We start from the raw sequence: 262578 nt of genomic DNA on the forward strand, positions 1-262578 counted from the left end.
CACAATGAGGATTTAGAACCTTATTTCATCACGTCCCATTTAATCCCTGCATCTTTACATCAAATGAAGTTGAGAAAGATGAGAAAAATCCTGGAGGCAGCTAACAGGTACATCTCTGCTCTGTGTAGATACACACTGCCCTCTAGTGGATTTAATACACGGGTGCAGGACATCTTACTTGATGAGAAGTAGAGATGGATCAAATCATGGCATCAAACATGTACGGCTTTAATATGTAAACTCTATTAGCAGCAGCATTAACCCGTATTGTAATGGGTCATTGGTAGACCTCCTCCTGGTTAAAGAAGGACAGGACAACTTCTGTGATGCAGTCAAGAATATATTTGAAGAAACATCAGTTTTTTCAGCCACACCATGCAGAGAACAACATCCTGCAGAAACCTTGTACCGTCAATATTTCTGAAAAGCAAGCATGAGCTGCAGCTTGTGTCATTTCATCATTTTGACAGCTAAATGTTCCATAAGATGATGCCATTTTATATTTGTTGTTCCACTGTATACTGTGTTCTTTTTCATATCAACAAAATGTGTAACTAAATATGAGGAACAAGGTTTCTGAAGGACAAACACTGAAGAAACACACACATGTATACATGGCATATTTTTTCCCAGTTCAGTTTGAGTATTTTAAACAACACTTCAGCAGGACTCTGGTCTGCCTCTTTAAAAAGGGACCTCAAAGCTGACTTCATGTTAACATATAAAGAGGTGGTATTAGGCATGTGGGGGATTTTCAATAGTTACAATTAATTGTTGTTTGGTGGCCACAAGAGCAGAAAAGATTTTTAATTTGTCTGTCATTTTGCTCAGACACGCAAATGTAAACATCTGTCTTGCTGGCACTGCTGTATTAACCACAGGAGGACAGATCATTGCCTCAGCTTAGATCTGAGTAGTAGGTGGGTAAATGTTTTTTTGGGACACAAATGTAGCAGTTAGGCAGCTACAGCAGGACAGGAGAGAGGCTGGACCCCCTTCATTTCCAGAGCCTTGTTGAAGTGCACATCCATGGTTTTAGAAGCCTTGGTGATCTTCAGGTTCCTCATACACCCTCTGAAGGATCTGCTGGTAGTGAGAGCTGCCTGATGAACTCCAACTGGAAGACAAACACAGTGTGAATATCAATTCATGCATGGCCAATACTCTGCAGTATGGGAGTGTAATCATACCAGGAAACCCTCCGACATAGATGGGGTCATTGGTGTCACAGGTGTTGGAGCGTGGACTAGGACTCTCTGCTTGGCTCTGCTTCCCGTCGACCACCAGCTCCACCCTGTGACGAAGCTTGTTGGCAGTGATGGTGTGCCACTGGCCGTCACAGAATCCCTTGCCCTTGGGCATGTGCTCCGCTGTGATTCGTCCTGCTCCATTATCAACATGGAAGAGCAGCTAGAAGGAACGTGGGAACGACAGAGAATACACGGACTAAAACTCAGACAGAAAACTTTGAAACTGACTCTTCTAAATAGCAAAAACATGTTTTTGTTTAGTTGTTCCTTGTTGTGTACCTTCCCCTGGACGATCTCCAGACCCAGTCCGTCATTAGCTTGGTTACTGACGGCCAACAGCACTCCGTTGGTTCTGCTGGTCCGGAACTCTAATGCTACTGTCACATCTAAGCCGACTCTATAGGAAGACACTGGACAGACAGAGATGGTTATTTTACTGCATTGTTGCATTGTTGGTGTGGTTGTTGTTGCAAGGTGTGTCCTCTCACCTGCTTTCAGGTAGCCAGAGCCTTCAAAGTAGGTTCCTGTCTCAGTAGCAACAAAACATCTTCCAACCATGTGACTGGAGTTGGGTGAGGCCATGTTCAACATAAAGTCTTCAATGACAGCACCAGGACGACCTACGGGTAGAGAAGCAGTTATTGTTTAAGTTCAGCTAATGTGTGTGTGAGTGTGTCTGAGACGAACACTTGCCTGTGGTGGCTGGCTTTGTGCTGACAGGACTGCCAACCATCTTTAAGTTACGAATGCATCCATTGATACTGTAGAGAATCTGTGAGCAGAGGAAGAGTTTCATGAACTGAACTGACACTGTTGACTTTTAATGGTTTTTGTATGTGTTTACCGGTCCTATCCTCTTGGTTATGTAGTTTTGTGGCAATCCACCAACATACAGCATCCCCACCACGTCTAACAGGTCAGCCTGGTGAAAAGGAGACCTTTAGTTCATGCAGCAGTCTTTTAAAAACAACAAAAACACACATCAGAAAACATACCTTCTTGGGACTGTTCATCTGTTTACTGTACAGCCCGTCCACTACAAGCAGGCCTCTCTGCTTGACACGGCTCACACGGATCTAAGAGGACATTGAACATCAATCATTTCACTTCGGCTGCTTTTCAGGCCTTCAAGCACTGCTTTTTAAAACAATTGATTCAATGGTCTAACAGTGTAACAACCAGAGAAATGTGAAGGGTTTCTGTGCTAAACATACACAAGTCCTGTAAAAAGCAGCACCTGTATGCGGGGTGATGAGAATTTAAGGGGACAGATCAGATCATTCTGCAAAGGACACTATGAACTCATGAATAACAGTGACTGTGAATGTGTCCTACCTTGTGCCAGTTCCCATCATTGATGGAGAATGGAACGCAGCCAGATATGTTTCCATGACCGAGATCATAACCCAGACAAACCTGACCGTCTTTGATCTACACACAGACAGACAGACCAAAGCTCAACATGGAGATAGAACAAGCAGTTGTGGGGCTTAGAGGCACACTCTTTGTACATATAAACTGGAACAGTTTTATATATTACCTTTCTGAAGGCAGTAACTAATTAGGAAAAAGTAAGGAACTCAATCAATCATTCATTACCTGTATGCTGACAAAGTCTGCATGGTTGATTCTCGCCATGTAGAGAACAAGACCAGACTCTTCCTGTGTCCTCAGCTCAAACTCCAAAATCAGCCTGAGACACACACACACACAAAACACTGTGATGAGTGGTGGGACTATACAATACCAGATTCTGTCTCCCCCTTCTGGCAGTGTGGGTAACTACACCAACCTGTTCATGCTGATTACATTTAGACCATGTGCTGAGGCTGCCCTTGTCATCTCTTTCTGCTCCTAAGTTTCTTTATTTATTGCATCAGAAACATTTTGTTTTTATGTTTTCAGGTTTTTTTCTCTGCACTCAGTTGCTGGACAGTAACTGTGTGGATAGTCTCTTTTTTGTTGTTGCTACACTGATGGCAGGGCAGGTGTGACACCACAGAAGATCTCCACTACACTGTGAGTCCATCTGTTTGTTGATGGCAGGGTTACACTTCCCTAACATCAGTATGTGTTCCAAGCTAAATGCTAACAGTGCAGCTGTGTATTCAGTACAGTGTAGTGTAAATTATTACTGCCGGTGAAGTTTTGAGCTACCACAAATGATCCATCATGAGACTGTTTTCCAGTGCTAACAGATACTCAAAATGATGATGTAGTGGACAGCAGGCTGCGGCTGAGGGAACCTGCCCATACTATAAATACCTGATATGTTCACAGAGGTGTGAACTTTGCTTCTGTGTCTATCACTCTGCTGTCTGTCAGTTTGTGGAACAGAAAGGTTGTTTTGAGGGTTGGTCCAGTCAACATGTCCATTTTCCTGAACACACTATTATTTATACAGAAGATTATGACCTGGTGTACACCTGTGTATTGCCTGTCTGAACCATCACTCACACCATCTGCTCTCATTTTATTTATTTAGAGCTGTTTGGATCTAGGAAAACACATACACACATTCTGCATTTTCACTGCATTTTAGAGGCAAATATTTACTGCATAGCCTCAGGAATACTTGTAAGATTTTACATTCAACATTAAGATAATTAAAAACAACATGAAGCATAGTTACATGTGGAGAGTGATGGGTTAATATTTAAATTATTATCCAAATCCACACAGTGTTAATTATGCCTACTGTAGTGGACAGTATTAAGTATTAAAATGAAGTATTAAGTATATAATCGGATTGCTATAAAAGGTCTGTAGAACCATTTATGACAATAACATACAATTGCTAGAAGAATAAAAAGATGATGTTTTGAACCTACCTCTCTCTGACTTTGGTGTCATCAAAGTCAAAGCTCATGTGGCTGTTCCTGGTCAGTCCAAACTGATAGGCCTGCTCGAGCACCGTTGGGGCCACAGCTGATGCACATGAATCCTGCAGATTGGACATAACGTGTCAGTTCCGCTGACAGAGTCTCAGCACACTGCTCCCGTTGCCTCTTGTCAACAGGAACCTTAACATCCAGGTGGAAGACATGCCAATCACACTAATAGGCTCTCTGCTTCTGAAGGGCAGGCTGCATACAGCGGGTCACCAAACAGAGATCAGGTTTAAAAATACTGAACATTAAACACATGTTGGATGAGTCAATATTGAAAGTAATGCTGCCCTGTCAGGGTGCAGTTTAACCACTGTCCACAAGATGTCATTGTTGTAATGCATCTGTCCCTTCTCCCAGCAGCCTGATTTATTCCTCCTCTGCCCTAAACCTCTTCCACTTCTCCAAGTCTTCCGCCCTCCTTTCATTCCATGTCTCCCTCCTGTCCTCCCATCTGCTACAGTACCTTCTCTGCATCCACACTCCTTTATTCTCCTCTTTCATCTCTTTTCCTTCCTGTTGTGTTCTTTACATTTACTGTTTTGTTCCCCTTCCTGATTCATTTCCCCCACAAGCCCTCATCTTCCTTTCTTTGCTCTGTGCTCTGAAATCTTGTCCTGTGCTTAAACTTCCCCATTTTCCACTCCACCTTTTTTCTTTTACTGGATTTTATCTCTTCTTTTTCTTTTTTGGGGATTTCTCCTGGAGAACTTTTATTACATCTATTACTCCCCCTTCTCTTACATCCTCCTCATTTCTTTTCCTTTCCTTCTTTCCTTTGCTTGAATTTTCTCTTTTTTTCCCTGCTCCTCTCAGACCTTACAGTCCTATCCTCCCACCTTTGTTCTGACACTCTTTCCTTCTCCTTTGCATGTACAGTCTCACATACTAAGTATGAATGCTGCCTTGGCATACCTCCACTGTGACTACCAGACCAACTTATTGAGAGAGTGGATCTGAGATGAGTTGAGTGTATGTGTGTCTCAATCTCCAATCCTCTCGTGTTCCCTTTCAAGTGAAGACATTCCCCACACCGTGACCTTGCTTTGTTATAGCTGACACTCACCTCTTATCGCGCTCTGTCCTCATATCCGCTCCTCCCTCCTCAGCCTCCCTCTTCTTTCCCTTTCTTATTCTCCCCCTTTCTAACAAAAGGGAAACGTCACTTGCTCAGAAGCCCTTTCCTTCCCTCTCCTTTTATTCCTCTGGCGCTTCCTCTCCTCCATCTTTCCATTAAGCTAACAAAAGGCGAGTGCTGCTCTGCTCAGAAAGACTCTGCCTTTTTTCCCTCTCTTCCTCCATGGCTGCACCTTTTCTCTCTTTTCTGCCTTCCATCCTCTTTCAGCCTTCTCTTCTTCCCTCCCTTTCTCTCATCTCCTCTGCGTCTTTCCATTAAGCTAACAATAGGAAGACGGTCTTCCATTCAGGTTTTTGGTTGGAGGTCAGACCAATAGAATCTGAAGTCATTTAGTCAGGAATGTGTGTGTGCTAAGAAGCCCTCGCTCTGCTTTTAATTGTACTGCAAGTTTCAGAGAAACTGCTCTCTTGGCCTCTGGTAGTAATTAGCTTTAGCCACAAATGTTTAATACTCCAGCCATGACCCATTTAACATTTAATTTACCCTGAACAATGTTCCTTTACTGCTCACTACAAGGAGTTTCAAATCCATAAACAATATGACAGCTTCACATAGTGCATGGTGGCTTTGATGTGAACGCAGTCAGCTGTAACAATCTGGACAGTTTTTATTGTATGTTTTATATAAACATACAATTTACTTTAAAGAATTCCCCCTTGGGGATAAATGAAGTAATTCTCATTCTGATTCTGATATCATCCTTTGTAGTAAGCAGGGGATGATTGCTGCATTCAATCACTTACAATGCAATTCAATGTGTAAGTAATCCAAGTATTCAGAATACATTACACAGATTGAGTTATGTATTACAGATTACATTTTAGGACATGTAATCTGTATTCTGTAATGGAAAGACTACTATTATGAGGCTTTATAATCAGTAAATACTTCAATATAACCCTTGCTGGTTCTTTACATGCACTCACAATGTGAGCGATATCATTGAACTTGTGCTACTCTTCAGGCCCAACGTTCTAATTTTACATTTCCCTGAAAACAAAGGTGAAAAATACTGATTTATGCATCATAGGCCTCCTATGACAACATCTAAAAGGTCATTTTTTGTTTTGTTTTACAATTTTCTTCTAAATTTGGGTCTTTGTGAGTTAAAAGGTCCTGTGTGAACTTCCTGCACTGTGAGTCTGGTGTGAGTCTGATGGCTCTGACTTGTGCAAAGCACTTAACCCCAGCTGCTACTGCTGGTCAGTCACCAGCTGAAGAATAAGCTTGCAGCGAGAAGCTCATTAGAGGTGAAGTATGCAGGAAAGCCAGAAAGATAATTTTGACATATGGTAGAGGTGGAGCCTAAGAAGAGTTAAAATTTGATTTGTTTTTATTGTTTCCCCACTAAGCAAATAACTGTTTGAACACTAGGTATTCCAGCTTTGTTTGACTGAACAACTTGTACTGACTAAGCAGGACATCTATTCAAAGATAATGCTTAGGTTAAATAATACCAGTATGTGTGTGTGTGTGTGTGTGTGTGTGTACCACGTCTGCGCTGGGATCCGGTTTACTAGTGGGCGGTGTTACTGCAGCAGGCATGGCAGGGGGCGTGGCCTCCTGCAGGTCAGCAGTGGGAGAGCAGGAATGAAGCACATTAGTGGCAGCCACAGACAGCAAGAATGGCAGCAGTTTTGATGACATCATAAGGCAGGCGATGATGTCATGAAGTTTGATGAAGTGATTAGTGCCACACATGTCATAGAGTTTGTTTCCTCTAAAGAAGGAACGTATAAACATAGAAGTCCTGTGATAATCTATTTATGTTGCAGCTATTTCAATAACATCTAAATGTAAGTGTCAGTTGACATGCTGTCGATCAAAGCAGCTGATAAATTCACATCTTATTTTTCATTGTGGGACCTGGTGGATATCACAGAACCTCTCGTACGTCTTCGTTGAAGAATCACAAGTAAAGAATATGTTGTGAGGCAGAAGTGTGCTTGTGATTACTTCCTGTTTCTGACAAGGTCCTCTCACTGCTGATGAAAAATCCATGCTGCACCTTGTATGCAGAGCTCCACTGTATACTGTAGTCTTTGCATATTCATGTTTAAAAACTGCTGTTGTACAATTATATTATTGTGGTTTGCAAAGGCACCTGTACAATTCTACTTATCAGCACTGGTGCAGCCAAAGACAAAAAAAACATTTTGAAGATTGAAAAATTCTTTTTAAAATTGTCTTCCTATTTCTTTTGAAGTCTGGCAAGATGTGCTTGAAAACTGTAGATGCCGGAGCTCTCTTTACCCAAACAAGGAATCAGATAAATTACTGCAGTCACAGCTGTGGTACCTTTTCAGAGAACTGGCTGCTCACAGCCTGCAGTCTATATCATAAAGCAGACGAACTTACAGGCCATAAAGCAACAAACCACAGAGTTATAGCTAAGCTGGCATAGCACTTTGGTTCTGTGCTTCATGATCAATGTTGCTTAAAGACTGTAGTTTAGCAGCTAAGTGGGTAACTGATAACCTATGGCTGCTGTGAGATGTACATTAAGTATATCTTACCTATCCTGTGCTAAGTGTATAAAATAAATAACTCACAGCCTGCCAGCTTCTTAGCATAGTGGCTAAATGTTAGCTCAGAGTGTTTGGCTAGTGTGAGCTCGTAAAGCATAAATGGCATGCACTGTTAGCCTAGCACAGTGCAATGACTCCGCAGCGTACGACAGGCTGCCAGAGGTGGAGTTTAGTGACTCAAGGCTAAAGGGACTATAAAGAAGAGTTAATGGTCTGTACAACTGCTGTATGATGAATCGCTAAGCTAACACGGCAGGCCATGGCTGCATTTCATCAGAGAACACGTGTGTTTGTGTGGAGTACTTTTGTGAGTGCTTCACAGATTTGGTTTGTATTGTTTTATCTTATAAATGAAATGAAATGCTGGTGTTTTTGTGTTCCTGTGTTAACTTGAGTCACTTACAGCGGGAGGTGGAGTGACAGGGGCGGGGCTCGGTGGAGGACTGAGTGGCTTCGACTCCTCCTTCTCCTTCTCAGGCTCCTCATCCTCGGGTAGCAGAGGTGGGAGAGGTGGTGGGGCGAGGTTAGGGCACTGGCCAATTTCAGCATTCTCAAATGAAACAGGCTGGGAGAAATCTGACAGACTGAGAGACGAATGTCCAATTAGATAAAACCTTCTAAATGCAGTGATCAATACAATAATCACCACCAATTAGGACTCCCTGACACGGGCAGATTGTGTGGAGGTTACAGTGTCAGGGCGGTGTAGGTGATCGAGGTGAAATGAGGTGAACAGCAGATAAACAAACACAGAAATGAGGGGCTGTACTGCAATTTGAGTTATGAGCATGTTTATGATGTTGGACAGCTCTATTACTGCTGTCCAGGCAGAGAGAGCTGCTAACTTTATCTTCATCATCATCAACATCATGCCATCATTTTGGCTACTCTTTCACCCCACAATGGCCAAATGAAGGTCTGGTGTAATTGTGAACTTTTTGTAAACTTCTTTTAGTACTGATGCCAAGATTTAATACTCATATTGTTACAATATAAAACACAGAGAGTGCAACGTTACGTACACAGCATTGACCATCAGGTTCCATATACATCCCTGGAATGGGATGTTGGCTCTGTTGGACGTCTGCTCCACTTCTGCCGGGATACCACCAAGGAAGATACGCTGCAAGACCACTGGCTGATCGTTGGGAAGCGCTGCCTCCCTCTTGGCCTCCTCATCCAGCTGGACTGCAAAGGACCTGATGGAAAACAAGAAATAACATCATCAGAGGTAAAAAAAAAACAAACATACTATGGGAAACATAAGACAAATCTCCATACACACACTAACCTGCCAGGAAGCCTCTCTATGCGCAGCGAGTGCTCTCTGCCATCATTCAGTGTTCCCTGCTCAGATCGTCTGACAACACGACGCGGACTGTGGCTGCCCGTAAACACCAAGACCTCCAGAGAGCCTTTGTTCAGCATGACTGAGAGGTAGGGCTGCAGGAGTGGGAGATAAAGTTTATTAACGTTAAGATCTGTAGATTCAAAACTCTCTCAGGACACAGCTCCAGAGGAACAGAAATAAGAGGAAAAGTTCAGGCTGATGCACAGCAGAAGGGCTTTGAGTTATGTTATGTTTGGGTTTACATCTATGTCGCATTTCAATAAATGTCAGGAACAGAAGAGAAGGCATGAAGAAAGGACACACAGGGAAAAGAGACAGATCAGAAGAGAGGGAGGAGGGACGACTGTGCATTAGACAGAGAAAAGGCAAAGGGGAAAGGGGAGATGAGTAGGGGGAGATAGGAGGTATGCTGAGAGAAATTGGGGGAAATAAGAGCAGGGGGGCAGGGAGGAAAGGATAACAAGAGATGAGAGGAACAGAGAGGAGAGGATAATAGGGGGAAGAGATGAGAGGGCAGAGAGCAAAACAGCGAGCGAGGTATAGCCAAGGAGAGAGAGACCGAGTGAGACAGACAGAGAGGTGCTAGAGAGCAGTGGTGCAGGGTCAGGCTAATTTGAATTTTAATTCACTGTGTGCCAGAGGGCGAAGTGGGAGACAATTTACCACCTGAAAATGGAATTTCAATTTGAGGTCGGGGACAAATTGAACTGAGATGTAGCTACAACATGGCTCTCGCAGCACCATCTCACACACAGATACGAAAGCACGCACACACATGCATGTACACACACAGGTGTGAAGACAAGTCATGCATACAGACAAAGGCAGACTCTCTTTATACAGAAAGGTACAATGAAGGGAATATATACAAATATATGCAAAACATGAGACCTGACTGGCAGAAGCTAACATGCATTCAAAGACACACACACAAATTAAGTGTACATACAGCCATGCAAACAAAAGACCTGTAGACACATTGTCTACATGACTTATTTCAAATTTGCACTTGTTATTGCATTTTAGTTTCCTGCGTGTCCCAGTTTTAGTTGTAGTTTGTGAACTGTGGTGCACATATTAAAGCTGTGGTCAGGTTGTAAACTACACCAGTGAAACATTTACTTCACATCACTCAAGGTTTGGCTTATAAATCAAGAGTCTGCAACATGCTTTTCCTCCGGGTTATAGTTTGCTGTGGCATCAAGTCTAACATCTGCACTCAGTGATGTAACCAGCAATAGAGGGTACCTGACCAAGTCTTCCTAGGTGTCAAGTTAGGAGTGAGACCACACCTGTAAGGCTGTGTGCTTAGCGTTTGTAGCTCCTTAATCTCCTCACTGTACTTCAGTGGCAGCAGCATTTACTGTACATACTGTGATTACAAAACCTTTAAAGTTTTAAAGTAAATTTTATAAAGGGGTGTTTTTCTCTACATTTGCCCAAACCGAGTAGAACCTACATCCATCATCATTCACTGATCATCTTTGTCTCATTGTCGTGAATCTTGTCAATTTATGTTTTCAAGCCATCATTTAAAAATCCTGTTTTTTTTAATCTTCTCTTCTTCTCTTTCAAATGTCTACGTTTCTCCTCCAATCGTTTAATCTTCTCCCGTCCTTCCCTTTGTATCATTCTTTTTCTTTCGTCTTTATCCTTCCTTTCACCTCTAAATCTCCCAGCTCTATCCCTACATCCTTTGTCTCCTGTCTCCTTCCCTCTCCCTCCATCGCTCTGTACTCCTCTAAAACAGCCATTAGTCAGGGCCAAGTTGAGTTGATGGTGTTTTTAACCTCGCTTAACCTTTCTCCACACACACGCACACAGGCACACACATGCATGTACACACACACACACAGCCTGCCTGCCAGCGTAGTTAGTAAAAATAGATTTATGCGCCCAACAACCAGTGATGATGGATAAGCCAAAGGTAACCCTCTGTCCTCTCTCTCCCTCTCACACAAACACTTTTAATTCTGAGCAACGTCCTCATAACAACACAAACGCACACACACATACATGTAGCTGCACATATAACATGCTGAGGATTTTATGCAGAGTGTTTGTGTATCAGTATGTTGTGTGCGCGCTGGGTGTTTTTAAGCTGCAAGACAATCTAATCAGCGTAGTTGCCAACAGAGTCAAATCTCATTAATATGCACTCATGGAAACCTAATTCACTTAGAGTACAGGTACTTGTGTGATTCTATGTGTGTGGTGGCATAGTCAGCTAAAAAGATTGCTACTGTACAGTGGACAGCTACAGTGTGTGTTGGTGTGTTCTGTGAATGGATGTGCATTTTTGGATAAAACACAATCCAATTAGCTAAGCTGCCAACAAATGCAAATCTCATTAATATGCACTTATGTAAGCGCCATTCACTTAAGGGAAAGTGGGCAGCGTTCGGTGCACATTAGTGTGAGTTGAACCCACCTCTCCAGACTGTCTTCGTCGCCTCTTGGAGCTGAAGAAGTTTGTGTTTCGAGCCTGTGGTGAAAAGATTTTAAAATTTCCTGAGTTAACAAATATTTCTATAAAAGGTAATAAGATGTACAGAGGGATTTGATAGTTGAGGAAAAACTAAGGTGAAGACTGAGTTATACTAAACATGAGCTCTTTAATGCTGTGTTATGTAGCATTTGTCCTCTATCTATCAATTGCTTATTCAAACGGTGATCCTTGAGTTTTTATCTCTACCTCTTAAAACTTTTCTGAACATATTCTGCTGCAGGCTGCTCTTACTCCCACTTATACTCTAATCCATCGCTTGTGTAAGAAACATATTATATATATATATATATATATATATATACCTCCTGCATGTTAGCTTTAACATGGTTCTATAATTCAGCATTAATTCCTTGACTATTTTCAGAAAAACTAACACATTAATTATATTCCTACAGTACTACAGTGTGCGGTCCTGATATAAACAAAGCAGATTAAAATCGACCTGCTGGCTGAGAGGTGGCCCTCCGCCTACTGCCAGCAGTATGGTCCCAGTGTCTGCCAGAGTGCTGAATGACAGGCTGATCTCCGTGCCCACTGCCAATGACAGGCCACGCAGCTCCATGTATCCTGGCTTGGAGAAACTGACTGTGTACAGGTTCTGTTAGACAGACAAGAAACAGTTGCATTTACGGTAATTATCCATGTACCTATGAACAGGCAGCCTGTTAATTAGAAAGCTGGAAAAGCAGCTTAAAAAAATACATGTAGGTGAGTCTGGTTAATTAAAATATCTGTGTGTGCGACCTTTGGAGATTTTGCTCAAATCAAGGTTCATTTTACAAAAGAGAACTCCTAAAGGTGCAAGCTGATTTACAAAAACTATTCAGTGTCCTGACCATTGTCCTGTTCGCATTTCTTTGACTGTGGCTATAACACACATAGCCTCCATTAATATGAGTGTTTACACAGACATATGCCCCCACAACAGGACTAATGAAAACAGACACCCACATAGTAAAAAGACCTTGAAACTGCAACTCTTGACACTTGTCCTTTATAATCCTGCACATACTCTTTATACACTCTGTGAGCTATGTATGACTGGCACTAATGTATAAAAGTCACTGTGAATGCAGCGTATAGCTTTGGAAACTCCATAGTTACTCTTAACAAGTACGTTTACCCATGAATGATGGAAATATAAAAGAAGAGTGCATAAGTGTGTATGTATCAGGACTGTATTGACTAAAACATAAACAGCGTGAATGTGGAAAAGTCTGAACTAGTCTTTGGACTTCTGACCTTTCTGAAAAGCACTGATCTGAATAAAGGCTAGTGAAATAATAATAATAGTGAAGGATGATGAAAAAAACAGTTAATGAAAAAGAAATAGAAGAAGGAGTAAAAAAATGGATAAACAAAAAGATGGGAGACAAAGAAAGAGGCCTTTTCAGAACAATTACTAATTGATACTGATTGTATCATACAGCATTATAAATAGACGGCACCCTTACCTCTACATTACATCCTTTAGTGACCCCAGTATAATCTGAACTGCTGAGGAGATTATATGGTGTTCTGGAGATTTCAATCTCCCGAAGACAGCCTGCATATCTCTTGAGAGTGACCTCTGACCTACAAAGGAGTTATCATTTTAATAAAGAGCAATCATAGCTGAAAGAAAATCTCAGTGGGTGTTCGGGTCTCTTAGCATTGCAGCATGTAGGACAGGATTGCTGAATTACTGCAGTAGTGAAGCTGTTGCATCATGTATCCACAAGCAGTGTCGCTGGGATGTGTACAAGAAGAATCTGAATATGTCGTCTGTCCACAATAATACAATTAGAATTTGTTGTGGTAATTTGCTTTTAGTATTGTAGTGCAGCCTTATTCAAGAGGAATCAGGAATCTTTGGTTTGAGCAGCATAATAATAAAAGTTACAGCTGTGTTTTGGAAACACTGTTACTACTTCTAAAGAGTCCTAAATGTGACAAATCACACCTCCTGTAAATATTACTGAACAAACGTCAAATTCAGAGGAATAAAGGACAGTCAGCAGCTGCGTGTGTGCATGTGTGAAGCCTTTAGCAGCCCGCCGAGAAACAAACATACACATCTGCTGTGGGCTGCTGTATAGCACATGCAGAGATCAATTACTGGTACAGTTTTTATCGTATGTTTGATTATGTGATTTATACATTTATTTATTTACCTGGCTTTCATGCTGTTAAAATAAAACATGAAACAAAACGTTAACACACTACACAAACACATTCTCAATAAATGACCCTTTAAACAGTATTTAAATGTATATCTGGGTCCCATCATGTACACCCCAAGACAGGGCAATGCCATTTAATGTGTACATATAAACAGTAGGGCATGTGTACCTGTAGTTTCCAAAAGTTGGCAGGCCTCCAAAATAGATTTTCTGGTTTTCCCTGAGGTTCAGCCCGGTAGCTGAACCCTGAGATGTGGCCACAATCTTCTCCTCAGCACTGCTGTCGATGTCTACTACACTCACCGTGGCTTTGTACACAGATATGGACATATCATTAGTGACACAGCATGTGAATAACCATGTGCCCATTTAGAGTAGCTTCACTTTCACTCATTCATAAGCCCAGTCTGAGCGTTGCTCCTTTACTGTTGTGTGTACCTTGTTTCTTGTTCCTCGACATGGTGAGGGATTTCCAGCGCCCGTCATTGTGGCGGTTAGCAGATATGGCGCTGCCTGCTCCTGATCCAAGATCAAAGCTCACCTTCACCTTACCCTCCGACAGCTCCAGAGACATGAAGTCCTTCTACAAACAGAAACAGACCTCAACAAACCTCGGTGTATGTGTGCGTTTTACTGTATCTGAGTAAGACATTTTTTTAGTAATTCGTACCATATCATCAGTAGCCAGATACATGAGCAGGGCGTCTGAAGAGAAAGTGCGGAACTTGAAGGTGATAGTGGAAACATTCGGGTTCCACCTGGTGGGTCGTCCCACAGCGGCGTATCCTTCGCCATCCAGCTGGACTGTTCCTTCGCCATCTGAACGCTGAGGGCTACAAACACACAGACATAAAAAAACAGCCGAGGCTTTTGTTTACCATGAGCCAAAAAAGTTTGAAAGGTCAAACATAATGAAAAACAGCGTAGCAAAGATGATAAAGTGGCCTCTTGAATTGGTATAGAGATAAAGTTTTAGCACAACAAAACTTGTATACATCATGATTTTAATAATATATTCAGATGAAAACAATAAATTCAATATTAAATATGCTGTTTGTGTACCTGACAACGCATCCTTTACAGTCTCCTTCTCTCTCTCTGTAGTTCCACAGTCCGATGGGTTTACCATCCAAGAAGGTCTCTCCCATGCAGCCTGTGAACGTTGTTGTTCTCACTGCATCTGCTTTCTAAAGGACACAGAGAAAGAAAAAGTAATAACAATAACGAGGAAATGTTACTGCTGTTGTTTTAGAGACAGAGACACACACAATACCTTGACAGTGCCGAACATTCCGCCTACAAACAGGTAGGCGTTCTGGTCGACGTCCAAGATGGTGTAGGCTGTGGGCGAGTTGGCACTGGCCGGGGTCGGCATCATACCAGCCATGGAGCCTTCTAGAGGATATACTGAAATGGTGCCATTTAAGCCATTCCTGCAGTCAGGGAGGAGGGAGAGGGTTTGATGCTGTTGGAATCAGTTTTTATGAACTCTTGGTGCTAAAGATGAATGATAGAAACACTGTGTGGGACCATTTTGTTGCAGTGGAAGCTCAGACAGTGAACTGAACCAGCCAGCATGGAGTCATGCAACATTTCTGCGTTGTGTAAAGAAACATTTTTAAGACTGATGGTGACGGAGATCCCATTGGAAAACACCTTTGGGAAATCTCTCCGATGGAAATGTGTGGCGCAGCTGGAACATCTCCTTTGTGTGAATAGGTCTTTTTGTTGGATTGTCTGTATACAACACCACTACATCTTTCACAGAGAGTAAACTGGTCTGCTAGATTACACTGTATCTATGTAATGATGTGCCACAGGCCGACAAGGTTGCAAACTCCTGATTTCCCCAGTGAAAGGATGTGTTTTCCACAGGAGCAGAGAGAGATGATGTCCTGTGGCTGTTGGTGTATTTTTGCTGGTTGTTGCTGGATATAATAGATCAGAACAAGGGGAAAAAGAATATGTCTTACTAATGAGTCACTGATGTCTCATGTAAATGGAAATATATGCATTAGCATGTACAGTAAATGTATGGACTATAATGGGGCTCTTTTGTGATGCCACTTTCTGACATTGTACGCTCAATTAGTGGCTGTGAGTGCATTCATGCATGTCTGAATAGTGCATGAGCAGCTGCGCTTGTGTGCACTGCCACCACTGTGTATCTCAACACTCCTGGTTCCCTAGGTAAAACGTAACATCTGACTCTCCTTTGTATTATATGCAGCATCTGTGTGTGAATGGTGAGTACTTGTGCGCATCAGAGAAATGAAACACACGTATGCACATTTCTTACCGAGACGCCTCTATCCGGTGCCAGTTCCCATCATGGATGGTGAGATGTGGATACTCCACCCTCCCCACACCTGAACCCACATCCCAAAGGAAATTCACCTTCCCCTTACGCATCTCCAAGGCCAGGAAATCGACCTGAGGACACAAAGATATAATGCATCTAAACTGCTCATGTGCACCATATTAGTTCTGGGAAGTCCTGGTATAAACATCTCTGAAATGAATTCAGATGCAGTTTAATGTATCCAATGCCTTCTGAGAGAGTTCAGTTTTATTTTCTGTCCCTCTATAATGGAAACATTTTCTTTATTAAAACAGGTATTGATTTTGTGATTAGGAATGAAGCAGAAGAGCAAGTTGACCGTTCACATGTGACATACATCATTTAGGCTTGCCAGATACAAGGAGGCAGCCTGAAATATACAGCCTGTTTTGGAGGTGGCCATTTCTGTTGTGAGCCTGATCACCAGTGTGGAAGCAAGGCATGAACTTAACACAAAAATAGGATACAAATTGTAATACATAATTTAGGAACTTTTTAGGAAAAAAATAAATAAAATGGAATCAAAATGTAAATAACTACCAGAAACATCTTGTTTTAGATTATATATTTTAAAAAAATGCACCAACTTTTATTTATTTTCTATGTATTTTCATTATTCCAGTCACAATCATCAATGTGCGTGCTCTTTTTATTTCAGTATATTTCAAATTTTACACAAAAAATATGTTACGTGGAGAAATGTATATTAATAATTTAATTTTAAATGACATTGTGTTTATGGGGGATTTCATTTTGGAATATATATAAATTAAACCTAAGTTAAAGAATAATTTATATTTTATTGAAACTTGTTAAATATAATGTTATGCATTGGCAGGACTGACAGAACAGGAGTTATGCAACACTGTTCATGGTGACACAAAAATATGATCATTAATATGTCTCCGAAATGTATTTATCATGTCGGGATAGTGACTGTGCGGACAGTGAGGTGATTCCACACCCAGCTCTGGTCTATTCTGAGGGTATAAAGGCTGAAGTTTCCTCCATCTGTGGATCTGCACAGGATCTTGCCGTATTTTGATTAATGATCTTATTACTTATGTATGAGCCAAAATAAATTAATAAGTGATTTCTGAGCATATGCTCTCATCTGGATGTGGTCTCTGAAGTACACACACAGCATTATTATTCATATAGTATTATGCACAATTAGAGATTATTAGGGAGTCACATTTGAAGACACAAATGACACACATGCACAGACACACAAGCACACGCACTTATCTTTCTAGTCTCTCCAGGGTAATGGCGATTATTCATTAGTACAGATCACAGGGCAGCATCGTTATTATTCAACTAGCATTACACACTATGAGCAACATGGTGGAGAGGCACACAGAATTACTATTCATGCTGAATTCTTTGCTATTAGTGAATATTAGTGTGAGACACACACACACACACGTTGAAGACTTCCCAGTCAGATGCAGCAAGGCAAAGATTTCTCAGGGGAAATCAGACTAAAGCAGATAGCAACATAAACTTCTTGTTAATTGCTGTTGCTTGTTAAGACGCACACACACACACACATACACACACACACACTTTGGGATTATCAGTGGTACCTTAAAACAGCAGTGTGCTATGTTTATAGGGGTGCTGGTGGGTATGTGTCAAGATGTATTAATTATTCTGCTATTAGACAAATCACTCTGGGAGCATGTGTAGGCTGTAGGAGAGTGTGTACCAGTTTGTGTGTGTGTAGTGTTAGAGACAAATGTGTGTGTCTGTGCGTGTACACTTGTGAAAGCAGGCGTTTTAGAATATGATAAATGCTTCATATTATACAGCAGCTCGACATTACATTACAGGTGATAAATGCATTAATATGAATCATTTAAAAATCAAAGTTTGAACATTTTCACCCACAATCATAAAGACACAGTGTTTACCCCCAACAGATTTTGATGACGTGTTAAATCACCTTTAGTAGTGTTGTAATCAGAGCTCTCCTAATACATTAAACCAGCTAGCACTTGAGCACCAAGCACCAAGATGGGTCTGCTCTCAGTCCAACAAGGGAGGAGGAAGATGTAGCTGTTCTATTTTCTATATTTCTAGCCTTGGTTAATCATGCTAACAAACAGGTGGCTGCAGCTCTGATAGTGTATATAAATGTATACATACATATTTGGCCGATCCCAGGTAGAAGAGCAGGTTATCAGGTGTGGTGGTTTTAACATGAAGGATGATGGTATTGTACCTCCCCTTTCTGATATCAGGGCGGTAACTACGGAGGCAGTCACCACCTGATGACACTGACACTTTGATCTGGAAACAGGAGGTTCACATTGAAAAGTATTGCAAACTAAATTAAAGCTGGTCTGGTGTCAAACAGCTAATCAAAATTAAAGCATTGTTTTCTTAATAAACACAGTGTGACAGGCAGTTGTACAGCATCTATCAGTACAGTGACAACTTACTGAGTTTGCTTGTTTCCTGGCCTGGTTGATGAGCTCTTTGATCTGAGAGATGTTGCGCCTCAAATTGTCCTCCAGCCTTTTGATTGGCTGCAGCTTCTCCAGCAGCCTGTCAGCTTCATCCTCCAAGTCCTTCACTTTAGCTCCTGCAGCGTGGACTGAAGGCAGAGAGAAATCAACTCCAGCTCCAGCGGTTGATTTTACATGATTCTAGAGAACATCATAGCTAAGAGAAAGTGCCAATCTTGCAGAAGAGAATGACAAGTGATGGCAGCTGCAGAAATCACAGAAATATGTAGGAAGCATGAAAAAGATGAAAAAGCCGGTGAGAGCTGAACAATTAGTGTAGCTCATAGAACTGTTTCTACATTATGTCAATAAGCTTGAAAACAGACAGAAACAGACAGAGAAAAAACAGAATAGGAGGAAGGTCTGTGCCTTGCAAATGTACAGAGCTCTCATGCTCATGCTGAACAGAGGCATTATTAGAAGCAACTATTGTTTACTGTACAGCTATTAAGGTAAGTGAAGTATACATACTGATGGCTGTGGGGATTGAAAAAAAAAGAGAGACAGAGAGAAAAATATCAAGGTTCAGTTGTATTTAGCAATTTATGTGGTTTTAAAATGGTAATTTTGAAGAAGTTTAAATAAAGCAGGTATTTTGTTTGAAAATCTTTCATTTGGTGAGATTCAGTTTGTTTTTGTTTTGATCATCAAAACAGAGCTAAATGCAAAAGTCAAACTAAAAAATGTAAGAAGCAAAAGTAAATTAATTTTGTCATAAAAACTGTTAAGTATATCATTGTAAAAAGCTGTTAAAGATCTATTTTTAGAGATTTTTCAGAGATGCAGCGAAGTAAAAGTAAAGCACTTTACTGTTTTTCTCTGGGTCCTGGATCATCTGATTGGCTGCATTGACGGTGTCCTCCAGCTCACTGTAGTTGCTCTGTAGGCTGCCGAGTTTCAGGTTCAAATCTCCAAGGCGCTCCAGGACATCAATGGCAGTGGCGTTAGCATCAGCTGCCACAGCCTTTGTGGCTGCAAGCTTAGCTGCTGTATCTGTAAATGTAAAAATAAAACAGCAAAGTTGTATATGGTACACATCTGATTAAAAATCTGATATGGTTTAGTCAAGATGAGGATCTTGTTTTAATCAATACTTAAAGCAGGACTGATTAACATGGGACCATGGGACACCTTGAAGCTGAGCTGATGTCAAAGTGTGTGTGTGTGAAAACATGTACATGCGCTCTTGTTTTTTGTCAGCACAATATATGGCTCCCAGGTTAGATTCTGAGCAGCATTAGCAGTCTGACCTGACATGTGCTTGTGTTATCAGCTTGGGAAATCCTGTGAAAACCACAAACACTAAGGGGATTTAAAGTGGAATTCCACATGTTGTGTTAACCTCTGGGTCTCATCTACCCAAAGCTACATTTCTGCACAGTGATCCAGGCACAACCATGAGTATCACCGCAGTTCAGTGACCTCACTATCAATGCAGTAAATTTCTGAGAGTATTTGTGAGTACTGACATGTGTCAGGTTGAGTTTACCAGAGCAACTGACCTCTATCTGCACACTGATATTGATCCACTCTGCCTTTTTTTATCTGTCTCCCAAGCGTGCATGTGCACACACCCACACACAGACAGTGTATTGGTGCAGTCGTACCATTGGGGATGGCGTTGAGTGTTGCCATGGTTCCGTTGACAGCTTTAAGCAGGTCTTTGGTTTTGTCTCTCGCTGCTTTAACTCTGCCCTTCAGTCCCGCCACACTATCAGCATTCTCTGCACACACACACAAAGTAAATGATGATGGTGGTTTGATTTGAAGCCAAGGCCGCCCACTAATAAAATCACTTCCCTCACCTCCCTAATGGGGAGGAGTGACTGACAGTGAGGCATAGAGAAGCAGATGAACAGTGACACTGATAGGAGATACAGTTTAGAAATTTAAGAGAACCAAACAGAACCTAACATTTGTTTGTGTTTGTGTCTCCATATGCTTACGCACATATTTTCACCGTACCTTTGACGTCATTTTGAAGTTGTTTAGCCTTGTTTAACAGCATATGACTCTTCTCGAGGGTACCTTGAGCTTCTTCCTTCACTGGGATCTCTGGACCTAAAGCCTACATGCAGTGCAGAGCAGACTTTGTGACTTTACATGCATTCCCTAAAAATACTTCTGAATGGATTAAAAAATATGTTTTAAGATGCACAAAAAGGTGCAGTAATCTGCATATAGCACTACCTATCTGTAGGATCAAAGCGTCACTAATTTGCATTTGCACAAAGAATTCTCTAAGAAAGGCTACTCCTCACATTCTCTTTCCCCTTTCTTTCTCATTTTAGCCCCCTACATACATATTTGCAAAAGGAAAGAAAGAAAAAATGCAAATGAAAGGAAGAAGTCAAAAAGAAAAGGTAAAACAAAAAGTGGCATAAAGGGACAAATAAATGAAATGGCTCACAGGAAATTCAAAGAGAAAGAGAGAGAGAGGGAAATAAACTGCCATAGAATAAATGGCATAAACAACAAAAATGGAGAATAAATAAAAAAATTAAAAAGTGTGAAAAAGAAGTACAAAAAGAATGAATAAAGGTAGGCAGATTCCAGGTGTGTGCAGTCAGAATAATGAAAGAGGGAGTGGGGTAAAACGAGGGACAGAGAAGTTGTTTGATCTCTCAGCTGTAACTAATGGAAAGCAAAGGCTTACATTACTGTTACTACATACAGGACACACACAAGCAGGTACACACACACACCATCTTTTGTGCTGAGAGATCACTTCCATAGCCTGGATAGCTTAATCGCTTGTGCTTGGTATTTACAGTATGAATATTAGGTGGATTACATAGAGTTTAAATACATTTCAGCTTTGTAGTGAACACTGGCTGTCAACGACAAATCTTCTTACCAGTGCCAGCGCCTCACTTGCCCTCTGTTTGGCAGCCTTTGCCTCTTTCTCTGCTGCATCAACGTTTGCTTTAATGTTACTGTAGGCATTGAAGGCAGCTGTTGCATTGAAGGAGAGGTTTTTAGCTTCAGCCAGAATACTGTGACAAGAAGAAGGGAAAGAAAAAATCCATACATTACTCATCTGTTTTACACAGATTAAACAATCAATTGGCTACGGAATCTGTACCCATCAAACAAAACAATCAGACTGTGGGATATTTTTCTTCGAAACCTAGTTTTAATTGATTACTTGTGGCAGTATGATTATTATGTATTCACCCGTCTAAGATGGCTGCAGAATCATTGAGCTGTTTGGCGTGTCCCTCTGCATCGTGCACATGAGCATCCAGGCTGCCATCACGTAAACCGCCGGTCAGACGATTGACTTTTTTATCCAGCTGCTTATGAAGAGGATCGAGTTCTCTCCCCATCTCCTCCAAGTCCTGACAGACAGACAACAGATGCTCTGATCACTTTGCTTGATGATGTAGAGTATTTGCTGCTATACTATTACATTAAAGGCTGTATCCAGAGCCAAAGACAAATGACAGAGATGTTTTTTTTTTTATTCTTCCCAGAAACCTAAAGCTGACCTGATGCTGAATATTCATCAGCACACAGAGGTTTTTAAGTGTTACAGGGAGTTCTACTGAATTTATTTTACAACCTCTAGCTCCTTGTTGATGTTGTCAGAAAGCTGGTTTGCTTCCTCCAACAGACGCTCTCCTTCTCCGAGGACCTTCTGTGCTTCCTGCTGCACCCCGCTGACTGCAGATCGCTTCCTCTGCAGGAGAGCAAGACAAGGATCAAAAGCTGTGATACCTTTTAATGTTGTAGTATGCTGTAGTACGTTCAAATACAAAGCTGATTTTCCAGTGTTTCTGCAACTGAAACTTGCAGTGTTCATGCCAATGTTTAACTCCTTTTTTAACTGACAAGTTTATTTATAAGATAATTAAAGCAAATTGACTTTATCTCCTGACAACATAACAACAACTGAAGCTAATTAGTTTTCTTTATGACTAGTTTATGAACAACTCTTTTTAATACAAGGTATTTATTGTGTTAAAATATAATAAACGCCATAAAAGGACCCGAGGGACACACACTCGAGAATGTGTGAAATCTGATTCCACTTATTTTCAACTGAATTAAGCTCCAGAAAGACTGCATGGTCGGGGTGAGACAATGATATAAGAATCCACTCGTGACACCACAGGGAATAGACGCATTCCAAAACTCTTTCAAAAATATCATAGTGTGGCCGGGCCACGCCTGCAAAGTGAGCCCTTCACCATGACACAGGAAGTTACTGTATATTTGCGGTTTGCTTTGTTTCTCTGCAGGTAAAGCTTGTGTGTGTCTGTACCTCCAGAGCGGTGAGGTTAGCTTGGTTCTGTTCAGCCAGTGAGCCAGCCTGCCGTGTCTTTCCCTGTGCAGTGTTGAGTAGATCTTGGGCCTCCTGAAGCTTCTCCTCGTGGTCTGAGAGCTTTTCTTTTATCTTGGAAAGCAGACGCGATGGTATTAAGTAAATGCCATTCATTTGGTGAAACAGAAGACAAAAGAAGAGAAGATTAAAAGTTCTAATTACCTCTGCTTTCAGGTCTTCTGTGGCCTGATGGGGGTCGCCAAACATTCGTTTGACTTTCTGATACAACTCCTCTGCTAGACTGGAGGGAGAAGAAGGAGGGAGATTATTTTACATTTAACACAGTGTTACACAAGCCTTAGTGGAACAGCGGAATAAATCAGTACATGTGAGTACTTCAATTCACAGTGGAGGGAAGAGAGGAGGGGAGTTATTATTGTGATGTGCAACAGCTTCTACCAGTGTGAAGACAATAATCACTCCATACGACTGAATGTAGAACATGATAGAATGAAGCTGGAGACTTTTTCTCCTGACCCCTCAGGCTAAGTTAAATTAAATTGATTTCAGACTAATGTATGTGTGTGTGTTTGGATGTGAGTGGGTGGGCGGGTGAAGCAACATGTGCCATAGTACACTGCAACACGATAAGTTACAAGACTCTGAGGGATATGTAAAATCTAACCACTGGGCCTTATCATTGAGCCTGTCTGTCTGAGATTAAGACATGCATACTTGGAGTCACATCATCAAGAATAGGAATAAATTACAGCTTTGATGTTGTTCTCTTAAACTACAGCCAACATGGTACAGGCAGCATATTAAGTGTGGCAGCTTGGTAGTTTCTATATAATCTCTAGCACTTTATGTCACATTCCAAGTATTTACCTGAAAATGATAAAAGAAATATTGAAGAGTCATCCCACAGAAGGGTGCTGATGAAACGCTTTTATGTCCCTACCCGTGCTGGTAAAACACGTCAGTACGACTGCAGTTTCAGCCTTTTCAGCTGACCAATCGAAGCAGTCTGGCCTTTAAGGAGCACCCTCCCTACCTGTCTATATTAAAACCAGACTTCACCAATAAAATGACAGCATGGGCCACATTTCCAAGACTAAAGAAGATGCTGTTCTGGCATTCTAGCATTCTAGGGCGTAAATAGGTAGCAGGTAGCACTTTGTTGGATCATCATGATGTGGTGTGCTGCAGTGAGGGTATGACCTGTGCCCGAGCAGCCTCACAGGCTTTGTTTCATTTTCTCCTTCTTTCAGGTTTTACTGTGCATATCAATTTTTCCAAACTCTGCTGTGACACAAACTTTTAAAAAAGCCGTTTTTGCAGAATTAAAAACGGTTTCATAACCATGTGTTTACCAACGCCAGTCCCTTAATATTTCGTTTTTATCTTTGGCATTAATTAGAACGACATGGATCTAGTATAGTACATCACTGAGGACAATTTCACTCAGTTCTGGGATATGTGCAAGGTAATGATTGGATTTGATAAACCTTTAATGAACACAGTGGGGAATAGTAAGAACAAAACAGAATAGAATTCCCACTATAACTCATGTGACAATTACATGGTAGCACTATGTTGAAATATGCTTGAAAAAAAGGAAAATTTTCAGGCCAGCTCCTTTAACTGAAGCATCCATTAGCATGTTTTTCTTGTGTTTTTCTCGGCTGCACTGGCTGAAATCCCCCCTCAGGGTTTAGCCAAATAATCAACTGCAGACTGGCGATTTTTCTTTGTCTTTGTTTTTAAGGCCACATACACATATTCTCGCTATAACTCTCTGTCTGTCTGTCAGCAGTTCTCTTCTTCGACTTTCTTTCTCACTACACATTCTTTGTATCTTTATGTCTTTCTCTGTTTCTGGGCCCGCGGTGATACTTTTAATTAACTCATCGACCTCGTCAACATTTACTGAGACAGACAGAGAGAAGGGAGGAGGAGATGTAAGGGAGGGATGAAGGGAATAGATTACTAATTCCATCAAATGCCTGAGAGAGGGAGTAAAGTGATCAAGAGCGACAAAGTGGAAAAGACTTTGTTAAAACATTGCAGTGAGTTGTGAGTTGTCATGTCGTAAGGTGTTTGTCTCTGGTGTAATTATATATATATATTGCATCTGGAAAGTATTCACAGCGCTTCACTTTTTCCAAATTAATAATGTATATTTTATATATAAGATATAAAGCTGCTTACTTTTTTCTCTACTGTGTTCATTAAGAAAATAACTGGTGTGTTGCATGTGCCTGAAACAAAGACTGGTCTGTTCACAAGTTTTCTACAAATCTGTGTTTTCGTTGTGTGTGGGAGAGAGATACATGACCTCTACAGTAAGTGCGTGTTTCGTACTCTTTTTCTTCCTCTGCAATGGTCTTCTTCCCTCCCAGCTGTCGCTTTCTCATCTCAGCTAGCATCGCCTGGATCTCCTCCTTCATCTCACTCAGGGTTTTGTCAGGAGTTCCATCTCTTCGCGAGAGAGTCTGGTTCAACTCGGCAGCCTTCAACTGAAGGTCTGGACACACAGACGCACATAGAAAGAAAGAGAGACAGTGAGAGAGAGAGCACTATGGGGGTACCGCAGATGGACAGATTCAGTTCATGCAGTTACAATTCTACAAACATTTGAAAGAAAAAGAAAAACTCTATTCCGGTTTTATTGACATTTTTTTCTTAAGTTGTCAAGAACAGTGAAAACTTTAGAAATGTGTACATATACTTCAGATGTCTGTTATCATACTGTGTTTTTATTTTAATGCAATGACTGTTCTGATTAGCTGAGAGACAACTTTGATTTTAAACAACAAGCTGCAAAAAATCTACTAGACAAACATTAGCTCGTAATAACTGTCTATAGTTACAGTGATTTTGCCAAAAGTCAGTAAGCCTGAATCTAGCTAAAAAAGTCACTGTTAATTGTCTGTGCGCCTGTTATCACAATTAGCTACTTGAACATTATATTGACCTGTTTTATTCCATGCAGTAGATATTACTACAAAACTGTGGTACACTATTTAATCAGATATTCTCATACAGCTTTGGTGCTATAAGGCCTTCAGGACTGTGCGACTGATAGATAGATTTTCCCACAGTAAATGTGCTATAAGGCTGTAAAGATGCACTCTTTATGCTGCCTGTGGTTGTTGACAAACTTCAAACAAAGCTGGTGGAATGCTACAGCTGTGTGAACTTTTAAAGCATATGCCAGGATTCTGTAATCAGAAGTGTGCCGTTGGTGTCTTGTGTGGCATGTTTCAGTGTGGCAGTTGAGTTGGTGCTGAGAATATTTCCCCTACTGGTACAGTGCATGCATACAATGAAGCAAGCACTGTACCTTCTCTGCACACACTGTGCAGGTAAATAAAGATAGTCCTGCTTTATAATACATAATACAATAAATACCTCACATTTTATTGCAATCCATCAAACACTAGCTGAGAAAATTTAGTCAGGACTGAAGTAGCTAACCAACAGTACAGGCATTAGCACATGTAGCCTTTTTGTCACTCAATAACATATAGTTATATATAATAAACTTCATTTCCATGCATTATATCATCAATGTAATTACCAGCATTAATAGAATATGCATTATTTAAATTATTGGCGTAAAAACATTTACTTTTTTGAAAACAATAAAACAAACAATAAAAAAATGTTGTGTACAACACAACAGCTGCAAAACAGATGACAACGCTATTATGTGCAGACAGAAATACTCACAAACACCAACCACCAAACAGATGTACCGTACAGTCCTGATAGACACGGCCTTTGAAATTACAGCTCAAACAGTTAGACAAAAACTGCAGCATTTGATCTTCTCTCATTTAACCACAGACCCACACAGTGAGTCACACGCAATCTGTTACGACACCATTCAAAGCCAGTGATTTTGGCAGACTTCATGCTTGTCTCGCTTTTATCAAATTAAAGGCAGTGAAATCTCAAACCAATCAATGATGAAACTACACTAAAACTCTCTGAGGCTTTACAGAATAATATTCAAACTGCTGCTACTTAATGAGCAGTGTGTGTGTGTATGTGCAAAAAGCAAAAAGTGTGTATGCATTTCTACAATGAGTGTGTGTATACAGCAAACTGTGGTTCTGCAGTGATGGTGCAGTCCTTTCTCATTTGAAATGTAAACATGAAATGATTAAAGCAAGTTGAAACTTTGGTGTGTGTGTGTGTGTGTGTGTGTGTGTGTGTGTGTGTGTGTGTGTGTGTGTGTGGTTGGGCCATTGCTGCATTTCCTCTCATTTGAAATGTAAACATGATGTGATTAGAGCCAATACAGAAGTAAAGCCATCATGCTAATGAACAGCTGTACTGCATGTGTGTATGTGTGCGCATGCTGGATTTGTGCTTGAGTCTGTAAGTGCGTGTCACAGCCATATAATTACATAGTGGGATTTAAAAGCCAATTAAACACTTAAAACGTGGACTGAATCATATTATGGTATCTAGTAAACACGAACACACACAGAGGGGGAAGAGTGTGTACAGTATTTTCTTGCCTCATTATATGTGTGCTTGTGTGTATCACTGTATGCCCACAGTATGATTGTGTGCACAATGGCATCAGTGTTTATCCGCTGTGTATGTGAGTGTGTGTATTTGTGATAGCCACTAATTAAGTCTCTAATTGCTACTCTCAATCATACAGTGAGCCACAACACACTCTCCCTCTCTCTCAGAAACACACAAACACACACTATAATCACACTGTGATTAGGCAGAGGGCCAGAGAGCTAGAAGCAACAACAAGTAGAGGACAGTTTCATCACCACCAGTCAAAATCTGTTGGTTTGGTAACATACTTTTCATCCCAGAGGCCACAAAATATCCATAACAGTATTCAGAATAACTAATTATTTGAACAGCACAGTTTTACGAGGATCATGTGTGTGGGAGGCAGAGTCACTTAGTACAATTATAAACCTACCTAAGGTAGGTCTTACTACAACCCTGTTGGGGGAGTTAAGCAACAGAAAACTGGAAACAGAACTAGATCAATGGAATTTAGAAAGACTAGACATTACTACTTCTACCAACAAACATATACAGGATGACATATTCAACAAGAAACACTCACTTCCTTTGGATCTATCAGCCCACTGTCACCGCTCATTTTAGGGTTGGCTGACAAAAGATTGATCTATCCAATCACCTCCCAATGATTGTGTGACAATGCCTGCTCAGTTCACAGTGACGGCTCCCTGTTGGTTCTGAGTAACAAACTGAGATAAATGTGCATAACTATGTCAGCCATAGGTTTGAATACCCATTTTTGAGTCCCTGTGGAGAGGCTCCAATTGTTACCATGTCTGCTTGAACCTTTAGGCATAATGGTGGAGCTGAGGCGGGTAGGCAGTCACAGAAGTTGGAAGCTTGTGCTTGTGCAATTATGTAATTAAAACCACAGAGTCAAAATTCACCCCCTGTGCAGTTGTCACTGAGAAGAAAGTCCTCTATTGTGACCAAAAACCACACCAGGCTGCAAATATATTTATTTCTATTGTAAATTGTAATTGTAAATATTGTATTGTTGGCTGTCTTAACATGGGGCTCTGAGAAGGTTTACCTCAGTTTTGGACCCAGGCCCACAGAGGCCACTGGGGGAACTGCAGTTTTGGACACATCATGTTAGATGTATGTAACGGTGAAGAGACTATAGGGACCAAATCAGGTGTGAGCTGTGATAGCAGCTAGGGGGAGATAGGCTAACACCATCACAAATGACCAGTGAACCTGCGGATTATGGTCCAAAACAGTGGATGGGCAGTGTGTCCACTGATTAATTCCCTCATGGAAAGACACTGATGGCCTTGAGACACAACACAAAGCATTAAACCTCTGTCTGTGGTGTAGCCTAAGGTGTCACAGAGGAGGCAACACATCACAAGCTGCTCATACAACCACTGATGAAGAGGCTAAAGGAAGTGATGTTACAGCTGTACCAGCAAGAGGATACTAAAGCTCTAGGTATATGCAGTGTTGGTGTGTGTGGGAGAGGAACACTTTGTCTGAAGCCTTCACTGCCTGAGCTAACCACCCTGCTGTAGGGCAGCTTTTTACCTAGAAGCTGAGGCTAAAGTTCTAATGTTTTGGAAAAGCAGCAAGAGACAGACGGTCGGTCACTGCTGGTGGAGAAACCAAGGGAATAAACTGGTCTGGTGAGCAGGTTCTGCAGTGGTATTTGTTTGTGCACAATGTATTCTTGCAAAATGACTGACAAAGTGACGTGAGCAATGAGCATCCTGTGTGTCATCTGACTGCACGCACCTCTCACAAGTTAAAGCCGCTAGTTAACCACACACAGCGTGCAGAAGTATGTCAGGCTTTCTCTTGTCATGGGCACAGTATATCAGAAAGATTTGAGTCATCATTTTACTGTCAAACCGTGTTTTCCTCACGTTTCTAGTCTGGAGGCAATGAAGCACATGTTTCACTAAAACTATGCAATATGCATATTGACATAATGTTGGACTGTTACAGTATGAATACAACAACAATGACAATAGAAGAATCTGAATTTGTGATTTCCTCAACCTATCATTTAAAAAAAATATGTAACTTAGAACCGCGCTGCCTTGAACAAAGTGGATATTCAAACTAATTAAATAAATATATAAAAAATAAAATATGTATTTTATTACTTTTTTTACTTTATTCTTAGCACTAGGAATAATAAAAGGCAGATTATGAACGGATTAAATTTGTGGCTATACAGCTGAAGGTATGAAATGTCACTGTATGTGTGTGTTTGATTCCATGTTACGTTCTTTATGAATAGAGTTCTATTCTAACAGAGTTGCTATGATTCAACCAGTTATATTGTTAGCTATGTTTACGTATGGTGTTTAATGTGCCCCTTTTTCACTTTGAGCACCTGAACAACCAAAGGTCTTAATCGCCATAGTTAGTGATGCTGCAGCCTGCTTTTTATTGTTCAGGCAGCACTATGCACAAGCAGCTGGCATAGAGCACTGGCAGCTGTGCACTGTGTTTGAGCTACATTTTCCATTAGTGACCTAACAAGGAGGCGGTAAGACGTTTTGGTTGAAGATAATACAACATAGTCTGTTGTTTTTGGGAACTTTGCATATTAACACTAAAAGAAGACTTTATCAGAATTACACTTCTCTCACTGTAATTATTTTATATCCAATTCAACTAGAAGATGATGCATCTTTATTAAAATGCCATTTTAGGATGATTTGTCATGATAATTATTCATTTCATTAGATTCTTTCTTCACTTTTTCATACTCATAAATCCCATTCCCCTGTAATGCAATTACTTCAAATTTCCCACTGGGGTCCCTTACATTTAATATAATGTGATATAATGCAATGTACTCTAATGGCAGATGAAACCATGATGAGACAGTAGACAGATAAATCCAGAAATCCCTGTTGGCAGGATATGGAAACAGCAAATGGAAGAGAGGTGAATTTCATTTCTGCTACCTTTAGCTCCCAGCAGTGTGTCCCTGATGAACTGCTCCAGGTCCTCAGCTCGTTTATGAATCCTGTCAGCATCATCCTCAACCTGCTCTCCGTCAGCAGACACCTTAGTGGCCTATACACACACACACATGTACTTTATAAAATAATAAACATGTGTTGAATAAGTCAACATATCGACTCCTGTCAAAGCAGGGATGGAAGAAACGAAGGATGAGTTCTTAGACATAAAAGGAATGACAGATGATGACTGCAATACACACACACACACACACACACTATCAATATTACTGTGTGCAAACAAATACAAAGATGGATGAATTGTTGTGACACACACACACACAGGACTAGGAATACAAGAGATAGATGCAATTTTGACAGACATGAAAACACACCTTTCTAACACACCCAATTTAACACACACATGCACACACAGAGAAAGAGAGTATAGGTAATTATTGTTGTGATTTGACAAGACCATGCTATATCATTTTAGCTAGTGTGTGTGTGTGTGAGAGTGAGCTCCTATGTTGGGGTATGGGGAGGATAGTATTGCTGTCAACAAATGTCAGGGCCACAGCCCCTAAAAGGGTGTAGCTTGACAGGATGAATGTGAGTGTTATTTTTCTCCCCTTGGCATTTGTAGAGCCCCTCCACTTAAATTTTTTTTTTTTCTATTACAGTTAACTCCTTACAGAAAGCTGTGACTCTCAAGAAGAAAAACAATAGTCAATGCACAGAAAAAAGACACAGTTTACAGAGTTTTACTCAAATATAGAATTTCTTCTGGCTGAATATATTTGATGCAATACAATAACATTATACATTTAAAACGCTTTTATGGATGGATTCCCAAATTGCTTTTTATTCCTATTTATACTGAACCTGGTAATGCTGCATTAGCAGCCAGGAGACACACCCCACATCTCCGGGGAGCATGAAAGTGCTTTGTGACAACAGGTTTGACATAATTTGATGAAAATTCTGCTCTGGAATATTTACAATTAAAGCATAATAGTAACTGACGTGATTTGGGCAATCATGGGCGCCATGTGGAGCTTTAAACCATACCTAGCACTGTGGCGCCATAGCTGGACACTGATGTTTAGCTGGTTGGATGGTGCCAATAAAGAGAACACAAACAGCACTGCACCAACAACAACAGCGAGGAAACTATTTTCAAGCTAACATGGATATAAACAATGTACGATGAAAAAGAAAGAAAGTGCACTCCCATCAAAACTGACTTTGTGTATCTGTAGCTGTTGCTAATTGTCTAGTGTACATTTCAAAAAAGAAAGACAGATACACAGACAAAGGAAAGCAGACAGTGCCAGAGTGTCACGCCGAAAAAAACAAAGAGTGTTTGTACCCTGCTGTGTAGTTGGTCCATCTCTATGACCAGTGATCCCAGGTTGGAGTCGGCCAGTTGCAGTAATCTCTCTGGAGCTTTTTGAGGCGATAGCATGTGCTGTAGGAGAGAAACGGACAGATGAAGGAATTACAGAGAGAAATGTCTGACACATTTTGGCCCAGGGCGAGGCTTTTGAACTGCCTGGCTGTGCTGTAGAGCTGAAAAGAAATGAGCAAACAAGGGCACAAGGCGAGGAAGACACACAGAATTCAATCTAATATAAAACTCTAAATGTTTTTTACCGTGTCATAGTTAAGAATGTAAGGACAATTCAAATGTGGCAAAAGTACGAAGATATAATCAGATAAAAATAATTCTTCTTATGTAATACATAAGTAATACATGAAAATGTAAAATCAGGAGAAACTGGAGCAGAAGGTATAGTGGTGCTACTGCAAGCTACAAAATTGTGGCTATAAAAAAGGAAGAGTGGCCCACAAACAGTTTTTTGCAGGTGGGATAAGGAATTCTTGAGAAACATTATTGAGATATGAATTCAAACACACACATACATTCTGTCTGAAGTTTAATGCCCTTGGTTTATTGCCAAACCAATAGTTGACAGACACTAGCTACCATAAACATACACACACACACGAGCTATCAACCATTACTACAACAAGACTGTGTTTCTCTACCTGCACAAAACCTGTTACCCTGTCCAGAAGAAACATCTCCCTGCCTGTCAACTACAGGTCTTGCAGATGTTAACACAGCTTCTAGGCCAACTTGCCAAATGCACTCCTCCTGTTGATTCTTTGCCTTTATTGTGATTTTGTCCATCAGCTTCTCATGACTCCACTCCTGCTCATACTGTCTCCTTTCATACATCTTCCCCCAGATTCATGCTGTCCCGTGAACAAGTATAAATGCTCTTTGTTATCTGCTGGAGTGGTGGTGGTGATTGTGTGGATGCCACTGAGCTACACACTGCTTCTCTTCATTTACATTGTATTATATGATTTACCTTGAGTTCCTCCGTCATGTTCTCAAAGCGGTACAACATCTTATAAGGTGGAGGGAGGGGTGTGGTCAGGGTGACATCACTGATGATGCGTAACAGGCGATCCATATCACTGATCAACAAACCTGAGCACTCATCATCACAGGCTACAGAAACAAACAAAAAAACACAGATATCAGGCAGGGTGTAATGAGGCAGTCATCATGGCTTTGATGTGTGTGTGTGTGTGTGTGTGTGTGTGTGTGTGTGTGTGTGCATCAAATTTCACAGGGAGCTTGTGTTTTTAATTTGGCAGGTAGGAATAAGAGGAAGAAAGGACAAGTGTCTTTATAGCTGAATGTGTGTTTGTGTGCTTGTAAACATCACTATGTGACCGCAGCGACTGCTTGTGTTTTTGTGTTTAAGTGGCTCTGGCGTTAGAAAGACAGGGCTGCCGATGCATGAAATTCAGCACTGAGAGGCAAAAGCATCAATGATGAGCACAAACTGCAGGCTAAAAACACACACAAACACTCTAACGCACACACCAGGGAATTCACTAAGACACACACACACACAGTTTTCTCTATCTGTGTATGTGTGTGAGTTTCTTTTCCCCTCTGTAGCCTAAGGCTGATTTATTGCACAAATTAAAATTTCTGACAAGGGAAATCAAAGATAAATTAAATAAAATAAAAGCTATTTCTACTCTATCAATCTCTGACAAAACCACAACACACAAATAAACCATGTATGCAGTTTCATGCAGACACACACACACACAAGTACAGTTAATTCAGAGTACATTGTCAGTAGGAATAAATAACTGCTTGTCAAATCTGAAGCATTCAAACTTACTTCCCCGCCGTGTGAAAACATCTCGCACTATACAGGTACAAGTTGTGATGTTTAACAAAAAGCCTCATTTGCGACACTTTTCTGTCCTTTGTGCTGTTGGCTGGTTGCCTGACAACCCTGCTTCTCTACATCTACAGCTAAATATTTGGCTGCAGAAAATACATCACTTAGATGATTCACCTGTGAATTAGGCTTACATTTATGACGACTCGGAATCTGATATAACTGAAAAAAATGGTTTAAGTAATGTTTGGACTGGGACTTTTGGATGTCTTTACAGTATTATTGGTAACTTATGTTTACGTTTATACTGATAAACATGAGTGACAAGTATGACCCTTTAGACAGTTCACTTGGACTATTGTGTGACTATTCTTGATAGGTTAGGGACGGGAAACACCATACCTCCCAGTTTTAGACATGCTCTGACTCATGCTCTGAGTCATCTAGCTATCACAATTTGGCCCCTTTTAAAGTCACTCAAATCCGTCTGCTTGTCCATTTTCATTGCGGCCATCTTGAAACATTTTCAAGGACTTAGAATTTGAATGTTTTGATGAACCAAACTATATATTTCACTTTTAAGTCACTATTGGTGTTCATCACTTCAATTTACATCACTTTTTACATCTATAGATTATAACACATGTATATAGCAGCTATTGCAGCTAATACCTCAACAAATAGGCAGGCTCATAACTTTGCAATGTACGGGTTGATTAGGATGATTGACACCTCTATCGAAAAGTCAGAACCAAGGCAGTAGTAATATTTGTGCATCAGTGTATATATGCAGGTAGGATTCATACAAACGCTGACACTGTAACCGGCCTAAATGAATAGAGGTTTTCAGTTAGGTAAGGCAATGAAGTGATTGGGCAGTATCAATTCTTTTGTGGATTTAGACATGTAATAATGTAACCCATGAAAACAGCTACTTCTATGCTAAAATAAGGAGCTGCCTGCATCTCTTTCTCTCAAGACTGCTGACTTCCACAGTGCTTAGTTCAGTCTGATAAAATGGTAGAAAGGCCAGAGCCCAGGCAAAATGCAGAATGCAATCACTCTTCAACAAGTGAACAGCATTCTGATGGCTACCTTCTGTGTAAACCATCAGGACTTGTGATTTTAGTCTGCAGTCTGGATTCTAAGGTGAACAGTTTGGTGTCGGGGTCCAATTTATGAACACACTCTTTGTGTCTGAACACCTAAAGACCTGAGCAAGCAATTTCCTCACTGACCTGACAGCAGCAATTTCACATCAGCCTCTGTATTACAACCATGTTCTCAGTGCCGTGCATACACTTACCTCTAGACATGCTAATGGCACCGAATTGGCCCTGCCATTATGGTCATATTAACTTTAAATTAGCTCCAAATGACATTGAAATTATTTTCTAAATGACTTGAATCTGACTTCTGCCACGTTTTACTGTCTCCCATGGCAACTCGAAAAGGGGCTCTGACTGCTCATTTGCATTTCATAGCCAAAATAAAGAAAAAAAATCACAACATCAGGTGACAATACAGGGTGAGCCACCAGAGAGAGGAGGAGAAAAAAAGACTGAGACTGAGAATGTTTGTGGTATTGAAGAAGTGTGGCAACCCCTATGCTGCATTGCTGTGCTAATTCTGTGGTAGCTTCAGGACTAATCTTTATTATTTTGACCTGAAATTCAACTAAATAATAGCCTCACAATGTCTGCCTCATTTCCAGCAAAACTTAAACCTGTTTGCTGTATGTGATTTTCAACCTGTGGATACCTCAGATCAAAGTAACGGAAATGTAGGAGAAAAAGAAAGGAAAACAATGATAAACAAAAAGCTGTGTGTTAGTCTTACAGATGATCCCAGATGGTCCACACACATGCCTTCCCATGCACTGGTCACATGACCTCCCTGACGCCCCGACCCTGCAACGGCACTGGCCCGTGACAGGGTCACATGGTCCGGGCAATGCCCCCCACAGGGAACACTTACACTCCTCACAGCGGCCGCCTGGCATCCTGGGGTTACCATGGTAACCAGTGGCACATCTAGACAGAGGGATCAGGTGAACAGAGAGTTGTCTCAGCACCAAGGTAACTCAACTTCACCCTTTTTCACACTGTCTGAGCTGTGTATTACTACTTTCATTTGCATTGATTAATGTAACAGCTTCAATTTGAAACTAAAGCAAAAAAACATCTAGAAATTTAAACTCCACAGTATTTTATCTTACAAAATTCCCCCAAAATGATTATCTTGTGTCCCAGTTGCCCTTAACTATTACTAAGTATATTTATTTTGTGTGTGACTGTGCATCCAACCTTTCACAGTGTTTGCCCTCATATCCCTCAGGACAGGCAGTGCAACGGTAGTCATCAAATCCCTCAGTTACACAGGTTGGACTGAAACTTGACACAAAATGGCAAATAGGTAAAATGTAATGTAATAATTTTTAGACAAAAACACATAAACAGAACTTTACTTATTCTCTGGGTTGGTAAGGGGGCAGGCACAGGGTTTGCAGTCATCAGGGAAACCTCGGACCACACCATAGAATCCCGGAGCGCAGCGTTCACAGCGATCACCCTCTGTGTTGTCTTGACAATTCTACCAACACAACACATGAAAATGACATTATATTAAATAACCAATCATTCTTCAACCCATGCTGTAACTGCCATCCCCTTCCAACTCTGCATTAGCTGTTGATGTGTGTTTGTTTGATTTTAAATGTAGAATTTTCCTGTCAGCATAATGAATGCATGCCGCTGTAACACAATGACAGAAATAAAAGCTCACGCTGCTTATCCAGAAAGGTTTTCATCTTTTAAATAAAGCCAACTAATTTTCAAATTAAATTAACAGAAGTTCAGCTACATTATTATCTGGGTGTTGTAGTTGGAAATTGCCACTGGCACATTTGAAAAAAAAAGAAATTGTGTGCCTAAGCGAGACACAAAAGTTTTTTAAATGATGTGACAGCTGTGCATGTGTACTCAGACACGGGCATGGTTTAGATCCAATCCAATCCATCTTTATTTATAGAGCACTTCTTAAAGATACTTTAATCAAAAGTGCAGCAAAGTGTATATTTCTTAAAGGGATAGTTTGCCCCAATAAAAAAAACCCATCTATATTGTTTTACTTTCAAATTTTTAAACTGTAGAGAAAGCAATTAAATTATTATTAATTAATATTAGTGCCTGTGTACTGATTTGAGTTGACAATGACCATAAAAACCACAGAGCCGACAGCATCGTATGATATTAACTGACAAAAAAGCAGTAAAGAGGCTTGTGTGTGGGTGAATCAGTCACCACCAGTTGCACTAACACCAGATTACCCACTGTCAGTTTACATCATATTTTTGATAATAGTAGCATTTTTGAACACAACAGTTAGTGAAATGTTTGATAACATAATGACAGAAAGGTCATTTCAGTTCTATCCTGCCTTCTGTATCCTTCTGTATCTTTATTCTACACAGAAAATAAAACTTCGTCACACCAGCTTTATTTTTCATGAAAAAGGTAGATTAAGCAGTAACTGTCTTCAGTTTGACTGCAGCTGCTATGCTGAGCATCTCTACTGTACCGGTGGGGAAATGATTACTCCTTTCTTTTCCCCAACCACAGTTTCTGAGCCATTCTAGGCCTTCAAACTGGTAAACCTTTATCCACCCTGGACTGTTCATGATAAGAAATGTAGTCGTCCACAGGGTAATGAATGGTTTTTGGACTCAGTTCCACTCCTGCATTGTGAGGTGAGAAGTTGCACAACAGCAGCCAGCTAGCCGTTAGCTGACAGGTGCAATCTCACATGTCACATGGTTTAATAAGCTTCCTTCCTCAAGAGCGGCCGTCTGAAATACTCATTTTCTTTGCAGGATTTCACTCACCTGTTGTTGCACAGGGGTACAGTGATGACACACAGACACATGTATTTATTTTGTGTATATAGATGTTTGTGTTTATTTTTAGATTATTTTTTTCCTTATTATGCAGCCTGAGAGACACGTTTTCTATTCTTATTCTGACAGACGTGCCAAAGTGTGATGTGTTATTATAGAAATATGCAGCACACACAAAGACCCCACAGGCACCTTCACAGACACACTGTGGACTGATACATATACAAACTATATTATACTAATAGATCACCTACTGTACACAAACAGTATCCCCAGGGCCCTGTCTTTTCTGTTTGTTGAAAATGGTAACTTCAATCAGTATAACAGGAAGCTGTAACGAGGCAAGTCATTTCCATTAACTTCCTGCGTTCCTCGTTACCACTAATTACCACAGAAACAAACTCGTTTAGCATTTTCAATTTAGCCTACTCGGTTAGAAAATGCTAATGACTTTGTTATGGAGAGTGAGATTGAAATGGGCAAAGAAATGGCTGGGAGGCAGAAAGAGATGGAAACAACACAAGAAAGACAGATAGAAGGAGAAAAAAAAGAGAGAGACATGAGTGTGTGAAACCAGAGAAATGAAGCAGAGTGAAGAGAGAATGAGAGGCAGTGTCAGGGGAGATTTGCAAAAAGAAAAACAAGGCAAGGTAAAAGACTGGCGGAGAGATGAAAAATGACAAAGGACAAGTAAATAAATAATTGACAAGAATGTTAGAAAGCAGAAAACACAAAAATGAAACACAAAAACACTTGACTCCATATTCGAGCACAACTGTTGTTTGGTATGATTAACTGGGTTGGTGCTGATTTGAGCTTTGAATACACAAGCTCATGTTTTATAAAAGAAATCAAATGATGTTTCTCTAAAAATATAATTCAAGACACACAAACCATTTTTTAAAACAATGCACACTCTGGGCATTGTCAGTACAGGGAAATCATACGGAATACAAAGCTTAGACAAAGTAAAATGCAAAGGACAATTCTATTGACAGCTGTGCTTTTAGTGCAAAGTCACTGCACTGTTATGTCATATTGGCACAGCCAGTCTTTTATCATTGCTATAGTACTACAGTATGATGCTATGATACACTCAGATCTTACACAGAAATCTGCAGCACTAGCAGACCTGTGAACCAACAACAAGGTGACTGTCATCCAAGGTCCAGTCATGTCTGAACGAGAAGAAGGGAAAGATATTCTGCTTTTATGTAGAGGTTACTTTAACTGTCTAAGCGTTATTGTACATCACATACACACCTTCATTACATTTGTGTAGCTTTGGGTCAGATCCAGAGGAAAGGAAATTAAACTGATATGAGTAAGCCGGGGATCGTTAATTATGACAGGGCTAATTACACTACCTGACATTCCTCTCATCACACACACACACACCCTCTCACCTCACTCATTTCTCTAGAAACTGCCTAACATATGGTGCTATGAGGATCTCCAGTGGCAAACCAGCCACACACACACACACACACACACACTGTCTCATTTACCTGGCAAATGGATGTCTCTGGGTCACAAGTGGTAGAGTGCCCACTGCATTGACACTGAACACAGCTGCCCATGCCGGCAGCGGTGGGCGCTCTGGACGCTGGAACAGATGCCAGGGAGCCGCTGCGAAGGCGGTAGAAACCTGCAGCACACTCCTGCACACAGAGAATCAAGAGAGTAGAGATTTAGGAAAGATTCAAAAGTAAGATCCAGTTCTGATTGAGCATGTGTTCCCACAGTAACATCACACTGCGCCTGACTGGAATACACCCCTCCGCACACGTAATTATCTTAAATTGTTGACCACTCTCTCTTTCACACACATACACACAATTAAGAGTTATTCCCTTCAGTAACTTTTGAACACACCCTCACGTACCCGACACACACAAACCTGCGTACATTAATACACACACAGAAACAGACATGCAAGGTAGCTCTCTCTTCCTCTCTCTCCTGTTCAGTAATAATTAATGGAGTCCATTTAAAGAGCCATCTGTTCCCTCTGCTAGCACTAAACGCCCGTTTAAAAATACTTTATTAACAACGACGGCAGCTACAAATAGAACGGCCATCTGTCAGCCAAGCCCTCTACGACCTGAACATTTCAAGTTTAGCTACAGTTTTCTATTTGGCTTCTATTTGGCACTTATTCAACAGTATCTGTAGCTTTTAAATCATGTACACAGCTATTTTTTTCCAGGTACTATAGATGTGAGCTTCTCTACATGTCAAATAACAGGCAACAGGCAAGTGTAACAGAGGTTAAAAAATATGGTTAAAACTTCACTGGCAAATGTTGTATTCCTTTGAGATTAACACAATCATACCAAAATGACCTTCTGGCGCATCCTACATTGTTGCATTTTGTGTATCATAAGCTGCCTGTGCAAAATCCTCATTAAACCCAAGATTGAGTCAGTGCTATATGATTTCTGTGGCTTAACAGAAGGAGCTAGACGCAGCTGAAAGTCAATTGCTTTGACAAAATCACAAGTGAGTGGAGGAGATGCTCAGTGAGGCTTAATCCTGGCAAAAAAAAGAGAGACAAGGGAGTCTGAAAGGCATTGCAGAAGCTTAAAACTCTGAACTAAATGTAAATTGGAAACTAGTGAGATACTATTGAGAGCCAAGTCTGTGACCTCCATGTTTTTTCTTTTTTTTATGTTATAGCGAAAGCGACAGACAAAACGCATTCATTCCTCTGAGCTCGGCTCAATAATGTTACATTAATACTTGTAGCTGCACTCAAGACATTTTACCTTACAAACAATCAGAAATATAACAAAGGTTTATAATTAGTTTGTCAATATAGTAAATAATCTATTACAAATTCTGTCCCAAATCAATATCTGTAAGTTTTTGACTCACCTCACAGGAAAGTCCAGAGTATCCAGATGGACAGTCACACTTTTCTATCTGATGGGCTTTCTCACTTTCTTTGGTTGGTGTGCCTTCCTCGGCCACTGTCAGACTGATCTCTGAAATACTGGGAGAAAAACTGATTTATTACAACAATATAATGAGCAAGGCAAAAATGAAGACACTCGCCTTCTGAAGAAGAAGAAGAAGAAACTATGCAATAAATTACAAGCATTTAGAGTTGAAATATCCAGACTGAACTGTGATTATTATTTGCAGCAGGTTATAATATTTCTGCCAAGAAAAGGTCTAAAGGCCATTTTCATTATTACACCCTGAGATAAAAATAAAAAGAGAAAGATTTCCCACAGGTTGTTCTTTATTCCGTAGTGTGTGCACTTGTGTGTGTGTTTGTTTTACCGGCTCTGTCTCATCAAGTTGCCGTGTGATGCCTTAATTAGGATGTAGTCCACATAGAACAAAATGTCCATGAAGTCCTCTCGAGTCATAGACCGGCCATCTGCATACTTCCACTCATGCTGCACACATACACAGAATACACTGACCAATCAGTTTGACCACTGCAGCCTAGTAGAGGAATAAATCCTGTTTGCATTGACTGAGCCTTTTCTCCAAAGTTTTACTGTACCTCTGTCATATCAATCTCATGGCGGGTGAGCTGACCAATCTGGAGTCCTGACATGTGGCGTGTCATCACCACGTTGTGGTTAGCGCCACCTTTTATAATGACCTGTGGCTCATAAGAGGAAGGACCGGTTTCTTCTCTGGCCTCGTAGTACACTGCGTATTTTAACTGCCCACCATAGGCTGTGATCTAAGGAATGATCAATAATAGGCCCATCAGACAAACTGCTGTTGATCTAAAAATAAATATATTGCAGCAATGCATCACTTAAGGCAGAAAAGAGTGAGGTTGTATTATAAGTACATTGATTATGTGTGAATGTGGATATAACTTTTGTTGACAGAATACAAAGTGGTGTCCTACCATAGAGCCTCTGAACTGTTCTGGTAGTCTCCAGTAGTAGGGCTCTGACAGAGTAGAGGTGACCAGATCTGAATAAGCGAGGATCTCAGGGTGCTGGAAGCTAACTCCTCTCCTCGTCTCTATGGTATTGGATTTGTCCACCAGGGGGAGCACTGTCTGCTCTGGCTTCAGTGTTAGCTAAATACACAAGAATGACAAATTTATTGTGGTACTTGCTGCCATCATACAGCCAATACAACTTCTGTTTTATTGTACAACAGTTACTTTAAATAGTAGCTTACTTTTTAACATCAAGAGATGCACTTCAGCTGTAATATTTCAACCTGTAATGTACTTGACTAATGACTTATGTTCATATATCACTTGATTTATTGTTGTTATCATAAATTGAACGACATACATTTTATTGCATAGAAACCCTGTAAAGGTTAGGTAGACAAGAGTCCAGCAGTCATGTGTGTGTTGTCAGCGTCTTTCTATTCCAAACGTCTTTTTTTCTCTCACCTCCTAATGATGCTGACTCAAACAATGCTCCACCCTCACCCTCCTTTGACTTTGCCAGACACCAGTTTTGTCTGAGTCCTCTGTCTTGTAACAAAAAATGTCGCAATCTTTGATTTCTTTCTTTTCTGTCTTGTTTCAGCTTTGGACACAGATGAAACTGTGGAACATCCTAACAATGGAGACAGATCAATACAAGATGGATGCATTCTTGTCTACAAAGAATCTGTCGGCATGTTTTCTTAGCTTCTTTTCAGGGGTACCATGCAAAAAGGCTCAACAGGTACAATAGACATTGGATTTTTGCTGACAATTAGCTGTTATTAAATAGACTTTACTAATGAACTTTACTTGTTTGACTAAATCTAATAAGTAGTATTTTTTGTAGCTTCTTCCACTTAAAATTAATCTTTACTTTACTTGTATTAGTGCTTATTGTCAAGTTAATGTCAATATCTTTGTCAATATAGCTTGAAACTGATAACGTCAGTCATTCTCTCACTCCATGAATATTATTTGAGTTATAACCGATATCCTGGAGAAAAACTAGACCTTTCTTTATCACTTTCTCTGTTTCCCACTTCATGTGTTGATATTTCAATATTACTTGAATAATATCAGGGTTTATTATTGACTGTGGGTTGTGGGTGAGTAGACTGATTTAAAAATAGATTAATCTGCTCCAGCCATTTTCTCTGTCTCTCCCTCTCACTTTCTCTGTGGGTGTAGTCCAGCAGTGATATATGGAGAATAATATCTGCGGCGTTACAGAAAGGTGCTTTTTGGTCGACTGGACAGAATTTAAAATATATGAAGTTACTATAACACAGACACAACAGGAATGCATGTCTAAAGACAGGCAGTCACATATGAAGTGCTCATTTCAGTCAAAGTTGAGCTAAATTTAAGATGTCAGGGTGAATCAGATCAATAAAGATTCTGATTAGTAATTTAAAGCATACATATGAAAGTAAAAAGGAAATTACAGGGTTGTTTGGAGTTAAGGAGAATGTCTGACTACAATTCTATAGTGAAATGACAAACTAGGAATTAAAAATCTAATCAAATTTTTGGCAAAAACAAGAGTATCATTGAGGCTCAAGCTGTTTTAGCAAAGCATGAATAAGGAGCATCTGACCAGGTGAGCTGTTGGTCACACCATGCCAGACAGAGCCATGAATAAAGTTGTGTTGCAAAGAAACAGTAGAAGTATTTATGCTTAATCTTTCTCAACCTAATATAATCACCTTGCCAAGTGTGAACCTTCCACTTCCCAAAGGTTTTTCAATTTTCAAATTAATTACGTTTATTTGTATGGTGCCTTTTCCACAAAAAAAGATAAAGCTTGTTTATAAAGCTTGTAAATCTTATTGTATCAAAGTATGAAGACAGAATTTAACACCCAGGAAACAATCACCCAATCAACACAGTTCTCTCATCAGATGTAAATACCAGAAGAACAGCAGCAAAGTGCATGTGTCCCTCTCCCCTCTATGAAGTCCTGTGAAGCGTGGTGACTGTGAACACATGAGTATGGAGTTTGCATAGTGTAGTGTCAAGATATGGTGACTGTGTGTGTGTGTCCCACCACTCCACTCAGTGTAATCTCACGATTCAGTGGTTCAGAGAAAATCTCCCTCTTTCCAATAAACTCTCCTTTTTTCTGTCTTTCTGTCCATCTCTCTCTCTCTCTCTCTCTCGCTCAATAATATACGAGGTGAATGCTTGTTGTTCAAATGAAGGTTCTCGCCACCCTTCATCCTAACACTCTGCAGTTACCAAGGAAACGCCACTTTATTGCAGATGGCAAGTATTTCAGCAATGAAGGGCCTTTATTAAAAACAGCCCGCCTCAACAACTGACTTTCAACTTGCTGAGTGTAATTCCACTGATATCTGCTTTTGCTGCATAACTCTTTTGAAAGAGTTTTCTTTTGAAAACAATGTGTGAAAGATCCTGCCAGCTCTATGGATGCTGGTTTGAATGTCCTCAGAGGATGGTGCCTAAATTGACTTTTGGTAATCCTCTGATCTTTTTGTATTACAGCCTCACCTTGATTGGCATAGCTGGTTAATAAGTTGCAACAACTTCCTAAATAAATAAATATGACATTCATATAGGCAAACATGCCATGGTGTACCTTCAAAGCTTTTTTCAGTCAGCCTCAAAAATATGGTCGTATTTATTCATAATCGAGTGTGTGTGTGAGTGTGCTTTTTTCTCCAAAGCAGCACAGTAGAAAAATCACACAGCAAACAATATTTCTGGCTACTGTCAAAACAATTGGTTTTCAGTCAGACAAAGATTAATCATATCTACTAACGTTAAATATTCAAACTCCCTGATCATCTACAGATAATGATTAATGGAGAACATGAAGCTTTGTATTAAACACTGGCAAAATGCAGAGTCAGTTGTAGTCGGCCAGCTGTCAAATGTGTTGTCTCAGCAAGGAAGCTGGAGCAGTGATGTGTAAATCAAGTACAGCCCGCAGGAAACTACAGTTAGATCCTCTCTGTGTAAAACTGAGTGAACACGAGGAAAGATCAGAAACTAGTCTTCAAAGTCAGCAAGATTTTCAAAAAATGAAACTGTTTGTCATTAAATTACTGAAATCATTACTGAAATTTGATCGACTTCAATAAAACATCCCAATATTAGCACTCTATCGCTCAACATCTTTTGTAGCACAGCTAATAAACAGAATTCAGAACATGAGCCATTAAACATCTGTCAAATATCTAAAAGGGCTGTTGCTCGGGGTCACGACTGATTTCCACAAAAGAGTTTGTTTAACAGTTTAATGGAGTCTGTTTAGCAGTGCAACAAAGTCAGTAAAACAATTAAAACATGTGCACTCACCCACATCCTAATAAGTCCATGTGCCTCTGTGCAGGAGTGCGTCAGTCCATAGCAGTAACACTTACTGCAGCCCAGTGGATTTCGTACTGACAAACCAAATGTGTCTGGCTTACAGCGATCACAGTTATGTCCTTCCACATTTTCCTAAAATGAGACACATACAGGTTTTCATAACTATTTTACAGTAAACAAACCATTTTAGTAGATACTGGCCTTTAAATTTGCAACCGTTAAAACATCATAACTATGATATTGTCAAAAGCATTTGATGCTTCTTGTTGTCACTGGACTGAATGTTCACATTTTGAGTAAATGAGCTGAGAGTTGGCTGGCCTGAGATGGAATTGTGGACAGCGCTGTGTATTAAAGCTTTCCGCCAGCTAAGAAAAAAGCTTACAGTGCTGTCAACATCATCCAATTAATGCTGAGCTCTGTCAAAAAGTCCAGCAGATTAGTGAGTAAGGACCAACAACAACACTGCAGGTGTGGTCAGAAAGACTGGAGAGCAGTTTCAGTGCGTAAACTCTGCCATTAGAGGTAGTTACATTAAAAGGAAAACCACTTTTTAAATACTAACTTATAATCAAGAGGTTAGTAAGTATTTTCCCCTTATCTTACAAAAGATTAGTTTAGAAGATTAGTTCTTAGTAAGTGCTTCCCATTACTGAACTGTTTTTGAAGACAACTCAGCCACAATGTGACAAACCCTCTGGTGCATCAGGTTAAACTGCATATGTACATGTCGGTACTCTATGTAAATATATGCATCTTTTTTTCTGTTTCTGTACGTGTGTGTAAAAAAGCTTTAGTGCTGACTGTCACGCAGAGATCCTCACCATAATCAGAACAGTGACATTTAAAAGAAAAAACACACACACACACACACACACACACAACTGAAACATTGGTGGTCTCTTCATAGAACCAGAAAGAACAGAGATTTAAATCTGCACTGACATTTAAAATCCAACTCTGCTGAGATTCACAATAATAAAATCTACATGCCTCACCAACACAATCACTGGGAACGTGGAAGGTGACCATCAAAAAGCTCTGAACATGTGCGTGTGTACACTCTACCTTGCAGCTGCACTTTCCTGTTCGGTCTGCACATCCACACACTCCTCTCTCCAGGTCGCAGCTCTGGCTGTCCGATCCGGAGATGTTACACTTGCACTGGATGCACTGTGGGAAATGTGGATGCACACAATGCCAAGTTTCTGTTATCAACAACATAACAGGCTGACAGAGGAGTTACCAGAGTGTGCACTACCTTTATGCTTCAGCAAACCATTAAACTTCACTGCAAAATGAAAATGCTTCCATTATCTTCTTTCACAACAAAGTTCACACCAAAACTAGAGTTGTCCATTTATTTTCCCATTAGATTTCAGTTACTATGCTCTAGTTTTTTTCTTTGCTTTACTTTAAATTAAATAACATTTTTAGTCTTAATCAGGGACTGGTTACCTGTGGAAAGTCTCTGTATCCAATCTGACATTCATTGCACTTCTCTCCTCTGAAGGAGTCGTGGCAGAAGCAGCAGCCTGTGTTCTCGTTGCACTGCTGGGTCACTGAGCCAATCACACTGCAGCCACACTCCTATATACACAAATACATGCATGAAGACTGAGGTTACTCTTTTGTGGTGAAAAAAAAAAAAGAACTCTAACAACTTCTAACAAGTCCACTCACAGTTGGTGGCACATGGTGGGCATGTGGACACCCACAGAGACTGATGGCTAATGATAGTGGTCACTCACTGCGGTCGCTCACACACTCTCAGATGCAGAAGGTGTAAGAACTACCTTACTGCCAGGTGTAAATGTGGAAGTTATGACTGGCTGGAGCAAGGTAAATCCTTCTAACTCTACCTGTTAATTAAATGTTATTGTCCCAGGATAATTTCTTGAATAATGTGTCACTTACAGATGAAAATATCATTAAAGCAGGTTTTTTCTCTGTCTTCACTAAAACAAAAGCTCTTACACACGATCCTAATGCTGCACTGAAAAGCTATTAAGGGCTTTTGTGTTATCTCTGAATAATCTCTGATACTGCTTTTTATTTTAAGATTTCTTCCCTTTCTCTTAGTTGTTTTGTCCTGATGTCTTCGATTGTTGTTAGACAGTAGTTTCTTGTTCAAGCCTCTAATTGCTAATAGTGTGTTAATAGTTTACCGTTATGGCTGCCTTGCGGTGCTCTGATAATGTAGTTTCAGTGCAAGCTTTTTTACTTTGAACTAAGCTGTGTTAAAAAAAGAGAAGTAGAGGAAAGGGGGGGGGGGTTCTAAAAGATAATAAATAAGGGAACGCAGAGGACACGCTGTGTAAACAAGCACAGTAATATTTAGAGAAGAGGGAGCATATAAAAGTGAGTGGTGGGAGGAATATAAGAAAATAGGAGCAGGTGAAAAACAAAGAAAGAACAAAGGAAAAAGGATTGATGAAGATCAGAAATTAGTCTGCATTTATTATTAGCATTTAACTTGCTATTTATTCCTTAGAATTATCCACCTTTACTGTCATGGTTTCAAAACAAACCAATTAGCTTTATGTTATATAAAAAATGTTATATAAAAAAATCTACCATTTCTCCTCTGTGCTCACACAAAGTGTCTGTGGCAGTTCGCTTTTAACTTACCTTGCATCCAGTTGTTATGTCATGACCCCAGTGGTTTGGAGCACAGCGGTCGCACCTCTCACCAATAGTGTTGGGAGGACAGATACACTGTCCAGTGTTAGCGTCACAGTTGTTCCCCACGTGACTGCACTGACAGGCTGTCACAGAGAGAGGGGAGAAGAGGGAGGTAGTTAAAGTGGATTCAAAGCAAAGAATGTGGAAAAAACACTGAAAACAAATCAGTTCTTAATGTTTGTTTGTGTGTTTATCATGTTCAAGTTCTTCAAACCCAACCAAGTTATTGGTCATGTTGTTCCTATTCTGTATGTTTAACCTTCAAAAACATTTATGTCAATCAGCAGCTACTTTCTCTTACTAACTTTTCATCTTTTCACTGTCTAAGATACTCAGTATAAACTCTATAATTTGGTCCTCATTTCTTCCTTCTTTTCCCCTCCTCCGCTGCTCCCTCTGCTAGCTATTATTTGATGCTTTTATCATGTCTGTATATATACAGATAGATGTTTTGTTAGATGACGCTACAGCACCTTTATACATATCAAAAACAGATTACCATCAATGGCAGCAAAAATATTAGGTAGTCATAACATCTTGTTCCTAATGTTGGCTCATGTGAAAGTGGAACCAAAGAAAGAGATCACACTGACACTGCACTTTGAAGGACACACCATCTTGAAGAAGCCAGTGAATTTTTCCCTATTTTTTAAATGATTCAGATACTTTGTTTGTACTGTAAATTAGTAAACAATGTCTGCTTTTGGAAAATCGGATTTTGGAAAAGCAAATGTAACTTTTACTGCATAGCATAGTACAGAATCAGATTTGTTGTGGGCTCTTCATATAGAAAAGACAAAGATGAAGAATTCTACTTACGTGTGCAGCCCCCCTCCTGGAAGTTAAAGAATCCTTGAGCACAGCGGTCACATTTGGGTCCAGTGACACCTGGCTGACACCGACACTGACCAGTCTCATCACAATCGAATGACTTAGAACCGAATGAGTTGCAGTGACATGGGACACACACTCCACCAGTGGTAATGCCGTGAGTCTGAGGCTGGTAAAAAAAAAGACAAAAAGGGGCCAATGAATAGAAGAAGTAGAAATAAGTAACAAATAAGATGGGTAAAGCTCACTTAAAAATCACAAAGAAAAAGTGCGACATGCAACACAAGACTTGTTTCGTTGGACAAATATGAAGGGAATATAAACATAGGAAATCAATGTTATACAGTATATACATAAACCACAATGCAATGTGTGCCAGTGCACCAGCCTAAACAATTACAAACATTTGTTGAAAAGTTGCCAGAACTAAAAGTTGAAGTGGGGACAGTTCAATTGAAACAACCAGAAACACATTTTGCCTGTGACATTTAAAACATCAATTATCAGCAACAATAAACATCCTGAGTACGGTGACATTTCTGATGATGTGTAACCAGCATACAGCTACTTATATGTTACTATGTATATGTGTTCCCCACAAAACATCTCACAGAAAAACACACACCACACATGACACACCATGTCCATGCAGTGTTTTAAAAACGCCCCAAAATCACAACATCTACAAACACTATGATACAAGCTACACACCTAAAATGTGTCTCTGTTCTCTGTACATATTTGCATGAAAATTACAAACACACCCATGCTACTTAAAACACACTGTCACCCACATGCAGCGTGTGTTACCCCTGTCACAGGCCTGTACGCGCCCCTGGGACAACCCCCTGTGCGGGAAGACCCGCCCCATCTCTGCTGCACAGCTTCCACGGGAACGCGCTCCACTGGCCGTCGGGTCTCCCGCCTTTCGTAACTTTGGCGACGCAGGTCGCAGCGTCGGCCCACAAAGCCGGGCCGACAGATGCAGCGGCCCTCAATATCACAGCGCTGAGAAACAGATCCGTAAGGGCTGCAGCGACAGGGCATACACTCCTGAAGCTCAGCATCCCACCAGCAGTTAGGCTGGACCAATCAAAGACCACAGATAGGTGTAGAGGAGGCAAGGCAAGGGACCAACAATAATGAGTGAACAGAACAACAAAAAGAAAAAACTCAATAAATGAGAATAAGAAAAGAAATACTGTTTCCTTTAAATCACAAGCAAAACCTAGACTATTTGTGCATGTAAATGTATTCAATGAGTTTAATTCCCCTTCTTTATAATACAGCAGTGCACACATGAGTCTTTGATAGGTTTTTTATGTGTTAAAGGTTAACACGTGTAACTTGTAGAATGAATAAGAGACAAAAACAAATAGAAAAAAGAAAACATTTCAACATGTTTACACCAACAGAAGGCTGTGAAACTGATTTTGGCATTACTAAAAACAAAATATCAGTTTTTATCAGAGTACATACCATGCACTCGTCACACTGTCGTCCCACCACATTTTCTTTGCACTGGCACTGTCCAGTCTCCTGGTTGCAGGCCTCAGATATGGACCCATTAGTATGGCACTGGCAGGCTGCAGAAGGAGAGAGGAGATTGAGAACCAGCATATTTTCACAATAACACAAGTTATGAGTGTGTTTACTCCACACTACAGTGCGTTGGATAAAAGCTCAGATCCTGCTTAAGGTCTTCTTCAGGATTAGCTGTCGATATCCACTTTAATATCCTTCTCATTTTACAGAAACATTTTTGTTGCTCCGATTCTACAATCTAGTGGCCTTATTTAGCTTTAACAGTTTGTATTTTTGTGAAAGAGTTAGAAGTCAAAGTACAAACAGCTTGTGAAACCTAGTATGTTCAGACAAAGCTGCAACTATTAATGAATATGAATCAATAACAGGAGCTTTAAACTCAATTAAGCTCTGACTACATTTACTGTAAATCTGAATAATCTGAGATGATTTTTAAAATACAGCATATGTAAAAAAAAAAAATGTGAACATACAATGGAAGAAACAATGATAAAGCACAGAGCCAATGCAGTGAATGAATAAAATAAAATATAATTAAAACGAAAGCAGGATTCGCCAAGAGTCAGTGCTGCACCCTGAATATATATATATATAGCACACCAAACCTTCCACGCAGTCAAGTTTGGTGATGAACTGAAACCTTCATTTCTGCTATGTTAAGTAATTTAGAATCTTTCCTCTGATTAAAATTAATTCTATTAGACAAGCCACACTCCTTCTACTACCAAATCTAATTTACTGTAAGTACAACCTTTTGATCAAGTGGCACAGCAACCTCAGGGATTAAGGAAGAAAGAAAACACAGAGATACCACAAATTTCTCAAATGGCTTCTTGAAGCTGCCTGCAAAAGCAAGTCATTACCAATAGACCCATAATGCCTCACTTATTTCAGTTTGTATGTCATATTTGTGTATTTTTTTTTATCCTCTCTCAATGTGTTAGTCAGAGATATGCCAAAAATGATTCCCATGTGACACCTGTAAAACCCAAGCCGCTACCTCCGGGGCTCAGACTTGAAGCCCATGCGGAAGTGTCAAAACCTGTAGTTCACACTGCAACCACTGGGGACTGGCTCCAGAAGCGAGTCTTTTCCCATAGTTAAAATGGCTGACTTCACAGCAGGAATGTTTACAGCCTAGTACAAAAACCCATTCTGGTCTCAAATGATAGGTTCTCTTCTAGTGTCATTTGTACGGGGGTGAATTTTTTTACAACTCAGTCGTTTCAATTATATTCTGACTTAAAATTACACATAATTATGGGCGTTGCCGCTTGAGTGACAGGCGGTTGACATATCACAGCGTGAGTTTCCTGCTTCCACAATCACCCGCCCCCCTAAACTCCGCTCATGCTCCCCCTCTTTGTCCATATTTGGAGTTTTGGCGGACGTGACGCTGCCAACATGGCGGTGGTCAGAGCGCCCTGGAGCCTCCCACCGAGCCTCAAAACAGCTCTTTAGACACAAACGGGTGATGACATGGAAGCTCTGTCCATAGTTTTTACTGTCAATGGTAAAACCTCACTCTTTCTCCCTCTTGCTGTCCAATTATGAGATTTGTAGAACTTCAACATTAGTTAAAAACACACACCCACATACACCTATCATCTGATCATGTGATCGGATAGTATGTACCATTAAAAGCTTGAACGTCACATCTTCCATCTGGTGGGTGGTAGAAGACACACACACACACATGCACAGGTCCACACAAAATGATGCACACATTCTAATGAAAATCATAACACTTCTCCCATCCCACTGTACACACATGGGTATTCAAAGTCTGCCTTTCTCTCCTCTTAGATGTAAGAGACAGAAGGCCAGGCCTGATTGTGGGATGGGAAAGTGAGTGAGAGCAGTACAACAGATGTCCACACACACACACACACAAATATGCAGAAACACACATACGGCACATTACATACATTGATCTCTGCTTCACACACGAATGCACGCATGCTGCCATCCCACTCAAACACACCTACTCAACAACATACATGCAGTTGCATGGGTGATTAAACATACAAGAAAGCATGCACATACTGCATTATGCTTGTCTTTTTCTCTGTCTCTTACACACACAAACACACACACACAGCCCCCCAGTCGTCATCCTTCAGGGACCATCTGGACTCTGTTCTTTTAGTCGCTACAATTTAAGCCTTGTTGTTGGATAAAATGTTACTTCAGTGTTGGAAAATATGTATACTTTTTTCAATATAAAATACATTTAAATAATTATGCATATCTCTTATATATTTCTTATATCTCATACATGTCACAGGTAGGGCCAGGTATTAAACACCTTATACTAAACATCACCAACAACAACATGGCCATCACCTCAGCACATTTCTCCACTCACAGACTCTAGAATGAAGGAAGAAGTGATGAGAATAGTCAGTTCCACAAAGGTAGGTGATTGTTTGGTGTCTTCAAAATAAAATAAAAAAAACATCTCTTGCCATGGGCCACATGCATATTTTTTCATTATATTTTTCCAAAAAAAAATGAAATGTGGTTGTCCACTGAAGGACTCTATCACATGTGTTTTCCTTTTTCTCCCATTTCATTTGGTTTCTATGTTACTACTTAACAAGTCTTGCAACTTAAAATTAAAATGCCATGTTTGAAGGTTCATACATAAAGGCAGATAATTTCAAAGGCCACACTTAATTCGAAGCCTTGAATGGCACTGTATGTTCAATAATTGCAAACTGAGGGCATAGTCTAGGTGAAATACAAGTGGGTAGTGTCTGCCATAACCTTGTTGTTGAGAGGGCTTGAGGGGAAAGCCAAAGAAAGCATGATTGCATGGCAAGAAATCAACTAAAATGTAAATGACATGCTTTTGTTACGGTGCTAACAAATACATATCTATCAGTACTATCTGGGAGGAAGTCTGTAGTAGAAGTATTTTTAAGCCACCTTTGTTAGTTTCCTGCATGATAGAAGCAATATAGTCCTTTCCAGGAATAAGCTGCCATTATTTGCTTGTATTAACTATGCATGTCCCTTTGTTAGAAGCTGTTTTTATGGACAGTTGTGATTAACACAAGTAGGACCTGGGAGCAAACCTGCACAAACGCTGCTCTCAAAGAGACTACTGACCACTGAGCAGATCAAGTGGTAGAATCCAGGGTTGAGCCGTTTGACTGAGGACGTCTCAGAAGAAGGTGTGCCTCATTTCCTCTTCACACGGAGCTCAAGATGCGATTTAAACCATTGACCCTGAAGTCACAAACCCCTTGGACAGTACAGCACTCTCCACACATAATCTCCTGCTCTTTTGTACTTGCCTTTTCGAAGAATAAATATTTTTTTATATGGCCGAGAACTCAGAGTGAGGGTCAAGTAGCTATTTGCACTGTGTTTTATATATATATATATGTATATATATATAAATAAAATAACAAAATGCATGCATGATTTCTTAAAGGCTTCAATAACAGTGCTTCTCCAGGCCCTATCAGTTCTCTGAAAAAGTGCCAGAGCTTCTAATCTGAACTCGACAGGCTGTTAAAAGTGGTGAAATTAGACTTTTCCCAAGTTTTCTCTAAGATCCCCAAAGGGTTTATTGATTAAGCATGTATGAAATGTGCCACACAGGTTGTATAATTACATTATTGAATGACCACATATCCCTGTTGTTCAAGTAAATTGACATAAATCTCTTCTTTGTCTGAGAAATGGTCAGAGGGTTCATTTTCTTGACTTTATTCCTCAAACAAATTGCACTGTGGTTGGGTTTGCTTGCTAAATCAAACTATTTTCCATTCTCAGACAGAATTAAACTGAACCACTATTAGGTGCTGGTGGAGGTGGTGGGGAGGGGAGGAGGGGGGGATATAAAATGGCTGCAGATGGGAATTCTAACATCAAAAGAAAAGTAAAGAATTTTTACAGTCTAATAGTGCACAAATGGACTCAGCCTGAACTCCACTGCCCCACTCAATAAAATTCATTAAGACTGGGAGCAATAGGGAGTGCCAAGCAGAGACAGAGAGAGAGTGGTTGTGTTTTAATAATTCTTGGTGGTCTTCTGTCATTCGCACAGGATCAATAACAACTCTCCATCTCCCAAACACAAGCAGCCGATCAGCACTGGAGGAGCGCAATAGATCAGGCCGATTAATCAATAACCATTTAGCTGGGTGGAGAGGGGAAACAACTACAGAACAATGAACTATCAAATACACATTAATACCATCTGTCAGGCTGTCTACCTGCTTTTGTGCTGCTCTGACAGTTTTATCTGTCTGTTTATCAGTCTGCCCGTCTATCCCTCTGCGTGAGGTGTCTGTCTGTTGATATTTCTCCCTGCCAGCCTCCCTGCCTGTCCCACAGTTTCTGTCAACATCAGACTTTCACAAACATGAGCCATCTGTATGTCTTTGTTCTCTTTCTTTGTCTCTCCTTTTTCTTAGGTGTAGTTTTTATTCGCGCTCTTAAACGTAACTGGCTGTCATTGGGCCACTGACATCATACCTCCTACAAGCACAGCTGCTGTGGAGGGAGACAGGCACACACACACACACCAGATGGTATACTATCTACTAAGTGTTTTAGTGAAAGAATTATTAAAGGTATAATTTAGCTGTGACTAAGATAATAAGGTAATAGTTTTAAAGTCATGTTAGGACACACAGGTTGCACTGCTAGTTTTCCCTTTCTGATTACAAAGTTATAAACTTCTATAGTTTAGGGATTAGAGGTAGAGGAAGGATGTCCAAATTTAAACTTAACTACTGCCAATGAGCTGCATTGTGAACCTAAATGTCTGAGCTGATAATATATTTTAGTTTATACAAGTTGACATTATTAGCTCAGAACTACAATGTTCTGCAGGATGTCAAATTCCTCATTAAAATTGTTTACCAAAAAGACTAGACTGTCTGAAATGTCCAACTTGAAGATGCATTTTTTTCCAGATTATTAAGTCACACAAATGTACAATATATTTCTGAAGATAAGCACAATCACCTCTCCAAACAGACATGCAGAGCACCTCTATAAGCATCTGCATTTTTAAAAATAACTAACTATCCTACTATATGTAACGATGTACCTAAGCTTGGCCAAACAACTATAGCCACAAAAACTGGAATTGAAGAACTATGGTACATGATAAAAATCAAGCAGAAATATCAAATGTAGTCTTTTTTATCTTATGTGATTACTTACGTTGGCAGTTTTTTGCTGTGATGGCTTCTCCATAGTAACCTTCAGCGCAGGTGTTGCATGACTCGCCGCCGTAACCCTGGCGACACCGCAGACACTGTCCTGTGACTGGATCGCAGCTGCCAGGTATGGACAGATCCAGGTTGCCGTGGCAATCACAGGGCCTGCAGGACCCACCTGGTATGGTGGGCTGGCCGTAGTAGCCGCTGGAACATCTACAGGCAGAAATGATGACAGAAATTAGGATTTTTATTCTGTTTTTGGGAACATGCCACTGCAACCTGACCAGAGACTGCTACCTCAAGTTTCCCACTCTGAACTGACAGGAAAATATCAACAAACACACTTACATCAGTACAATCTGAAAGATGACCCTTACAGTTCAACACACCTCAACAGCTCACCACTGTCCCAGCTTTGTGCTTGTGCTAGTATACAGTGGAAGCATGTATATCCAAGGTTGTTTGTGTCTGTTGTGGAACTGCACTGTCTTGAAGTGAAAAGCTCAAGTGTAACATAATCAGGATGCATTTTATCAAATGTTTTTATGTTTTAACATTTTGTTTACTGTGAAAAGCTACGTCTCTTAAATAGTAACATTCCTGGAAACAACAAATTAAAAGAGGGCCCTCGATGAAGGACAAGGACACTCAAATGTGTTAACTCTCCGAGCCAAGAATTTTGTTTGTGCATTTTTTCAGTGCATTTCTTTTGATTAATAATAGGAGGATGTCGAGATGCTGAAAAATATATTAACCCCAGAGTGCTGTGGCGTGACAAGAGCAACTGAAACCAAATAAAGCAGGCCTAATCTGAAATAAAGCTCTACAGGCTTGAGAAGGGAATTGAGATGAAAGAGGAGAGGCAAGAGAGACAGACGAGAAAGCAAAAGGAGGCGGGTGAGAGAGAGAGAGAGAGAGAGAGATGGGTAGGAAGGGGAAAGGTCTTCACATTGAAAAGAGAATTGAATTCAGAGAGCAGGGAAAAGAAGAGACACAGAGAGGGAAAGAGTCAAGTGCAGCCAGTCATTATTACCACTGACCCTCCTTGGTACTCAATAGAACTGGCTTATTAGCTTCTCTGTGTGCGAGTTGCTCAAGTGTGTTTGCATGTGTGTGTTTCTGTTGGTGTGTGTTGTGTTTTAAGTGCATCCTCCTTGTCAAGTGGAGAATTGTAAAGGCAGCAATCTCATTTCTTGATAGAAGAAGAGTGAGGGTATCGCTGTTTGTATTTAGTCTTTATTTAGAAGCTAAATTCACAGTCTGAGGCCTATTCTTTGCTATTTTCTTCTATACGGTCAGCATGTGGGTGTCTAGCTGTCTGCATATGTGTGAGCGTGTGTAGTTAGTTGAGTTAAAAGAGGAAGCAAATGTATTTATAGCCCAGAGTGTTTGCAGGAGGGAGTTAAACACCTGGTGAAAACCATCAGAGAGCAGAGGAAACGGCCGGTGAGCAGAACTGGTGGAGAGTTACAGAGGGAAGCGTTTGGATCATAACATTTATGTTCTTTTATTTTTAGTGTTATGAATGGGGAGATGGCGCCAGGGGAAGACGGGTTCTTACCCATACAGCTTTCAAAGAATTTTAACTCCTAGTAGGTAGAAATGGGAGCAAGTTGTTCTTTTACATGCCCTGAGTGTCAAATAAAAGATTATCCCTCTGTTTCTATCCTTTGTGCATCAGAACAGAAAGGGTATCTGAGGACATAAACTCCACCCTAGCTGAATAAAACACTACTTTAAAAATATTGTAAAATTTTCTTTACTACATATTTAATCAGGTACTTGATATAACCATCAGTCCTACAGTCATACTACAATTCTGTTAAAAGAAAAGTTATATTTACAGAATAATCCCTTTCTATGAATGAATCTAATTTTTGATTGTTGATGATTTAGTCACAAATATTTTCTGTTATAAATCATCCTGTTTTTACTTCCCACCATTGTTTGTGACATAAGTCAATATAAAAAAAGAACACAAACACAATAACTGTGGTGGGAAAGTCTTCAATTTTCAGGTTTTTATCGCAGTGTCTTTTTTATCTTCCAAAAACAAAGGATCCATTAAAACCACTACAACTACAGTATTTCTTCCTGTAGTGTTCAATTAATGCTCTGTAATGCAATTTTTCACACTACCAGTACTAGTAGAGCAGTTTAGAAATTTTCTCTGGATTCTTTATTGATGTTGTTGTGAACATTCAGCTTGGCATCTGACAGACATGAATTGAGTGCATCTGTTTTAAAACCAGTGTGTCCTTACACTTTGGCGGTGGCTGATGTTATTTAATTAAACAAAATATTTGTTTGGTTTTTTTCAACAAAATGATGATTAAAATGATCATATTTTTAAAATTGCTCAAATTCATCACATAAGCAGCTGGCTGCTACTGAGTTGCCTGAATCCAATAACAATAACATTTGAATATATACAGTAGTGGCAAACCCTAAATAGCAGCTTGCAAAGTGTTTTAGTTGGCATATTTGTTTAGCAGCTGCATTAACGAGCTTTCGGCTCTATTCTAAATGGCTGTTTATGGACAGGAAATACAAAAGCAGAATCATTTAGTAGTGAGTGGAGAGTCTATTAGCTTGGGAGGAGCAGCTTATTTTGTTAAAGCCCATAATACAGACAAATTGGCACATTACAATTAATTACCACTAACAACAAAAGCACTGTAGATAATGAAGTGTAATGGCAGGTAGTGCATAGCAGGTATCAATTAGACTAATAGAGCAAGAAACACTAACTGCTGATTACCTCTTTAATACCATCATTAGTAATATAAGATTATTTTACATCACCTCCTATGTTTTGCAGAAACCAGCTATTTTTTTTCCTTTAGGCCCTCTATGACTAAAGGCAACATATGGCATCAAAACACCACATACATGTAAGAATATGAACATAACATCACACACGCAAACAAAAAGACATACACCAGTACACAAAACACACACCAGGAAAAGCAGCACAGATTCATCTCTGATAACACACATTTGGGTGCATTAACTCTTTCTTTACATGGTCACTCCCTATACCAGACCAGACATTAGGAAGGAGGCGTAGTCAACTACATGAATCTTCCATATTGGGTGGTGGCTGAGAGCAATGTGGTGCAGATGCTACTATGTGACAAGAGTTAAAAAATGGACTGACAATGAGTCACTTTGGTTTCCGGTGGCAAATGAGGTTTATAAAAAGACTAAACTGCAGACAGAGATTCTGCTGTGGACAGCATGGCGCGGCACGCAGACTATGCAGAGACGGAGAGCACCAACAGCACCAACAACTATAAAAGGCAAGAGTAAAGGCAACTAAACCATTTGGAATGTTTCCATCATGATATTTAGTGTTTCCAATATGAACTAATATCAACTCTTTCATCTGCTATTCTCAGTTAAAAAACAAGGCCTGTACAAACCTGCTAAAAGTAACAGAATGTAGATGAACACGACATTACAGTGGCTACAGTGTGGAATATATACTTAAGCATATTCAGTAGCAAATATGACACATGTCTCTCCAAAATAAGCAGGCTATAGAAGACATACAGTAGTAGTTATTTTTAAATGGATTAGAATAAAATGTGTGCTAATGGCCCCCCACATCAAGTAGTTTGAGATTAGTCCTGTCAGTCCACAAAATGTCCAACATGATGACTATATATCAGCATATATTTAACATCATAAGCCATGAATAACAACTTGGGCTGCCAGGATGGGAAAAAAAATTCCAAATAAAGTGACGAGCCCAACAAGAAGCCCTGTATCACAGGTTATCACTTCCTCTGTCTACAAGAGAATGATATGACACCGTTTATATAGTAAATCGCATGAGCATCAATAGTGACCAAAACGTTTCTAAACTAAATAAACAAATGTGCAGTTTTTTTTAAATAACTTGCAATACTAGAAGTTTCAGTCCAATACAAAACAGGCCAAATTTAATGTATTTCAGTCAGACTGGGTGCTGAGGAGACTATATTTACTCCATCTGCGTCATCACATGACAGTAGAGACTAAAGTTTTAACTAGACAGAAAGAATTCTCATTAGTGCTGGGTGGGTAAAGGAGCTCACAGCTAATGGAACAAGAATGTCACTCAACTCATAAACTGTGCTGTGGACAGAAAGCTGGACAGACAATGAGACATGAAGTGCCACAAAAAAAAGAACGCCGTTAATGAGGAGCTGTTTCTGTTTTTATTTGCTAACAGCTGACTATAAGCCAGACTTATTCCTCAGGAATGGAAACAATGTTAATGGCTCTAGTGCTCTTCCACATACATGCACATTTCATATAGATAGTCATATAGAAGATTCACCCCTGGTGTGACAATGAGTCATAACTTCTTTCATCTCTGCATTTAATTACATAATTTATAAGAACATACAATTGATTGCTTAATGTATGTATTGACAGTATGTTACCTGTCACATCGTGGTCCCGTGTAGCCAGGCTGACACTGGTCACACAGCACCTCTCCTTCTTCACCTAAGTGGCAGGTGGGGCTGAAACTGTTGTGGTTTCCGTGGCGACGTTGTTGAAGTTGTTGATGTAGTCGGTAGCGTTGTCCCAGTGTGGAGAAAGGCAGAAGGAAGAGCAGAAGACAAAGGCGAGTTAAGGCCATTGTCTGTCTCCTTATGCACGCACACACACACACACACCTGTGTCCTGCTTTCACTTTCTAGCCCTTACATTCACACTGGCTGACACACACATTTAATCTCCTTCGCCCCTCTCTCACAGATAAATACACACACGCCTGTACTTCTACATACAATCCTGGTTTTGAATCCTCCCTACAAAGTGTACCCTAAATGAACAGACAGAGAGAGAGACAGAGTAAAGTGATAGTCTCTTGCTCTCATTCTGTCACCCTCCCACTTCCAAAAACTATAGATAGTTCTGCTGGCTCGGGTTCCAGGCCCCGGACTGACTCACTAGCTGAATGACGCTCATTAACCGTGCACTCGTTCAGTGAGTTACAAATAAGCTTTCTTGGCAAGTGAATGTAGCAACAATGAAAATGTTAAGTAGGTTCAGTCTGTTCTATGTTGGTTATTTTTTCTTCTTCTTTCTTTTTTTTTTGGGGGGGGGGGGGGGATAACTGAAGGACACATATCACTTCTGATACAACGTTACAGTGTTAAATTGTAACAGTTAGCTTTGAGACTTATGCACCACATGATGTGAAGACCTCATGTATTTGCAGGACCTTAAGACATCACAGTGAACTTGACCTTTGACCTTTCAGATATAAAAATCTCATCATTAATTTATCCTGTTAGACATTTGTGTGAAACTTTGTGCTAATTAGTGTGTGAGTGCTCGACTTATGACCAACAATGTGTGAAAGTACTTGGGAAAGGCCTCTAACAAGTGCAGTAATGTAAGTATTTTCTGATACCCGTTTTACTAGCGTTTATATTCAGCTCCACTCAACTCTCTCTCTCCTTCTCATTCTCGTTCACACACACACACACACAGAGACACATGCATACATGCATGCACACACACTGACAGCTGATTTGCTCACTCCTCCTCTCCATGCGCAATGCCTGACGTCTAGTGCTTAAGGAAAATCCAAAACAGCACGATATTTGTGCAGAGAAGGCGGTCGGCGATATCTGGAGTACACTCAACGTTATTGATAATGATATTATATAATTGATAATGATATTGATATTAATAATGGAACATCCCACACACTAATTCAGCATAGACAGAGTTGGTAAGACAGCAAACCATTAGGCTATTTCAGGTGAAATGTGGTTATGGTTGAAATGAACTGCGGTATATACCTATAGTCAAATAAAGAATAATAACACATTCAAGTTAGATGTTGCCTGTTGTACATCTGGTAGTACCATATAATTATAGTATTTAGTGCGTATCATGCAGCTATATTGTACTATTTATTTTAACCTTTATTTTACAAGACAATGTCGTTTTAAAATACAGGAACAGGTTGACATATGGCTGAGGTCAGTCTTGAGTTTATATTGTGAAATAAAAACTTTTAATCCATTCCTTGAATGACACAGAATCTCCATTTGGTGAGTAATTCATGAAACATGAAGTTTAGTAAGACAGGTCTTCCTTCAATATAAAGTCCAGGTATTTGTATGAGCAAACTAATTCTACTGGCCTGCCCTGTAATGTATGGAGTTGAGATGGGGAAAGATCCAGGCAGGGTTCTAGTAAAAATGTATGTATTTGTTTTATCAGTTTTAACCGAGAGAATTAAGATTGAACTGAATATTTTTAAATTGCTTCTTGTAGCTTTAAAAATGGTCAGTAGATAAGCACAAAAAACAAACTAAACAGACTTTCTGGGCAGCGAAGTAATTATGTCTGGCTGTAAATGAAAGCAACAGCGATCAAAGGCTAAAGTGATTTCTATTGATTGAGTGTAAATCACCACCTTGCTTCTCTTGCTAACACTAATATGGATATTACTTTATCAGATAATAATACGAGCTTGGACTTTACGGCTAACTGGAACAATCTGACAGGCTTCAGTGAACGTGGAGACTTCATGGCTATTTTGAGGGGCTGAAATGCATGGCACATTCAAGCTATTATTACTGCAAGGTTACAGGGAGGAAGAGGAGGAGGGGAGAGGTGACAGGGAGAGAGAGAGAGAGAGACAGAGACAGAGACAGAGAGAGACTCTTTCTTGAGCTCCTTTTGGTTTTGAACATGCATGAAAATTCTCAGCTGCTGCTGCCATTGTGTTTGTGTGTGTGTGTGTGTGCCAATGTTGGTGGCATACAGCATCTCTCCCTGGTCATTAAGAGAACTGCAGATCAGTAGCGGAGGTAAGGATCCAGATTAATAGTTCAAAAAGCCCAGTTAACCACTGGTTGCAATTACAAAACTAAAGTACCATAGTTGTATTACTTACAGCACTCGTAAAACTCGTAGCCATGGTGATCTGTCAACTTGCAGCTTGTGTACTGGTATGTACATTTTCCAAAAATACTACACACTTTACATATTACTTGATGTAAGAGGCTAATTTGGAGGACATTTTCTACTCTTTTTTATGTTTAAATAATAAATGTTATGTTTCATGTGGCAGCTTTGAGTTTTTATATAGATGCACAACTGCTTCCAGTAAAGGCTTTATCTCTTAGAATGTAAGAAGAGACCACCATCTACTAAAGCAACCCTGTGGTAAAAATTGTTTTATCAACTAGTGCTCAGGCCCTACATTAGCTATGATTCCCTTTTTTATGCTGCCAAAAACGGATGAGACATGGGCAAAAAGCCAACATCTGAAAGCCAATGAATAACAGAGCCATGGGGAAAACACAGGGGGTCTTGGCTGAACTACAGAGTCTATATGTTTCATAGATGAGCCACCAGGTCAGGGACATGGCTACCTCTACAACACATAACAGACTGCAATTTTTCTTGACAAACATAATTTGCATTAGATGTTTTTCAATGCATGGTTATATGTAACTTAGGCCCATTTAACAACACAGAGGAATGCACACCACGAGTGTGTGTGTGTGTTTTATGTCTAACATGTCCGTTTTTTTTGTCTATTTAAACTTTACAGGGTCACAATAAAACATTTTTGTTCCAGAAAAGAGTCTCTCAGCAACTGTAGGCACAGGATGAGCAGCTTTCTGTATGAAAGGCATTGTATGGTACAGGTTTTTTTTATTTATTTCTGTGTCACATTTTATAGCCACAATTATGTTGATTCTAATGATGGCAATGACATTTCAACCCACAGGGATGATGTATCTCCACTTATACTGATGTGTCTACCTGTGGTGATGATATTTCTATTTGTATTATTCCTTCCCATAGTGATGTAGTCTCTAGCTGTGTTGACAGCCCCTAAAGACTAAAAAAAAGAAAACTGTGATTGTCAGAAGAAGACAGAGGAGGAGGATTATGAAGAGAATTCTCAAAAAGTGAGTCAGAGGGGTCAGCAGTGATAGATTGAAGCGCTTGATTAAATCTTGCTGTCATGGCAGCATTAACCCCAGGGTCTTCAGAACCTACTTGTTCCCAGGAAGATTGAGCGGGCAGGCACAGCGCTGACAGTCCGCAGGTGACCCACGGGTGGCATCACCATAGTAACCAGGTAGGCAGCGGTCACAGTGGGGGCCAGCTGTGTTATGGGAGCAGTCCTGGATAGGGGGTAAAGTTCATCCATGTCAGAAGAGCAACACAATTATTTGGCAAAACTAGTTGTGTGAGAGGATATACAACCAATCTGTGTTAATATTGTGCAGAGACATTATTAAAGTTAAAAAAATCATCTCTAAATAATTTAAAATAAGAGAGAACTGTGTCAGACATAAATAGCCTGTGGCAACAAAATTCATTATGCTTTTCTGTGACTGAAAGGAAGCATGATGGGTTTGTTTTCAGGCTAATCCAAAATTACTCTAGTGTAGTTTAGCTTAAGAACGACCAAGCTGTTTTTTTTCTGTTCCTTTTTCCAGCCAAAGTGTCACTGTTTTCATTTTCAGCTGGAGCAACAGTGGCAGTGTTTTGTTACTATACTGTGTTTATGTACATGTGTGTCTCTGCAGTGTTCCAGATCATTTTACTTTTAAAACTAACATCTGTGCACTCCTGAAATACACCTTGACAGATACTCACTGTGTTAACCTATAGAACCATGACATAATTCATTCGTCATTCAACGACTGCCAGAAATCACAAGGAAGAGGTGTGTATGTGCATCTGTCTGCCAATCACAGTGTATTAATATGTATTCAGGACGTGTGTGTGTGTGTGTGTGTGTGTGTTGTTCGTTTATCTGCATGCCCGTGAGTGACTTTATGTCAAACTGTCTTTCTCAGCGTGTATGTGTTTGAGAGAGAAAGTCCCTCCCTGTCTGTTGGCTTTTTGTGAGTATGTGTCCCTCCCCGACACATCCCAGCATCCTGCTCATCCATAATGAAACATGGTAATACAAAATATGGTAATACAAACCTACAGGTCTGTGTGTGTGTGTGTGTGTGTATATATATACAAGTATGTGTTTAAGTGTGTGTGTATTTAGTTTGACGCTAACTGACAGCTTAAGCCTCAGGCAGCGTATAAACTAGGGAGTGAGTGTGTGTGTGTGTGCAAATGCAAATGAAAAGGTTGACATGAATGTATGGGTGTGTGTGCATATGTCTGTGAACATACGTACAGTATATACAGGTATAGAGGGTCTTAGCTTGTAGTTAATTTAGTGACCACTAGATGGCAAATCCGGTGAAAGATGATGTGACAGAGAAAACTTTCTTAAATATATACAGAGAAGTCATTGTATATCTCTCTATTTGTCAAATCATGCATGTAAGTTGATGTTAAATAATGATAGCCAAATAATAATAATAACTTAGGACAAGCCTAAAAAAATAAAACAGAGGTAGAGTTGTTGTGAAGTGGTGGAGAAGATAGAAAAGGAAAAAGAAGACAGAGATAAGGAGGGATAAAAAATAAGAAAGAGAAGGAGAGAAGACACAAAATGAGAAGATGAACCAGGAGACACATAATTACATAATGAACCTATTAATCATCTTACCAGGCAGTGTCCTGTGACCTCATGGCACTCTGTGGCATGTCCATGGCAACGACAAGGTTCACACACCCCATTATACAGATTCCCGTTAACTCTCCGAAAACCAGGAATACATGCCTGAAACGCACACACACACACACACACACAAGAAAACTGATAGAGCTGTCTGTCTTCAAGCTGCTGTGAGTAATTACACCATCATCCTCTAATTAGCAGCTGGAGTGTGTTTAGGTGTTTGTAATTCTATGGGTACTGCACATATTTTGTGATTATATTTGTTTTTATGCTTGACTTCAAAAATACATAATGGCATCAGTCAACATAATAGCAGTGCATCAGCATCATTTTGGAAATGTCTAATGTTTGCTGTTCTGGCAAGCTTTGAAGGATACATTGACTAATAAATTGTTTTGTGAAGACATCTAACTAATCGGTAAAAACAATGCTCTCATCAAATTGCTGTACTTGGCAAATGATTGTGTATTAAATTATGTTTTTTCATACTTGCAGAGTACTGACACTATTTCATCAAACATCAGGGATGTTTTCCTTGATTACTGCAGTGTAAAAGTTGTAGTAAGTACTGCACCTTCATGTGTTTATGTGTTTTTACCTCACAGGAAGTTCCGGCATACCCAGGAGGACAAGAACACATCTCTACAGCTGATGCTTTTCTCTCTCCACTGGCAGAAGGATTTGATAACTGCATTGAGAATGAATGGAGTCTACACACACACACAGACAAACACACAAATAATTATCAAGCAAAACCTTTCAGGACATTGTCAGTTATTGGTCCAGGGCAGTTTGGGTGATTTGTCATTAAGGACTTTTATGTGCCAAGTTTGTTTTCTAACGGAACTGAAATAAGCTTCACCTTTTAAAATGCCATCTTTAGGTTACACAAGATTAAGCCAGGATTATTAATCCTAACTTGACATTAATTAATAGGTGCTTTTGTTATTCTGTTGGACAAGAAGTTGAAAAATGGCCATCAGGTTAAAGTCCCACCTATAAACAGCACTGCTCTCTGTGCTATACGAGGCCCGCACCATCACTCTTGTCACACCGGCCAACACTGACAAGAAATCTCTCCGACTAATTGGCTGTGCTGTCTCTGAAACCCGGAAGTTCTCCGGCAGGAGAACAATGTGTTTGGTGCTAGGTGAGGAAGGGTACACCGGCTGGCCAAATCTTCTGTCAATAATCTTCATCCCGCCTCCCTGAAGGAGAAAAAAAGATTAATTTCAGTTTTTTTCTGTCTTCTTTGTTGCAGTTAACTTGAGTTGATGCCCTGGCACCCTCCTTTATTAAAGCACTATCATAACTAAGAGTGAGAGTGAATGATGTGTCATTAGGTAATGAGCCCAGATTCTATTGGCATTTAGAATGGAGTAAATGCAAAGTGAATTGAGCCCAGGCCTGGTATCTGAATATCTCTTGTTGAGAACAGATCAATGGCATGTAGCAGCTAACACAGAGTGACAACTACTGATGGAGGGAGAGGGAGAGGGAGAGATAGAGCTTACCATGCCAATAAACCATTAAATAAAAAGTAATTGAAAGAGAGGAGGTGGAGAGTCATAAAGACAGAGAAAGCAGCAGCAGGGCCAGGAGATGCAGAGATACAATGAAAATAAGACTGACAAAGAAAAGAGGTGGACTGACAAGAAGGACGGAGTGACCTCAGAGCAAACTGTTCATTAAGTTCATTATGTTTTCTCACTGGTTTTTATTCCATTCGTACCCAAGCCCCCTGAATTCTTTTTAAAACTTCCCACACAATGTAGGTATTAAAGCGAGAGGTAATCCCAGCTGGGCTACTGCCGGCTGCAGATGAACACACATTTGCTGTGCTACTAAGTATAGGATGTTTAACATTTTAGAAGGCAAAGGTGTATATTGTAATTTTATGTTACTCCTCTGTGTAAATGTAAGATACTAATTAATTATGCAAATGCCAAATATTCCTTATTTTTATATTAATATATTCCAGCAGGTTACTATGGTTAGGGATGAACATGTTCTTGGTGCTTCACTTTTTTTTTTCTTTTACTGGTGAATGTGTGGACAAGGCCTAAAACAGCATCTCTACTCCTTGTTCCCACCTTTTTTAAGGTACTTGGCAGGTTGAGTGTTTCAAGCATCTTGGAGAGCAGCTGTAGATTTTGGCTGTCACTCCCTGTGTCTCTCCAGCTAATCATCTCACTATGCGAAGATCAGAGCTGTCGGGGTCATAGCACCTTGTTTGCAGAACGCCTTGTTCACCTTGTCACTGATGGAACGAATGAGATGTCTCCTTGATGGTTTTCACACAGTCAAAATCTCTTAAACATTTGCACAAAACCTTTTAAGCTAATTATGATTGAATTCTGAGCCGCCAGATGACAATTAGCTGTAAGCTAGCTCTGGTACAATACATCAGAGATTATACTAGGCCACCTAACAAATAAAACAAGCTACATTACTGCAAACATTTCAAGTTTCTTCCAGAGCTTTTGATGGTTTCTTGAAAAGACATCTAAAAGCACTTACCAAACACAAATCAGAAAAAATCTGATCATTCTGTTTTAAGATAAATTACTTAGTGTCTTTACTTATTTTAACTGTGTTTATCGAGGCTGGTGTGGGCACAGAATGAGAGAAAGACAAAAAAACAACAAAGCTACACTGACAACTAGACAGAGAGATTATTATCTATTCAGATTCCAAATATTCACAAGACACACGCTTGTGCTTCACAAATCCACACCACACAAACTATCACAACTTGATGCAGATATGCAGAGTAAACAGTGGGCCGAAAACAAAGAAACACAAGGAGACAAAGGCTGAAAGGGAGACAGGGAAGAGGGAGAAAGCTGGCTGACAGTGTGTAGGTGGTTCATTATTGTCATCATTTGGAGAGGCTTTTTGTTGACAACAAGACCGACACTTGTCCTCCTCCCAGTCTGTCGATCCCACTGACACATCTTTAAATAACACAAGCTCATTGGTCCACGACAGTCTTTCTTTACTTCGCTATATTTTCATGTTGTCTTCTCTGTTGTTTCACTTTCTTTCTGTTTCTTTCTATATATAGCTCCTCTGTATTTCTTACTGCCATCATTTTACAATGCCTCCTTTATTTTATTTCATCATTCTCATTCCATCATTATTTCCTTTTTTGTCCTTTCTCATTGTCATGCATGAAACATTTCATTTATGTTTTAATTTTATATCTGTAGTTTCACTTACCTGTCATGCCTGAGAAGTAGGAACTTCCAAACAGATGCGGTTTCTAAAAAACCTTCCAACTATTCTAATTAAATTTCCCTCTTCTTTAACACATCATTGGTAAAAAGTTCTGTGTGCAAAAGAGAGCACAAACACACACAACCTGCTGTTGATTTGTGTGTACAGAATGCTCACACACACACACACACAATGTTGTTTAGTGATATAGGAGACATAAACAGTTAACTAATAGTGTTGCTGCTTTGCTTATTGCTGCCATACATCATATTGCAACCTGCTCATTATAAAGACGTACAGAGGGAGAAGAGGGAAGAGACTCTCTATCTGCATTTTTTATTGCTGAGCTCAGCAATTCTTTGCAAGCCGGATCTGCAGTGTGTGTGTGTAGGTATGTGTGTGAATGCATGTGTGTGTGTGTGTGTATCTTGTGTCTGTTTTAACAGTTATTTGCTACTTCATTTAGTGGTCTTCACTGTTGATAAAGTCGTTTGTGGATAAAGATAAATAATTCTGCTGACACAAATACATAGACACACTCACACACAAACATTCACACTTGAGTTCCTCTGGTGGTAAACATTTCCTCCCACTCCCAAAACAAAAATGTATTTGTTAGGACCATTCTTTATTATTGTATTAGGCCAAAGAGCTGTCCAGTGACCTGGAGAGTATTTCTGGCCTATAATATATGGCTCCTTAAAGAAACTCACAAATTTACTCAAAGGATTAAACATAGAAATGATTACACACAGCATACATATACACATTTAGATAGATATTTTATTAGTTTACCTCTATGATGAGATCAGGTTCTGAGGTGACTCTGATGGCCATCTGCTCTTGTTGGTCTGTAGAATAGGATACAGTGTAGACCAAGCTCCCTCCATAGGCTAAAAGCTGAAGAGACACAGAGGAACAAACATTATAGACTTAAAGGCAGTAACTACTTATACCTAGTAGCAGTTTCTAGTCTTTTTATGAGAACAATGAAAACAAATGGCCACTTTGAGTGACAGGTTTGCACCACCACAGGTCAAGAGTTGTCTGCTTAGTTGCTACTAACCCGCCTTAACACCCTCTTTCCCACATTCAGGTTAGCCAGGGGGTTGGCGGAGGCAGCTGACGGCCCCACACTGCACCTGTTCTTTTAGAAACCAGTGGAGAGTTTTTACATCTTTACAATCCATGGTTTAACTCTAACTGCCACAGAAATGACAGGGTAAATGAATGTGAAGAGGAAAGGCAAACGTTTGTAAAGCAACATGTGCAACCATCCTGTGCGTCCAGCTGAGGCAGTCATAACATCTGTAACCCTGTCATACTGTCCCCGCCTACTTTAACTAAAGCACAGCCACTATGACGCCTGTTTCTACTGATGTATGAGGTTTACATAAAAAAAACCTACTCAAAATCTTAAAAAACATTAACAGGTATTTGCTCCGATCTTTGTTGTTCTGTGTTGTTTCGGCAGAGCTTTTCTGTCGAGTCCACAAGAATGAGCCTTCGCTGAAGAAACGCTGCATCGGCATGATCCTGAAATTTATTATGCTGCTCCGACCTGAACAGTAATGGGTGGGAGAGCGAGATAATAATGCCACCATAAAAACAGAGGAAAGGGGGACATTGAGGAAGGGGGGGGGGTAAAGAGTGTGAGACGGAAAGATAGAGAGAGTTAGTGAGGGAGTAAGAGGCAGGCTTAATGCCTCTATAAACCTCCTCCATTCTACATCATTACTCTCCGTTTTTAAACCAGTAGAAGGAATCACCCATTTCGCAGTTGACTGAAAACACACACACACACCCACACACACACATACACACATAGCAGGCCTGGAGGTGTACATTTTATTCTATAACACTTATTCTCTATCTGCCTCCATTTGCTGATCTGGACTCCAGAGGACAGTAAAATCACAGTTTAAACCCACACTACACATCCTACACAGATCAGACACTTGTGCTGCTGCTAATCTGTGCACCAGTACAATCACACTCAATGCAGAGCGTTTGTTCCACTGCAACAATACAGCAATATGGGACCAATATAGTACACATATACCAACAATGTACCGTATTTTCTGGACTACAAGTCACACTTTTTTTTCATTCTTTGGCTGGGTATGCGACTTACACTCAGGTGTGATTTACATATCAAAAAATACAATTACTTAGCCTTGTGTCCTGACGTCCCATTGCAAATATAATGGTAGCTGTTCTGTCCCTTTCCTGACGATTCTCTTCCACTTCCAGCTTGTCCACACTTTGCATTTCGAGCACAGGTGACATGCACGTTTATGGAACGTATATGTTTTTTTTCTTCTTCATTCCGCATTTTTTGGCTGGTACGACTCTGATATTAAAAATAAATCTTTTGCACTACTGATTGGTAAAGCTTTGAAGAAATGGGTTAAAAACGTAAAGTATATAGAAGAGATCTGGCAACTCAGGTAATGTTCAGACAAACATTTTTTTTTGCTTATTTTTTTTGTGTTATATTTACACAGCCACAGGAGGGCACTAACTGCATAAACACCAGTCTTTCATATCGCCTTGAAAATGTTATATTTCTGATGCTAATGCTGTGTTACTTATATTAGGTATCTGTGGATCCTTCATTGAAATGACTGAAGGTTTCCGATATACAAACTTTAAATATGTGAGAAACCAGTGAAAAATGGGACTGTTTGCAGATGTTCATGTTTAAGACCCCTTAGATTCATCCTGTTACCATATCAAGGGGTCTGAGCCCCCAGCCTGGTAAGAAATACAGTAGAGAAAAATGTAGAAAGTTGCACAGATATGCAAGTACTTCAATCCATCTACTGCAAAGAGCTCTTGCTTTAAAAAAGGTAATTTTTATGTATTATCCTCTTCTCCTGTATTTACTGTTGAAGCAGGATGTGAGCTCAGAAGTAGCCTTTCACTATGCTTCTCTATCCACTTAGGTCTACTGATTGTTGCAATTAACTTACTTTGAAATTATTCTTTTCTTAGACAAAGTGGCATTTCTGTGACATCATCCACTCAACCTGGACGGTAATCAAAGCTTTTTGTCATGGCAACCTGATGCCACATCTCTACCCCTGTGGGGGAGAGGAAATACACCAAAGAGCAAGAGAACAGCACAGCAGGAGAGAGAAATTATGGGGAGGGAGATCGGATTTATGGGAAGTGGAAACGAAGGAACAATAAACCCTCAGACATACACACAGCTGCAACAGACAAGAGCTGGATCCCCCTGTGAGCTTGATAAGCCTGTTATTAGCTTTATTAGTGGCCAGAATGAGACGAACAAGACTTAATCCTCGCTGTTAAACCCTAATCAAGACTCTGACACTGTCTTCATTAGAGGAAAACCATGAGTATATCAGTCATACAGGTCATACAGTTTACTGTATGTGGGAGGAGGAGAGATAAGGCAAAGTAATCTCATATCACAACATGACTATTCCCTGAGAGGAAAGAAGAGAAAATACTTAACTATTGAGATTTAACCTGGGGCATTTAGCCTCTGCAGAAGCATTTTCAAATTAAGATTTCTTAAAAAATAATAAAACATTTTGTTACTGGCTTTGGTGAGGAGGGGGAAGGGGAAACAAAGAGATATGACATGAGTAAAGTTATGGGATTTAATTTGCTGTAAGGTGTGGATTTGGGTTTGGAGGTGTGAAAATGAGTCACTATTGACCTCAGTCCTCCTCCAGGTTTTCCAACAGAACACAGAACAGATATGATGTAATATGACTTTTCCACCACTTTAAATAACCAACTCCAGGCATTTTAATGACCTACAAGAAAGTGTTTGTCCACCCTGATGTTAGCACAGTTCATATTAAAAAGGTCAGATTGTTACAGTTCTAGTCTAGGGGAAAAAAATGCTAAAACATCCTTTCAAAAAAAAAAACTACTTTTTTGTAAACTTTCACAGGGCACTGTAGGCTTAATAATCTTGAAATAGAAGAAGTCTCTTCTAGAGTTGAAAGACAGAAGTCAGCAGATATGGCGGAACAGACAACAGTAAGAACTGCAAAAAAAATCCAAAGCAAAACATGCAGTTAAATCAATGCCAGAGTGGCTTCAGGACAAGTCCCTAGCTGTCCTTTGTGTCCAAGCCAAAGGCAAAACTTCAAACAACATCTGTGTGGAGACCGAAAACGATCCTTTACAGACTTTTTTCATACAATCTCACATTGCTGGAGAAAATCATCAGGAAGAATGGGATAAACCTCCCAACCCACAACTAGAGCACAAAGGCATATTTCGACCACCTGTTACGAGTTTTCTTACTATACTACACTATATAAACAGTTTTTCCCCTAGTAATGATGGGCAGCCAAATCCATATTTTGAAATTATATTGAAATGATCAGAGACTCAGAGAGGTATACCTGCTGCCAAAAAGCTAAGTATAGTATAAGCCTCTTATCCATAGTTACACACATTTTATTGTTTGCAAAAACACTTGTGACAATGCATGTATTTGTTCATCTAAACTACAGTTGATTCATCCATCAAGTATTTAATAAGACATCAATTTAAATGTACACATCATTACTTAAATAGTACTCTTTGATTTCCTGAACTCAAACCTTGCAGAGAAATGACCTGTGTTTATTTCAGAGTTAAGAAGCAACAACATCAAATCTTTCTGGAAGAGAAGTATACTAACTACAATTAAACAAATTACTAAGTGTAGGAAATAACGACATGCAATTACAATGTTACTTTCCTTTGTTCACACCACATGCTAGCTTCTTGTGAGGCAATGTACGTCTGTTTGCTGTCAGTTTTTGGAATACAACAGCAGACAGGAACAACTGATGCTCTCTTCAAGAGATTTGGCAGAGAGAGAGGGAGTGAATGGGACAAAGAAAAAATCACCCTTCAGGAAATGAGAACCAGATTGTCACAAAGGCCTTAGAAAACAAACTCCTCTAAACGACACACACATGCAGGCAGACAGAGCAACAAGCTGAAGAAGGAACGATGAATACACTACACACTGTTACTGATGCCCATGGTGCCAGTTGTATCACATGCTTCACTCTCTACAGGTAACACAGACACGCTTTCTTTCCATCTCTCTCCCTCCCTCTCTCTCTCTCTCTCTCTCTCTTTCTCTCAGACACACACACACACACACACACACATAGTTGGATTAGATTGGCTCCAGGTGGACCAATAGATAGTGGAATACTGAAAACATACAACCAAAAACTGACCTTCTCTGTGTGTGTGCGACTGAAATATGTATGTAGTGAAACAAACAAATAAAGCCCTTGTTGAGGAAAGAGTCAAAACCCATCCACTGTCAGTGCTGGCTGGTCCATGTCCAAAGACCGCCTTGCTTAGATGCTTACTGCATCCTCTGTGCACATATTTTCTACTTTTTTTCTGTCATGCAAGTTGGTGGGCTATCCTGGAGGCAAAGAGAGCATCCAGACTTCCATCTGGTGTAGAGAGCCGATAAAAATAGAATATTACTGTAAGTTTGAGTGTGATTATCCTTCTTATTGTTAGCTAGCACTACCTTTATGAGCCACGGCACATATTTTACATGTAACAATTCCCTGTATTCACTGTAATTCAGTATGTCCCTGACTAAGAGCAGCTCATTCATTTGCTTCCAGTCTCTTAGAGCCAATCAACTATTGTTCTGCACCCCTATAGCTCACTGACTCTTGAAAATCAGAAACAAACAAAAGCAAGATGGCACCATATATTCATTAAATACACTCAGTGCAGCTCCACCTTGGAGGTTTTAATTGTTAAATGTTTGTTCTCCTTCACCTCCTGAAATACCAGAGATGTAAAAAAGTGACAATGTAATGAAAGATGTTTGCACCGAAATATATTATGTTTGATTTTAATTATATTTCTGTAATGAAAACACCAGTGAACAAGGACTGCGATGGTTGTTTAAGTTGTGCTACCGATAACCAGGTGTAATGATTTTCTGTGCTGTGGGATTGGTGTGTAGATTTATCACAACAATACAAATCTATGTGACAGCATTATGTGATTAAAACCGGGAACAAATCCTCTGTGACTGATGTAAAAGCACTTTTTCCAACCATGTACATAAAAAAAATTGGTGAGTGAGAGAAGAAAGTGTACAAATGGAAGGGAAAATCCATCTCCTGCAATCATCACCAGATTACTAGCATTGTACACAAATTCCTCTACACACATTTGCCCCCCCTTATAAAGTCACAGCTTTTGTAGGGCAACAATATTTTCTACACAATTTACTTATAGAAGCAATTTAAAGACAGATTTCATTCATCACAGTTGTCAGGTGCCAACATCTATGTGTATGATGAAAAAGGAGCACTCTTTTAATCATCTAGTAGCCACTTTTTCACCTCTAGTTTGTATCTGTAGCAAGTTTTAACTCTCAAGAGGATTGCCTCAGTCTCTTTAAAGAACAGTCTGAGGTCCTTGTCCACATTCTGTGTTGTACAGTAGTCAGCACTCCCCCACTTTGCTCACACAGGCGAACCTACTGACACAGATGTAGGCTGCTAGCTAAATGCACATTAGCCACCTAAAAAACACCTCCCTAAAATGCAACTTTTTGGGTGTACACTATTTCTATTACAATCCTGTGTAACTTGTGTGTGTATTAGTATGTGACATTAACACAGCAAAGCAACGCAATGATATAAACAAATTCATCAAAAGAAAGGTCTGGGATATCATGTGGCAAAGTTTCTTTTCTTCTCTCAATGGAGCCTGGGTGTTTTTAAGAGGGAATAAAAAAAAGCGAACAATGTCTTTGATGATTATTTCTCTTCTTTATAGGAAAAAAAGATAAGAACAATGAGAAATGGTGATCAAAGTTGTAGAAGACAGAAGTCAGAAAATCTGTTAATTTACTGTTGAAATAAAAAATCCAGAACTCCTCTGTGTTTTACTCATGTGGCATTGTCACAGTGAAACTTCCCTTTACAACAATTAAACACTAAGAGAGGATGTAGTCAGAAAGATAATGAAAAATGTGCACATCTACATTTCCATGACACTGAGCAAATTCTTCCTGCTTGAATTACAATTTGTGTTTTTGTTGCCACGTGTGATGCAGAAAAGTACAACATACTCCCTCCAAGAGATGGGCGAGAGTCTGTCCCAGGTGAAGCAGTTTAAAAGTTTCATAGTCTTGTCCATGAGTGATAGAAAAAGGCACAGGCAGATGAATAATAGGCTGGGTGCAGCCTCTGCAGCAATGCTGTGGTGGGCCTGTACCAGGCCGTTGGTAGTGAGGAGAGAGCTGAGCCAGAAGACGGAACTCTTAACTCAGTCAGTCTATGTCTATGGTCATGAAATACAAGCGGGTTCTGGGTGGGCTTACACTAAGATCAAATGAGGAGTTCAGAAATCCACAAAGAGTCACTGGTGCTCATACTACGACAAATTAGTTGAGGTAATTTGGAACCCTGGTTATGATAACCCTGGTATAAATCCCTAGATGAGACCCAAAGGCCAACCCAGAACCTTACGGAGGAATTACATCACCCAGTTGGCCTGGGAGAAGCTAGGAATCCTCCAGGAGGAAGTTAAGACAGGGAGGTCTGGGTGCCTTTGCTGACCCTAATGATACAGTGATCCTGATGAATTAAAAAGTTTGGAAAATAAATGGATAAATGAAACATGAAATCCACTACATTAAAGAGATGCTACTCATACCTCCAGTAACTAGAGTTATATTTGCCTCTTCACTCTGAACCCTAACTTATTTGCTCTTGGCTGACAAATAAACCAGAAACACTAGGATAATAATATTTTAACAGAGCACTCTTTAATGAGAGCAGTGGCTATACTCATGAATGAGCGGTCCCTGAAACCATACAGCTGATAAAATACCCAATGAGCAGCAACAGAAAAAGCTTCTGGACCAATGAGCCTCCACAAAGCATCCACAAACCAATGAGCATCCGTGGCATTAATGATACAGGAGGTCATGCAAGAGATAAAGAAAATTGTCGCACACACATTTATGCTCTTATGTATCCACTGCTAGCTTTTTATTACACACACAGCCTGTCACTTCCAATGACACACGCTAACATGACAGACCACAGTGTGTGTGTGTATGAGTCGCACAGTCAAGTCACATAGCATCTATCTGTGTAACGCGATCAGCGATTGAAGCAAGGAATCGCTTTTTCATATGCACTCGCATGCTGCTTCTAGCGATCACACGCATGCATACACACACACACACACACAGAGTGGTAATTTGTTTGTTTCCCATGTTTGGAGGCTTTTGGTTCTGCTCCGCTGTCCCTAATGCCTCCAAAACACATCATTATCTGACTTATATAGACCTGGGAGTATGTGTGAGTGTTGCTGTGTGTGAGGATGCGTTTGGTGTGTGCATGTGAGTGCGCTAACAGAAAAACAGTTGATTATCGAGTTCAACAGGCGAAACACTGTTTACCCCGAGAGACACAAAGCAAGCAAGAGAGATAGAGAAATAGAGAGAGAAGAGAGAGCTTGGGGGATGTAGAGGGAGATGATTTAGGAACAGGGAGGTGAAAAATGGGAGTCCTGGAGAGACGGAGTGAGAGTTAGAGGAGCAGACCAATGAAAAAGAAGCAGGGATGGAGGGATGGTTAGGGGGAGGGAGGGATAGAGGTTCAGACAAAGAAGTAAGATGACAAGCCAGGCCTGCAGGGTGCAAAGTAATGAAATTCAGTGGTATATTCCTCTAAGCCATGACACACAGACAAACATCACAGTCAGTCTGTTGTTGTAGTAGGGCAACAACTCGACTTCAGAAACATGGACTGCAGCTATTTGCCAGCTGGAGAGATAAGGCCTAATCATGGCCAGAGAAACACCACAGTCAACATTAGCAGAAGCTGATCCAGAGAAGCAGGGCTAGGAGGGAGGTGAACATCCCAGCAGGACACATTCTCACCAGACTCCACCCAGGGGATATGTTTTTAGATCACACAACTGGATCTGTTTATGTATTCAAGCCTGTCTTAATGATGCAGCATCACAAAAGAGATCACATATTTGCCTAACATTACACTGCAGTAAGAAATGCCAAGTGAGCTTCTATTAGGACCTCAACTCAACACTCTAAGGCTTAAGAGAGAGTGCTGGCAACTGACCTTGTTTCCCAGGTATAGTCCAGGTGCATTCCAGTAGTAGGCAGAGCCAAGGTCGTTCACAACGTCTAAGTGTCGGACGCTCAGATATGGAGGTGTCTGTCTGTGAACTGACCACACCCTCCCTCCTGTGTGTCCAACCAGGTGCCAGCCTGTCAGAGTGGTCTCCTGAAAACAAAGTATAATTTTTATTAAGTTTCAGAAATGACCATGATGTTTAAAAACAGATCATTTCACTTCCCACACTGAAGTTGCTCACAGTCAGCAGGTCAGTAGCAATATACCTTTTATACTTTTAAGGAAAAACACAAACTAAATCACTCAGTGAGCCTTTTTGTTTCTTATTCATTACAAAACTCAGTGCTGACTGAATGCAGAACAGAATACACAGACAGGATCTCTGCCAGAGTGTCATGTTTTATCACTGCCAATCAGAGCTGAGCCTGATAAACACCCAGGCAGACCTATTTGACCTGGGAATAATGTCGGTTGCAGCCTTTTCGTGAAGGAAAGACAAAAGCTAGATGTTAGCAGGTTTTGGATCAGTGTGGTTATCTGAAATTGGTTTTCCAGTGAATGTGCTATTTCTGCAGCTTAATGGCAGCACCGGCCGGTCCATGCTGGTGGGTATGCAAACATTTGTGCAGAGACTCACATGCACAATCATGACAAAAATCACATGGCCCAAGAAGATCATTATATATCTTTAATATTTTTTGAAATAGTTCTTTCCATTGTAAGATAATATAATAATAAGATCCATTTTAGGATTACAGTTAAAATATATGATGTAAATTTTTAATTCATTGCAGATCCACAAACAAAACAACTGCTTTCAAAATATCAATAGTGAGTATTATATTTACATCCACAGTGAGTGTCAAAATTATATGTATTTTCAAAAAAAGGTTTTACCTGAAATGAGCACTTGTTGTAAATGTAAGTCAAGATATGTTTAGAGGTTTTATACATCTGTCACATCAGCCAGGAAGTCTTGCATATGACACCTTGATTTTTTTTCTTAATTCCTCAAGGATTTTGTGTGTGTGTGTGCGAAACAGAGAGCCAGACACACATCTGTCGTTGCAATTAACCTAACCTTGGCTTCCCCTTTTGAACACACACACACACACACACACACACACACACGCACACACACACACACACACACACACACACACACACGCACACACACACACACACACACACACACACACACACACACACACGCACACACACACACACACACACACACACACACACACACACACACACACACACACACTATCGGTGTCTAAATCAGACCTGTCATCCTGTCAGTGCCTCCTCTTCCCGACTCTCCTGCCTCGCCTGTCAGTCAAAAACTGTTTTCCTCTTGCTTCACCTCTCTCCTGCCTCTTGCCTCTTGTCTTGTCTTTCCTTTCTGGTCTTGTCCTTCCATCTTTTCTTCCTCTCAACTCTTTACTCCACATTTTTAAACTTCACCTTGCCTCTGACCTTCACTGCATTCTATCCACAATCCCCCTCTTTACTGAGAGTTTGGTAAGGATTTTGGTTTTTCCTACTGTTGTCTTTTAATGCTGCAACAAACACCAAGTGCTCCTTGATATTCCTTTTTAAATTAGTACAACTGTGTGGAAGTACACTATTCTTGTTATCTTTTAGACACCCAGTAAAGTGATTCCTTTCTCTTTATGCCTGAGACCTTTGTTCTAACAAGACTTGTAAAAAAACAAATCGAAGGCCTTAACGGAAAAATCATCATGTAATGCTCACCTCACTAAAGTGATTTTAACGCTGTGTTTGAAATACAAATATGGAGATTATTTCCTTTTCATTTGTGCCTACATTTTGATAGGTCCATGTGGAGGCAGAACACTGGCTGGAGACGCCCATGCAGGAGCACTTTTCACAGCCACGTTGGTTGTCACCTTGTAGATTGTAGAATCCAAGTTTACAACGGTCACAATTCTCTCCCTCAACATTTTCCTGTATGCGAGAAAGACAAAAAGAGAGACAGGGAGAGATAGAGAGGGAGAAAGATGAAGAGAGGAAGAAAGATCCAGCAAAGTTTATGGGCTGCCCTCGAACTGACGTTATGAGCACAAGGCATGTTATTGCAGTGCTAATGTGGTGAAAATAATGATGACGGGGCCAAAAAGGTTGGCACAGAAGACTTGTCATTATTTTTGTGCATATGAGTGTGTGTCTGTGTGTACCTTGCACACACAGGGTGTTATACATGGGTCAGCATTGGTGCTTCCTTCCACACTGCAGTTACAGCGCTGACAGGACGGGTAGCCCATATAACCGACAGCACACCTGGAGACAAATGAGATTAATAACAATAATAAAGATGAAGCTGATGACTATTAGAAAGGCCACCCAATAACTATGGGTTCATCTGCTCAATTCTCCTAACAACCACTATTTCTGAGTCAGATACTGATCCTGTGCTTTGCTTCAAACAGCTGACCCTGCTGATATGCATGTAGATACAATTTCCAGCATAAATATATATAAAGACACAACGTCCTAATTAACAGAGAAAGTGAGCAGATCTATGAGGAAGCATTTAAGAAGACTTGCTTATGCAGCTGGCTTGTTGTCAGTGCAGGTCAATAAACAGGAATAGTCTTTTAAGGGTGTCTTTGGGACTGCTGAGTGTTTGTAATATCCACAGAAGCCAAGAAAAGAGAAAGAATACAACAAGCACAACAAATGATTTTAAAGGGACGGTTCTTGGAAGTGGTGTTGTGAAGTAGTATCCGTAGTCGGTATACTACCTACAGAAGAAGTTGGTGGCACAACACCAGAGTGAGCTGGGCAGGTGCTGTGAAAGTGGTCATCAGCAAAATGTATTTGAGCCACTGAAAAGAAGATCCTTCAACTTTGTTCTATCAAATGCACCAGACTCTACTTGTAACATTGTTACACATGTTTTCAGCACCAGTTTCCCCTGCAGCTGCTCGTTTTCAGACTTGATATTTATTAGCTAAACTCTAATCCTTCTAGAAAAAGTTTATGATGTCAGGCAGCATTAGTGATAAAGAATAAAACTAATAAAAATGTTCCCCTCACATTTTAATGTACAAAATCAAGTGTGCTAATAAATATCATCAAATATCTTAATGGAAACATTAATTGGAACAGACAGCAGCTGAAAGGTTCTGCTCACCTGTCACTACATGTCTATCTCTTTCTATATGTGAGCATGTCTGTCTCTCACCTGTCACATCGCAGACCCCCAAAACCCTCCTTACACCAGCATGACCCTGCTGGCTGGCCTGTCAATCAAATACACACACACACATATATTAAAAAAACAGAGCGTAACACAATGGGTATATCTTTGAAGCAGCTGCACCTAAAATAGATCCAATACCTAGACATAAAAACAGTCAAAATTCTCAGAGGAGCAAAATTATCTATTTATAATATAAATAGTTCTGTCAAATGTATTTTTTTTCTAATAACACATACTTCTGTGCATAAAGCTAACCTTAGTCTCATAGGAAATCAAGCTAGACTGAATCAATAAATTGTTGGAATTATTCAAGTAACACTTTAAAATGAACAATAATGGGAATTGTCTGTATGTGTGTCCACTCGGGAGCTTATATTTCACATGACTTCCAGCAAAAACAATGACACTGACAAAAAGACAGATGAAAGGAATAAAAAGAAACTAAATGTTTATACTGGGTGTAGCTTGGCTTGAATCAGTGACACATGTTTGGCTGACGGAACCATGTGGGTCACAGGAGCAGGGGATGCAGGGGTTCTCCTCCTCTGCACTCACCTGGACAGGTGAAAAAAACATACATATACCAGACATACAATATTTATAAATACTGCTGGATTTACCATTAAGCACAAATACATGTTTATGTTTATCATATGTTAGGTTTATCATATACCCCAGCAGGTCTGTAGTATCCAGAGATGCAGGTTTGACAGTTGATGCCTCCTGTGTTGTCACGGCAGCCAATACAGACGCCGCCCCCTCTGTATTGACCATGGACGTCCAGGCTGAGGGATAGATCTGCTACTGTGTGATTGAAGTAGCACTCGTCTGCCTTACCGTGGCAGTTACACTCTGAAAACACACACAAACACCCACACAGTTACAGAGCTGCAGTGTTGTTTTTGAGAGGATTTGTTAAGTCGTGCTACCTCCACTAAGATACTATATAGCATTATATGCAGGCAGAGTAGTTCTCTCATCCTTCTTCAGCTCAGAAGTTTAAGTGGACCATGAACCATGTGTTATCACTGCAAAAATGTAGTCTTCCAATCCACCCAACTTGGCTTTATTTTTTTATGCTAGTTGCTACATCAAGTGGCCTAAAATGCATCAGTTCAATAAAAAAAACAATGGATCTGAACTTTAGCTCTAGAAGTCTTTTAACAGTGGTAATTGTTTTAGACCTTGATCCCATTGGATCAGGGCATTTTCCAGATTCAGCCAGGTCATCCTGATGTAATGTGACTGTGGATATCAAATTATCAAAGTAGTGAAGAGAGTGCTATTTGTTTTCTTCATATTGAAGATTTCTTCTATAACTGGAAAGGTTGGTTCCATCAGTTTACATCTTCACCTGCAGGTGCTGCAGGTGAAGATGTAAATATGTGAGAAAATTAGGATGCACTTAAAAGCAGGATGAGACATCAAACCATTTGAAATTATATTCCTGATTCAAACTCGAAAATATGATCAAAAACGTAAAGTAGTAAACTTTTTGTTATCATTGCTGGATCAGGTGCTGATATATGATTGACGTAATTGTCAAAATTGATATAACTGAGAAACGTTGTTATAGGATGTGAATCAATTCATGCCAATAGTTATCATATTCCATAACTTTGCACAAGTTTAAAAGGTCTAGACTTATTCTGAGAAGTTTATATCAGTCAACCTATGTCTAGGTTGCCTCTAAAACAATATCTTCTATAGAAGCCTAATGTCTGTTACTAGTGGACCTTATGTCCCTACAGTTATGTTTGTGTCAGTGTCAAGGCAGCAGAGGCCATTATCAGGCCACTAAGTCTACACAAAGCCTTTTAGAAGGTGTAGCCTGTGTGAAATAAAATGAAGATTACCTTAGTTTTATGATGACAGGTGGAGGCATCTAATCTCACCCTCTACATAGTTGATAAGGGTTAATGGATGCAAAGGTGGCTTCTGATGGCTATATAACAGTCTTATAATAAAGGAAGATTCCACCTGGCTGGTGAGAATATACATTTGAGTGCAGTGCTTAACTGTCTGTAGAGTGTGATCTCCTCAGATGTGATGTGGTGATGTTGCATACAAGGTCTACAGCACCATAAAACATGTCCAGATCAGTTCAATTCTAATAAAGAGGAAATGTGTTGGAGAGAAGTGGTGAACTGTGTGTCCTTTACATACAGTGCATCTCACAAGTTTGTGAATCCTTAAAAATGTTTCTGCATAATTATGAGCCAAAAAAGTCCTGAAAGTATAAGAACAGAACCTAGTCAAACACAATAAATAGAAATATTTTACTTTGTCATTTATGTATTCAGAAAAACATGATCCAATGCTACATATATGTAAGTATATGTAAATACGGTATGTAATATTATATTAATATTAGAATTTGAAGTTTATTTGAAGGAAAAATTACAGTACATCAAATCAGGTGTTTTAAATCAATAGGGAGGTGTCAGTGAGTGCTATTTTTTTACCTGTCTGATATTACAACATGTGTTTGGGTGAACGTACCAATGTACAAAGTACATTTCTGAGAACTTTTTCAAAACAGTTGTTGCTGCTTATCAGGCCGGTCAACCGACAAAGAACCAAAAACAAGACATTGTCTGCAAGGTCTCAGTTACACTGAGATGACTCAGTGTAACTTCTATCAACTCTCTCTCTCTCTCTCTCTCACTGGCTGATGTTAATGTTCATGAATCCACTATCAGGAGAACAATGAACAGCCATGGTGTGCATGGCATAGCTACAATAAGGAAAACACTGTTCTCCAAAAAGAACACTGCTCCCCATCTGCATTTCCAATCATATGTACAAATAAGACGGCTGCTGGAAAATATTTTGTGGATGAATGAGACTAGAATAGAAATATTTAATTGCCAGAACCAGGGCGGCCTACAATAATTGATAGAATAATAAATTCTGAACGATAGTGAATTCTATATAAAAATATCAGGATATCTGAGCTGAATCTCAAGACAAATTGGACCATCCTGCAAGACAACAACCCCAACTACCCTGAACAAACAGAATCCACCAGAATCTCTGAAGTGTAGCTGTTCTGTACAGAAGAATGGGCTTAAAATTCCTCTAAGCCAGAGTGGACAGCAGATCAGCACATTTCACAGAATTTTCCCAGTCACATATATTTAATATTGGATCATTTTCTTGAATAAATAAATAAAAAATGAAATAATTTAATTTCATTTGTTTGATTGGTTTCTCTTTTTCTACTTTTTTTTATCTCGTATTAATACAGAAACAGAAAATTCTAAAGTGTTCGCAAACTTCTGAGCAGCACTGTCTGTAATTTATTTTCTGCTTTTCTTACTCTCGCAGACATGTCTGGTGAGGAAGGTTCCTGCCATCCAGGGCTGCTGATGGTAACCCGGGCAACAACGATCACAGCTCTCCCCGCATGTGTTGTGTTCACATTCACAGCTAAATTTCTGCATACACACATATACACAAACACAGAGATCACAAAAAACACATAGAAAATACACATTAACAGTGTGCTGCTCTGAGTTTCACACATTTGTCAATTACGCAGATGTGAGCTGTGTTTTAATAAATGGATCTTCTGCTAGCTGGAAAATGATTTAGCAGTGGGTGCTAAACGTGGCAACAATGTGAGTTGGATGAGAGATTTGAATTTCACTGTAGCTCCTTCTTCTCCACAGTCTGCTGAGTATCTGGTGAAGAAAATAAACTAAACTGACTGACTAAATGGCTGGCCTTTGTGTGACATGCATCAATCCCACACACAGGTGTGACTTCAGGTGTTTTACTCTAAGGATAGACATTTTAATGTCATACATTTATTGTTATTATTAGTGAGTGGGTACGTGAGACTTCTGTGTGTACCTGAACACTAGCATAAATGTGAAAACAGAAAGCTGCAAACAAGCATGACCTGCTGAAAGCCTATCAAACAACAATTCACAGGAGAGCCAACTACAGTGAAAAAAACTTGGTACACTTTCCAGCTTATCAGTTAGCAGCAAATGGGTTCACTATTGCTCTCTCAGGGGAGAAATAAATTCAAAACTAAACACAGTCAAAGCAGAATGTAGCAGGGCATTTGCCAAGTGCGAGGTTCAGTAATTTAATTTAGGACTTTCTGTAAATTGGTTGATGTGGTGAGGGTGCCAGATTTAACTGAAAGGAGAGTAGTACAATAGCACAGCGAGAGCCAAGTTTGTTGGCATGAGTGAATTTGCCCCTTTTATCTGAGACGTAACACTACAGCTCTTGCTTCAGGCTGCCTTTGTGCTGAGCATGCATCTGAACAAATGTTCTGTAGACGATCATCAACAAATCATCTCAGGGGTCTCCACCTTTTCTGTTTTCTGAATGTCTGCCCAGGACTTTGCTGCATCGACCGTTTGAACTTGTATCAAAGTAAAGGAGCTAGATGTCTTTTGGGACCACACAGCTAGAGACAAACCTTACAACACACAGGCAAATAAAAAAAGAATGCAGCTGTTAATGTGCTACATTTAGATCTGACAACCTATTGAAATGACATGTTTTTGGCCTGAGGTAGAGGGAGATACAGCTCTCCCTTCATGTACATGTAGTTCAACTCTTTAAAAGAATATACTGAAAGTTTGAAGTTAATTTTTGTCATATTCTTGTTTCAGTAGTTAAAAATACAGTCATCTGCTATCTGGAAAGCAACCAACCAATTCCAAGAATACATAGTGACATCATTACAGTACTTCTCCTTCCAGCATTGTGAAGAAGCAGGCTGATGAATTCAACAAGATCAATGACAACACATCAATGAGTAAAGTAAAGCAGTTAAAGGTAGGGTAGGAGATTTTGAAAACTCAGTGAGAGTCAGCCAGGCAAATGTCAAATCAGTGTTGAACCTTAGACCACATACCTCAACTGATTCAGTATTTACTATATTTAAACAGCTTAGGCCTGTGTGGTTCGGAGAAACTGGTTTGTTTTTATATGCTATCTTCAATATTTCTGCGGCCTTTTGAGGTGGGAAGAAGAGAAGAGGGCTCGGGGCTCTTTACACACCAGTGACATCAGTTATTCCCATTGACATCATCACCAAGGGACCAGACACCAGTGTCACATCTGAGTTAGACTTCTTGGTTCTTGCCTCAGGACATGTGAAGGACACAAGCCTCTGCAAGTGTATGTGTGTTGTGAGAGAACAAGAGGAAGATCAGGTGTCTGGTATCAAACACGCCTCTGTTTGAAGTGACACGAGAGACAACGCTTCACTTTGTCACCTGCGTCCCCTGCAGACATGCAGACACACACCCAAAGTTTGATATAAGGAGATAGATAAAATGCAGATGCCCTGGGCTTCTCTTTTCACTTGTTCAGCACTGTGGGAAAGCTCCATTACCTTGATGGTATTGTTAGTTGGACTAAAAGAGAGAAAGAGAAAGTTAAGGATTTTACCTTTGTAACATTGTTGAGAGGACAGGCCTTGGCATGGCCATAACAGATACACATCCCTCCAACTGAGATGTCCTTAATGGAATAGTAGTACTATTTCAGAAAGAAAGAGTCAGAGAAAGAGCCAAAACACATTATGACAGATTAAGATTAATTATTAAACCAACACTACTGCAATTCAAAATAAAGAATGTCTCTATTGTGTATATATAAATATATATCTATATCCATTAATAAATGATGGTAATTAAGCTATATAATTATGGGATTTATAAGCTACTGTAAAAATGTGGCATTATGTCTGATTCACTGGCAAATATTTGTGGCTTTGTTGATTACAAATGTAACTAATTTAATCTCCTTCCTTGAAAAAAAAAAGAAACAAAGGAAACAAATGTATTCTGAGCCATACCCGTCTCGTCACAATAGGATCAATATCTTTGGTGTCATGAAGGGTCAGGGTCATGAGGTCGGCGTTCAGCGTTCTGATTCGCTGAAACACCAACCTGATGTAGCGGGCAGAGGTGAAGTTCAGCAGTGTCGGGGAGGGGTCATCCGCACTGGGCCGACCATTGATCAGAGACGTGTGGATCTATGGACAGAGTGACAGTTGAACACTGACGTGCACCAGCAAAAATAAATTAGGACACAGTGCTCAGAAAAAGAGAAATCTTGCACGGTATCAGATTAAGTGTTTTTATCTCTTTTACCAGACAAATAGATTTTCAGTACACTTGTTGCTCCTCTGTTCAAAACGGAGCTTCAGTCAATACCTCCAATTCACCTGGATGTCTGACCTTTGCTGCACAGAATGACGCATGAGCAGAGTATCAGGACTGTTTTTAAATTCTACTGCTGATAGTGGAAATTTTCTCTGAGCTCACCTAAAATATGAGTTTAAGGTGTGTAACTGCATGCAATGTTTTATAACATCATAACTTGTTTAGGATTCAATCCTAATCCAACAGACAACTTAACAGCAGTAAATGGAAACTTGTAACACACTCTCAGTGCAGCCAGTGATGATTCCTGTTTCGTTTGAACTTTTAAAAGTGCAGAAGAAGAAGCATCATTTTATGCTCTGCATCACCACTAATCAACAAGCAGCCACATAATAATGAGTGTGAGGTTCTGTCTGCTTGCCTGCCTGTCTGACTTTCCATCTGTCTGTCCCACTAATGTGGCCAAAAGCAACATTTGGCATCTGTAAAAAAAAAAAAAAAAGTCTTGCTGAATGTTTGTGTGTGTTTCAGTGTGTGTGTGTGTCAGGGGGAACACTCCATGGGTGTAAGCTGCACACTTGGAAGTAACGACAGAGTTGCTTGTGTATGTGTGCGTGTTGCGTGTGTGTGATGAACGGCAGGGTGACATTGTGAATGTGTGTGCGATGCTGTGACACATCGCCTACGACTCATTATGGTTTCACTGTGATCAGACGGCTGGGGAGCTGTCAACCACACACACACACTCAAACACACACACACATCCAGACAGCTCTGTCGTTACTTGCAGCTCTTGACATCTTCCAGCTTGCACCCCCTCTAACGCTCCCCCGCAGGACACAAGCAAAAACACACAAGAAGACACACACTGAACACACACTTATGCAGACGTGCCAACACACATACTAGCACCCATGTAAGTGCACACACACATCCAGGCAGACATCCACAATTAGAGGCCTGTGTGGGGGATGTAAATGTGTGATTAGTGTGTTTTAACTGCGCATTTGTGAAGATGTGAGTTTGTGTCCATGTGTGTGTGTGTCCTTATTCTCTTCATTAATGTCAGCTAAGGCAGGCTTGCCCCACCACTTCGACTGGGTACAGTCACACACACCTGATCAAAGCAGTATAACAGTAAACAGTGTGTGTGTTTGCATGTTAACGATTAAATTAAATAATATTGGTGCATATTCTTTAGTCACCTGACCATTACCTCATTCTGTCTAAGTCACAGGTCCATCGGAACACTCACACAGCCTTTGTCCTAGCAGCCACATATGACCTCAAGCTTTTCTGCTAGCAATATAAAATCAATAAAGGGCCTGTTTTTGGAAAGTCTACAGCTTGTCATGATCCCTTGTTTGGTTGGGTTTGTTTTCATTTTGATACTTGGTTTCCAGTTGTATTTCTAGTTGTTTTGGGTGTGTTTGTATTTTCCTGGGTTTTTGGTCATGGTTCCCGTTTTATTTTGGTGAATCCTTGTCAGTTTTACTTCTTGGTGTTTTCCCTCCATAGTGATTGCTCGCCCCATCCTAATGTGTTTCACCTGTGTCTCGTAATCCCTCCTGTGTATTAGGCTGTGTCCAAAATCATTTTCACATAATCACTATACATGGCCCTATATAGTGCTTTCAACCTTTTTGTAGTGCTGTCCGAATGTGTATTGAGAAACTTTAGACCCCATATGGTGCCCTCAATGTATCCCAGAACGCATCATGAAAGGTAGTGTCCATCCAATGGTCACTATAATTAGCAATATGTACCTTCAGGCATTGTGCGGACGGACGGAAAGGGGGACCGGAAGTTACCTGTCGTACAAATATAATTATCTGTTTAACGAATGTAACATGACCCGTTGTGGTTGTTTTTTTAATGTTTGCCATTTTATTTAGTTTATTTGGCTATAGCGGTACAAATTATACTTGCTAGCAATGTATGTTTTAATTGCGACAGCATTTATGTAATTAACAGCGACAGAAAATGATGGTAGTGTCTGAAAGGACTGAAAATGTTTTCCCAATAAGTTCGCTATATGGTGCCCTACATTGGGGGAGGGGGAGGTAGGGAGTGATTGAGTGATTTCGGACACTGCCTTAGTCTTGTGCCCTTTTTTGTCTTTGTCTGTTCCTACTGTGTCCTGTCCTCACCTTTAGTTGGACTTCTTGTCGTTTGGATCCTACCTGAACTCTCACACACAACACATCTGCAACGAAACCTACACTTTAACTCCTCTGAGACCAAACCCAAGCAATCACCACCTACACACAAATCATCTCTACGATTGTTGCAAAACCCAGACCAATACAATTTAGCCAAACTTGATGTACTGAAGATAAACCCATCTCAGCTAAGTTTATTATACCTTACTATCGACATGTTCTCTAGAAATGGATATCTTCATATTAATTCACAGAAGGAGAGTAAGTACAAAGAATGAGTTACAAACAAAATTTAAATCAGAGGCCTTTTGGTTTCACTTTTGTTTGGTAGAGCAAGCAAAAAAACGTAGATGCCACAGAAGGAAAACTTTGTGACAACACCAGTATTACAGAATGCGAAAATTCCAGTTAAACACTTGCAACATGAGCTTCTCTGCTTCTGCGAATGTCATACTGACGCACTTGTCACCATGCTAACCACACCCCTACCAACTCAGCTACAGATTATAAAATGTAATTTCAAATGTTACCTCTCCATTCTCCAGTGGGTGAATCTTTGAGTAAAAGGAAGTGCAGATAACTTCATCATCTCGGGTGTAGGAGGGGGGTCCTGTGCGTGGATTTATGTTGTACCTGGTCAGGCACTCAGTGTCTGTTAAAGCGTAGTACTGCCAGGGTTCAAAGGTCACACCATCGATTGAACGCTCCAGGATCCAATTACCTGTGGACAAAAATGTTAGGAAAATAATGATGGAAATGTGTGATGTGCAGATGAGGAAAAAAATCCATAAAATACTGAACCTCTGTTTAGGTCACACTGCTTAATATACATAGAAAATTGACAGAACATTCAATTCCATACTTCTCAGAGACATGCAGTAAACTATGGTATTGCAGCACTTTCAGTTAATAGAAAAAAAACAAATACAAAAAGATGACTAAGCAGTGATCATATGAGCAATGAACATAACCATATAACACCTCAAATTGTTACACCCCATGAAATACAAAAACAGAAGAAAATATGCTCCTCGCAAACAAGCAAAGCTTAGATCCAATTTATTTTGTGTATATTTTTCATCATATGAACCCTCCATCCAATTCCATGTGTAGTCCTATTAACTCTCAGCATGAACAACATGTACAGCACAATACAGTCACGTCAATCTTAATCTATAATCTTGTTAAACCTGTCATTTCGGAATTTAGGGTTCTAACAAGTACCTCAGATTTGTCCCTTGTAGTACACCTCGTTGTTGGATACTAACTGTGGGCATTAAATAAACAAACTACTGCTATATACTGCTACTAAACTGCTACTTTACCATTACAGTGAAGCAGTTTTCCCACTGAGAGTCTATAACTTTGTAATATCTGCTAAATCTGTTAAAGGGTTCAATTTTGTGTTACTGTTTTAAAAAAAGCTGTACTGTAAATCTAAAAATAAAAATCAGGTGACTAAGGAAGAACACATCATTCTGTTTTAACACAATTTTTAACATAATTTGTTCCTGACATTATACTCGACAAGCTAACCCCACAAACTGTCTACACTTTTAAGACAACTTGTGTCCCCAGCCTTTATTGGAAATGTGTTTGTAGCTGTGCATCTTCTTGCACAATGAGTGCAAAAGGGGTTTGTTTAAATGGAAATAGAATAACAGTTAGAGTTAGTAGAATTGTCAACATTTGCAATACTTCACTTAAACATCTGCACATTGGTAGTGTTAAAAATTGTAGTAAAAAATGTTTTAATTGAATATAGTCTCAAACGTTGAGTTAAAGTGGAGGATCATTTGCTCAACAGACTAATTACAATATAATAATCACATTGTCTCATTTTATAATCAAAACAGTACAGAAGTAGGTGGTAGTCTAAATACAAACTTTAAAGCAGAACACATACCTGGGCGAGGTGAATTGGCAGCCTTTATGATTACATACGCAATCTGGAAAACCTAGAAAATGCACAGATAAAAATAATGTTGTACAAGCTTGCTTTAATTGTATTAATCATAGTTCATAGTAAACATATGACGAAGTCAAAGTGACAAAAATAGTAAAATAGTGTTTTTCAATAGGTGAAAAAAACACTTATGGGTAGAACTTTCCAATAAATAGACATGTTGATGGATATTGATACAAACATGAGATGTAGGTCAAAGATGTCTGCCTGTTCCCCTCCCTCACTTCACCACCCTGCCTTTCACCCCATCTTTTTCCCCTGCACCGCTTTCTTCTCATGATGTGGGAAGCAGTGTCACATTGCAGCAATTAGAATAGTGAAAAAGCTACTGTGTGTGTGTATGTGTATGTAGGGTAACCTTATAGCAGTCATTCAAACCCCCTACAAAGAGTCCCTGTTACCCACATTCACACTGTGAGGATGAGGTGTGTGTGTGTGTGTGTAAGAGGACTTTCAGCACTAGCTTGTAATACAGTGACAACTTTGGGACAGCTAGGCAGCTCCTGCAGCTAAACATAGATCAACATGGCTAACTAATGCAGTGTGTGTGTGTGTGTGTGTAGGGCTGCAGTGTGTCATATTCTACGTTTTGATCAGATGTGGATTAGACAAGTTATTTTTTTCCACTTATGCACAACACTGTATCAAATAAACAAATAGCTGTCCTATGTGAAATAACATACCTGCTGAATGTCTGTTTATCTCAGCATGTGGATAAGCTTATCTTGATTTCACACTGTATAAAATATGACTGGATTTTAAAATGCCATCATATTTTCTTCTTTTATACTTTAACGACAAACTCGAAGTACAGGATGTACTAAGCAAGTTTCAACAGGTTTCGTTTGAGACTTTCTACTCAAAGGACCAAACAAAATGTTCTCAATGGATGAAGAGGTTGCAAATCTCTTGTAAATTTACAAACTTGGACATCCTACAGCAGTGACAGAGAGGACCATGGACTGTGCATAATATTTGCCAGACACTAGAAGTTGTTCCAAGCCTGTTCCTGCCTCTGCCCTATTTGAACCCTGTCCTCATATTGCTTGTGCTCCAGGATGGACACAGCTTCTGTCTGTCCATTTTGACCAAAATTCTGCAGAGGTCCTTAGAAGGTTGCTGATGCGTGGGCTCTGTTTCTTGGTTGTAATCTTGCACTCTATTGGCTAATACAACCGCATACTTTTCAGAGATGTGCCATGTTTTTTAATTTTACTAGGTCTGACCTGGTATGATTGCTATCACAACTTTTATAGAAAAGTGAGCGGATATGAAGCTGATATATTCAGAAGCCATCAGATAAATGGAAAGAAATCCCTGACAGAAAGGTAATGAAACAGACTGAACAGTGTTCACACTTTGCCGATTTGGTTCAGTTTAAATCAGCTCTATTATCAGCTTATAAAATTTTTGATTGCATACATGCTTGCCTGCATTTATTAAACACAATCCCGCACAAGTAATGAATAGGCAATGATGTCATAAATGTTGTGTTTGTGCTGGTTTTACCTCAAACAACAGAACATAACATATCTGCTTCATATGTTACAAAAGTTTAAGGCGTTCAAGTTCAAGTTAGAAACTAGCAGTGACTCATTTTTTCTCCCTGAACTGAAGCTGTATCTTACAGACTTTCTTTTTGCACTGATGAATAATTCTGTGTTTCCAAAATAAACTAATGACTCAATTTGATTATTTATACACTGTACATCAACGTGTGAGTTTAGAGGAGAGATGTAAAATTATTAACAAAGTATAAAAAATAGATCCATCTCCAGACACTTTTTGAAGCAACCACTCAAATCCATGTTAGTTTTCACATCATTCTTAACCATGTTATTGCTACCATCTCTCAGGAAATACGATATGGCAGAGAACAACTTTTGGCAGATATTTAAGCCAAACAGCCAAATGAGCACTCGAATGTTTATTTTTATGTTCAATTAGACCATTAAAGCCCTGTGTCCAGTATGGTTGTGTTGCCTGCAATTAAATAGTCTGTGAAGAATCCATTTTGTCTCACGGTGTTTTGGACACAGACCGACAGCGGTTTTACTGAACAGCTGGTGTTTACAGGCCATTCACATGGAAACGTGTTAAAATCTATCTGGCCTGACAAACTGGCATCAACTCCCAAGTCCAGTCAGTGATTCAGTCAATTTGCACACAAAGGAATGAATGACTCAATGTAGTGGGATAAGATCAGGATGGGACACCATAGACTAGAAGAAACAACAGAAAACCAGTTCTAGGATTTAGACAAACAAACAGACTTACAGGTCATCAGTGCAACAGAACTGGTATGCAGACTCGTTAAAATTTACTGTCACTTCAAATGAAAACGTGTTAACATCTCACTAGACTAATAAAGTAGCTGCTGGCCCAGTTCTCAATAGTGTGAATCATCCAGCATCTCTTACTGCCAAACTAAATGCAGGCAAACAAGCAGCAGATATTCAGTGGAGCCACTCACTCATCTCATGCAGTATCGTCCTGCTTTTCCACTAGAGCTGCCACTAAAAACAATTTGGGGAGATATTTTGAATGCAGCTGTATTTTGAATGACTCGCTTGACAGTTTAAACAGCAAATATATTTCAAGAGTTCAATATTTGACTGAAAGAAAATCATATGAAATATGGAAAAAAAGAGACAAATTATTGTCTATGGACAGTGAGGAGGCTGCAGTATAAAAAAATATGGGCCTCTGGATAAAACAGAAGAATAGCCTGTTGTATAACAGCCATATGAAATCCATTCTCTGCCTCTCTGTCTGAACTGTCCAAAACACATTTGCACACAGAAATAAAATGCATATACACACCAACACACTTGCTCACAGACTGGGTCGTAATTTGGCCTTAAGCTTTTAAATAAGCTTTAGTTTACACAAAACACCAGATGCTGCAATCTCTGCCACATTCTTGCTTTGGCCTGAGCTACCATCAGACATTAAACCAACAAAGTTTCATAGGGTACAGCAGATGTTTAATTTACCTTCTCTTTGTTATGAGAAACTAGGTTTTTCCTGGCAATAAAAGCGCTCATTGTTTCATTATCATTTTTATGTTTGTTGTTTGTTTTTATGATATAAAGCAGAGAAAAGAATGAGTAGAAAGCTGTTATGTTGCCAAATCATTGGCATGAGCTGGGTTTCTCCATTTAATGTGAATTTCTCTGGACCCACAAAGCTGCCACCTTATGTACTTAGCAATTAGAATGGGTGAGTTTTATATGCACTGAAATTAGAACATATATTCATAAGATTCCCTGTTACTATACCGTATTTTTCAGACTATAAGTTGCACCTTTTTTCATCCTTTGGCTGGGTATGCGACTCAGGTGTGACTTATATATTAAAATATACAATTAGCCTTGTGTCCTGACGTCCCATTAAAATATGATGGCAGCTGTTCTGTCTGTCTCCTGATGGTTCTCTTCCACTTCCAGCTTGTCCACACTTTGCATTTCAAGCATAGGTGACATGCACTGTTCATGGAACGTGTGCTTGCAGCTGAGCCTCAGACCTCACCTGGCAACAAGGAATTCTATTTTCTGATTGGTTGATAGCTCGCTGATTCCAGAGCACACAGTAGTCTGCCTTTTACTCATTTAGGATATTTATAGGAATTTCTGTGTGGTAAAGCTAATCATTTCTCTGTGTGAGAACTTGTTGAAATGCGTGAGTCTCACTCAGTCCCCTGCAACTGTACCACTTAAGTTAAGAGGAATTCAAGAGGCAATGTTACGCTAAAAACGTAGTGATTTACTCTGGCCCACTGGTGCGACTAATAGTCCGGTGCTACTTATATGCATGTATATGTTTTTTTTCTTCTTCCTTAATGCATTTTTTGGCTGGTGCGACTTATACTCCATTGTGACCCATAGTCCGGAAAATGCAGTAATTAACCTTCACTAGTCAACAAAGCAGCATTGAGGTGAGTGGCTGTTTTTTGTATGTGGTTCTATCAATGGTGAAAAAATGATATTAGCACCCTGGAATTGCTTACATGGCAATAGGTAGATTACGTGAAAGCTGTACATTTTACAGCTTGATTTTAAAATGTACTCATACCAAGCTGTAAACGTTTATTTCTGTAGTACAGCTTTCATGTTAGCAAGAGGATTTTAATTAATATAGAGTTAGGCTTTGTGTTCCTATACAGTATTTAGTTAGAATCATGTAGACAATTATAAGATCATTTCCGTATATTAGCTTTACCATCTTTTAACAATGTTTTAGGAAACTCAAGGTGTGGCGAGAGCATAATTGTAAGGCTTGTGCATGTGTGTTATTTTAGGAGCTGTTGATTAATGCACTCTGACTGGCAGCCTTTTTCAGAACCCTGATCACCAGCTCCTCCTATCCTTCTAAGGAGAGAGCCGAGCCTGTGCATGATTTGACCACTGTCCATCAATCAAACTGATTACAGCATTTCCATGTGAAACAGCAATTTAACTGAATTCCATCAAAACATTGTTATGGTAGCGAGGCAAGTTATGTTATATTTGTTATGATAAAACATTATCCTAACATTTACTACTATTGTCCTTATCTATACGCATGTTAAAGGTAGGGTAGGAGATTTCATTCTGATGCACTTTTTGTTAAATTAGTGTAACTTCTCTTTACAATCCGGTAGCAACCAATTACTTAGAAACGAAAAATAGTGATCATCTGTGGAAGCTATAAAACGCTAAAAACATCAGCCAATCCTATGAGGCGCACCTGCGCGGAGTATTGGCTGGTTTTCACTCTCTTCCTGCTCTGCACGCACCAGAGAGCATGAGGGCCAAGGTCACAGACTGGTTGGGAGGCGTGGCTTCGGGGTAAGCTCCGAGAGAAAGGGGCGTGTGTTTACTTTCAAAATCTGGCTGACTCTCACTGAGTTTTCAAAATCTCCTACCCTACCTTTAATGCTAATGGTAACACAGGATTTTACAAAGTGAAGATGCATGGCTTAAAACCCCTTACTATGTAATGACCAGAGGTATCACTGTTAAATAAAACAAACATTACAGTGATTACTTCAACATTAAAAGTAAATTTAACCATAAAGATAGGTTTTCACCAAGAGGGAAATTATTCCTACTTCTGGCTATAGCTGCAGAGGGCTCTTAATATACTGTCCAATGCATCTCCATGCACAATTGCATTTCAAGAATTTATCTACAAATGATGAAGTACATACACAGACATCAGCTGCCTCATTCTCACACTGAGTGACACACATGGACCCTGAGCTCCCACTCTTTCTCATTATTTAGTCTTTCTGTCCAGAGAGGCTCAACAATAACAAGAGAGGAAATGAGAGTGGTGATGTCACAAGCGATAACACACACACACACACACACACACACACCACTGTCATTTTCTGAGTGAGATGACCATGGTCACATGGGAAATTCAGCGTGCACAGGAGAGTAAATAGCTTTCTGTTGGTTTGAATGAGCATCACACATGCAGTATACACAAAACGGCACACACATTTACACATACACAAATATTGATAGATATTGATAATATTAAGTGTATAATAGATACAGATAAGAACTGACCCACTCCTCCACAGATACTGCCATGATGACGTAACCAATATTATTCACCTCAGCTGTCAGCAGTGTTAATATTGTAGCTAATCTGTGAACATAGCCAAATGAAGTACTTTAAACTAGAGGTTGACTGATTAATGTCACTTAGCCATTCTACCAGCAGACTCAGATGGAAGTCACCCAGTGTAGGCTGACTACAGAAGCGTGAGAAGAACAAGGACGTGTCTTCCTGGGAGAAATCAGTGAGGCCTAAATGCTAAATGTTTTTTAATATATTTTATCTAAATAAGGAAAAAGGAAGTAAAACCAGCCAAATATATTTGTCAACATCATATCTTACCCAATATCAGCCACCCTAATTTCTAAACCTCAGCATCGGCCACAGCAAAATCTATATTGATCAACCTTTAAACCTTAATTCTGCATTCTTTCAGAGGGCAGCAACTCAGGTTACAAACATCTCAATTGTTTTTTTTGTTTTTGTATTTTTAGCTAAGTCGGGAAGTTTCAATTCCTGCCTTCAAGACAGGATGATATTCATTCTTTAAATTATGTAGAATAAACTAAAGACTTGAAGGAATTCCTGAGACAAATCGTTGTATAGGCAGTCCTTCATTATCCCTCTGACCCACCCCTTGCAACACCCTCTTTACTGAGTAGGGTCTCTTCTGGAAGGTCCCACTTGAGGATGGAAATGCTTGTCTGTCAAACAATGGCTGCAGTCCAGCATCAGTAGGATGCAGCTGTACACTACATATCTAGAAACCTAATGCAATACTGAATGTGTTTAAATAAGAAGACAATCTGCTCATGGCAAATAGAGGTCTTCTTCATGAACTTCTTAATGTGGACGAGAAGTGTGTGTCAGTCACATGCTCTACACACTAATATCAAGGTCAGAAGTGAGTCAGTGAGTATGATTAACAAGGCAGATGAATTCATTGGCTGTAACACTCAAGATGGGTGTCAAATTATGTGTGTGTTTGCAAGACCATTTAAGGCTGCATATTTATTCAACAGCCGCACCTCAGTGGTGAAAGGTCTGATTGATGGGCTTGAAGTCATTAACATGTCAAGACGGCTGCATCTCTACTTCCCGTCCAGAAGTATAATGATATTGTATGCAAGTGAAGGTTAGCGGAAAAAAAAAGAAAATGAAAAAACGCTTACTTTAGTTATCTCTTAATATTTTGCTGTTCTCTCTGTGCCTATAAAATTATGGTAATATTATTAATAGCTGTCTGGTCTGCAATGCTGTAATATTCACAGGTTAAATTAGTAATCATAACAACATAGCAGTAAAATGATCCAACAACCACTCATTCATGCCTCAGTCCTGACTGTGTTCATCAGAAGTTTTGAGATTCTCTAGTTTCTTTTAATCAAAAAGAGTCTTTATAGTGCCTTTATAATATACGGCTTGTTTCAATGTTTCCATCCTTACAGAATTTTTTCTACATTAATGACGAGTCGTTGCAATTAAGTTACATGCTGGTTTACTGGATATATCATCTATTGTGGCAAACAGACCATTTCTATAACATACTATCCTTTTCTGAAAGCATCATGAACACAGATGATTGGCAGCTTCAACAACAAAGGATTTAAGGCTGCATCTCTCTAATGTGGCCATGATCGTCTGTTAATATAAGCTAATCCTACCAGTGAAGCACAATTTTACTGGAGCTTAGTCATACATTAGGTGGGAGAGAAAATACTTCTCTATACATGACTGACAAAGAGGAAATGCATGCATTTCTCACGGTTCAGGTTTAGCATGACATGTGTTAGCAGTGGTGCCACGAGCACTGTACCAGAAAATAGTAAGTGATTGTGACACACTGCATTTAGTACTGTTTTGTTCTCAGTCTAAGACTGCTGACACCCAAAAAATACATGTAAAAAACACGATAAATAAAATGTGTGATGTTTATGCATTAACCAGTATATAAACCTTCCTAAGTAAATTTGTGTTGTTACCAAGGCATGTTAGTTTTGTTGTTAACATCATGGAAGATCTTATTTCCTTGATGGTTTTCCACCAAGGTCTATATCTTTAATACCTTTAGCAATAGAGAGACGGATTGACCTTAATGAATATACTGATAGCCACAGCATCAGATTAAGCTTTGTTTCAAATACTGCAATTTTAAGTTCTGCCCAGTTCTCCATAATCAGAGATAATATTAAATATTGGCTGCATGTTGCTGTGTCCACAACCAAATTCAGTTAATTTCATAAGCGTCTGCAAACTGTCTGAAATCAAATCCGGTTTGTGTCTTTTTATTTTCTTTCCTTTATGTTTAACATTTTCTGTGACTCTGTCCTCTTCCCTTTATATAATTTTGAGAACAATTCAAACACTTACGGTTAACTTGTTATTAATGCTTGTTTCCTTTTTCTTTTTATCATGATGTTGTGGAATATTTTAGTACTCTTTTCACTCTTCATTTAATATTAATTTGGTTTTAACCTTTAGAGCATTTTCTGACTGGCTTCTCCTAATGAACCCAGGGTTTCTTATAAACTACAATCTCCCTGCATCATTAATTTTATTCTCATGACATCCATATAATTATAATCTGGCAGTCTACTGTGTTTAATCACACTTCTAAACTAAACTAGATGTCCTAAATCATCCCATGCCAGTACACAGCCCCTCAATCACAGATATCCCCGCCAAGCTTTCCAAGTCAAAAATGGAAACCCATATTTAAAGAGTGACAAACATTATGAAGTGATTAATAGCAAAGTTAGTTTAACTAATTCCAACACTGCTGAAATAATAGTGGGTGCTTAATTCATTGGAGGACACAACAAAGACCCAGCATTGACAGAGATCTGTACTAATCATTCAAGCGGTGCCACAGAATCAGTGTGTTGATGCAAATCTAGGGAGACAACAGTGGTAGGAGCAACATCCTGACACAGAGGCAACATAGCAGCAAGTGTTAGGGATAACCTTGATGGACCAAGCATCTGGCAGCTGACTGCATCTGACAAAAGTGAGTGTTCAGCCAATCAGATAACAGATATCTACAACAAAAGTCCCAACTGCTGCCCCCAAGAAAGCTAAACTGAGAAACAAATGTAAATTGATTCATTACTTAAGGTGCTAATTAATTACAATTTTGATACATAAAATGAACCAAGATATTGGCTGCAGTTAAAGAAGCTCAATGTGGGAAAAATAACACAAAGAGAATACCAAATGGACAAAGTTGTGAATGTACTTTGATGTCACTGCAGAACTATTCCCACCTCCGCTCCATGTGCGTGTTTCTTACCTGGTGCAAATCCAGTGTGACTGTCACATAATGGTACTCCATTCCATTTTTGATAGAGGGACTTTGCCACCAACGGTTGGTTCCATCTATGGCATACCCAATTGGATGATGTTCTGTACAAACACGCGCATACAAACACAGACACAGGGAGAGAGAAACAGAGTGTGCATGTTGGATGTTTTATTTTTCATGTCTGAAAGTCATTTCATCCTGAATTCAGCATTATTCTAAGAGGAAAATATTCTTCTCCACTCAGCCATTCAAGGCTAGATATCAAAGGTACATTTTTCTACACAAAAGAAGGAATAATAGATTTCCACAGTCAGATTTTTAATTCATTTCTGAATAAAAAAAAGGTCACCCCATCTGCTGTTACTACTTCACATAACATCTTTAATGGGGTAAGCAGATAAAACACATTATTAGTTTATTATTATATAGCAAAGGTCACTATGCAGAGGTTTTATGCATGCTGTGTGTCAGGGACTCTTTGGGAATTTGGGCAGCAAGTATGTGTGACTGAGAAATTTCAGAGAAGCTGTGATGTTTTCAGCACAACTGGCACACACCTGTCAATCAACTTAGAACATTAATTACATTTATGTTAGAAACTATAGCAGCTAAATAAAGAAGCAGTGGATCTTTGGATGTGGTTCACAGTGGATCCTTATATCCATTTTCTCCCAGTCTCCTCTCTTCCTCTCGCTTCTTTTGATCCCATTTATATATACAATTCTTTAATGCAAAAAACATGATGCCCACCCACACATGTCCGTGGGAAAATGTTTTGGTTGGGGGTGCTGTGCGGATGTACAAAGCTGCAACTTTAAACCCCTCCAGGTCGACAGTGTCCGATATGACACCCAATTGTGTTACAAAATCGCAAATTCGCTCATCACTAATTTGGAACCAGGACAAAATCTTTATATATAAATATGCATCGTTTTTTTAATTAAAAATTATAAGAACATCGTTATAAACATTTTAATCTTTGATAAAGATAAAGGCATATATTCTAATCATCCAGAAGAACCATATTAGCCATTTACCCCTGGATCCAGCATACGGAACCACCTATATCCAGTTGTGCTACAGCAGTGCTATTTTTGCTTTTCTAATCTGACTCTGATCATAAAAGTAAAAAGATTTTGTTTTTTCTTTCAAAAAACTGGTTTGGAATTTGCCAATTGCTTTCTGGAAAACCACTCAAAAAAACAACCGGTTTTTTACACAAACACTCACAAACAGTCAGCTGCATCCCACAGTGCAAAATCCATTCAACCCACACTTGTTTGGACTGGGCCATTTGAGACTTTATTTGAGCATATACGCTAACTGAAAGCTGTTGGGAACACACTGGCAGCTGTAAAAAGTCCAGGAGATGAGGTACTACATGTCCTCAAATAGTGCAACACCTTTTGAGAATGACTTGCGCTTACTTGGTTCCAAAACAAACAAAAAAAGTTAAGAAGATCAGATGAATGGTTGTTGAGAAACACAAAGAACAGACAGACAAATACATGAACAGAAAGATTCTCTTCCATTATAGAGAAACTACTCTCCTCTCAGATATCCTCTGAGATATAGAACAGATCACTTGAATTAAATGAATCTGAAATAATCGTTCTTTCAGGCTCTTCTCGCTGTGCCACATCCTTTTTTCATCCCTCGTAGACATTTTTTTTTTACACTAACTGACTTCCTCCCTAATCAATGACTGACTAAGTGGTTTGTTGACTAACTAATCACTGGAAACTAGTTCATGACTACTTCACTGATGATGCGTTTGGCTATATGACTGGCTGAGTGGTTAATTGAATTATTGATCTATTATGACTGTTTGACTGAATAATGATTGCAGACTAATTTTGTCTTGTCAAGTTGCAATTGATTCCTCAGTTTATTTTATAATTAACACTTCAGATAGAATGACTGGTTAACATCTGGCCAATCATGCTCCAATTAGCTAATCTGGCATGATTAATGATGCAATCACAAGGACTATAAGTCTCGTGTAGGTGTGAATCGCTCCTTACCGAACAGTTTAGCACTCCTTTGGTTGCAGATTCGACACTGTGGGTTTTTCACAGGCTGGCCAGGCACGTGTTCCACCAGCTTACAGAACATCTCTGGACCCGTTGAACCGCAGGTAGCATTTGCTGTTATTTCTGCCATAGTTGCCAGATTTAACACAGCTGGGAACAGCCCTGGGAGAAAAACAAGACAAACGCAAGCAATTACATACACAACAAAGTGATTAGTCCTGACACATGCAAGACATTTAGAGGCTGCAGCTTTTATGTTTTGGGTGTAAATAAAGAAAGACAGGAATTGGTATTTAAACAGATATTCTTACAAGCTTGACAACAACATACACATAAAAAAATCAGCTAAATTGTATTTAATCCCACACATAAAGCTGACGTTCAAACCCAGTACACCCTGATTTTGCAGATATATTGTACAGTGAGATCTTTATTAATTACAGTGACCTCGAAGGTAAAAAAAAAACTGTTTAACTGCCAAAGGGCTACAGTGGTGGTTATTAGGAACATCCTGCTTTGCAGGTTTTGTATTTCAAATCATTAAAATTGGTTCTCTGTGCAGTTCTTTACCGAGTGAGCCAACTAAGGCTTGTATTTCTGTTGTATTGAGGTTATGATTAATTAGCCTGGAACATGAGGGGGAGGGCAAGGGTTTCCTTCTATCCAAGATATTTAATCTGGGTGTATTTTTGGTATAGTCTAATGCAGTTAACATCATTTACCCTCACAAATAGCGAATAACAGCCTGGAGAGAAAATGATTGGGCCAACAATCAACTGTACTGACTGTTAAGTAAAATGTAACAATTCTGAAGAAAATCAGTGTGTATTCCTCAAGTATTGCATTTAAGTAACTCTGTATTGTCACTGACTTTTGACCAAAATTGTAAATAAGTTCATTATTGACCCATTCATGAGATCTTATCAGAGGTAAATCAGTCAATACATAAAATGATGTGGTCAATGTTAATTAAACACATCTTAATTAATCACATTTTCCAAAGTCAAAGCTCATATTTAAATAGCCTGCCTAAAACTTATTTAGTTTAAAAACAATATTTTCTCAGACCCGTATACGCACATGCATAAAATATGTGTACAGTAAGCAAAGCCATCTGTGTTGCAGCCAAAGAAGAAATCCATCACTTCGGGAGCCACAGAGCTCCAAACAAACTCATTATTTACATCTATATGTCATTACAGCACAATAGCAGCATGGAAAATCTGTATGTTTTGTCAGCTTGTAGGTGTAGCTGGTCTGCATTGCTGCCATAGTAAAAGCACATTTCAGAGCTTTGAATGAATGGTAAGCTTGTTGAACATCCATATGGTTCACATTTCCTGTCTGGGAGACATACAGATAAACACATGGATATTCTGTGTTACACAACACATCTAAATCCTGCCTTATGGTCAACATACACAATAAAAACACAGATACATGTAACAGTACAATATTCACACATAGAGAAACAGAGAAGGGGTAGGATGAGATAGGAGGGGAGAAAATTGTTAGAAAAGTACAGAGAGGAAGAACTTGTGAATGTGTGGACAGTCTGTGTGTGTGTCCAGATGAGTCCAGCTGTTTGGCCAGATGTCAACACTGATGAACTGTGAAGAACATCTGAGACACCCTGAGTCTCTTGCTCACACATGTGTACACATTCTCACAGACATACTCACAGCATATCATATACACGCACTCTGTCCAACACAGAGGCTTACAAACCTTTTAGGAATGATATGTGAGAACGCTCAACTACTTAGGAAGCCCAGACTTCCATAACAGAGTTATGCCTTAATGTCCCAGATGAATATTCTATCTGAGACCTCATTGCGTAAAAGCGGTTCTATTATTGCATAATTCACAGCAGACTATAGTAATATGGAAGACAAAATGAACCTCTGGAAAAAAGTCATCACCTCATTATTTGATCATATTTCATCCTGTGTTCAGCCATGTGTTGTGGCTAAAAAGCAGTGAGAATGATGACCATAAGCACCTAATTTAATGGCATTTTTGAGTCCAAGAGGATATTTGTACTAAATTGAAAAAAAAAAAGAAAAACCTCTGTGGCTCAGACTTGAAGCCAATGCGGAAGGGTTCAAACTAGTAGTTCATGTCGCAGCCGCTGGGGGCTAGCTCCAACAGCGAGTCAATTCCCATAGACTGCCACAACTTCAACTTTAGCAGAAATAAACACAGCCCGTTTACAGCCTGGTTCACAAAATTTTTCTGGCCTCAATTGATAAGTTCCCTACTAGTGTCAACTGTACAGTGGGTGAATTGTGACCACTTTCAGTGACAGACAGTGTAGTACAGCATGACTTCCCTGCTTCTGCAATGGCCTGCCTGCCTGAGCTCCACTCGCGCTCCCCCATATTTGGAGTTTTGGTGGACTATCACACCAACATGGCGACGGTCACAGTTCCCCAGAGCCTCCCACTGAGCCTCAAAACAGCTCTTCAGAAACACTAGGGTTGTTGTCCACAGTTTTTACTGTCAGTGCTATCGCCACGCTATGGCTTTGTATTCAAGGTTTAAAGCACTGATACAAACAAGAACAAAGATGTCATTATTTATCAAATACCTATAAGATAGACCGCCTGATTTTATATCACAAAGTAGCACATTACACTCCCTCAATTTAGAGTTGAACAGTTTAATTTTAATTTAATTGTAATTTCACTACAACAAATGTTGCAATTGCAATTTGATTTGCAACATTTTTGCAACTTCCACATTCACGTTTAGGGCTTAAAATAACAGGTGCCTTAGTAGGCACATGGAATGTCTTTATATTAAATAAATTAATGCATTTCCTAATTAAAAAACTAGTAGACAGTCCACTCAGGAATCCAGCTGACAAGACTACAGTTACGACCACAAAATTAACTAGCCTTAGGCAAGCATACAATCATAAATGTGCATTATAATTGCAGTCATTTGCTTTAACTAACTAAAGAGTTAAAATTGCAGTTTGGATTTGAATTTAATTCATTGCCTGAATTAACATACGACAATAATCATAACGCCCAATTTTAAACCCTGCGTCTATCTAAAAAGGAAGCAGGCTGACTGCAACTCCTCTCTCTGTCCCTTAGTCAAAACATTATGGTGATAATGGCTTTGATACGGCCAGCTTCTTTCCAAATCTTTTCAGTTTCATCTATTCATTGTGTGATTTTTTTTGGATGCCTTAAGATGTTAAGCCTGATATTTGGTCCACCTCTCAAAGAACTCGGTCAGCAGAGAGCTGCTTGAACTCTTTTCACAGCACTCTTTTGTCCACGTATTCTCAATTTCAACAGTGGCAGCCCACAGACAAGATAAAGCTCACAAAGGAATTAAGACTTACAGTACAAATGCTTTCTGAAACCACCAGCCTACGCTGCAATCACAGATGTAAAGAAAAAGGATGCACCACCTACTTTAACATGGTCAACAGAAAACCCTGGTAAATTATCTTCACTGCCTTAATGTTAAAAGTTTTTTTGTTTTTTTTTACATTAACATATTTTTATGGTTCTTCCCCACACCATAATACCAGGCTGATCGAAATTGCAGCTTGAAACTCTGCAATCAGTAAATAGCAAATGCTGTAATTAAAACGTACATTAACGGTTCCAGTAAACTCTGTGGAGCAAAGCAGGAGGAACACACATTCTCTCTCTCCCTTTCTCGCTCTCACAGACTAATCATTCCCAGTTTACAACTTACTAACAATCATGCTAGACTACAGATTGATGAATCTTTATGTGAAATTTATTACACTGTGTAAAGCTGCAAGTTAATAATGACTACTCACGATCATGCTATTTCTTTGACACTGCAAGTTTTCATCATGATGGTGAATTGTCTCCTAGTTAACAATAAATGGTTGAGTTAATGTTGAGTCCTTAGAGTGAATATTGAATAACAATCTTGAACTATTTCAAATCAAACTGTCATTGAAATATCTGTTAGAACAATCACAACTAGATATTTTCCACAAATCTTTCAGCCCCACTTCTGCCTCTTGCTTCTTGCCAAGAAATCAAGCCAACATCTGATTTATTTTTGGTTTTTGATCCACAATCTGAAAGAGTCTCTAGACACAAATGTGTGTGGGAGTCTGTGCAATCTTTCAAAGTTTTACCTTAATTTGAGACAGCAAATACCTTAAGCCTCTTACCAGTTCTGCATGTCTGATTAATGAAATCACAAGAGATTCAAAATGGAACTTCATTTTTAGGAAATGTAATTGCATATTTAGGTCCACTTTGGCTGCTTTCTTGGTTTTGCTCATCCAATCTAGCTGGGAAATATTGAGTTGCATTTGTCATGTCACAGACACTCCCATCTCTGCATCTCTGGAGCTCAGCCACAGTGATCTTTGGGTTATTCTTTACCTCTCTCACCAAGGCTCTTCTCCCTCGACAGCTCAGTTTGGCTGACTGGTCAGTTTTTTGTAACCTTGGCCAGGTGTGTGTCTTTCCTAATAAAGTCCAATCAGTATCATCAATGACAGTTGGACTCAAATGAAGGTGTAGAACCATCTGAAGGATGATCAGAAGAAATGGATGCACCTGAGTTCAATATATGAGAGTCACAGCAAAGGCTCTGAATACTTAGGACCATGTCATATTTCACATTTTCTTTTTTAATACATCTGCAAAAAATGTCAACAATTCTGTGTTTTTCTGTCAATATGGGGTGCTGTGTGGACATTAATGAGGAAAAAATGAACTTAAATGATTTTAGCAAAAGGCTGCAATAAAAAAGTTATAGAAAGATTGAAAAATTCAAGGTGGTCTGAATACTTTCCGTACCCACTGTATATACAGAGATAAGAGAAGGCTGTGAAAATATACAGCTAAATTGTTTGCTGCTGTGGCATCACAGCATTTCAAGCATTTTGTTTGGACCAAATAACCCTAACCCAAACTATTTAAACAATTTCATCAAAATGACCCAGAGAAGAAAAATTGCAGTGCCTTAACAAAAAACATTAGAAGCAGCCAAAGAAAATTACTTTTAAAGGATTTTAAGTGTTTTGGCTGTCACAGCAACATCAAAATTATTTCTTGGGAAACTGACCATGTGTACAATTTTGACTTTGGCTGGTGATCACATTTTTTTCTCTCATGCCTTTAATGTTGAACAATAAGATGAGATAACAGAGAAATTGAGAAGTCTGGATAAAGACGGCAGTTCGCATTTCAGATTTACTGAATGACAAGGACACAATGATTGTCTGCCTACGGGTCTGTGGCTGCCACACACACACACACAGGCCTACTCAGGTTCATCACCTTCCATTCTTTTCTCTCTGCTCTGATAACTATGGTAACCTGTCCGTCTGTGTGTCTGTCTGTTGGCCTCTCTATCCCCCATCTATGCTCTGTTAACCAGATGTCTCAGAGGATTTACTACCACACAGGCTCTAAATTATAATACTGTCAAAATGTATGAGCATACTAACTGAAAGCTGAGCAATGTCATTGCCCAAGGAGCTGTTTCAACACCCGAAACTTTAGATGTGTTGCGAGAATAATTCCAGTATCTTTGTGTGTTTAAATACCTAAAATGTTTCTACAGTGAGTGAAAGATATCTTAATCTGTAAACTTGCAGGAAATGGGCAGTTGCAAGAAGATAACTAGGATAATTGTCCATAGCATTTGTCCACAAGTGTCTTTTTTTTCACGTTTCCAAAGAGTAGAGTAGAGTGCATGGGGCCATGTGCACACCAAGGTAGACATCCAGTGCCTTATTTGTGGGTACCTACCCCAAGTGCTTCAAATTAAAATGTCTGACCATTTCAATGAGGCACTGGTTTAATCACCACCATCCTTTTTTTAAATCATATGAGCAGATGTAATCATCCAACTAACCGAGAAAAAAAGCAGAAGCTTAGTGCCTTATGAGCTGGGTCCTGCTCAAGGTTTCTTCCTGTTAAAATGGAGTTTTTTTGCCACTATTGCTCCTAAGGGGGTTCAGGTTCTGGTTCTTTGAGACAATTGAATTAGTGGGACATGATATATCACAGACATGGCAAAGACAAAAACAGAAGATGTATTTGAAGGAGCAGCTTGTCTGGATATGAATATTGCAGTGCTATGCAATCCCCATATAGCCGTTATAGATTGCAAAACCAACATACAATCCAAATAATCCTTGGGATGAGTGCTCCCCAGTTCACTGCTAGTATTGCAACAAAATGATGCACCATACTTGGCTTTCACATACTGTACAACGGTTTTGTCAGACACCCAACAATAGGCAAGATAATAGCAAAAAAATTTCAAGGATATCCCAAGGTTCACTGAGTTTGCTTCTTTTTGGTCAAACCTTCAAAGCCTTTGACAGCAAGTCAACTACTTGATGGACCACATTTGTGTCCTGACTTGTGATGTTGCTGATGTTGATGTTGCCTTTAACACCAACCAGTCAGTAGGCCTTTTATTATTTATGCTTTGTATAGGGCTGGGCGGTATGACGAAAATTCTAAATCACAATATTATAACGGTTTCTGGTATTTGACGGTATTTTCTCTCCTCATGCATGACGTGTTAACTGCATTGAGAAGAATTACTGCAGTAGAGTGGTTACCCTATTCCAATTCATGTGAATTGTACAAAAAAAATCCACATTAGTATAACATGTAATACAGTAGGGCTGTGGGTTATTACTATATCCAGTAGTCCAGCATTATTGAATGATCATTTTTATTGTTTTAATAATAATTACAAAAATGATGTGTGTGTGTGGGGGGGGGGGGGGGGGGGGGGGGTAAAGTTTTACGCAGCTTCACTCGCTGCTAATCATCGACAGAAGCAGCAGTTTAGGTGAACATGTATGAAGCGGAGATATTTGGGAAACAGGCAAAGCCGTGAAATACCAAACAGCAGCAACATCATCGTCCTCCTCCATGTCCAACATGTTTGTTTACCTAAACTGCTGCTTCTGCTGCTGTTCATCACATCAAAACCTGTTTGTGTGTGTGTGTGTGTGTGTTTGCGTTGCAGTGAAAGAGCCGTGTGAAGAGTTCTGGTTCAGAACTTCCCTGTCCGTCGTTACGAACAACTCCACTAATACCTGTGTTCTGTGCCTGTGCTCTGCTCCATGCGTGAGCAGTGGTGAAAAAAAACATCCCCCGTGAAACAATTTACCACCGCGCTGAGTTCCGGACGATTTAAACCGGTGTTGCCGGTATATGTATATGTTGTAATATTTATATTACAACGCAAAAAAAACACTGCTTTTCGGTATGAACCGGATTACCGCCCAGCCCTAAGTCGGTAGTATTTTTAAAAATAACCTGTATTTCTCAATAATCAGTAATATCAATACGTCATCAATATAGAAGTCTGTATTAAATCTATAGAGAAGATATTCACATTGACCATATTTCCACATTTAAGCTGACAGTATATTCTTTTTATCTTATAAAGTTCTTATTATCTTATTATTTATTTGCTTTTTCTGTCACGGCAGGAGATGACTCGGCACTGTTTGCCTGTGTGTGTGTGTGTGTGTGTGATGGATGTGTTATTGTTGAGTTCTGAGGGTAGATGTATGCTTGATGGAATAAGAAGAAGGTTGAAAAAGACAGGATCATCTCTCTCTGTATCTCTGTCTGCAGCTTTCCATCTCTCCCTCTGTTCTGAGTGGGTGAGAGAGGGAGAGAAAGATATGGATGGAGAAAAAGATAGAAAGATTGATGGAGAGCAAGAGATGGATGGAGGGAATCCCAAAGAAAGATAGAGTGTTATTTAAAAGGGTCAGGGCCAAGAGAGGAATGAGGGATGAGACTGCGATAATCCTGTATGCTCACACGCATGCATACACAACCTTTATACACAGATCTTTACACACATTGAGTATGTGCAACACACAATGACACACTGGTTTATCCCCTGCAAAGAAACATTGTCAAGTTATAGACAATTAAGTCACTATCCAGACAGAAATGAATATGCAATAGCCACACGAATGCTCAAACTGATTTCCAGCCTTTCAGCAAAATCAACAAAAACTAATCAGTCCTGGACTTGTCTTCAGGTCTGTGAGACAAAAAAAAACTAATCTGCTTTTTTAGCTCAGCTGCGCTCCAAATACTTGAAATATGATATTCTTCTCTCTTCTGAACGAGGCAATTCAGGAGATAGGTTTTAACAGTTTAACAAGGACAGGAGAATTCAATGCATGCCCAAAATTGTTCAAATATTCTCACAATGTCCTTAGGCAGGTAACCTCAACAGCATCTATGTGTACTCTCACAATCTTAAAATCACAACAGAATTACATTGTTATCTGGATAAATCAAACTTAAGAGAGAAAATGGCTTTCTTGAGACTTCTAAACTGATTATGGCTGCTGGCGTCCGCTCATATACACAGTCATGTGGTCAATAAAAAGTCACAAGCTGTGTTCGAAATCATATAGTGCCTTCACCATTTTGTAGCGCTGTCCGAAATCTTAGTGAGAAATTATAGACACCATATAGGGTCCTCAATGTATCCCACAATACATGATGAAAAGTACTGTCCATCCGGGAACCGACGTTACATCACCTGTCTTACAAATATAATGATGGTTTAAAGAATGTAGCATGACCGGTTGTGTTTGCTTTATTTATGTTTTGCCATAAATGGTTTATTGGGCTATAAAGGCACAAATTACAACTGCTAACAACGTAGTTTGGGATCGGCTCGTTTAATTCGCGACAGCAATGACGTCATTAATGGCAACATAAAGTGAGGGTGGTAGTGTCCGAAATGTCTGAAAATGCTTAATGAGTTCACTATATGGTGCCCTACAGGTAGGGTAGGTAGTAGGGAGTGAGTGAGTGATTTTGAACACAGCCTAAAACTTTGAATATTAGACCTCAACTATCTTTGGAGTCCAGTTATAAATTCAACACATAAAACGTTGCGTAATTATGACCAGGAAAGCAGCAAGCAACAGATGGATAAAAATGATTTGAATTTGCCTGAGTCATAACTGAACTCTGGTAAAATAGCAAAATTGTTTAATCAAACAAGGAAATTATCTCAAGTTACTGAGAATGCACATGCAAAGCTTAGATACAGCAAAGAAATGCTGTACATCCAGCAAACGCCAAAATCAAAGCAGACCCAAGTATGACATCACCAGAGCAGTATACATTGAAATACTTTACCAAGCTTTCTAAAGTGAAAGTGCAGGACTTTTACCTATTTCTGGCAAACACACACACACACACTGTTGATGGGCATGCCTACAAGATTGTAGAGGCAAAACTTATTGCAAGCTGAATGTTAGATTTTTTTCAGACAGAATCGAATGGATTCTTCTAGCAGACTTTAGTAGAGGAGTACACTTTTAAATGTAGAAGATAACAGTTGCTGTCCAGGCTGCTAGAGGACTGGAGCAGCACATTTAAAGAGGCAAAAAGAAAAGCACAACTGTCTTGATTTGATTGGTTCCACCTTTGCAGCTCTGAAAAGCCCACACCTGTAGATTGTCTTTAAAATCACTGCCTCAGACACGCACACCTCATCTTGGAACTGATACACAGATCGCTTTCTTTTTAGACCTTCTATAAACACAAAGTATCTTTTATATTTAACTTCTACTACTACTTCAACATTTTCTTTTGAGGCTTCTTTAATTTGTATGCTACTGTGCATCTGGTTGCTACATCATCTCTGTTGAAGCTGCACATCTACCCATTTAGTAACCTAGCTGAAATGCCCAAGCCTGGGCAAGATGTCTCCAACTTCCTCCCTAGTGGCATGCATTTTTATAGTTCTTCATATAGGCACCTGATCTGCAACATAATAAGCAAGCTCAGTTCAATGTCTATATAAATAAAACATCTAACATTAGTCCTCATAAACAATAACAAACATCCCTATATAAAGTAAATCTTGATTATCTGCTTAACAGCATAAATCTGGTGTTATCAGTGACTGAAGTAAAAAAAAAACAATTTCTTAAAAGGAATAACTTGAAAGAGAAATAAACCCTGCTGTGACAGGCATCTCAAATGAAAGGTTTAAATATAGCATATAATCAGGTATCATCTTAATCACACAATGAAACACACACAGAGCTGTCCTAGCGGCTGCACTTCATAACATTTATTGATAAATTAATTTCAGCAAAGCTCTCACATCTAACAAAAGTGAAACATTAGAAAATATTCGGGTATGAAGTTGACACTGAGGAGTTAATAATATTTTTTTATTTTTTTTATTTTAGATACTTTATTAATCCCAGAGGGAAATTCTTTACAGCTGCTGCCAAGCAGTGTCATACAATGACAAGCAAGGCGCGCCACAGGCTAGGGTGAAGTGTCTTGCCCAAGAACACACAACAGTGACTAGGGAGTTGGGATTGAACCACCAACCTTCCGGTTACTGGACAACCCTGCTATACTAAATACAATAATAACAATAATAATAATATTATTACTACTACTACTACTTACTTACTACTAACACCTAAGAGAGAGCATCACCTCTTAAAATGTTTCCATACACTTGCTTTTATGTCTTCTTTTTGTTGCAATTGCTCTTATTTGTAATTATTATCAACATTTTGTGTATTTTTTCTTACTGTTTTAACTTTATCTCAACTTTCCACAATACACTTAGATCATTTAAATTCAACATTCTATGCGTCTGCTTTGCCCTACTGTTTTTCTTTCCCTCGACACCACTGTTGTAAATAAACATGCACTATAAGCTTTCTTGTTATTGCTCGTCTGTAGTGATAAGACTAAAAAACATTCATTAATCTGTACCTTTGTTTCTCTTCTATCTATCTCTGGTTTTACATCTGTTGGCCGCTCTTCTGTCGACCTTCAGGGTTTCCAGAGAAAGTTGAAATAAAAACTCCTATAGTCAACATCCTGCTCTCACTAAGACTTCCTGCCCTGGGAGTGTTTGTGTAGGGTTCTCATCGGCAATGAAGGAATGCAAGTCAGTCATCCTTTCTTGAAAGTGTGACCAGTGAATTACTTATACAAAGAAAATAAAGGCAGAAGGTAATTGTAAAAAAAAAAAAAAAGGAGAAAGGAGATTGTGGGCTATTCAGGAGGGTCAGGACATTGACCCATTCCACTTCCTCTATCTCTATTATAATTCATGTCATGAACTCAGATGCCAAGAACGTCCTTTATCTCCTTTTTTTTGCCTCTTCCCAGAAACCATGTCTGCTTGAGGCCATTATGTCTATCATCTACAACCAACACCAATCAGTCACTATAATTATTGTCATACTTACAAAAGGGGGGAGCGCACACACACACACATATATATATATACATATATATGTGTGTGTGTGTGTGTGTGCATCACTTCTTTTTCAGATGTTGTCTTCATCCAGATGGTCACACACCCATTGCAGAAAATATGGGTGTATGTGCAGTTGATCTCTGCAAATGCTGTCCTTTTCCAGACAGTCATAAAGTCAGACTAAACAGGAAAACCACTAAGTTATAGACAGTTAATCCCCTAATTAAACACACACAAACACAGAATGTCAACAAACCGGATGTGTCTGCCAGAGGCTACAGTGGTCACTGTGCTCCAGACATGGGTGGTTGTCTGTCTCCCAGGGGGTCCACTGGTTTTGTGGTCAGGAGGATTAATTTTGCAGACTTTTCAAAGTCGGCTACATTACACTCTAGCAGGGCTGTGGCAACAAAATGCTGCCATTACATTCTACAGTAAATTGTATGCCATAATCAATCCTTCGTTTGGAACCATCTGTTTGCTAGTCCCTATTTTTCTAATGACAATGAAGTTGTACATTGTAGTATTGTAGTAATTTTCTATTGCTGCTCTCATTTTCACTGCTCAGATAACAGTTTTGATCTTGTTTACCAACTTTAAAATGTTGTTATACTGTTCTCGACGTGTGCTGCTGACCTCTTGGCCAGGTCACCCTTGCAAATGAGATCTGGATCTCAATGGGTTTTTACCTGGTTAAATAAAGGTTAAATAAAAAAAATAAATAAGTATGAGTAGAAGCAGCAAAGAATGCAGCATCCTGGCCAACAAAATCACTCTGATCGGTTCTTCACATGGTAAGTCTGCAATCTAAAAAATGTAGTTCCCCATGTCATAAAAAGTAAAAAAAAAATAAATAAATAAAAAGGAGGAGGGGGAGACCGAGAGAATGTTTATGTGCCATAACTTCTGGATAAGTGTTTGAAGTGATTTAGCTGAGCTCAGGCCAGTCAGCAGTAAATTTATCCTGCAATGGTCCAACTGCACTCTCACATACACACACCCAATCCATACCTGATGAGGCTGTGATGAGGACTTTGTTAAATCATCCACAAGCACCTCAAGAGAAATGTGATTCTGTGTGTTTGTGTGTGTGCTCGCGTATGTGTATGATTTAAGTAGGAACTATTGGTGCTAACCTTGGTTAGTACTTGGAGTCAAGCCTGCAGCCAAGGCCACTACACACACACTTTAACTCATTTGGGGGATATGTTGGTGTTGGTGATGAAAACATGCCAGTGAGTAGATTTACAGGAGAGAGCAACTTGACCTCTGGCCTCAGAGAGAATCTAATCTTCTCACAGCAACAACCACTATATCCCCCTACAGCACCCCCAGCAAGCACAACTAGAATAGAATAGAATAGAATAGAATAGAATAGAATAGAATAGAATAGAATAGAATAGAATGTTTTTACTTATAAAATCACTAAGATTTTTTTTAGCTAAACAAACATCCCTCCTCATAGTGCTGACGGCCCTCTTTACAAACTGTTCCCTGGAGGCAAAATCAAGCTCCAGTGACTGTAGAGGCTATAGACAGCTTCTATGTTCCCTTAACATTCCCATGAAACAGAGTTCTTTTTACAAATGCATGAATTTCTTTTGTCAGGCGGCACTCTGTAGTTTGTATCTATACAATTTAACATGCTGACTAACTTTATTAAAAGCCCAAGAAAAATATAACAATTACAACATTTAAGATACCAGACTATAAGGGCAAAATGACATCAACAATCAACAATTTATTCCATCAGTCTATACAGTAAACTCCTCCACATGAACATGTAAGTACCTCACAAGTTTGTAAGCAAAATCAGTTATACATGAATTTAGGCTTCATAGTATTCTGCAGTTGTATCCATTTTTTCCTTATGATAAAAGCTGGACAATTTATATTTGTATAAAATGAAATCTCCAAATAAATGTTTAGACTCACTGATGTTTTTACAGTAACACAGTGTTTTTCTGATATATTTATGTGTGATATTGACATTAAAAGTTTACAGTAAATGCCTTCTTGCTAGGGGCAGAAGGCAGAAGAGCCTCACTGTATTATGACTAGAGGTCTTGTTAAAATTCGCATTTATGTTTGCATGTGTGTTTAGGCAGGTCTGCCTAACTTGACAGCGTTTTTATTCATCAGGTCAGGAAATAACATCATTTTCTAGATGCAGCCAGTGGGGTCACAAGGGATTGTGGGTAATTGGAAATCCAGATGGATGTGCATGAGCTTCCAGGAAGAAACGGTTACCACAGAGATCAAACTGAACACACTCTACAACGATAATATTGTTCATCACTGTCTATGCTCCCCTCTTACTCGTTTTACTTTCCCTATTCTTTTTTTCATTTTCCTCGTGATTTCTTCCCTTATTTTCAGACATCTCTCATCTATTCTCCACTTGGCTGACTGATGAATGACACTGAGAGGGACAGGAAATAGTATACAACTGGCTGAAGAGTTGAGTGAGTGAATCAACAAAATTGTGTACAAAAAAAACAGTCAGTGATCTTAAATAATACTCCATTACAGACACACACACACACAAACACACAAAATCTCTGTTGTTTTCTCTAGGTTCAACTTCTTCATTGTGTATATAGCTAGCCCATTTTTAAAGAGACTGATGGAAACTAGAGCAGCTATCATTAGTCTCTCTGTTAGCAACAATGTAGTTGGCAGTAATGTTATGATTTCAAGATTAGTTCAAACAGTTTTACAGTCTGCTGACAGCAGAGGCAGCCAAGAGTCTGAAGGTCAACATGGGTAATGTCACTAGAGGCCAACAAAAACACAAAACAGATGTTTATTCCTGAGTTTACATGAATTGTCCTCATGAGGTAGACCTATTTTACTACTTTTACAGTTGGAAAATATATTTATGGATATTTTTTCGATTACAGTAAAGAAAAGGACAGTAATCGCAAAAACTATGTTGCAAGTTAAAAGCAAACATATACAAAGCCATACAATGAAGATATAAAACATTTGTCATATAAACTAACTAAACTCTTTAACTAGCATTTTCCCACACACATTCTCCCACAAATCTCCTCTCTATGTGAACCACTCCTTACAAAGAAACAGCTGACTAACGTGAAAATCAGTCTGACTCTGACTGCAATACTGTGCAACTTCTTCCTGCACAGTGTATCTCTAAACCATATTTCCTTCTATATCCTTGGACTGGAATAGAAATGAGCTCCCATAGAGTTCTATGGCTCTCGCGCAGTATTAAATAATGGCTATAGATTTTGCTACAACTGAAGTACAGGTTGCTGACTCATCCTTTCTGACCAGCATTGATGACGACTACACATCTGCTATTAGCTGGCCCCAGGCTACCACTAACTGCTCTGGCATGGGAAATGCTCAGGTTAGACTGACGTGTGTTTGACAATATAGAATCCATTAGAGCATGTGTGAGTGCCTAATAGATGGTGCATGTGTGAGAGTCTTCATTCTTTTATGCTAAATGGTACTGTGAACATTCAACACACAAAAGAGAAAACTACAGGAGACCACTTAAGAGAAATAGTTAGATAGGTGCATACAGTATAACACTGACTACAATGCACATTCATGTTGCACTGGATTAGTGATTTGATGCGTGGCTGACAAAACTATCTGTAACAACAATGCTCGCTAACTCAGCTTGCACCTGTGTTTGTGTGCGTATGAACAAGAGAGTGGAAATTTTGTGTGTGCGTGTGTGTACAGCATTCATTACAGTGGCGCTACAGACAAACTGCTCCCTGGATAGACATTGATTTTCACCCAATGGATCTCACTGTTAGCAAACCTAATAGCTTGGTGGGTAATGGGTACATGTTATGAATGAGCCCCTATGGGCTGAAGGGGAGGAGAGGAAAAAAGAGAAGAGCGGCGCAGAGGAGAGGACAGGACAAGAAAAAGAGAAGAAGCGGAAGAGGGAATAGATTAAAGGTGAAGACAAAATGCAAACAAATGACAAAAGAGACTGTTCAGAAAACCAAAAGGAGAGGATTGATTGAGATAAATTATACAGATAATAGGGGGAGAAAAAAGATAATAAACTAAAAGTGTAAGGTGAGAGGAAAGAGAATGGAAATAAGAAAAATTATACAGAGGAGAGAAGAGAAAAGAAACAGAGAGAGACAGACAGCCAGATAACAGATCAGATGTGAGTTGAAAGGGGAGCTGCTATTTACCATTACTGCTAATAGGTTTCAAAAGGAAGCAAGTCGTTAGCTAAATGGATAGGCCCTAAATGACACATTACCATGTTAAAGGCTGATTCCGCTCATTATTGGAGCTCTGATTCCACCATGCATCACCAGCTAGGGCTATGAGGTGGCCACTGGTACACAGTCCTGCTGTCTCAGCAAATACACACACACACATCAGCAGAGAGCTATGAAAGGTGCCATGATAGAAAATACATCTTGGTCAGGCTCTGCTCTGGCTTTATGTAAATAGAAAAAGAAACACAGGTTTGTGGTCTGAAAACATTTAATTTAATCAGTCTTTGGATGTTTAGAAAGGAAATATCAGGGCACCAAAATATAACATTGCAGAATAAAATTATGTGCTTCAAAGTTCTTCCAATGCTTTCAGTCAGTGAACAGCTGCCTAGGCTATGACACACACCATAGGCGTGTATGAGACAGATGGAATTTTTCTCCATTAGATACACTATATGCTAAAAAAAAAAACAAGGATGGCAGACACATGGGAACAAAACATTTTACGTGTGTGTGCGTGTAAGTATATAGCCGAGACAATGTCAGTGGTGGCTTAAGACTAAAATTACAAATTAAACACATTCATTAGTCAGAAATCGTTATACATGTCACTATTATATGCTCATTATAAAGACATGCTTCATAAAAAGCATACTCGACTAAAAATTGACCATGAACCTTAGTAAGTCATTTAATGACATCCACGTACTGTTAAATAATATTATATTATATGGTCTCACAGGTGTGATTAAGTGTTGTAATCTTTTTTGCCTTAATTTCCCCTAATTAATCTGACCTCCCTGAATTTAATTTGATAACTTTCTACATTTCCCAGGATGCATTTATCTAGAGTGGGGACTTGTTTTATTCAACTACAGCCAGCCAAAAATTGTATGTAGGCTACCTGGAAATGAGCTCAGTCATGGTTACACTGTAACTTCAAATGTTTCTTGAATGTGATTTAATCTATGGCCAAGTTAGACTCACCAATTAACCTAACGTGTTTGGAATGTTTGCAGGCACAAGGTGAGCATGCATAACTAACCTATCACTTAATCATAGATTTCTGCCAAGCTCAAGGTCGCAAACATGGTGCAGTCAAACCTCAAAATTACGAATAACATGGCCTGGGAGTGTTTTGCAAGATGAGCGAAATTTTCTAATGCATTTTAACTTGATAAACGAGCGATGTCTTCCAATAAGAGTTGTGTGGATATGGTTTGTCTGTCGAGAGTTTTCCTTTTAAACCAGCCTAAACTCTAAAATGAGAATTTAGTAGGGATGCACCGAATTTTCGGCCACCAAAAATTTTCGGCCGAAAATGGCCCAAAAGTGCATTTTCTGTTTTTGGCCAAAACACAACAGGGAGTTGTTGTGATGACGCCCCAGCATGTCTGCCGTGTCTTTTCTTGCTCCATTTGAGCAGCTAACTAAAGAGATCCGCTCCTCTGAAGCATCTGCAGCTGACGTTATTCTTTTAAACGCAGCACTAAAGCTTTTTTGTGTGACTGCTCGGCATCAGTTAAAAATGGTCGGTTGAGAATTCAAATCTCTAAAGGGACTAAAATGAACAAAATAAAAATGAAATGAAAAAAATATATATCACAAAGCAGAGCAGATTAAGGCTCCTAAAAGTCTTTGAAGTCTTTGTTAACATGGTCCTTACCATCAGAGGACAATGAGCTGCTTGAGCTGCTAGAAGACAGAAGTGGGATCCTCTAGGAATAAATGTGCCGAGAGATCACCCACCTCCCACCCACTTTCAGAAAAAGCCTCGGGATCGGCTCAACGCTTAGGTCGGCTTCCCTCTGCCGGGTCAAACAAGGTCAACAAAAGAAACATTAAGTAAGTATTAAAAACTGGAATATTCAAAACGTTTCACTAGTTTTCTCAGGAATATGCTGTTGCTTTGGTATTTACTTCCAATTTTAGGACACACAAGTAGTAATTTCATATTGACACCCCCACTTTCCCCTAATATATTAAAAAAAATTTTTATATTAGTTTAATTTCTTATATTGTTTTATAGTTATAATTTAGAAATCAATTATTGGTTATTTTAACAACACACATTTCAAAAATTACTGCTCTATTAGAATATTTATTTAGTTTAGGTATTATTAATTAAACTTAATATTTATTGGACTGTTAATCAAGGATTGCTGGAGATTCATAAGTGAAACCTAAAAGCATGTCTCACCATTTTAAGTAAGTTTTAATCAATAAAAAAATAATCATTACTTGCACCACTGGCAAACTTCTCCATCAAAGTCAGTTTATATCAGTTTTGACATTTCAGTGTTAGTTTATGGTTTAGTTTTAACGCTGTAGGTTCAACCATGTTGGATGAACCTTAAAATAATAATAATGATAAAAAAACTTTTCAGCTACATATCTGCCAACACTGAACAGGAAACGACTTTCTAGAATAATTTACTCCACACCAGCCTTATCCAATCACGACCAAGCACCCACAATTCCCAACAGTCACCAGTCTATTACAGCAGGGCGGCAATGTTTCTGTGGCCCCTGTCCACACACATGCACACACACAATTTTTCACATATTTCATCTCATGTCAGATGTGAACATTTGCTCTGCATTAGGCTCTCTGTGGAATTGCCTTGGACCAGTATAATGGAAATACAAAAAATATAATGGAAATGTGAAATTACATACATACATATCCTCTCCCTCTGTCTGTGTACACACACACACACACACTGCCATACGCAATATCAATGTGAAAAGCAACTGGAATAATGGAAAAGCAAAAATTTATACACGCAACACATACCTCTTTCTCTCTTCTCCTTTCAGACTCTCTTTTTTCACACACCTGCACACACACAAACACACACACAGAGGTGTGTATAAATGTTAAATCCATAACTAACCAGGCCAGTCTAATAGACTCTTATTCCTCTGACGCTTTATCAGCTCAATCACACAAGCATTCGGCCCTAAAATAATGGCCTTTCTGTTTGCTGCCGCTTTTTGTGTGTTTGTGTGTGTGTATCCTTCTATCTAGGAGCTGTGCTGCACAGACTGTGTGCATAGCATACAGATCTGTCAGTACAGCCAAAAATGGCAAGTATTGGGCTAGGACGTCCAAGGCTTTCATTCGTTCATTTATCCACCTGTCAGTCAGGCTGGCTGTAAATGTTTGATTTTAATTAAAAGTTACAAATGAGGAAAAGCACCAGACTGCCAAAGAATGTATCCAATTATGAGAGTAGTTTAGTGGTAATTTGCAAGAGAACTGTTTTTTTGCTAACATTTCAGTGGTGTTTCTAGCACTAGAGATGTGCGCTCCAAAATTGTGCAAAGTAGATTGCACTCTTCCCTTCCATTTAGCTTTCGTAGTAATTATTGCTGATGTAAACTAGTTCCTACTCTCATTAAAGCAGATTTTAAACTAATTGAGGTAGCTAATTCAAGAGTGTTGCCAGCTATGGCAGAATGAACATTCAAGCACTGAAGGTCTCTGTGTTTGAGTATCGAGTTTAAAATGGTGTTCTTCAACTTCCTTCAGTTTTAGGATAAATGCTTGATAAAATAAATTATTGATGTACACCTCTACTACCATTTATAGCATCCAGCCACTGTAGTAAAAGCACAAGTTTTCTTCATAAAGTTTCTGGTGAGCTGGCATCAAATTCAGTTTTTATTTACATTTAACACAACACCGGGCCTTCTTTTGAAGGTTGCACCTTTGATACAATATAAGGCACTGACAATTTAGACCACACAACTGGCTGAAGTCACATTAACACAAGTTAGGAGATGGTGACCCTTATAGGTCAAGGTTCATTAAGGTGAGAGGTTGGAGGTTGCTAAATATTGAAGGCCATAACACTAAATCATTACAGCTGGACAAACAGAAAGAAACAACAGATGCAGCAACAAACATTCAAAGACATGCTCCAATAATAATGCATTCCTATGTTTTATTCTCACATACTGTACATACACACACAAAGCATATTGGTTCCATGTGTTGAACAAGGTAAGGGTAATTGGTCATTTCTAGCAGCCACTAAAACCAGACAGTATCAACAAGACTTCAGAGAAACCTCAGGCTAACAAGAAGCCTCAGTTCAAACATTCATACACCACAGTGGCCCACAGCAGACAAGCCAACAAATGTGTAAAAAACAGCTTTTGAAACATGATCTTTAAAGCATTGTGATGTTGGTGGGAGTCTCTGTACAGTGGATTTTCTGTTGAAATTGAGCAGGGCTCTTAAATTATTCTCAGAAAAAAATGTTTTACTTGAAAGAACCAAACATAAATTTCCATTTATATAATATTGTCCCAGTTTTCACTACTTTTCAGCAGTTTTCAGAGTTTAAAACTACTCTCAATTCCAGGGTACAAACATGTGTAAACCAAGTGTGTTTGATTGGAGATGTCACAGCTAACACTAAAAAGTGACTGATGGTATGAGGAATTAAGGTTTGTGTACTTTTGTGTTTGTGTTGTCCCGTCAATAACTCCTCTTGCTAAAACCAAAGTCATGAAGTGTCATCTGACTTTGATGTCATTAGCTAAATTCGAAACCTAGACTACCAAAATAATCAAATGTTATGCCTCAATGAGAGCTTTTAATTCAGCTTCTCTGCAAAGCAGTTGGTGATTTCTATTACTTGCTATGTTCTTTAAGTGTTGTAAGTCTGTGTAGAGGGCTTGAAATGGGATACATTTGCCTTTAGACTCCAAAAACTCCTACTGCAACTACTACTGCAACATTACATACATACACATATTAGATCTTTGTTGCATCACACAGGCACAGACAAAGACACACTAGTAAAAATCTCCTAGGTATTAAAAAAACACAGACATGTCAAATCGCAGTACTCAACCCCAGTCACAAGCCATCAGTGTCAAAAACCAAGGCAGAAAGATTGTCTAGTCTATTCTCATGTTCTGTTTAAGCACAAGTAAAAACTGCAGCTCTGATTTGAATTACACAAATATTGATAAACCAGATAATCATCTCACTTTATCCAAAAGCATATCATCTTTGATTTCTAGGAACCCATTTTAGTTCAAACCACTGCTGTAGCTACATGACCTAGATAGAATATATTGACAGCTTAAAGAGAAGCCCTGGACCAAAATCAACAAACTATACACTAGTCTTCAAAGTTTAACTGAGGGAACAAAGCACAAACCAAATCCAACAAACTAAAAAATCCCAAATAAAGCTGGGGGGTGTGTGTCTTGCTTTATAGCTGTCTTTGAACTGCCTGTGTCAGACAGACTTCTCCTGTAAAAGACAGCTTGCTCTGAGTGTGTTTCACTGTGGATAAACAGGTTTTCAACTCAAGAGATTTAAGTTGGACCAAAACAATAAGACCTCCAGAAACCAACAGCAACAGAGTGGCATAACAAACAAACTCAGGCCAGACACTGAGCTCAGCTATGGACGCTGAGGTTGTCAATGGTACTCCTACACAGGATGAAAGGGAGACAGCAGAGAGGAGGTGGAGGAGAAGATGAGGGAGAAAAATGTCAGAGCACAGAAGAGATGGGCAAGGATAGGAAATAAAGATACAGCAAAGTGTTTCACTGTATTCCTCAGTATCATTTATTAATGTCCATTGGTAATTCAGATAGTGGTATGAACCACTACAACTACTAACTGATGTTCGCTTAAGATACCTAACAGTAGTGAAAGTGCATTCTTAGTGTCTCAACAGAAGAAAAATAAAGAACAAAAACCAGGACACAGAATTTAAGTAGGAGAAAATGAGGCAGTTAAGAACCCAAGGAATAAAGGGGAGAAGAAAAGAAAAAGCAAACAGGACAGGAAAGCAGAGGCAGGCAAGAGGAGATGAAGGACTGGGAGTAGCAGAGGAGGAGAAAGTGTCAGTGTGTGCATGTGCGTGTAGGGGGCTCATTATTGACACCATGTGTTGCCACAGGAAGCTCCTTCGGAAAATATAAGCACCCAGAAAGATCAGAGAGCAAGGCAGAGATGAGAGAAGGCATAGAAAAAAGAAGAAACGGGGGTCAGCCCAAAGTCTCTGCAGCTGCAGACATGCGTGTTTTTGCGTGGAAGGGTCAGCAGCCTCTGTTTTTACAGCGGCACATCTGTATGTCAGTCCTGAAGTGTTTCAGCTGCAAGTTCACAGTGCCAAATCCCATTGCAAACATACATGGATCTGTCTAACTAACCCACTTTGTACCGCAGACATACAAACATGAATATTTTAAAATGCATATTGTCTGTTTTGTCTCTTGATGGGATTTTGAGAGCACCAGAAGTGTTCTTCAAAAGGTCTCAACAAGCACTTCAAATAGCTTAAGTACTGTCTTCCTAGAGAAGAGATATCGTAGCCAAAACTCTACACAATATGGAAAGGACTATTCACACAGACAGTTTTGTAGAGCTTTAATGATCCGACAGTTATTACTAGGGGTGGAACGGTTCACTATATCCATGGTTCGGTTCGTATCACAGTTCTGAGGTCAATGTTGAGGTTTTAACACTCTGGAAATAGATGAGCACAAAATATATATCCTAATTATCCAACATTTATCATATATATCAGATCAGTGTTTCCCCTATCATTATATCAGGTCAATTCTGTTCTATATTGCACCAGATCATAACAGAAGCCATTTAAGAAGGTTATAAAGATAACCTTTCCTATAGAACAGGTCTACACCATGTTCTTTTATTAACCAAACTAAACAACTCATGTTATTTATCTTATTTGCACAGCAGCATGTTATTTCTGTCTCTGCGTAGTTGTGCGTTTACAATTCACCGCTGCTGTCTGCGCACAGAGACACTATGCACGTACACACAGACAAATGCCCAGACAAACACAGACACGTGTGCGCACATACTCCCACCGTCAGACAGAGACATGACATGCTAGTTTGATAGACTGAACTCTATGACTATGACTATGACTGCAATGTTAACGGTACTGAAGTCCGTGGTTTTCTTTTCATTTTTGCCATTGAAATATGCTATTTACATCCCGCTCTGTGAGCATTGTCGGGACCAGCGGCAGCTTTGCACACGATTTAACGCAGAGTGCTGTGGGTCTCCTCTGCTCTGCCTGTCGCTGAAACTGCTGCGTGAAGCTACAGAGACTGACCGGCTGTGAGTGTTTTGAGGCGGGGGAGGAGCTCACGGTCGCTGCTTGTCGAGGACAGGTGTGCTGAACGGTTCAGATTTTTTTCCTGAACTGTCCTGCCCCTAGTTATTACCCTGATTAGTTAAACAACAAGTAAACTCATTGGCAAATATTGCTGAAATTGCTGAGGTAATGGTTCCATAATGACACAAATGTCTAGCTCTTATCTCTCAATGGTCCAGTGAAACAGCTAGCAGAGTGCTATATGTTTCTGCCTATTTGCATATTTACTATAACAACAGGAAGCCCAGTCTACTTTGGTTGAACAGCGTAGATGACGATTGGTTGTATGGGTTTTGCACTAAAACCTGCTAGCGGTAACCTATACTCTGCTCTTGACTATTCAAACTAAGCTACCTGGTAGGCTAGAAGTAAAAAGCTACTAGAGACCAATTTACCCACTCAGCAGCAGTAGCGTTAGATGTGTCACAAAATCTAGAAAGGTTACAGAAGTGGCACCAACCTCCACTGGAGCTGGTGATTCAGAGGGAAGGTGGGTAATTTCGGTTGTTATTTCTACAATGCGCATTACTCAAAATACCCATCTTAATATAGGAACTGATGCTATTTTCCGTCATTTATTTTTAAGCTACATGCACTCCACCCTAAAAAGTTTGTCAGCCAACAGACTTTACAATTTTTATGTTGTTTCCTGCAAATCCATATCACTGTCTATTTTTTAGGAACAGTAAACAGTCTGGGTGCTGCAGCTGGTGCAAACACACATGCACATTGTGTATGAACTCACATGTACACACACTTACCAATTCATCAACTCATGCCCTGTTTCTTTCTGTGTCTAAGCCCACCGAAGAACGGAGCCGGGCAGAGCAGCTATTGTGTTCCCTGGTAGAATTAACTATTGATTTTCTCCTCAGCATTATCAATGCGGTTCTGACAACAAAACAGCTAGGAAGCACTCACACACATGGACGTACACACACACATGCACAGACCTAGATTCTGTTTAGTAGAAGATGTTTTATGAAATGTTTTGGAGGAGGAAGCAAGGTCCCACAGGGAAGAGCCGAGTCAAATATTAACACTCTGTAATGGGTATACAATAACAAATTCACAAACAATGATACATGTAAATAATTAACTATTGTAAAACTAACTCATATTTGGAGATGCACATCATGCAGCCATTACTGTAAACATAAAATATTAAGACTGTTTATGTATTGATGTTTATGCATCACGTCTGCAACCAACAGTTTTATGAATGTTCTGTATTACTCTGAAATTTATTATTAGATGCTGTTATAATTAGGGTTGGGACGGTGGGAAAAAAATCCAAACCGTTCGGTACACGTGTTTTGGTTCGGGGCGGGTTAGGGTTAGACTTTTTCACGTGACTGATGTGAAATCATTCTGCAGTCAGGCTACTGTCCTCGACAAGCAGTGGCCATGAGCTCCTCCCCCGCCTCATCGCATTTACAAGTCAGACTCTGTAGCTTCACACAGCAGTTTTAGCTGCAGACAGAGCAGAGAGGAGACCCACACGACTCTGCGTCCAATCGTGCGCAAAGCTGCCGAAGGTCCTGTCATGGCTTAAAGAGCGGGATGTATAATAAAATAGGCATCAGTACCGTTAGCTTAGCCTAGCATAGTCATAGAGTTCAGGCTATCCAACTAGCATGTCATCAGCAACGGTGGACAAATAACACACATTCTGCGCCCGAAAGTGTGTGTCTCTGTGTGTGTTTGTCTGTGCATGTGTCTGTGTCTGTGTTTGTCTGTGCATATGTCTGTCTTTGTACGCGCATCGTGCCTCTGTGCGCAGACAGCAGCGGTGAATTTTAAATGCACAACCATGCAGAGACAGAAATTACATGCTGCCGTGCAAATAAGATAAATAACATGAACTGTTTAGTTTGTTTAATAAAAGAACAATGTGAACCGAACCGAAAACCGTGACCCCAGAACCGTGATACGAACCGAACCATGGATTTGGTGAACCGTTAACCGTTAACAAAACCAAATGTTATTTTGGATACATTAATCATTTATTATTTATTTTATTTTTAATGCTGCACCCTCTGCACCCAAAGCCCCCCCCCCCCCCCCCCCCCGCCTCATTTCTAGGCCTTTTGCACAGAAATGTATCTCAGCCCATGATTGTGACAAGTGTGTGTGTGTAATCCTCCACCAACTTCCTTATTGACAGGAAGGATACATCAATGTTGCAACTTAGCACCTGGCTAATTTTAGCCCTAGAGGTTTCCTCTTAAGTAGACAAACACACAAGCACCTGTCGATGGTCATGTGATCTATGTCTTTGGTACAATGTCATTGATTTGTTTTTTGGTGCCTGAGAGTCAAAGACATCCACTGCTCAGCAGGCAAGCAAGCATTCAAGTAGTTTAATGAGCCTTACCTTATATTTAAATAACATCAGATGTAATTTGGACAATTGGTGGACAATTGAATAAATATGTGTTTTTCCACAGAAAAACATCCACTACAGGTTTCTTTGCTACAAACCCTCGACAGTAAAGGCGATGCAGGCTGTTCTCAAAAGATTAAGGAACAGCTATGTATTTTACTTGGTTTGCAATATCAAGAGAAGAGTGGAAAGCAATAAATAGACAAACCAAAAAGGTTATGAAGCAGCTAAACTCCATGGAACATCACCACCACAGCTACTGTGAATTGTACACTCTTTCTGCTCTGCTCACATAGTCACAATCAGACATGTGCACACTTTTATACTTGTGTGGCTGTAATAAGTGTTCCATAGGTTCTGGTTAGATTGTTATTTTAGTCTCTCTTTACCACAAGTTTTTCTCATTTCATTCCAACTTTCATACCTTCTTTATATCTTTGCTACTTGTTTTTTCCTTTCCTTCTTCTCATAATTGTTATTTTCTAAATTTACGAACCACTTTAAGCAAAAGTCTGACAGATTTCCCTCAGGTGTATACCATCAAATTCAGTCAGCTAAGCTCGGCTGCTCTCATATTAACATAGAAGAGTGAGATCAACATATTTTATGTTGATAGGACATTATGACATTGGGATGAATTCACCTCATAAACATTTTGATTTCTCTGATGGGCAGAAAAACCCTTTCTGAATTCATATCACATTCACAGTGATGCCTCTGGTGAGTTCACATCACATTCAGTCTGACTTGGTTAAATCCACACAATCTGCATCAGGTTATAAACATATCTGTAGTTGCTCTGAAGAGACATCTTTTCTATAAAGGAATAAACATTTATGCTATGAACATTAACTGAAAATTTGGCAGACTTTCTGATACTGCTCTGTATCAGCTATGGGCAGTTACACAAAGCACACGTACCAGCACTGCAAAAGTCACCTTGGCACATGCCTAATAGTGATCAGTCTTTAAAATGTGAGAAAATGACCATGGATTACAGAACCCAACATGACCCCTTCAGCATTTTTTCTCAGACAGTCTAGCAAACAAAGATATTTGATTTACAGTGAATTAAAGTTAAAGTTTGGAGAAAAGAAAACACCCCTAAGTGTTAAACGAGCAAGCATCAATACTGAAGCAACTGAAGAAAACACAAAAAACAGACATTGATCAATCATGAATGGTGCACAGACAAGCACAGCATCACTTTTTTCCAACTTCAAACCAATGAGAGGAGCACAGACAACAATCTTTCATGTGAACTATCAGAGAAGCAAAAAGAAGTGTCTTTGTTCATCATTGAAAAAATAAGGAATCTATTTTTTATTTAGTTATAAAACAGATAAATCAGCTTAATGAAGTGTTTCTTCAGCTAAGGTCAACTGCAGCATCTGATATATTCTGCAAAAAAACAAAAGACTGAAACAAAAATTCTTTGAATTTTTGCCAACAACATACACATTTCACTCAATAATAAAATAAACATTTCACTCAAAAAACTTTCAGGAACGTCTGTTTCCATTTAAACTTTTACTGTTTGTGCTTCCTAGCCCTTACTGCCTATGTATACTTCAGCCTCTCTCTCCTTCCATGTCCTCTGAACCTATCTTCTCTCTATCAATGTGTAATAACGCCTTTCTCTCTTACAGCCCTCCTTTCTGATTATCTCCCAGTGTCTGTCTGAGTTCTGTCACTGATAGAGAGCATGCCTGGCTGACACACATGGCAATGAGGCTCCCAACGCAAATGGCCTCTCCTACCCTCAGTACTCACACACACATCCTGATGGCAGCCCCCCCTACCTCCTCTCTGCAGGAGGTCCCGAACACTCCTGGGTTAAACATCAGTTGGAGATGTTTTGAGAAGGATAAATAGTGAAAAGCATGACAAGTAATAGATTTGTCTCATCTTTCAAGCGATTGTCACCGAAACCTCGAGACACCCAAAAAAGCAAGCAAACTACACACACAATTTCATCTTCTAAAAAACTCTTTTCTACTGCATTTAAATGGGACAATTTGTCCTACAGCTCAAAGAAACATGAATATTTTGACTCTTATTGAGTCCATGTTATATTGGCTTTGTCTCAGCTGTCAATCCCCCACCTCTGCCCAAAAGGGTTTTTGCTCATTTTTCATTGTTGACTATGTCACAGCCTTAACACACACACACACATGCACAGCACATCAATTAATCTTTCACAGCCACGTAAATACACAAAGCTCAAGGGCATTTTGTGTTCAAGAGGGTAGACTCATCTGAAGTCTCAAAAGTGTAATTCTCTTAATCTTAAAGGCTTCGATACCTGTAAAAGTAGTGTTTGGAAAGTAAAAACTGTTCACCGTGTATATGGTATATGTAATATGTGTAAAACAAGTTGATTAAAGTATTCATGCATTCATCTTTAATTCCATGAAGTGGTGAACATATTAGCCAAAACCAGGGGAAATAAAATATCAGGTCAAATCTGACCCCTAAAATAACATACTTTTTAAAAGATGTCCAGTCTGTTGTTCAGTTATATCCGCTATAAACTGAAATATCATGGGGACACGATCAATTATGTGGCACCTCATCTATCCAAATGTGTGCAAGGCTAGAGTAGAGATGCAGAAAAAGGTTTCTAGACAGAAGGTCAAACACAAAAACATTTATACATTAAGAAAGACCTAGTTAAAGAAAGACCAAATTAGAATATTAGGCTTAGAATAGAATATTTGCAGCCAACACTGACATTTTCAATAATTTATTGTAAAAAAAAAAACTGCAGGATTATTTTAATTAAGCAAGAAGACTGAATATAGCCTGCTATTGATTACTGAAACAACCTCAGACAATACATTCTGGGTCTGGGAATGTGGGAAACCACTAAAATCACCCCAAGCTACTGTATCTCTGAATGATCTCTTTAACCAAAAATTACACACACATTCATGTTACTCTGGTATGTCTGGTCCTCCCTGGAGAAACCAGCCTCCCACTTCGGAAACCTCTGCCCCCCTGTTACATGAACACATAAGTACTGCACTGCCAAAGGATGGAAAGAACTCCATGCCTACTTTTCCCTGACAGACTGAATAATCATGAACTTTTTGCTGCTACTAAAACTGACAACAGCAAACCCACCTGTAGTTCTCAACAACAAACATTGCAAAATTATTTCATTACATCTGGCTCGTATGATGCTAGCAAACCTCATTTCCAAGTATTTTTGCTCGATAATTACAATAATTGTTTTAAAAGTACATAGGAATTTGAATAATTAGGTTCAAATGTTTTTGGGTTAGGGTTAGGGTTAATTAGTTCATTCAGAAAGATGCGCCATGGGGTCACAGACAGGCAGCGCCGCGTGCCCATATATCGATTATCTATCAGTCTATCAAAGGGATAGCTTACCTCTCTGCTGGGCATGGCAGCAGTGGCACAGGAAGGCGGTGACGCAGAGTCCAAGCAGCAGACGCCTCATTTTGTCCTTTGGTGTTTGATCCGTGCGCGCCGAGCTATAGGGGATCCTCGCGCGCGGCTCCGTGTTGACTTGAATGTCAGAACAAAGTTTGTCCAAAGTCTCTCCTCCTCTTCCTCACCCCTGTCCCCCACCCCCTATAGAGGGAGAGCGAAGAGGAGGGAGAGGAAGACAAAAATAACACGATAGATAGATAGATAGATAGATAGATAGATAGATAGATAGATAGATAGATAGATAGATAGATAGATAGATGTAATCTTATAAGGAGTGTTATTAAATTTATGTAACATATAGCAACATATATTAAACTTTCAGGTTGTTAAAACACTGCTTTTAGGGTCTTACATACAAAACACATGTTGTATCAGCAAAGTTTCTGGGTACATGGAAAACACTCTGTTCAAGGGACAAGAGCAGAAAGTGAGGAGAAGTTTTAATCCACCCAGAGACATGCACCACTGTTCTATGGCTCCTCCTGCTGCCCCGCACAACTCACCACACTCTGGGGCAAGACAGGGACAGCTTTTAGGCCCAGAGTAAATTTTGCGACGTAAACCAAATCAGAGTTTAGAAGATATTAAATGGGATGAAAATAATGAAATACATACATCACAGTTTTCAAGACAATGAAGCTGCTCCTTAATGAAGCATATAGGCTCAGTCAGGAACACAGGTCAAAGGTCACAAGCTCTGTACTGTGCCTGCTTTTTCAGTTGTGTAGGGTTTGTTTAAATATTCTGCCCTCAGTTTCTTACTTCCATCTTGTTCTATGTAATCTCCCTAATGTGTAGGGGGAGATACAAGTGGACAGTCAGAGTTTTCATAAGATAAAATATTTTTTTTTATCTTATGCTTGCTTATAGCAATGGAGGATTATTTTAGGTAGCAAAAATAAGTCAAAGCCTGTGTAGATCTCTTCAAATGACCAAGATAAGAACCTTGAAGTACAACAGGCACAGTGAAATTACCCTGAATACACAGAAAACTGAGACATCTGAAAGAAATCTTTTTTTTCTTTTCTTTTTTTAATATTAACACTGATAAACAACTTAATTTTTCATGAAAATAATAATACTTTAACAAAAATGAAAAAACAAGAAATCCCACTCCGGAGACTAAACTTAAATTACACTGCATTAAAAACAAAAATACGAAGAAAAACAAGCCAGCTTTGCCTTTCACTACATCCTTGACTACTTATCTGCTGTGTGGCCCATTATAACTGTTTACTCCTTCATTGTTGAAAGCACTGCCATATTATAATGTCACAGTTCACCAGCTTGTCAATCACTTCACATACCTGTACTCACATACTGTATGTGTGTGTGTGCACCAATGTTCTGATCGGATTGTGTTTGGGTGAGAATTTCTACCACTAGACCCTAACACCTCCAGAGACATAGAGGCTGATTCCGCAGACACCGAGGCTGAGGATGGGCTCTCCTCACTGGGCTCGAAGCTCTGGGCAGCCCTGGAGAGCTGCTGGGTCTCTGTGGGGCTGGGCTGTGTCAAGGCTACAACTGGACTGGACCTCAAGGTGAGTCACATCATGAGACATTTTGATCTGTTTTCATTTGAATAAAATGCAATTAAACATTTTCTTATTTAATTCCAATGGTCTGTTTTTGATGTTTGAAGTTAAATCATGACTTGAGTTTCCCACTCATTACTGACGGAGCTCACAAAGGAGTGAAAATGTTCCTTTTTTGTTGAGATGATCTATAAAGTGAATGAATCACAACATCAAATGATCAACAGGTTCTTTCAAGAAGATGAAGAGATGCTGGTCCTGACCCATAGTGATGAGTTGAACCGAACCTACTGTGATGACTCCAGGAGACAGAGAGAAGGGAGCCCAGCTCTGCCTCACAAACATGATCCTACTATAAAAGAAGTGAGTCCATGTTTTAAGGAAACCAGAGCTACAGTGATCTCCACTGGAAGCAAGAGCCTCGCCATAACCTCAGCTGTCTCTCGTGGAGACTCCCTCTGGTTCAAGAACACCAGAAGGCATCACAAAGGAGGAAGTTCTTCTGAAATGCACGAAGAGAGCAGAAAAATTGAGGAGGACCCAAGTTTCAATCAGGTCCAGGGGAGTAGGAGAGATTCCTACAGACTGGCTGGGCTTATAATTGGTAAGGAAGAGCTGAGGTGTTCTGAGGATATAGATGGAGAAATAGATGGAGAGGCAACTTCTCAGTCATCTTCCAGTCAAGAAAAAGAGGCACCAGGCTTTAGTGTGGCTACTTCAAGTCAGACCACCACAGGCGTGAATTCCTCTCCCACGATTACAGCCTGGGAGGCCGGCTGGAACGTCACAAATGCTATACAGGTATTACACAACACACGGTAAGACTGATACGGCTATAGAATAAATGTAGGATTATGTAGAATTTATGCTTTCATGTCTGAATTAAGAAACAAAAAAAATATGTTTGTACTTTAATTTAAAGGGCCATTCCTAAGTTTTTGTTACATTTTAGCTAAGACTGACAAAGACCTTTAATAAAGATAGAAAAAAACTGCTTTTTCCTGAAAAGCAGTTTGGAAGGTCAGCATATTGGTTCTGGCCATCATCACCTTGGCAGCCTTTGACTTCACCTGTCTCACCTTTTTCTATATTCTTAAAAGGACAAAGAAATTGAGCATTAGTGGACGAGACAGATGGGTGACACCCAAGCTAGAAACCTGTGACTGCACCCAGTTGTCACTCTGGTCATACCCTGAATTTGTTGTTTTGTAATGTCATCAACAAGAAAACTATCTGTAAAGGTTTAATTCTGGCGTAACATGTAAGTTTATGGGTATATAACCAGCCGATGAGAAACTGCGCCACATGTTCATTTTTCTGAAACATCCTGATGGCATATGTAAAATACATCCTTTAATTTCAGCATGTCAGTCCCCCTTTGTCTCTGTCTCTATTGTGCTATTTAAAGTATTATGATGCACACCATATTTAAAAAGCATTTAGCACCCTACAATTCACCCCCATTGTGTTTCCACATTACTAAATAGTGCTTTGTAGTCTTGCAGGCTTTGTTTGTTAGGCGCTCTGCGGTTCTCATAATCAAATTAAGCATAAATCAAATCCTTTTTCTGTTTTTTTGAACATCTCCTGGTCACAGTACGTCTTCATGGCAGTAATGCTAATAGCGTATTATGCTGTAAATGCTCGGTCGTATTCAACCGCTGCACTCATGTAAATGTGTTCTTTCATTAAATAGCTGCACTGTAATTGAACAGTGTAACAGGGGTCCATAGAGAATGAGGGCATCAGTACACTGTATGCATCAATACACATAAAGATGTTACTTTGGGGTGAATTTACTTAAGATGCTGCTGTATTAGATTGCTGTAAACATACAGATTTTCAATGATTGCTGACACTGTTGTCAGTGCATGATGATATTTAGTAAATAAACAAGATGGTTCATTGATGCTAGTCTATCTATATGAGTGCCAGATTTTTTTCTGTTGAGGCTAAATTTGTGCCAGGGACAAATATGTTATATTCCATATTATCTAAATTAAATCTATGACTTTTATTGCAATTCTTGCAGCTATATAGGTGGCGCATTGTGTTTCAATTTTTCTAAAGCATCATCAGCTTTCCAGGTCCGCTGGTTAAAGTTTTATAGGTTGCTCATTACCTGCAGCATCAGTGATCTTTCTGTTTGAGGTCACAGGTTCAGGTTTGCTCAAAGTGATGAATGTATCAGTGCAGTAATCATTGATGAGGTGTTTCTTTGGCTAACTGATGTCTTAATAATGGCCAAAAAAAAAAGAACAGCAGTTGTCTCTGCTGTTGAGGCTGAAAAGAAAATATGTATTTTTCTGTGGTGCTTTATTGATGCCAATATAAATGACTGCCAGGTTAATAAAGTTTTTATTAGGAGAGGGAATTTGCTGCCAAAAAATTTTTTAAAAAAAACATAGTCCAGCTCTCAAACGTCCCAACTCGGGAATATTATGAAAGTCGGTTTGATTTCCAGCCTGATTGTTAATAGTGAAGCTCCAGTTTGTGTGTAAGAGATCTGGACCCTTATGTTTGAAAGTGAAATGAACGAATAGCAAACAAAAACCACAGCACTCTATTAAAAGTTGCTTTCAAAACAACATTGTTTTTCTTGATTAAAAGTATAGTCTGTCTAGCTTTGATTTTTACCATTCACCCATATTTTTGTCACTTGAAACACATCAGAAGAATCATTTAGCTGTGAGTGTAATTTTAATTTTCACTAAAATGGTAAAAAAAAAACAGTTAAAACCTCAGGAGGAGTAAAGTTGTGGTTTAAAAAAAATGGCACTTAAATGTCAAACCTGCTCTGTCTAATCCACTCTTATTGGAAAGAGGACATTTATCTGTCACTTTTTGTGAACAAGGCATGTGGGTGCATTCAGAATTGCACATGACCTGAGGGGCGACAGTGCTGGAATGTCACGGCTGCCAAGACACCCTTGGTGCTTGGTGGTCAGTGTTGACATAGGAAAAAAGAGCATATGTGCTTGGTCAACATGCTTTAAATAAGCAGAGATGTAGATGTAATCTTGGGTTTCATATTGTGGCATCTTTATCTTGTTTTTTAAGCCAATCAGATTTGTCTTTCCTCCTGTACTGTAGCCCTCTGTGATTGGGAGCTGCTTCAGGTTATGCTCCAAGTAGCCAATAAAGAATTAGCTGGCAAAAGCACAGAGAGAAGGCGAAGTTCTGTGTGTGTGAGAGAGAGAGAAAGAGAGTGTGGGGAGATGAAATCAGATACTTGAGCGTCAGATTTCTCTCAAACTGCTTTCATCCCCAGCAGCTCCATTTCAACATCAAAGCTGTCTCAGCATATGCAGACACCAGTTACAAAATAGTAACTTGAAAGAGAGAAAATGTGTCTGTTTATGCATCCACAGAGTGTGCTTGTGTCTATGATGTGCTTCCATAACTCTCTCAGTGAGTCTGCGTACCTCCATGTTCCAACATTCGAAACACAGCAGCTCCATCAAAGTAGCTTGTTATCTCCTCTGATCTCCCATCATCCAACCTCATGCTTTCTAGCAGTGAGGCTGCACCTCTCCTTCCACCTCCTCTCCTCTCTCTGTCCCCCCCCCCCTCTTCTCTCCTCCTTTTCTTCTCTCTTTGGCAGTCACTTACATTTCTCCTGGTGTTGGGCCAGAGCTCCTCTTCTTTCTGCTCCCACTGGTCTCCTGTATCCTCAGACTCTCCAGGCATCACGCCAGAGCTCTCCTCTCGCCTCCTCATCACCCAACCGTGAACAGTGCTTTCATCTCTTTTCTCTTCTTTTCCTCTTAAGATGTCCTTATTTCCATATTTTACTGATTTGCAGTGATCATGTCACCATCTTGAATTGACTTAAAGGTCGATGAATATGTCATGTGTCTTCCCTTTGCACTACTTTCTTATAAACTAGTCCCATGCATGATTGTTTGGGTGACGAGGTATAATGGCTCACAAAACTCCCACTGGAAGGTGGCTGAATTATGACCCTGTAAAAGACAAAGCAGGTTATGAAATGGATGGATGTTATAATTGCTCCACATTAATGTTCAATTTGGTGAAATGTAGGCAGCTAAATTTAAGTTAAACATGCAAATTAAAATTCTGTCATCAGCAACAAGCTTCTCCACCGTTTTTGGCTACCATGGTAACAAGTCCAATTTGACCCAGAGATTGTTTTTTTTTAATTAAATGTGATATGATTACAGAGCGCACATAAACTGTGGCTGTGGTTGTGATAGTATGTGACAGGAAATTCTCTCTGTGACTTGACCATTGAGGGAAATTTTTTAAGATGTTAATCTGTTTTTTTTCCTTTTCCTGCCAAAGGGCATCTTTGTGTTGGGTTTACCCTTTGCTGTGGTCCAGTCTGGTTATGTGGGTCTGGTAGTGCTGGTTCTGTCAGCCTGGGTCTGTAACCACACAGGAAAGATCCTGGTGGCCTGTTTGTATGAAGAGGAACAAAGGTAGGGTTTCTATTACACGCTGTTAATTTTTTGTCAAATGGCTCATTGCTATATCAGTAAATATTATCATGACACCTCAGCTTGGAGTCCAGATACACAAATATTTTATTTGTGTGTTTTAGTGAAGGTTCTGGCATGGTCTCAAAGATCAGAGTCCATCACAGCTACCAGGAGATTATGGAGGCATGCTGCAAGGGACTGTGGCCCAACTGGTCGAGAGCGGGAGGGTGGATGGTTAATTTAGCTCAGGTAACAACAGTCAATATTTATTCTAAATAAAATATCAGAGGTTGCAGCTTTTGAGACCATTGCTTTTGTTTCATAGATTTATTCACAGAATACATTATCACATTAGTCTGAGTTACTCTATTTATTTAAAAACGCGTTGTGCTTTTTAAAAAAGTCTTTCCACAGTGTACTCTTTCATGTAACTGCCTTTCAGGTGATTGAACTGTTGATGACCTGCACGCTGTACCTCCTCGTCTCCACCAGCCTGCTGTCTGACAGTCTGTCAGGAGTGGCTGTTCCCCGATCAGTGTGCTCACTAGTGTCTCTGACGTTCCTTCTGCCTTGCCTGCTGCTGACTGATCTCAGACCAGTCTCCACTCTCAGTCTGCTCTGCTCCCTGGCTCACATACTGATCAGGTTTGCCCTGAGCTGCATCACATGAAAGGAATTAAACAATCATCTCAATATGCTCTCATTCCCACCCGGGTTGCAGCTGTGGCTGCCTCTGCTGGTTAAGCTGTCTGTTCTCACCTGCTGCACTCTGATGTGTTTATGACCTGTGTCCATCTGATCTCAGAGGTATATCCTAGTTAAGTAATATAAAACGTATGCAGAGAGACACACCCTGTCTGACAACACCCTGTTCAACAGAACTTTAAACTGCAGTCTCCAAAATAAATGCTCCCTGTTGGAGTAAATCACCCTCATGAGACTGAATCAGTAAATAAGTATAGGGCATGATGCACGACAAGATCAACATTAGTTATCTGGACAGGGTGATGTTGAAAGCTGGGATTGACCAATCAGATTTTATTTATTATTATTATTTTTCTTTTTTCAAAATTTGACATGATTTTTTTTCATTGATTTTTGCTGCTAACCTATTCTTTTCCTCTTTGTCAGCATGTTGGTGATGCTATACTGTCTTAGCTGTGCCCGTAGCTGGTCACAGTCCTCTCTGTCTCTGTCTGTGGACCCAGAGGACTTCCTTGTCTCAGTGGGCGTCATCATCTTCTCCTACACCTCGCAGATCTTTCTTCCTCCTCTAGAGGGCAGTATGGCAGACAAAGGGCAGTTTAATGCCATGCTGGGGTGGACACATGGAACAGCCTGCATCATGAAAACTGTGTTTTCATTACTGGTAAGTGACAATGGGATTGTCTGCAGTAATTCAAAATAAGAGTCTGCTATCTAACAAGAGCAATCTAATTAAGAGATGGAAAAGGTAACAGACGTAAGTGACTGATTGTAATGATTGTTCCCTTCCTGTTTCCTCCCATCATTAGGCAGTGTTGACCTGGGGGTCAGAAACCAGTGAGGTCATCACTGACAACCTACCCTCTGACCTGCGACCTCTGGTCAACCTGTGTCTGCTGGCTAAAGCCCTGCTGTCCTACCCTCTGCCCTTCTACTCTGCTGCAGAAATACTGCACACATGTGTGCTGAGAGGTAAAACCTGCAAAACTTCATATCCAAACGCTCCACAATCTAAAAAGATATATTAAGGCCATGAGGACGCAAAGAAATATCAGGCAGCAAACATAGGTGTCCTGTTTCTACAAGTCTACAGTGGTCCGAAGGTCAAAACAACAACATATATAAACATACACTGATGTAGTCTTAATGCTTTGTGGGGCAGCAGTAGAGAAAAAGCATAGCTCAGCTTCTGGTTTTTCTATTAAAACCCCTGCAAGCTGGTCCATAAAGATGGAGTTTAGAAGAAGAAAAAAAAGAAGAAGCAGAAGAGGAATAAAGAGGCTCAATAAAAGTTTTAATGTTACCCTTGGGCAGGGCAAGTAATTGGCCGAGGGGTCACAAGCTGTAAAGTGTGTCATGTGAGTGGTGTCCAGGTGGAAATGTCTATAGGGTTCACTTTGAGACAAAAGGTCCTGCAAGAACAGGAGATGAGAGTTAATTTTATTATAATGCTGATTATAGGGAAGTTATTGGTCGTGAAATGACACGTATATGAAACAAAGTAGATCAAAAATAATCCATGTGTGTCTACTGTCAATGTTGGTCATCAAGGCTGAACGTTTCATTGTTGACTATCAACAGTCATGAAGTCATCAGATTGTGATTGGTGTTGGTATTCATTGGCTAATATTTAGACCTATTTATCATCTAGAGTTTAAACCTTATACCACTTCATTAAAGTTAGGTAACAATTTACGCAATTTAAGCAATGACCTCATTGTTGTAAACTTGGAAACTGATGCAACAGGAAAACAATGAGTCAGAACAGAGCCATCCATAAACACAAGTTGTTTGTAACACCAACACAAACATCTCCTCTGTTATCTCCAGATGTCTCATCCAGCTCCAGTCACAGCGGTCGAGGTGTGTCTCGTCCAGCCCTGGTGGTCCGCATCACCCTGTTGATGACCTCATACCTGCTGGCCCTGCTGGTGCCCAGGTTTTCCCTGCTGATGGGTTTGACAGGCAGTGTGACCGGAGCAGCAATGACGCTCATACTGCCGTGCCTGTTTCACCTCAGACTGCAATGGGGCCGCTTGGCTGTGAGGGAGCGGCTGGTGGATGTGGGTATACTGGGACTGGGGGTCATCTGCAGTGTGTCTGGTGTGATCTGTTCAGTGAAACGGCTGGTGGAGGGGCTATAGGCGGGGCAGACGGTGACATTTCATGCACAGCTATTGTATTCACGTCTCTACACAAGCAGTGAATGTACAACTGCACCATTATCACAGGTACAATTGTGATATTGTTCATTTTGTCAAAAATAAAAAACAGTGCATTGCAGGAATGTCTTCTAGGTTAGCATCATCTAGCACCAGCTTGTATCATTTTGTGATTCCACTTAATAAGAATAGTGAGTACAATCCAGTCTGCTCTTTTTTGTACATTAAATCTAATTAAGTTTCACAGAGAACTATCTAAACAAATCCCATTATTTAACTGTAAAAGTGTCATTGTAACACTGTAACTTAACTGATTTCTCGGGTAATTTCACATGAAAGTTATCATATGCGTTTCTAACTGTAATGCTTACTAATTGTCCTGTAAAGTTGTTTACAGTTTTATGTATTGTAGCAGCTCACCAGGAGGAAAGTTATGGGAAGTTCTCGTGTTTTGTGTCTCTTTATTAGGTGAACTCTACACAGGCTCTGTCTCTATATGACACACAAATAGCTATCCTCTCTAACTCACTGTCATAAGTCACAAGCACGACTGACAGATGTCTAACACCTGGAAAACTCATTGTGTGACTGCATTAAGAATGCCAAACAGTGGAACACAACAACCAACATGACACTTGGTCTGCTACAGAATGTTTTAGAATTATAATATGGATGCATGTGGTTGCCAGAGTTATTCAGAAAAAGTATGAACAGGAGTTTAGATACAGCTACCAGTTTTTTTTGTGTGTAAAAACATATTATGTTGCCTTCACAGTAAACACACCAACGCCTGAACCATTGTCCCTAAACTGAACAAAGTAGTGTTTATATGTGTATTTTTTAAGGTGCATTACCAGTTGACTAGCTCCTTTTTATGTCATGTTCAATGTCACTGCTGGAAACCAGGGTTAGCAAGCAAAAGAAAGCAGCGTGGAGGCAACTGAAGAGGTCATGATGCTCTCCATATGAAAGAGAAGCAGCACAAAGCACAGAGCACAAGAATTCAGACTATGTGAGGAAATCTTTTGTGTGTTTTATTGCAAAAATAAATAAATAAATGTCTGAGTACATACAGGAATACTGTTATACAAGATATGGAGAAATCATTTGTGATACATATTGTGAGCTTGTATGAATATAATCCAATAATTGGTCAATTCAATTACTGCATCAATAATGGAATATATTCATCACTGGATAAAAAAACCAACATTTTCCGTGTTCAAACACAACAATCTTAACTCAAGGTAATGTCAACAGACACTGCTTTCAAACTGTGATTTCTGAGGTCACACTGAATTGATGAGCTACATGCTTGTCATGTTCCCTTTTCTATACTGAATATTGTGAACGTATGTGAATACATCAACAATTCAAAATGAAAGTCAGTACAACTATGTATGGGCTCTACTGTTGTGACATTAATTAAACCCTGTTGGCTATATAACTTTAGATGGTGATGTCACCCAGAGGTTTCTGAAGTCCAACTGTTACCATGTGGGCGGCATCGTCATCCACCTAAACACCCAGTTAATCCAAAAACAGGCAAAAAAAAGTGTAGTGTGAGTGGTGCTGAGGTGGGTGGACATTTGTGGAAGCAGGGAGCATGCGATATAAGTCAACATGTGCCTGTTACTCAAAGAAGTCATGCACTTAATTATGTGAAACTTAATATCATAATAATTGTACAGTTATCCTAAAGCAAATATTTAAAGTGGCGTGTTGTGTATCCTGGTATAGCTACTGTTTTGTTTCCTTTGTTTTGTACAGGGCTTTAAACATGTATGTTTCTAGTCTGTTGGAACTGACTCTTCTACAGGTACTCTGGCTTCCTCCCACATTCTAAACACGTGCTTGTTAGGTCAATTGGTGACTCTAAATTGCCCGTAGGTGCACGTGCGAGTGTAAATAGTTGTTTCTCTGTGATGGACTGGTGACCTGTACAGGGTGTACCCTGCCTCTCACCCGTAGTTAGCTGGGATAGGCTCCAGTCCCTGTGACCCCACACTGCAGGACGAAGCGGGTTCAGACAATGGATGGATAGATAGATGGATGGAACTGGCCACCCCTTAGAGGCTGTGGGAGGAACTGCCCTGAGATTTTAGATTTGGACTGGTGGTTCTACTGTTGAAAAGGTGACTATGGCCATTGCTCCAAACCACAATACAACTTATTCTGTAAAACATTCTAGATATAGATATGAATTAACTTCAGAGTTTTTAAGTAAACATGAAAAGTCTGTCTTATCTTTCTTTCATTGGGCTTCAAAGGGGTGACTTTTGTTTGTCTGATCTAGTACCTGCAGATTTGTGATGTAATGCCTGTGTGTGTATGGGTGTGTGTGTGTGTGTGTGTGTCTTTGCAGGCAGGTGGGAATGATTTTGGCTTTAGTTTGGTGTTTGTTTTTGTGCTCTGAGCACTTGGAAAAGAGATGAACCAAACAGAGCCAGAAAAGAAAAGACATATGGAAACTAAGATAGATTTATTTGTATTTTGTTAATATCCACTGAGAAGATGTGAGAGGCAAAAAAAAAACAATGAACGGGAAAGGAGATAAGACAGAAACAAGAGAGAGAGAATCACAGATGAATTAAACAAGGTCAACAGAGAGGGAAAGTAGGAGGGGAGAGAATCAAGTGTTTCTGTTGGTTTTATGTAACTCTGGACTATAGAAGCATAAGTGGGATGACTGCATTATAGTCTTCTGTCAAACTGTAGTCACACAACTCTACAAGCAGCTTAGATTCAACTTCAGATTCAGTGCCTTGCCCAAAGACTATGTGGAAGGGCAGGGGATTGAACCAACAACCCTGGAAACGGTAAATGAACAATGTTGTTCCATATAGTAAAAGTGGCTGTTCATGTCAGAACACAAAAACAAACTTGCAATTTCTGTCAAAAAGTGCTGATCATAATGTGTCTGTTCCTGCACTGGTTGTACTGTGTTTCTTTACTTTTCCAGTTCTTCCACCTTTTTCCTGTTTCTGACATGAATTGAATTGAAATTGTCTCATATTACAGCCTCACTCTACACAAACACAACTGACAAGGTGACAAAGTCTTTCAGCCAACATACCTGTCACCATCTTACAGACATCATCATAAGATGTGTGTGTATGTGTGGGAGAGAGTGTGTGTAAGTGTGAGGTCAGTTTCACATAGTGATGTGACATGAACACAGTATGTCAGACTGGCTGGTATCCAGTGCCCACCGGCCTTTGAAAGAAAATGACAGATTCAGGCTCAGACATACTTCAAACCTCAGTAAATATTGTACAAATTACATAACTGTTCTTGGAAGGTGCTCTAACAGTGATTTACAGTTTAAATTCTCCACACCCAGGGACACATATACTACATGTGTATATAGTACATTTACTTCCTGTTGTTCTTCTGACATGCTTGTTGTCTATTAGAATGTGCTAATTAGCATAGTGAGGCTAATAATGAGGCTAATGACAATTGGATAAAACAGAGGGTGTCAAGATGTGACTGGTTAGCAATACAATTTTTATGGCATTCCATCCATTCATAGTGCATAAAAATGGTGCCAATGGTGTGTAAGACTTTTGTGACTTCTGCACAGACCTCAACCATTACACATATAAGTGTGACTTTCATAAGGGTAACAATGTGTGTACTTTTTCTCAGGTTTTTTTGCATCGACTTAAAAACCCCAATATGCTCTGAGGTAATTCATCTTGCAGTCAGATTTTAGTTATTGTTGTACTGAAAACAGCTTTAAACTACAAACAGCTTTCCTGGAAGCCCCTATAAACTGAACCAACGTCCCCTCTGCACTGATAGCTTAGTGACCTATTGATTTATCATAAAGGAGACCTAATGTCTTGTATTTAATATACCTGGACCTGTTCTTCCCGGTGATAAATGATACTATTCATATGCTGGGCTTTTGCCATACCATTGGTTTATTCCATTACAACAATGGCAGGTTTTCAGAATTTATTTTCAGAGTATAACTTTGGGTCCTTTTAAAAAATGTTTCATAGTATGCACAGTAGACCTCTATGCTACGCAGCTAAAGGCCTTGCTGACCCTGACTAACACGACCCTCATGCAGTCCATGAAGTATGGACCTCTTTGGACCACATTCTTTCGTGGATGCAGTGAAACTTGCCAGCCTGTGGAAAACTTCCTGTTTATAGTGATGTGCTGCTCAGGTCGCCTAGCAACATGCAGTTGATATTTACATTCAGAATTTTACTTTTCAGCAGGTAGAACTCTGAGAACACACTTCAGCCGCACTGCAGTACAATCAGCGTTCAAATTGCACCTTCAAAGGATCCAGCCCCTCAATGATTGACATATCTGCTGGCTACACAGGAAGCACTAAAGCTCCTAGAGGGTCTCAGACCTAGTTAGACTGGTGTGAACAGTGTGTAATAGAATTATCTGTGAGCTCATCAACCTGTGACATACCTATACAGGTCAAATACTCAATACAACCTATAATATTTGAGGAAAGATGCTTTTTATAAATCTCCACAGATACTGATAGAGCCTCAGGTCCCATCTGTGCTACACCTTTATCAGCACAGCACTCTTACCGCCAGAGGCATGGAGAGCTTTCCAAGACATCTTCACCTGCCTTACATAGAAAGTCATAAAACCTAAAGCAGTGGATGACAGGGGGTGAGAAAGAAGGAAACTAGCGGTGGAGACAGAAACAGACAGAAATCACAATAAGGTGAAGATGGAGACAAAGATTGGCAGTGAGAAAGCCAGAGAGAGGTGGTGTAGTAGAGTGAATTAGCTCCAGTGGATAAGGAGCTCTGTGCTGGCTGCCAGCCTTGCTAAGCCTTCTCACATCTGGCTGGCAAAGTGTGTGTGTGGGAGTGCCATTGTAGGTCAGCATGTGTGTGTGTAGGTTTCATTTGTGTGAGAGAGTCTGCATATCTACTCTGCTCTGCTCAAATGTCAGTGCAGGGACCCATACATTCTGTGTGGGTGCATGCATGTGGATGTATGCGCACAGGCCTTGTGTGTGTATGTGTGTGTATGTGTGTGTGTGTGTGTGTGCCTCCAGCAGCAAGCTGCTTTCAGAGTGATAAAACTGTGATTTGAAACCAACCTACGGTACTACCGCTCTGGAGCTTTATTGGCTGAGTTCTGTGAATTGTTTCTGAGGGATAATGACCTCATCTTTCCATTTAGACCTTCAGCTTTATCACAGTTGAATGAAAAGGTTTGTACCTCTAAAGAAAAGGCATTTTTTAGCTTTACAAATAACTTTTTTTTGTAAAATCTAGTGGATTTTGACTTCAGAGTAGATGTTTAAGGGAAAATATGAATAAAGTACAGTTTCAATACAGTTTAAAATTATTGTGCAGATGTTTAAATGACTTATACTATATTTTAAAATGGTCTGATCAAACACTGGAATATGACAACATTTATTTAAATAACATGCAAAAATTCCTGGACAAGTGTTCCCTAAACAATCTGTTCCATAAGAGTTTTGGTTAATTCTCTGAATAGTCAAGAGGTCTGTATATTGTGGGCTCAGACAGTCCTCAGATGGTGCAATTCTGTGTAATATGTCAGCTGGAGTACCTTGAAATTGGAGCAAATGCAAGCAGGTCAGGAATGGGCTAATGTGGTCACTTTTTTCAGTCCGGGCTCACAAGCAGCCACCAAGCTGCAGCGCTTAACTGTCACTAGTCATACATCTGCAACACATCCAGGGTTATTGTTACGCATAAAATCAGATTAAAACATTATTGTTTTAGAGTATTATAAATCTGGAATCGTTCCATCATCTAATTGTTTATTTGACCTATTTTTAAATGGGCATATGTTTTTCTTTTGGTTAAGTCCAACCCCTACTGAATAACTTCTTTTGTGTTTTGCTGTTGATTGCATGTATTTTTATCTTTGTCTAACACTTTTACACTTCATTTCTCTTGCCAAACTCCCGAAATGATAAGACTGGAATCACTGCCAGGACTATTAAAGGGACAGTTGACACAAAAATCAAACTTTTCCACTGCTGCGTATTCATCTTGTTTTGTGTGAGCTGCCATTTCAAGCCTCACCATAAAGGCATATTGAATTTAGTGGTGAACTGCCCCTGTGTACATACGTTCTTATTAGCATTGCCTTAATTCTAGTTTTGCAGTACATATTTCTCATAATGATGTGAAAACTGGTGGTTTGGAGGAAACATATCAATCTAGCAGAGCATGCTAGGTGAACCTCCGAGCACCCAGGTGGGCCTGCACATTATAATAAAACCACTTTGGTCAGCCTGGCCCTGTCATAAATATTAACGAGTTATGGGCAGTCCTACAAGTCTATCAGCGCCACACTCGCTCATTCATCCGACCAACTCATCTGCAAATCCATCCTTGGCAAGTCTCCGCTTTATCTGAGCGCACCAGCACACATCTCTACCAGTTCCAGCTCCAGCAATTTCCCCCTCTTCCTCTCCTCCTCCTCCTCCTCCTCCTCCTCCTCTTCCTCCTCCCTGAAGCTTGCACCTTCTTTGGCTGTAACCTACTCTGCTGTGCAGCTGCCAGCAACAGCAAGGAGTTCCAAAATCCCCCCCCCCCCCGACCAAAATTGATCTTTTCATCCCAGCCATATCCTTTAAAATTAGGCTAGTCAAAACACTTTCTGGCTCCTGCACCTGCTGCCTTTCTTACATTTCCAAACTGAGCTCATTGTACACCGTGTGCTTTGATACCTATAGCAGCTTCCTTTACTGTACACTCCGACATCTGTCTGCTCTGTTTACGACCCAGCTGTCACTGCAAAGAAGAATTTACGTCCCGCTAACCTACAAGGTTAAACAAACAGAAATATTGTCATAATGACGTTGCATCATTGGCCTCAGCCACATAATGAGAGCATTATTATAATTAAAGATCCTAATAAGCCTGGGTCATATTTAATCTCTCTGAGCTTGGGGTCAGCAGATGTGGAGCAGGCTTCATCATAGACTATGCTACATACAGAATCAACACAACACTTGGCTGTATGTTGAACAGTACCATTCAGAGTTTGACCTGATCCCTCCTGAAGGTCATTAATCAAAGTTATAATTATTATTATTATTTTTTTTCTTAACATTTCAGCAGTTAGATGAAAAATCTGCATTCAAGTCTGTTAGCTTATCATCATAAAGTCATATAAAGTAACCAGGAATCACTCAAAATGAAGAAAGCAAGGACTGTTTACACTCTTATCTTGCATTAAACTCAAGATAAAAAAAAATCTACAGTTCCTCAAATAGACTGACTCCAAAGGCAAGTCTATGAGCAGGTAAAATATCTATGGGTGATGTCACAAAGCTTCTTTAAATACATTTCCATGTACTGTATGTAACACGGCAATTGCACATTTCCATGAGAGTGTTGACGTAGGACCTGGTATTCTAAGAACACACATCCTTTTTAATGTTATCTCTTAAATAGTGTTTACCTTTGTTCCGACTCTCCACTATTTGACTCCTTATAAATGCATGCTTTGGTGTCAGTGTGCTTCTCAGTGCCTAATCACACAATGTCCTGTGTAAACACCACACATCCTCAGCAGCAGCAGCAGCAGCAGCATTCTTGGAAATCTCTTGACGTTGCGTTCTAGTACTCATTAGTGTTGAGCAGCTACTGAGGCCTTACATTCATTCTATGCTCATTCTGACTTTTTCTTTGATTTTTGAACATTACATTGTTGTAATACACAGATAAGTTAATGTCATGATAATGTTTTTTTCAGGTCTATGCTGTGGCAGCTGTGGTGTGGACAGACAGATGATGATTAAAATTAATAGCATCAGACACAGATCGTCGAACACAATGACCCACATCTGATACAGGCACATACTGTACAATACAATGATACACAACACACAAGCTGCACCTTGTGGTAGCCAAGTCTAGTGTGTGTGTGTGTGTGTGTTATGAGGTCAGTCATTAGTGATATTGGTTCCCAGCAGCTGTTAATCTGTTCTGTTTCAACAGCAGGATTCAGGATAATCTCTCTCTCTCTCTCTTTGTGTGTGTGTGTGTGTTCAATTTAAATAGCCCACAGTGGTGCCTTTATTTTAACTTATTTCATTTGTATGATTTTTGGTTTATGGTGAGTTGTGGTGTAGATGGGTGAAGATTAGGACCACTGTTTGTGTAAAGATTTACAGATTTTTTTATTCAAAAGTTTAAAATGTACATGTTCCTTTTTTTTTCTCTTTTCTTTACTTTCTTCTCGTTGTCTTTGAGCCTGGCTGTGCTCTCCCTCAGTTGGTCTTCAGTGGTCTTGTTTTCAGCAGCCAGTTTGCTGTTGAGATATTTCCGAAAGAAGCTGACTGGTCATGTTTGAGGAGCTTCACCTGTTCTTTAAGAGCTTGATGGAGAGACTGTTTGTTTGTTAGGCCTTCTTCTTTTGCCTCCTGTTCACCTCTCAGCTGATCTTCCAGGACTTCTTTCCTGTAAAATACAGTGAGCAGCTCCTCCTATTAACTAAATATCAGGTCTCTAACTGTGATTCTAAACACAGGCACTCCCTCACTGATGACTCTTTGACTTCATCCATGGCCTTACCAAAGTACTTACAAGTCTGTAAGTACTTTGCCTGATCTTTTTGTTTCCTTTGAGCTGCATGTTGAAGCCAGGTGATTCTGTGAGTTTTCTCTTCAGCTTAGCTGTTGCCAAAAGAAACACAAAAAATGCTGATTTTCTTATACAATATCCTCTCCTGGGCCCTAACCCTTCACAGGAGGTCAATGATGCAACAAAGCAGCTTCTTCCTGAAGCCCTTCTATCCTCCAGAATGTGTGTTTCATTTAAATCTTTGCACTACACACAGACACACACACACGCACAGATTGTTGTAGATTGCATGGTTTCTTTATGGGCGTAACTCCATAAGATGATTCAAGATACTTACTTATTACTTACTACTTAATGTTTCAATGACAAAAACGTACATTGACCTATTTAAAGGTAAACCTACAACAGTGATGGAAAATGAAAGAATATTATGCCAAGAAGCAACTTTGGAGTGGTGGTGGCCCAAAGTGTAGCGCTGAAACTTCATGCTGACTGATGTCAGGACTGCTTTAAACCAGCTGTCTTCTTTTAGTAAAAAAAAGCACACATTGTTGTTCTCTAAGGAGGCGCTGGTTCTTCAGATGTAGCTGCTAAAAATAGTTGGTGTACAGTTGGCCCCACTTTGTCTGAAATAAACCAGACGCTGTGAGAAACAAACTTTGCAATTCTAGTACAGCTTCTAGTTAAAGAGACTGTAGCAGTGTTAGCTTTTGCTGTTATTAGTAGCTGTGGTTGTTTCAAAACCAATGGAACCAATAACATATAAATAATAATATAAAGTATGTGTATAAAGAGGTCAAAACCAAGCAGTGCCTGGAAAAACAGTGACATCAGAAGAGTTATAAACAGTGAAAATGTATGTCAATAAAATTGTTAAACTGTACCTTTTTCCATCCAGATCGATACTAGATTTATGTTTGCGATGCAGAAAATGCTGATGACTGCATGGACTTAAAGATGAAAAAAATGGAGCAGAAGATTCATGGGAATTATTGGTACTCCTCTGCCCCACTTGATGGAGATTTATCAGCGGTGCTCAGTGCAGAGTCACCTTCATCATCATAGATCCTCACCACTTTTCTCATGGCATGTGCTCCTGCAGATGCAGCAGGATGCTGGACAGCTTCCCACCAACTATTCACATTGTGAACTTCTTGTTTCTACAACTACCTCAACTACACTACACATTTGCCTGTATTTGGATTAACTGGGACTTGTAGATCCACCTTTACAGCAATAATGTGAAGTTTTTCCTATTATTCCATTTTATAGATTTTATCAGTCTATAAAATGGTTGAGAAGGAATTTTAGCTCAATCTTCTTTACAGCATTGCTTTAGTTTGTTTTGAAGTTTTTCAACATCTACTTAAGCGCAGCCCTTTTAAGGTCTCACCGCAGCATTTCAAGTTTGGCGTCTGGACTTTGGACCTTGATTCTGTTCATTTTTTAGCAATTCTGATGTAGATTTGTTGCTGTGTTGTGGATCATTGTCTTTTTTCTTTCAGACAGATGGCCTCACATTTGCCTTAAGAATACTCATTCACGGTCCACTCAATGACTCAATGTGCCCAGGTCCTGTGGCTGAAAAGTAAGCACAAATCATCACCAATCCACCACCGTGCTCGTTTGGTATTTACAGCATGGCGGCGATCATTAAGACCAGGCAGCTCCACTTTGGTCTCATCTGTCCAAGTGTTCTTTGTTCAGATGCAGTTTAGTGAACCTCAGTCCTGCTTCCATGTGTTTTTTTAGACAGAAGAGTCTTTCTCCTGGTAACCCTTCAAACAAACTGTAATTGTTCAGTCTTCTTCTAATTGTGCTGTCACATTAACATTGAGCATTCTCAGTGAGATATAGCATGGCATGTCTTTTTTTTGTATATATTTTGTATATTTCTCTAATGTTGGGGTAAATTTTCTAGGACTCCTGAGAAGATTACATTGTTATATATTTTGAAATGGTTTTATAAGTCTTTCCAGATTGATGTGCAGCAACAGTTGCTTCTCTAACACCATTGTCCCTCTTGTTAACACACAGCTGAATGCTGCAGAGCAGCATAAACATCTGCTTTATAGAGGTATGTACACCTGCTGATGATCAATTTATCAAGGACTGATGATCAGCAGCACCTGCTGCAGCTCAACTAATTAAATCCTATGGAAGCACTAAAGAGGAGGAGTTTGCACGTTCTCCCTGGGTTTTCTCTGGGTACTCTGACTTCCTCCCACATTCTAAAGACATGTTTGTTAGGTGACTTGGTAACTCTAAATTGCCCGTGGATCTGTGTGTGAGTGGTTGTCTGTCTCGATGTGGTCCTGCAATGGACTGGTGACCTTTCCAGGGTGTACCCTGCCTCTCACCCATAGCCCCCATGACCCTGCACTGCAGGATGAAGCGGGTTAATAGATAATGGATGGATGGATTGTTGTTTTAATAGTAACAGGATTGTATATACAGTCATTAGTTCTGTTTTTTTGGTGCAGTTCTTTTTAACATTTCCAACAAAGTTTTTGTTCCACTTGGTTTCTGGGATATAATGATCTGTGTGTAAAAAAGTAATTCATCCTGTGTAAAAACACTAAATGGAATGAATATAGAGGAAGCATTAACTATATACATTCCCACTGAATTACCTCAGGATCGCTTATTGTAAATTATTGCTGCTCTTAGCTTCCTGGTTGAAATGAGCCCAATGTATAATGTTCACAGAGGTTATAACCCCTAACATGGGTCAGGCTCTGAGTATAATTTTTGCTTCAGGGTAATAAAAAAATCCCAAAGAATACTAAATCGGGATTAATAGATTAAGACTGAAAAATCACATTTAAATGAGAATTAAAATTGTGTTTTCTAATAATGAAAAGCCACAATGGGAATATAGAGTCTAAGTTCATCTGTGAAAATAGTTCCTCTTCAGAGATCAGATCAGAAATTACTTTATTTATCCCTGAGGGGAAATTCTTATTGTAGTTTCTGCTGGAGATAAGGCTAATGTGGTCATTCTTGGGGGAAGTAAAGGCTCTATGGTAATTTCCTGTAGAAATAGCAGCTTCCACAGGCTGCAGCAGTTAGTGAGATAGATTGTCCAGGAGAGAGGTGGCAAAGCTACAACTCAGCATTTTTTTACTTTATCTATTAGAGAGGTGATATTGCATGATCAAGTGTGGGACATATTCACTCACACTCTCACTAACTCTCTCCATGTCGTCCTCCCTCTTCCTCCCCCTCTCTCTGTCTGTCCATTATGTTGAGTAATGAGTGCAGTGTTTCCACTGTCCTCTTAAAGGGACACAGCGAGTGTCAAGTGGTCAGCCTGTTATAAAAGGTTCCTGACTGTCTGTGGTAGAGGACAAAAATAACTTATGACCTTTTTTATCTTTTTATGTACCTTATATATATATAAAAAATATAAATAAAATGATTGATAAGTTTGTTTTTAGGTTCAAAAGGAATCATATGGATCATGCATTAGTTGGGACAACCTGCTTGGGATGCATGTCCCCACCCGGGTCCTAAATCAGGTGAACAGGTTGGGTGTGCCTTGATTTTAAATCCACATTCCTGGATGGCAGCCATCACTACTGTGGTCTTCTGTTGGAGGAGCATTGTCAGTTTCACACCTCAGACCTGCTTGGTATTCTTATGTCAATGGATCTGTGCATCAGGCCCCTATAAGAGAGTGGTCCTCTTCCAGGTAAATCACTACCAGCACTTCCCTATGAAAGACTCATCCTTGGTGGCTATTGAAGGGGCTATCTCAACGGAGCAGCCATTTTGGAGAGCAGGGGAAGCGTCACCAACTAGACGTTGTGTGGCAGGAACCAAACCAGAAAACAGAAAACTAGGGCCAAACCACCACCTGCCTGGCTCTTTGTCATGTCGACTGCTTAGGCTGGTTACACACTTAGACCTTAGACATGAAATTCAACCAATGAAAAAGAAGACCAACATAACACTAGTGCCTTTTCAATGTTTCATAAAAGACAAATGACAATATGCCACTGAGACAACAGTCATCTGAAAACATCTGTCATCCTCCATATTTATTTTTCTTCTGAAGTTATGTTTGATCACTTCCTCTGAGGTCCCTCTGTAGAACTGGCTTGGTGAAATGATGTCAACTAGTGTGTTTAGAGGATGATAATGTTAAACATTGATTAAAATTGTCCCTATGTGTGTGGTCTCCCATGTTTTTAAAATAGGTTAGGGAAAAAAATCTTCCAGTGTAAGACCTGCCTAAGCAGCCGATGTGGCGAACAAAACCAAAGAGTCAGGCAGGCGGTGGCCAAAAAAAAAGCAGGCAAAGGTCAATGTACAGTTATCAGAGGAAAATACACACAAAACACAAAAGAACTTGCTGCAACACTTCTCAGAAAGAGGATATCTGGTGAATGGAGTAAATCAACAGAACCAACAGAAGGACAGGAGAAACCAGAGGAGAGGTGACTCAAAATAAAATCTGTAAAATGGGTAAAGGAATCACCACATCACAGTAAACTACAAACATGGGAGATATCATGAGCTGATTTAAGTCAGTTTATGTTTGGAGCAATTTTCATAACATGCACAGTATTGATCCGCTGTGTGGTTATTATAGCAGTCACCTGTCATCGATTTGTTTCCATACCTTTCATTGTGCAGGTATGAGATCGATTTAATAGTATGTTAAATTGTAATTGTGACTGTATGTGTTGTGTGTGTAAGTGGATTAGAAACAATGAGTGTTCTGATGAAAAGACAATAGAGTTTCATTCCCTCTGCATCACCACACTGCTTCCTCTGTCATTTCACCCACCCACTCTCACCAGATCTCCCTCAGTGTGTCTGTCCTTTCATTCCTCTCCAGCACATTGTCTCTGTTTGTTGTATCATTTTTTCTGTTGACCTACCTTCATTCATTTCTGACTCATTTCATCATAATTCCAGTTCAAATTGTATGTGTATGTGTGTGTGTGTGTGTGTGTGTGTGTGTGTGTGTGTTTGAAAGAGAGTGTGTGGTGGAGCCGTCCAGTGGTTATTAATCAGTAATTAGTGCTCTCTGATGTGTTGAGGATTAATTTACTGATTCTTCTATCGCCCATCTGGTGTCTGCACACACACACATGGTCACGCACACCAAATGGGCACACCCACGCACACACACAGAGCCTCCCTATCTTTTGGTAATAGTCTTGTGTGATTCTGCGGTGTGTCTCGCTGATCTCTGATCAGTCTAGTCCAGCTGGACTTGGCCTCCCTGCAGCTACATAACAGAATCAAGCTAAACCCTTTCACAGACGATAAGCTGTGCGTCGCCTGCAGACCCACGCTGCATCTCTACAACATCCCTGTTCCTCTGTGGGAGCACTAAGAGGTGGAAGAGGAAGCTATCAGTATAGGCTACTTGTCATTTGATCAAAGAGCAGGGTGTGAGGGCTGTATAACTCACTGTGCTTGAAGTCTGACAGTTTTTAGAGACATATTTTGCAGCAGTATATTGTTTTTGGGGTTTTTATATTTGCAATCGTTTTTGTCTGTGCAAAGGTTTTGTGGAGGCTCTCGGACAGCCATGTCCTACCACTCTGGGATACGGCTTACACCAAAGCACCAAAGATGGATGCGGTGGAAAACCAAAATGGACGATGACTATAAAGAGTCACTGCTCGATGTGCTACTATGCTGATGACACAGCTCTATGTTGTTGTTGTGTTTTCAGTGACTCAGGGCCTATTGATACCTCATTCAAACAAGGGGGTGATGGCTTTCTAATTGAATAATAGATTCAAGAAACAGTTCGAGACGATCAGAGCTTTGTGACATGGTGTGTTATCCTGTTGGCAGTAGCCATCAGAAGACAGTATACTGTGCTCATGAAGGGATGGACATGGTCACCAACAAGCCTCAGGTAGGCTCCCTCACACCATGACAGCAGCAGCAGAACTGTAAACTCCAATGTTTGTGAACAGTAACCTCAGTTTGCTGTTCTTAGCCAACAGAACTGGCACCCAGCCATTCTGCTGTTTTGTGTTTGGAGATGTTCTTGTGCAGATCTTGGAGTCCCTGTTGCCTTTCTATCAGCTCCCACCAGTCTGACCATTCTGACCTCTGGTATCACAGAGAACTGCTGCTCACTGATCATTTTCTCCTTTTCAGACCATTCTCTGTAAACCCTACAGGAGGTTGTGTGTGAAAAAGGAACACTCAGACCAACAACCATGCCATGTTCAAAGTCACTTCAGTCACCTTTCTTCCCCATTCTGGTGCTCGCTTTGAACTCCAGCAGGTGTCCTTCACTATGATTAACTGTACTGGGCTGCTGCCATGTGATTGGCTGATTAGATTTTGTGTAATGAACAATACAACAAGTGTGAGTTATAAAGTGGCCTGTGTATGTCAACTAATATTCCATGTGACAATTGTCATTTTTAAATTGCATCATGCTGTGTTGCATGATTCTGCATAAAATGAATTGTACAGACAGGACATACTCTAAACAGGGAGAACATTGGTACAGTACATACCTCAGAATAAAACCATGCGCAGCAGGAGCTACCTTTTTCTTCTCTGACAGCTTGTCATGTCTTTTGTCAAGCATAGCGTTGTGAGCAGACGGCCTCAAAAAGCACCACATGATTCACCTGCAGTTTCACAGCGGCTTCCATGAGAAGGAGCCCCTTTCTTTCTCCACCTGCCTGGCTGCCTGCAGCTCTGCACTCACCTTTCACTGGAAAGGACTGATTTCTCAGTGGCCTGAGCCAACAATGCGAAATGGCCTCAAAGGAGGCTGATGGCAGACTCCCTTATCGACAGCAGTGTTAAGATGTGACAGCTGAAGTGTTTATTGTGGACAAAATGTGTTTGTGGAGATGAAGTAACCTTTCAGGGGGAGCTACTTTGATAGCGAAATTCTGCTGAATTGAATAAAATGAATGTCTTGTGTTATTTTCAGAACTGTCATTTATATCAATTTCAAAGGCACCGATTTTAAGCTAAAAAAAAAAAAGCAGCTGAAGCACTCAAATGTTAATTACTTTTGCTCAAGGGCACCTCAACAGCATATTTACAGCCAGCAGACAGTGTTCCACACTCACCCGCCTCATGTATTATCCTCTCAACAAAAGAGAGCCGGAGTGAGGCGTTGTTCTTTGTAATGAGAGCTCCTCCAGAGTAATGAAACTTGTCCAGAACAAAGAGAGCAGTTCTAATATCAAACTGTGTCCTATTACCATAATAACTGACCTTTCTATTGGCTGAGAAGAGGGACATAGCCTGAGCTCTGGCCCAATCCGCATCTATCGTCTTGATAACAACCTGGAATTAATGTCCAGGACAATGGAGGAGCAGTGAGGGTGGAGGTGGTGGTGGTGGTGTGGGTGGTGGAAGACATGTCTTTATCAGGAAAAAAAACACAATAGAGAAAAGGGTGCTGAGGGGGAGACAGAAGGAGAAAGGTAGGCAGGAGGAGGAGGAGGAGGAGGATAGGCGACAGGGTACGAGGGAAAGACAGAGGCGGGGGAGGGGGGAAGGAGTGCTGAGATGTTTCGACAAAAGGTCTCATGTTGAGAAACACTCGTTCTCCCTCACTTTCTCTCTTTCCCCCTCATTATCCCTCCACAGGACAGAGGGGAGGGTGGCAGTGCCGGGTGGAGGGAAGAAATGACATTTTCATTTGTTCTTTTAAGGGTTCCTTATTATCACCTTTCATGAGAAACCCTCTCTTTCTACATCTCTCTCACTCTCTCTGTCTTTCTTCCTCACTCCCCCACAATAGAAGTTTCTCTCTTTCCCTTTTCCCTGTGTCCTCTCCCTCTCTCGCCCTATCTCTCTCCGTTCTGCAGTATAATTGCATGGCTGATTAATTATAAGGGAATCAGTAAGAGTGAAAAGAGGCGTTGGCATTTCAACCTACAAAGAGAAAAGGAACCCTGCACCTACACACAGGGCCTCATGCAACACATTTTTACCTCTGCACTGTCTGACAGAGGGAGTTGTTGTCTCCCAACATGCAACGGCGCGCACAAAAGTGTGCGAAGTAGTTCTATTCACCTTTCACACAGGCACACAGAAAGCATTAAAACGTTCGCCCAAGCAAGTTCAACCAAAATTTACAATGTTAATCATTGTAAAATATGCTTTTAAAATGATTTATTTTATTCAAAAAATCAGCTATGGCATTGTTCAAACCTGTTTTTGTATTGCACTGCAGAGATATCTACTGATGTTAGCATGGCAACCAGCTAATCTAGGGACGTACCATATTGCAGTACCTCTTTGTGCCACTAGATGAGATAGAGATGTAGGTTGGTTGTTGAATGATTTCTATGCCCTGAAATGAGTGTCTGGTGAACACTGCGATGTTCATGTAACTATAAAACCATGGTGACCTGATCTAAAGAAAAGTACTACTCTGTTGCAGTCAGTCTTAAGAAAAGTAAAACAGTGAGTCATTGTGTCAGCACAATGGAGGATAAATCAGAAACACTGCTTCAATGTGAAAATTTCAAGTCAGGGAAATGGTGTGGTATGTTTTTTAACCACAGAGATGCATCCTTTTCTAAAAGATTTAGCATCACTACACATTCAGGTTTCTATGTGAAGGTTCCTAACTTCGGGTGAGAGGCAGGGTACACCCTGGACAGGTCACCAATCCATCTCAGGGAGTACCTGGGTCTTTTGAGGAAAACTGATTTATGACATGATGAGAAACCCAGAACCCAGTCTTTACCAAGTGTCAACCCCCATGGCATGGTCTATAAAGAAAACAGCAGAGAAGATTGTTGCAAGAAAATTTGCGTCGATAAAGAAGACAAAAGCTTGGCCTTTCTTCACTGTGACAACGACATATCCTCTGATAAGGAAAGCTACAGAAAAAAGAATCAATTATGGCTCATAAAGGCTACTTGTTAAACAAACTGCTGCACATCACCATTTTTTCCTCTGAACAAGCTTTGCTACATATCAGAATATGCAACTGATATGAGAACATGGCTTTTAAATTTCATTTACACAAAACAGCCTCTGAATAAAGGTGAAAAAAAAACAGTCCAGCCTGGAAGATTTTTAAAGAGTCACTTCATGTTGTGAGAATGCAGGTTTATGGCAGGACAGTAGGCCAAAAAAATTAGAAAGGATGAGAGTACAAATTTAGCCATTTCATTCTGGACATTAAGTCTGAGTCTTTTCTTTCATGAATATTCATTTGTCGGGTCCTGGCCAGTTGTCATGAGCTGTGCTCCATTTGCCAAAGCAGTCATCAAAACCAATACTTAATGATCATCGTGTTGCATTAGGAGGACATAATTCTGTCACCCACATTCTGTTAACATATATTCTTCAATCAGATCTTTGTCTCAGTCTTATTTTGGACACTTTCATATTACTCATTATATATGAAAATAAGCAGGTTTGCAGCCTCCTTTCTTCTTCATCATTACACACAGCTCACAGTAGAGTTATCTGCCTGACAAAAATTCACAGCAGATGTTTGACTGTGGACGCTTAAACGTGGCTTGGACGGGAATCTCCGTACCCAGGATGACTGCGTGCCCTGCTGGTGGGTGTTTCACCCCTTAGCCTGTTCCTCTCCAAGTGGATCAGTTCCAGTGGACTGATGGAGTTTTCTCACTCCAGATTGATGTTGCTGCTGCAGAAACCTGGAGCTCTAAATCTCCCCCTCCCTTCTATCTCTCTGTTCCAGTTTGCCGCTGTGCCTCCAAATCAGCGGCTCTAAGAGGATAATTTTGGGTGGCACACGTCAGTCTGGTTTTCATTTCTCTCTCTTCTTCCTCGCTTCACCTTTTCATGCCATCATGAAACTGTAAGATGGTCAGGCAGTTTTCCGTTTGTTTGTTTGATCATCATAAAGTGGAGGGTGTGTTTTACGGGTTCATGGATTTGCACCTGTACGTAGTGTCTTACATGAATGTGTGTGTGTGTGTGTGTGCGCACACATCCCTGACTTGATCTGATCAGACACCAATAAGAGCAAATCTTATTAAAATCAAACTGCTTTAGTTCTAATCAGGTTACCGAGCAACCAGGCAGCCAATGGCAGCTACTAATGAAATTAAGTTGAGCTGTGATTGGATTGGGATCTTATTTCAACTTCCTGAAGGCTGCCAGGGTTTTAATCAATAAACACAACTGCAGTGATGTCACAGTCCGTTAGAATGGCGAAGCAGTGATGTCACAGATCATTAGGATTGTAAAGATGGTGGAGGGGACAAGCAGAACATTTTTTTTGTAATATATTCCCCACCTACACTCCTAAATAGATGTGGTGAAGCTGCGTGTAAGAAGTGTGGAAATAGAGAAACACAAGCGCAGCACATCTTTCAAGATAATTACATGGTGTTGGCAAAATTCATGATGCTGTGAAAAGGAGAAAAGGTGGAGGAGGAAGGAGAGGATGTAGGAGAGGTTACACAGAGTGCACAGACATGCTCACATTTGCTAATTAACCTAAACACTAAGTGCAGTCAAGGCTGATGGGAACGTCATTAGTTGTGCATTTGGAATTTGGTCATAGTGTTATATAATAAAACTAAACAAGAAGTCATCAGTGCCATTGAAAGAATCCTCTGTGGGCATAATTTTTTACGACCAGCCATCCATCAGTTTATACTAAAAAGCAAACATTTCCTCTGATGGCACTAGAGGAAATGTCGAGGGACTGGAAAAGCCTGCCTGTGTTATTAATCCTCTAGGGACCATGAATAGCTCAATATGTCATTAGTTTTCACTTTAATTTTCAACCTAAATGTCATCTCCGTTTAAGTGTTTCTGAAATGCCAGAGTCTTAAGCACACATGTAACAAAAGTCAATCTTTGTAGACTCCTATGTTAAAATAGCAGCCCATCACCAGGAAAACATAACATGAGGTTGAATGTGTATTTTCTGAATGGCGGATAAAATGGCCACTGCGTGACAGGAACGGTTTTCCTTGTAACATGTGTTGATTGTTATGACTTTGTGTGTTTTAAGATTATCTTTTCCTAACCCCTACCCTGGTTTTAGTGCCTAACATAACCAGTAATAAACAAACAAACAACCACAGGTAAACAGATAGTGGTGTCAGGGGGTATCAAACCCCAGACTCCAGCCTGCCACAGTGCATGTACTCCCACTGACTCCAACCTGCTGCCAAATATGACCCATGATTGGATGGCATTAGGCAACACAATCCCATGTTCTGTATAATTGGATCACATTTAATCACAATAACAGATCCGTTCATTAATTAGTATAAATTTTATAGATGTTATTTTTTTGAAGCCGTCGCTGACTGCACAACTGAGAGTAAAATAATCCTCTTTGCTGGCTTTCACTCATTTTTCCACTCATTTTGTGTTTCCCAATAACTTGACCGCAATGTCATACACTGCAGGGCATAAAATGGCCGTCTTATCAGACCCAGTTAGTGGACCTGTGACATTAAGTTAAAACAAAACATTCTGGACAGTTTAATCCATTTAACCTGGCCAATCCTGTTGCAGTCACTCCATTCAGTGTTTCATTCTCTCCAATCGTCTCAATTTAAAGGCCCGTACCGTGCTCCTGTCTCTCTCTCTCTCTCTCTCTCTCTCTGTCTCGCTTCGTCTATCGCTCTCTTTCTTCCCCCTCGTCTCTTCTGCCTCAGATCGATGGCGAGGGCGAAAAGCTAATGACCCATCTCAGCAACCAATTCACTCAGCTCTGCCGCACTCAGTACCTGTCGAAACCTATGAGGAGAGGAGAGGAGAGGAGAGGAGGGAGAGGAGAGGAGAGGAGAGGAGAGGAGAGGAGAGGAGAGGAGAGGAGAGGAGAGGAGAGGAGGAAAGAAGAAGGGTTTATATATCTATAAAGCTCAATAATGTTAATGTATAATGGATGGATCCCACGCTTCCTTGTTCTGATTTCATACATTCATGTCAGAATGTGAAAACAAAATATGTCCTAGAAACAGTTTTTTTGTAGTACTAGTAGTTGTTTGTTGTCATGTTAATAATGTAAATGTGTGAATTTGTTTTTTTATACAAAAGTATTTAGACCAGACTTTTTAAAATGAATACTATGCTGTTCTGTCACTATATATGTGTATACAACTTAAACAATAATGCAACTTTTCACTGACTTTATGAACCTTCCCACTCTGGAGCTAATTTTCTAATTATTTTGATATAACATGACTGTAAAAATCATTCCCCCGCTCTCTTTCTCCATCCTAAATGCCACTTTTTAGAGGTCAGTTGACGGCAGTATAACCTGTAACCATTGATTAATTATTAATTGTAGAACTTGAATGTCTTCATGAGGTTTGACACAATTCTCATCACTCAGGCTCTTATAATTAGAAGATATCTGCTGTCTAATAAGACAGGGCTCACACTCACTGAGACAGTAATCCCAAACATGATGTAAACATGATGAAAAATGTTTAATACATCATGGAGAGATGGTTGTTTTATTGCGCTGAAAACAAAGTTTCTCCGCCTCTCTGTCTCTTGGCCTTTCTCCTTCTTTATCCATCCATCTTTCTCTGCTCTCCCTCCCTTAAGTTCAGCTCCAGTGCCTATCACATCTAAATTCATTAGTGCCTCAAGAGGTGTGTGTGTGTGTGTGTGTGCATGTGTGTGTGTGTGTGGATCATCAGTGCTAAATGATTATAAAGCACAGTTATTAAAATCTGCCATAATTATCAAGCCTGTGGCAAAAACACACTGACATGCATTTACCTCCCCTCCCCGGGCAAAGACACACACTCTCTCTCTCTCTGTCTGTCTCTCTCTCTCTGTCTGTCTCTCTCTCTTATAGTGTACATGTAGGCAGATGCATTCACACATGAACAGGAAAAGCAACAGGACACAAACACACCCCTCTCCTCTGGCAAGAGCAAACTCATACACCGGCCTGATGTAATTTTTAATGTTCACTGTCCTTAATGGCCTGCTGTTAATATCAGTTTTAACCCTTCTGACCCCGATCCCGCGACTCACCTATTTGTTCTTATACATACGCCACATAATTCACAGTGGGTCGCACCATCTACTCAAAAGTGTTGTCATCTCATACAGTATCACTTTTACAAACTACTAAACAAAATGATTCAACCATCACAAACTGTATCAATTATGATGGACTCACTACTTAAAAACATCCAATGAATAATTGAACATATGCATTGCTTTGGTGAAAACTCATTTACCTTTGCCACATTATTGTTTTTTTAAGTATTCAATTATTTCTGTTATAAAGCATTTTCTCATTGCATTATTTCTCAATTTAACCCTGTAATGTTTTTACCTTTTTGTATGCATCACTCCTCTATAGAAGTAAATACAGCAGCAATGTGCTGCTTTATAGTATGGATGCCTCTGCTTTGTTTTATTTATTTATATATTTAGCCCGTCAGAAGAGGGATTTTTGTCTTTTTGTGCAGCAGCGGGATGTTCCCACTGAAACAAATGTGTTTTTGTAAACACTCTTGTCCCACATAGAAATGGAGTCTGTGCTTAAAGCACATAATACAAACACCAGTGACAGTGTTTATAGTCTATATAAACGTATTCATTATTAGCTGTACACTTTGGAAACTACAGCAGAATTAACCTATTAGGGCATAATATCAGACTAAACTGGTTGATCAGTGCAAACCACAAAGTAAATGCAACTATTTCAACAATGCAGACCTGTTGACGCTAACGTCTCACACCCAACTTCCATTTAAACCCTGGTGCAAAATGTGCTGCCAAGCTGTGACATGAGTATGTCAATGATACCATGTGGATCCTGACCTAATGTATGACTGCAGAGTGATGCTGATTAGGTGAGATCCTTTTTTTGTAATAGAAACAGACAAGTGTTTAATTTCATAGGCAGGAAAAGGTGCCAGCCCTTGAAAACATTCTCCTTCCTCTCTTTCATTCACTGTTATACACTTTCCGATAAATGCATCATGTTTCACAGGGATCAAGCTGACACAGTGGTGCCATTTAATTTGCCTTGTATTGAGCTAATCCCACTGTGCTGTTGTTGCATATGGTGTTGCAGAAAAGCCTTCCACAATAAAAAGCCTCAAAGGGTTGCTGTGCCTGTTTACTAATTCTGCAATTAAGTTAAATTTAGGCCTTGGTCACTACTGACACATGGGGTATACAGTTACTGGATGTTAAAGAAATTGGCTGAAATAAAATACTGTGAGTCCTTAACCAGGCTCATAAGGTCATGTGTGTCTTTGAGGGAAGCCTAAAGTCTTACAAAAGTTATTAAGAGTCACAAGTTTTTGGTTTCCTTTGTGGGATTGGGACAGGATGCGACTTTTGTTGTGAGAATGAGATGGTACAGGAGTCGAAATCTGCTCCCATGTTACACTATGGTGGAAACAAATACAGAGGAGGTTGCCCTCTAGGCCTTCCTCCAAAGGTTTCTAGTTCCTTCGGTGAAAATATAACTATCGATGGGAACAATGCAGCATTTAAAAGTCAGAAATGCACTCAGCGTATCTGTTGCTTCAAGAATGCACACACTACTAACTTTTCTGTCTGAGAGGGAACGAGGAAGTGAGTCTTTGATAACAGTTGTGCAATCTGAGGTAGCTTCAAAGACATCATCTGTCATTCAAAAGGTGAACTCGGTTTTAGAATACTTTTCAGCCACATATGGCCCAACAAAAAAAATCACCTGTTAGCTTAGCTTGACAGCGCCTCTAAGTTCAGATGGACTCACAGTTGAAGTAAAAATTCTGTTAAGCCAAATAGTGAGCGGATGCTTCTCCACACCGCTGCTCTCTTCTTTTCTGGTTTATTCCCTCTCCTGGAGTCTCTGTGTTTTTGGTTTATCAGCTCTGAGACAGACACACACACACTCCCACCATCCACCTGTCGTCACCAGCTGGCAGATACACCTGGCTCATTGGCATCAGCCAAAAAAGGAACAGTCACCATAGCAACCATATGGTGTTGGCCTGGCACGGTAGGAATTGTCATGGTAACAGCAGAACAGACAAGCGGGCAGTGCCAGCCCTATAGGACACACACACACGCACACACACACACACACACACACACACATTGTTGTTGTTGTTGACAATGCCAATTCTTCTTCTTCTTCTTCTTCTTCCTCTTCGTCTTCTTCCTCTTCTTCTACACTCCACATCAGAAAGTGACAATAGCTCTCATAAACTCCATTCTTTTATCCAATCTTTTTTGACATCAACCTGCAGCCTGGTCATCAACACTTTTATTTCCTGTATCTTCTGTTTTTGAACAACCAAAATAATCCTCTTCACTGTCAGCAAAATGCAACAAACACTGATTATCACTTCCAATGTGGTTCACAGCTCTCAGCAAAGCCAGGCGCTGGACAACAACATGACCAACTGTGTCAATCTGTGGGCAGTGTGAGCAATGGAGGGAAAAAATGGCTACAGTTAAAGTGTGGAGTAACCCTTCCCCTCCTAAGCAGACAGGGAATAGTACACATGAAGTGGCCAAGGTATTAAAGCTGCTAAGAAATTAGACCAGAACACACAGTACAAAAACAAGATGAGAAAAAGTTTCAGTCACTTTATGTTCAAAGTTAAATTTAACTTTCTTGGCCATGTCTTTGGTCACATGGCTCCTGTAGGCATGCACATACATTGGCAGAGCGGCACAGGATATAAATTTGGAAGAAAATACAGCAAAAATAAAAATCAGCTGCTTCCTGCAAAGTCACCATACTGTGCACAGACGTTCTGGCTAAACTTCAGAGTGATCATCTTTAATTGCTCAGAAATATCATGAGTCTTTATGTCATTAAAAAAATTCCTCTCACCTTTTTTACATATTGTCATAAAAAGAATGGAGCTTCGAGGGTAAGGAACCCAGGAAGTACTAAAATATTGCAGTTCCTCAAGTCACCTCTCGAGGGTTGCTCTAAAAGTGAGTCAATCTCCAGAGACCTTCATGTTAAAATATAAAATGCAGTCACAAAATATGGCCGCCAGCCCACCTGTTTAAGCCTCCATCCATCCATTTTCAACTGCTTATCCAGGGCCGGGGCAGCAGTCTAAACAGGGGCACCCAGACTTCCCTCTCACTGGACACTTCTCTGGGGAAATCCTAAGTCATTCCCAGGCCAGCCGAGAGACATAGCCTCTCCACCGCATCCTGGGTCTTCCCCAAGGTCTCCTCCCGGTGGGAGAGGGCATTTGAAAAAGATGCCTGAGCCACCTCAGCTGACTATACTCTGAGCTTCTCTCGGATGACCGAGCTCCTCACCCAATCTCTAAGGGAGCGCCTAGACTCCCTTCGAAGGTAACTCATATCGCCCACTTGTATTAGCGATCTCATTCTTTCAGTCACTACCCAAAGCTCATGATAATAGGTGAGAGTTAGATAACATCGAGAGCTTAGCCTATGAGCCTATTTGTGATCATTTGAAAAATTCTGGTCACTCTTGCTGAGCTTCATTGCTGCTCTTAAAGAAACGTAGTGATGTCACAAAACGTTCATGCAGCATGTTCACAGTGCAAGTGGCAGCATGCAGTGCATAGTAGTCAAAAAGTAGAGTGTAAAACATAGGAGTCCTAAAATTCTAAATGTGTTAGCACTTCAGTTCCCCTTGACATCGGGTTTTTGAGGTTAGTATGGTAAAAATAAGGTCTGTGGTTATCAGAAGCTCTTGACATTTTATTTCATGACCAAAAATACTCTAGCAAGTAACACTGATGATTATAAGTGTCTGTGTCTATAAAAAAGTTGTTGCTAACAAGTGGCACATAGGGACAACATATGTTATCAAGGCCTTTATACTGTCAAAAAATATTAGGTGAAATAACAGTAATAATAATAATTCTGTTAGATGAGCTCGTCAATATAGTGCAAGCATCAGTTCTAGTGAGTGCACTACAGTTCAGTGTGAAACAACAACTTTATTAAGATTCACACACTATGAAGTCAGTGCACAGAGTGTAAGTGTCAAAACCTTCAATGCATATGAATCTGATTCCTGTGTCAATAATGGATCGACATCTGGATAAGCTGAAAAGCACGATGCTTCTTTTAATCATAAAATGATTTTTCAAAATAAAGAAATTAATAAAATTAGACATAATTGTGCAGACTTTTCTTGGATGTGTTTCAAAGTCAGACTGCACACAGACACGTGCTTACTTCAGCTGCACATTGTATAACTGTGCCGAGTGATGAGCAGAAAAACTGGCTTCAAGTATGCTTCTGAGTGTGTGTGAGTGCAGCAAAGGTGTAAAGTATTTGAAAGCGTGTGTGTTCACACGCTCCCACACCAGATCGCATACCTCAGGCCTGAGTATGCATGAGGGAAATAAAACACACAAACTGTTTCCCTATCAGTCAAATATAAACACACACAGCCCACCATAGCTACAGCCTTGAGACTGAGCATGCCTGTTGCTTGCATACAGACCCCAAATGGATCAACTCTGGGTATGGAATGATGCCAACAATGTCCACACACACACACAAAGACACACACATTCTCTCCTCTCCTCCTCATTCAAAGTACACGTATCTCTTTTTATCAAATGTCTTCATCACTGCAGCTTTTAGCCAAAATAAACGAGCATGCTAACAGATCTGTCTCCACGACAACTGTGCAAACTCTGTTTTCTGATGAAACCCTTGTGATAAGACTGAAAGCTCTGCCACGTAAACAACAAACGTGTTCAGTCCTGCATTGAAATGTCGCTCTAAACCTCTGTGCTCTCTCACACAAGTCACTGAATGCAAAATATGAAATAGCAAAATTCTTTCCTTGATTTTTATTTTAATTTTTCCAAGGGGAAGCTTTCTCACTGGTGTTTTAATTTGACCTGAGGTATTTTGTCATTATTCTTACTTATCTGCTGCTTACAGAGCTTTGCAGGCCTCTGGCCTTCAGATGCGTCTGCACATCCTTCATTTTCTTCTTCCTTTTTGGCAGTTTTTTTTCAACAATTAGGACATGATTTTACAATAGATAATCAGTGATGAATCTCTCTGCCATCTGTGCAACTGTAAAGTCTTTCAATGGGCTCATCAGGGTATTTTTTTTTATATTAAAAAGTAGCTTTAGTGCACATTCTACTGTACCAAGACAGGTTCACAGTGTCCTTTTCCTAACATAATGTAAGGTGTAGTGTGGTTCCAGAGCTCTCAGTAATACACAACAGTTGGTCATAATTTAAATTTGAGTCCTTTTACAGACCTTTCTGCTATATGTGTCCTGTAATCAGAGAACCTCAGGCCATTCATATGCTCTGTTGTGGGCCAAGAAAGACATTTAAGATGTGCTATGTTGTTTATTTTATTATTATACTGGTAAAATGCGACCACACTGTTTACATTTGCAGCCATGTTTTTCCCCACACCTGTTGTCTTTCCTTGTCAGGTTAGCTACTTATCCAATCTTTGGGTATATACAGCAGTGATCCATTGCAGTATCAGGGGCACAGATGAAAATGATTTTTTGCACTTTTACATATTTTGTTAGATAGCCCTTTATTTATTCATTTATTTATTATTTTTTCAAATAAATTAAAAAATCCCTGGAAACATCCGACATTATATTACCTTTGTAATCACTTTGATTGTGTGTGTGTGTGTGTTTTTTTTTTCCTTTGGTTGTTATTGAGATTTTTTAAAGTCTTTTGACACTTTAAGGACCTCATATTCATCATAACATCATGAAGGTTGAAACTTAACAAAAAAATTAAATAGCTGTTTCTGTTCATACTGTGAAATGATTGAACAAAAAATTAAATGAGCTGACCTTGAGTCCTGGCTGCCTTTTCTCTTCTTTTCTTTTCTTTTTTTTAATCAATGTCACTTTCATGACATCTAACCTCAGAGACAATGCTGCTCAGGTTTTGTTCTGTGTTCAGTAGAATTTGTTGAAATAACATTAAAGTTTTCCTTTCTAAAAACAACTTAATTGTGACAAAGTTTATTCCTGTTCTCTTCAACAGTCAAAACTTTTTCATATATTCAATTTACCCAGGGGTTATGAGGTAGATCCATTTTTTATGGCGTCATCTCCACTTTTCTGCCTATCCTTGTATTACACAGGTTTTGTCCTGCCTTATTGGTAGGAGTGCTGGATTCATCCTATGGGTACCGTGATCATAATCACCAAACTTCATGTTACTTCTGTGGTTGGCATCTGTTGGACTTTGAATAGACTTAAAATGTTTACAATCAGAATTTAAGTTGCTACTGATTAGGTTGATTTGTTGAATCGTTTTTATAGATAAAATTCACTGATTGTATAGACAGAATAGATCGCTCCTCCCTGGCAATCAGCCCTAAAACACCTGCACACAGGTGGGGCAAGGTGTGTGTAGGAGAAGGAAGTCAGGAGGAGGAGAGATACGGATTTATTACTGCAATTTGATTTGATTAGTTCTTATTTTGAATGCCTTTTTGTGAAGGACAACAACGGAGAAAATCATTTTTTGTTAATAAAGGAGACAAGGAAACAAGCCGTGGATCTCCACGAGTGCCTTTTTTATTTTGCAAGTCACAAACCTCCTCCAAACAAAGGGCCAAACCACTAGCCATAACAGCATCATTAAGATTAAGATTAAGATTTACTTTATTAATCCCCATGGGGAAGATTAAGTGAACAGTATCATGGAGTGTAAATAAAGATGGATGAACCTTTTTGTTGTTTCCTTTAAGGATCCATTCGAACATGTCATCTGTGTGCAGGATGTTCTCTCAATGAGCTGTTTTCTTTCCTGGGTTTTTAATAGAAAGCCCTAATATTCAGCTGATTAACCACATCACAGTATATGGAAGGTAAAGTTCAAAATACATCCACAGTCACTACAGGTAGAATGTATTATATTTAAGCCTCAATAAAAAAATACAACCAAATATCCATATCTGAATTATGCCCATATCAAACCATTCAATTTTTTATTTTAAATTTTTCCATTTCCTTCCGGTGTGCAGTTTAAAGATGGAGGTCTGGATGGCAAACAGATGTGTAGGAGCAATTTTAGAACACAGATTCCAACATTTACCTTTCTATTAACCACATTTTCTCCCAACTTTAGCATTACTATCATCATTTCTTTGAATTGAAAAACTGAAATTGAATGTAACATGCAGAAAGTCTGATAAAGCTTCTCGTCTGCTGAACTGAAAAAACACACGGGCCTCCTCTGCAATCCATCATAGAACAGATACGAGATGGAACATTTGGTCTCAAAATTGCACAGAGCTACCTGCGAGCTCCACTGAGTGCTGTCACGGGTTAGATTGCTGAAAATTGCCTGCACAGGAACAATGTACCTGCATCGGGATCGAAAGGGGTCACAGAGTGGTTCAAAATAAAAAAAAAAATCTATTTATGCTTGCTGTCCATTTCCCTCATGGGGGGAATTTTCTTTGTAGGCAAAACTTTCAGTCTCACAAATCTGCTATTACACAGCAATAACTACCTACCATGTTTGCCTCTGCTGGCTTCTGCAGGCTGAAAGTGGGAAATGAGATGCAGAGTGGTGGCTGTGTTTGATGTGAGGGACAAGAACAATACATGTAAACATCTTCAAATCACTGCACACCAGAATCTGTGCTGGGGGAAGTTGAATTGAGTTGAATCATTTCGAGTGTGCTGACGACCTCATCCTGCACGCTTGTTGCGTGCAAATGTAAAAGCCGCTTGTTGTGGTGTATACAAGATGGCATAAAAATAACTGCAAATAACAACCTGAAACCTGCAACTCTAGCAACAGTGAGTGAACACACAGCCACATAATGGCAGGGCACCAACACTGTGAGGCAATTTTCCATTTTGAAGCAGGCTAGTAGCATGAGAGTGATACTTGGTGACAGGACGCAGGTCTATCCAAAGTTAGACAGTTACATTTACAGGAAAAAAACAATAATTACCAGCACAGTAACAGTCAATACAAATTTTTTTTTCTCCACAGACACCACAGTGAATATTCCTCCATGTCTCCCACAGCCAGAAACCCAGGAGAGGAGATGGTTCACACCTTTTATGTGGGAGAGGTGGCACTAAGAGAGACAAAACACACTGAGAGGATACACACCTGTTCCCTGCTCCGTACATTTCCATCCACACCACATATTTTTAGCTCGGCGGTGTAGGTGTACCAAATCAAAAACATCTATTTTGTCTGTGTGGCAGGCCTGTCATGATGCTATCCAGCCCCACTCTGACATACTGTCACCGCTGCTGGCAGATGGGGAAATGTGGGCAAATGATTTGTTTTTAAGTCCAACTAGATGCACACAGAGACTGGTGCTAGCAAGCTATAACATGATACACAATTACAGATAAGAGAAGCTGAACAACATTAAGGTTTGCAGTGGAGATGTGGAGGTCATATAAAGAGCTTTGCTGTCTGGTCCTTAGTGCAAAGCAAAAAAAAAAAAAGTTTAGTTATGTTCAACATCCACAAGGTCTCCTTTAAATCAAAGGGAAGCAGCTCCTGGCTGTACATCCTGATGACTTTGCAGATCTGAGCCTTCACTGCTCTGCTTTCTGTCTTTTTGTCCCGCAGAACTCACTTCTAGTTAACCTTTGTCTGCTCGGTTTACAGAATTAAACACAAACATGACATGATTTAGCTTGAAGTTTCTTCGGCCCTTTTGTCTTCAGCTGTGCCTGGGTCTCTTTGGTGCCTGATCTTGATGCAGTCAGGTTCTATTCTTCGTCCTCCCTTTCCACTATATTCCATTTGTTATGCTTTATTAGCAGGGGTCCTTTGGGTATGGAGTGGCTGAATGGTTTAAAGGGGCCCTGAATTCACTGCTTTGGTTGCGGTGTTATATAAATATTTGTGTCGACACTCTAAAGAACGTACGTGCACCGCATTACTGGAGATATTCTGCCTTGAAATGAATATGTGCAAATACTAAATCTGTTCTATTGTTGGTTTAGAAGCTAGATATTTATTGACCTACATAAATAGAACACTATAACTCAATGTGCAACAGCAGCCATCTGTACCAACATACTGTACAAACTTCTGCAATCTATATTGCACATATTTCTGTATGCACTGACTAATATATAATATAGTGGGATTATCTACACTTGGGTGGAGTTAAAGGTGCACGGTTTAGTGAAAAAATGACTTTCCAGTGGAAAACTGCAGCACATAGTTTTCATATTAAACATCCCCCTGGCTAGATAGATTTTATGTGAGTTCAGAATTGCAAAATTCTGCCACCAGCACACAATTGCTTGTAGAAGTGCCAAGCCAACTGACTTGAGTGTAACCTACCTGCACCTGGAAAAAACAAAAGTTATGTTGACTGTGTGGGAGTTTGTTGGATGATGTACAAAAAAAACGGCATGATGGTAGTAGACACTGCAGTCTGCAGGACATTCTGATCAATCAATGGTACCTGCAAAAGAAGGAAAATACCACCAACCTGATCATCCGCCTTCACCTTCCAGATCTCATCACAGCAGATGGAGTAAGTTGCAGTTGTTGTGCCAAAGACGCTGGAGTGGAGCAGTTTCTAATCAGCATCAGAAAACTTTTCTGTGAGAACATTAGATAGATATTAACTTTATTAATCCCCGTGGGGAAATTAAGTTGTAGCAGCAGCATATCAAAAAACTAAATAAATACAATAAACACAGCAAAAACTCTTATATACACATACACGCACATGGCAGCAACAAAAGAAGAAGAAAATGTACATACACACACACATAAAGCAGATCAAAGAAGATAAGAAGCATAAAAACACAGTTAATGTAACTGAGTAGTTTGAAATGCACCTGTGATGATGCTTTAGTCCGAGTTAGTGAGCACAGCTCTGACAGTCACAGATGAGTTATACAGTCTGATGGCGGACGGCATATATTGCCAAATAAATTTTTTTTTAAAGAGCAGATAATGAATTTTATTTTTTCCCCATTTTATTACAATCTATTCTATATAATATGTCCTAAATATTGTAGTGACATATACCTGTGTATTTATGTGTATTTACTGTATTTATTGTCACTTTGTAAACTGCTGCTTTAAACACCTAATTTCCCTACTAAAGTTAATCTCAATCAAACTAGAGTGAAATAATTCTAATAGGTTGTAACAGTGTTCAGCACGCTCACAGTAAAATACAAGTTGTACTATTCAGTCAGTCTACCTTGTGACGTGACGTCACGCAGTGTCTCTGCTGAGCTCGAGCTTCCTCTCTCTCTCTCTCTCTCTCACTATCGCTCGCGCTCCCTCACTCCGCGTGAAACAAAGTGTAGTGTCCGCGAGAGCCCGTAGGAAGCGAAAAGAGAGAAACCGGAGAAAGGAGAGAATGGAGCGGCTGAATCCACCACTACAGCAGGAATAATAACCCACTGACACAGAGACGTGAAGAAAGCTGAAGCACGGAGGAAGAAAACTTTTCTTTTCCGCTGGAAAAAACTACAGACTGTCTCTCGCGGCATCGGAGTGAAACATGGATACACTTTTCTCTGTACTCCCGGGACTCCTGCTTCTCCTCACTGTTGGAAACGCCTCCGGTCAAATACCGACAGGTAAGACGAACAAAAACCAACTAGACACACCAGACAGCTCGGAGTTTATGTGGTGTGTTTGTGAGATGAAAGAAAAGTTTAGACGACATTTTCCTCTTTGGTGAAAGCGCGAGAATTCCTGACAGGTGTGTTTAGGTGTTGGGGGAAAAGTTCGCCTCCGTGTGTCGTGTCTGTTTGGTCGCTCTTACGCTGTTTTCTGGGCACTTTTAATGAGCAAAGATGATTTCGTGAGTGGTGAAAGGTGCCGTGCTCCTTTAGTTGCACATTTAAGACTGCGTGACATTGTCCGCACTTGTTTGAATCCAGCCTGTTTGCCAAGTAGGCTGCGCTTACTGGCACAGTCTGACTCAGAGCGTGAATTATGAACTCTTATCGCACACACTAAGTTGGAGTATTTTAAGACCGGACACTTTCTTAACAAATGTCCGACTCCTCAGTTCGTGTGCACATTTTCGAGCCGGCTTTTGTAGCTTTTGCACAGACTTGCCGGTTGTTACTACGTGTAAGCAGAGCTTGTGTGGACAGTGTGCGGAACAAACAGCGCATGAATGGAGTAAAAAGTTACAGAGATCGCTGTGTTTGTTACAGCGTTGCTGCGCTTTGTACCGCTGCAGTGTTTATTTAATTGTACTTAAATTCATACACTGTATAATCACTGTCATCTGCGGTGTTTGCAATTCTTTTTACACCAGCCATCCGTTTACCAGCGCCGTGAGATTATCGCTCTTTGCGAACTAAATGACCCTGTTCTTCTCCAACTTTATTCGCGCTGCAATGCAATAAAAACTAATGGTTAGGAATATATAGCCTGGACGCAGATCGCCTGTTGATAAAGGGATTATTGCTTTTACACTGGAGGAGAAGAAAGAACCCTTTTCTCGCCCACAGAATGCGTGGGAGATCTGTGATGGTGTATGTATGGAGTTAGATGTGATTTTAATGGACTGAAACACAAACTCTGAATAGTTTAAGTGAAACTACATACACGCGTGTGTGTGACTATTGTTTAGTGGGAAGTGACCGTGACATTAAACTCTTCCCACTCGCACTGTCCGATCGGACACAGAGGAAACAGTTGTGCAGCTCTCCGGCTGTGCGCGCAGGCAAGCTCTCCACACAGTACCTGCATGTGTCTGCGTGGCCGCTGCGCGTTTTATTTCCGCACCAAGCAGCTTCCCAGCTCCGATCAGGAGAGAGACCACACTGCTGTGTGCAGGCTGACCTCCAAGATAAAATCAAAGAAAAGAGTAGAATTGTACCCAAGGACACAATGCGCACCAGTTACGTTTTAGAAATGAGCAGGCTTGGTGCAAAAAAAAAATCCTGTTAATGATTTGCATTGCAATTACTTATTAATTCCAACTTCATCTGAGAACGTTTAATTGCCCCCACCCCTCTTCTTCTCCCCCACCCTACAGCTCATAACACCCCCCCCCTCCCTCCCTGTTGTGGCCATTTGGTACTCTGGGTAACAAATGCGTGGAATTTCTTTGAGGCCTCTTTGGGAATTTGAGTGCTGTTAATTTGCAAGTAAATACGAGTGACTGGATGCTGCCGTACAGAGTACAGGGAGGTGGACTGTCGTTAGGCTAAAAAGGCGGGCTGGTGCTGCAGGAAAAAAACCTGCAATTATATGCATTTTCACTTTTTAGTCATATTTTTTTTATGCATTTTTAAAGCTTAACACACAACATTTAGGTTCTCATCACAACAAGACCTTGCATTTTGTTCAAATGCACAGGTTAGATTTGACCTGACTGCAGTTATTGCAACAAGGCTGATGGGGTTAATGGGCAGATAACTAATACAACCAGTATGAGGTGCAGAGAAAAATGGTAATTAATAGATCATAAGCCAGTATGTGTGCATCACTGACAAGGACAAGAACTGTCAGGGATTTAAACAGTCATCACACATTTACAAAAAAAGTCATTTTGAGTCCTTGCTAAGATGTCTTTTCTCTAAATTTGTCTCATTTCTGTCTTTATCTCATCCAGTTTCCAATTAGAAAATGAAACTATAATTTAAGCATTTATATAAATCTGTCCTTATCAGGCCGCTTTGTACAAGTTTGTTTTGGCTAATCACTTACAAAGTCAGTGTAATATATATGAACGAGCACTGTGTCTTGCTGCCTTTACAAAGTCAATAACTGAGTTTATGCAAATTTGACAACTTTCTAAATCTGTCTCCTCTCTGATCGAGTTATGACACACATTCCAGACGTCTTTAATCTTAATGAAGTGAAATAATTGTTTTCCATCAGTGTCTCCAGACGAATTAGAAGTCTGCCGCTGCCACTGAACACAACATCTGAGCTGGTCTAATTATAATTTTAAATTATTTTAGTATTTTGAACATTAGAACCAAGTTGGTTTAATTATAATTACTTTTCCGCCCCATTTAGAAGATGAAATAAAATGTTGGGTTTTAATAGAGAAAGGCGAACATAAAATGGAGTGATAGTGAGAAAGGGGAGAGGAGGAGGGGAGAAAAAAAACAAGAAACCAATGGTTTCTGGCCGTGGGCATCTTCTCCACTCAAGAGACTGTGAAAACGGCAGGAGGGAGTGTGTGTTTGAATCACTGTGGGTCCGTCATGTTTGTGTGTGTGTGTGGCAAAATGTGTGTGTGTCAACTCCTGTGTTTTGCTGTCACTTAAAGAAAAAGAGGGAGGCCAATGCTTTTAAGCCCTCCGGAGTACAGTGCTATAAAGGCGAGCGTCTGAAATGTTTGTCTCTCATTTACATTCATGTGTCTTCTTATTCTACTATTGCCATGTAAAATGGCGGCAAATCAAAGGCAGTTTTATTTATTTTTTTTTTTGTTAAAAGTAATGCTTTAGCCTGCAGTCCTTCAGATCCATCCTAATGTCTTCTCCCCAAATCAAAGGTCCCTTTGCGAGTCAGTCTGTTTCTACGGATTTCAGCTTAGGGATAGAGTTAAAAAAAATCCATCTCTTTGAAAATACTGGCTCATTTCTTCAGCTGTTTGGGGATGAAGTCCGTAAAATGTAATTAATCTGTTGAGAGAATTCATTAGCTAATCCCTCATTATACCGCGTGCATGTGTGTATGAATGAATTTAAGTGCTTGTGTTGGAAAATGGATTAGCGACACGTAGCGGCAGTGCAACCTTGCCTCTTAGAGTAAAGAGGAAAGAAGGGGACTGAGAACATGACATGACTGACAGGTTCTTCTCTGACTGGCTGTCACAGCACCCAATAATGCCCGTTTCACCCTGGTAGAATTAGCATGTTTTAACCATTTGTTTCAGATTTTGCTTGATGTAGACATTTTTAAAAGGACGTAACAAATTTAATTATTAAACGAGCGCCTATGGCTGCACCTGATAAATGATGACATTTGAATACTCATTCTTTTGCCCCTGAGTGGCCCTGAGTCCTAAAAGTGTCTCAAAAGCAATAAAGTTAGTATTTTTAAGAGGTTGCTGTGGTGTGCCATTTGTTTGTTTATGTTTTGTTGAAAGCACCTCTAAATGTTACTTTCCTCTTGAAATTGTGTATTGAGAATCATTAGGCTGCTGGTGTGTTGAGAAAAGATGGCACAAAGATTGTGTTTTTATTGTGTCTTTATGGCGTGACACCTGTGTCAGAGAGGTTCAGCACATTTTACAGGGCAAACTTCTGCAACAAGCTTCTCCACCATTTTCTTGGCTACCATTGTGGCCAGTCCTGGCCTGTTCTCTGGACTTACATGCACTCATGTACACACAACGCTATGCTCCACGAGCACATCATTTCATTTAAGAACTCCTTCTGTTTTCCAGATGAAGTCTGGATTAAACTGTAGAAACCCTGACAAATCATCAGTCAAGCAAACAGGCAGTGAACCCTAGAAAGTGATAAACTTCTATTAGAAATAAAGAGAGGCAGCAGATCCCAAACAAATCCAGAATCCCTGAAACATCACATCCCTGATGAGTGATGATACCAGTCCAGTATCATCAATCTCTGCTCTGCCCTGTTTGGCTCTGGTCACAGCTGTTGGTACAAGGGGGCCTTGGAAAATGCTGCTGCTTTACACACACACACACCCAGATGCACACCGTTTACACATGGCTGCCTAATGACAGATTAAGTAATCAACACTCACAACTGATTAATTACATTTTGGTGTGCACGCACATACACTCACAAACACATACATGCACTTATACACACTTACACATACAGACAGGTGTACCAATGTACAATGTGTGTGTGTAAGGGAGTGAGAGATTGAGAGAAGTGGTGACAGGTGAGGTAGATTATTTTTAGTGTGACCCAAAGGGTTAGTTAAAGTGGAGGCTAAAGGTTGAGGTCAGACATGTGTTGGATAAAGGTTAATGTTTGACTTTGGGAATTGTCTGTAGTGTTGTTTACATTAACTGTTGAAAGCCTGTGGATGAGCCCAGTACTTGCTGATTTAGTCCCATTACTGCAGGTTGTGAGCCATTTTTGGCTTTTTAATTTTTTACATTTAATACTGATTTTTTTTGTTTAGATTGGGTTATATTTTCTGATGGAACAGACATGATGGTTCAAGCACCATCTAATAGCTGAAGCCTTTAATATGCAGCATATTTCTTGTATTTGTGAACCTGTGCATGCTTTCTAATCTAACTCTGTTTTATTATTCTCTGCTTTGCTTCTATTGGACGCAGCTCACATGGGGCGCTCTGAGAAGGGTGAGTTACGTTTGGCCAGCTGAGAGCTGACTTTCATCATGTGTAGTACTGTCATAATTATTTCATATAGTCTTTACCTTAACATGATGGTCCTGTCCCATGGTATCGACATCCATTGTAGTGATTTTTATTTGTTTTTTTCCATTAATTTTCATGTCATTTATTAGCTGCAGCGTCCTTACTAATGTCTTACATAAAAACACAACATCTTTTAACTTACAGTACACCTCATTAAGCCATTGTTAAAAGCTTTACCTCATGTCTGTAGTTATTTTGTTTCCTTACAATAATACAACACACATTTCACGGTTTAATTCAACTAACGAAACATTTGAAACAATAGTTTGTTGCTGCCTGTCTTTGTGACTGCCAAGCTGGCTGTCAGTTAATCTATTTACCATTTGTCTTGTGTATGTCTCCCTTCCTGTCTTCGTCGGTCTGCGTAGTTAGACAGCTGTCGGGTGGTTTGAAGTTTCCAGGTGCTGTTTGTTTAGTTGAGCCTGGTCTTTTAATAAAGGACTCTGAATAACTTTGTTCCTTCAGTAGAAGAAGTAGCTGAACACACCTCTTCTCTTCTCTTCTCTTCTCTTCTCTTCTCTTCTCTTCTCTTCTCTTCTCTTCTCTTCTCTTCTCTTCTCTTCTCTTCTCTTCTCTTCTCTTCTCTTCTCTTTCTGTCACACACAGCTGATGGAGGTTAATGAGGGAGTTGTTTTTTTGTTGTGAAAGTGACAACTTAGTAAAATACACCACAGACTCTCCTCACACTGCTTCGACAGACAGAGAGATCGCTGTGTAACTGCAGTCTGGTGTCCCACAAGGCTTTGCTATGACAAAATCAAAGCAAGTACATGCATATTTGTATTTATTAAAATCAAAGGAAGAAAAAAAACTCTTTTTACACAAATCCACATTCTTCTTCATAGTTAAAAGGGACATAGGATTCAGAGTGCTATCTTCCAAAACACACATTTTCAATACAAAAATAATGGAGACCTAATGAAAGCTCAGCAGAGCAGAAATACTGTCAATTCATATTAAGCAGGACAGATTCTTGAAAATGGTTTTGGCAGGTTCTACATCTGCTCTCACTAATTCCAGTAGATTTCACTCAGCTCAGCCCCTGAGAGGATTTTTGTTAGTAGTTTGAATGCTCTGAGTTCTTTGTTGATATGATATGATGTTGCTTGATTATAAAGGGTGTCACTTCTGTGTAAAGCTTAAGGCTCAACCACAACTTTATATATAACTGACCCTACTAGGTGCCAGCCTCAGGGCAATAACCTTACAGGAAATCTGCTGTTTCTCTTGTGTACTGCTTATCTCTGTCTGTCCTGCAAATATTTGACAATACTGCTGTACCCAAACCCATGAATGTTGACGAATTTCAGGGGCTCATAGCTAAAGAGTAACCTAATAGGCATGTCACCTAACATTAATTTCTTTTCAGCTTCTCTCCCTCTCTTCTCTCTGAGAGTTTCAATCAGAAGATGATCCATTGGTTGACTTTTCTGGATTATTTTTGTAACCTTTAAAGCTTTTCGAGGGGTCATACTGTCCATAAAATGTGTTCTGTTTGGTTTTTTGTACTTCAGGTAGCAGTCTATATTTTGAGTAAACATGACAACCCAACCATATGTATGCATATGTTAGCCTTCAGGTGCACTAAAGGGGGCTGTGCGTGTAGCTGTGGGCATTAGCTGTAGTGGTTTCCATTAGTCCAGTTAAGAAGACATCTGTCATGAAGCTGCAACACACACAAAAGTAGCCACAAGCAATCCATGAGCACTATACTATAGAAAGGCTTATTCCTGATCTGTGTGTTGTCTTATGATAAAATCCCTTGGGACATTGTACTCCACTCAGTCTCTATCAGCCATACAGCTAGTGTCTGAATATATATCCTGATTTTAAAGAGGATACTACTATTTCTGTCCTTACATTACTTTCCAATAATTCTCTCCCCCTGTATAAGCTGATTTTAGATCAGAAGTGGCAGAAAGCTTTCAAGATACATAAACCCTCCTGTGTGTGTGTGTATGTGTAAATCATGGGCTTACAGATAGATGACCAGTCCATTAAGATTATCATCTCCATCCCCAAGCATGCATCTTCACATCACCACACTGCTGTTCCTCTGTGCACAGATTTAAATCTTCTAGCGGATATTCCCAAGCTATCTTTTTCCTCCAAATGATGTTACACAGTGTTTTTCCCCCCTCAAATCTGCCTGTCTTCCATCCTAATCTGTCGTTTAGTGTGTCTGTCTGCTTGGCAGCTTGTGTGCATCCCTCCTTACTGCAGATGACTGCAGACACATGGTCAGACTGACAGTGATCGCACATACGCACCTACAGTCAATCACTCCAACAGACAGGCTGTGTGTGGGAGTCTGGGGACAGACATGTAAATGTTGAACATCTGTCTGTCTGTCAGTTTTCCGACTGGACCATCTCAGCCTTGATGTCTGAAGTCATGTAGTAGCAGTACATGTAGCATTGTGGTGCTTCTGAGACATCCTTCAGCTTAATTGTCAACTCCAAATCCAACTATGTTTGTCATATATATAATCAAATACTGTAGATGGGGGGCGATAATTGGATGATAAATGTGAATCATAAACCTTTAATGTCTCTGATTATCATGCAGTATCTTTCCCTTATCTGATTTAACTTGCCACTTTACTGGTAACGATATTCTACAGAGAGCTGAGCCCAAGGACACACAAATTAAATTAAACCAAAATGATGTAACATTTAATTAACCAAGGAATCAATATCAAATGAAATTACAGCACATTTGAATACTGGGTGGTTGTTCAAGCCATTATAGAAGACAAAATTACAAAGTTTGGTGAGGGCTTGCAGATTTTCTTCAGTAAATTGAACATTTGGAGGAATAGTTTTACAATCCAAAGCATTTGAGCTTTGTTCCATTTAGTAGTTGGTACATTTAATGGAAAAGAGATGGTTGCATGTTTTGTGCTAAAATATAAAGACTTATAAAAGTCTGAGCTCAGATTGAAATCGGTTAAAGTTAGTTTGTATCTCCTTAAGTTAAGTGCTACTAATAATGTGAGTCTTATTCCACTCCTGGAAATGTATGATGCTCTATACATTAGTGGACATTTGTGCATGTACCAGTAGGTGTCTTTCTTTTCTTCTAAAAAAAGTCGTGAGATATTGGTTTGATGGATCAGGGGAGGACACTTAGTGATTTTTAAGACCCAAACATTAAAACATGGGTTTTCTTCATTTTCTTAGAATGCCACGGTAGTGTGGACACTGGTCCTATAATCGTAGCCTCGGTGGTAAAATGATTCCTCCGGATATTCAGCTTGGAAAAGCAACTGCCCATATTATCTTCAGCTAAACTCTCAATGCTTTTTCACACAGAACAGGGACTGTAGAAACTGTACTCCTGTTCTTCTGCCATTGTAACACTTGAAGGGGGTTTTGTGCCCTTTGAGAAAGAGAAAATGATAACAATAACTAAAAACCTATGTACATTTTTATGTGGGGATTAGTGGCTCAGTGGTTTAACAGGGGTGTCAAATAACTGGAAGGTTGGTGGTTCAATCCCAACTTCTCCCTAGTCACTGTTGTGTGTCCTTGGGCGTGGCACTTTACCTGCATAGCCTCCAGTGTACTTACTGGTGTATGGCGCTCTTTTCTGGGCTGCCTTAAGCAATTTCCCCATTGTGAGACTAATAAAGGTTTAAAAAAATGTGGGCTTGAAAACCTGAAAAATCTGAACCTGAATCTGTAACCAAAGACTGCATACCTTTTAGGGTATTAAGAAGAGGTCACATATGCAAACATCACTGTGTGTTAGTGGCTCACATCAAAATTATGCAGCCCCACAAACAGCTAAAGCAGAGAGAGGGGCCATGGCTGCCTGCTGAGTTCAACTTCACAGCTACAAAGAGGCAACCTTTGAGATTTATATCAATGCATTCATAAAACTAAACAATAGTTTTCCACGGTTTTCCACGGATTGTAGGTTTAGAACACCCACTGAGACCGTAACTCCCCCGGGCACTTGTGTTTTTTTGAGCACAAGTGAGCAGCGATGAATCAAAGCATGTGGGAAAACCTGATCGTGAATTGTGCTCAGGAATTGGAGGGTTGTTTGGATGGTCACAAACACTGTGCCCCTTCCACTGGAAATGATAAGAAAGAGAAGGCAGAGCAGTGAAATTCCTGACACCGGACCTGCAAAGTTTTCCCTGCAAGGACTTTTATTGTTTATGTTTTTTGAGCTGATAGATAATATGCACTCCCCAGCAATGTTGAGACTCCGCTGTGTCTGGAGGATCAGTCAGTTTTGTTCAAACCGTTCTCCTCTTCTTTCCTCTCACTACTCCCTCTTTTTGCTCTAAACATATTCAAATAAGAGACTCCCTCCTTTCCTAACGGTTAGTTTACCTCCTTCTCCTCTTCCAATCCTCCTCCCTCCCTCCATTGGAATTTATGGCCCACTAACCTAAACAGAGTAACACAGCGTTTATCAACCCCCCCCCCCCACTCTTCTCATGTACTCCCCAATCCCCCTCTCTCTCCCCCCGTTGTCTTCCTTCTACTCTCACTCCCCCACCTCTAATGCGCCTTCTTTTTCCTCCCCCCTCCTCCCATGTTTCTCCAGTTTCCATGTTTCCCCCACAACAAGAGCAAGGGTGGGATTCTTAAAACCAGACTGAATGGTGTTGGATTACAGGGATAACGTGTGTGTTCTATTTAAGGTGGATATTGGATTGTTAAAAGTAGTTACACTGCTAATATGAAAACAATACAGTACCTTTAGAGTAAGTTAACACCATGTTGGAGTCTAATCAGTGTCACGACCTGAGTTTAGTTGCACATGAATATAATAACTTTCTATAAACTGATAAAAGAAACAATAATAATGTGGACTAACACTTCAAGAAGTTAAAATGATGCTGCTTTTTTCATAGTATGTGTACAGATTTAGGTCTTTCAGCAGTGTACTGATGATGTATGACACAAAAAAACACAAATTACAGTGTTGGCTTTCTTAACAGGTTTGTCTGCATTAAAATTACTGAATTTGTATCTAGTGTCAACTTGGCTATGCACCGAAAGGAGAATTAAAGGTACCTCTGCCATTTTCAGCTAATGTCACCTAATATAGCTGCCAACACAAACACTGATTTATCTGTATGTTTTGTCTGATAGCTGTAAAGTATGAATTCTTCTCTACAATGTCAAGCTGGTACAAAACATTCTCACGCATTTGTCTCAACCTCATGTCAAGGTCTCTCGCTCTTTCTTTCACATTCTCTGCCCTACCACCCTTTCTTACTTGCTTTCTGGAATGCCTTTGTTAGTGTTTTCTTTCTGCTCTGTTTTCAGTTTCACACAAACACAAACTCAAACTCAAAATATAAGTCTTTGTAGAAGAAACTGTCTCTTTGTATTTAGTGGTTAGGTTAACTGTCACTATGTCCGTGTTCGACCAAAGGTAAATAAAGTGTGTGTGTGTGAGTGTGTGTGTGTGAGCAAGCGAGCTGTCTTGTTGGAGTAACGGTTAGCAGATACAGCACTACCTCCTCATGACACAAACTGTCTCTTGCACTCAGTTTCAGAGACACAGACACACACACATGCACACAATACTACCTTAACACACAGCGTCACTCTGTCTTGTAGGGTTAGTCCCTCACTACAAAGTGAGCCGCATGAAGTTAAGTACAGGTTTGAAGTAGACCTACAGCTGTTGGTGTGTGTTGAGCTCTGAATAGGGGATGTTTTTGTACTTTTCTGTTGATTTAATTCACTTATTCAAAGATAGTACATACATTAGACACAAGAGAGAAGTGTTAAACTTATGTGTCTCCAGTGTTGCACAGTCATATTTAAGGTGTTAGCTTTAGTATTATCTGTTACTGACATTATTGAATGCTGTGCTAAATGTCATATTACCATGATCACTGTATAGACACAAAGATGTATTGTGTTTAAAAAAAATCACTCGTCCACTGGTCTGACACAACTGCATGAGGGTGCATGCAAACACTTTCAATCACCCTCATATTTGACTCTTATGGTCATTTTTTTCTGACAGGCTGTTATATTATGTGATTTCTACAAAAACATTTTTATGTGAAACATTCTGCAAAAGTATTGGCAGTGCCCCATATACCACATTTCCCTATGTATGACATGCAGTAACTACACTTTAACCACTTCTTTACACTTGTTGCAACTTTGCCTTTGAGCAAAGTGCTTATCCTCCAAATGATCTTGTGGCACTGCTGCAGTGGTCACCAGTGAACACCATAATTACAACTCATAGGTGTGTAACAGCAGTGTGGCTACAAAACTGCATGTCTGCTCAACACAGCTATTCCCTGGATAAATAAAGGTTAAAGTCAAGCCATGAGCTCACTCTCTTCATCTAAGGCTTGCTCTCTAGCACACCTCCCCCATACACACAGACACTCACGCACGGACTCACACTCCAGAAACTTACATACCACTGGACAGAGTGAGAGAGCACAGTCACATGTGGTTTCGGTTAGCCGCACTTTCCCCTCACATTGGCCTCAAACTAACCACTTGTACTTTACCATGGTCAAGTACATGTGTATATCTCCCATTCATCGTATGCTGCTGTGTGTTTGCTTGTAAATCTGCCTGTCTCCACGTGTGTCTGCATTTAGGTTGTGTGTGTGTACATGTCCCAGCCTAAGGCAGAGTCAAGTAGAACAGTGAATCAAGGTTAGTGGTCCAGAGAGAGCAAGAGAGACTGAAAGAGGGGAAGAGGGACTTTAATTGAGGCAGCAGAAGTGGGAGAGGGACTGAAGGAAGGAGAAGAAGGAGAGCTGTTCTTATGAATTCAGTTCAGCATTAAATTATGTCAAACAGTGATCATGTTGAGCTGTTGATGTTGAAGCTTATCAATGTGTGGACTTAATAAAACAGGTCGTGGCAGGGATTTTATTTCATGTAGGCTTATCAGAATAATCTGCTATCAGAGGATCTATTGTCTGGATGTTGGCTCAGCAGATATAAATGAATTGACTTGTACTTGTATAACAGCTATTCAACAAGTGGGGAAGATATATATGTGTTAAAATACCAAAGCAAATTAGGTTAGCACTGTTGCCTCACAGGAAGAAGGTTACTGGTTACTGGGGCCGTTCTCTCTGTTCCTTCCACATTCTTAAGATGTGCTTGTTAGGTTAATTGGTGACTCTAAATTGCCCGTAGGTGTGAGTGTGGGTAGGTGTTTGTCTGTGTATGTTAGCCATGCGACTTATTCAAACGTGCCTCTACCCTGGACAAGCTGCTTCAGATGATGGATGGATGGATGGAAGTTATCCATATTCCCAGAATGTGCTTTTCAGCTTAAAAAAAAACAAAAATTCTACCATAGAGCATTGTCATTTTTCCTAGGACCATGGATGGAAAACGAGTCAGGAAAACCAATTTGGCTGGTTTTGGTTTTCAGTCACCTGGGGGCGGGGCTTATCCCCTTTTACTATCAGATATCAGATATTTTATGGCAACTTGGACCAAACCACAAAGTTTAAATGTGTGAAACTGTAAAATAAGATAATATTGGATTAACTGGATCCTGAGCAATGGAAAATATTTGTTGGATGACTGTAGACCAGAGAGACTGAACATGTAGAGTGGTACCACACTGTGCTCAAGTTCTCCCGGGATTCCAGCGAACATGATTCACATTAATCATATTGCCTAATGTTGTTAACAACCAACGCATCCCAGTACGGTGCAGAACCTCCACCCACATGTGAGAGAACAAAATTCTTTCTGAATGACACAAAGAGTGGGCTTAACAGGTTTTTACTGTTGTTAACTCTGCCCGTTCTGAAGTGAATTGTAAATCAATTTTTTTTGGCTGCCATGATATCAATTTGGTGTATTATTGCAATATAATGAAGCAGCCCAATACTCTGACGCTAGTGTAATCTATCTTGGGAGCATGATAGCATTTCCCCTAATACAATTCAGAAAGCTTTTCTGTTGTCTTAAATATCTTTTGCTGTATCTACAGCCGTTTCTGATTTGTAGAGCTGAAACATTACTTTGCTAAAATAATTTCGATTATTAATTTAAGATCTTACTGTGAAGTGTGGCAGTTCATTTCTACTCTGCTAATGTATTGAATCAGATCACCTGAAAATCACGAGACTTGTAAAAATGGAAATTGAATCCCATGATAACGAGTATCAACCATAACTGACATGTATGTTTTTATGGCTGTTAACCTTGGAAAGCTGTGATTTCTTACTGTTTGCTTAGATGTAATGTGACAAATGGTTAAAAGATGCAGATATATAGACCTGCTTTTTTGAGATAAGACATGATGATTGTCCTAAATTTCAGCCTTTTCCCTCGGTTCAATAAAGTCAATGAAAACAGATTCTAAAAACAGGGATGGAAAATGATGGCTGGTTGATAAGAAGCTGTTTAAATGTACATTACCGTGCTTTTACTGGGGTTTACACAGACTTGGGCCACAATCTTCTCAAAATGGCAGAGAATGAAATGGGACTAAATGATACATAGAAGTGGGCAGAGAAAAGTGTGAGTGGGAGAGGGAGCAAAAGCTGTTTGAAGTATGATAAGGAACTACACAAAAACAGAGCAAACCAGAGCGGGCTGACACAACAAACACTTGCAGCTGTGCTCTTTCATTTCTTACCTCCTCCATATCTGCTGATAACAGTGAGAGACTGAAGGGAGGGAGTGAAAGCTATGCTAGTTTGATAGGATGCAGGTCTTGGATTTTCTTTGTCTGGTTTTGTTCTGTAGACAAGTTTTTTTCCCCTTCTCATACGTCTCTGCAGTGCTCAAACATATCACTGCTACCATGTGGAAGAAGGACCAAAACCATTATTGTGTGACTAAAGTTAGGCTGCTCTGTTAATCCATTTTCTCATAGATGGACTTTGTTCTGTGTTCTCGTGTGTGTATGTGTGTGTTTACATTACTAACTGGCTGGAATCCTGTGCAGAGATTGGTAGGTTTCTGCTCTGAAATCAGCCTGTTTGTCTTTCAGTGGCCTGTTTCACATTCTTAGCCTTTCAGTTGGAGCTTTTTCTGTTTAGCCAGAGGAAAATGACTTCAGTCAGTCAGCTCATTACCCAGAGTGATTAAAACCTTTACCATGCAAAACCACATTTGAAGTTCACCTAGGCTAAAATTTAAAAATGATGAAATTGTAAAAAAAAAAGATGATGATCCACCACCTACCATCAGAGGTGGATGACTGAGAATCTTCATCAACACGTGAGTCAGTTACATTCTCTCACATGTCCAGCAGAATCAAACATACCTTGCAGAGACTCAGACAAGCTTCAGATGTGTTATCAGTCATTATAAAAAAGAAATTAATACATCGTTTTCTGCGCATTGCCGGCCTCTCTGCTCCTCCTGTCTGCCATTACTTTCCTTCATATATTCTGTGGCTCATTATGCTGATTAGTCAACTTTCACTGACACAAACTTGTCACACCTCATTACTGACTGTATACACACACACACACAGTTTTCAGTCAGTGGACTAGCATCACTGCTTAATGTGGTGAGGAGGGATGCAGCACAATCAAGTATAAGTCTCTCTATGGGGGGACAACGACTGACTGAAGCATGTTTTAATGTTGTTTATGTAACAGGAGGGCATATATTATTCATTACTTTTGACAAAGTGAGAGACACAAAGTAGTCCATCATTGTCATATGTGTTTTTTGGGCTACTTTACACCTCCACTTCACAATATCTTAGTGGATTACCACGCGCTCCTCATTTTATACAACTGTCAGGACTTCACTGGAAAAATATGTGATGCCTAATGAGAAAAAATGTATGAAACCAATGAATTCCATGCATGAGTAAGTCTCCATGAGGTTTAAAGTTTGTGTGTATATAGGGGTGTGACTAATGACTGGTGAGTCTTGGAGAGTAACACACCGTATATATGTTGATGCTTAGTGGCAGATACAGTAGCACTGGCTTTGTGTGTGTGTTTATGGCAGGTAGTTAATTGCGCGAATGTTTGTTCATATTTGTTTTGACGAGCGCGCATACTGACCACAGCCCTGACAGGCAGGTCTTAATTAGTTGCCACGGCCACCGATGATGAGCCCTGACAGTAACTGTGGTGATGACAGAATCTCCTGCCTCGGAGCAGAGAGGCATGCTGGGACTGACACAGGGTCTACTCAGTCATCATACGGAGTGTTTGTGTATTGTGTGTGCGTATATAAAAAGTTCAGACTGAAGAAAATGAGACAGTTTGTCAGTTAGTTCCTTGTTAGTCAGTCAGTGAATTCATCAGTGCGGAAAGGATTAACTGAGCCTCAAATAAAAAACACTTTTGAAACATGGTGAAACTAGGAAATTGCCTGGTGATTTCCAATCTGTAGGTGTGAAGATGGAATGACTTCAATCATCACTGTATTCATCCCCGTCTTTGTCCCCTCTCCACCTCATCCTTCTTTTACTTGATTCATCCCAGGAGGCAGCAGCAGGCCAAACAGATTATGTAGTGAATATTGCAAAGTGTGTTAACAGCATGTCACAACAGATCCACAGAGAGATGGTCAGCTGTACAAAGAAGTGATTTATGTTAGAAAACATGCTCTTCCCATCTTTACTAAACTCTCTGCACAAAATAGGAATTGAAAGCCAGTATGAAGGAGCAACAAAGTGAACAACATTTAATGCTGCTTAAGTGCTATAATTGCTGCATTCATTATGCATTCAGTGATTTCTATTGACCTAAATGACAGGCGAGAGACAAACAGAAGAGGAGAGGCAATTGCTGCACTCTGACACAGGACCAGCCTCATCTGATTATGTGTGTGTATGTTGGGGGTTTGCTGGTAGTGAACTCAGAGATGAATCTTAATGGCTATCATTTAACCTTTAACCCCAGTGCGTGCACACACACACACACACACACACACACACACACACACACACACTGGGAAGCACACAAACACAGAGCTAGTTTACTGGATGAGGCATGGAGTGGTGTGCAGAGTGCTGAGGATAGTAAGTGGAGTGTGTTTGTGTGTGTGTGTGTGTGTGCATGTTTGTGAGTGTTTCTGTGTGTGTGTTGAGTGGGAAAGGTTGATCGGGGTCAATAGGCACAATTTGTCTCTGAGAGCTTTGTGGGATCCACTTTTAGCAATAATGGTTCTGTGTATCCCCGAAAAGCAGTAGAACTTTGCAAGGTGCTTTGAAGTCCAGGTTTAAGTTTTAATTTGCCTTTTGAATAGATTATATAGATAGATAATAGATAAGCGAATATATCAATAAATGCTAGTGTCTTGAGTGTTTTTATTTATCCATAAGGTTTTTGTCAGGTTTATTTAGAAAATTCAAAAACGTATAACCTCATGTTCTGGAAGACTGAAGTGAGATAAGGAATCAAGAAGATTATAGCAACATTAAGGAATAACATCTGGGCTTACCTTTTCCTTCTAAATTCATTTAACTTACAAAAAACATGATTACAATAAATCACAGCTGCACCTCTGGTCACGTCCCCTTCAGTGTTGTTCCAGCAGGTGTTTCCAATCTATAGTCACAGGCAGCACACCTGCTTTGAGCCACAGGTTGATAAAGACAAATTAAACATGATGGGTTCATTTTAAAAAGTAATTCACAGATGTATAAAACTTATTAGTGTCGTCGCATCTCACGGAATTGGAAGAATGTCCAGTGCGAAGCTCCTTCTGCTTGTGTGCTGCTTTAAAAGTGAGAATGTTGTGTGCGGACCGCATGAATGCAGGAGAGCTGCCGAACTGTGGTTACATGATGCTAGTGGGTGGAATCTGTCATTTGTGTGTGTGTCCATCTGGTATGACCCCCTGTTCAACTCCTCCAGCACTGATGCACATATGGACCATGCACACACACACACATATAGGCACATACACACCCCATATGAGTGAACAGCTGAAGAAAAGTGCCCACCCTTCCACCCAGCCTCCCTCCTCCTTGATTTCTCCCCTCCTCCCTGCAGAGCCTCAGGACTCATCCAGGTGTCCACTTTCCTATGCTGGCTACTTTTGCTCCTTTTTCTGTGTTCTCCTTCTGCTTGCTGCTGTATCCATGTTTGAGAATTGTTGGACCACTGACAGATTCCTCACATCTTTGTGATGATTTAGTGGCCTCATAACAGAGATAAGGTTGCTGTTGCAACTATGGATGATTTTCATTTGCTAATTTTATTGGTTAATTATTTAAGCTGGAAAATGACACAATAGTGACAGCAATGCATTTCAGATTGCTTAAGGATCCTTGTGTAAAAACAAGAAAAAAATGTGTTTAATCATCATTATGTTCCTTCATACATCCAAGCAGTGTATCAGTGTACTGTTACATTTCTATTCTCATAAAATTACATGTGTATGCTTAAACAGTAGATGCAGAAATGAACAATCAGTGATTAATAAATGCCTAAAAACTCTTGGGAGCCTCTGATTTTGAGGCAGTTTTTTGTCATTTAGTTTGGTGATGTCATTAAGTTCTGTGTCTATTAGTACAACACATCTATTAGCTTCATATGAATTAACTGACTGAATCTGAAAGATTAAAAATGTAAATAAACAAGAATTAATTGCAGTAAAAGGAAAGTTTATACATTAGTAGCATCAAAACTGCACTTCAAAAAGAGGTAATAGCAGGGGAGGAGCCAAGACATGAAAGAAAAATAACTTTATGGAAGAAATGGAAACAAAGGAAAGAAAGAAGGGAACAAAGAAAGAAATAAAGAAGAAATGAAGGAAAGTCGGAAAGGCTCCAGTTTTCTGCAGGAGTGCAGTTTCAGCTTCTATAAACCCAGGAGCTCTGAATACCGCTTATTAAGCAGGGACCACGTCTGTGTGTGTGTGTGTGTGTGTGACAGGGTGATATATTGAAACACACCTCTGTGGAACAGCTGCAATGATGAGACAGAGAGTAGGGAGTAAGAGGTGTCGTCTACCTTACACACACACACATTCATGCATGCAGACGCACAGAGCTGAGCCAAGTTCTTTATTGTATTACTGAGGCCAGCTTGTATCAGAGAGCAAGAGAGAGAAAGAAAGAATGGAGAGAGAGAGAGAGAGAGAGAAAGAGAGATGAATTTGTTGTGACTGCTCTGGTGGACTCAGCTTTTTAACACAGCACTTCTTTATTCTCTTCTCTTCTCTTCTCTTCTCTTCTCTTCTCTTCTCTTCTCTTCTCTTCTCTTCTCTTCTCTTCTCTTCTCTTCTCTTCTCTTCTCTTCTCTTCTCTTCTCTTCTCTTCTCTTCTCTTCTCTTCTCCTCATCTGCGTGCACACTTATTATATTACGGAGATAACGAGACTGATACAGGGAATGACAGAAATTGAGAAAGACAGACAGTTAAAAAAGTAATAGGGAGGCTCTAAAATCAGAGAGGAGAGGAGAGATAAAATTGGGTAAAAGAAACACATAGTGAGAAAAGGGGAGAAATGGAAAGCGACCGAGAGATAGAAAGAAAGAGAGATTGAATAGATGAATCTGATTTATCTATAATGAAATCAGCCTCAGTCTGTATAGAGGAATGTGCTCAATTTAGCCTTTTGCTGTTACAGACAGATTTACCCGTTTAATATTCTAACGATCAGAGCGAGAGGATACACGTCCACCGTTCAGAGTGTTTATGAGGCACAGCTAACTGGCTACTCTTACTTAAAATGCAATGTTAACACTTCTTACTATTTAAAACTGCTGATGGTGGAAAGATTATAATTACAGGCAACAGGAATTACACTAAACTAAACATACACGTAAGGTTTTATTTCTTATAATATATACTGCATACTTTTGAATTTAAGAGACTTGCTTTTAGTTTTGTTTTCTTTTTTTTGCATTTTTTATGATATTCTTTTGCCATTATGTATAGAATGTGAATTAGGTCAAAACAGATGCCTAAAATAACTTCTAATGAACTGATGATAAAGATAGTAATAGAGAATTTCTGTTTGTTGTTATCCACCCTGCAAAACAGCACTCTAACCCCAAAGGGATAACAAATAAATAATATTCTCCTCTCACCTCCCTCTTCTTAGAAGATATTGAATAACTCCATTTCAGTCTTGACAATCATAGTGTGTGTGTGTATTCACACTGGAAAAGAGGATAGATTCAGTTGTTGGTCTGTACATCCATATATGAAGTCTATGGGAAAGGGATTTGTGTGTCTGTCTCTGTGTGTGTGGGCATGCCCTCTCTCGCTCTCTCTGTCTTTTCCTACCTTTCATGTCCGTCCAGGCATGAAGCAATCCACTCCTCACACACACTCTGCCTCAGGCCAGCGCACACACACACAGAGAACACAGGCACACACACACTTTGCCACATTGCCTATGGCTACATATTCGGTCCAAGGAAGCTGTTTTTTACTCTTCAAGTTGTTTGTTTGAGTGGATTTTACACAACGCCCTTGGCACAACATCACACAAACACACATGCATTCAGAGAGACATGTGGAAGCACACATTTTAGGCCTGATTGTACAGATCTCTGCTCCTGTGGGCATGGCATAATAACACACACACACAGTGTATACATTTTCTGGCTGCTTCTTTTTTTCTGTCAAAGTAGCAGCCGTGGTAAGATGTGCCTTCCAAAACCTAAACAGCCAAATCACTCTAGCTTACCTGCCAGAAATGCTGTGTTGCCCAATTATTCTGTAAATGCATGTGTTGTTGCGGCACAACTTTTAAAAGCAGATTCTGTGTAGATGCAGCTCCATTGTAAATCAAAGGATGGAGCCACGGCAGTCTGCTAGTTGATGCTTTTTGTGGTAATATTGTGCAGTGATTTGGGAAAATTACAGTCCATCTGTGGGATTTTATGGTGTAAATGGTCCACGTTGTGCCTCACTAGGGGATTTGTTTATTCTAAAAGGTACAAAGATGTTGTGATCTCAAAATCCCAGTTTGAGGACAGAGTGGGCTGAGTGGGCTGTGGTTGCTAGAGAAGGTAGGATAATAGTTTGAGCCTCTCTTTAATCACATCTCTCCTTTTCCTGTGTCACTATCAGTTTCTCTGTTTCGTTTTCCTCCCCCTCCCCCCTTGCCTGCAGGATGGGAGGCAGAGCGGAGTGGACAGTTAAAGGAGAGATGACCCCCTCGCTCGCCCTCTCGCTGTCTCTCTGGCTTTCGCAGCATTACAAAGCCCCTTGTCCACTTTGATTACTTACATTAACATGAGCAAGAAAAAGACTGTGCTCTGGATTTGTCTGTGTGTCCGCTTCAGAGAAAGCAAGAGTGACCGGGTTTGTTTGTGTGTCTGTGTGTGTCTGTCCAGCTCAGACACAAGTCAACAACCAAACAGAGCCGTGATTGTTGGCTCGTTGTATAACAACCAATGGTTTCCTTGTGCGACAAACCAGAGAAGAACCAGCATTTTCTGCCTGGCTGCCATGAACGATGGCACTGACTCAGAGGGAGGAGAAGAACGACTGCAATAGTGTGTGTGTGTTTGGTGGTCATGGTGAGAGTGATGGGGAGATCAAGAAAAGGTAGAAAGGATGGAACGACATAGATAGATGTATAAATGAAAATGCGGCCAGTCTGCACTTGTTTTCCATTATCAAGGTTCCAGACCGTTCACAGAACAAACACAAACAGCGTTAATTACTTGGCACACATTGTGGCGTACGTGCCACAATGGGAGTGAGAGCCTGTGAATGTGTGTGCATGTATATTAAACAAAAGGAAGAAAGCTTCTATGTCAGATAGAGACAAGGGAAGAAAGGACAATTCTGTGGGAAAGTTTAAAAGATGTAGGGCAACACACACACACACACACACAGATGATCACAAGCAGCTACAGAATATTGTTCCAACTGGAGTAGATCATTTGGGCCTGTTTAGCAATATGATAATTTTAATGGATCTTGGAAGACAATTTTATTATTAAATTAGCAGATGCTACATGGGACCTACACCGTCAGGACATGGCTTCAACAATTCAAGGTGCTGGCACAATGGATTGGTCAAATTTCTTCCTTTTCAAACAACAAATCCATGTTACGAATACACAGTGTCTTAAAGTTTAGAACATTTTAAAAGACAGAATGTACAGATTGTATTTGCAACACCATACAGCACTAAACCCCATAAATGAATAGTCAAATAATGAAATAAATTAATTAGCAGTAATTGGTGGGTTGTTTATGAATTTATCTGTTCATTTGATGATGCTTTTGAGAGAGAGATAGAGATGGAGAAAGGTAGCCTAGATAATGACTGCTGGATAATTAAAAAAATTAATCAGTCCCTGAGGCTTTCTTTTGTAACATTTGATCAACACGTACCTTTTAGCAAAGACATAGAGGGAAAATAGGGACACATTCAAGCATCTGTGTGGTACCTAACAGTAAGCTGTTGTATTCCTGAAATCTTCAAGTAAAGCAGGATCACCAGCTTAAGGCATCCTGCTCTGCACTTGATCTTGACCTCTGAACACTTCAGAGGTCAGTTAAGGTTTACAGGGTCACATTAACACAATATTTCAGCTAACTGGTGCAGAGAGAAAAATGTCCTTATAGATTCTTCTGTTAATTTCAGCTGGGGCAGCACAGACAGGAATGCAGCCCTCTCACAGCAGTCTTTGTTTGAGTACCATAGGCTTCCTATGCTACGTAAAAAAACGTTATGGGAGTAATCAATGCTCCAATAAAGAGTACACTGTGCAGTGACTTGTTTTCATTTCGTGTGGCCTGTGCAGTGTTCATGTCTGTAGGTCTCAGGGTCATAGGAGGGGTGTGTATATGCTTCACTGGTGCCCTCATCCATGTCTCCTCTGGTGACATTAAAAGGTCCATCTTAGACCGAGTCCATGCATGATAAAACAGGGTGTGATGCCCTGGAGCAATAGGCCACATCTCCTCAAAATACACACACACACACCCATGAAATGGACATTTCAGGGTCAGCTCTGGCCTAAATGTCTTTATCTAAATTCTGCTTAGCTGTCATTCATGCTTATTTTGCAAGTGGTCAAGGTTGTACAGAATCCTTGTATCCCAGATGATTTTTAACCAGTTTAAAATTCTTTGTGTATTTGACATTTTACATCACCGTGTCCAGAAAACTGGCAGAGAGTCGTTCACGCACTGCTGTCCCCAAGTCAGTGGCCAGGCTTTCTGTCAAGGTCAGGAAACATTTTCTGCTTACAGGAGACAGTCGTTGCTGTCAGTTGGAGTAAAAGTGGGGCTGATGTCTGTACTAACACTGACAAGATGCAAGTATGTCCACTAACTACACAGGACTATCCTTTTTTTTCACAAAATGAGTCGGCTGTAGTCACGTCCAGTTTCACTCATGTTGTCCAATGGCACAAATTTACCTCAGGGGTCTTTGTTGTCTGTGCAGCATAGAATTAATCACTGAAGTCGATGTGTTTCTACGCTATAATAATATTTATTGTTATTCATTTTAGTGTTACCAAGGGAAATAGCACTGGTAAACCAGGAAGTAATGATAGGCCACAGAGGTGTTCATGTCTACTTATGCAAAGTCCCTGAAATTTAACCTCAATAGGTATATACTATACCTATTGAGGTTAAATCTAATCATGGACTAACATGTTTTTACAGTCAGTCAGTGAGGAACAGTGAACCTGATTTTAACATTAAAGAGGAAGTTTAATGTGAACATTATGTTTGCAGCCAGCATGTAATTCTTCATGAAAGTGAGTCATGGTTTAACAATATTAATATTCAGTTTAATTCCCCTTGTATGCGATTATGTATGCAATATCCCAAAGTCATGCACAGTGCAAAGTTTCATGGTAACAACTTTTTCAAAACACATCTCTACTCTGAACTTCAAGGCCCCAGATTTTTGCTGAAGATTCCTTGACATATTTCATTGCCTCACTCAATGTGTTATATTGTTGTCACTGGTACTGGGTGTGTGTGTGTGTGTGTGTGTGTGTGTGTGTGTGTGTGTGTGTTTGTGTGAACCAAAAAACATGCAGTCAAGTCCCTGACCACTAAACCTCAAAGTAACCCATATATTTGTCTATTGACCTCAATAAATGCAGACAAAGCCAAAGAAACAAGAGAGGGGCACTTTTAACAAGAGTGTCTGGTGTCTTTGTGTGTACATGGGTTTGTGTGTTTTAGTGTGTCTGTGTGGGTGTGTGTACCTGTGTGTGTGTAAGCCAGAGTAACCCTAAGGCAGTGCTCTGTAACCTGACTGTGAGTCAGAAACCGGTTGGACTGATTTCCTGCTCAGAGCTTTGTCATTTAACCATGGGCACACACACACACAGACACACACACAGACAAAGTTATCTATTAAAAGACCACTCCCATGTAGGTAACAAGCCTCTCCCTCCCAGGAGCTACTATTTTTCTCCAAGACACACATCATCACACACTCACATTAACATAAGGATTTACATAAGTAGACTTGAATAATTGAATCAAGGTGAGTGTATATATTTTGTTAGTACTAAATGTGAACATCTTTAATTATCCTTACAAGGACAAGTCCTTGTACACAACCAGTATGTTTCCTCAAAATGTACTTTTCACACATACACACACATGCTCTGTCTCTCTCGTTCATGCTTACACTCGCTCACATACAGTATTTCCCTGTTGTGAAGTGTAATAACAGCTGTCCTCGGGCCAGTTACAGCTATCGTAAAGAGACGACAACTCCCAAAACTCATTTACCACACACACACACACACATGCTGTGAACCTGGAGGAGGAGTGGAGGTCTCTGTAGCTCATAGTTTGCCCTCTCTCTCTGTCTCAGTGTTGCGCTCTCTCTGTCTCTCTCTCTCTCTCTCTCTCTCTCTCTCTCTCTTGCCAGTCTCTCTCTTTTTTTCAGCCCGTAAGTGATGTTTCACCACATTTTACAACTGAAGGTGACAACATACACACTCTTATTCATGCACACTCTGCAGTATGTGCTCTCTCCAGTCTCTAGGCTTGTGTGTCTGATTGTGTGTTTGTGACAGAGGGCGGGGGAAGAGAAAGTAGAGAAGGTAGAGTGTTCACATTCCTCTAGCACTCTTTTGCTTGTCATTGGAAAAAAAATCAGTTTTATTCCAAGTGTGGTCATATTATTCTTGCTTTGACCATCATTTCTGTGGATTATGATAATGTAGTCTGTGTCACTCTGGTGTCCATACTGTAGATTTCAAAGGCCCAAGATCATGCATAGTTGGCTGCCTTTTGTATTCTGTGTGGTGGAATACTGGACAGGTAGATATGTAAATAAGAGACCTTGCAGACTAAATCCACCATTACCTGCATTTTTATGATGTGCCATCAATGCTGTTCAGAGTCAAACTTGTGAAACTGGCATTTAATAACATCCAATGTGAGAGATCAGTACAATGTCAGATGTTCCCATGGACATGCACAAAAACGGAAACCGTAAAACATCTTCTACACTTTGTGCCAATGCATGACTTAAAATACATCTCTTAAGACACACTTACAAAAATGTTTCATCATTGAGATGTGCAAAGATACACGAGAACATTCCTACTAAAAAAATAAAAGATATTAGGTAAAATATGAGGTAAAATAAAAAGTTATTGCACACAACAACAGAGAAAGCAGCACTTCTGAGGTGAACACAGTATTTAAAAACAAGAGTTTTTGAGGCAGCAGACTGTTGTGGGTTGGCTGAAGTAAAGTCCCGTTAGGACTCCTCTCCACAGATCACCAGCCATGCACCAGTTAATCTGAAGGTTTAACTTTAGCCAGATTGTCTTTGAAAATAGAAATAAAATGAAAAGCACCAGTGGAGTAGGTCAAATTTGACCCACAAATATGGCCCGTTTCACAGTTTGCCTAGTTTTTCCAAAGAAGGTTAGCTAAAGCTGGAGTTGTCTTGTTGCAGTCATCCCAGATGTCTAGTAAAAACAAGCAGAATTCCTGTTTAATGTAAACCTGCCTTTGGAAGCAAACAGATGGACCACAGTCTCTGCATTACTATATTGGTTTATGTATACACATAGTTCTAGCAGTCGTGACACACAGCTGGGGTCTTTATTTAGCTATCCTGACACACGAACAGAAACATGCAATATGTGTTTAGCTCAGAACTAGGTACTTTATTGGTTGTCTGGCCTGCTAGCATGTTATTCCCACTTGTATGTTATTCCCTTTGTTTGGGTCTCTGTGGTTTCCACCACTGTGTAATGTGCTCTGTTTTCTGTGCTGGTAGTGAAACGTAAATTTCCTCTAGGACAGTAAATGCTATCATTAGGTATCTTTTGTTGTTCGACAGAACTGTGTCACAACCACAGATAAAAGAGCTTCTTTGACACATTTTTTTTTATCTTGAGATATTTTTCATATTTGATTTTTATTGGTTTCAGAAGTCCCTGAAACATTTTCCAATTGTTATTTTAGGCGCTTTTTTCTTCTTTGAAGTTGGATGTTTTAAAGGTGTTTTTTTTATGTCTGTTTATTTGTTTGTTTTTTTTCTGTCTCTTTTTCTGTTTCTGTCAGTCTCTCCAGTATTAGTGCTGTTTCAGGTTGTTCTTTGTGTGTTGGTAGGGAGAGCTGCTTTTTGTCTGCAGGCTGAACAACAGAAGTGCTTCTGCTGCACAAACACAGGATAGACTAAATCCGACCCGCCAGTCAGTCAGTCAGTCAGTCAGCCAGTCGGTAAATCAGTTAGCCAGCCTTTGAACCAGTTTGCTGGACAATTGGAGAAGTCAGCCAGGCAGTTCAGAGTGTCACCAGCCTCCGTGCTGACTTGCTAAGCTAGCTGCTTCAGATTTAACCTGCTTATAGCTCTCGGGTGGGATTTTTTTATTTGTCTGAACTCACAGTTGGGTTTCCTCCTCTTACTTCTCTACTTTTCTTCCTCGTCCTTTCCTCACTCGTCTGTCCTGCACTTTTGTTTTCCCTACATTTTCCTCTCTCCTTCTACATCTGGCCTTACTTACCTTGTGTGTCTGTTTGAATGTGTGCATGTGTGCATGTGTTTGTTCTGCTCTTATCTCATCCACACCAGACTTGCTTTCCAGGCCAAAACCTCAGCTGTGCCCTGATTGGCTCATAAACAAACTACCTCCTTGCTGCCCTGTGATTGGCCCGTTCAAATCAGCCACAATGGATAAGGCATTATTTGACTGTATTCTCCTGGCAATTTATCAGTTAGCTATCAGGGAACATGATGAATGGTTTAGTGTCACGGTGTGAAAAAGCTTCGCTGGCTCCGGTGGCATGTGGGTACATACAGGTGTGGAGCTGCTTGCACTCCGCCCAAACACAGCCCACAGACTGCCAGCGATCATTCTGACCCTATTCTGTCCAGTATTGATCCCCTTTCAGTCCCAGCTCCTTTTGTATCCCTCAATGGGAAATGTCCATCTAGCCTTGTTCCCTCTAAGACACGCCATCAAGCTGTATATTAAAGCCTGTTATTACTCACATTTTATGAATTACAGATCACATGATGCTCAGATGCCTGGTGAGGATGCAATAAAATATTAATTGCTTCCAGGATTTTTCCCACTTTGAGTCATAGTATGGTAAAGTTTATGCAGGCTGAGTGTATGCAGTGAATCATCCAGTCAGCATGTTTGAGGTCAAGTGTGCGGTGAAGGGTGGAGAGAAGCAGCCAGTTAAGACTTGTTGTTTGGGGATTTTTACTTGAAAAAAAAAAATACCAGCTGTACTCTTAGGTTTAAGAGCTCGGTGCTGGCTCCATAACTACTTCCCGGACCCCTTCAGAATGACACACACTGACATGGGATCTGATTTGTGGGGATACTTTATGGGTTAGACTTTTGGTGACTTTATAGGCTACCAATGTCCAGATTCATCTTAGCACATAATTGCCAGCCACAAAACTTTTCTGTCAATTCACTCTTTAGTGCCTTAGAAAAGAAAAGACAAGTTGACCGGCTACGTTTGACAAAAAGCTGAAGTGTGTTCCAAAAGTGCTGTGTTTTAGAGTGAATTGTTAAATGGGCGCCTCTGGTACCAAATTCTATTGTGCCTGACACTGACAAATACAGAAACAGAGGGGTGGACAGGGAGATGGTAAACAGAGTAGTGGGTGTAGGGAGAGGTAAATGGGTGAACAAACACAAAAAAGTAGGGGACGGCTCAGCTTTCCTGAGAACAAGCGAAATCTGACTCCCTTCGGGGCTTATGGGTGAACTCATTCACAGATGGGGAGGCGTGAAGGAGCTGGGGGAGGTAAAGGAGAGGTGAGGAGGATTTCCCAATTTTCCTCCCCATCTCTCTATCCTTCCCACCCCCCCTGTTCGCCCCACGCTTCTCTTGCCTTATCTGCCCACCAAGTCAGCTAGGCAGTCAGCATGGGAAGTTGCTTTAAATGTCAGCATTTGAATAGTAATAGAGATTAACGATGGTGAGATACAGACACTGAGAGTAAGAGGGAGAGAGAGCGAGGAGAGAGGTGAATATCATAAAGATAGTGTCTGTGGAAAGGTTTGACCCCTGCTAACAGTGCTAACAGCTATCTCTAGACACACAAACACACACAGACAAAGAGCAAAATAAAAGAGAAAGCTGGTATTCCCACAGAAGTGTGATGTATTTAAGGTTTAGGTGTCATGTTGACTGTCGACAAATCATTCTGTCTTGTTATGTAGTTACCATGAAGACCCAGGTTATAATTCAGGCATCATATAAATCACTTTACGATGTGTACTGTCACTATTTTATGGCATCTTTTTAATAATTTAAGATTATGAATTTCTGCCTGTGTCCATGCTTGAATGATTACATGAATAATCTGTTATCATTTGTTCCAGCTATTCAGATGTGAGTAGGGCTGCAATTATCTATTTTCTAATTAATCAGTTAAATATTATGTGTCTAATGTGTGGGGTCTTAAAATTGGTTTAAAATAGATATTAAAATTATTATTATGTAAGTATGCCAGAAAATATTCATAGAAAGTATAATAATGATAATAATGTACCCGAGGTCAAATCCTTTCAGGGGTACAGGCTATTTTCTGTATTCAGACTAAATCCTTTTAATAAGGTTGCCAGCAGAACCAAACTGTAACTCTTATAAAAGCTATCCATTTCTAAAAAAGGTCGTCACTGTTCCTGTTCCTATTGTAATGTCTGACAGTGATACTGTGATGGCAGGTCATTAGTAAGTTGTTCGCGCCTCATTGTGTGCTGATTGTGGGCTTTTTGTTTGCAGTTGTCAGAGCAGAGGAGTATGTTCAGGTACTGCATTGGACTGGCTTTGTCTTGCTAAATAGCAATGAGAGCCTCATTCACCAAGAAGTCTCATTGTACCAAGAATTTACATTTGGTTCAATAAGAAACATTTTATCACCAAAAACCACATAGGCACGTTGGTCAGTGAAATGCCGACATGCAGTGGTGGCAGTGGAGAGGTCATAGCTGCTTTTCACCAAAGAGCCTGTCCGACCACATCATTGGTCTGTGGGAAATAATGTGGCGCTCGAAAACTGCTTGGGTTTGAATTTGAATTGAAAAGCCACATTAGCTCCAAGAGAGGAGTGCAGTGAGGGGAGAAGATAGTCAGGGATGGAAGGACAGAAAGGCTCCTAACAGAAGGAAAAACACACATTTCTGTTTTACTGTTACTGTCAATGGAAACTCCTGAATCAGCTCAACAGACACACACACATTTTACACACACTCACGTCTCAGATTCAATTACAGCATTGTGAGATGAAGGAGAAATTCTTCAGCCTTCAGCACTTCCAATTAAACTACTGCTCTGAGTGTGTGCATGCATGAACGTCAGTCTGTGTGTGACGGCGTGCACGAGCCTGCATGTTGCTGTGTATTTCTGTGTGCGATTGCGCATGCCACTGTGTATATTGAACAGGCGAGGTGTGAGTATATGGGTCTTGGCTTTGATGGCGTCGCGCTGCTCTGCAAGGGCCACTGAAGCGTGACGAGTGTGTGTGTGTGTGTCAGCCTCTGATGTCACCTTGTATCATTTCAGGCTAATTTCACCTATTCTCAGAGAGGGAGAGAGAGAACAAAAAATAGAGACGACACACAGAGAGAAAGTAAATGATAAGGTACAACTTTATTAGTGTCCTTGAAGCGGTCGGCTTCAGGGCTACTCAGAGATGCATGCAGGCAGATTTAAAAAACAAACATAGTAACAAAGTGCAGAACAATGTGTCATATGAGGTGGCGCATAACAGTCCCTGTCTGTTTCCTTCTCTTCTTCATTGGAGCCAAAGACTTGTAGTGATTCTCCGGCTCGACATGTCCCACAAAACCACCGAAGATTATAAATCCAGGTCAGCATACGTACTTATTAACTGGATTTAACCAAAATTGCAATGATTTGAAGGGAAAGTGGATTACTGGTGGTTGGAATTGGATTTTAATGATGTAAATGTAATTACTGTCCTTGAAAACAATTGGAAAAAACTGAACATCTCTTCTGTTCTCTCCTTTATATGCTTTCTTTCTGTGTCACCCTCTTTCATTCATGTTGTCGTCTCTGCTCTCTGATGATAATATCACTGCCTGCAGACTGAAACAGAGCTCTGCTGATAAATAGTAGACAGACGTGGGGGAACAGAGGATCAATAGTTTGTACAGTCTGTGCATTAGAGAAGAAATCCACATCGTGTGAGATAGCACTTGCTGCTGAGTTCTTCTGATTCCTAAGCAGATTTATGCTGCTTCACCTCAGCATGCTATCAAGGCCAAAATGTGATGACATTATGCTCGTCTGATTGGCTCTAATATACAGCTTGTGGACAGAGAGAAAGCGTTTCCTCGATTATGCAGACTCCATCAACTCATAAAGGTTATGCTGACACCATTCTTAGAAGAGTGAACTTGCAAATCTTTTGTTTCTCCCATTTGTACCTTGTGTTGTTTTATTTAGTAATCATCTTATGCACTGTACAGTGAGATAATAGGTGGACAGAGTTTTTACAGACACTTGAGCTGGTCATTTGCATATACCTGAGATAGACCTGGGGCATGCACAGTCAGCGTCATAGTTTTATCATAGATCCATTTATAACAGCTGACGCACTGCAGTTGTTTAATTTAATCAACATCCACACTGTTATAATTTTCAGGCGTCTTTGGATGTGTGTTGATGAAACAGCTAAGGATAAATGTTGGGCACAAGGACACAAGTGTCGACTCTTTCCATTTGATAATCAGTTCTTTCTTTGTCATAACAGGTTTTTTACAGAGACCACAGACCTTCCTTTGATTTAAACGTGTCCCTGGAAATGGCAGAATTCTGCTGTTGGATCTGATTTAATACTGCCTATTCTGCAGATCTGTTAGATCATACAGGACGGAAAGCTAATGAAACCGGCCATTGTTACATATTCTTGTCATTGCCAGCTAATAATCTTGATCTAAGCTAATAATTGAGAAATGGTCCGCCCCTGAGGGATCCTGAGGGCTGTCTACACCCGTGTTTTTGAACAGGTTTGGTCAAAGCAGTTTTGTTTGAGGTGGAGGTCAAAGCAAATCACCACAAGATGATTCTGAGTGACGGTGGCAGATGTTGAGTCTGATGCCATTCAACAATCTTTTAGAAAAGGCTGCGGCTGTCGTGTGTGTGTGTGTGTGTGTGTGTGGTTTCTTCTCTCTGCCCTTGAGCCTTTATCAAGTCCTTCTAATTATTTTATTATGCAAATGAGTCACCATTATTTCATTAGTGAGGCAGCCAATCACAGAAGCTGATTAGAAAGTGATTAGCATGCAGCGAGCTTCTCACTTTCTCTCTCTCTCCCCGTCTCTCGTGTCCTTGTGAATGGAGGAGAGGTTGGCAATAATGACCCATCTGGACACACACTCATGCATATACATGCACTTGGAAAATTGTTGTAGAGATTAGTAAAACCATATTACACAGTTAACACATGCAGAATATAGTGACACAAACACAGACACATGACATGAAACTTGAACTTGACTATTATGGGTTCACTCAAGTTGTTTTTGGCCACAAGATGAAACCGTTTTAAGACAAAAAGGTGTAAAAAAACAGACAATCACAAAAACATTGTTAACTCGTGTACCAGTGGTAAGAAGAAGGTAAATGTTAGATTAATGTCTTATTTTCCATATTGTTATGTGTATGTGAGGTAACCAGAAGCCTGTTCATTCAAAGCTGGGGAGAAAAATGCTGATTTACTAACAGGATAATCAGTGGCTTGGCTTTGGTTTACTAAAAAGTTACAGTGTAAATTCAAAAGATGAATATTGTGCTCTCAAACATGAATTATGACATCTTTTAGAAGAAGTTTTGCTTAACTTTGTACAACACTTGTGCAAAACATGGAGTGTCACTGAGTCTTTTCTTTTCAGCGAAGGCAAAAGAATAGTTCAAGGTCTGCTCATCTCATTATTGGCAACAAGGATTTGCTGTCAGATGCATGTGTCCATTGATATGTGTGCTGGTTTAAGTTGGCAGGACATTTAGGAAAGGGAGAAGTGTTGACTGAGAATGTGGGCGAGCTAGCATTGTGTGTGTGTGTGTGTGTGCACGCAGACATTTTTACACATATTCAGTTTTTGCAGACCCCCCGTTTTTACCACACATACACTTTGTATAATATGTTAGCAGCTGAAAGTGAATGTCTATCAGGGGTGTCCAAACAAGAAGAGAAGTGCTCTCGGGCTGAGAAATTTTCTTTAAAACCAGCCAGTACAGCGGAATTTGAAACAAGGACATTTTTTTCTTCACTGCTAAGCCAAGGCAAAATACTTCTTATACTAAAGTGCTATATCAGAGCTGAGTGGAACTGTGTGTACACAGTTAAAAGCCCCCAACACATATTTTAAGCATGGTGTGCTTAAATCCAATTTCGCTGTACTGCTTCAGAGGCAGCTGAAGAAAAGCTTTGGTACTCAACACAGCTACTGTATGTTTTCTGTAGATTCAACAAGCAAAACAGAAGGCCTAACAAATGCAGCAGATAAACTAAGGCTTGTCTGCAACGGCAACAGACTAACATGGCCTAACAAGAAAAAACAGCCCAACGCTTCACTAAACAAACCTTCAGAAAGGTGTCAATAAAGGGTAAAAAAGTGACATCATATTCACCCTGAAAGTATTATAAACCAACAGAAACCTGGTGAATAAGGTCGAGATTTTCTTATAAAATTGACAAATGATTTTTCTAATATAATCTTGCCTCTGTTACACACTATATAAAAACTGTCCTTGTATAGAGTGAGGTGTTTCATGACTTAACATGCCATTGTTGCAGATGCAATACAAAAAAACAAACACACCAATGTTACACACTGCTCTCCTAGCCCATGCAGAGAGCTACCTGGCAGCAAGATGTAAACTGACACACACACTGTGGGAGACAGGAAGTCATGGTGTTTTACACACACAGCAGTGTTTTAACATCAAGTCACGGTTTAGTATTTTTTGTAGGTTTGGTATATAGAAGACTAAAATCCATGTTGTTGTGCTGTACACGTCCCACAATTGTTTTGATTTATGGGTAACTTTCTTTGACAAGAGTTATTTTAAATTGAATGGGAGTTAAGTAAATTGCATGATGAGAGGCTGGTTTAAAGAATGACGCCGTGAGGAATGTGATCCAGTGCCTCTCTGAGGCTGTGAGTCACAGCCAGCCGTACAGCCGGCAGCCGAAGACAGTCGCTTAGTTTGATGTTAACTTGTTTCTCCTCCGGCGGCGGCTGTCACCTCTTGGTATGCCTCTGTAGCGGGGAGCTCAGATCAGTGGGGTATCTGAGGGCCTGTCGTTCTGCTCTCCATCACAGCCACCACGGCTCGCTCTAGGACACAGGTAGCAAAGCGGCACCGCTAACTGAATGCTAGGAGATTTATGTCGCCAGCAGTGCTGGTTGCTGATAGTGCTTTATGGCAGCTTGCTCACTTTTACCTTCTTTCATTGTGACTTCTTTGCGGCTTTGGATACAAATATGCAGCTGTGCATTGAGGTTTGCTTCTTTTAATCTCCAGAAAGCGACACACTTTTCTGTGATAGAAAAAACAACAAGTAAAAGTGCTCATGTATAAAGAGTCCTCAATCTTGACAGCACTGTCTTATTTTTCCTTCAGTGAAACCTAAATAACTACAATAAAATTAGGTTACTATATATCAAACATGGTCTTATTTAATAGTTTTGAAGGTTCACAGATTGTTCTTAAGTGTAGAAACAGGAACAATAAATAAAAGGGACTATATTACTTTCAACTTTAAGGTGGCAAAATGTTGCAAAATATATATTTGGGTTTAAGTTTATTTAGAAACTATGTTGAGTGTAATGATGTCTGTGACTATTACAAATTTATGCTTTTCCTGATTAAAGGATTTATAGTAGGTATGTAGTTATATAGTATGTTTTGTCCCTCTCTGCCTCACCCGCCTCATCAAGCAAGGGCACAAAGGACACATCTGTGTGTCCACTAACTACCAGTGACTTAAATCAGATGGCATTGTGGCTTTTCTTAGCCAAAGCTCTTCTAGCCATTTCATTAACACAAGCTGTGCATCACTGCTAGCTCAATGAATCAGATAGCTAGGAGCAGCAAGTGCGCTCTTCCTATCAGTGATATTGCTAGTGCGAGCCATATATCATTGCAAGTTGATCAGTTCAGCTGGCTGTCAGGGACAAGTGATGTCTTTCTGGATTAGCCTGACTTCCTGTTCAGGCAGAGCCAGAGGGGGGCCAGCTCAAAATGGTTGTCCCGGGGCTGTGGTGATGGGCTCAGATGATCAGCTGAAGGCTCTGTGGGCTGATTCAGAGGTGATCCTGCCTGGCCTTGAGTGATGACTGTCGGAGCTCAGACTTCTGGTGGTTTGTTAATGAGCTGAGACACACACACGCATGGAAAAACAAAAGATGCCATAGGAGGAAAGTTAATGTTGTATCAAATTGAACTGGTTTACTTACCAATCTTATTTGTTGATCCTTTACTGAATCCCATTGTTTTTCTGCTGTTACAGGAAGCTGCACATTTGATGAGGGTTTCTCTCAGTGCGATTACCAACAAGATCCTTATGATGACTTTGACTGGACGCACATCAACACACAGGAAGTGCCATATGTCTCACCAGACCTGCCACAAGGTGAAGATCGAATTCTTGTCTTTAAGAGAAAAATGACGTTGTTTTGACAATGTTTTTTTTACTCCAGTTATCTCTTGACCATGCATATATGTTACATTTACTTCCCTCCACCAAAACTGGACCATACCCATCTCTACCTCAACCAGCTGCTTCAACGCATCACTGCAAATCACATACTTTTAGTTGATACTTTAAAAACATGTTGCTGCTACATTCGTCCTTTTGTTAAAGAAAAGCTGGATTTCGGGATACATACAGTACATCATCATGGTCCTCTCCCCTCTTTAATCAGTTGTTTTTTCCCTTCATGATGATGATGAAGGGGAAATTAAATCTTTCTGCCTCAGGGCTGAGGGTCTAATTAACAGAATATGAGGTCATTAATCAACAGCAGGGAACAGGGAAGGTTGCCTACTTTACAATGTTAAAAGCAAAATGTTATAACAGCATTCAGCTAGGCTATGCTGAAATAGTAACTTGCTGTATAGAAACTGAAACCACAAGCTAGTTTGAATGTAGGCTAATTTGTTCCTTTCCTTTCCTTTCCTTTCCTTTCCTTTCCTCATCTCCAGTATTTCCTCTTCCCCAGTTGCGAAACATTATGACTTAGTTACCATGACAATGTACTGCCGTTATTTATCTCCTGTGCTTATCATCATGACAACCCAGCCTCTCTGACATTTAGAGAAAGGTTCATTTCAACACTGATCTTTGACAATTTTTCACACAGACACACTCACAGTGTGTTTCAAAATGTTGCTGTCGGTGGCATGTGGTCCTGCATAATATAAGCAATGACACCAGAGTGTGGTGGCCCAATGAAGCTGAGCCAAATTCTAGTATTTAGTGTTATTAATACCAAGTGGCGTCACTATGCAGAGAGGGCAGAGCTGGCACTTTTGAGAGGTTAAATACCTTGCCAAGGAGTGCACCTCCTCACCTGTGGAAGCTATAGTGGCATGAGCCAGGGGCATGGGGATGGCAGATCAGGTTAATGGTTTGGAGATGTTGGTTGCCGAACGGGGGCCTAAAGGTAAGGGACCATGAACTGACATTTGATGTGTTAATAATGCCAGCAGGGTGTGGAGCAGTGGGGCAGGAGGTGGAAAACAGGGCTGCTGGAGGGGATTGTAAACACAGCACTTGGCTGGGTTTTTATTTGAACAAAGTGAGGTTTAAGTTGGTAACTTAAATTCTTTGCCTCAGGACACTTTGGTAATGTCTGTTATCAGAATGTTTTTCTCAAGAAATTGTAGCCACTAGGGGTGTAGTAGTCTTTGTCTGGCTAGCTACAGGCCTCCCTTAGGGTGTGGCAGAACAGTAGCACTTAACGGCTTTTGACCACTCAAAACAAAGGGATACCTACTCCGACTGTTTGGGGAGGGGTGTTAAGAGTCACTGACAACTAAAAGGAGGTGACTTTAATTTGATTGATGATTGAGAGTCATCTACTCTGGGCTTTATACTGAATTCTTTCAGACTCATTGCATTACCCACCAATTACACTTTTGTCCCTTATAACCCACATTGATTTGTCCCCATTGCTAATCACCATTTGTGCTTAAGGCTGTATTGAGTGTGCAGGGACGGTTTGGCAGTTTTTGTAATAGAGATAAAACTCTTCCATGTAATCTCTCTGGGGGTTGATGTTGGCACTAGTCACCATGGCAGGGTCTAGATGCTACGCTGGCAATGTTATGTTGTGCCAGTTGAACATTCATGGGCTGGGGCTCTGTGGCTCAGTGGACTAAAGCAGATACTCTTGACTCATAATGTTGTCAGCCAGTTCCACTCCAAACCTTTTTGGCATGCCATTCTCTCTGCGTCTGTCTCTTATTTTCCACTGTGCGCCGCCTAACAAGGGAGGAGAAAAAAAGGCTTTTAAAGTGGAACAGAGCTGGTCTCATGTCTACTAGATGTTTTAATAAAGAAGGAATAATGATTGATACAGAAACACAATCTTTATAGCCTTTTCCAATTGCATTGGATTCAAAATAATCACAGTTAAAACAATAGATTTAGTTTTGCATTTAGGTTTTTAAGGCAGTTGTCAACAAGCCTGGACAAAGTGCACTTATAAAGAAATTAGGAAATAAAAGGTTTGCATAAGTCAGTAAATACAAGTATCAGAGACTGGTCTGCAGATGAGACCTGGACAACAAGTATGGCTTTAGAGGAATATGGTGTTAATCCATTCAATGAAGAATTTAATAATAATATCAACACTTGCAGCCTGTTAGGTACTAGGTTTTGTAGCAGTGAGAAATTCTGTTGACACAGTGTGTTCTGGTGGATTGTTAACTCCACTGATTATGCATCCTACGTCATTTGATTGGCAACTGAAAATGCTAAAAATGAAACCACCCCGTTAGAGCTGTTATTCCACCAGCAAGCTGTTATTGTTTTGCTGGAGAATATTGTCCTCTGTCCTGCCATGCTGCTGTTGTCGTTCTGTGACATATCTGGGTCTTAAAGCTGTCACAGTGGTATTTTTAGACCTCGTCCTTATATTGTGCCGTCATTCTATTAGCAGCCATTTTAGACTTTGGCAGTTCAAAGACATCAGCCATTTTAGAAACTGGCAGACTTCAGGTATCAGATGTTCCTGGCATCACAAGGTCTACTTGCTTAGCATGGGCTTTGTATCAGTTTCATGTACTGTCAGTCTCCCATTACTCATATTTTGAAAAGCTATTTTTGTCCCAGATTAGGTGTTGTTATTATTTTGCACCCTCAGGCTGACATTGAAGCAATTGGATGGTGTCTATAAAAATATTGGAAATGATTTTAGTAACTGTTCAAAGCTATGACAAATTGGAAATGTTGTTAGTGTCAAATATTTGTAAATTGCACAAAATGTATTTGCTGTTTTAATTTTCTAGCAGGCAGCGTTATGAATAAGTGAGGTGCTAAAGGTTACATTTTGTCATGTTGTGACATATCTGGGTCTCTGACTGATAGGGGTATTTTTAGCTGGCACATCATCTTGGCAGCCATCTTAAAGGCACTTTTTTCATGTCACCTCCTTAGTATCACTGCCAAAAATGAAGACATATGAGAGATGTCCATCATATGTTCATTTTTAGGAGGATTTAGATTACAGTCTAGGAGAGAGAGACAGAGAATGGTGCTGATGGTTTGTTTCCTGTCTGACTGGCTAGAGTCATTTTGAGTCTTGTTGCTGACTTTCAGAACCAGGAAGTGAGATTATTAATTCCTGCCTGGCATAGAGAGAAGAGTGTTTTGTTTATATGTGTGTGTATATGTGTATGTGTGTGTGTGTGTGTGTGTGTGTGTGGCAGCAGGCTTGAGGCTTGCTGACAGAGAGAAAAGAGAGATCAAGAGAAAAGAAGAGCCTAACCAACAACTACATCACTGAAAGGCTTGTGTGTGTGTGTCCATGCACATGTTTGTTTAAAGCCTGTTATGTTCAGCTCTACTCTGCAAAGAAATATGTTTTCTCACAGGAGATTAGCAAAACAATGCCTCATAATCACCATTGTTTTACAGCCTCTTGTATATTGTGTATGGTATAACATGCAAATAGAATTAGCCAGTTATTTCTATTGTTTGTACCCTTTTATGTAGAATTTTAATTGTTTGTATTCTGTGTGTGTGTTTTTGCACAAACATCTCTTCAAACTCTACAATTTGTGTGTTTCTAATAGGTTAGTTCAGTATATGTGAAGTACAATTGCTTTATTTTTAATAGAATTAAACAATATTTTAGGCTAGTTTCTGTCAATCTGTGATGAGCTAATGTGAGATTAACAGATATCAGGCACGAAAGGATCACATTTCATCATATTTCAGTGCAGTAACATCTGGTTTGAGGCCTGAGCTGATTACAACAACATCTGGGTGGACAGACTGACTCTCCTGTCAGTACACCCAGATTATGTATTATTTTGAGCTCCACAACCCACAGTTGGTCAGCTGCTGAACGTACATGTTATTAATACCTAAAGTACCTTGGTACATCGGTTCTTGCAAGGGACATTTCTCTGCCATGTTAGCAAAACAAAAGAAAAACAAGCAATATCATAAAGCAGCAAAGGTATGACTTTCTTTTAACTAAGAAGCGAGCGGGGTGAAGTAAGTACTGTGGTACTGGAGCACTACTAGGCAAACTTGAACAATAACAGAAGAGAGTTGGTCAATTTTCAAATCACTCCGATACTCTTGACCTTGATTGACTCTTTTAAGCTACACAGAAGCTGCTGCTTTGCTCACGTAGGTACATGTAACCAAAGCTGTGGGCATACAACCCACTCTCTGGAAAGTGCAATCATAATCATCACCACGTCTACACACTAACTACCTTCTCAGAGGGCACTGGTGCTAGTCCATTCAGGCAGTGAATTTCAGTAAGTGTGTGGTATACAAGCAGCAACAACTGCAAACAAAGCAAGCTGGTTCATGGGACTGAATGTAATGTTTTTAAACTTCATTTCTCTTTCTGTCCAGGTTCTTACATGTATGTTGACGTCTCTCAGTATGATGTTGGGGAGAAGGCCAGGTTTCAGCTGCCAGTCATGAAGGAGAATGACACGCACTGTATCGACTTCAACTATCTCCTCAGCAGTCCCGATGGATCCAGCCCCGGTACCCTCAACGTCCTGGTGAAGGTATTGAGCACTGCCCCAATAGAGCAGTTCAGAAATGCTTCTGCTTAAGCTTTTCTTTCTCAATAGTGCTGACAACCCAAACATCCAAAAAATGTTTCTTATTTTGTCTTGCATTATTTCTAGGTAAACAAGGGTCCTTTGGCCAACCCCATATGGAATGTGACTACATACACGGGTAACGATTAGCTTGGAGTCTTATGTCCTTGAATGGTTCTGGCAAGGTGGTCATGTTATTTGTTTCTCTTTATTCAGGTAAAGACTGGCTGAAAGCAGAACTGGCTGTTTCTACCTTCTGGCCAAATGAATATCAGGTAATGTCATATCTAGATCTAGATCAAGGTAGATGAATGATGATCTCTCACAGTCTGAATGCACAGACATCACACTCACACAGAGGCAAACACATTCACATGCTGTGAGGCAGGCAGCTGATTTATTTGTGTTGACTGAGGCTCAGGAGGTGACGATGAGGCTAGAAAGTCACTTAAAATGATGGTGTGTGTGTACATTGTTGTAAATGCTTTTTTCATTGTTTTTTACATGTTTATAATGAACACCAGTCTGATCTGACCTGAATGATGTGATGAGATTTTTTATTGCAGGTCTATTGTAGGAGGTTGCATTATACTGAACATGTGTGTTTGTCTTTTCTTCTTTCTTAATTTATGTCAGTCAACATGATCTGAGTGTGTTGACAGATGTGAGGATGTTTCAGAATAGCCTGAATGTTCTAGCAGGCATATACACACACACACACTGATGATGTTAACACACACAGCCTGGGGACCATGTAATATTACTATAAGGCGAAGTGTGAAAGCATCCTCCAAATGGCCCATCTGGAGCCCAGGCCCCCTCAGTGACTATGGGATGAGATCGCCTGCATGAAGCTCGTGTGTCAACATGTTTTAATTGAACATAATTATCTTGGTTTGCTGAATCTTATGTAGGTCTTTCAGGCCGTGAGGCAGGTTATTGGATCTGAGGTTATGAAACAATTTTTTCACGTCGGAGCATGTTTCTGTGTTAGCACTTTAGCTTGAGTTGTAATGAGACTGGTTCCACCAGGGGAAGACTCGACACATGCAGACAAACACACTCACACAAGAACAGATGCACACACAAAATGCATGCACAGCAGAGCTTGTAATTACAGTTTTGTTCACATTTTTTTCTTTGTTTTGAGACTAAACCTGACATTGTGTTTAAATGACAGGTTAACCAGTTTAATGATGTGCCAACAACTGCTGTGGCAGGATAGAGTAATGAAGGTTTCATGTTGCGAGTCAAAGGTCACTAACCTCCCATCAACTGATTTTCCATAGACTAATTATTAATGAAAATGACTATAATATGAGCCCTAGTCTTTTTTTATTTGTGGGGCTGGTAACATAAATCACCTTAAGCAATCTTTCATATGAGTATGTATATAGACAGCCGGACCTTCCCAGCAGCTTTGAACATTTTGATTCAGTACCCACACATGCATACATCAGAGTGATACATGTAGCTGTTTGGTGAGAGGATGTTTATGCTTTGGCACAGCCCCAGTCTAGAGTGATGATATGTCAGACTTTAGCCTTCAGCGTTTCTGAGCTGTTTTGCCAGTGTGAGAACTTGTAAACACAAACTATTAATAATACTGTTGCTCACAGAAGAGATCAGTGAGGCAGTTTGACACCTGCATGATCAGAAGTGACCACCATCAGATTCCTGAATGATACAATTCAGATGCGACCGATTGACCTCGTGTAAAACATTTTCATTCCCATTTATGGAATGCAAGATCATCACCAGAGATGTGATTCAGGAACATTTGAGTCTTTGATGTGAGAATTATTAATTTGTGACTTCACTGCAGAAAGATATGGATTGAGATTTGAAGACAGACCACAGATTCAGATCTCTTTGACCTTTTAATGTCGCTGAATGACATGAAAAAAATAATAATAATTAGACAGCACCAGACAGGCCTTATCTAATCACCCTAAGTTCAAACAAACCAGCGTATAATTTGTTCAACCCATAGACTAGAAATAAAGATTAATGAATCTTCCGTAAGTCACCCACGGGTTTTCTGAAGTGCTGTTTTAAGGCTCAGTGTGGGAAGCTCTGCGGTCACTGTCTTGGCTGTGCTATAGTCTGCTTAACTCCATTAATCCAACAATGGCCAAAGAAAGTGGGAGAAGTAGGTGAGGTCGGCTGACGGCTGTGTAAGCAGGCTGCATTATCAACAAACATCAAAAGCTTGATTTCCGCTTTAGTGGCCACTCGAGGAACTGCAGGTTTTGATGTCGCCAACCTTATTTTTCAGCAGTGAAGGTGGCTATTTGTTGTAGAATACATACATTTAAGTAACATATGTGAACAACCCTGAAGAAAAAACATAGGCAACACTGTTTAATTATTCAGACGTAGACTTTTCCTCAGGGCCTTCATTTCTACATGCCTCAACTGACTTGAGAATTCAAAACATACTGAAGCCTGAAGGTAATATAAAACAGATGTATACATTTACACAGGTCTGTTAACACAGAAGAGAAGAAGTCATTAGGTCACGTTATCAACACAAACGTGGCCATAATAACAATCAACGATCAGCAGACTGGGATGCAGGCAGAGATGAAGGTATTAAAAGTCAGCTGATGTCTTTCTGCTGTGCTCCGCAGTGAGCTATGAGTGAAAGATGATATGAGAGAGAGACAAGATAGATTGGTTGGGGAAGGAGAGTGAGAGGGGGGGAGAGTGTGACAAGCAGGAGATGATAAGCTATGGGTAAACAGTTCACGGCAGATTTCCTATTACAGGTGATGAATGACAACAACCGCTCACCCCCTTCCTCTCTTTCTCCCTCTGCCTTTCTTTTTGATGGCTACCAGCTCTCTTCTCCTGTGCCACTCTGTTCATTACAGTGCTCCTTTCTGAGTAAACACTGTTAGAAAGCAGACAGCAAGCGAGAGGAGATGGAGAGAGAGAAATTAGAAAGTAGACATGGTTAGAAAGGTATGATGATGGCACAAATAAAGAGTGGGAAGCTAATGTATCAATGAGGAGGCAGTGAAGGAGAGAGGTGAGAATGGGGAGATCCTCAGTTAATGAAGTGGAGGGACATTGAAGCACCTGTTGACTGTGGTTTTGTCACTTTAAATACACAATTTAGATTTCACTACTCTTGCCTTGAAGGCTTCAGATGTTAGGATACAGGATTGTTTTCGACACTGGTGTAGCTTATCAATGGAATATCTAACAGGGATGCTGCTGGTTACAATAATCCGCTTAATACTTTTACATAATCAAGCTGAGTAGAAAACACCTTGTTTACATTCCCCAAAAAGGAGCCAAAACAAGTGTGACTGGTCGTTTCTAATGTACTGGAAGGCATTCCCATCTAATTAAACCTCTGAGTTCTGAGTTACTCAGGCACAGTGAGCAACTCAGAGGTTTGTTTGACTTTCTGATTTCACAGTAATGGCACCTCAAGTCTGTGAATAGCCTTAAAAAAAAGTAAACGTTTCCGCAGCTGCAACACAAACGCAAGTGTAGTTGGAAGGTCACAGCACAACCATCTCTCGTCCCACACTGGGTTTCATTTTCTTATTATCATTTCTGTGGCAGCCATTTTATGTGTATGATTTGGGATTAATATGATCCAACAAGAAGCATCTCATTTATCCCTCCTGCCTTGTTGGGCTGAATGTATAAATCCAGCAGCAGTCATGACGGCAGCTCTGTGTTTAACCAGTTTTATGCACATCACCAGCAGCTGTCACTGATGATGTGATTGGACCTTTCACTTTGACTGCAAATTTAAATAGCAATAGTTTGACTTAGGGCCTTATATTTGTTAGTGTAGCTGTACCTCAGGTGGTTAAGTGGTTGTGAGATTGCCCTGCCCAGGCTGCATGCTGATGGGTCCTTGGGCAAGACAGTTAACCCCAGTTGCATGCGTATGAAAGAGTAAATGTGAAATAATGCAAGACACGTAGAGTACCTTTGACCATTAGTTAAGAATAACAGACTATATAAAGGCAGATTTAACATTTCAATCTTTATTTAATTGATTGATGATAAATTATCTAAACTCTTGCATGTAATTTACTGAATTGTTTTTTTTGTTATACAGGGTGTGTATGAATGTATGTGTCACAGAATCAATGATCTAGGTAAAAAAATGCTAAATATATGGAAATAATGGTACAATAATGAGTAAAACTACTCTCTTTTCATTCACAGGTCATATTTGAAGCAGAGGTTTCGGACAGCAAAGCTGGCTTCATTGCCATTGACGACATTCAGGTGCTCAGCTACCCATGCGGTGAGTCATTAGCATGCCTGCAATTAGTCCTAGTTCGCTGAATAGACGCTGATAGCTTTGGCCACTAATTAGACTGTACCTGGGATGGTTTCTGTTGCAGTCCAATGGCTAGATAAGTGGGAAGGTGACACAGGAGAGGAGGGATGCACTGAGAGGAGGAAGACAAGTGGTGGAGAAAAATGACAGAAAAAAAACGTAGAGAGAGATTGAGAGGGAAAAAATCTGAAAGAAAGAGGGAATAGGAGAGAGTGAAGCGGGAAATGAGACAGTATTAGGGCAATCATGGAGGGAGAAGATTCCGACCACTCAGCATTTTCTCTCTCTCTCTTTAACCCACAAGCAGTGACACACACACACACACACACGCATACACAGGGAACAGTAGCTGTCTTGTCTCTGTACTGACAGGAAAGAGATGAGGGCTGCGATCCATTTTAAATTCCCTCTACGTCTCAAGTCTCTCCTTCGCTTGAGTGTTTCCTCACTGCTAGAGGCAAAAAAAAGAGTTGTGAGTGACGACAAACTGTTACTGTTACCAGAAGGGTCTGTTAATCAAAAGACGGTCCTCATCTTGGAAAGAAAACCATTACAACTTCTTTTGGTCATCTATCTGGTAGCAGCACTGAAATCTTTCAGGACAATTCTGTTTCTTAATGGATTCTATTGATTATAAGTCATAAAAATAAACTGTCTTGCAGCAATCATTTGCACAGTTTGTGAGGTCCTGGTTTCCCTGAAGTCACTGTCTCTGTCAGAAATTGTCAGTAGGTTTTTTTTTTAAATACCTTCCTAGAGCCATGGAAACATAAAGACAGCTTCACCCTGTCTTTAAAAGGCAGAGCAGCAGGACTAGTATTTGAAAAGGAATAAGTACTTAGTACTCTCCACAGTGGAAGCATTCATTCTCACAGCTGCATTTCTGGACACACAGGTTTGTGTGTGTGCGCGCGTTTGCGTGAATGCATGTGTGCGAACTTGTGTGTGTGTCCATTTTCATTCAACATAGGAGCTGCTATCTATGATTGCAATCACATCCTCAAAATAAAAATGTCATAGCTGAACTGCATCTTCAGTAAGAGTTATTTCTTATCTCAGAGAGGTAGTTAAGAATTGAAAGCAACATGAGTGATATATAAACTTGATGTGACATTGATGCTTCTTCCTACTGGCAATTCAGTAAAATATAATTACAATAATAATGACCATATTCCAGAGGTTAACTCGCTGTCTTGAAAGTGTTAACCTGACTTGTTTGTCCCCTCAAATAAAATAAACAGGAACACTTTGAAACACAAATTCAACCTGCTATTCTTTCCCACTTCATTTCCTGCAGATAAATCCCCTCATTTCCTGCGCCTTGGGGACGTGGAGGTGAACGCTGGACAAAATGCCACATTTCAGTGCATCGCCACAGGACGAGACACCTCAAATAATAAGCTCTGGCTGCAGGTAAATCAACACACACAGATGCAAGCTACATTTATGGAAACTGTAATGGTATGAAAACAATAAAAATACTGCCAAATATGCCCATTTAACAATAGTTTAGTGACTAAAGAATCAATTTAGAGTATTTGGCACAATTCAAAATATTGTGTTGTGTGTAGCCGCACATTAAACAATACTAATATGTTGTATTTTTGCATAACACAAAGGAAACAGTGTGCTCAGATGTGCCACCCTAAGCTGTGGTATGCCCCATTATAAAGTGTCATCCATGCAAATGCAGGCACACTCACACAGTGACTCCAGGCTGTACATCTAGCAGCTAACATGATTAAGAGTTTAATAGCTGCTGATTTCATTAGGGCTCTATTGTAGTCATGACCTTCAAACCTGCTGTCAGTGAGGCTGGAGGGTATGTGTGTGTCTGTATGTGTGCGTGTAAGCGTGTGTGGTCTACTGCTGACTTGTGACCAAGGAGCAAGGCAGCTAACCCTCCTCTCTGTGTGTGTTTTGTGTGTTATTTAGAGGAGAAACGGAGAAGATATTCCTGTGGCTCTGACCAAAAACATCAACCACAGACGGTTCGCCGCCTCCTTCCACCTCAAAGAAGTCACTAATCAGGATCAAGATCTGTATCGCTGTGTCACCCAATCAGAGCGCGGCTCTGGGGTGTCTAACTTTGCAGGTCTTATCGTCAGAGGTGAGGATTTTGAGAAATATGTTCAAGGTTATTTGATTGATTTGCTGACAGCTTTGGAGTCCTGTTTTCATCTCTGATTTTACATTTATTACCAGCTTCTGAGATTTATCTTTAGTCGGAAGCTTTTAATGGAAGGATGGTTCAGTGTCTTTGGAGGCCAACTGGCTGTTTGCTAAGCCCTGCTGTCTATGAGCTACTGCCTTTCAAATTTTCAATTTTTGCAATGCACATATCGAGTTTACAAACAACTTCATTTTTTTAGTTATTTCTAAAACAAAGTCAAATAGCGGCAGACAAAAGTTGGGATCTCTTCACCACTAGCGATCCATTACATCTGATGATGAATATGAGACTTTTATATGCTGGTCTAACACAAAGCAAAGGGGAACAGGCAAAGAGGATGCTTCTGTCAGTGTAAATTTAAATTAGAGATAAGCTTATCTATTAATTTACATAATTACAGCTTTGCTATAAAATGATGACACATCCAAAAGTCTCCAAATGATTTGTCCTTTAATATGGTCACATCATCCCTGTCTGAAAGACCAAAATTATAATTATTTCACACAAAAACCACTTCTTTTTTCTACCTTGTTGTGACCACAAAGACCACATATAATAGATGTTTGTGAATTATTTACTTCAGAGGACGATGATGGAAAAGAGTGGGTTCAGATCATGAAACAGTAAGATTGGACATTGTCAGGTTTGCAGCTTAGGATAGAGAGCCTCATTATTTTTGTACAGTTTTACTTGAGTTTTGGGGGTTTTGAAAAGGTTATAAAGAGAAGTGGCCCTTCAAAAATCCTGATAAATCAGGTGCATGGATTAGTAAATGGTCAGTTATAAATTCATTAGAATTTTTATAGTTTATTCTTTCCTTTTTTCTCAGCTTAGTAATTTATATAGTGTCAGAATAACTTTGTATTTTGAATAATTTTTGGAATGTCAAAATCCATCTCCAATCAAATCTCAATGTAAGTCAGCACAATATAGACTAATGAGTAGAAGTTCATGTGTGAGTGTATGCAGATATGTGATGAAGGTGTGTGCACAAGCTCTGCCTGTGTTGACTCCATTGTTGTCTATGTGCACACTATGTGTGTGTGTGTGTGTGTGTGTGTGTGTGTGTGTGTGTGTGTGTGTGTGTGTGTGTGTGTGTGTGTGTGTGCGCGCTCCAGCTGTCATGTGCATCTGACATGTGGTTAATAAGGTGTCACCAATGTGTGTTTGAGATGGGAAGCTTTATTCATTCACATCCAATAGCTTACATATTCAATTCATCTCCCAGGGAGAGACTGAGGGGGAGGGCACAGAGTGGGGGGAAGGGGGAGTAAAGGCGAAGAAGATTCAGAAAGAATGATTTGGCAGTGACAGAAAGAGGAGAGTGAGCAAAGGAAAGATTGGAGATGGTGAAAAGTTAAATGTAAATAGTCAGCTCATTATCCGAAGAATATCCATATCAGAATCAGGAATATGTCTGAATATGTAAACAGCAGAGCAGGGTCATGTTTATTATTCTGCATAAGACATGGCAGAGGAAAAAGAAATGAGAAATCAAAGCAGAAGTGAGCACTCTGAATATGAATATTAGATGATCCATCTCAGATAATGGAGCTCTTGGTCAATGCAAGGGGTTAACTGTGTGTTGCTTGACCCTAACACTGCCACGGCTGGGGTTGCGATTCTCCACTGGGAACGGGCACTCTCTGAGCTTTTTTTTCTGCATGACCTTGCTGATTTAGTAGGAGTATGCAAGTGGCTAATGTTTATTTATCATTAACATTTTTTACAATATGTGAAGGCAAAGAGGAAAGAGATGAAGGATACGCGCGGCAGGAAACATGTGTCTAACCATGAATAGGACCAATCTACATATATGAGAATAGATTCAGGTTCAAAAAGACGCATTGAGAGCAGTTTTGAGTCCAGGCATGGGTTTGAAAAGGCAGCTACTTTCACAATCTGGGAAAAGATGGAGCTTTGAGGGATATTGCTGATTATGAATACTGATCGAGAGCGTGGTTGTTAGAAACATATCACAATAAAAAAATGAAGACTGGATTTTTGAATGCGGAAGGAGAGGCACCTCATGTTTATTTATTAGAAATATCAGATGGGAGATGAGAGCCAGAGAGAAATCAAAGAAACAGGGAATATGTTTATTTCACTTCTTAGAAAAGTATGCTTGTTGGAGATTTGAGGCTCCTGCAGGACATTGACGACCATGAATACGGACAGAGTTAAGCTGCATTGATAATATTTTGATTTTGAATATTTTAATATTTATTTATTAGGGAATTGAAGCCAGAGGAAGAACGGTGAGGAATGGGATATTACTAGAGAAATAGGAAGATTAAAGGAGAAAAAAAACTCAGGGGTGTGCAAAAATATGAAACATATATGTATATAAACATTAACATATGTGGCAGTGGGACACTAACCCAGGTTTCATCTTCAAAGCCTGAAAAGTGGTCCACTGGGGGATGTGAGATTTCCTCGGTACTGGCACTCACAGGCATAGTAGTCTATTGATATTTATAACGTAGATGTAGATGACAAAGATGTGCCGTTATTGTGTGCCGAAGCTGTCAGGATCAGAGAAAAGAAGCACATTTTGTAGACAGAGGTGTGTAATGGGGGTGCAAGACATGTGACACAAGATTACCAAATAGTGCCTGTACTTTAATGCTTTTCTCTCTGCCTTCAGCACAAATATGAACAGGCATAAATATTTTTGTTTGTAATTTTCAAAATTAGTGACAGTTTGGGCTACAAAGTGCCAGAAACATTGTGAAATAGGACAGTTTTCTAGAGCACAATGCAACAAATAAACCCACATTTATGGGCTCTTTGTGCACTAAGGTCTGTACCTCTATGGTAAGCAATTTCCTCTGGGATTAATAAAGTATTTCTGATCCTGATTCTGAAAGGGGACATTTGTAGTAAGAAGTAAAAAGCAATATTTTTGTGCAGTACAGAACACTATAATAGAAATACAAAAAATACAAAGCTGCATTTAAACAGAACAAACAGGGAGTGGCACACATACTATAGATATTTAAGTATTTACATGTTTTCAGCCTTTTTTTATCGTTAAGAGGCACCAGAGTCATTCCTGTCTGCAAAACAGTTCCCATCTAAAATCACGTACCACATCACACTTTCTGTATATTTGATTTCTTAAGATGCTTTGCTTTTGTTACAATGCTCCACTATGGCCAGGGTCACATTTATCTGATTAATGTTTGAATTAAAATGTAGACTCGCCAATTGGTTTTCAACTGAATTGCATGCCTCGCATGACTCATTTAACAATGGGAAAGTTGAAAATCAGTTATTTCAGTTAATTGTGCATGTTAAAGAGTTCTTGGCTGTGATAAATGCAGTGATATTCAGCCCATTTTTATTTAGGTATTTATTTAATTATTTTAGATAGAAAACAGTCCCTAAATATGTTTGTACAGTTTTAATAATGATTTAATGAGTTATTTAGGAAACAAAATGCAAAACATCCACTGGCCAGTTTTAAAAGCCAGTGCTAGATGCTGTGTTTTATTTACCACAACTGAGCTTCAAATGCCCAAAGCCACATGTTTCCTCACTGGATGGATGGATGATGGCAAGCAGCAGCCCTGCCTTTATAAGTTTTACTGTAGATAAACAGCATGCGTGGTACAGTGGAGTCAGACTGAGTATCCCAGTGTGTGTGTATGTGTGTGTGTGTGTGTGTGTGTGTGTGTGTCACTTTTAGTTTGGCCAGAGTCAAGCTCTAATCAAGCCTTGCCCCGTGGTTCCTACGGTGACAGAGTGCATCATCACGCAGCTCATATCACACACACACACAAGCATACATCACCATGCCAGCTTGTATCATACACATCCCATGGCCTAAAAATCTCCTGCAATATTACTGTCACACACGGGAACACAAACATGTGTATCAGATTTATGAAGACACACAACACACTTGAATTTATACAGCTGGATTAAACCAATAATAGTCCACTCAACTTATCATTTTAACACACACACACACACACAGACACACACACACACACACACACAGTCTTAAGTAACAGTGACAGGTGGAGCTTCAGGCATTATGGAACTATAGAGGACCTCCTACCAGTGTTACACACTCACACACACACACACACTCCTCTGTGTTTCTGGAGGTCAGTTGTCCTCTAGTGTGTTCCCTAGTGATGTCAGCAGCGGTTTGTGAAAGCTAAACTTTATTGACAAGGTTGCTGACGATGGTCAAAGAAAGAGAACATGCCTAGTGGGCACCAGTCACCAATATACTATCTGCGCGCTCTCTTTCTTCTTTTCTTGTTGTGTCTGTCTGCCCTGCTGTTTATCCACTACATTATAAAACATAAATAACAAAATCTTCCACATCTTTCAGCACCTCAGGCGTTTTATTTTCCAATATCAATGCAAGAAAATAAATGACACACAAAAAACAAATTAATCATACAGATGGGTTAGGTCAGAATCGACAAGCATTTGAAGAGTTCCCGTTGTGGATTTGTTTTGTTATTATCATTTACATTTGACCCAAAAACTTGATAAGAAGGTTCACACATGTGATTAATAATAATGAAAGACAGTGAAAGCAAACCCATTGCAAAATTTCACAATAACACCACAGATGATTTGTTGTATTTTTTTAGGTCAACTGTACAAATGACAAGTGATGGAACAAAAAAAATCTAAAGCGTGAACTCGTTCCAGCACTTGTTTTTTCTCTGGAGTCACATAATGACCCAGTTACATTGCTTACTGTTTCATTTTTATGTCTATTATTTATCTTTAAAATATGCGGTAAGACACATGCACACACACACACACACACACATGTATTCACACTAGCTGTAAATAGACAATTCTGTGGTTTGTGTGAGATTTTTATTTATTTATCAGTTTGTTAATCATCAAGTTGTTTACTTTGTTTATTTGATGCCGTTGGAATCTGACATGTTGTCGACGTTGGTTTTTCTGAAGTCACTTCAACATTCATTATCTGGATTCAGCTGCCTTCGTGTGTGTATGTGTGTGTGCACGTGCTGTCAAACTTTGGTGTTTCATCTGTTGCTAAAAAGACACTTCCCAGCGTGCACCTCTCTGACAGCACACACAAAAATGGAAACACTCGCACAGACAAAGAGAAAAAAGAGGTGACAGTAATACAAAATAAAAACTATTAATGGAGCAACATGCAAGCATGAACATTCAATTTAGATAATATAGCAAGCATTTACTTTGATAGGGTGTGATTGAAGCTGTCCTCACACAGATAGCAATTCTGCCTGGTGCTGTGTTTGTGTCTGAGAGAGATAGAATCTGTATGATTTACTATGTGTGAGACAGATCACGGTGTGTGTGTGCACAGAGTGATTAATTCAAAGGTTGATCTGTGTGTATATGTGTCAAGTAGATGAATCTTTGATGCACCATGTTTTAAGACTGTGCGTGCGTGCACGATGCGTGCGTGTGTGTGTATTCGGCTTGTCAGTCACAGATGTGTGACAGTTAGCTCTGATCTAACTGGCCCTGAACCATCTCACATCCATCACATTTTTGTATACAGACCAAAATGTATTCACTGAGAGCATCATGGCTGAAATGCAAAGATGATTTTAAAGCCACCTTTAGTGTTTGGAGTTTAAGTAGCACTGCTCAATCATTTCTTTTAATGTCCTGTCCTATCTGAATTAAACCATAAGAACCATTTAGGACACATCTGAATGTCAAACAGATCCCATCCTGATAGATGGATAAAGTCAGCAATATTATACATTCTTGTGGGCACTTCCAGTGTCTTATTTTGAAGGTTCAGAGTCTTTTGATATTCATTTTCATCAGTGTATGAAGCAACATAGCTACAACACTCTAGCTGATGGAGGAAAGTAGGTGAATGCCCAGCTTGTTATGTGAAATAGGAAAGGACAGTATGTTCCTACCAGTCATCATCAGTCTGAAAACCATTTCACATCCCCAGTTTTAACTAAGTTTAAATAAATAAATAATTTTTTTTCATAACAAATCAGCATCTGATCTTTGATAAGCATTAAGCTGCAAAGACAAGCTGAACAGCTGTCTGACATTATTTGAAATACAGTTCTACACAGCCTCAATCGATTAGACAGCGACCGATAAAGACAGCCACTAACTTGTCATGTAGTCATTGCCCTAGTTTTGTGAAAGATGGACGAACAGAATGAATTTGAACTTTGCTTCACAGGCTTTTTATAAACTGAACTGGAACACCTTTAAATGACAAAATCAACCCTTTCACACAAACAAAATCAACCAGAGATTTGCTCATATTTGTTCACACATTTTTTTAAATCACCCAGTCATAATGTTAAAAAAGATCTCTGTACTCTCTTCATGGTCCCACACCAATTAATTGACCATAGAGCCCAGCTGTCATAATATTTTAGGTAAGTGTAGCTCCCCTTGAATGGCTCCAGTAATTTGTGCCACTAGTCATTGTTCACTGTTGGTTTGTTAAAAATATTGGTGCAAGTTCACAGGTATGGTGTATAAATAAAGAGCAGTATCACAGTTACGGAGTTCTTTTCCGCTGTGACCTTGTTTTAGTGTATTTCATTCATCTTGTGCAGCACTTTGAAACCATCTTTTATGTGTGTGTTCATTGTTTTTGTCTCCTCAGAGCCTCCGCACCCTATTGCCCCACCCCAGCTGCTCGGCGTCGGCCCTACCTACCTGCTGATTCAGCTGAATGCTAACTCCATATTTGGAGATGGACCTATAATACTAAAAGAGGTATGCGCTTTATCTTTGTCCAGGAAATAAGTGGAAAATAGACTAGGCTTTTGAGAGTCTAATTAGCACTAACATATAATAGGCGTCCGGCATCACACAGCAAACAAAATAGGTCAGATTATCAGAAAAGGTAATCAAACCTAGAGTAAAAGTGCAATATTCTCATGTGTGTTTCTTTCCTGTAGGTTGAGTACCGTATGACATCAGGAAGCTGGACTGAGACTCATGCTGTCAACTCTCCCAACTACAAGTTATGGCACCTGGACCCAGACACAGAGTATGAAATCAGAGTATTACTAACAAGACCAGGGGAAGGAGGGACTGGAAAACCAGGACCACCACTCATTACTCGGACCAAATGTGCAGGTACGTCAACTTCATTTCTCACTTTTTACTGTAAAAAAATCTGAGGGTGATAAACTAGATTTAGCAGTGTGTCCTGACTTTAGCTGGGTTTTCATTCTGATTATTTATCGATCTGTTCTTTTTTCCTGGTGTCTATATTGTAGTGGGTGGAGTGATATTTGTACAGTTATCAAGCAGGAAGAGGAGAGGTGTAGCGAGGGATAGAATTGGAGGATAAAAGAAGGGGATAGCCTGAGTCAGTCTGTGGTTGCTCAGTGATCTGAGAGAAAGAGTGATTAAAATACTGGAGACTCGCCACCTTTTATCACTTTTCATCCTTCTCTCACCTCAATCCTGCTTTCTCCTCCCCTCTCTCATATCTCACATTCCTCCCCTCTGTATCTTTCTTTCTGCTTCGTTTCTTATCACTGCCTTTCCCCCCTCTTTCTGCCTGCCTCTCCCTCTCTCCATCTCTTTCGTTCCCTGGATCAATAGACGGAGGGCAGAAACACTGTCTGACATTTGTAGAAATAAACGACTGAAATATAAACACCACTAGCCTTGGGGAGAGAGCCAGAGCATGCGAGAGAGGGTTGATATGAGAGAGAAAGAGACAGAAATAAAAGCAATGAGCTTGAATGAGAAACAGACTAAGGGAGCGATGGAGAGATGATGAAAAACAATAAGGCTGGAAAAGAAAGAGAGGAGAGAATAGCAGCAGGCTGAGAGAGTGCAAGAGGCAAGAGCATGATGAAACTGGAGAATGAAAATGAAAGAGAGATGAAAATTCATAACCACAGGGCCTGACTGATGTCTGCCAACCTGTGAGTGTGCCTGTGTGGGTGAATGGATCTGAACGTGTGTGTGTGTGTTTATTGACAGAGAGGAAGTCGTAGACTTGTTCAGACGGCTTATGTATTGAACAGTTTCCTGTTTGACAGGAAGAGGAAATTAATCTTCTCCTCATTCAAGCTGGAGCATCGTTGTGGTAAAGACCTTAACTCATTGTTATCCTCAACATGTGCCGATAACAGACTGAAGTAAAGTTATGAAATCGGAGAAGTAAATGAACTGATTCTGTGTATTTGAGTATCTGCTGACTAGAAAACTATAGCTTATCAAAAGCTGGAGTGACGATCAAAGGGGAAAAACATCATTAATCTTTTATGATCTTTAGAGGGATTTTCTGACATGTAGTCAGTAATCAGCACTAGCACTGCAGGAAATGTCCTCATGAACAACTGATGTATTTTTATGTTTAGTTTTTAAAATGTTGCCAGCAGGTGTTCCAACCACTGAAACATCATGAAACTACACAGAAAAATTAGACATTTAGATATTTAATGAGTGATACTTATTTAATGCAGTTTATTGTATTGTATTGGTTTTATCACCACATAGTACCAGACGATGTGTTATTGAGTCAGGCCAATGTGATTGACAGGACAAAGCAATCATATGGTCCACACCTCTTGGATCAAAATGTGTCTGAAAACATTCAAGGGAGGAGGCATGCAGGATACCTATGATGGATACACACTGTAAGAAACAGGAAAACCTTAGAATGGATCCAAACAAAAGCAACAAACGCCTCTTAAAAGGATTGTAAACTAACCTGCCGTAGAGTACTTAAGATGTAAAAATTACAATTCTACATGAACAATTTCCATAGCTAAATAATTAGCAATTAGACATTAAACACATAGGTGCAGATCACTTTGCAATACAGGTAAGTTTTTATTTTTGTATTCTGCTTCTGGTTTTCATTGAAGTTGTATCTGCCTACTTGCACACCCATACACACACGTGCACACACCCTAGGAGTTGGATTGGGTGTGTTTGTTGTGACAGTGAAGCACACACAGACACGGGGTAGAAATGTTATTTAAATGGTAATGATTCCTTTGCTTTTTCTGTTTGGTTAGGTTTGTCTGATCCCACCACCTGTAGTTTACTGAATATTTAGTTTAATACAACACAATGAAGACATGTGCGCAGGCTCACACAGAAAAATGTGTGCACAGCCATCAGGCAGAAAGCCAGTGCATGAAATGCTGTTTAATTAAAAACCAATAAAGTTAATAAAATTCTGAGCAGACATCACACACATGGCAGAGCAATTGATATGATAACAGGAAGGATATCTTCGTCTCTCCTGTTGTCCTTTCTTTGCAGGTCTTCCTTTGAATTTGTTCCTCCTCTTTCTCAGGCTCCTTCTGTCTTTTCTTTCCAACTCTTCTCGATTTTTCTTCTGTGGTGATGTATTGCTCTTGTCTGAAGGGTGAAAAATAATCAACTTGAAGTGAGAGTTAGTGTGTGTTAGTGTTGTGTGCGTGGCTGTGTGTGTGTGACAGAAGAATGTGATGAAGTAGCTTTTAATCCAAATCCTGAATTTTCTGCTGAAAACCTCTTGGTCATGGCAGGTTAGACACACACACACACACACAGCTACACACTAAAACCATAGTTACACAGACGCACAAAGAAGCGTGACACGCTTGTTGCAACGCACACACACAAGTCGCAGCATTTCTCATATGTTGCACAAACTCAGCATCACTCGGATTTATGGAAGAATGGAATCACAAAACACACATTTCCAGACACTCAAGCACAGATATTGAAGGAATCACATATAATATATCATATGTACTCTTTATATATGTGTAATTTACCACACACACAGTCAGCAATACAACGCTTTAGGATTTAGACCTCTTGAATATCCAATAGTTTTGCAGATACAGTGTGTTTTTTTGTTTGTGTGTCCACATTCATGTGATTTATGCCAATTTCTGGTGACTACACATCACATGCAAGAAAGTAAAAAACAAAAAGCATCAATACACAAAAACAAAATCAGCTATTAATGTCCACAGATGAATAGACCATCCCTCCGTTTGTTGTCTTCCAAAAAAAAAAAGCCTGATAGAGCTGTTCTGGTTTGCAACCCTTTGTGACTTTCACTGACTTATGATCATGAGTGTTTTCCATGGGCACCAAATTAATTCTCCTGTATCATATTTGCCATGATATCCACAGCCCCACAGCCCTCTTCCAGAAGTGGGTGTGGTCAGTTGCAACTAATCTTAATTTATAGATACAGACACTGAAAAAGCCTCTCTAAAAAATGGTATACCGAGATCGGAGACCCTAAACAGATGATGGAGATGGACAACACCTACCCAAAAGTGAGGCCAGAACATCTCAATCCCCCCGTGGTCACTGGTTGCAGTATAGCTCATAGCCTCCCCCATGTCAGTGGAACCAATGGGACCTAAACAAAAGCAGTAAAGCAAGTCTTATTCCAGTAGATTTTTCCCCAAGACGGTTTGTGGCCTGTAAACTAGTTTTTGTTCAAGTGTTTTTTTCTCTCGATACAATCATATTTGATTAGTACTTTTGTAATAAGATTAAATTGTGAGTTTTGTTGGCTAAAAGAAGAGGAAGTAATTTTGCAATCAACAGCCAACGGAGCAGCCTAGCTGCTGTGTGATCAGTGGGAAAGGATGAGTGTTGGGGTAGAATAGTGATGGTGTGACTTTATCAATCACCTGCATGATCATTTCCCACTGCACGTCATGTGTATTGTGCATTTGGGCTGTAGATGTCTTACTTGTGGCTTTTATAATGAACTTTGTGAGTTGGTAAATCAGAATTAAATTCAATATAGCTTGCAATTGCTAATTGAAAACATGGTGCAGAGCAAATTTGCCCCTTTTATGTACTTTAATCTGGCCCAGAAAGAGGCTGACGCTTGCAGAGAGAAATTAGAGACAGAATGAATGGATGGAGTTTCATTTGTCTTCCTCATGACAGTAGAAGGATTACCAGGAACTAATTGCACAGATTAATGTGGATTTAGCTGCATCTCCTGTCAACCTTTTCTGTTTCACCCCCCTCCCCTTTCTCTTCCCTTTTCTTTTCTTTAAGCTTTTCTCTCCTCTATGGTTTTTATTTGTTGGCTCTTCCTAATGCTTCATGTTGAGGGACACATAGCTGTGTTGCCTTTAGCGTAGTTCTTTCATTTAGGTTCATTCCCTCTCTCTTTGTTTTTTCGTTCTTTAATTCCAACCTCTGGATTCTGCTGATATGAAGCTTTCCATCCTCAGTGTTATTGTTGGTGTTTATTGGTATTGTTGTTGTTTTCAAAGCTCCATCTGTGGAGAACAAAGCCTTTTAGTTCCAACATGAATCCAGCCGTTTGTCTGCCTACGGAGGAGGGGAAAGGGACAAGGCAGCCTCTGTGGTTTGTCGTTGGACCTGGTCCTGCCTGACTCTGGCCACATTCCAAACTAGTTATCGTTTCTCCCCGTTCCACCTCTCCGTCTCTCATTTTCCCTCTCTCATCTTTCTCTCTCCGCTCCCTTTATCTGTCCTTCGCTCCCTCCAGACCCAGTTTCATTTTTCCACACGCTGCTTTGTTTTCACGCTCGTCTTTATTCAATATCTGTGCTGCTGTTGCCCTTTCTTTCTTTCTTTCTTTCTTTCTTTCTTTCTTTCTTTCTTTCTTTCTTTCTTTCTTCCTTCCTCCCTTCCCTCCACCTTCGTTGCTCTCCAAATGCTTTGACTACCTACAGTAAACACAGAGAGATAAGCAGCAGAGCATTATGGGTCAAGAGGGGAATGTGGTGTTGAAATGTAGGCTGTGCGTATGTGTGCTGTGGAGACATAAATCTGTTTACACAGTCATATCGTGGGGATCCGCCTCTTGTTTGGGGACACAAAGTCTCTACAACATAAATCTTTAAATTCTAGGGTTTATTGTTAGGGTTAAGGTAAGTCTGCAGGAAATGAATATGATGGAATCCCAATCGTGTGTGTGTGTGTGATGAAGTTGGTGTTAGCATCAAGAGGCCCCTGAAATCAATACCGTTTATTACATTGCCGTAACTGTGTGTGTTTGTGTGTCCCTAATAGCAAGGTTTATGGTGAGAGTCACAAGTATTGATTGTACACAGACAGAAAGGAAAAGACAGAGACAAGTCAGGACAGCCATGGAGGGGGTAGAGAGACAGGAGAGATCTGTCTGTCTCCCTCTTGCTCTATTTAAATGTCAACCATCCAATAACAGAACAACAAAAAATGATGTGCTCTGACCTCTGAGCTACTAACACACACATGTGCACAGCGATAATATTCACTGGCAGGTAATTACCTACCCAACCTTCTTTCCTCTCCTCTTTCTTCTCTGTCTACATGTCACTTTATCTGTAAACAAGTTATATCTAAATAATTTAGCAAACCTCAACATGTTTATGTTTTTTTTGTAAGTGTGTGAGAGAGCCCCTCTCTGTACAATGAGAAGTTTGACTGAGATGAGGGCACACTCACACACTCATAAACACACACCTATGCATGCTCTAGCCAGATTTAATCTCGAGTGTACGTGCCGACGGTGAGTTTCTGCACATGTCTGTGAGTGACAGGCAGATAATGGGTTGTCAGAAGAAACGACAAGTTTTTGTCCTTGTGTTGTCTCCTCTGAGAGCGGAAGACCCAGGGAAAAAAACAAAGGCCAAGATGAGGAGGGGATGGGAGAGACTTGCATCTCTATTTAAAGTGAGCTGTTTTTATTAAAAAGTCTTGGAAGGACATGAGGAAGCAGGCAAGTAACAGCAAGGCTGAGATAAAGAGAGGAAGAGACATCAACAGGTGACTATCTGCTAAATTTGCTCTGGTTGACTAATAATAGATTTCACTGCAGTCTTGGAATGACAGGAGTCAGTGTGCAAATCAATATCAAAGTTAATTAAGGCATATTGGGTATTGAATGCATTGATCCATGCTAATGTCTAGCCTGCCTCCCAACAACAGCTCTGGTAGATCAAATGGTCACCGCTGTGTGAGTGGAGGAGGATTTTCAATAGGGTGCTACATCTTCAGGCGCAATAACAGGCTTCTTGATTGAGTGATCTTCTCTCGTTAGAAAAGTACTTCCTGTACTTGGAGAAATAACTCTTCCACTGATTACTACTAAAGAGAAGGGCTTCTTTGCAGCTTATCTCTGTCAATACATAAATTCTTGAAGAATATGTTCATATGTGAGGAGACTCCTCCTGTTGAATGGCTGGGAACGCATCAGTAAACATTCATTTAAACGCACTGCCTAGACTAGAGCAGAAGTGGACTGGCTTGGTTTTGCAGTTTTTCCTGTAAGTGTGTGTGTGTGTGTGTGTGTGTGTGTGTGTGTGTGTGTGTGTGTGTGTGTGTGTGTGTAGGGACAGGGTGGTTATTGATCCGGTTAAATGAGCCAGTTAAGGTAATTAAAGCCCTAGGCTGCGAGGACAGAAAGTAGATTATATTGACAATAACAGTCTGAATACACATAAAAGATGGAAACCAAAGATGTGCCTTGTAGGAGTTATTGCACTGAGGAATGGTTGAATGACAGCACGGAGCAGAAATAGGTGATTGTAAAAGCTGTTCGTTTTATCCTGGGAAAATGTTGACTCACCACTGTTGGTCGCTTTTGGCAACACAAAGCAGATTTGCTTCTAATTGACAGTGCAGAGAAACTTTACTTCTGAAGTTGGTGCAGTTTCCTTGTTTCCTGCTTCCTATTCAGAAGGCTGCATAATACATAACCAACATATGTTTGACAGGACACAAACTGTCCTCTCTTTCCAACTTTTTTTTTCTCTGTAGAACCCATGCGGACTCCAAAGAGGCTGAAGATTGCTGAGACCAGATCTCGTATGATAGCAGTGGACTGGGAATCCCTGGGTTACAACATCACACGATGTCACACCTTCAATGTTACCATCTGTTACCATTACATGACTGCCAACAACCGCAGCAAAGCTGACTGCTTGGACATGGATCCTAAAGGTACTAAAAATAAGCCACAGATTAATCAATGTAAAACAAGCCATGAATACATTGTTAAACATCAAAAAATGTCCCTTCTCTCAGCACCAAGGCACCTCGTTGGAAACCTGCCACCTTACACCAATGTCAGTCTGAAAATGATTCTGACCAATCCAGAGGGGCGTAAAGAGAGCGATGAGACCATCATACAAACTGATGAAGATGGTACATTACACAAATATATTGCATTCATTTATTTGCATGGTGTTTTGGTTTGTACTTCAGTTGTTGAACTGAATTTAACTGTAGAGTGTTTTCTGTGTGTGTGTGTGAACAGTTCCAGGTCCAGTTCCCAGTCAGTCTCTCAGAGCCACTCCATCTGAAGAGACAATAAGTCTTTACTGGAAGGAACCAGCTGAACCCAATGGAGTCATCATACAGTATGAGGTACAGTCAGCAGCAGAGGCTGTTTCAGGACACAAACAAGCAGCATGCTCATTTGAAAATAAATCTTAAGAAGTTTTTTTCTTCCTCTCTACTCCACCTTAGATCAGCTACAGTGGCGTGCGTTCTTTTGATCCGTCAGTGCCTCTGCAGCGGCCGGGACTCACAGTTTCTCTGCTCTCAAACACCACCCATCACACATTTTCCCAGCTCCACCCAGGTGTCACATACCAGCTCTCCATTCGAGCATCTACCTCCAAAGGGTTTGGTCCTGCAACCACTGTTAATGTGACTACTAATATTTCAGGTAGAAATTACACTTTATATGTTCGCACAAACATATGTTGATGTATTTATATATCAGCCTAATGGAGCTACACTCTTTTTTTTCTCTTCAGCACCAACAATAGATGAGTATGATGGTACAGAGGCCTTCCTGAATGAAACTGCAACAACCATCACTGTCCTGCTCAAACCTGCCCAGGCTAAGGGAGCACCTATAAGGTACCTCTGTCTGTCACACCAATGCATAGTTCATACATTTGACATGTAATTGTAGTAAATATATCATTCTATTATAAACTCTATCATCAAATTATATCTGTGTTTGTTTACAGTGCATACCAGATTGTGGTTGAGGAGGTTAATCCTCAACGTTCACGTCGGCAGGCCTCGTCTGACTGTTACGAGGTGATTATTATACTGTTCCACATACATTAACAAGCATACATTACAAGGTGTTTAATTCCAACAGCGGATTTTCACTAGTGATGATTGAATGTTAAAATCCAACTTTTATCTACAGACGAAAAAAACTCTCCAGTTGAACTGAAATTATACAGTACATTGCATCTGTCAGCTAGACTAGTTATATTGTCAATAATGCAAACATATGCTTCCCTAGGTCCCTGTTTCATACCACAGTGCATCTAGCGGTGGATCCCCATATTATTATGCTGCCCAGCTGTCCCCCAGCAGCCTACCTGAGCCACTGCCTTTTACCGTGGGAGACAACAAGACATATCAGGCAAGTCTTTTTTTTATCTGAACAACACTTTTGGTACGTAGTGCAGCGAAAACATTAAGTGAAAAGATATGCTTATCAAGCAGAAGTCATAGTGATCTCAAAATACAGGAGTAAAGCGTTGCGTAGCACGTCCAGGGAAACAAGGGAAAGTTGATTTGATAGTATAGAATGCTTTGTAATACAAGAGGTTTTTAGTTTTTAACACAAAGAAAGTCCTGAGATATGTTCAGTACTTTCGTCAAGGGTACATAATCCAAGGTATAGTGGGAAAAGTGTAATCAGCAGCTGACAGTGTTTTGCCTCATAAACTAAACTGATACCCTTTTCTGCTCCCCAGGGTTTCTGGAATCCTCCACTCGCTCCGAGGAAGAACTACAACATCTATCTCCAAGCAGTTAGCAGCACAGAGAGGGTAAAGGAACATTTATTCAGACACCTGCTTACTTCTAGGACAAAATATACTGCCTGTATACATTCAAATACACATTGTAATTAACTACTGAACATGTACAGTATTTAATATGCATCTTTTTGTCCTTTTTTTGCACAGGAAACTAAGACGCAGTGTCTGAGGCTGGCAGCTAAACGTAAGAACACTTATTTTCTATCAGTTAAGACTCAGATCGGACACAGATCAGATGATATTTACAAAATTGTCCTCAGACAAATTATATACATATACAGTACGTTATGTGAATTTGGGTGAACTATCGCTGAACTTAAAAAATTAATAAATAAATTGGTGTTTTTCCTGCAGATTTACTTAGATACAGTGTAACCCACTGTGATCCACCCCCTGAGTATATTTCTGTATGAAAAGCACTAGAGATAATAATATTGTTTGTGTGCACATCCAACCTCTGTGAGTCTAAATGTCAGTAACCATATGTTGCTGGATTATCAGTCGGGTTAGAAATGGTGTGGAGTTAATCCCTGGGCAGCCACACACAAGCATACATACACACAAACATACACACACACTGTCATAATAAAAACACATGTGAGTGTACACACTCTGTTTTGAGGAATGTTTTTTTTATAGAAATGCAGCTGATGGATCAGAGTTTGTGTGGAGGATTAATGGAAAAATACATGATCAGGTTTTCAATGAAACTGACAATCCTGTAGTCGGTGGTGTTGAGCTTCAAAGGACAGTGAAGGAATTTTATTTGGCAGATAATACAGAACTACAAGGCAGACAGAGTGACCATTTTTTTATCACTGTATTATGATTATTTTCAGCCCGGGCACAGTTTTTCATGCTTTGCAGGGTTTGGTTGAATTGTGGGTCTACTTATAGCAGTGTAGTATGAAGCTAAATATGACTAAATAATCAAATTCTTTAAAAAAAAAACTCTACATAAGAATACAGTCATTAATGGATTTGAATGTGGAAGTAATATTAAAGCTACTATACGGTTCCTTGGTCTCCCCCTCCTGGCAGTGAAAGATTACACAACGCAATGTAACATTTGAATTTCTTCTTTCATGGTTTAGATGGACCATAGACCGTATGTGTTAATGAACATGTCCCTTTCCATAGCTAGTAGTGTGCAGAGTTTGTGTTCTCTTTGTTTAGGTGTTTTCATCAGAGGCTCTGCCATAGTTGTGGCAGTCTACTCTGTCGTTGTAGTGATAACGTCACCACAGACACCAGACAATACAGAGAGACTGACCTAATTTCCCGAAGGTGTGAATGTAACTTATAGGAAGTTCTCTACTATATAATTAATGCTTTGGATGGAAGCCTTATGTACAGAGCATCCTATGTTAAGTTGAAAACACTGACTGCTTTGACCTTGTAGTGCAGAAGGCACATAGATGAAACAGTAAAAGTGAACATAATTTTCAGCTGTAATGATCACAGTGAGTCATTAAGGCTGGTTAAGTTTATCTGATTGTTTGTGTAAAGACCGATCAAAAGAATGAGCATCATGCTGTAAATTATGTGGTGTGCGTGCTGTGTTATTTTCTATGTCCAGGCTGAACGGAATTGGAACTGTTGCATAAACTGAGAATTATTTGTCCTCAGCATCAAAGCCTCACCAGTGACGGGCATTCACCTTTGTTCGTTTGGGGCCAAAGACTTCAGTGTGACCAGGATATGTGAGCAGCATGGAGTCTCACAGGGAGTTGATCCTGTAGTCAAAGGTGTGCCTGTAAGGTGTCATGTTTTCTCACCTAAATGTGGGAAAATGCAGACTTTCCAATGTCAGGATTTTCTAAGTATGGCTGGTGGTTGTTGTTGTGTTAGCACAGGTGGTCACTTTGCCCAAAAGCTGCTAAAATAAGATGATGACCTGTCTTTATGGCCCGAGGAGGTCCGAGTGAAGCCAAAAGATTTTAGAGAGGATTTGAGATTTTTTTAATAGGGGGACGGACTCACTAATGGACACAGAGGTCAGACGACTGTCTCATCCTTTCACTCTCTGTCCTCTGCATGTGTGTGTGTGCGTGTGCACTCAGCCGTGCGTCCGGGAGGGAGGATTAAGTGATGGTGGCCCTATTGGGTCATCTGGGTGTATTGTGTATTGTCCCTGCTGCCTCAGGGTGTTGTGTGTGTGTGTTTGTGTGGGTGGGTGGGTGAGTGTTAGTGTTAGTGTACTGACCTGGATCATTTTTACAGACATTAAGAGCTGCTGCCGACATTATGAGGTCAGTCTGAGAAGCCTTTAAAGATCTTTGTTTTGAAATATGTCTCTTGTGTGATTCCTCTAATGGATTTCAAAATCTATGAGCAGAAACCTGTGTCATGTGGTTGATTTAAATCACATTAAAAAGGAAAGTTAAGTCAGATATGCTAAACAATAAGGATTATTAGAAACAAAGGAAAATGTTTAACCCTTTGACCTGCAGGAGCTTGATACACAAAACGAATGTCGATATAATTGTATTTTTTTAATGCTGTAATAGCTGCTACTTAATAGCACAGACAGACTAAGTTGTAGTATTTGTACTATTTGTAGTACAAATATTTTGACATTTCTGTGCCACAATATATTTTTACACATTGACCTTCAAGTATTGATGTAAGCCTCTACATCTGCAGAAAGCTAATATCAGCAGATAATCAGTCTAACTCTATCCTCAGACATATGTACCCCCTGTTGCCACCCAGCATGTCATTCATAGGCAGGCTTAGATAGGATTTATCTCCAAATTCTGAAATTATACGTAATAAAAATACAGACTTCAGTTCAGAAGGTCCGCCAAGGACTCAAACACAAAAGAACGCTTAGGAGAATAACTGAGTGTAATGAGTTGTTTTCCTCAGATACAAATAACAAAAATCCAGGCGGAAGAGTCCAGAGTATGCAAACTAGACAATCCAGACCTAAATTAAGAATAGCCAGAAAGAGGACAACACCCTTTAAATGCTATTGAAGTGTAAACAGGTTTGCTTAGTGGGCAAAGAGGAATCTTGCTGTTTGATCGGCAGAAGAAAGTACATGTCTCATTTAAATGTAGGTTTGTTTTGGCTAGCATATAATATATGTTGTTATCAACATTTAGTGTATGGAGAAGCCACACAGAAGTCACATAGATATAGGAAATGACAACAAAACAAATGACTTACAAACTCAAACCTGAAAGAGGATGAGTACACAAAAAGAGTTAAATGATGAATTGAACAGGGAAAGAAAAAAAAACTCAAAGCAAGTGACTGCCAAATAAAACAGGATACAGAAACCTGAAACTATCTTTTTCTCAAAGGTTTGTTGTCATGGCAATGTTATGGCCAAAGATATCAGATTCATATTAAGCTTGACTCGGCTACTCCACTTGTTTTAATAAATAATTTAGTTCAGCAGGGAATGACATGGTTTGGCAGCGGGAATCGTAGCATTTGGTCTTTTTGTGGAATTTGCTGATGACGTCTATCTTATCCTTTAAAAGCAACATTGTGACTGAGTTGTACCAGTCCTAATGTGATGTTGTTACATAAGGCTGGATGAGCATTTCAAAACATTTATAACAAAATAATATGTTGAGGTCACAAATACTGAGGCAGATAAAGAGAAGAGCAGAGATTATGTTGATCTTGTTGATATTTAGCATTAGAAGTGGATTATTGTTTGATACACGTATTGCATTATATTTACTTTTTTTTGCACATGTCTTTGAGTTGGATTATTTGGATTATCGTAATACATAATAATGTTCTTATGTTGCAGTAGTATGAATGTGATCAGATTGCTAAATCCCAGTGCTTAGGAGACTAAAAACATATGCTATCCTGTCTTCCTGTTGACTTTCTGTCCATGATCAACAAACTGCACTATGCCCCAAAACATGATTGGTGAATTATATTCCAGAATCAGGGAGTTCATTCAATTCTCTCAAGTCATTGTGAACGGAAATGAAGTGACAGTGACATTGGTGCAGAAACAGTCAAATTGCATTTCAGAAGCATTTCCCAAAGAGAGCATCACGCCAAGGATAAATCTGAAAAACACAGCACAGTCAATTGATTGTTTCTTTACTTGTGTACATGCGGTCGATGCCTGTTTATTTTTAATGTTTTCTTTAGGGTGATTGAAGCTGGGAGTAGAGTAGATTGTGCAGAGAGTTCACAGGTTCAGGTGGTGATCAAACAAAATAAATGAGAGGCTGAGGTTCAGTGAGTCGATTTAGCTGAGTTGACCCGGCTTCAGAGGATGGACAGGCTGCGGACAAACATTGACAGCAGACCTCTATCCAAACCCTTTCATGGGATTGTCTACTTTACTGAACAAGAAATGCTAGACTGCTAGTTTGTCCTTTTATTTTAAGAATATTTTTTGTAGCACAAATGTCTTTTGTTCTTTTTTTTTCACATAGCAACAATGTTGATGAAGAAATTAGGATAAATGATGAAATAAGAAAACTTCTAGCTATATTTACAGTATGATTGGCAGTTGCCATGGCAGTTACCTGACTTTTCCTGCAAGTAATATTTCAAGGCTTGATATTTACCTGATCTTCAGCACATGGGTGATTAAACCTTCCTACTTAAATCTGGATTTGTTTCCTTGTCATGCTCACCCTTTTTCTGATAGAAGGGCATTTTCAAGACATGCTTCCGAGGCTGTTAGATGGCATGTTTTCTCAGCCTGGGGGATTTACGTGTCAGGTTGGGTAAATAGTGTACAATAGTGTTGACAAGTTTACTAGAAAATTATTTCAACAACAAAATGCTTTGGTGATTTGAAATTATATCACCTTTTGTGTATATTATTCAGCTCTGACACACACTCAGCTGTAGTCAGTGCCATGTAATAAAGCTTTTAAAAATTTCTATCTACAACTGTCTGACCTTCCAAAAACAGATTTTCTTTTTTAAAGTTAGAAAGCTTTTGCTTGTCAGGAGTAGAAAAGACCGCAGATATTTTACTGTCTGTACCAAGTTATTATCGACCATCTTGTCACATATGGATGTCTAGTCATCTACTTCTTTCCTCATACGACAACCCCATTGGTGTGCAATTTTTCACGGCACCGCTAATATTTGTTTCTGAGTGCTGCGAGCATTGTTCAAGGAAGCAGGCGGGTCACAGACTTTTGATTCTCATCAAGCTGCTTTTTTCTCACAATTTACAGATTAATGTACATCTCCTGTTTATCAAAGTTTAGGCAGACAAACCTTTATTAGCTTTAGAAAAAAATATGCTTTGGGTCTTGGTTGCCGCGGTAACGATTCGTGTCACATCCACACAATAATTCTCTGGAAAGGTGCGACTGTTGAGATCTCATTGCATCCATCAGTCTAGCAGACCACCATACTTGAAATCTAACAAAGCGCAACCTTCGGCTTAGTATATGTATATGTGTGCATGTTCTTGGTTCCTGATGATTTATGTTGGCTAAAATTGATGTTTTCTTCTTAGGTGCTACCGAGGAGCCAGAAGTCATCCCTGACCCCGCCAAACAGACGGACCGGGTAGTAAAAATTGCCGGGATTAGCGCTGGTGTTTTGGTTTTCATCTTGCTGGTGCTGGTAGCCATCCTGTTGGTCAAGAAGAGGTGAGTGGCAGCTTCTGATCACACCCGCTAAAGCAACCCTAATAATAGAGGGCAAAAATGTTACACAAACACGACTGGACACACATGCATGCAGGTGCAAGAACACTGACACAAGTGTGCTCCTGAATCCATTCTCTTGTTGTGTGTCAGTACTTGCTGTAGTAGCACCATCCTCCATCCATCCACCATAAACATTGATCTCCCCTCAGAACCAGTTGTCCATGTGAATATTTATAAAGTCCTGCCTCAATTGTGTGATTAAGTACTTAAAGGTCAGAGTTTTTTTTTTTAATCTTGTATTTTATGTGTTAAAAGACAAGGAAAAATAAAAGATGCCATTCTCATTTATCATTGCTGTTATGAACCCACAACTATTATATTTTGGAGGGTTAAAACAGCAGAGCTTGAGGTTCATTTTGCACATAAGAGAAGATTTTAGAAAGCTGATTAAAAATCATGCTGTGCATATGTGTTCACTGCATATGAAGTGAGATCTATGGTATATCTAACCTTTTACTTCTACAGTGGAACTGATCGATCGAATCAGGACTGAGATTGCTGCCACTTTTACGTGCTGGCCTATGCTGTCTAAATTTGGTGCAGAGCTCCACCATGTGGTGACTCCACACAGCTACAACATGCCTCATAGCTAGATGGATCTCAAAGTTCTAGCAGCAGATCATGGCAAGAGCAAAAAAAAATCTGGGTTTTAAATATTTTTATAGCTTTTGTTTAAAAAAAAAAAAAAAAAAGAGAATCAAAATCTAAGTGTCTCTTTTAGGAAATACTATAATGATTTCATCTGAACACTGAAGTATTGCGTCTTACCAGAAGCACCAAGAAGAGTATCTCAATTACATCCAATCATGAGCTCACTCAGCAAATCAAAAACAATTACAGACATTAGATTACAGCCATTAATGAACTCTTGACACGGGAGAACTTTGCTCCTCCAGCCCCTGACCGCCATATTTTAACTCTAATTCACATTATGAATTTCTGTGAGACAGCATTCGCGCAGCAGCTTTAGTAGTGTTGATGTCCAGATAAACTGAGCTGTTACTCCTGTGTGTTCTTAGCATCAGCAGGGTTTAAATGTTTGGACTTCACCTGCGCTTGTGGTGCAATACTACTGTTTCCTATGCTTATGAATGTGCTTTTATTGTACAGCAGAGTGTTCGTTTGATTTGAACATGGCAGTGTGTCTTGAACTACAAAAGCGCATACATTCTTGTATTTTTATATCATTCCCTAATGATGATGCACCAGTAGTGCACTTGAATAATATAATTATGGATATGCATAACCGTTTGAGCATGATTAAGATGTTCAGTAGTTTCTTCCATAAAGGTTTCTGGGGAGATCAATCTTCATTGTCATTAAAACTTTACAACTCTGAACAATACTGCATCTTTAAAATGGTGGGACATGATGACATTGCAATGACATCATGCTTGCTTTACAGGAAGCGAGCTGCCTGTTGTTACAGATATTGGATAGCTGTCAGTGTTGACTGAGAATTTGACTTCTGTAGAAGTGAAAGAAGGTCGATTAGGGCTTAATCTCTACTCAGGGCTGCCAGTAAATGCATGACTATTTTAAAACGACACTTCCAGAAGTAAAGAAGAAAAAGACTGCATGTGATAGGGTGATACTGAGAGTTCTAGACCCTGTTATTCAGGTTTTATAGCTTGTTTTGTAGCCTGTATTTAGCATTAAACTTAGGTTTTTGCTTTTGTTTTAAGGACCAGGGCCCATAGTTGTAATGGCACCCCCTTGCATGACCCTCAAGTTTTAGCTATCAAAGGGTGTTTTCGTCTGTTTCTGTTGTTACTGGTTGAGACAGGACAGTATTGTCCTAATTTGCATATTCCCTTGTGTCTCATTCTTTGCTTTCTGATTGGCTCACAACCCCAGGAGGACCTACTATTCATACTCTTATTACCTGTAAGTAAACAACCAATCAATGGCTCAGCTCACCAAGCTCTTATTGGGTGAATTATTAGTGGCTAGTTGTTGTTATTTTTAAAGATGCAGTATACTTTTTTCAAGACAAAACACATTTTTCAGCCAAAGCCATCCTCATTGACACCTCACCAGGGTGGGGGTCAGTTCACTTTCATGTCAGTCAGTTCAGGATCATTTTTCTAATTTTGAAAACTTTCAGATGGTTAAAAACAGCTTTCAGGAAGCAAATGTTGGTTTTTCACCTAAAAACTTTGGAAATAAGTACTGACTTGTTCGTAGTGCTGGAGTTGTTAAAGGACTGGACTGATGAGTGAACTGACCTCAGCCCTGGTGTCCTCTACATGCTCCAAAGTTGCTCTGAAGCAGGCTTATGAAGGCCGGAGTTGGGCATAAACCAGAACAAAGCAGGCCAAAAGTGGGACGTCACAGGCCTAAGCGTGTTATTTGAAAAAAGAATGCTGCACTTGTGACTTGTAGCTCTTTGTGTGCATGTAGCCATGTGATCATCCATCCACCCATCAAGTCACAGGTACCATGGTAAATCTCTGCTGCACATGCTCAGTTTATGTCTCCTGTCAGTGGATTTAAAAGAGTTAGCTTCCGTCCGGGGACATGTGGCCTCTAAATCTGTGTTGGTAGTTCTTACCATGCTTTTTCTTCTGTTGGGAATTCTTCCTTCTCTGCTCTGTCACTGACCAGGGTGGACTATGGATCAATGATTTGCACTGTGTGCTAAGGAAATATAAGGTAGCTTGAAGGACTTATTATTACTATTAAACTATAATGTTAGTAGGATAGTTGATTAAGTGTAAAGAAATATATGTCATTTTATATGATGAGTAGAGAAATTGAATTTGTTTTTGCGAATCATAGTTTATCCGTTTATGTACCAGGTGGTCACCACCACTTCCTGTTCACAAGACACAGCAGCATTTTAAAAACATTGAAAGACAAGTCTGCGTCTATTAAAATATACTTTGAGAAACAGCTTTTGTCCTCTCATCAGGAGGTTTTTGGATTTGTTGTTCCTTAATGGGAGGATCGTGGGGTGTGTTTGTGTACATGTACAAATGTACATTTTAAGAATTCTCAGTAAATTTTTGCACATTTACACAAACACTTAAATAAAAAAGTCAACCTCAAACAGAGATCCAGTCTGTGTCTGGCCTTAGCCTCTATTCTTACTCTTTCTCTTTACTCTGGTTCCCTCATATATAGGTCTAACACATACTGTACACAGTACATGGTGGTGTATGTATCCACTATATTCAGTCAGCAGTCAAATCTGTGTTTCCACTGAGTGTCTGTGTGTGTGGTCTTAGAGGTATAGTTGGTGTATGTTGGGCTGAAGAGGTAAAATTTGCATTAAAAACACAGCATGCGTTTGTCTGTTAACTGGGAAGAATTTCGAGCTGTACATTGTACATAGTTTGCCAAAAAAGATAATTGTAATATTGCAGCAACTCATTCCAATCTGCTGCTACTGTGTAGAAGTTTTTAAGATTTATTTTGAACAGACAAAAACACAGCTGGTCCAAACTGATGTACATCTACAGCTCTGGAAACATGGTGTTCCTGCATGCACCGTCATGCTTGGCATTGAGTCCTCTTACGTTGTTTATCCCACAGTTTTATTGACTGATTGGCACACTGACAGAGTTTTTAAATTATCAAGGATAGCTTGATGATTTTGTTTTTGTTCACCAGGCGCACACCTCTTACTCTGTATTTTTTATTAACTATGAGCCTGTGAAGAAAAATAAAAAAACAGAAATTTAGATATCAGGTATCTGAAAAGTGTTGATGCCCTCCAGTCCTACTGATGATAACTGTTGGGTGGTGAATGGTTCTCCCTCGGCTCCTGTAGATTTGCATTGCAATGTCTTTTTATTCTTTGCTGTTTGATGAAACCCATATCAGTCTATAAAACTTAGTTAATTGTAGTAATATTTTATAAAAAAAATTGGAGTAAAATTTGGAGGTTTTCATCTTACAGCTTTATACTTTATACTTGTAGGTCAAAGGTCATTTTCCTGGTTTTGTACTAGATGCTTTTCCATTCTTTCCTCTAGATGAGCCTTTTAAATGCAGCCATTTACAAACAAGCCTCTCCTCTGCCTGATCTCTCCTCTCTCCTTACGATCTTTCTTCCTCTCCCAAACTCCTTTGTTGGTTCTAAATTCTGCATCTTGAGTCAGCAGCAAGCAGCCCCCAGCCCATAGAAGGCCATCATACTTTAGACAATTCATAGTATAACAAGGCTGTGGTCTGCAGGCTAGCTGATGTTTGTGTGTGTGTGTTCTTTTTTCTGCAATACCCTGACTGTGTGTCACTCTCTGCCCCCAAACAGGAAATTGGCTAAAAAACGCAAAGACGCCATTGGAACAACACGGCAGGAAATGACTCACATGGTGAATGCAATGGACCGCAGCTATGCTGACCAGAGCACTCTGCATGGAGAAGACCCCATGGCTGTGACATTTATGGACTCCCACAACTACAACAACAGATGTAGGTTCAGAAACACAGTTATTATCCAGAACATTTTATTATTTTTTTTACTCTTTTTTTACTCGCTCTCTTTTCTCCACACTGATGAGACTCCTTTAATCTCAGAATAATTAAATTAATAATTGTATTCTTACTAACAGCAAGGTACAATTAACAAGCTGCAACTAATGTTTATCTTCACTATCAGTTAATCTCTCTTGCTGTCATGGTCATTTTTGTAAATCACTTAATTTATCAAAAAGTCTGAAAATTGTGCAATAAAATTCAAAGGTATTCATTTAAAAAAACAAAGGTTTATCACTGATTACAAAATAAGTCAAGTGACTGATTATTAAAAAAAAATTGTTCCTAGTTTTAGTCTTTGTCTCTGATGACGCCATGTTGATGGCAAAAAAACAGATGTCCTTATCATGGTTTAAGTAAATGTAAAGTGTAGAAATATCTCCTCACCATATTTTTTCCTGCAGTGCCCAACGATCCTCTGGTTCCTACTGCTGTGTTAGGTGAGCCATGGTTGGATACGTCACTCTGACCACCAATAAATACACCCTAGTGATTACCCATCATCACCACACTTAGCCTGTGCTTGTAGCCCTGCCTTGTGTGTCCCTGTGAGTCTTTACATAGATCCCCAGATATGTGTGGAAATGTCCTGTGAATTGTTTGGCTGCTTGAGGTTCCTGTCTCTACAAAGAGCGGTTCTAGATGTATAATAGTATTACAACAAAAGCATCAAAGCAAATGTAAAGAAAGGTAATGGAGAAGAATATGTGAGGATGACAAACCCCACAGTACCTTCAACATGTCTGGTATTAAAACCAACAACAGCCAAGCACTTCATCTGTCATCCTGTTTCCTCCCTTGGTTCAGTCACTCCTAATTTCAGCCATGGTTTCTGTTTCCTACTGAGAGATATTGATATTCACAGTAATTACCGTCATTCTCCCTCAGAGACCTCATTATTTCCACAGTTTTGAGTTGGTTTAATGCATGCCATTCTGTGTTCCCAAAATGACAGAAATGGAGGCTTAAAAGGAGGAAGAAGTTTTGTCACATTGCCACTGCAAAATGACTGCAGATTAAATCTGTGACAATACTGAACAACTCAGTGCCTACAGCCATGTGTGTTTGGCAGAAGTTTTCTGTGCAATAGATCTAGAAGTATCTACCATCTGTGTTATTCCCTAGGCTTGTCTTGTTGCTAATGCCCCAGTCTGAGTGTCTGAAAGCTGCAACTATTGCCAAGTTGGATGTTTCTCCAGCTCCAGTGCTGCACTGCAGTGTGTTTATCTTTAGTTTAGGCCAGTGTTAACACTGCAGCATCATGTGGAGTTCTAACATACCCTTAAGGGCTCCACGATCCACAACAACGCCACCAAACTGTGTTAATTAACTGTTCCATAGCCTCTAATTTGGAGTGAAGGCTGCAGTTATAGTCTGTCTTGGCCAATCACTTCACAGCAGAGAAAGAAGTAGCAGGATGTAGCGAATTAAGAGGCAGTGTCGGGTCAAGTTTACTGTTAATTGTCCTGACGAGGGCTTAACAAACCTTTAACGATCAGTAATGAGCTAACATGTCCTCAGAGCACAGAAAAGCATCAGCTAGATGAAATAAACAGTGTCAGTTAATAAACAGTGCAGAAGATGAAATCAGCCGGTTGCTGCAACCTCTTGCTACTCCATTATACAACCCGTCAGTCTGTACGTTACTACTGTCGCCTCATATTTTAACATATGCTCACCTGAAGTTTACTGGTGCAATCTGACCTCATTAATTACTGATGTACTATATACTAACTCTGACTATTAGTGATTAAATCTACGTTTCTGCACATTTTGGCACACAAGACCTCATTTCTTACATCATCCTTCATTGTGTTTTCTGACTTACAAATCCACATATCCTGCAGTCTGACCAAACCTTTCTGTTCTCTTTTTTTCTGCTGCTTTAACATGTAGTTCCAATCACAGGTGAGTATAAACCCAAGGAGGCAGACTGTAAAATCTTTTCTTTGTTTTACTGATAATAGGATTTTTTTTCTGCAGATTTTGGAAGGACAGAAATACATTTTAGTTGTGTACACAGCAATGCTTGATATTTCTACCATACCTTGAAGAGCCTTAAAAATCCTCGTAAAACGCTTGATTATAATCCTTTAGCTCCCCATAAATCAAGACATTTTAGGGGTCATGAAGTGAATCTGCTATAAAGGACAAGAAAGCAATATAATCTGTAAATCAGCAATTAGTCTTAACTCGTTTTTTTTTTTTTCTTCTTCTTCTTACAGATGAGAACCACAGTGGCTCTGCGGCAGAGAACAGCAGACTGCTGGATGTTCCTCGGTATCACTGTGAAGGAACTGAATCTCCATATCAGACAGGTCAGCTCCACCCTGCCATCAGGGTGGCTGATCTCCTGCAGCACATTAACCTCATGAAAACGTCTGACAGCTACGGCTTCAAGGAGGAATATGAGGTGAGGATATTTGAAGTATGGATGTTATTACCTTAAGTGTAGGCATACTTTTGATCCTATATAGCAGAAGTTGATACATTTTTAATAAGGAGTACAACATTAAAGTAGTCTAAAAATCAATGTTGCTGTATTTGATGTTTTGGCTCCACATTAAAATGATGAAATGGCTACTAGAGTTAAATTGCCTCTTAATTTGAGGGCAGTTTCTGCCTTATTGACTAAACAATCCAAGAGCCATAAACCTTTTATGGTCTTCTTGTTTTAGTGTCTAATAAGCCTAGAAGTCTTTCTTTATGCTTTGTTATTTTTAAGGATCTATGACATGTAATTTTCTTTTCTTTGATTTTTTTCTCCGCTGTTGGTGATGCAGAGTTTGTTCGAGGGCCAGTCGGCCTCCTGGGATGTGGCCAAGAAAGAGCAGAATCGTACCAAAAACCGCTACGGGAACATTATTGCATGTAAGCAAAAAAATGTTTAGTCACAAAACAGATTACAGGAAGAAGCAAGGACAAGAGTGTGTTGACAGTTGTTTTTAAATTACAGCAAAATGTAAAACCTTTTAGTTCAGTCTGTCTAATGTTGCCTTAAAAATGCTGGAATATGATTATACATTGTTTAAAAAATGTAAAGTTGATAAAAATGGCACATCATCAATTAATATTTGTGAATCTAAGAAATAATTTTAAGGTTTTGTAATTCTTATTATTTTTTTCCCCTTCCTGTGCTTTTCTCTTGTTGTTTTCTCCTCCACCCTGTTTTCTATTGTCTTTCTTTAGATGACCACTCACGGGTTATTCTCCAGCCCATAGAAGATGACCCGTCCTCCGACTACATCAACGCCAACTACATCGATGTAAGTGGAAACTCATCGAATGCTACTATTGGCTCCCAACGAAACCAACGAAACCACACTCCCTCGCTCGTATGTCAGGCCTCTATACCTTTATTGCGTCTACTAGTCATCCCATTGTACCATTTCACGCATCCATCCACGTCAACATCGCATCATATGTATGAAATATGTCTTGTTGTCAATTGAGTCATCCATTCATCACAATGATTATGATATGAGCCACATTAAGCACCATCATTTAGTGACAGAGGAAAAATGTCGTGAGCTTCAGAGATGACAGCAGATTCCTTCTGTGTCACTGCACAGAGCCAGCTGTTTTCTCATTTCCATGCATTTGCCAAGCTAAGCTAAGCTAACCAGGTGTCAGTGGTAGATTGATTTCTTCTTTAATATGGCAAGAAACAAACATATTTCTCAGAAAAGTATTCCTGTCAGTCACTGACATCTGTCTTTTAACTGGTTCACACACCGCTTCAGCTGTCTTACTCATTTTCCATCTTCTGCACCACAGTCTTCATCTGTCCTTCATCTCCTCTCACCCTGCTGTCACCTCTCAACAGTCACCTGCATGTTAGTGAACACTCATTGTGCTTTTTAAATGCTAATATGCTCATAGCATGCTTTTCTGTGTTATAATTTAAACTAGTACATGCATGCTACAACTCACATTAAGCTTGAATTAGAATGAATAGAGTGGGCACTACTTTTGTTTTTGTTGGTGCAGCAGTATAACATTTAGGCTTTCTGGGTCTTTATGGTTGTGATGTTGCTTCCCTGGAAGGTCATATGTGATCAGGAGGTGTCCTCTCTATTCAATCTAATTTGCAGCTGTAGATTTTTTTCTGCATGCCCTGTTCAAACTCCCATTTGATCAATACAGCTTTTCTTTTTCCTGATTGACAGTCACTGACATTGTTGTGCTTTCTTTCTTTCTTCCTTCCACTCGTTCTTTCTGCCTGTGGCTTGGGCTGTAGATTTGGCTGTACAGGGATGTAAGTATCACTGTGGATTCTTTCATTCATGCCCCTTAACCTTTACACCGGTTCACTTCTACATATATACAAGTCAAGAAGTACATCCCTACTGAGCTCCTGAGGCCTCGGCTGCATGAAAGAGTTCATTTCATCCCGCCCTCTTACCCTCCTTCCTTGCATCTGACTGCATACTGTAAATATGCAGTATGCAGTAAAATTATTTGTCTTATTGTCATCAGGAAACCTAATTAGTGGTTGTCAGGTGCTGTGATAACTCATAAAGGTGATGTCAGGCACCACTGTGAAAGTCTTCTCCCAAACTTAATAACGTTAACAGCGGCTTTAATTATATTGTCAAAGCTAGAGCAGCTTACATTAGACAGACTGTGGATGCCTCCAACCATGAAAAAAGCTTTTAGGAGACCGATGAAGCTGCTTGGAGGAGCAGCTTTTAAGACCATGCACACAGAGTGACTGTGCTGTTTTGTTTACAGGGGTACCAGAGACCAAGTCACTACATCGCTACTCAGGGTAAGAAACTAGGGCACTGTCATATAAATGCACATTCTGCTGTTACAGACTTTATGGTAGATAGGAGTCATGCTTGTGTGTGTTTGTGTGCAGGTCCCGTTCATGAGACAGTGTATGACTTCTGGAGGATGGTGTGGCAGGAACAGTCGGCCTGCATTGTCATGGTAACCAATCTGGTGGAGGTTGGAAGGGTAAGCTGCTCTTTTTCCTGTCCTTTTTTTACGCAAGCCAAGACATTCAAATTATTTATTTTTCCCCAGGTTAAGTGCTATAAGTACTGGCCAGATGATGCCGAAGTGTACGGAGACATCAAGGTGACTTTTGTGGAGGTCGAACCTCTTGCTGAATATGTGGTGCGCACGTTTACACTGGAGAGGGTGAGTAATATTTGAGCACTTTTATTTTTTCATGTTTTATTTTACTTCATTTTCAATCATGCTAAGTGCTCAGAAGTAAAAGATGAAAAGGAACATGATGTTTCTTAAAGTAAAGATTTTTATCCTCTTTCAGCGTGGATTCAACGAGATGAGGGAGGTCAAGCAGTTCCACTTCACAGGCTGGCCTGATCACGGAGTTCCATATCATGCTACAGGACTACTTTCCTTCATCCGTAGAGTTAAAATCTCTAATCCACCTTCAGCCGGGCCCATCGTCGTCCACTGCAGGTATAAATATCATATGATCCAGATGCATCACTATATATTAAATAAATATACTTAAAAATTAATCAATCTTATCTCCCTGCAGTGCTGGAGCCGGGCGCACAGGCTGTTTCATTGTCATCGACATTATGTTGGACATGGCGGAGAGGGAGGGAGTGGTTGACATCTACAATTGTGTGAAGGCTCTCCGCTCCAGAAGGATCAACATGGTACAGACTGAGGTGACTGCATTACCCATCCTCCATCTGCATCTCATCTTAAAATAGACGCAGTAAAACCTCACCTGTAGAGCCATGGTAACAGACTGATACAAGTATTCAGTCATATAACTGTCTGCCATGTGCTTACAATAAAGCTTTCATTCATTAAACGTGTGGCTGCATTCAAAATATTGTTGGAACATAGCCCCCTCCAGTGGCAGAATCAAAGATTACACTGTGTCACAAAGCAATGCATGATCCTACTGTACTCAATTGCCTTCTCCAACATGTTTGCAGTAAGTAAGGGTTTAATTTATTTACTGTTGAAATGAAGATGTTTTAATTAAATAAATAATATTTACTCATATAACTACGTAACCTCATCCACAGCTATTCACCAAAGCTGCCTTTGCTCCCTGTCTCTTCATTGAATTGAAGCTGATATTTACTCCAAAGCTCCAGGAATGCAATTTCCTGTGCGAACTGACTCAGTGGAGAAAAGTAAACCAAGCATCATCATCTCATTTCATTCATGCCTCCATCTACCATCCATCACTCACAGTGTCTGCATACTCGCTTTCATCCCAGCTGTCTCTGTTAACCATGTGACAAATTGTATTTTTTTTTAAATGCCGAAATGCCGATCTTAATCTGAGAGTGAAATACATGTGTGTGTGTACATATATATGCGATAACCCTTGTGTCTTACCTCGTGTGTCTTCAGGAGCAGTATGTATTCATTCATGATGCCATACTAGAGGCTTGTCTGTGTGGAGAAACAGCCATACCAGTCTGTGAGTTTAAAGCAGCTTTTTATGAGCTGATCCGCATCGACTCCCAGACCAACTCATCCCATCTGAAGGATGAGTTCCAGGTAAAGCCTGATTCTAATCTGCTTTGCATCAAGGCTACAGCTACACAAATATGTATGTTTTACATTTTACTGGATGTCATAGCAGTTAAAGGTTTTTACAACACAACACTAACATCGAAATGTAAAAACTTTAAGTCAAACTGCCCTGCACACCTTCAGCATATGATTATCTGGCAGGATTTTCGAATATTCTTCCATCTTCTAACCTGTACCTTATATGTGTCTTCTCTCTGCACAGACGTTAAACTCAGTCACTCCCCAGCCTCAGCCAGAAGACTGCAGCATTGCATTGTTGCCTAGAAACCAAGATAAGAATCGCTTTATGGACGGCCTTCCTCCCGACAGATGTCTACCCTTCCTCATTACAATAGATGGAGAAAGCAGCAACTACATCAATGCTGCTCTAATGGATGTAAGTCAAAGACATTTTCAGCATAAACACACACCAAGGTTGTGTTATTTTCAACACATCAAGGAAGAGTAGTTTGGGACATGTTGTTTAATGTGTTCATGTTCAAATAGATCAGCAGATGTGTTGCTTTTAACACAATTAAAAAAAAAGTTGTCCCAAACTGCAGTCACATATTTGTTGAAAATGATACAGACTTTTATAAGGTTATGAAGAAGTAATCAAGTGGAACACGCACGCACACACACACACACACACAGACTCCCCTCCCTGTTTGTGTGATGCTGTGTTTGTGGTTTTTTAGCAGCAGAAGGCTAGAGACAAATCCAGGTTCTGAAAAGACCGCTAGCTTCTCTGGCCACCACTCAAACATATCAGCTTTCAGTGACTCAACATGTTGCACATGTACCACAACTTGAACAGCTAAGTCACTGAGTAGATAGAAATTTGAAGGTAAGATAACAACATCTGGTCGTGATTAGTCACAGTTAAAAAAAAACAGACATGGGAGAGGGAGGAAAAGATCAGCAGGGTGCACTGTAGGTGTTTGAGTAAACCCAGAGTATGTTCAGTAATATGCATGGTGTGGAGAGAAACTTGGCTTCTCCCCCAACAAAGCAGTTGGAGGACAAAATACTGTAGCTGCTGTAAAACTGATTGAATTCAGTCGAGTTTACTTTGAAAGTTTAGTTACTTACCTTTGGCCTCTCTCTAACCAAGCTGTCAGAAGAGTTCCAGGTAATGGGATTTTACTTCAAATCTCCAATACTGGATTTGTTTCATGGCTTCAGTGTTGTTCTGCCACCAGGTTCATATTTACCGAAACCATTTACACCCGAGAAATCCCCAACCCTCACCTATCAGAGCCTCCCCATGATTACAGAGCCTCATTCACAGCGACGTCACATACTTGGTTGCACATTTTCATTGGGCTCAGTTCACATTCAGTTCAGTCAGTAGAAGCAGCGGTTTATTTTACAGTTTTCAATGATATATGTCAGACACTTGAAGAAATTCTGCTTCCCGAACTAACTGATCATGACGTTAACTGAGTCCTTTAGATGTAGCTGTATGTATTTGCATGCACACTCCTGACCCTCACACTGCATGATCATCCAACCAAACATCGCCTCTTCTTGCTTGCCTTGTCATGTCCTGCAAATCCTGCTGTTTGTATTGAAATGTGTGTGAGAGATGATATTTAAGTAGTAGAAATGTCACAGCTATATCATCTGTGGATAAAAGTCCTGATGTCAGCTGTGTTGTCTCCTCTCTGCAGAGCTACAGGCAGCCTGCCGCATTCATCGTTACCCAGCATCCTTTGCCAAACACTGTCAAAGACTTTTGGCGTCTAGTTTACGACTATGGATGTACCAGCCTGGTGATGCTGAATGAGATTGACCTGGCTCAGGTAAACTCACACTGAGAACGAACCTTAATTAGACTATTAATAGTGATGCATCAGAATCAGAGCAGCATGTTACTTCTGAAGTTTGGACTACTTTATATTGTAAACAGGAAGGCAGATAAATCTGGGGGGTGTTTATTGGGTGTCATCACATAATTAATGAATGCAGAAAACAGCAAAAAGTTTTTAGAACAAATACATTGTTGTTTTTGTAAAGACTATAACTGTTCCCCCTCAGGGTTGTCCTCAGTACTGGCCAGAGGAGGGCATGCTACGTTACGGTCCCGTCCAGGTGGAATGTATGTCCTGCTCAATGGACTGTGATGTCATCAGTAGACTCTTCAGAGTCTGCAACCTAACCAGGGTCAGTACACACATTATACTGTTTTGTTTTGTTGCTGTTGAGGCTGCTGTTCCACATCATCTGACCTGACACGCCTGTCTGTTTGCTCTTTCAGCCTCAGGAAGGCTACCTGATGGTCCGTCAGTTCCAGTACTTGGGGTGGGCTGGGCACAGAGAAGTCCCCGCCTCCAAGCGCTCCTTCCTCAAACTGATCCTTCAGGTCGACCAGTGGCAACGTGAGGGAGAGGAGGGAGAGGGGAGAACCATAGTGCACTGCCTGTGAGTTGACACAATACACACCAGCCAAAGAAAACCTGCTGAATCTGTCCAACAAGTTACTAAAGCCTATCTGCTTGTTTGTAGAAATGGAGGTGGTCGTAGTGGAGTCTTCTGTGCCAGCAGCATTGTGTGTGAGATGGCCAAGAGACAGAGCGTGGTGGATGTCTTCCACGCTGTAAAGACCCTGAGAAACAGCAAACCCAACATGGTGGATACTCCGGTGAGTCAGTGTGTTACGTCTCAGTTTACCCACAGAGACTGTGAGTCCTGGAAGTACAATGTGTAAAAAGTGTGTGAACCAGCCTCCAGCCCTCATGTCATCTGATGAAAGGTCTGTCCGTGTGTCTGTCTGCAGGAGCAGTATCGGTTCTGCTACGATCTGGCGCTGGAGTTCATAGAGTCCTCCTAAACAAAGGCCAGAAGATGAGGTGGAGGAGAAGAAGAGCTGAACAACATCTGCGTGTTAGATCCACTGCTTTCGCTCGGTCGCTCCTCTGAGGCGGCCATTCTGTAGCATCCAGTTTGCGTCCCTTTGAGTGGCGCAAGCTGAACGGGCTCCTTGTACAGTGTTGTTGAACAAAGGAAATGTGTGGTGGAGAGGAGGTGTTACTCCTTTATTCTTATTGTACAGCTTCTTGAGTGCCAGTGGGCCCCTGTATGTTTGGGCCCCATTTTAGCCTTTCACCCCCCCTCTTTCCTGTCTCATGGACTCGATGCTTCGTGCTGTTTCAGCTGCAGTGCTCGGTGTGCCCTGTAGATGTCTCCCCTTCCTCCTCGCAAGCTGCAGCCACAGCTTTTACTAAACTGCAAGTTTTAGCGGCCCCACATTCCTGCTCTCATGTAGCTTTAGTTTTGGGCGTGTCATCATGGTAAATATTTGCAGCCTGTACTTCTGTACAAGAAAACTTCAAAGTTCCAGCACGGCCAAACTCTGTGAATGCTTCTGTTTCTATTCACATGTTGTTTTTCCGGTCATTTCAGCAAACTTTTAGTACTTAATTGCCACTTTGAACCCATGTGACATTAGTTACACAGGGTCAGACACCAGAGTACAGGTGAAGAAAAGTGATTGACAACAACACAAAAACAGTTTACATCTGGAGTATTATGCTTTTTTTATATAAAGTCACAACTTGAAAACAATCATGTAGAATTTTCACTAAAATGTAAAAAAAATGTACTGTATCATGTTTGCAGCATCTTGTTTTGTTTGCTTTTGTATGATCTACTGGACAGAAGTCTTTGTAACCCAGATTCTGCCATGTGACGTTTGCCTAATCATGTTTTGTTTCAGGGCTGGGCCCAATGCACTTTCAATTCAGACAATTCACAAATGGAAAACCCTCTTAAATGCAAATTATAAACAACTTTTTTCAACATCGTTTGGTCAGAAAAAAAAAAATATATATATATAAATATATATACAAAGTACAGATTCCATTTAGTGCTTGAATGCGATTGGAAGTGAACTGACCCCAGGCTTCATTTGTTTTGTGCACTGGTGGCCAACACCTTTTTTTTAATATTATTATTATTTTGTAGCTGACGTTTTATTCATAAGCCAAAGACTTTGTGTAAATATGTCTATATGGATAAAGCACATTGTTTGTATTTATTGTTTGTTTACTTGCATTGCTTGTAAGAACAATCATTTTTTTCATTCCATGTTTGCTCAGCGTTTCTTGAACCTGTCGGTCAGGACACAAAGTGGGGCCGCAGGGTCAGAGATGTCAGCTCAGTTTGGGTCAGAGAAGAAGAAGAGTTTAAGAAGCCCTGATTGAAGCTGTATATTAGAGCATTAGAAGTAGTTTTTCAGTATTTAGGTGGAGCTCAGTAGTGTTGTCTTTGGTTTTGTTTAATGAATCTCTGTGATGTTACTGTGGTTTATTTGTGTAAAAGCCCATCGCTCTGTTTGTGGTCAGTAGAACATCAGTGCATTTTTCATGCACAGAATATTTTAGTTAATATCCCTCTTAATGTCTTAGTGGGATAAGCTGTTTATCTCCATCCTCACCATTATCCCTGAACACACACTGACTCCAGTGATGCAAACAGGCTTAGTGAGTGCAGGACGGTGTGATACAAAAAAACATGTATTGTGCCTATATCGTTCGAATTTCCTCCTTGATGCAAGCATTTTAACAGCATCGCAGATCACAAGCAGGGCTCCGAATGCGTTCTCATGGACGATCAGTATTCTGAACATCATTTTGGACCATCATTCATTGTGTTTTACTCATCTAAATGCTTCTTTGTGAGGCTTATCAGATACCAGATGTGTTTCTGTTTGTGATTCAGATTTAAAAAAAAGAAACTTTATTGTATATATATAAAAAAAAGATGTTCCGTTTGTTTGGAGCAACGGCAGGCCTACTCTTAAGGATGTTATTGTAAATAGACTATCATGAGCTCTCTTTAAAAGCCTCTATTGTTGGATGAACATTAGAGATTTAGATGATGGATGCAATGTCAGAACATGTGTTCTGTTGTAGATAAAAAAACAGTCACAGATTGTACTCCAGGAGCGTTCAGATATTATGGTTCTCACTGAATGCAGAAATGTATACTGTCGGTGGGACATCAACATTCGATTTTATTTCTCCAGATTTCTGCTCCGCTCTTGAAGACGGAGAACATTCAGAGGCCTGTGTTAATCCAGTCTTACAGTACACTATCTTCAGTGATGATACAGTATGTAAGGTACACACATACCGACAAATCCTCCTTCATGAATGGCTCCTGAAGAGTAGTGAATAAAGCTGGTGTCTGGATGAGAGGCCGGTCTGAGTATAGAATTGATATTCATGGTTCATAATTATTCTTGTCTGTAATGTTTGGCTTCTTTGCTGTAATAAAGACCACTTCTTTAATTTAAGGCATTGTGAGTGTTCTGTTGTTCCAGTGGTTAACAAGACTAATAATAATTGTTACAAGGGCAAGATGCATGCAGCTGTTGTGGCAGCACTATGCGTTTTTAACAGGATTAGCTAACACAATGTACCATTAGAACACAGGAGTGATGGTTGCTGGAAAAGGGCCTCTGTATACCTTTGTATATATTCCATTAAAAATCAAATTTTCTAACTAGAATAGTCATTTACCACATTAACAATGTCTGGACTGTATGTCTGATTACTTTAATGTTATCTGCATTGGAAAAAAAGACATTTCCAGGTGACCCCAAACTTTTGAACATTAATGTATATATTGAAAATTTCAAATTAAAATTGCCTACATTTGATACACTGATGGTCCGGGGCAGGCTCAGTTTGTGGTAGCATAATCATCCACATTCTTTTAAAGACGTATATATTTTATATGATTTTGAGTAGCTAGGGATACTACATGCTAATGCTATGTGTCTAAATTGGCTTGTTGCATTACTTTCACTTTTGATTAAAGAGAGTCTATCTTATAGGGCTCTTTGGCAGCCCCTTATGACATCATTAGGGAATATGATGATCCCTCAGACTGGTTCAAACATTGCAGCATTGGTTCTCTTGCCTGTGATTCTTCCCCAGAAAGGGACGTGGCCATAAGCTGCTAATTTGCATATACATATACAGACACAGGCCTAAATTAGGGGCCTTAAAATTCAAACAAGGACCCTCTTAAGGCTAGACAAGCACCGCCATCTAGTATTGTACAGATCAATGAAAAAAGGAGGATAAACACTTTTTATTAATTCCCTAGTAACAACTCATAGCCGAAACCACTCTGTGGTGCAGCTGCACTGCAGAACGATCTTCACCCTCCAAAAAAAGTCTCTTAAAACAGAACTGTGTTTTCTTCAAAAAGTTTAATTTGCATATTTATTTACAACATATGGTTGATAGCAGAAGAGGAAAAATATATTGAACCACATTGATAAAAGCGGGGGAAAAAATAATATGATGAAACTATTATTGAAAACTTGCATTTAGAAAAGAAAAGTTTACAATTTATAGATAAACAAACCTAGAAATGAAGTATTCAGCTTAAATTAATATTACAAACACAAACTGATCGTAGAATGCTGTAATACTGACCAGCAATGAAACACTAAATAATACATTCATTTTTCACTATCCTGCATGCTATCTGAAGATCTTATAAAATAATGTTTGACAAAGGAACGTTAAAACAACGGAAATATGGTCAAGAGCGGAAAATAGTTCCATTTAAATTAGGCATATATTATATATTTATATATGTATATTTCTGTACAAATACGGAATATTTGGCATTATATTTATCCTCATTATTGATATATCTAACAATTTTCAAAATAGTTTTAAACTAACCACTTTTTTTTATTATTATTCTATCAAATGTTCTCATGTCACTTTCCAAAACCCATAAGAGGCCTTTAGTTATCTCTACCCACTGCCACAACACAAGACGTTTCTCCACCAAAGGCAAACAAAACTGTGACTGCTCTCTCCCCTCATAAAACACACACACACAGATGTTTCTCTTTTCAGCAGCCACATGTGGACAACAAAGGATTCTGGTTGACTTTGGAAAATATATCTGAATTACACTACACTACAAACCTCATCAGAGAAAAAAAACATAACAAAACGTTTAGAAAATCAACCCAAATGACATAAGAGCAACATTTACATGTAATGTAATGTGTGACGTTCTTGCTGAGCATTGCACAAAATAAATATAAATATAATTTAACTTTAGGCATGTAAATATATAAGGGTAGCTTAACCTAGCATGTAGACTGTAAACAAGGGCAATGTTCTGTTTTTGTAAAAGAGGAGTTGGTTCCCCCGTTCTGCATGTTCTATATAGCTAAGATGAGACCCTGGAACCCTGGGGACATATTGTGGGACTTTGGCAACATGCTTAAAACAGATCCCTGGGATCATGGCACCCTAGGAAAAAAGACCTAAGAAAAATCCATCCATCCATCCATCCAATTTCAACCGCTTATCCGGGGCCGGGTCGCGGGGGCAGCAGTCTAAGCAGGGATTCCTAGGTCAGCCGAGAGAGTCTCTCCACCACATCCTGGGTCTTCCCCGGGGTCTCCTCCCAGTGGGACATGCTCGGAACACCTCCCCAGGGAGGCGTCCAGGAGGCATCCTAAACAGATGCTCCACTTTTCTCTCGCTCATAAACAAGACCCCGAGATACACAAACTCCTCCACTTGGGGCAGGAGCTCTCCTCCCACTCAGAGAGGACAAGCCACCTTTCTCCGGTCGAGAACCATGGCCTCAGACTTGGAGGTGCTGATTCGCATCCCAGCCGCTTCACACTCGGCTGCAAACTGTCCCAGTGCACACTGGAGGTCCTGGCTTGATGAAGCCAACAGGACAACATCATCTGCAAAAAGCAGAGATGAAATCCTGTGGTTCCCGAACCAGACCCCTTCCAGCCCCTCCCTGCGCCTAGAAATTCTGTCCATAAAGATTATGAACAGAACTGGTGACAAAGGGCAGCCCTGCCGGAGTCAAACATGCACCGGGAAAAGGTCTGACTTACTGTCGGCAATGTGAACCAAACTCCTGCTCCAGTCATACAAGAACCTGACAGCCCTTAACAAAGGGCCACGGACTCCATACTCCCAGAGCACCGCCCACAAAATGCCGTGAGGGACACGGTCGGAAGCCTTCTCCAAATCCACAAAACACATGTGTAGGGGTCTTAATGCCCCCAGCAGTCACTCAAGGCCCTATTACGTTGCCCGGTATGGCGCAATCGGGGCCCCACCCTGGAGCCAGGCCCGGGCCCATGGTGAGAGGCAGTGGGCTGTTGTGGGCTTGCCTATAGCCCCACAGATTTGCTGCCATGTGTTGGAGGTTTCCCCAGTATGTGAGAAGGTTCCTCCCTGTGCCTTTGGGTTGGGAAGAGGTCTCTCACTGTGGTTTCGGCATATGGGCTGAACAGCAGTGCAGAGTACTTGCCTTCTTACAGTCTCTGGGAGGGGTGCTGGATGGCGCCCCGACCGGGGACTCTGTCATCTTGCTGGGAGACTTCGCCCACGTGGGCAACGACAGTAACACCTGGAGAGGCGTGATTGGGAGGAACAGCCTCCCTGATCTCAACCCAAGTGGTGTTGTGTTATTGGGCTTCTGTGCTGGTCACGGTTTGTCCACAACGAACACCTGACACCAGACACCCTAGGTCGGAGGTCAATGATCGAGTTTGTAATCATGTCATCTGATCTCCGGCAGTTTGTTTTGGACACTCGGGTGAAGAGAGGGGCTAAGCTGTCAACTGATCACCATCTGGTAGTGAGTTGGATCCGTTGGCGGGGGAAGAGGCTGGACAGGCCTGGCAGACCCAAACGTACTGTGCGGGTAATGTTGGGAGCGTTTGGCCGAACCCTCTGCCAGGGAGATCTTCAACTCCCACCTCCAGGAGAGCTTCACCCAAATTCCAAGGGAGGTTGGGGACATTGAGTCAGAGTGGACCATGTTCTCTGCCTCCATTGTCGATGCGGCTGTCCTAAGATGTGATAGGCATCGGCAGGCCAAGCGTGCAGCTGCAAGGGCAGTTGTGGAGGCAAAAACTCAGGCCTGGGAGGAGTTCGGGGAGGGCATGGAGGAGGACTATCGGTCAGCCTCAAAGAGATTCTGGCAAACCGTCCAGCGCCTCAGGAGGGGGAAACAGTACTCCACCAACACTGTATTCGGTGTGGGTCTGGAGCTATTGACCTCGACTGGGGATGTGGTTGGACGGTGGAAGGAGTACATTGAGGACTGTGGGGCTGTCTTGGCTGACACGCCTCTGCAACGCCGCGTGGCAATTGGGGGCAGTGCCACTGGACTGGCAGACCGGGGTGGTAATCCCTCTTTTCAAAAAGGGGGGCCAGGAGGTGTGCTGCAACTACAGGGGGATCACACTCCTCAGCCTCCCTGGGAAAGTCTATGCCAGGGTACTAGAGAGGAGAATTCGGCCTATAGTCGAACCTCAAATTCAGGAGGAGCAATGTGGTTTTCGTCCTGGCCGTGGAACTCTGGACCAGCTGTAGGGTTCATGGGACTTCACCCAACCAGTCCACCTAAAAAAAAATGATCATTGAAAAACTGGAAATAAGGAAAAAGGACACTGGGAACGAAGATCCTTTGTAATAATGGAATATGGGGAATATACTCGTTCCCAGGAACATAGGACTGTGGCAACAGAACATAGGACCAAGACACATGGTCATGGAGAAAAGTGTTTTCTACAGAAAAAGGGACACTGGGAACATAGGCTCTCAGGAACATAGGCTCAAGGATACCCATGGACCTTGAAAAAGAAGACTACAGCTATAGCATACATACAACCTTGGGATAATGGGATCTTGAGAACATAGGAACCTGGAAACATAAGACAAGGAAATTGTTGCTAGGAGCAGGGCATATTTAAAGGCCATTGGAACACAGGACCTTAGGATCATGGAACCTTGGGGACAAAAAAATATGTGGTCCTTAGAAAATAGGACTCTGGGTCAAAGGAACAGGGGGAACACGGGCTCCAGGACACAAATGGACTTTGGGAAAAAGGCTCTGACAATAGGATAGGACCATATAAATATAGGATCTTAGAACCTCAGAACTATGGAAATATAGGAACAGAACTGCAAGACCACAGAACCTTGGAAATCTGTGGCTGCTTGTAGCTTGATATTTATCGAAAACAAATAAGTGAAAATGATCGACCATGCTAATTCTCAGCAAGAAAGTGAAAAGTTTACTTTCACACAATCTCTTTGAGCAGCAAAGCAACCACTGAAGCATCCCTCAGATGTGAGAAGAATTCTAAACCCCATGATGAAAAATCATCCTCAGCATGTGAATTAAGCTTATTGCTTGAAGAGCAGATTCACTCTCACACAGCCCAGAGTTTATGTGTAAGCATGACATCAAGTGCGGTCCATATTTACTCAGCAGGCAAGTCATTAAAGGTCACATGATTTATGAGAAGAGAGAGCAGGTGATAGAAAGACATCTTTGCAGTGCAACTGAATCAGAAACAAGGAGGAAAACTTTCAGCCAAAAAGTCCATGGAGTTGAAAAAGACTGCAAAGATCCTCAGGGTACGTAGCAGGGAATCTTGAAGATTATACCCTGACACTGCTGTGGTTTGGTGTGTATTTGATGCTTTTGGTGTGTGCTGATTGTCAGATTAAACGACAAAAATGAAAAGAAAAAGCCAAAGTACACGGAGAGAAGTTGGTTAATTCAGCACCTATGCAGACTTCTCTGAGGTTCATCTTCAGGACAGCAGTTAAATGATGTTGCTCTGAAATGTGGTGCTGCAGACTATTTCATACAAAGCAGAATTTAACAGGAAAAAGTGACCCTGGCTGAGGAACTTTGATTTTAGCGCTTTACTAAAGTTATAGCTGACTGTGTCTTCACACTGTTTTACTTTAAATCAAAGTGGTGGCTGAAGTGCGTCCGATTTGGATGACAGCTTGTGTTTTTTTTTTTTTTTTTTTTTTTTTGCACAATGATGCTGTTCAGTGCTCCATGAATGAAAAAGTGATCTGCACCTGGGCCTGCAAGCCCTGCCGCCCCCGCACACAGGGTACTGCTGCATAGTACACACAGGCTTGACTAAAGTGTTCCTGTGGAGGTTACTCCTTCTACGCCATGTTTGCTAAAAAACACTGAACTGTGAGGTAAAGAAGCTGTAGGTGAGCCTGCCTGTCATCGTATGAAAACACTATTGCACTTTTTGGCTGGTCAAGTTTTGTCAGTCTCCAGATTGTGTAGATGTTGATGCCCGAACAGCAAAAAAAAAACATCTTGAGATTACAATATCACAGCTAGGAGGAGAAAAAATAGACTTTTTGATGTTACGAGAAGCTGAGATGGATGTGATTCTGAGGTCACGTCTGCAGTTTCTCCACAAATTTTAAAGGAGTTCATTTACTGTCACATCACTGCAGAACATTTCTCTGATCTGAACCAAATATTGAAGAAAATGTTAGCAAATCCTCCTCATATCCTCGAGACTGTATTGTGCTGAAGAAGGTTATTACAGTAGGTCGTTTGAATCAAATATAAAGTGGTTTTAAACTCCGCAGTCCTCTCCAGCCCTTTGTAAAGAATTTACGGAAACAAACTCACGCTCTTAAGAGGTGTCGCAGTCCTTTCACATATACCTAGACCCAAAAACATTCACTCAGTCCTATGAGAATCAAACAGTAAGGCACCTGAGGATTTGTCATGTACATAGTTGCCAAACTCCAAAGCCCCTCAAAAAGCATGGTAGGGGAATATGGGAGACACAGAGGGCAGATGGTACCATGATTGTAGAATAGCCCCGCATGATACCACACAAATGTGCGTAATATCTGTAACTGTGTGTGTGTGTTTACTGTCACTAACAATATACTGCATTAGTATGAAGCCAGTGACTGTGAGCCTGATCCCTGTTCATTTAACTGGTGGAAAAGTCATTTTTGGGTTTTCTGTTGTAAACCATCCTCACGACCTTTTACCGCTGTGAGTGTTTTCATCTCAGTCTGAACTCAAAGCTACAATAAGACAAAAAAAGAAGCTCTGTTTGTGTAGGTAGTACACCCGATCATCAACTACTACACATGATGGAATCACAGTATGCAGTCTGTGGGAAGTCGACTTGATTTGCATGACTTTCAGTCAGGTGGAAGAGCAGTTAGATCATTAACAGCCCCTCAGAGTGCAGAAACACCCGGGGGAACCAGAGAGAGAGAGAAATGATGATTCCAAAGCTGAACTAAAGCATTTTACCTCAAGCCAAGAGATGAGTGGAGTTGTCGAAACTGTCTTTGACTCTAAGTATTGAAGAAAATCTACTTCATGTCATTACAATTTTAAATGAGCCCTTTGTATCAACACTGGGAAATGGTTCTCATTCTGTAGAAGCCAAGAAAACGGCCCATGCATGTACTAAGTTGAATGCAACCTACAGTCTCACCACTACATGTCACTGTTTCATACACAGTGGTCCTTTAACCATTGCTTAAAAGTAATAAATGGTATAAATAGTGAATAAAATTTGGCACAACGTGACACACAAGTGTCAAATTATCACCAGAGATACACATCAGGTGACAGTAACAACAGTGCATCCTCTGTATGTGTCAGTACACTTTTCAAAATAATATAAGATAAATGATCATTTCCACTCTATACAGGGGCACAAAACCCACTGACATATGACTAATAATTCCGATTAGTTTTAAAGAATGTGAGAAATATATTTACATATTAGTGTGCAAGTGGACATAAGCGTAATCTGGTGATTTGAATTCTTATCTCTACACTGCATGGGGGCCCTTCTTAATCTATATTAATCTATATTAATATTAATAATATACATCTATATAATATGAACGCTGAAACAAGAAAAATATTATGTGGTATTAAATAAATATGTTTTTTTTCTCATTTCTGTGCCTTCCAATGAGGAAAGATAAGTCGGACTAAATAAATACATAAATTGGAAATAAATACATAAAATTTAAAGTCTTTCCAATTGGTTTCAGAAACTGCTCATCTCATGCTCATGGTTTTGTTTTTTGCATGTATTCGGGGCTCTACATTCATGAGTGTTTTGGTTAAGGCCATCTGGTTTAGAGTAAGGGGTTTCAGATTCGGCACTCAACAACCTTTAAAAAGTCAAACAAAACTCCAGCTCCAGGTCGGACAACACAAGCGAAATGACAGACTGCTCTCCACTGCTGATTCTCTTACAACTGCACTGCTTTCCTGTGGCTGCGCCAACATTTGAAATAACTCACAGGGGTTAGACGGGCGAATGAGGATAAAGTAGGTGTCAGAGGTGAGTGTAAGAAATACAGACGAGCTGCAGCAGTATGCGCGGGCATGTTAGCTTTTACTTTAAGGTTGGTGGAATGTCAAATCCGGCACTCTCTCTCTTTCTCGCTCCCTCCATGACCTCACAAACTAAAGCATGGAAAAGCTTCTCCTCATTTATATCACTTGAGGGCATTGCAAAGATGGTCCTTTCTAAAGTCACACATCTGCCACACGCCGTCAGACATGGTGGGCACCATGTTAATAAATCTCTGTTTAAAAAGTCCTTGAGTGTGAGTGTGTGTATTTGCACATAGGACTGGGTAAAGGACAACAGGTTTTTTAGAGTAAAAAGCAGCACCATTTACTATAGTAACTGAATATAGTTAAAGTGTCATTTGCACCTGTCCTTCCTGGACTATGTGAGCAGATCAAAACGACAACACAAGTCTTTTCATTATGATAAAAAGGTCAGATGTCATGTGAGAAATGGTTTGTTAGCTAAGGAACATCCCCCTTAATCACTTTCAAAATCAACCAACAACTGTTTGAACTATAAATATTAAATGTATACTGTAAATTGTGATCTTAAGTAGAATTAAATATTTTTACTTATAGGAGGTCTGAACGCCGTCAGAGAGAAATGAAAACAAAATGGCACAAGGTGCATTTTCTACAACCTAATATGAAATTCTGTAGTAAATTGTTTCATATCTGTCCTTGCAATTCAACTGCAACAATATCACATGAGCTTCATAAACTACATTTCCCTTGGAAATACAAACATGAATATTATAAGGTGCAAAATGCATTGTTTGATACAGTCACCTCTTCCAGGCTGCGCGTAAAACTGTCTCTTTTTGTGGTAATAATTCATATTTGTTCTGCAGTGGAAATGCATCCAGCATCAAAAACAAAATGGCAGGGGGCTATTATATGGATGTGATGTGTGGAAAATAGCTTCTTCTTTTTTTCAGGTCTCGGTCAGCAACACTGGTCGACAGCTGCAGCACACCTGGTTAAAGATGGAGAGGTGAGACAGATGGATGTGAAACACTCCCATCTGTCTTGCCGGCAAATTTGAAAGGTAAAATGTTTTAAACGTCTTCGAAAAAGCAATGAAATCTGTATAATCTGTTTTTTTTTATTCACCGGGTGCTTTAGCCCAAAGACCACTGTTGCTGGTGAGAGAAAGGTCATGTTTCCCTTTGACTGTGGCCACTGTATCATTATGTTTATACACAGAGGGATGATGGCAACAAGGAAAAGACTACAAAAAGGATGGGCCATGAACATAATCTTGTGTTCTGGGGAATATAAACTCATTCTCGTGGTGCAGGA

At 40.0% G+C, this 262578-nt stretch overlaps 3 protein-coding genes across 25 annotated transcripts; 2 read left to right on the forward strand and 1 right to left on the reverse strand.

Moving 5' to 3' along the window:
• Positions 1 to 322: 322 nt before the first annotated feature.
• Positions 323 to 129909, reverse strand: lama2 (laminin, alpha 2). Of its 6 annotated transcripts, none has more exons than XM_028397102.1 (75): positions 129785 to 129909; positions 101343 to 101513; positions 99307 to 99419; positions 90408 to 90459; positions 89032 to 89222; positions 86030 to 86209; positions 85621 to 85710; positions 83522 to 83639; positions 80873 to 81051; positions 80655 to 80754; positions 80182 to 80239; positions 79172 to 79274; positions 78801 to 78941; positions 76956 to 77120; positions 68626 to 68730; positions 65608 to 65819; positions 65210 to 65321; positions 64600 to 64713; positions 63075 to 63202; positions 59477 to 59563; positions 55045 to 55256; positions 49792 to 49898; positions 49123 to 49395; positions 48301 to 48481; positions 47428 to 47564; positions 46255 to 46386; positions 45865 to 45969; positions 44785 to 44928; positions 41422 to 41598; positions 41062 to 41247; positions 40833 to 40951; positions 40422 to 40539; positions 39053 to 39205; positions 36117 to 36241; positions 35956 to 36042; positions 35627 to 35682; positions 32813 to 32955; positions 31804 to 31902; positions 30435 to 30546; positions 25312 to 25474; positions 23170 to 23248; positions 22948 to 23079; positions 22246 to 22362; positions 21858 to 22021; positions 21538 to 21676; positions 20646 to 20748; positions 20288 to 20404; positions 19491 to 19673; positions 19152 to 19157; positions 18615 to 18769; positions 18319 to 18462; positions 16126 to 16259; positions 15100 to 15259; positions 14889 to 15013; positions 14497 to 14659; positions 14265 to 14409; positions 13996 to 14134; positions 13818 to 13829; positions 13119 to 13239; positions 12107 to 12262; positions 11587 to 11640; positions 9096 to 9247; positions 8827 to 9003; positions 8208 to 8388; positions 6768 to 6839; positions 4082 to 4194; positions 2850 to 2943; positions 2586 to 2681; positions 2246 to 2326; positions 2095 to 2172; positions 1944 to 2022; positions 1739 to 1870; positions 1530 to 1660; positions 1191 to 1410; positions 323 to 1117 (listed from the first exon to the last, which is right to left on the reverse strand). In XM_028397102.1, the coding sequence occupies exons 1-75, from the start codon at positions 129852 to 129854 to the stop codon at positions 957 to 959; spliced, it is 9633 nt and encodes a 3210-aa protein (XP_028252903.1). In that variant the 5' UTR covers positions 129855 to 129909; the 3' UTR covers positions 323 to 956. The 6 variants fall into 6 exon arrangements, with proteins under 6 accessions (XP_028252903.1, XP_028252899.1, XP_028252904.1 ...); XM_028397098.1 differs by having other exon boundaries at positions 35489 to 35682; XM_028397103.1 differs by lacking the exon at positions 49123 to 49395 and having other exon boundaries at positions 35489 to 35682.
• Positions 129910 to 131287: 1378 nt separating this feature from the next.
• On the forward strand, positions 131288 to 138676 carry LOC114429030 (vesicular inhibitory amino acid transporter-like). The gene is made up of 8 exons (XM_028397878.1): positions 131288 to 131391; positions 131613 to 132186; positions 135691 to 135827; positions 135950 to 136076; positions 136270 to 136472; positions 136959 to 137196; positions 137342 to 137504; positions 138363 to 138676. The coding sequence occupies exons 1-8, from the start codon at positions 131288 to 131290 to the stop codon at positions 138674 to 138676; spliced, it is 1860 nt and encodes a 619-aa protein (XP_028253679.1).
• A 31759-nt stretch (positions 138677 to 170435) lies between these two features.
• On the forward strand, positions 170436 to 253381 carry ptprk (protein tyrosine phosphatase receptor type K). 18 transcript variants are annotated; one of them, XM_028398152.1, is made up of 39 exons: positions 170436 to 170740; positions 204380 to 204502; positions 208970 to 209130; positions 209254 to 209305; positions 209383 to 209441; positions 213364 to 213445; positions 214779 to 214894; positions 215417 to 215591; positions 222277 to 222389; positions 222575 to 222755; positions 229383 to 229565; positions 229650 to 229769; positions 229882 to 229991; positions 230094 to 230295; positions 230387 to 230492; positions 230606 to 230678; positions 230893 to 231015; positions 231353 to 231427; positions 231566 to 231602; positions 236883 to 237018; positions 238936 to 238965; positions 241337 to 241497; positions 241965 to 242000; positions 243786 to 243973; positions 244332 to 244431; positions 244750 to 244895; positions 245801 to 245818; positions 246295 to 246331; positions 246425 to 246522; positions 246592 to 246708; positions 246842 to 246996; positions 247079 to 247214; positions 247918 to 248067; positions 248306 to 248479; positions 249756 to 249887; positions 250123 to 250248; positions 250343 to 250506; positions 250591 to 250726; positions 250862 to 253381. In XM_028398152.1, the coding sequence occupies exons 1-39, from the start codon at positions 170662 to 170664 to the stop codon at positions 250913 to 250915; spliced, it is 4464 nt and encodes a 1487-aa protein (XP_028253953.1). In that variant the 5' UTR covers positions 170436 to 170661; the 3' UTR covers positions 250916 to 253381. The 18 variants fall into 18 exon arrangements, with proteins under 18 accessions (XP_028253953.1, XP_028253963.1, XP_028253946.1 ...); XM_028398162.1 differs by having other exon boundaries at positions 244344 to 244431; XM_028398145.1 differs by having other exon boundaries at positions 229383 to 229769.
• The last annotated feature ends 9197 nt before the right edge of the window (positions 253382 to 262578 follow it).

This window comes from Parambassis ranga, chromosome 24 (assembly GCF_900634625.1).
Source record: "Parambassis ranga chromosome 24, fParRan2.1, whole genome shotgun sequence".
NCBI lineage: Eukaryota > Metazoa > Chordata > Actinopteri > Ambassidae > Parambassis > Parambassis ranga.

Bases quoted from the DNA above. Each gene is read 5' to 3' on its own strand.
- lama2 (XM_028397098.1), bottom strand. From the start codon at position 129,854: ATGAGGCGTCTGCTGCTTGGACTCTGCGTCACCGCCTTCCTGTGCCAC. The intron at 20,405-20,645 runs GTACGGTGAAAA...GTGTGTGTGCAG, and splicing joins ACTTCAAAATGACGTCAAAG to AGAATGCTGATAGTGTGGCG. The intron at 1,411-1,529 runs GTACACAACAAG...CGTTCCTTCTAG, and splicing joins TGGAGATCGTCCAGGGGAAG to CTGCTCTTCCATGTTGATAA.
- LOC114429030 (XM_028397878.1), top strand. From the start codon at position 131,288: ATGGGCTCTCCTCACTGGGCTCGAAGCTCTGGGCAGCCCTGGAGAGCT. The intron at 131,392-131,612 runs GTGAGTCACATC...AATGATCAACAG, and splicing joins CAACTGGACTGGACCTCAAG to GTTCTTTCAAGAAGATGAAG. The intron at 132,187-135,690 runs GTATTACACAAC...TTCCTGCCAAAG, and splicing joins ACGTCACAAATGCTATACAG to GGCATCTTTGTGTTGGGTTT.
- ptprk (XM_028398145.1), top strand. From the start codon at position 170,662: ATGGATACACTTTTCTCTGTACTCCCGGGACTCCTGCTTCTCCTCACT. The intron at 230,679-230,892 runs GTGATTATTATA...ATGCTTCCCTAG, and splicing joins CCTCGTCTGACTGTTACGAG to GTCCCTGTTTCATACCACAG. The intron at 246,709-246,841 runs GTGAGTAATATT...ATCCTCTTTCAG, and splicing joins GCACGTTTACACTGGAGAGG to CGTGGATTCAACGAGATGAG.